Source organism: Passer montanus, unplaced genomic scaffold (genome assembly GCF_014805655.1).
Source record: "Passer montanus isolate IOZ18808 unplaced genomic scaffold, ASM1480565v1 scaffold16, whole genome shotgun sequence".
Lineage (NCBI taxonomy): Eukaryota > Metazoa > Chordata > Aves > Passeriformes > Passeridae > Passer > Passer montanus.
Genome location: NW_024363160.1, coordinates 3621100 through 3909457, shown reverse-complemented (window position 1 = coordinate 3909457; position 288358 = coordinate 3621100). Strand labels below are relative to the sequence as shown.

At 39.1% G+C, this 288358-nt stretch overlaps 3 protein-coding genes across 6 annotated transcripts; 1 reads left to right on the top strand and 2 right to left on the bottom strand.

Moving 5' to 3' along the window:
* Positions 1-34534: 34534 nt before the first annotated feature.
* RPL7 (ribosomal protein L7) lies at positions 34535-42276 on the bottom strand. The gene is made up of 7 exons (XM_039702786.1): positions 42219-42276; positions 41055-41157; positions 40174-40340; positions 39386-39523; positions 38904-39013; positions 37438-37648; positions 34535-34599 (listed from the first exon to the last, which is right to left on the bottom strand). The coding sequence occupies exons 1-6, from the start codon at positions 42230-42232 to the stop codon at positions 37440-37442; spliced, it is 741 nt and encodes a 246-aa protein (XP_039558720.1). The 5' UTR covers positions 42233-42276; the 3' UTR covers positions 34535-34599; positions 37438-37439.
* A 2233-nt stretch (positions 42277-44509) lies between these two features.
* On the top strand, positions 44510-70641 carry RDH10 (retinol dehydrogenase 10). The gene is made up of 6 exons (XM_039702969.1): positions 44510-45076; positions 45529-45767; positions 65276-65374; positions 66693-66838; positions 67150-67281; positions 69241-70641. The coding sequence occupies exons 1-6, from the start codon at positions 44785-44787 to the stop codon at positions 69362-69364; spliced, it is 1032 nt and encodes a 343-aa protein (XP_039558903.1). The 5' UTR covers positions 44510-44784; the 3' UTR covers positions 69365-70641.
* Positions 70642-107647: 37006 nt separating this feature from the next.
* STAU2 (staufen double-stranded RNA binding protein 2) lies at positions 107648-276249 on the bottom strand. 4 transcript variants are annotated; one of them, XM_039702811.1, is made up of 15 exons: positions 276138-276249; positions 258319-258526; positions 257127-257257; positions 252373-252532; positions 249957-250092; positions 225416-225575; positions 221750-221857; positions 215500-215712; positions 212999-213136; positions 209670-209801; positions 205522-205582; positions 192175-192482; positions 169053-169166; positions 109600-109688; positions 107648-108758 (listed from the first exon to the last, which is right to left on the bottom strand). In XM_039702811.1, the coding sequence occupies exons 2-15, from the start codon at positions 258515-258517 to the stop codon at positions 108665-108667; spliced, it is 2043 nt and encodes a 680-aa protein (XP_039558745.1). In that variant the 5' UTR covers positions 258518-258526; positions 276138-276249; the 3' UTR covers positions 107648-108664. The 4 variants fall into 4 exon arrangements, with proteins under 4 accessions (XP_039558745.1, XP_039558749.1, XP_039558748.1 ...); XM_039702814.1 differs by lacking the exon at positions 169053-169166 and having other exon boundaries at positions 107935-108758; XM_039702812.1 differs by lacking the exons at positions 107648-108758; positions 109600-109688 and adding an exon at positions 158886-159303.
* Positions 276250-288358: the final 12109 nt, after the last annotated feature.

The window sequence follows — 288358 nt, the reverse complement described above, 5'->3', positions numbered from 1 at the left end:
TACTCAATTGGCCCTAGGAAAAAAAAGTTGGTTAGGAAGGAATGAGTAACTTTTTTTCAACTTGCTTTTTTTCCCAATAAAGAAACAGAATAATCTCCATTTTTTTCCCTTGTTTTCTGCCAGCATGCTGAAAGATGGGCATATTATCAGGATGATAAATTTTCCAAAGAATTCTAAAGAGCTGATCTGAACCAAATGTAAATACTAAGCAACACAACTCTTGTCTTTTTTTTTTTTCGTTCAGTGTGGTTACAGAAATCATTAAGTTGAGTAGGGCTTGGATTGAGATCTGTAATACTTTTTTCCATGTTCATCAGAGACCACTAAGTAACTTGAAAAATGTTCTTTTGTCTCTTAGTAAACAAAAACAAAAATTAAGACCAAGTTTTTCCTCTATGTCATTCCAAGGTGAAACATTTTAACTTCCTTTGGGTTTGTTCTTCCCTTGAAAGATGTATTAGAGTTTTAAAAGTGCCTTTAGACTGACAGACTGGCATGTCAAAACTGGTTGGGTTATTACTGATGCTTTATGCTCTCTGGAGCATGACTGCCACAGTTATTTGGTTCTCAGTTAAATGTTCATGTGGGTAATTCCACTGCAGTCTTCCAAGGAGAAGTTCAAAAACATCAGGATTTATGCACTTCTGATCCCTGAAATGTGATCTGTACATATTGTTTGTAAAACACCTGAAGTTTATTAAGTGCCTGGCACTCATGGGCATCTTTTTCACCTAAAAGCATCCCCCTACTGTTTATTGAAATTCATGTAGATCTAAACAAACTAAGCCTGGGGCTGTATCATCATGACAGGCAGCCACAGAGGAGTTAACTAAAATGTGCAAGCTAAGTCTCAATATGTAATTAATTAATTAACATTCATAAGATTGCAAACTCTTTACTCCCACTGTCAGGCTGTTACTTATCAAAATGTTTTCAGTGCAGTCAATGAAAGGTGTGTTACTGCTGACAAACTTGAAAATGGGTTTGCAAGTCTTTAGTGCTCGGTGAACACTGCTGAGTCTTAAGGAAAATCTTGCTGTCACATATTCAGGACAAACTAGATCCATTCTATAGCTGTTGTTACTTTCAAAACTTGTATTTACTTATTTTTATTTATTTATTTATTTACTTTGGCAGTCTGGCATGTTTTTAGGTAGATTCCTAAAACGCTTGGAGTAGCTCACCCATGTCTACAACATGTGTGGCTAACAATTGGGCAGCATATGTCAGTAAGTCAGACCAGCATGGAACTGGCAGGATAAACCCCTCTATTTTCTGTGGAAATAAATCTGCAGCAATTCCCTTTGATATCTCAAACCACCCATGCACACAAATTGTGCCAGAAATTTGACCTGATGTGTAACAACATACATATCCTTGCACTCAATAACGCTGGCTGCCTCCTTAGTTGCCATAGGAGGTTGAATTTCTTCCACAGCCAGCTTCCTTCACTTCTTATGTCAGTCCCTTCACTTGATAATTGGCATTAACTGAACTACTAACAGCTAAAAGAAAACTGAAATGGAATGTGAGCATCTCCTCCTGAAAGTCACAGCAAAAGAGACTGATTTTTCTTCCTCTTACCAGACTTGCAATGAGGCAAAGAAAGACTGGCTTGTGATGATTGCTCTTGTTTGCACCCTTTTCTTACACATCTTTATACTATAACATATACTTTGACCTTGGAATATCTTTCATAGGCCATAGGTGCAAAAGTCTTTTACTCAAAATTGATACCCCACTACCCAACCAGTTACCAGTGCTGTTCTGGGAAACACAGCGCTGTAAGAAAACTGGTATTGGCTGTGGCTCAGCTGAGCCTTGCATGTGATATATGATTTGGGAAAAACAGAGAAAAAACATGCACACTGGAACAGAAATACCATAGTAGCCAGCTTCTTACATTTTCATCATTCTTCAACCTGAAAAATTACTGTGGGTTCTAGAACTAGGTGTTTAACTTAACATCTCCTACATGTCAAGTCCCCTTGAGTACCCTGTTTCTCTCCACTGATCTCAGTAACACAAAGGAACTGAAACCTTAATTTTAGCTGCTGCATGTTGATAGATTGACATGAGCCACATTAAGTTAACATCAAGTTGTGAACCCAGACACAGATGCTTTATTAGCATTTAAATCAATGGTGGTTGATCACAGGACATAATATGAAAATCATATTCTTAGAATGACATTAGCATTAGAACCCTTGAGGCACAGAATATTCACTAGAAATTTCAAACTTCTCAAGCATCTAGAAATGTGTCTTATCCTGCCAAGTACTGAACATCCATCTTTTGTAAAAAGCTGTTCCACACATTTCTGAAAGCTGGAAAAAGGCATGCCACCTCCACCCTTAAGCCACTGGGGGAGATAGCAAGTTGTCAGTGTGTTTTATTTGAGATGATTGAAGGTTTAGCTCTGCTTTCTTACAGTTTTGGTAACAAAGATCTATATTTATTAAGGAAGTTTGTTGTTCTTCACCTCCCATATGCTATTGCTTCTGTTTCTTATAATTACAATTATTTGACTTGATTTTAAAATATATTAAGCAACTAAGGCTCATGCTGACTTCATGGAGAACTCTTAATTTCTCAGTACATCTGGTCCTTACTTATTAGTCCCCTACTTTATTTTCTCAATAATGCAGACCTACATTCACTTTCCATGAGATTTTTATGCTCTTTAATGTCTCACACTGAAGACTGTTTTTTCCTTCAGCTGAATGTCACTAACATACAGCTTCTGAAGGCATTCTTTATTTCAGCAGTTAGATACTAGTTATTAGCTATTCACCTGAAAGTTAGATGATAGGTATTACCCCTAGTTTTAATAAAGAAAGCTTGTGACCTGTGGGCAAACGGGGGGAGTTTCCTCCTTCTTATACATTTTTTTCATGAAATCTCATTCTTCCTACTGATGGCTATGTAAGGTTCCTCTCAAAACTGGAACTGTTTCTTTATAACTGAAATTATTTGCTAACTTAAAAAGTAGTGGAAGATTATAGTGATGTTGATGAGAACACTGACTAGTGTTGAACTGACTAGAGAAGCTAGTAATTAGTGAAAATTAATCTCAACAACTACAGTGAGAGAAATAAATCTAAGGTTCTTGCAGGCTTAAGACACATAGCAAACTGTAAACTGACATTAAAATCCTCTAAACCTGTTATTTCCTTGAATTTAAATAGATTTCCTAGCAATTCTTAGAGTGTCTTTGGGAAGAAATTATTTTTCTACAACTTTTTGTGCCTAGTGCTTTTCCCAACCTTCTTGTGAAGCCTGACTGACAAAACCATGGGGGTCCACCCACATTTGTTTCAGTACATAATGTAAGTGATACTGCTTACATAGTGCTGTTTGCACAGTGAGACTGCAGTTGGTGAGAATGGCATAAAGGCTGCTGAATAAGCTTCTTATTTATGGAAAAACTCTCATAGAAGACTTTTCTTGAGGAGAATAAACCCACCTTTTATTCAGACTTTCATGAAACACCTATTCTTTGTGCATGCAGCATTTTTCTTACACACCAGTATTCCGGATAGCTGTTCTGTTTGACTGCATAGGCCTCCCAGGGATAGCTTTGGATGGCTGAATCTGAATATCTGGGCAGTATCTCCAACAATTTTGCTTCTCTGTTTCATGAGACAGAATCCAGCTTTATTAGATTTTTCCCCCCCTGATTTAATGTGCTGGATATGTGCATGGTTTGATGTGCAGCGTAATGCTTGTTTGGCTTTATTTCCCCTCTGTGACATATAAAATCTAATAAGCAAGACTTTTTCTTTTGTTGCTATGGCAGGAAGATTCTTGAAACACTTAATGATAGAAAATAATTTAAAAACAAAAACCAAAACCAAAAAAAAAGGAGCCCAAAACAACAGAGGGGCATCTCGCTTCTATTTTTGGCAAGTTTGCTCACATGTGTTTACAAAGCCAGAACTCTGAAATGCTCTAAGCTAAAAGTTCCACAGTGAAACCAAGCCAACCTCATAAAGTTCAGTAACTCCAGAGTCTGAATTCTTATACTAAATGTATTATTGTTCAAAAGGAACTTGTAAGGATCATTTACATGGGAAGGCAGGCCTTCCTAATAATTTCCAAATAAAGAACTACCTGCTTGCCACAATGATGCAACATGTAGGGACTGTGCTTTACATTCCATAATTTCATCCATTTAGTTGTTCAGTATTGCAAAACCCCATTATAAACTTTTTCAAGACATTTTCTTACCAGCTTCATCTGAAGTTTGGCTGTTTATCCAGGTGTAACTGTTACAAAAATTTCAAGCAACATTTATAGTGTTTATTGGTTTTAAGTTTCAGGAGGTGAATAATCAGACTGTGGAATAAAATTAATAATGCGGAGAATTACAAGATGTAGGTTATATAAAAATCTGGTGAGGAAAGGTGGGATGCCCTGGTTATGTGGTATTTTAACTTTGATGATTAATTTTGGTCTGAAATCACATTTGATTACTATCTGGAAGAAGAGGGGAAAGCTTAAAACGTACCAAGCATTTAATGTTTTTATTTCTTCCCTTATATATACAATGTTTGCCTCCCATCTTCCTGCTTATTTCTCTCATTTCCAATCTTGTCCAATACTCTCCATAAACTCTCCTGCGTTATCTGTTCTACCTTGTTTTGTCCAGCCCAACCTCACAGAAAGCTATAGCCAGCCTTTCACAGTGCCCCCAGAATGCACATACACACCACAGGACCCCTTTGGGTCTGACGATTTCGAGAGAGCAGGGGTGCAAGGGAATGTAGTGAGGGTGCAGGGAAAAGCTGTAACAGGAGCAAGTTCTCCTATTGTGGTGGGGCCTTTCTGCTCTCCCAGTACTTTCTGGTACTTTTGTTTCCTTCAGGGCACTTCCTGAGCTTTCCAGTTAGAGCCAAAAAAAAAGAGCAAATAAAGCATGTGGAACCTTATCACTGTCTCATGTTGATGTTACCTTTCCACACAGGAAAGTATTCACCCTGTTTAACTGCAGGTATCAAATTTATGCTCACTCTGCAGGCTCGGTGGCTTCCACAAGTCAGATAATTAAATGCTCCGCGCTGCAACCAGCACCAAGGAAGTCATGTAACTTTCCTTTTTTTTCACATTCATGTATTTCTAATGCTGTTTCCTGTTTAAGGAGACTGGCAGGGCAGTTGCTGAGTGCTTGAATAATTCATCCTTGATGAATGTGCAATCAACAGAACTAACATCTTCTCTGGCACAAGCAAAGTTGTGTGACAGGAATTTTCTTAATAAGTGTCCACCTTAAGTCAGTAAAGTGTGGCTGCCTGGGGCAAAAAGCAAAGCAGAGATCCAACATGGCTTTGGCTGACTCAATTTTAAAGAAACAAGATGAGCTTACAATTCTGTTAAAAGCAACTTTTAACCAATTGCTTTTTCATGGAGGTGTTAAAAGTAAACAAACACAGTCATGTGCAGCTAGGTACGAGTTTGTTGTTTTCTTGTGAACTTGGAGTCACGTAGGAGTTTTTTTATAGGGACAAAATCTTGCAGCAGAAAACTTCTGAGGCCAAAACTCAAGAAAGGGCAAGAAGAACCTGGTACTTCTTCTAAAGAGCCTTAGGAGTTGCTGATGCCAGGAAAAATTAACATCCTGTTTAATAGAAGAATATTTTTTCATGGGTCAGAGGTATAACACTGATATAATTAAAAAAAATATGTGAAAACAAGGAATTTACAATATGTTGTTGAAATACAATCTGAGGAAATGATGTAATTACATTTTATAATAAGAATCTGGTTTTGATTATTTCTCTCAAATTCTTCTCAATGTCCCAAGTGCAAGCTATGTTGCTGCTATAGCAAGCACAGCAAGTTAAAAACTAAGGTCAGATAAGCATACACAAACTCCTACATGTTTTACTATGTTATGAATTAAGAGATAGTAGCTGGAATTCCAGATCTCATTCTGCAATACTTCATGACAGTGGGAGCATCACTTCATCTATAAGATGTTATAAATCTCTTTTATATTTGAACATGGGGAAAACAATGAAAATAAATCAGATTATGGGCCTGTTAAAAATTGCATAAACTGTTCTGTACTATTTTTTCGCAGAGCAACAGATCTCATGAGGCTGACAAGTCTCAACCTTCACTTAGATACCTTTACTTCAGACACGGTTTCATCCCAGCATCCCACAACAGTTCTTGATTGTGGCTTGCAGCTTTTGAAAAAGAAGAATAAGAAAGCTCCATCAGGATCAAAGCCTTCAAGGACTGTCCCCAAAGCATGCTCAGACCCAAAGTGATAATTCATGAGGGCCATGAGGTCAGTACAATGGCTCATAAAAGATCCAGCTTAGGGGTGGCATGAGGGAGGATTCTAGATACAGAAAGAATTCTGGATTAAGCTTGAAGGTTAGGCAGATAGTTTAAAACAAATAAACAAAGGAAGGTTTTGGAAATTCATTGATGGCCTTTCCTTATGTGAGATGTGCTGGAGCTGCCTGGCAGCATCTCCCCACTGAGAACAAGGCCCTGAACCCTGTAATGAGAGGGCTTGGCAGTGGCATGGAGCACACTGCACATCCAGCAAGGAATATCATCTGTGCAACTGAGAACATAGAACATTTGGGAAAGAAATCAGTATGTATTCACAGGAAGCAGGATTTCAGGAAAATGAAACTTAAAGCTGTTGACTGAGCACAGGTGATGAGTTCACTTTAAAAGCTAACTGCCATTTAAATTGTTTGAAATATTATTAAGGATAATGCTTTAAAGTTAGTTTTCTAAATGTTGCCTTTATAGACTTTTGCATCTCAGAATCATATACAAAACATATTACCACCTGGAATGCTTAATTTCCTTCTGAAAGGTAAGTTTTTTATTATGGTAAACAGCTTGATACTTCCATACAAAATAAGTGGATTTCTAAAAAGCCAGAGAGCATCTTCTGTTGTAATTAGTCTCCAGTTGTGCCAGTCTGCCCTCTCTGCAGTACTGCTGGTTTGAGTGCACCCAGGGACAAAGGCTCTGTTGTGCTGCAGCCAGGTATCGCTGCTTTCTGAGTTTATCAGGCTGCACAGCACTGCAGGGAGGGAGGCAGCTCTGGATCACGGGTGAGGGGAGGGCTGGGTGGCCACTGGCACTGTCCTGTGCTGTGGGTCAGCGTTCCTGCCGTGTCCCACCTCGCGTGTGGACAGGAGAGTTGTCCCTGCTCTGCTGCCTGTGGCCTCCAGCTCAGGGAATACACAAGTGGGTTATTTGCTTTTTACTCCCTCCAGGTTCTCACCTCTCCATGCCATCTCCTTTTCAAAAAGCTCTGATACACTTCTAGAAATGTAAAGAGGCTTTCATTGCACTACTGCAGGTTTTTTGCACTGTGTCCCTCAGGAGGAGGTGTGCTGTTACAGTGACATGATGCAGCAGTGAGCTGCTGCCACCCACTCCGGCACCCCTCTGCAGAGCCTTGCTCTAGCTGTAGCAGCCCATTCCCCCTGTTTCATTTCCACCCAGCACAATGACTCTGTGGTTCCAGGATCAGTCTGTTTATGTGGCCCATGACATAGGGAACCATTCTGTTTCTTTTCTCCCAAGCTAGGGTTTCTCTTGGATCAGTTCGTACATGGCTGCACCTTTTCTATATTTAAAACATTGTAATGTTGAGGGGGTTTTCGTTCTTTTTCTCTTTCTTTTTCTTCTTTCTTTTAAATACAGTTATAGAGTTGAATTGGCAAGAGGCAGAACCTTTGTTTTTTTGCACGCATACCATGTGTGTAGTTACCCATTTTCAGCGACATTCTCACATGCTAAAGTAAGTCACAAACAATATTTGTTCTGTAGAGACATTTTTCAAAACTAAACAAGTGAAGAGCACAATTCATATTAAAATCTTGAGGAAGGTGCTGCCTATGTGTTACCACTTCTGGTCTCTTCTGTAAAGTTTTTAAGCCTCAAGAAAATAATAAGAGAAATTTTCAAAGAATGTGATGAGATGCTCATCTCATTAAAAGAATTGAGAACTCTCAAAATCTGCACTCTTCTCAGCTTTCCTTTGCTTTAGGTGTTGCTATTAGTACAGACAGACTTGAAATGTGTAATGAGAAACCATCCAGCTCTAATTAATCTGACTCATCTGGCTGCAAGGGCCCTGTCCATGTGGGCAAAAGGCAAGTTTCTGTAACATGATTAAAAATGGAAGACTCCTTTCTCTCAAAAGCAGCATGGACACTGCCGTGGGATAGAGTTGATCCAGGTGGTACCTGCAGTTCAAGCAGGCACACGTTGACAAAGATACCTGACTTCTTCAAGGGTCCACCTCACAAATACAAGATGTCATGACAGCCTTGGTAATGGAGACCAGATCTCTTTATGGCTGACAGAAACATTTGTTTGCATTCCACCAGATGATTCTGTTTCCCATCACTAAGAGCTTTAAGAATTTCTTGACATTATGAGTTTTTTAATAGCTTTACTTTTTATTAACTTAAACAATTTTCCATTAGTGTGCCAGAGTTCTAACTATTTGTTTAATGTCTGAGGATGATGTAAAATCACCTTAATAGCTGCTATATCACCATTTTCTGTGCTGGTCTATTCTTTCCCCAATATGTAACTTGAGTAATCCTGTCTTTAAGAATCCTGTGTTCTTGCTGGAACAGTATGTTGTCATTATAGTAAAACAGTATAAAACCCAGTCAGCCTCAGACAAGTTCTGACTCATAAAGAAACACAACTGATATCCAGAAGATTTCAGGATGTGTGGCAGTGTAAGAATAATTTTTTATTTTCCCTTTTAAGAAAAATTGAGGAGTTTTATATAATTTTAACTAGTTTTGACAGGTTTTTAATGTTCCTGCTAAAACCACATAAAACATTCTTTGCAAACTCACATTTTATTCTGTATTACTACACTGGTGTACTACTATTCTGTATCTTTTCTTGAATACTTTTAATGACAGTCTGCACTGGCAGGAGAGAACACTTTATCATTATAGAAAGTTTTCATGGGAAGGATTGTGGGGTTCTGAGTCAATGCAGGTCATTCTTACCCATGGTGTATTCATAGCAATTATATGCTCAGTCATGCCTCATTTGTGAATTTGTGGCACATAAATGACTTATCCAGGGAGTACAGAGGTAAACAGAAAAGTTTCAGCTGTAGAGGGAAAACTTTATTGATAGATTCAGTTCTATTTTCATTTAAAATATGTCAAATACCCTTTTGCTTCAGCAGTCAATACCCATAAATCAATTTCTATGTTTAAAAATACAAAATTATATCACCCATCAATGTCAGTCTTGTGTAACTGTGAACCACAAATCATCTGACTACTGAAAAAAAATTATGACATTAGACATTAAGAAAAAATATTAGCTGGATGGCAGGCAAAGTAAACAAACATGGGAATTTGGAAGAACCTATTTGAGTGCCTGTTAGGGGCTGACATGCTTCCCAAGGCGTGTTGTGAAACAGTTTCTGTCTATTGAATTTATTGGCACTATCACATATCATCTTTGGAGCAGATATGCATATCCAGTCTTTTATTTCTAAAGAACTTCTAAGGAAGCAAGTAAACGTGGGTTTTCTGAGTGGGAATTTGAGGAAGAATAATTGATTCTTCGCATACTTCCCACTTTTTTCTTTCCTTTAGATTTACTGATATGCAAAAAAAAAACCAACTCAACACACTTAAGAGTAATCTGAGAAAGACAAGATTTTGAGAAACCCTAGCCCAATATGTCTGTACAAAGGGGAAATATTACATGTTCTTAAAAAAAACCCCAACCCAATAGATTTAATAGTTATGCACATCTATTTTTTTAATTTCATATTTGAAATATATAATTTTTATCTTGGGCATCTTGGGAAAAAAAATCAGGTTTTATTTCTGGTCATAGATGTCTGACTGAAAAGATTGCATCAAGAATATGATTTGTGTGCTTTCATTTCAAAGTAGCTGGAGGAGTGCTGTGTTAAAGCCACAGAGGGTGAAACAAGGTAACTGGCTAAACTTGTCCTTTTATGAACTGCAGTATGCCTCACTTAAGAAACTTATTACAGTCTAAAACTTCCTCAAGGGAGCCAATGGAGGACGGATGCTGGTCTTCTCTCTCCAGTGGCACATGGAATTGGAATGAAGATGCATCAAGGGAAAGCCAAATGAAAGATTTCTCCACCAAGAGGGGGGCTGGTTACTCCAAGTTGATCACTTGGGACCAGGCTCCCCAGTGAAGTGGTCATGGCACCAAACTTGTCAGAGTTCAAGGAGTGTCTGAGCAATGCTTTTTGTAATATGGTTTAATTGTTGGTAGTTCTTTGAGGAGCAGGGATTTGAACTCAATGGTCTTTATGGATCCCTTCCAACTTCTTATATTGCATAATTCTGTGACTCCACTGGAGAACTTGGTGATGAGATTCAACTGCTGTGCTAAGTCCATTTCTCCACATTAAATAATTTCTCCTTAGAAAGCAATCAAGGTCTGTGTGGGCTGGCTAATTACCCACCTTGAATTGCAGTTTTGCTGCCTCCTCTGCTAAAGGTTGCCACATTCTGCCACCCAAATGCTTATTTGAGCACTCCCTGATCACTGTCTGAGGGATAGAAACAAGTCAGTTTAGCAGAAACCTACCACTTTGTATTAACTCTGTAAATTTTTATATGAAATTAAGGTGGGAAGTGATCACACAGCAACTCTGGTCAGAGGGAGGGACAGTGTGCTAGGCATGAAATTAATGGCAGAAGGCACAGTAGTCCTAGGACATTTTAGAACTTCAGCAAATTAATTCAGAGGACTGTTATTTTAGATTACTAATGCATCTTGCATTTCCTGATCTTTTTTAAGTTTTCACATTACTACATTAACATTACCATCCCATTACATGAATGTTTTTTTCTAAAAAAAACTCCCTCTGATTTTAAATTTATAATAAGTGTTTAATATAAATTTATTGGTTAAAATCTTTATTATATAAAATATCTCAGGATCAGATTCTAATATTCTGTATATATCTGCTAACACTTATTTTAAGTGTTAATAATATATTTCAGCCTTTCACATGAGGCAGAATGAAGAAAGTGTTGTAACACCTAATTTTGCACAGAGACTCCAGAACTGTCAACCCATCCCATCTCTTGTACTTCAGATGAAAAAATATTTGGTGTTCTGCAACCATTTCCAACATGATATACATTATATTTCTTTGTCTAGTTGGCATCCTACTATAAAGAGAGGGTTTGGGGTGTAATTTGCTGTCCTTTCTGCCATTTGGCAGAAATATTCTTAGCATTCTAAAAGCAGATCAGGTATATTTATGTGACCCCTTTCGTTCCAAGCAACTGTGAAACAACTTCTCCAGTACCATCAGTACTGTCATTCATTGTCCAAAGAAATTCAGTTCCTTCCTTTACATGCTCACAATAACAAGAAGCAGTATTGTACTTAGAATATTTACCCAACAAAAAACAAATAGTTGAGTTTAGCCCTTCTCACTCTTTGTACTTCTTCTACCAGGAGTGTTCAGGGTGTAGATAACCTACAGGCAAACAACTCTTCAGCTGTCTATTCATTAGCATGCTTTCAAGGCCGAGTTCACTATTACCTGTTCCTTTGAAACAGGACACACTGGCTTTCTATCCCTTTATACATTCCTTCCCCTGTGTGTCTTTCAGGTCTGGGGCAAATGTTAGGCTTTCTTATGGTCTTCATAAAACCTCTTCTTTTACGTGCTTGTTTTAGACATTAGGTAATCTAATATTGACTTCGTCTTTGGTGTCTCAGTTTCCACCCACTGAAACAATAGAACAGTTTACACTTCAAAGCTGCTCTTTGTATTAACTGACAAGTGTGGGCCCATGCAAGTCATCCATTCTGGTATTGGTAGAAAGGGAATAATGGTGAAAAAGAGAATGCCAGCATGTTTCTTCATAATAGCAATCAAAATAAATACCTGGTCCTCTCATATCACTTTTTGAGAGAGACTGTTCTCTGTGGGGGAGCTGTGCCTGTATTAGATCTGCAGGTGGGGTGAAAGAATCCTTGAAGCTGGGCATTAGGAGGACTGGACCCATTCATGGTGGAAGGGAAGATGGAAAACCAAAGGTGTCTAATTTGCAGTATATATAGGGCAATAAACTTTTATTATATAGGAAGGGAATATAAGTTATTAGGCTACTTCAGAAAAAGTAAGATCTTGCAGAGAGAAGTAACAAATAGCTTGTGTTTATTTCTCTGGACAGGCTCACTGAGGTCAGAGGAATGCCAGTCCATCTCTCTTTTGCTGTGCTGCATATTTACATCCTAAGAATTGGAAAAAAAAAATTGGAAAGGGTAAGGTGAGAAAAGAATTCATATAAAACACAATAGGATAGCTGTGAGGAAAGATGAGTTCCTACAAAAATAGTTTTTGTTATTGCCATGGTGGTGCATTCTTTGATAATACAAAACATACCATAGGAAATCCTGTCATCTTTGGCTTGGCTTTAACATGCTATTTAGCAATACAGAAATCACTGCAGTTTACTGGACTGTAATTTCCCACCCTGGAATTTGACTAGGAAATTGGTTGTAACTTTATATAGGCAAGGAGACATACTGACCACCATGCAAAATCCTTCATCTCCTACATACTCCACCAGAAAAAGAAAGTTAAACTTATTGCAACTGAGGAAGTTGAAGCAACTCTTTCTCCCTTATGGTATGGATATACGTTTATGGCACGTCCAAAAATTCTGGGGAGGTTTCTTAAACAGCAGTAATTTATTTAGCACCACACTTAAGACTAGCTTACAGATTCAGCACATACCTGGGAGACACAGGAGTACTGGAGAGAAATCCCTTCACTGGACAAGATGGAAAACAGGAACTCCTTACATTGCCACGGGCACTGGAGGAGGTAGCATAGCTACACCCAAAGAGGCAGAAAATTTTGTATTTCATGTTTAAGTACGATGCTATTACACAGCACATTCATTTCAGGACCTTTTGTTTTAATGTAGCAATTTGTGCAAGAAAAATAAATCCACAAAATGTCTATATTGTACCTACTTGCAGAAGAACCCTGCCAAAAATTGATAAGAAAAGTACATATAGTGTTTATGTTTTCAATAGTCTTTCTTACTTTAATTCTGTTAAAACCAGAATTCTGTAAAAATTGCAATGTCCATCATTTGTCAAAAAGATTTGTACAATCTTTTACACAATTTCATCCATTTTTTCTAATAGTTTCACTAGTTATAATAATGTCTGTATTCATTTAAGGGATACTTTTACTATACTATGAACATACACATTTTTATGCGACTTAAAACATATTACAGACTTTAAACTGTGAAATTCACTCTGAATGCAATTTTATATGGAGAAGATTCACATATATAAATACAAATTTATTATTAATACCTTTCCAGCTACCAATACTAGCACAGCATTATGAGAGCTTCTATGGAGCAAATTAACAACTTCTCAGCCAGACCCAATACAGTGACTCATGAATGAAACAAAATATCTCCAAATAAAATGGAAACTGTTGGCGGGTTTTTAAGTGCTTTGGCAAAGTAAACTTTCTCAAAGTGATCATAAGTACCTACAAAGCAATAGAGAGAGTACAAAACAAAATACAAAAGCTTCAAACTTAATTGTCTTTATTTTATCTGTAAGAAATATTTTAACTACATTTTCATACATTTTCAAAGCATTTGCCTGTCCTCTGTCTTTACCTCAAGGTTCTAGATAGTTACTCTGTTGAAATCATTCCAGGTAGGCTCTTTCAGTCTGTCAGCTTTGCTGTAACTTCATTTTCCAATACTAAGGTTTAATTTGAAACCATAATACCAAAATTCAGTATTAGATTAATCATCCACTAAAGGAGCAAAAGAAAGTCCCATATCATGCTAATGAGAACTAACTATTTTGCAAAGTACTTGATTATGTATGATGTAATAAATAGCTCCTGGTTTGGGGCTTTCCCTTAACTACCATTCCTTTAAATGAAGCTTTACTTGAATATCTTTGAAGACTTTCTGAACCAACTGTATTAGGATGTAGAAATGTGTGTGAGGAAAGAAACAAAACAATTGAAAAGAAAAAGAAGAGGGACTTGTGGGCAAAGTAGCAGGAAAGAATAATTGAATTGAATTGAATAATTGAATAATACATAAACAATAATTCATTGTTCAGAATATTATTCTGGGAAGAGTTTCTGACCACTGAAATCCAAAAATTATCTTCCTGTGCTGTATGGTACTTAATAACTTTTCCTTAAAACCCTACCAATGTAAGCAATTCATAAACACCATAATTTGATATTATGGAATTTTGTACTTATGTATGTTGTGTGGTTCTACATCAATAATTACAGTTATGTAAAATATATTTTATAACATTATTTATATCAATATTTTAGCAAATATCGGTTATTTCTGGTGGCCCTGGATGTGCCTGTGTCTCTCTGGGTCGAGATTTGCCCTAAACATATTCATTGTGTGTTGTGCAATGAAAGCTTGCTCAGTCCTCTCTCTCTCTCTCTCTCTCCCCTCCCTGGTCACACACACACACAGAGCTTTATTTTCCTTGGAAGAGAAACTCCAGGGTAATGGAGATGCTGCACCATATTCCAACAGGTCTGCAAAGGTCTGGTCAGATGCCTTTAGGAAATTCCAATTACCATGTGGGTTTTTTTGTTGTTTTGGGGGTTTTTTGTTTCGTTTTGATTTGGGGTTTTTTGGGTTTGTTTTTTTTTTGGTTCTTTTTTGTAGGCTGTCAATTAAATCAGCTGTGAGTATCATAGTAGTTTTCTCACGCAATTTTGCTATCTTTTGATGGTAAATAATTTAGCTAAATAAATTTATTGATTTCATTTCTTCATTTGGAATACCAAGGAAATCTTTTACCCCCCTCAGCACTTTTTGTTCTATAATTTTAAACTTCCACTGGGTGGCATCATTTCTCCCATAAAAAAAGTCCAGTACTTGTGATTTCTACAGCAAACTTGGAGCTTTGAGCTTCTCTGCCACAACTATGGCTAACACACTGATGGCATAGATGGTAAGAGAATGCTCCTAGTGAAGTATGTTCTTTTCATCTATTTATGGCTGTGTGCAGATGGTCTCTGCCTTGAGTATTTTAAGACTCTGCTGAGAAGAATTGCTAGGTAGGTTTATTTCGTTTTCTCCTTTTACACCCAAGATATCTGGGGAAATATGCAGAACTCAACATAATTTATTTGTATAGGACAGATTGTATTTATGAAGTTTTCTCTGGAGATGACAGTATTACTGAAAATGGAAACAAAGAAAAAATGTAAGAATTGTGCTGTTCAAGGAGTGAACAATAGGCATTTGACACTCTTTCTAATAGATTTACAGATCACAGCTGGTTGCAAAATGCAATAAAAAAACCTTGCAGCCATGCTGGAAGAATTCTTAGAATCTCAAATGAGAAGTAAAAACTTCAATCATCACCAAAAAAGAGAATATTCACAAAAAAAAAAAAAAAAAAAAAAAAAAAAAAAATTGAATTAAGGGGTAAAAAGGATCTTCTTCCTTGAATTGCCTGTAAAACTTAAAACCAAATTGTGAAAATCTGTCATTTCATCAGTTAGAGCAAGCAACATTCTCTGCCTGAATCTAGTTTTTTTTTTAATATTCTTAAACTAAATATTAAGAATTGATCCTAACTTGAGGCCTACTTTTCTACAAAGTAACTATGCAATATTTTTGACATGAAGTTCCTGCTTGATGATATGGAAGTGAAATATTTAAGACCCTTTGGCATGTGCCAGGGCAGCATGCTGGCATGAAACATGTACTGTCTAGTCCTTTTTAAAAGCCACCAATTGCCTAAAAGTAATTTGAATGTCAAATCTTCCTCTAAATTCTTCAGCGAAACCTGGTGAAGTGACCCTTGACATTGTGCACAGACAGAAATCTGTTATTTCCTGCTCCCAGGCCTTTGGAGGGCTTGCCAACCTCATTGAACCCACAAAAAGACAATTTCTGGTGTGTAGTTTTTGTGTGGCATCTCATTTCTAATTATTGATAATAATTTCTTTCTCCATACTTTCTGGTTACTGGTGGATGTTCTGTCCCTGCTCCCCCTCTTCCTCCTGTTCCCAGTGTTTTATCCAAATCTGTTGTGAGGGCAACAGTGCAGTTCTCCAAAGCAAGAGATGCAAATGTTCCAACAATTTAAAACAAAACAAGCAGACAAAACCTCTTGTGAATTTTGTTAACCACGTGTAGCACCAATCAGTCTGAAAATCTGCAGAAACTGAGTTTAAATTTGATATATACTTTGCCATTGACAGACCCTTTGGATTGTAGCTGTTTGTGGTTCAGGGTGGTGTTTCAGATGAGATGGGTAGAAAAACAATGAGTGAATACCATTAAATGTTCCCTATCTGTGGACAGCTGCTCAGAAACTAAATTAGTCCTTAAGTAAAGCACATTAATACTTTATTGCCAAGAAATTGGCATCTTTAATCTGAAAACTTTGTAAGAAACATTCTCTTTAGTGACTTACTTCTTCATCTCCTACAATTCAGAGAAGAGCCTGAAGGATTTGCAGAAAAATGTCACAATATGCAAACCAACTCTGAAACTTGACAAAATGTGATAGTTGTCTTGAAATACATTCAGACCTTTTAAGAACTGTCAAAGGTTTCACCCTAAATTTAGCTGGTTTAGGAAGATAATGCTAGTATCTCTTTTAACATGTAGTGCCATGTTGTGAGGAAACCAATATGCCAAGTTTCACTGGGTGGATATCAGTCTTTGGAGGGAAAAAATGAAGATTTCTTCTGATTTCTGAAGAAGTCAGTAGGAGCTGCAGGTGCTCTACATTTTTAAAATTCAGACAAGTTTACAAAACAATCAGAGGATGATAAACCTGCTAAGCATTTTTATTAAATTAATTAGAGATATGGTCATATTTCTGAAGAAACAAAACAATTAGTACATTGAAGAGCCCAGGAAGCAATATAGGTTCTTCCAAATAAATAGTAAATTGGTCCAATCTTCAAACATGTAAATATTACCATGATGAAAAGTTAGAAGAAGGGATCAGTCCAAACAATATCTAGAATTTTTTTTAACACAGTAGTACAAAATCAAATGCCAAATTGTGGAATGGAGATCTGAAGGACAGCCCAATTTAGGGACAGGTTGAATTTTTAAAATAACTAGATAATGGACAGACTGAAAAGGCATATAGTTAGGTGATTTGCTGTTGGGGAGAGAAACTTTTGCATTTCCCTGAAATATGAGATATCAACAGCTATCAAAACAAGAAATTGTGATGACTAAATCATTAGGTCTTGTCCAGCACAGAAGTCACATTTTGCTTCTTGAATAGTTGTTCTAAGTCAGAAAGTACATTTATTCCACTTCAGGTCAGCATCTATGGGTCATGGAAGTGAATGAAATGGGTAAACCCATGTAAATGAAGCTGATCATACATAAATTATGCTGTGATACCTTGCCAACTGCTATATAAATATCCATACAATCTGTTCTTTGTATCTCATTATTGCAAATAAATATGTTCTGGAATCAGGCTATAAACCTTCTGTCCTTCTCTGAGAGAATATCCTCATGACTAAGCTGTTAAAGCTGTGGGGTTTTGGTGGAGTATTTCTTTTTTCTTTTTAATGTATTTTTCTTTCCTCTTGCAATGTAGATAAATGGAATACTTATGGATGATTTTCAAAGCTACCCTTAGGACATTTTGCCAATAAAGGGAATTGACTGGCTAACCAGGCCTGGATTTTATAATTTGAAAAACCTGTATTGTATTGTTTTAATATTTTGTCAACTGCCTCATGTATCTCAAGGTTTTCATGTACTTTCATCTGGCTCTGTTTCAAAGAGGGTGAATCTTCCAGGTGGATATGGTCATTCTCTAACATGTTCAAGGTTACTCATATAAGTCTCTGACAAGATTATTTTTTCCCACTTGACTAGATTGCTACAAGTTTTCATGACATTTCTGTTTTGATATCCTGCAAATATGTTGTATGCTTAATGAACTCTATTCTGTTTTCCTAGAGCACTTCCTCAGTAACTAATTTTTCTGTTTAGTTAAGATAAAATGAGAAAACCACTAGTTCTGAGACATTTCATCATAACTATATCTGGTCAGGACTCTATTTTCAGAGGCCTTACCAAAAATTTTGTTAGTATGTACAGTTTTAGTTGAAGAAGGTGTCTGTCTGGATCCAAGTTCTTGGATAGGGTTGCTGAACTGGGGCTCAAAACTGGTACTTACACTGAAAGACATATTCTTCACTCTTTCTTGCATTTAAATGAATTTAACTAATTCTCTCTCACAGCTAAAATCCAAATCACCAACTAAAATGTGGATAGCTGCATTAGTCTATGCTCCAGTTCTAGTCAAATATATATTGTTTAATTGTTTTCCACTAAGTTTTTTTGGGAGATTTGGATGTACAGCTTCTCAGAGTGAACCTCCACAGGTTCAGAAAACTCTTGAACATGTAACAAATATTTGAATATATGGCCCATGGTATCATTCTGTTGCTGCAATAAAAGTATGTTCCTTCTCATATATTTCATTCAGAGAGGTAGAACTGTTGTTTCCTGTAGCTGAATTATTTATAATTTTTCTCTGGCTTTTCCAAATTTCAGGTATTTATCTAGTCATACTCCCCCTCATCCTGGTGGTCAACTGCAGCATCCTGGAGAAATCTGAACCACAATTAGGTCATCTTACAGATCCTGAGGACATTCTCCTTCCTGAGAAACTTTCTTTCCATTTGATATGACGATCTTTATCAAACAGAGTGCAGAAATCATTTATGCTTAATGCTGCTTCTGATCCTATGTGCTTAAGGCTTAATCTGAGTTGAAGCAGTCAGCCAGGATGTCAGTGCTGCCCCTCTCCTGCACTCCCTTCAGCCCCTTGGACTATTTTCTCTACTCCATGTCTTCACTTTGTTTGAAATATCAGTCCAGCAGTTCTGATGCCTGTGGCAGAGCTCCCTGAACCAGGGATTGCAGCTGGTTGCACTTGACATTCTGCCCTGCACTGGGCTCTTCGGCTGTTCCCTAGGACAAAGAACTTTTTTCTAGGAATCCTTCCTAGAATTTCTAGGATACAAATATCTGAGCACTATTGCATAATCATCCCTAAACTATTTTTAAAATCCTGACTACCCAGGAAAATACTTATCTCTTTAGCATGTTAGCTGAGATAAGGTGGAAAGCTTTTCCTTGGTCCCACAGCTAAAATATCCAAAGCTTTACCAGGGCCTGAACATCTAGATATTTTTCTTGGTCATTTCAGCAGAACCAATTTATTTCATTCTTGTAAAGGCCTATTTCATAATTATTTGGATGAGTCTTTGCAGAGTTTGGTTTGAACTGATAGATCACATTTGATTCATAAATGGTATTTTTAATGCTGCCGATTCAGTGGTTTGGCATTATTAAAACCTGGTGGCTTTTTAACTCACATAGTTGCTAGTCTGTAATCATAATAGACAATACAGGGGAAAAAAAAAACAAAACAACATAATTTTGTTCCTAACTTTCTTGCTGGAATCTGGAAAATTGCAGACTCTAACTCAGAACAGCTGGTTCCAAATATGTCAAGTTTTGGTTGATTGCATTACCATTAAATAATATTGAAATAAATGGCTTATCTCAATGAAACAAAGCAATCTTATGCCTTATTTGGTAAACAGTCTCATGTCTCTGAAGGCTAGAATTAGATTCAGCCTTAAAATAAATATTTAAGATACCAACAACATTTTTAATGATTTTAGTTTTAAAACACGCTCAGAGCTCTCATGCTGATTCTTTTGTTTAAAGAGCTCTAGCTCTAGTTTCATGCATAAGTGCTGTGGCATGCCTCTTCTGGTTTTTGCTAAACAAGGAAAATAAGGAATTGATAGACAATACATTAGTATCCAAAAATAACTTTTTCTTGTCATTACATGGGCTTTTGCATTGACCTTTATTAGGCAATATTTTTTTTATGCTTAAAAAGCTCAATACATTTTAACTGATAAAAATCTGATCAAGTTCAGCCTATTGGTTTTCCTGAATTTGTGCCAGCTGTATGAGCTGAATCATTCTGGTTTGAGTTATTCACAAATAAATAACTGGCAACAGCATTTAGATTTAGCTGGATAACTGAAACAGTGAAAGTGCTTCAGAAACACACCAAAACAATGTTCTTTAAAACTCTGTTTAAGTCTTGTGAATTATGTCAATAAAGAGAGAGAAGCAAGTGTGAAAGGAGGAAAGGTAGAAAAAAAAAAACTTCAACATTTTCAGTCCCAAGTTTAGAATGGGAGGGAGGGGATACTCAAGCTGGGGGAGCTTTAGTGAAAGTGTATTTGGATGATGATCTCATGACAAACCATCCTGAACTGCTTTGGTTTGGTCTTTGTGACAGTGGGGAAGGACATCAGCTTTTGCATTCCTGAGAGAGGTGTTCTGTCAAAGATTAGTGTTGTCCATGTTTCTTTTAAATTCAAATCATTTAATTGGAAAAAAAGTTTTAATTGTAGCCTTTTTTTTTAATAACTGTTCACCTTCCATTTGAATTGAACACTACTTGAAATATTTTTGAATCCTATAGGTAAAAAGCCTTAAAACATTCCTTTTAGGAAGGATTTTGTAAATACCAAACATTTCCTGTGTAAAGTGATGCAGTTTTTAAAAGAAAACACTGAACAAGCAAAAAGAGTTAACCTGATTCCACTGAGGGACAATCTGCCTGTGAGAAATCTCTACAGCAGACTGAAATCTAGCTGCTGTTAGTTTATTTGTTGGAAGAAAACCAGACCATCATTTTGCCCACTTCCCAGAAGAGAGTGTCTGTGGGTGTTCTCTTTTCTTTCTCACCAGTAATAGATGCGATCTTGCAATAAGACCTGACTGCTAAAGAGGCTACCTCAAGAAGCTATTGTCATGGAAAACAATGACATCAGCCCAAGATCTGTGTTGTTGCTCTTGCACCCTTCCTGTGGTGCAACATCAGTAAAGAATAGTTATTTGTTTTTTTTGAACAAGAAATACAGCAGAATTACTAATTCTTTGCTGGATTGTTTTGCTTTCTTACAGCCTTTTTATCCTAACCTCTAATTATGTTTCCCCTGTGTAAACATGGATAGGGAAAAAAAAATTGTTACAAATATTGAGTTCTCCAGGAACATGTGGTATGAAGATGATGGGAAGTGACTTCTCCTACTTGTACATGTGTGTCCCAAAATAAAGTGTTCCTCTACTTCAGAAAGAGAAATGCAAATTTATGTGAATCTTTTATCTTATATGACAGGAGCTAGCACCATGATTTTGACTGCTCAAGGAAACCTGGATTCGTGAGTCTTTGTAGCACTCCTTATAATAGCTGGATATCTGATATGAGCATGGAAATTCACTCACTTCCTGTCTTGAGCTTGTTATGAATCCATTAAATAAAAACATACAATCTAAACTGGGCTTCTACTCCTGATATAGTTTATTCTGCTTCCTCCTGGTAGAAAAGGCTGACTTCAATGGATCATTTATCTTAGCAAGTCAGCAGAGAGCAAAGCAGGTTTCACCATAAGATGGAGGTAATAGAATGAAAATGCATACAGTGACTTAAGTACAATTTAAATACACAAGGACAGTGTATATGGGGTGGAAGATGAGGGATCAGAAGCAGGATCATCTGCTGGAGGAGATGCTGGCTTTTTGGTAGCCAAGATGTTTCAGTGGATATGTCACAGCTTGCTAACTGTCATCATTCCCTCCTTTTTCTATCTTTCATCCTGGATAGATAACTCAAATTCACTCAAGTTAGAAAAAGGTGATGACTATGATGAAAATGTAACCATTCAGAAACAGGCAGCAAAGCAGAAAATATTAGTTTAGGCTTTCAGCCTCATAAAAGTAACTGAATTTGACAGACACAAATTCACAAATTCCAGCCCCCCAAAAGCCAGGATCTCCAGCTGACAAGCCTGATGATCTTACTGGCTTATTTTCGGTAGTTATGTTCTTGCCACTGTCATCATCTTCCTGAGATCAATTAAGGTCATTAATGCATGAAGGATGGGAAAATGAGTGGGTGGTGGGCAGCGAAGGCTGTTAAACAATTAGTGCTGTAACTAAAAAAGCAACAGTGCAGAGTGTTGTTGTGCTGTATATTGAGGAAGTGGTATGAAACATCCTGGAGTTGATTTACATTCAGCAAAAAAGGCAAAGTCTTTCCTATGATTAACTGTGGTGGGAAGCCTACATCTAGCACAAACTCTCCATAGTGTACTAATACTAGAATTTTTACATCATGGAAGTCATGTTCTTCCTTCACTGACCCTGGACTAAGCTGTAGTGTCAGTATATAGCCACAGGCTTTTTATTCGGCAGCACTCCTGTTTCCTTTGGTGCATCGGATGAACGATGCTCACTTAATGAACAATAATCCAGTACTGGTCTCCCTTTGATACTCAGTGTGTGGCCCTCCAAATGATTTAATACATATTGTTTTGAAGACAGAGCTATGAATTCTCTTAGGAGTTTTTCTTACTACAGTGCATGCATGTGTTCCACAAAGTGAATTATTTCACCGTTGTTGTAAAAGAGGGGCTGTTCCACACAAAGGGTATATTTCAAAATACCTGTTGATTTTGGTTGCCTAATCTGAGGCTCGATCTGGTTCAAGGCACTTGCAATGAGTAGTCCTTAATATGCAAAAATGTAGATCCCATTACTCTTACTGCAAGTTCTCAAGGCTTTTGTAAGTAATAGCCTGAGATGTCCAGGCAGGTACATAGGAAATTAAGAAACACACAGTTGCAATCATTAAATACAGTGGAATTCAATTCTTCATAGTAGTATGAACTGATGCATTTTTTTCTCTCCCACAGTCTGTCTCTTACACACTGTCTTTAGATATCAGCAGTAAAACACAGGAATTCTTGAACCAGTGTCCTTGCCTCCACAAACTCTCTTTGCAGAGACAAGGGCTACAAACAGCTTAGAGGGCTGAGAAGAGAAGACACGGGGAAAAGGAGCAGGAAGGCCACAGAGCCGAATTCTGAGGTCCCTTTGGCAGACAACAGCAAGCCCGTGCATGCAGTCATGTTATAAGGACCAGCGCAATTCACAACAGGAGGCAGCTGAGCTATGGGTGTGAGGTGGCTGTCTGCAGCGTGTGCTTCACACATTCACCACTGTCAGCTGCTGGGAGACGCGAGGTGAGCAACAAGTTGAAGGAACAACAGAGGAGCTGAGCATCCACTAGCATCAGAGAGGATGAACAGGAGACAGGACATTTGTAAAGAGAGACAAGATCCCAAGCCCCACATTGTGGATGTTGGAATAATAGGACCAGTTGTCCTCGGGGGACTCAGCCCTCTGAGCTGGAAGACAGGAGAGCAGAAAGATGCTTCCATTATCCAAGGAAAATGGTCAGCACCCTGCTATATTATACACAGAGGTCTGTAGGGCTGAATGGGATCTGTTTATGAAAAGCAGGTCCTGCTTGACCTCCTGCTGTGACCAGGTGACCCACTTAGTGGGTAAGGAAAAGGCTGTGCATGTTGTTTTGTCTAGTAAAAAAGATGTGATTCCTGGTGGACATGAGCCCCTGCAATGGTGAAGGCTGACTGCACACTGATCAGTGTTAGCCACAGCATGGCAAGTAGGCTGAAGAAAGAGATTATTTCTCTTTACCTAGCATTGAGGAAGCTGCATCTGGAGTACTGTTTGGGACCAGTTTGGAACCTTCCAGTAGATATGCCAGCACAAAAGGAAATATGAAGGACTATTAAGGTAATTCAGGAAGATGGAACATAGTATCATAGAATCATAGAATCACAGAATGGTTGGGACTGAAAAGAACCTTAAAGATCATCTAGCTCCAACACCCATGCCATGGGCATGTATTGGCAGAGGCTGAAGAAACCAGGTCTGTTTAGCTCATGGAAAACACTAAAGGAGAAGAAAGACAGTTGCACATTCAAGGTACTTAAAAAGAGCTTAGAGAATGGACACAGACTCCATCATCACAGCGCAGCAAAGGAAGAAGAGGCAACTGCCCTATTGCATGAGGGAAAATTAGTTATGTGAGAATAATTGGGTATCATGTAGAAAGGCTGTACAATTTCCATCCCAGGAGAATTTCAAAACTCTGTGCTCTGAACAGCTTGATCTAACTTCTAAGTTACTATACTTTAAGCAGATGATTGACTTCAAGAGCATCCTTCCAAACTATTTTTTTAATTATTCATCTCTATTAGTTATCCAAGTTCTCATTTATTTTAAAGTTAGCTCCTTGTCACTACAGAGCACACTCTTCTGCTCACATAAATCACATTTCATTGTTGCTCTGAGATGAAAGTTCTACTCTTTGACTTTTCACTGTGAGTGTTGATCTGGCTCTTAGTGCTTTGCCAGGGATCATAAAGCAATGCCATGGTAAAAATAGGGCTGCCATATCACCTAGTACAGTTATCCATATTCATAATGGCAAAACCACTCTCTGCATATGTTAACCTGATCTACCTCAATCTCACTTTGCAGGTCACTATGATAGGAATATATCACTGTAACAGACTGTGGGTTTATTACCTTGACAAAGTTCACGTAATTTTGTGCCTAATGGATAAGTGACACATTGAGTAAAGGCAGTTACTGCCCTGAAACTGAGTCTGCAAAGAGATGGACAAGCTTGCAGTTCTTCTATCAGTCAGTGCCATGATATTAGCAAAGATCCTCCACTATTAGGGGCAAAAAGTTTCTGGGTCACTCAGCATGTAATACTCTCTGCAAAGAGGAGTTATCTTGTGCAGTGAAGTCAGAAATAAAATGATGTGGTGTGGGACTTTTGGCTGGTCAACTTGACTCTTTCAAGGATTTGTGCAAGATGGATTCCACGCAAGGCAAAGCTCATGGTTCTCAATTTGCTTCACTGGGTATTCTGCAGCACCTGTGAGCACAGTAACTGCTGGGATCTTATTTTTTTGCCAAGGAAGAAAGCAACTGTGAGGCTGCAATTATCTCATGAACCTGAGATCATGCAATCTAAGCAGTTTTTCACAGACACTGCAAAAAGCTATATATTTGAGAGCTGTAGATATCTCTTAATGTAATCCAATCCAGTGTGGACCAAACTCGCAATGTCCCATAGCTGAGCTACCTTTAGCTCAGAGAGACAGCAGGATAGAGGAGGCTCTGTGCCAAAAAGGACCTACCAAGCTGGTTTTAATTTGGTCAGTTTTAACATAAGTACTTTGCTACCCTTTTATATACATCAGTTACCACTGTAAGCCTGTGAAATCACACGTTTTTATGAAGGAAAAATGAAAGGAAATGAAAGTAAACACAACTATGAAGAGTTTCATTATTATTATTATATGGTCTACTTATGAAAATAATCAAGAATAACACATAAAACTGGTCAGGGGTTCTTTTCCTTCAATGTTATATTTGCAGTCTGCAATTTCTTTTCTCAAGGAAAAGAGGGTTTTAAGCATTGTTCTGTCCTAACCTATCAATAGATACCACAGACAAGAACAGTGTTGAGATTCTTAAGCCAGCACATATAACAAAGCTGGTAAATTCTTTTCTAAAACAGTGGGCTAGTAAATAACAGGCAAAACAGTGTCACACCATAAACACAGCACCAAAAGGGAATATATGTGACTAGTGCTTATCAAAGCTGACAATTCAGAAAACCATTAATGTGCAGGCAAATATTGCAGGATGCATCATATGATTTTCCTACTGATTTTATGTATGTAATGGATGCACATTACAAGATTGACTATGAGATAAAGGATTCTGATACTACAATAGCCATTAATATGTAGTAAAATGTACTGATATGCAATTTTTTAGACTACTAGCACTGCAATTCTTTAGGCTTTAAGCCCTAAAAGAAAAAAAAGAAAGAAAAAATTAAAAAAAAAAGTAAGAAACTTCAGTAATTTACAGGTGGATACAAAGATTTGGTATGGAATTGAGTGTTTTCTCATAGCTGTAACTTTTCAGTAGAAAAAATTAATTTCTCTGTCTGCAACACTCAGGCATGAGATCTGTTTTGGCTCCATCTAGAGATTCATTTATAAACTGACTGTGGTACAGTCACCTGCCATGTCCCCACAGGCTTTGTGTAAGTGACCAAAAGGTACATGGTGTTGAGTACCTACATTTTTTTTTTATATTTAGGTTATTACTTTCTTCTAAACCATGTGCCCTGCCTTTCCCAGCCATTCCTAGAATGCAGACCCCCCAAAAGGGCCTTGCTCTTTCTCAGTGAACTTCCAGAAAGTGACCAAACCTTTGTCAGAGGTTGTAGCTTGACATGTGCTCTGTTACTTCATATTCATCAGCATCCAAAACATAAATTGATTACAGGATCCGTACTTCACTTGTGAAGGCTCCAGATGGATAATGGGCAGCTTTTGGACTGGGGGCTATTTTCTCTTCCCAACTGAGGCCTGCTCTGGATGCAATTCTAATGAAATTTCATGTAACAAATAGTAGTATTGTTGGACTCCAGTTTAAGCACAATTGCTTAAAACAAAATGGTTTCAACACACTAGAGCAATAGCCCTCAGCTATGTGTAACTTTGTACAAGGGTGTTACCAGGAGGAACATTTCCACAGCATGTTACTGCAGGAGCCTTTCTGTCTGATAGAGCTGTCACCACCACCAACTTTTGCATCTCCATAGGGTCCTGAAGGTCTTAAAGACCCAGAAGCAACTCACAAAGACACAGGTTTAAGTTCAGCACTTCAAGAGTAGACATTGCAGATGGCTAAGTAGCCAGGAGCCCTTGGGAAAAATAATCTGAGGAGGGAGAATTTAATCATCCTGACTCCCAGACAGAGAAATGACCTGCTTTTCTTCAGGGATACGTGGACTTCGTCTACAAATTTATGTCCATTTCCCATGTAGAACAAATGTTACCCACTCACCTTTATCTATACTGTTAAAAAAATCACATTAAAATAGGAAGAAAAACTAAATGTATTTATTTGGTTTATTTCAGAAGTAACAGCTTAACATTGAAAAAAAATATATATTCGCTTCAAAAGTTCAGCTTCTGAGCAAAAGTTAGGAGAAGTTCATTCCCATTGTGAAATTTTGGTTCAGGAAGACTCAGATGAAAAACATGAGAAGAAACTAAACCCAAGAATCAAAATTTGCATTCTGAAAAAGTATAACTGAGGCAAAAATAGCCTATTTTGCTCAATCATGCATGCTTTGTGAAAGCAAAAAAGAAAGTGACAAGGGAATGAGCAAAACCAGTAGTAATCAAGGCATTCAGCAAAAAGTGGATTTAAGTCTAACTGCATGTCAGTGTTTTTAATGTAATATGATTCACTAAGATTGTATTTTAAAGATCACATGTATGTGCTATCACGTGATTTGCAAGCTCTGCTTATTTTAGTTTATAGATTCTTCAGTACAAATCTTCCAGAAAGTGCTGGTACATCATCCAGAACAAAAGCTCTTCAAATTTATCTCAGGTCTTTGCTTGTTACTCTGACAAAACAAATTGTTAATCTATATTACTTGTATAGCGAAGAATAATTTGGCTTGGTTTAAAAGAACATGTTAAGGGAAGAAATGGAAATTAAAGTGTTATTTCATTTTCATACCCTGGTTTTTTTCATAGCTTTTCACAAAACACAAGTGTAGAACCTGCACGAAATTAAGTCAATTTAATTTTTAAAAAAAACAAGTAGTGAATGATGATCAAAAGAGGGTCTTGTTTATTTGAACAAACTAAAAAGAGCAGAGCTAAGAGGGAGCAGTCCAGGAATATTTCCCCTCTGCTGGTCCAGACCAACTCTCACTGCAGCTGAAAACCCTTGGCTCAGATCTGGGCAGTTCCCTTTGCAGATAGGTACCCAAGCTGGTATTTAAAACATTACTACAAGCTCAGTCCTGCAGGACTACTGCAGCCAAAATTGTCTCCTAAAATTCTCTTACAGTGCCTGTCCAGATTAAAGCACATTTTGGCAGGGCAAGGAATCTCTGTATTTATATCAAGTCTAAATTTATTTAACATCCATGATAGATGTCTATAGACCAAAAGATACTCAAGCCAGTAGGATAATTCAAACCATATGTAATGCTGACTTCAAAAGAAAGTATAGCCATTACTCAGAAAAACTCAATTTGTCAGAAGTGTGGCTAATTTTTACTGCAGAATTATATATGTGTATTTGAACCCACCTCAATCACAGAAAATTTCTGAATATACACAAAAACTTCATTGCAGTTACAACTCCCTCATGAGGGGAAGAGGAGGGGCAGGCACTGATCTCTCCTCTGTGGTGAGCAGTGACAGGACCCGAGGGAATGGGCCGATACTGTGTCAGGGGAGATTTAGGTTCAATATTAGAAAAAGTTTCTTTACCCAGAGGGTGGCAATGGCCTGAAGTTGTGTCAGGGGAGGTTTAGGTTCGATATTAGAAACCTAAACCTAAACCAGAGGGTGGTTGGGCACCCAGGAACAGGTTCCCAGGGAAGTGGTCACAGCACCAGCCTGGCGGGGTTCAAGAAGTGTTTGAACAGTGCTCTTGGGCACACGGTGGTTCTGGGGGATGGTGCTGTGCAGAGCCAGGAGTCAGAGTTAGTGATCCTTGCAGTTCCCTTCCAACTCAGGATACTATTCTATGATTCTATGATTATGCACTTTCAATTCTGATGGCTTCTCCCACAAAGCATGTGTGCAAGTGTATATCAGGAGACCATTTGTATAAAGAAAAGCCTCACCTACTGTATTTCAGAAGTAGGAGAGAATATCAAAATTTTTAAAAAGCATTTCAGGTTAAAAAAGAGTGCTTAAAATTAGAAAATTAGGATTGACGCAAAAAAGGCCAGTATTACTAGTTAAACATGTTCTCTTACAGTTTAGTTGTTAAATAATACCTAGCAAAAGAAGATAGAGTCTATCTGCTTTCCAAACTAAAACCAGGTATGCCTAGAGCCTTCCTTGAATCCCATTTTCCTACTTGTCTTGGCTCATTATATCTTATTTCTTTTTATCTTGGAGGCCTTGTAATAATGACATGTGAAATACAGTATTAGTATCAAAAAATTAAACAAGCATTGTGCTGAAATTATGAGGTACTACTGTATTATTCTATTCATGAGATACTTGGAATGGTCAGGACTTGAAATCATCAATTGGATTTTATGGTGCAATAAAGAGCATACTATTGTGGATAACAGCTGCCATCAGATATGTCAGTGAGGTAATCCTTGCACAGCTCCTAACAAAGTGCAGCAGGAGTGGAAATGTGCCATGGGTAGAGCTCTGTGACAGTGCTGCAGGGCCTGGGCAGCACACACTCACCAGGAGACATCCAACACCCTAGGCAGGCTCCAAGGACTGGTTAAGTTGTACAACACGCCTCTGACTGCCAGAGCAACTCAGGATGGGAAGCATGTAAAGCATGTGGCATGTTGGCTAGTTAAACTGGATTTACAGCCCCTCTGGACTGCCAAAACGGTGCTAAGCTAGTGAAGAGTCACACTGCTGCTTACACCTCCCTCTGCTCCCTTTTCCTCCTCTACTTTGCAAGTGCCTTCTTCCCCATGTACACCCCATGGCCCTATGATTGCACATGCCCTTATTTTTCATTGTTTTCCTCCAACCTACTTGTTTCATCATGAAAGATATTTTTTGCAATTAATATTTTATATGAGGAAATACTTAGCAGTATTCAGACTGCAAAAACATATTTTTTTAATCTTTAGAAAAATAAATCAGGGAATATTGTTTACAGCTTGGGACTTCAAAAATTTGCTCTTACTTGCAAGATGGCCAAGATCTCAAGTACTTAGTTTTCACCAATTAGGCTAGAAATGGCTGGTGTGATCATCTATGGACAGACTAAAAAACTATATGTAGAAAATTGTTTCTGAACATCCTAGTTCTTAGCACTTGCACTTCATGAGCTCAGTACTTTCTCAGGCTTTTCACTCATGAAAAACTGCAACATGTAAAAGCTTACTTACATCTAAACCTCATGTTTGAGGGATCTAAAATGCCTGGAATAATCTGGTGTTGTACAAATGCTTTTAGAAAGAATCAAGTATGCCAAGAATGGGAACATTATAGAGGAGACCTGGCCATAATCATGCAAAAGTTCCAGGAAGACAAAGAAATTCTCACTACAATATAGACCCGACAAAATTAATTAAACAGAATATTTTGCTTGGGATTTGGGAGATTAAGATTTTGTTATATTCTAAACTTGACTGTTTTCAGATTCATACCTGTCTGCTCTGGAGTTTCCTAATCTAAACTAAAATTTTGATCTTCTGCCTGCCTTAGACTTTTGGTACAGCTTCAATAAGGAGCAACATGCTGAGATTTTCTCACCTACAGCTCTGTGGAAAGGACAATCTTCTGGAAGATGGGACGTGGGAGAATAGTTTGAACAAACCCATTGACTAAGTATAAGCAAACCTGTTGGATGAAGCAGGAACACCATTTTGCTTGCTGGTGACTCAACATGGACAGTAAGCACTACTCAATTCTCAAAACAGCACATGGGTCCCAGTTCTTAGGAGAGAGCTGCCAAATCTGGATTTCAGACAGAAGCAGCAAAGCCCATAGAGGTACATGAAGTCCTACCAGCTCTCTCCTGAGCCTCGCTTATGCTGAGGTTTAGGGATCCACCCTTTTGTACGCTATGCTTGGACTTTGTAGTCCAAGTTCCCTTATGAAGTGTGTAACACTCTGAATAACCATTCTGAATGTCACTCTGCATGGCCAGACCCCTTAAAACAAGGCTCTAACTTGTATCTCTCAAGGACCTGAAGGGCCTGCATTTAGTAACTTCTGCGGAGCAAGAGAGGTACCAGCACTGCCCTCAACAAATCTCTTAGAAATATAGCATGTGCTTCAAAGAAAAAAAAACCCCAAAACTTATATTTAGAAATGACCACTAACAAAGAATCTGGCACACCACTGGTTAAGTGTTCCAGTGTCTAATTATGTTCCATTAAAATTGTTCGCTTAAAGCCTAACATTTATCTGGATTCAATTTCAAGACATTTCATCCTATTACAGCTTTGTTAGATCAAAGAATTCTCTATTATCAAACTACTTTTCTTCATGGAGGCAATTATAGGTAGATACTCATTTTGTAACCATGTCTGCCTTTAAAGTAAGGGCCGTGAGTATTACAAGGCATGTGCTTGATTTTTGGCACAAGAACTGGATACTGCATTTGGCACTAGTGTAAGCACTACTGGAACAAAAGTAGTATTGCCTCCCCCATACCATTTGATATTCTCTTTTTAATGCATCCAAGAATTGCATTTGGCCAAGTGGGGGCTTATGTTCAGCTGACTATCCATCATGTCTCCGAACTTTCTCTCGAAACACTGATCCTTGGGATGGGCTCCCATTCTGCTTCCAGATGTATGACTTTACACTTGGTGATAGTGAAACAGGCTGTATGAGCTGGACACCAGCAAAGAAAGCATATCAATTAACTGTAAAGCGTATAAAGCTTAGCATGCCTGAAAAATTTGTGAGTTGTTAGCATTTCAGTCTCCTGTTGCTTCTCCAATAGCTATTAGGTAAAGCTTCTGGCTTCAGTTCTGAGGAACTAACAGGAAGATGTTGGTCATTCTGAAAGGGGAGAGGAGTTCACAGAAATTTTATTTCAGAACGTGTCAGCAGCTGGCAGTTATGGACAGTGAAGGAGTAACAACATGTTTCCAAGAACCTGAACTTTATCATAGAATGTTGACAAAGGATCTGAATTATTTTTTGTTTAGGGATTGTCTTTGTCTGCTACACTTTAAACTTAAATTGCCTCATAAATACTCCAAAATGCATGTATTGAGTAAGTAGACTGTGCCACATTTCTAGTGCAAATTCTAACCTTAGCTATCAGGTTGTGAGCTATTTCTCTAAATGCCTACTATGGGACATGCCTGAAAAGCAACACCACAAATCCTGAAAGCTATCCTATAAAAGGTGACCAATTACACCAAATTACTGCCTCAAACACAGCTACACTTTAGTATTAGTTTCTACACTGTACTAACATTTTGCAGCTGTTACCTGAAAGAGGCTTTCAGAGACAGGCAAGAAAAATGAGCTGCTGAAGTACCATGAAAACCAAATTAACTTTCTCCTCACTAATGCTTTACGATGTACTTTAAACAAAATCTGGGACCTACAGGGCACTCTTATCAGACAAGTAAGGTCCTACAGAACTGATTAACTTAATGAGCTAATATTTTATGCTCTATACCTATCACACAGTGTCTGCGATCCATTTGTATGGCTTTACTATGTTCACAAAATGCTTGTCTGTTAAGATACTAGAACGTGTGTGAGTCAGAGGAACATAAGTGAAAACGCTGTAGGGAAGTAGTGAACACACTACCAACTGAAACAAATGAACAGGGATACCAAGCTCAACAGACTTTTCTTGGGTACGTTCCCCCAACATGCAAAATTCATTGCTCGTTGGTGCAATTCTGAACTGACGACTGTACTCTTACAAAATCAATCTCATTAATTATGCAAAGTGATTATTGTAATTTTCACTGTAACATTTTTTCCTTCATGCAGCAACTTTACAAAAATGCTTTTCTTCCTTGTAAAACAGCTCATCACTCACTTTATGAAGATGCCTAATGAAATACTTTTATGGTTTCAAACTCATTCACACATTAAACCTCTTTCAAGCATGTAGTCCCATTATTTGCACTGAATAGCTGTAAGGAAATACTAAATTTTTCTGATTTAGTGCAGTTAGCTTAAATGGACTAAGGTGTTGGTATGTTTGTATTTACATTTTCGAGCTTGGCTCACAATAGGGGAATTATTAGATCTGGTTTTAGAACTCTGTTGTTCAAATAAATGGAAACACAGACCCAGTGACTGACACAGCTCTTTTGCCAATGTCCAAACACATTCTCAAATACCTCAACTATTTTTAGTTAAGCTGTCATCATAAATTTCCATTTTATTTAAAAACTAGCTTCTGAGAAACTTTAATAAACTAGCATTGTTGTTAAGTTTTGTTTAAATTGAAGTGCAGAACTAAGCTCTTGCAGAAATAGTCATAAAAATCAATGATAGTGAATTTTATAAGGAGATCTTTCACTGGTAGTTTTAATACAGCTTGCCTGTACCTGACCTGAAAAAAACCAAAATATTTCAGTCACAGCAGACACAACTTGCTGCACCAAATGCCTCAGCAAGCCAAGACTCCTCCAATACAGTGCGTGCAAGCTGAGAAGTCAGTGTGAATGCAGTTACATGTTTTACCAGTCCCTGTCTTTCTAATCTGTTCTCTGCTACACCTATGCATTTATCAGCAACTGCTCATACCCTCATGAATACTGTGCCCTGTCCACTTTATAGTATCTGCAGTCTAACACTGCAAACAAATGACATCATTAAATTGAGTGATTACGTTGAATGTGGAAAAAAATTACTATTATATTAAGTATTTTATGCTTCCTTAGAAAAAAAATACCCGAACATGTTCAAAGCTGGATGTAATTATCCAGCTCAGAGGTCCCCAGCACTGGAAGGACAACAACCAAATGTAGTCAGTCCAAAATTGAGTGATTACGTTGAATGTGGAAAAAAATTACTATTATATTAAGTATTTTATGCTTCCTTGGAAAAAAATACCCGAAGATGTTCAAAGCTGGACGTAATTATCCAGTTCAGAGGTCCCCAGCACTGGAAGGACAGCAACCAAATGTAGTCAGTCCAGAGGAGGGTCATTAGGAAGATGAGGGGGATGGAGTGCCTCTCCCATGAGGAATGGCTAAAAGAACAAGAGAGGACTTCAGGGTGACCTGATTGTGGCCTTCCAGCACCTGAAGGGAGCCTACAATAAAGATGGAGAGGGATTTTTTTACCAGGGTATGTAGTGACAGGACAAGGTGCAATGGCTTCAAACGGAGAGTAGGTTTTATTAGATTTTAGGAAGAAATTATTTACTGTGAGGATGGTGAAGCACTGGAACAGGATGTCCAGAGAAGCTCTGGATGCCCCATTCAGGAAGTGGTCAAGGCCAGGTTGGACTGAGCTCTGAACAACCTGGTTTAGTGAAAGGTGTTCATGGTAGGGGCATTGAAACTAGATTTTACCTTTAAGATCCCTTCCAACACAGGCCACTCTATTATATTCTGACCTTAAGCCATTAAGAACAGATTTACACTTGCTGCTTCTTTACATAGAAAGATTTTCACACAGCTTTCTGGTGCACTACAACTAAGCAGGAACCCTGCCCATCCAGCAACACCACACAGCTTAGTTTGTCATTTGTTGTTGCAACTCAAAACCTCATCTGTTACCTGCACAAATCCTTCCAAATTTTCTTCCTCCAAATGAAGGTTAAGAAGCATCTACATACACACATCTACTGCTAATTCCAACTATGGCTCTTTGAAACATGTGACTCTAAACTGAATCTCACAAACGCTGCCACTTCTGAAGAGGATCACAAAAAGAGACCAATCAAGACTGTTTTGTGCAAGATTGTCTCACAAACGCTGCCACTTCTGAAGAGGATCACAAAAAGAGACCAATCAAGGAAACGACTGTTTTGTGCAAGATTCTTTTATTAACAGACCAGACTCTGAAATATTGCAGCTGGGCATCTTTACCTGCAAGGCAAAGAAGAAAAAGGTATCATTAGGCACATGTAGATCTGAAACAACTCTAGCCACATGAAAAACTAATTCATTTTTATAGTTTTGGCTGAAAACACATTTGTTTTATTTCACTGGATTTAAGACTGCAGTAGTCTCACACACAGTAATTTCTAAATTAACATCTCTTCACTGAAAACAAAGATTTTGAGTACCAGACCTAACAGGATAAATATTTCTACCTTGAACCACTGATACCTATACTTGACATTTAAAAACATGCCAAGACATTGTGCATATTCCAACTTTTGCTGCACTCTCTTTTTTGGCACATGTCAGAGACTGTTTGCATACAAAAATGAAAGCAAAAAAGCTGACTTGGGTCCAATTCCTGCAAAGTTTGCTTGAAAAACTGATGAAATTCAGTATGTTGCCAATACTGATTGTCAACATTTGCTTCCAAGTACTATGCTCTTTCCTTCCAGTCTATACAAAGGAATCAGTACTGGAAGTCTTTTTTTCATTCACTTGAGACTACCACTTAAGAAATAAATATCAAAAAGAAGAAGAAATAAAGACAAACAGCAGGAAACTATCTACTTATAGGGAAGAGGAATACTCTTCTTCAGATACACAGCCCTTCATAATGACATTACCTGGACAGTACTGCCAGTATGTCACCTGAACCTCTTACTCTAGTTTGCCCATGATCCCAGTAGAAACGACAATATTCTTCTATTTTGTACACGTAGGCTACTTGAATTTTAAACATGCACTCTATTCACAACAGCAGGAAAAGAAAGATGAAGAGACAAGAACAATCAGTTACCTTAAACTTAGTTTGCAGGAAAAGTGTAATAACTGCTTATAAGCTTAACATAAGAAACTGCAAGGTCACTTCCCAAATTAAAAGATGAAGTAAAGCTCTAATGTATGCCACTTATATGGGATGCTGAGCTACAAGTCCAGTGAAAAACATGAGCAACCCGATAAATGAATATCCCTTGTTTGTCTGCCAATACACCACTGTCTCAGGCATTTACAACTGCTATAGTGAACTAGAAGCTTCCCATCTCTAGGAAGGTTCCTGAAAACAACACTACCAGCTGTAGTGTATACCAGACGTATATCTGTCTTTCCTTCAGCAGGGAAGACAGAGGAGAAAGCATCTACACACAGAAAAGCTGCAGTGTTTCAATTAAAAACAGCATCATGCTCAGAAGTCACAGGAGCATACAGTCCTCCTCAGCCTTGGCTATGCACTAACTTCAAGAACACATTTGCCAGTACTGAACTTTCAAGTTTCTGCCACCAGCAGCAAAATTTCTACAAGAATAATCTAACATCACCCCAGGCACCTAACGTTACAGCAATTCTGCTTCTCAGAGTTACCAACATCTTCCCATAGTTGAGCTAAAAAGCTTTTCAAGAACACTGTCCCCAGTAAGGAACTATTTTCCTGAAGTTGGAATTTCCACATGCCACATAAGCAGTGCTTTAAAACTCTGCTGACTTCACAGATGGGAGATAACAACACAACATGCAAGGAGCTTGAACTGAGGAAATCAGCAGCCTACAAAAAAAGCTTCAAGCTGTCAAAAGCTGTCAATCAAATGGAAATTATTTCCTAGATCTCCTTTAGCTCTTTGGACAGAAAGCAGACCCCAATGAGCTCCATTTGCTGTGCCTTGGCCATAAGAGTTATTTTTAAAAGACTTGAGGGAAAAAAAAACCCCCAGAACAAAACAACATAAAACTTCCTTCCCCTCAGAAACTTTAATTTCCAAATTTCAGAAAATTTAATTTCTGAATCATCCAAATGGAACTGTTTTAAACTGTGAAGTCACAACACTACCCATTTTTATGTACCAATCCTCTGAAGCTAGAAATTCACATGAAAACTGTGTACCTGATCTAAAAGAAAAAACAGAACCCCATTAAAAACAACCAAACAAAAACCCTACATCAAGTCCCAACAAGCCAACCAAAAAGCCATTTTGACTTTGAAGGAATTCGTATGGGGAAAATTAGGTTTTTGTTTGATATCCTTTCCAAACACCTTTAAGACAAAGAAGTTTTCTTAAATTCCAGCATACCTGTCAAACCAAAAAGATATTTGACTGAAACTAAGATATGGGCAACAGTGAAGGTAGCTGAGTGTCTAAAAAGCAAAGTGAAGTACAAGAACTGTGAAAAAAGTGTTGGCTTTGAATGGCAGAGACTTCTCACCAAAGTAGGAACAGCACAGTGACAACAATTCATAAGACATTGTTTGGAGTAGGTCTTAACTTTAGGACTCAGCAGTCACTGTTAAATCACTTCAAGTGTTAATAAACCTTCTCATTTCTAAAGGACAGACTACTCAAATGGGCAAATCAGTCTTTCAAAATTACCAGCTTGGTCACTATACATGAAAGCTTTAAATGAATCATTCTGAAGCTTGAACAATCTGAAAATTTAGACCAGTCCTAATCAGGCTTTTCTAGAAAACCTGAAAAAAACACAGTACTTGCAATCACAAAATTTCAATCATATGAACAGGTTACTAATGAGGCTTAAAAGTCTTAGCCATGATCTTAAGGCTTCCAAACATAAAACTAAATAAGGCTTTAAAACAAATTATTGGTAATGTTTGCCATTTCCTAAACGTATCAGTGACACTGACAATTTACCTTTCTAAATGTTTAAGCTTTAGCAAGACTTCAAAAATAAAACCAGAACACTATACTGTTCAAGTAGCTTTATACTGTAGGTACCACCCAAGAACGAGTGAGCATCTTTGAAACTTGAATGTCTGACAAATGCCAGCAGCCTGCAGAGCTGAACAGTTGACAGCCTTGGGCAGTATCTCACCATTAGTTCATTCTCCTTATGAGTCTGTTGATCTGGTCTTCTCTGTTACCAGCATCTCCACCTTCCACAAAGTGGATTGTTTTCTTCTTCATTCCACCCCGAGGAGAGGATAACTTGAAGGGCCAAAGGAAGTTGTTCACAACTTTGAAGTTCTTGCCAACAGTGTAAATTTCATGGATCACATCTTCCATGCAGATGATGCCAAGCTTTCCTAAAATTCAGACACAGTTTTCAGAAAGACTTCAGAGGCACTGGTCAATAACAAACTAAAAATTATCACGTTGTTACTGTCATGTCTACTTATTTTGATAAACTTCAGGAAGTCAGAAACCACTTACTTTGTCATGAAACTGAATGACTGACTTTTCCAATTAAAGTGGATTAGCTGCAGCCAAGTCAACATTTAGATGGCATACTTGGCAAGAGTCATCAGTCTCAACTCTTAAAATATTTGCTGCCAGCAGTGAGGAACAACAAAAAACAACCCGCACATACCGAATCTTAGGAAAACACTGTTCCTTGGAGAAAAGCTAGGTTAAATACACCTGAACTACTGCAATATGTAACTCAGGGAAACTCACTAGCTACTAAGTCAGGCTGCTGAATAAATGCTACAGCGTGTTTCCTTAATGCTTTTCCAGAGTCTTCAGCAATATGTTACAAGTTGACTCTTGTAAAACACAGAGCTAAAAAGAGATCACAACAGATCAGGGGTACCTTTCGGATGCTCAGCTATTGCACAGGAAAAGAGACAGGCATGACACAGCCTGATCTGAAGGAAAATGCAAATCCAAGTGCCAAAAAAGGGGAGAGACTTGAGTGGTCACTTTCACTAATTCTGGCATCACTGCAAGAGAAGGGAGCTTCCCAGAGCAGCCCGTATCCCAACTGTTCACCACGCTTTGCTTTTACTGAATACACGAATCACTACCTAGTTCTTTCAACAAGTTTAGAAAATCTGTTTACCAGATCACAAAAGTCAAAGAGAAACTGTCCAATAATAAAGTCTGAAAGTTCAAAGCCATGATGACTCTTTCATGCTACAGCACTTTTTCTTTACTCGAAGACCTACTGACCCCATAAAGGTCAAGGAGGTTACATTTAACATTACAAATTTAAAAGGCTAAAATTTGATTCTTTGCACCTGCTTTTCAATACTTTATGATGGAAGTTACTTCCAGCTTGCTTTGTATAAAACAATTAGGACAGAAGCAGAGATCACAGTCAAGGAGGTTACATTTAACATTACAAATTTAAGATGCTAAAATTTGATTCTTTACAATCTGTTTTCAATACTTTATGATGGAAGTTACTTCCAGCTTGCTTTGTATTAAACAATTAGGACAGAAGCAGAGATCACAACTAAACACCAGAGTACTCCAGTGACACTGAAGGACAGTTGCCAGCTCAGCACTGATCCCCCTGAGACACAGAGCTGGCTCCCCGTTTTGCCCAGCAGCATTTACCAAGGCGTTTCTGGATCAGGCGGTTGTCAGTCAGGGCAATGCGCTGCTTGTTGATCTTGCCGTAACCTCGCTTGTAGATCAGCTCATGCACGGACTTCAGGTTGGGGTAACTGAAACAAAACAGTCACGTTCAAAAAAAGAATTCGAAGTCTTAGCAAGCCTCATTTCAGGGTAACTTTAACACCCCTGACTTGGTCTTCAATACCAAACAATTAAAGATCATTTCAGTGTGTCCCACATGTAAACACAAAAGCAAGAGAGAAGCAAATCTCACACCCAGTTCCCAAGAACACCAGTACGAGAGTGCAATCACACGTAGCAGCCGTTACCTTTAAAGCACTGCCTTAACCACAGTTTCAATTCAAAGACAGGAAAGCACACAGAAGACAAAAAACCCTGCAAGTCTAGCACAGCAAAATGCAAAACCAGCTCAACACTTACACCCTGATTTGATATAACTGGGCCTTGGGCCTTTCACTCACCCCCAGGCAATGTAGGGTTCAACAATCCGCAACATGTTGATAGAGGCTTTGTTGAGTTTCACGAAGGTGCCGTTAAAAATCTGCCGCAGGCGAAGAAGCTGCAGAACCTTGCGAACCTTAGGGCTGACACCATTGGTACTGGAGAAGAAAGTGAACAGCCTGAATTATCAACACCCCAGAAACACTGGGTATCAGGTTAAAAAACAACCCCAAAACACAATAGCACTGCTCCCATACGAAAACACATTTCATGAATTACACAGAGCAAGCTTAGTAAATGAACTTACTATTGCAATATATTTCAGTATGAAGTTAAAACATCCATTTCCATAAAAAGCACTCAGTATTATACTGAAACAATTTTGAACTAGCTCTGCACTGTCGTGAACATAATTCTTTCAACCATACTTTTTTTTTTTTAGTTTTCTGTAACACTTTACCAGAGTAGAACAAAACAAACACTTGAGGAACAGCTCAGTAAAATGTTTGGGAATAGGGGCATGTAATTTTATCAAGTTAAATGTGAGAAAGAGTAACTGTCTGCATGTATTTTCAGCCTTGGCTTCTTAAAAATCAGGGATTCCTAAAGACAGTAGGCAGCAAAACGATTTAGCCCTTAATTAAACACACCTCAAGGGCATGTACAATATCTACCAACAACTTCTCAAGCCACTTGTACAAAGTTTTACCTTATTAATGTATTTAAGCCCTCAAAACAGAGAGGTAACAGGAAAGCCAACTTCAGTACTTTGGAACATAAAATCGCTTGTATCTGTAGCCAGCCTTACCCTCTTATCCTGATCACAAACGCCAGTTTTGGCTCAGCTGGCACGTAGTAATTGCCAGCTTTGCGGGCCATCCTGGCCATGCGGATCTCCTGCCTGTACATGTGCCTGTACTCCTTGTGGTACGCCTGGGCTCGCGCGTAGATCAGCTTCCTTTGTGCCTTGCGGTACTGCAACGAGTCGGAAATTGCTTCAAGTTAGAAAATGCTTTTTAACACGTGAAAATCACCTTCAAGTAACATGCCATGCTCTACAACTCCCCCCAGGTAACACAGATCAGTGTCACACAGCTCAGAACAACCTCAGTGCCGCTCCAGAGAACCTGGCAGGCTGTTACACAGCAACAATGTTATCATTCCTGACTCTTCATCAGCTCTGTGGTGATGAAGAGTAATGGGTACAAATGGAAAGATGGAAAATTTAGGTTAGACATAAGGAAGAAATGCTGTACTGTGAACACAATACAGTGAACTCACAATACAGTGAGGCACTGAATGGGCTGCCCAGGGCAGCTGTGCATGGACCAACCCTGCGTTCAAAGCCAGGCTGGATTGGATCTTTGAACAACCAGGAAGGTGGAAGGTGTCCCAGCCCATGGCTCAGGGGCTGGAGCTGGAGGATCTTTTAAAGCCCCTTCCAACCCCCCACAGCTCTGGGATTCTCTGATCACACCAAGCTGCCCCTCACAAAGGCTCTAAACTCTTGTCCCCTATGTTACAGACAGCTGTACACTTCACCCAAAACTCTGCCCAGAACTTTGTTATCAGCCACTAAAAGCCCATTTTAGTCCAAAACTTTAACAAAATACCAACAACCTGTAAATTTCTGTACTGCATCACTGCAGCAGATAAACAATCTGAGTCAAGGGACCAGAGGATATTCACCTTTTTTATAGCCAAAATCTTCTTCTGACGTTTGGCCTTCATGACCGCATAGGCCTGCCGCTTCTTCAGCAGGCTCTCGGGCACAGAGGGCACCTTCTTTGCTCTAGGTGGGAGCAGAAACAAAAGCTTTTAGCTGGGAAGGAAACTCAGTGACAGCACACGTGACAAACATCCAAACTGTCAAACACAGCACGTGTGCAGGCCCTGCTACCTTGAGCCACTTCACTGCATCTTCCCCATCCTCACTGCTCCCAGGCCTGGGACAGCATCCCTGGCACCGAACTGGGTGATTCCCTGCACCATTCACAGTCTGTGCCTGACAAGAAACCCTGGCAGACCAACCAGAGCTGCACACAACCAGAACTGCAAAGACCTGCCCTACTTTGTTACAACTGGTAAGAAAACAAAGTCATTTCAGGTAACTTCTCTGTGACCAATGAACATTTCAACAGCTGCTTGGACAGGAAGAGCTTATTTGGCAGCACTGTGAAATTCATCTGACAGGACTCTCCACTTCCTCAGACTACCACGGAGCGGGTGATGCTGGAAGGGACCACAGTGGCTCATCTGGTCCAACCTCCCTGCTCAGGCAGGATCGTTCCTGCACATGGCACAGGACAGCACCCAGACGTGGCTCTGAACAGCCCCATAACCCCTCTGGGACACCTGCTCCAGTGCGTGGTCACCCGTCCGGAAGGGAAGTTCCTCCTCAACTTCAGGCAGAGCTTCTCCAACATCCCTTTGTGCCCCGTTCCCCTTGCCCCGGCGATTTTAAACTCTTTAAGACACTACAGAACTTGTCACAACAGGGCTTACAGCGCCACAACCATCCTGGCGAGCGCCTGCACCAGCCCGGCGGACAATCTCTGCCTGCCCCAGCCCCAGCCCAGCCCTGCTCGCCCGCCCAGCCCGAGGAACTCGCCGCCCGGCCCCACGTTCCCAGCGCTCGGGCCCGCTCTCCCTCCCCACCCCGCCCGAGGCCGCAGCCGCCGCCCGCGGAAGGGCCGGGCCGCTGGCGGCTCCATCTCGCCGCGCCGATCCCCTCCCTCCCACCGCTCCCAGCCCCGGCGGAGGCGCGGCGGCCCCGGGGGCGGTGTGGGCAGGGCTCGGGCGGCGCGGCGGCCGCGGATGGCGGCGGATGGCAGCGGGCGGGACGGGACTCACTCCTTGTCCGCCATGGTCAGCGCCGGAAGAGAGGGGCGTGCGCGTGCGCGGCGCGCTCTTAGCTCATTCGCCCGCGCAGGCGAGGCCCTGCCCGCCGGCAGGACCCCGGGTTTGGACGTCCACCGTTGTGCCTGACCGCAGCGCGGGCGCCGGGCTGTCCTGCGGGTGCCTGACGTAAAAGTGTCCGGGAACTGCTTCTGCCCAGCAGGGCTGGAGCCCCCGGGATCGGCTGTGCCCGGGATCGGGCTGTGTCCTGGGCACGGTCTGTGCCCCGGGATCGGGCTGTGTCCCGGGACTGGGCTGTGTCCCGGGACTGGGCTGTGTCCCGGGATCGGGCTGTGTCCTGGGCACGGTCTGTGCCCCGGGACTGGGCTGTGTCCGGGATCGGGCTGTGCCCGGGATCGGGCCGTGTCCCGGGATCGGGCCGTGTCCCGGGACTGGGCTGTGCCCGGGATCGGGCCGTGTCCCGGGATCGCCTGTGCCCGGGATCGGGCCGTGCCCGGGATCGGGCTGTGTCCCGGGATCAACTGTTTTCCGAGCACTGGCAGTGGCCCGGGCACCGGCTAGTTCCCGGAGTATTGGCCGTGTCCCGGGATCGGCTGTATCCCAGAACCGGCCGTGTCCCGGCCCGGGCGGGAGCCGCTCCTCCACCAGGGCCGGCCTTCCCTGCAGGAGGCTGCGGGCGAGCTCTGGGGCTGCCAGCCGCCGTGTGTGCGGCGGGATTTCCCGTCTCAGCCTGATCCCCGTCCGTAATTCCTGCGGGACGCCACCTCCCGCCCGCGCCCAGCACCGCGGCGGGAACGGGGCTCAGCGGGGCGGGAATGCTGCCCGCGGGATCCTGCACGGGAACCACGGGCCGCGTTTCTGCCGGGAGGGGTTTTCATCAGGCTGGGCATCTTTTCGGTTCGCCGTGCGGAGTCAAACCGCGCTGTGGAGAAGGGAGGGCGGCCCGGGAAGCAGCGCTGCCCAGCGCAGCAGCTCAGCACGGGAAGGGTCCCATCCGTGCGCGCCCACCCCTGCTCCTAAAATCACCCTGGGAGACACCGGCACATCATTGCACACGCACGGGAAGAAGGGAAATTGGGGGAATTCTTAGCAGCACAGGACCGTCCGGTGTAAAAAACCGTGTAGACAGACAGCAGGGCTGGGGATAAGGAATGCCGAGCTCCGCGTTTACTGTTTGATTAACAGCACGCAGAGGTGTCGCACAGCCCTAATACTTGAGAACATTATTGAGAGTGCTTTGGATGCCAGTTACAGGTGTTTAAATGTTCATTTTTTAACTATAGTGCTAATTTTATGCTAATACATACGTTTGTATCACTTGATCTCATTAGCAGTATTATAAATACTGGGGGGGGGATATCATGGGGGGGGGGGGGGGGGGGGGGGATTAAAATCAGCACGCAAAACCACCTGCAGTATATACTTAAGAAGGAGGTTGTCTGCACTTTCTTCCAAAACTTTTAAACTCGAATTTGCTCAATCCGAGAGGCAGCGTTCACAAAGTTCCCACAACTCTTCTGAAAACTGGCGGCTACACAGGGAAGCAGCGCAGCGTGGTGCACTTAAGGCACAGGCGAGCAGAGGCAGCGGGACGAGTCCTGCACACCCGTGTGTGGGAAATCGCAAGGGCACGCTCTGATCCCCATCCTCTGCAACTGGCAAATGGAGGAGCGGGATGCTCCGGCGCCGGGCGGCCGCACGGAGCCCAGCTACAGGGAGCGGCCGCTGTTATCGCACAGAAGAAAATACTTTCCGTGTGCTGGCACCTGTGAGCTCCGTTTCAGTCAATGGCGGGTGAGATATCAGTGACCTCTGTACTTGGCTGACAGACCAAGAAGCCATGGGGCTTTTCCTCCGCGGTTTCCCACAGCTCAGCAGAGGATCCCCAGGCACGCGGGATCGTGCATCCTGCGGTGGCCCGCTGCTTCCCGTGGGCTCCCAGCTTCGCTGCCGTCTCCAGCCCCGACACGAACCTTCAGCGCCCGCGCGCGTTCCTCTAACCCGAGATGGCGCTCCGGCGGGGCGCGGCGCACCCCGGGACTTGTAGTCCGAGGGCGGGCTGCGGCGGGCGGGAGCCGCCGGGAGCTGCCGGGACTCCCGCCCCGAGCGGCGCAAAGCACCGGCCGCCCCGTCCCCGTTCCCGTCGGGGACCTCCCCCGGCGGCGGGGCGGAGCGGGGCGGGGGCGGGGGGTCCCGGGAATGCGGGGCGGGATGGGCCGGCCCGGGGGAGGGGCTCGGCCGCCCGGTCCGCCCTATATAGAGGGGCCGAGCGAGCAAGATGTTCACTGCCAGTAGCGGGGCCGCGGGCGGGACGGGGCAGCACAGGGAGGTGGCGAGCGGGCAGGCGGGCAGCGCCGTGTCCGGGCTCCGTCCTCGGCGTGTGTGACTGAGGCGGGGCTGCGGGGGCGAGCGGCACGGAGCGGGGCAGCGCGGCGGCGGGACCGCCGTGAGCGGAGCCTCCCTCGGTGCCCGCGGCGGGCGGTCCCGGGCAGCGGCGGCTCCAGGTCGGAGTGCCGGGCGGCGAGGAGGCTCCGTGCCGCCGGCCCCGCGGTCCGGCAGTATGAACATCCTGCTGGAGTTCTTCGTGGTGACTTTCCGAGTGCTGTGGGCGTTCGTGCTGGCCGCGGCCAAGTGGCTGGTGCGGCCCAAAGAGAAAAGTGTGGCGGGGCAGGTGTGCCTGATCACCGGGGCGGGCAGCGGCCTGGGCCGCCTCTTCGCCCTGGAGTTCGCCCGGCGCCGGGCGCTTCTGGTGCTGTGGGACATCAACACGCAGAGCAACGAGGAGACGGCGGGCATGGTGCGGCACATCTACCGGGAGATGGCCGAGGAGGCGGCCGCTGCCGCCCCCGGAGGTAAGCGGCGGGGCTCCCCGCGCTGTCCCCGCCGCTCACCTGCCCGGCCCGGGGCAGAGGGAGCCGGGGCTGCGCGCCCGGCGGCTCCAGCCCGGAGCAGCGCTCACCTGCGGCGGGCCCCGAGAGCGGCTCCGCGCAGGAGTGTCAGACGCCCCGACGGCGCTTTGCCGGCCGGAGCCGGCCCTGTGCCCGCAGCGGTGAGCGCAGAGCCGCTTCGCGGAGCCTCGGACTCCGGCAGCTGCTTTAAAACCTGCAGCTTTTCCTAAAACGCGTAGCAGCGATAGTAAATAGCTGACTCCTGGTGTAGTGCAATGGCACCAAAGTAAATAGAAGTTTTGGTGGTTTGAAATTGTATTTGGTGTTTCTGCTTCAGCTACTTGTTTGAATGTCAAAATATGAGCAAGAACTTTATTGCCCCCCACCCCTTCTGTTCTCTTATCTGTGTTCTTTAGTGGCTGGAGATGGAGAGAAGGATGTGCTGCCCCATTGCAACTTGCAGGTTTACACGTACACCTGTGATGTGGGCAAAAGAGAGAATGTCTACATGACAGCTGAGAGGGTCCGCAAGGAGGTTGGCGAGGTGTCTGTCCTGGTTAACAATGCTGGTGTGGTCTCTGGGCACCATCTCCTGGAGTGTCCTGATGAGCTTATTGAGAGGACCATGATGGTTAACTGTCACGCACACTTCTGGGTAACTATAAACTCCTTTCTGCTGCCCTTTTTGGTAATTAATTTTGGGAAATGAGCTGCTGTTGCAGGACTCCTGTCTCCTTGAGGTTTGCACTTGTTCTTTTTCACTTGTAGATCACTGGTTTGGGTTTTTCTTGTTTTGAACTGACTGTTCTGTTTGACAGGAATGCCGGTATTAAGATTGTTAACAAATAGTTTTAAATCAGCTGCATCCTCCTAGACTCCAGAGTTTTAAGTCTTGTGGCCATTTCTGTAGCTTTGGATATTAAATCCTTTACAAGCAATAATCTCTGAATCTGCTTAAAGGTTGTTACTGTTAATGAATGGCTTCTTTCTTCCCATACTCTTCTGCCAGCACATTAGCAACTTTAACATACAGTTTTAATGATGATTACAATAGCAAACTTGCACGTTTCTGGAAAAAAATCTTTAAAACCCCTGCTGAAAATGTTGTTTGAATTGCCTTGGAGGCAAATTGTTCCTTTTGAAGGCTGGGAGGAAAGGCAAAAAAAGATTTCTCAAGAAATCAAGCCAGGAACACTTTTTCAGGAATCCTGCATGTTTATCCTCATAGCTTTCTCTGGAGGCTGCCTGTAGAAGTAGGAAAATCTTAACTGTGGTTTCTGGGATGGTATTGTCTCCACAACTAGCAGGTGCTAATTAAGGAGAACGAGTATGTGGTCTTACTCTTGTTTTCCCATGTGGTTTATTTTTAGACCCATAGTGGTGTGGAGTTACATAAATTGGAGTGTTGAAGGAGGGCATGATGCACACTTGGGTTAGCATTAGCTGTCAGACTGAGACCATTGTTAGTATTAAAACTGTTCTTTGATTCCTCAAATAAGGTTATGAAATACACTTGCATAACAATGAAAGGATTAGGCAATCTGAAATGTACTTCGACTTAAACCTTCTTTGACTGATCTTACCTTTTCATAATACAATTTTATAAAGTACCTCATCTTCAAAACTTAGAAGGCCTTCCCAAGCCAACTTTTTAACATGGAAATGAAATGCTGTTTCATAACCCTAAAGGAGCCCCTTCAAATCTGCACTGTGAAACACTTAATGGCAGAGCAGTCTCTTTCCAATGTATTGTAAAGCTTGCAGAGAGTGCACAGGAGATAGTATGTTTAGAAGCTCTTTTAAAGTCTCAAAGTATATATTTTAAAGCAATCTGAGAATGCTCATATGACTTCTTATAATTAAGAGTTCTGTGTGTTCCCCTTAATGAAAGTTAAATTGGTGCTTAAGCCAATAGAGATGTGTAGTAGATTTAATGACTGTTATTGATGTGGCTTAAATGTTGAATTGACAGTTTCCAAGAACTCTAAATTATGACATCACCATGAGTTAAAATATGGGAGGATACTAAATTCTCCAGCTGTTCTTCCTTCAGGCCTAAGTCATACACTTATTTATAACAGTTTCAGAGACCTTTTTAAAGCGCTCTGTTCTGAGGCTTACAGTAATAGAAAACTAAACTTAGATTCTAGTATTGCTATGATTGGGTTTCCATAACAGTTCCATTCATCTATCTCTAAATGTTAGTGTAAAGTGGCTTTAAAAAAATAAAAATTACTCCAAGAAGTATAGCTATGTCTGGACTGTGAACTTGAGATTTTGGCTTAAGTTTTAAAGGAGTAGTCAACACCCTTTAGATTTAATTGAGGATCTGTTCATATGTAAACTTCCTGCAGATTCTATGTCCTGCTTTTGTTTTTTGAAAAGATTGGCTTGACCAATAGTGGGTGGACTTCTGTTGAGAGTAATACTACTTAATTCATAAGATATCATCTGAATCAGCTGATTTGAAGCCAACTTTTTTGATGCAAGTCAATGCTGACTTAAATAGAACAATGTGTCTAGATGTGTGAAGTCTTATACAGCTAGTCTTTTCCGTGTCAGCTAAACTGGTGGTCCAAAAGCAAAGCTAATACTCTGGAGCATTATGTAGGCTTTTAAGTATTCTTGGAGGGTGTTTAGTCCAAAAAACTGTAAATGGATTTTGTAAAGACATGGATCTTGCATGTAATATTACTTCAGTAGTTAAGTGTCTGTGCTTTCTGGGGTTTTGGTGTGTTGTGGTGGTTTGTTTTTTTTTTAATGTGGTTTGGGGGAAATTCTTTTTCATCCCTTGATCATTAATCAAGCCTCAATGTGTTTCTATATAAAAACTGAGAATAAGGCTCTAGTATTGTCCCTTGAAACATTTGACATCAGATTAATTGCCTATTCTCCACGCAGAATGCAGGTGATCTGATCTTGCTTTTGTGTTAGCAGCTACCAGAGGAAGACTGCCCAACTTCTGCAGTAGGCAGTGACATGAAAATCTGTCACCGTTTTGCTGTTGTGACTCCAACTGGGCTATGTACCATATCACAAACTGGCAGTCGAGAGAGCCTTAGCAGCATGCAACAGCCTGAACAGATGCTTTCCATTTTGCTGACATGCATGATTTGTGTAATCCTTCCTATGAGTGTTCTATATAAAAATGTCACCACTGCATCATGTAGCAATTTCCACAGCATAAAATCCACTGCAGTATTAAAAACCTGTTATTTCATGCTGTGATAACTTGAATGCTTCTGATATTGAAAACATAGGGGCAAAATCCATTCCCAGTTTGAAATAAGCCAGCTCTGGTTTACTATAATTTGCAGATGCATAAAATTGTAGCGAGAGTGTAACACTATCTTTCCTGCCAGTCTGTTGCAAGAATAATAACTTACTTGGCTACACTTGTCAATTATTAGAACTGAATTTCTACAGACTAGGAAATTTTCTTTCTATGATGTGTCAGGATTCAAATTTCAAAAAATGTTTTCACAATATAACTTAAAGCTGTTGCTAAATCAGATTTTAGTAAATATAGGAATTGGACTTTTTTCTTGTAGTTTTACAATAAAGGTTAAGTATCAAAAATGCTGTGGTTTAGAGAATGGCACCATATCAAATAAAACTACAAACTTAATTTTTGGACAATTTGAGAGTCTTGTACCTATTCTAACATGTCTTCTGGAAAAAATAATCTATTGCTGGATAAGTAAATATGAATATTGGACATCACTATTAATACCTGGGCAATCCTGCTAGTTTTGGTTGCTGGGGAAAGGGCCAGTGCAGGGTGATGAGAAGGTTCTGAAATTCTGTGACATGAAGATCCTTCAGTGCAACAGGTCTTCAGTATTCTGCTCTAAGAGATACCAGTGATCTGTGTTTCCCTGTCATGTGGATACCCCAAGTATTTCAGCTTAAAGCTTTCCTCCTAGAGTTCTCTTCAACTTACCATAAGGGGGAAGCAAAAGCATTCTGCTCCAGCTCTGTCATATTAAAAAAAAAAAAAAAAAAAATCCATATAGAGAGAGACTTGGACCCAGAGTTCAAAGACTTGTGTACTGCTTTCTTAGCCTGGGTATTTTTTTTCCCATTTATTTACAGCTGCTTGATTTTTTTGAAGATATGCTGGCATCTCTGTAGGAATTGAAGTAATTTTCAGATGGCCTGACATTAGTGGAGGGAGATAAATACTGGTTAGAGGGAGAAACAGTACTCAGGTGTTTAGGGCATTCATGAAAACCTCTAAAATTTAAATATACCTTGGGAAGATGGTTAATGCAGAGTTACTAAATCAAATACCCATTGATGCAGCTGCTGTACTTATCAGTCTCATTAGACTGACAGGATTGCTATAGCCTTGGAGGACCTATAGTTACCTGTAATTTATCATATTTATGTATTGTTGTCTTCTCTTCAGGCTCCCTGGTGTTAAATAAAGCTCACTTATGCCTATAGTTGTAGTTCAAATACAGAAGTATTACACATAGTCTGGACACAGAATCTAATATGGAAGAAAATGCAGCTTATGATATTTGAAACTATACCCTGCTAAGTCTTTTGGTCTGTTGGCATGATTTTTAATTTTTGCTATCAAATTTAGGATTCTAGCACTGTTGATCAAATACAGACAGAACATTCCACTAACAGGCCACCCAGCTATATTTAGTATTTCAGATGAGTGAAGTTAGCTTTGTTTTTTTTTTTTTCTTTTTAATGATTATGTACCCCAAGATGCTCAAGTTCACTTACAAAGTTTAATCTACATGTTCTTGACTCGTTTATTTGAAAAATGAGCCAGATCAAGTTCAAGCAAAATATTTGTATGTGATCCAAAAAGTATCATCAAAACTAGCTCTTCCTTTGCTCAATTATTCCAACTCCATGCCACCAGTAAATTACCCTGGACAGCACATGTGTTTCATATACTGTGGTAGTATGCTGGGTAGTGAGTATGAAGGAAAAAGCAATCATACTCTTAGCTATTGAAATAGTCGTATTAGTCATACTTAAAACTTATAAGTGCTTTGGTATGGTTGTGCTGTTCATATGTTTTTGTGTTCATTTCACAAAAAAATAGAGGGACTATATCTAATGAGAAAATATAGTCTAGATGCAGGCCCTAGAAAAGTGCACTTTCCCATTTTATAAAGCAGTGTACTTAGTGCAAATTTGGAAAGTAAAGCGGTGGATATATATCTATATATATATATGGTGGAGTTAAAGTGGGCACAATGCTGCTGGTTCAGAGCTTTCCTTTTGGGTTTACTTTATGGTCTATGAGGACTAGCATTGTGTCAAGCACAGTTGTCAGTCACCATCATGCAGTCTTTAATTTTATAGCCTGTATCTTGCAATTCATGTGTATCTGTATCTTACCTTTGTAATTATGTTTTAGCTGTCGTGATCACTTAAAAAACATTCATGTTTTTTCATTTTTTTTAAAGTTTTCTTTTTTGATGCAGACTCCAACCCAGACCCTTTAATTAGGTGCCTGTATGTCTGAGCTTTGACCATAGCACCAATCTTACACCAGTTTCAGAATAGTAATGGAGGAGGATAAAAGTGAATCTTTTGGCAATGTATTCATCCAAGGAGTCAACACACATAGCTGAGCGTGTAGGGATAAGGTGCTAGGTAGGTCTTAGTCTTATGCAAAACGCCTCTTCATTTGCCTTGTGTGGGAATCATGAGTTTGAGCATCTATAATTGGGATTCCACAGTGCTGCCCACTGAACTGTAGTTGTTCCACGTGTTTCTCAGCTCTAGTCCCTAAGGGCTATTGAGTCTGTACTGTCCTGGTTCTTCGTTGTCTACTGTATCTTGATGATAAATAAGTAGTTACATTTCAAGAAGTGTGAGCAGAATAAATTACAGCACTCTTGATTAGTTAGCAACACTCAGGGCTGTGGGAAAATCATATTGAAGATTTTTTTGAATGTGTTACAACACCAGCCTTCTTCCTACATATATTTTCTGTGCTAGAGCATCATCGTCCTTGTGTGATGGAGAATGCTGACTTTTGTTCAAATGACAGCTGAATTTCTGTGTTTCCCTTCCCTCTTGCTCATGCTGTAAAGTATTTGATTTTCATTCCAGTTGGTTAACAGCTTAAAATGACCTTCCATAGTGTTTTCCTTGAACTGTTACAGTTACAAGCTTTTGTGACAGCTTCTCTCAGACATACTTTGGAATTTAATTTGCTGAACTATTTGAAAGGCACACGGATCTTAGAGTCTCAAGGAACAGAAAATAGAGATGCTCAGATTGTGACCCATGGATTGTTTGTTGCCTGTAGATTGGTGTCCAAGGTGGTAGCACAAGGTGTCATCAGCCATTTGCTTCCATTCACCAAACTGTATTAAGCTTGAAGAATTTAGGTGAAAACCATAATGTTTCACAGAAAAGCATTGTGAAAGTTCACTTAAGGAAAGGGAAAGTTGTCCTGAAGAGACCACGCCAAGACTACTTGAAACGTATCTGAAGTATTATTTATTAAGTGGCTTGCAATTCTACATCCATCTAAAATGAAGCTGGGGTTGCAGTATAGCTTGCAGAGGTAAGGCACTTGGGATGATCTCACTCTTTAGTCTCCTGAGTCTCCTTTAGACTTTTTCTGAGGCTTAGAGACTTGTCATCAAACTGTGTGAATGTTTTCAGGATTGCTAATCTTCTCTGAAGGCATGGTCCTGGATGAATGATCAGTGTGATGGTTATATTCCTCCTTCTTATGGAACGCAGTAGGTCAGCTGAATAAGCAAAAACCTCTGACCTGGCTTTGGTCTGCAATTATGCAGTTACTTCTGAAGGATGTGGGGAGACAGGAAAACCTTGAATGTGACAGTGGTCTCTGCCAGCGTGGTGCCTAACCTTGCTAGAAGTGAAGAGAGCAGCTCTTTAATATTTCAGTGAAATACTCATCTAAAAGGCCATGTGTGTATGCCTTTCTTGCTCTGTAGAGGTTAGGAGGGCAGTGGAGTTTAAAGTTCCAGATTCTTCCACCTACAGGTAACAGCCACCTTTATTTTATGAAAACTAAGTTAATTTTGTGTCGTTGTGTTATTAATGTTCTGTAATAACCAAGTGAGTGTACCAGAATTGGAGAAGACAGCTGTGTTCGTGTGCTCAGTGCTGGAGAAAAGCAATCCTAATTATGATGCAGCCAAGTGTCCTGCTAACCCAGTGTTTGCAACACTGCCTAAGACCTTTCTTAAATGATCTGTGTGGGTAAGCAATCCTTTTTCATAGCTCTCAGTGTCATCAATTTCTCTGACTAGACAGGCTGAGGAAAGATGAATGTTATGTTTTCTAGCACCATCTCTGTCATTTTAGCACTGCACTTCTTCAATCTTTTCTACTTTTATCCTTATCAGCTGTGAACTATTATTCTCTCCCAATGCTTCTCATGCTTTGATTTTGCTTCCGGGATTTTTCTGCGAGTAGGAAAGGATTTTTTTATGTACTCTAGTGCTAAATCTTTCCACAATTCTCTGTATGTAAAAGCCAGTGCATCACTCACTTGATAAGCCTTGCTCCCTTTGACCTTTGAGGTTTCTGGCTATTGACACTGATGGTAAAACTGACTTACTGATAACTCTCTGTCTTTTGTGAAAAATGGCAGATGTCTTTCTGCAAAGGCAAACTGAAGCTGATTTGCATGTGATGCTTTGTGCTTTTACCTGTGGTCTTAGACTTCTTCATCTGCTAAAAATTAGAGTCTTTCAGTCTTTCAAAATGCAGTTACAATATAGGTGAGTAGGCAGAGACTTTGAGATTCATAGAATCTTGGAGATTGAGGGTTTAGTTTGAAAGCAGATATGTCACAAATGGGGGGAGATTTACATCTGTGCTTACACTTTAGAATGAACACTCTGTTCTTGTAAATAATTATATTAGTAAAATGATTTATATGTCAGTCAAATTAACACTTGACATGAGTGAGTTATCACAACTGGGATAGGAGGGCATGGTAGGCCAAGATATGCTGGAACAGCTGCAGAGCTGAGGTGGCTGACTTAGTGTGAGCCTTTTGAAATTCAAGTTTGTTTGGCTGTTGAATTCTGCACCTAAATGTGCCCTGGTGCTGGTTGCTTCTGCCATCTGTTTGAACTTGTGTGACAGCTCCTCGAGCACTCCCCTTTTCAGCATTGTTTTGAAAAAACTCACGAGTGTGTGTTTAAAAGTAACTTGTCCAAAATCCATGTTGATCTAGGATGAAACTACAAGGCAGCTTAGTGGTGGCAGTCTGTCTTGTGGGACCATCCCTTAAATCTGTATGTTACCTTGAGCTAGTTTTTATATTCAGCTGGTGTTAGAGTGAGCAGGTTCAGCTCACTAACTTGTCTGCAGGGCAGGGAGGAAAGCTGCCAGTTTTCTTGCCCAAGTTGATTCAATTTTCTGTTTGAAGGGTAGAATCAGCTCATCAGCATTTCAGACTTGGAGTAGCCAATGTGTGGGGGAAAAGGTGAAGAGGAATAGGATAAAACCACATAGCTGAACAGGGCCTCTGTGATTATCCTAGTGAAACCTCATTCTTGCACTTTTTTTTTTTTTCTGAGTAGGATTTACATCCTCTAAATAATTAAGTAGTCATAAATGATTCCAGGCATAACAAATCCTCCACTGGCATAACAGTCTGGATATAACAACTTGACTTCAAAAGAGATGGCAGTATTTTAATTACAACTGTTAAAACCCTTAGATAAAGGTAAGCTAACATTCTGTACACATCAGGTAATGTTGTGTTAACAGCTTTAGTTTATTTACCTTGAAACAATACTATGATTGCTGTGATCTCTGTGCCTACTGCACTGTTTGACTTCTCTGGAAATCAGTTTTACTAACATAGAATGTGGAAAAAAAACAGGCTGGAGCCATGTTTCAGCTTGTGGGAAATAAGCATAGTTTCCACAGACAGGCAAAGGAATTATTTCTCTCTCTGAAGACTCACCCCCTAAGAAAGTGAGTAGTTTGCTGATGTTTATTTAAAATGCCTGTGCAAGCAGAATCTTTGAAAATTGCATTAGTTGCTGGTTTAGTCACTGTATTAGCTGGAGTCTTTTGATCATTTTATCCTTTGTTGGCTTATGAAGCAAAAATTTACCTGCTGAGACTATTTATTTTCTGTACACCCTTTTGTGGAAGGGTGGGTAGAAGTATGAAACATAAACACCTGGGTTTTAAAAAAAACCTAAAAGCTTCATGCATTTTAGAAATGTCACTTCTCATTCAGTGACTTACTTTGCAGGAAGTCATAGTCTTTTAGGGTCTTACTGTTTCTTGAAGAAATACTGAAGTTAAATCTCTATTCAGCTATATCATCTTCCTTAGTTTTCTATTTCCGCTAAGTAAGACTGCTATGTAGAAGGAGAAACTTTCCTTCTAGTCTTGTTCCTCTTGTGAGATACTTGGTTGTAGCATAATCACTTTCCTTGTTATGAAGGAGATGATTCAAAACAATGACTTGGGGACTGAGTTGGGCAGGATGAGTAAAGTGACTCAGCTTTCATCTGCCTGCAAGTACTCTAGGAATTGCATTGTTACAGAGGTACTGGCCTTAAGGTATCTATAAAATATGGCAGTCCCTTTCTGCTTAGCCACTTCTTAAAAAGCCTGCTACATAAGTCATAAAACATGAATGATGACTTCACATTTTCTGTAAGCAGTTCTGACAGTACTGTTCTCTAGTAATGTTTTGGAAACCTGTAGACTAAAATACCAAGCTTTACTAAATAGTCCAGAAGATGACTAAACTTATGGCAAGCTGGAGAAAAACGTGGATTTAAAAGTTGGATTCTGTTCTTGTTCACTGAACAAAATATTCTGAGCTCTTATCTAATAGTTTTTTCTAAAATGAATTTGTTATGTGTATTTTTCACAGACTCATAGGGGCATTTTTTCATTTTTGTCAAGATTATCAAATAGCTGGCAATAAATAACTGCTCTCCAAATGGTTGGACATTTGCTGCAAACTTGTGCTAATGAAGGTGAGGGACTAATGTGTTTGTTACACTAATGTCAACATAGCTCTGAAATGCTACAAATCCTTTGACACAGCCATTTGTCAGTATATAAACAAAGTAGAATTTCTAGTCACTTGACTTCAGCAGGGCTTAAGCCACCTTTTGTGAAGAGGAGTATGCAAGTGTTAACTTCCTCTTTTACTTGAATAGAAAACTCTAAAGTAATTTCAAATTTGATATTTGAATAAACCTATTTTTAGGTCATCTTTACTGACAGATCTGCCTGTGGAAGAATACAAGGTTGGTGCTGCTACCTACTCAGACTGTAATTTAAATTCCTGAATTTGCAGGAGTGTATCTGTGCTGTCACAGCCACATTGGAGCTCTTTGTTAGTTGTGGTTATATAGAAAGCTCAAATATTGACCTGGCAGATTTGAGCAGAAGGATTCACTTTCTAAGATGCATCTTACTTTTCAGTGGCTGCCAACTGTGTAATACTTCATTTAAATGAATAGTAATTGTGGTTGGATAGCTATGATAGTCTGAGAGTAAAATGAGATTAATATTTACAGAGAATAAATATCAGCTTGTCTAATAAAATGCCTTTGAGCAGGAGGGAAGAGGTCAGCTTTTGCAAGTGAGTACTTTGAAACCTTCAGTTCTTGTGCTTCGTTGTACCCTAAATTTGTCTGGAGAAGTCTGCAGGTATACATTTGTTCCACGCTGGTCTAGTTTTATGTGTAAAGTGGATTAAACACGTAGCTGGACTTCCAATGGCCCTCTTACTATGCCATCCTACCTCTATTATTCAGTCTCCTCTTTTAGATTACTTTGGCATTTACAACAAACATCATTGGCAATTTATGTTTTGCACTTTTGCATGACTTAGGCAGAGATACTCTTTTCCCCTGTTCATTGCTGGCTGTCAAGAATCCAGTATGTTTGGATTGCTCTGACCAACTTTTAAAACCATTAAAATTCAAAGTGCAAAAAATTGTTTGTGAGACCTCAGAATATCCTAAAGAAGCTGGCATGGTGCTGTAGTTAGAGGTCTTCTGATAGCCAGGGGGGCATAATTAGTTTTTGAAAACAGTATGGTACATGTATGTGCTGAACTTGGCTTAAATATGTTATTTCCTCAAGAAATTCAGCTGGGTGCTCTGCACTGCTTCATTGGAGGGGCTTGAGACCAAGGGAGAAATGGAAGTAGAACAGACACTGTTTCAGATCAGGATAATGTATTGCAGGCAAGAGCTCCTGTCAGAGAGATACAGGAGAGATGTAGCAGAGGAGTTGGCATCCTTTCCAGTTAGTTAAGATTCTGTGTTGATAAACTTGCAGTTAACACAGTGATGAAGAGTGCAAGGTGTCTGCTAGCTTATGAACTTCTTCCTCTGTGAGAGAAAGAGGGAATGGGCTGTTGAACAGAGAATTAGTGTACTTAAGTGGAGAATCACAGAATGGCTGAGGTGGGAAGTGGCCTCAAGGTCATCAGGTCCACCTCCCCTGCTCAAGCTGGGCCAGCCAAGGCCAGTTGCCCAGGCTTGTGCCCAAACAGCTTTCTAATTCCTCTAAGGATGGAGATTTTCATCACCTTTCTGGGCAACCTGTGAGAATGTGCTTTGTTTTTCATAGCTGTATGAAATCAAAGACTTGCAGACTCTGGAGGGAAGAAGTCCAAATGTATAACCAGTGATTGAAGCAGTTGTGTGTACTGCTGCATATATAAGAAGCACTCACACATCAGCCAAGCAGTATCAGCAAGTACAGGCGGACATGGACAAGTCAGTGTGCATTTATGGTTTTGTATAGGTACAAACATGTCCTTTAAAGACAACCAGATGTTTGCACAGAAATGACTGGTGGCATATAGACATTAGAAGGATTGGACACTTTGCAGTTCAGGCCTGACATCTGAAGATGGAAATCATTTAAAAAAACACATAAATCTAAAATATCTTAGGAAGAAAAAAATACAGAAGTTCTTGGGAGCAGAAAGGTGGAGGCTGCATATCAATAACATAAAGGCTCTGAATTCCATTTGCTGGTATAGTGATATCAAGGATAGTTCAGCTTGAATACCTCAATTTCTTTATGTCCAGAAACTCTATATAGTAGTGACTCCTAAACAGATGTGAAAAGTGTTCTTTAAGAGAAATTAGGGCTACTTTCGCCTGTGTTCTATGTACCTAAACCCCTGCTCAAGGTTATGGTGCACACAAAATCTAGTTTGATGAAGTGGTGGGGGATGCAGAAAAGCTTTACTGAAGAGACCTTGAAGTCTGATTAGCAGCAGAGCACTGTAAAGCTTACAGGGACACCTTTTCCACATTGATGCTCAAGAGGCAAGTTTCTGAAGTCAGAATTGTATTACTTAGGTAGTGTTCTTGAGTACTTAACCTACACTTTAGATGAGAGGGAGAACAAAGCTGTTTTCTGCCCCAGTGTGGGGTAAGATCACAGGAAATTAAGTCCTTAAGGAAGGAGGGGGAGAAAATGTAGTGATGTGATAAGACAACAGTAATAAAAGTTTCTGTTGCAATGTCCTTCCCTAAGCATTTTTCATATCCCTCTCTCTGTAGACACAGCCTTTTTCAACTAAGCCTTGTTAACAAGCTACACAAAAGGCAGTGTTCAGTTGCTCTAGGCATAGCATAATTAGTTCTAGTAGTAAAGAGTGGAAATCAATGATTAATGTTTGAGAGATAACTAGTGGTATTAGTTTCCTGTGTGCTTTTTTTGTTTAATAGCATTACTTATCTTATCTTTACTGTCTACCCATTGTAAACAGCTTTGTGGCACTAAGTTCTGATTAAGGAAACTATTTAATTCAGTTTCAGCTTTTGTCTGATAAACTCAACATGAGTTAGCTCCATGTAAAAGAGGAACCACTATGATAACTGAACTCTTCATAGGAAAAGTGGTGACTATTGGTTTGAAAACTGGAGAAATTCTGGAACTGAACCCTAAACAGTACAGATGCTAAACAATGTAGTAATGTAAATGTGGGCTGTAGCATACTTATTCTTCAGCAAATGGTGTGACAGATGCTCCTTGCTACTAACAAACCCACTTACAAACTTCTGTAAATAGGATTTAACCTTGTTTTGTACAACTTTAATGCTTCTCTGCTGATTTGATATGTCTGTTGAGAAACGGGGGATTTTATATATGTACATTGGTCATGAGGGTAGAGAAAATTACTTCCATAAACTAATAATAAATTATAAACCAAGTGAATCAAATAATAGCTTATGTTTCTACTAATTTAAGACTTCATGTACTTCAATGCAGTATTTCATGCAGAGTTGGGAGAGAAGAAAAGTATGCCATTACTATTTCTCAGTAAATTAAATACAGTTTTAAATTAATTGATGTTTCTTTTCATTTGTGACTTAATGTCTTGATGGTATTCATTTTATTACCTTCACTTCTTAAACTGAGTAGATTTATCTCTGTCTGCTAATGTAGGCTATCCAAGGTATTGGGGATTGTATGTGTGGCTTTGCTTCTGTGTTACTCATCATCATGATAGACTTTTGTTTAAGTCTGTCATGTTGTTTAGTGGGCTCCTGGTTGCATGGCAATTGAGGCATTATTACTGTGCATGTATGTTAAGCATTAACTGCTGGTGCAGTTCAATATTAAAGGAATCCCCGTGGCCCCAAAACAGTGGGTTTTTATGTGAAGGACAAATAAACCTTCAGTGAGAACTTAAAGGTTGTGTTGCCTGCCAGGAGATAAATAACAAAGGGATTTCTTTTGAGATGAAATATTGGAAAGTCTAGCTTTTTTGTTCTGAATGCAGGGCCTGTGCAAGGCACACTTAAGGGCAATCTGTGAATAGTTTCCTGTTTTGCTTTTAACACAAAAACTTCTGATCCTTTTTGCTTCAAAAGGATCTGGGTAGTCCTATTAAAAAATCAGAGAAATGTGACTTTATTTTTTAATTCATTACTCTAAGAAGACTGTGCAATTCTGACCTATAGTTCATTATCGTTTCTTGTGAATAGAAACCAAAGATCAAAAATAGCTCTAATTTCCACAGCTATTCAAATATTTACTTAGACAGTGGCTAATTATCCAGAAGGGGCCCAGCAGTTCTTGAAAACAGTCAGTAGAGACATCTGAGGTCCTTTAAAGTACGGCTTTGGTCCCTTGTGTTAGCAAGGTCAACAGTAGTTATAGACTTCTGTCTGCCTGCTGTATTCAGCCTGTTACTGTCAGAACTACATCCTTTGTGTTGTGTGGTCTCTCTAGTCTTCAACTCACTCCTTGGTATTTTCATGTAGTCATAGTGCAGTTACTGTTCCCACTTTTAAGCTAACATTTCAGAGATGCTTGTAGAGGGGAATTCAGGATGGATGTGGAGGTTATATGGGAAAAGTAATTGAGATGATAGTGCAAATGTCAAGTAATTATTCTCAGTTCTCTTTGGAACCAAATAAAAAAGCTAGAAGGAAAGTAAATGGTTAAAGGCAGGCTTGCAACTTCATACTTTGGTGCGTGAGAAGGCACTTTGGATATTACATTGCCTAACTTTGATGAATCCTCCTATGAAAGAGTTCTAGGGTATATTTTCAAGGCCTTTTCTCCAACCATTTGGTGATGACTTCCCCTGCAATTCTCTCAGTGAGGTTTTAACCTGTGTTTATAAACTGTATGTAAAGTGGCTGTCTTCTGAAATAAGTTGGCCTATATGACTGTAGCTGAAAATAACTTCAGTTATTTTCAGTTATGTTTACTGATAAGCTTGCCATGGGGGCTTTCTGCCTTTCAGGCACCTTCCTTTCTCTTTCAGCATATATAGTGGTGCATTAGTGCAATACCACATAGTTTGGACAAACCTGCTACAGGTAAGACTGCAGAAAAGTTAGAGGTGCTCTTTTGTCCGACCTTGGGTGCTTTCTTCTCAATTACTGGAATGGAATGGAACAAAAAACTGGGGCATGTGGAAATCTCTGGTTCTAGGGTGGAGTGGCCACATGCTGTCCTGCACAGGAGTAAGAGAACTTGCAGTGTGCTGTGCTGTAGGCTGTGAAGAAGAATAGGAAGAAAAGAAGACTGTATGTCCATGCTAAAGAAGAAGGAGGATATAACATGTATTTTAGATTAAAAACCTTTCTAGTCACTGTTAGTTAAATTAACAAATTAGCAATTGTGGCAGCAGGCTGCTATGGTCTTTGGTACCTTAGTTCCCAGAGGTATCTGGATGTGAGTCCTTGCCTAACCATGCCAATTTTGCTTCTTGGATTTGCCTGAATAGTTTTTAATATGAAGATGAAACAATGCATTTACCCAGAAGTGCACTCATTTGTGCTGTTAGGCAGTTGCTCTGGCCCTCAGGAATAGTTGTGGCTTGGGAGAAAATGTTTTCTGTTATACCAGTACACTACTGTTGTGTATAACTAGTGATGTGAAAACTCACCTCTTTTGATAAGCCTCAAAAGCATAACATGCTCCTTACCTGAAGGAGCTTTATGGAAACTGACCTTTGGCATAGATTTTGGCATAAAGGTACTTCAACCTTACAGTACAGCTTGTTTATGCCATTAAAATAGTTTGGAAAGGCTGTTGAGAGAAGGCCGAAAGTATAAAGAAATGTATTGTATTGAAAAAGAGAAACTTAAAAGACCTTTTATGTTGGTACCTGTTTATTTCTTTCTTTGCTATAAAGGCAACTCTCTAAACATGAGGTAGCACATACTTTTCTACTTTGATGTGCTTTCTGCATTCAGTATCCATTGTTTTGAGCTGCATACAGCTAACATTGTTTTCTGTGGATGCTTGCTTTCTTCTTTAAAAATAATTAATCCCAAATTTAATTAAAAAAATCACTTTCCCAAACACAGTATTTCTTCATATTCTCATTTGCTGTATTTAGACTAATTTGTCTTGACATTGCAGCTGTGCTGCTCTTTGTGTTGCACAATCTTTGGAGTTTTGTTTCATTAAGAATGGAACTAAAGAATTTGGGGAAGGGGAGGGAAGAAGTGCTAGACTGTTAGAAGTTAATTTGCCGTAAACCAAAATGTTGAGAACAGATTACGAAAGCTATGAAGTGACATGTAAATGCTTGTTCAGTTTCACACTTGTGAGAAATAAGTCATTTAAGCTGGGTGCACATGAAATAGAAGTTTGGTTACAGCTACTGGGAATAGTCTGCTCTTATTGGTATATTCAAAAACATAGAGGAACATGCTCAGAAGATTAGAAATGAAATCTCTAGGTTCCAAAAAACTTAAGGACTGAACTAGTTTGAAAAATTAGCTCTATTCTGTTCACAACAGCTTTATATGTTCTGTCTCTTCTGTCTATAGTATACTGCAGGTTAGAAAATTCATGTTCTCACTATGCTTTTGGGGTTTGCTTTTTTATTTTGGCTTTTGTTGGGGTTTTTTTCCACTTTAAAAAAAACCCAAAAGGTTAATTTTGGGTGAGGAAGATGCTTAACTTGCATTTCTCGATATTGAGCACTGCATAACTTCCCTGACTGTTCACCCTGAGGCATCACAATTCTTTTCATCCTCTATATTCTACTTACTGGTTTCTCCTCAGTGTTGAAAACTGTGGTGTGTTTGTCATGAATAAATGACCCAGCTCTGACTTTAAATACTTCTATGTTTTGGTTAAATGTCTTCCTGTGCAGCTGTGAGAGGTAAAACTGAAGCTTCAAGGATCAAACCAGAAGGCAGATAGTTCGATTAAACCACTTGACTTGATTTGAATTATTTTGGGGGCCTGGTTCATGACCTCTAATGCCATGGACAAAACCCATCTTTTGCTTGGTGTCTAATTTTTTTTTTTTTTCTTAATGGAGGATTAGCATGTCCATGCATCACCTCAGAAGACTAATGTGGTCTGTGTACCTGTTCAGACAAACTCCAGATGGGCAGGCCACCCAGGAGGCATCTTGCCCGAAACCAGTCAAACTCTTAACTGGTTTGTCAGCAGCACAACAAGCACACAGAAGACTTCAGGTCTGGTAGGCAGATGTAGTTGAAGCTGAAAGAAACTAGAAACAAGAAACTAGGTTGATCTGGTTTATGTAACGGGTAGAAAAACTGGGAATCAGAGTATGGAGGAAGCTGCTTTGATCAAGGACGTGTGTGGTGCCAGGAGCTCAGTAAGAACACTGATTTATTTGGGGATTGCTTATACCACGAAAGAATAACTTCACTTTGGGATTGTTTTTCCCAGCGAGAGGAGGCTGGGAGGAGCAGTGGGCAAGCATTTACTCTGAGCCTGGAAATGCATCCCCCGGTAGGGTGTGTCTGCCTCTGACAGTGCTTGTTTTCAAGTGCTGACTCCCAGCTGCTGCAGATGGCTGGAGGATGGCAGCAATCGAGATGACTTTCTCTGACATCCATTTAGAGGAGATGCTGATACTCGACTGCTAAGTTTTCTACATATGATAGTTATGTTATCTTTGTAGTCTCCCTCAGCTTCAGATTTTAAGTGGATTTTTGGGATAATGTGCTATGACAAAGTATAGGGCTTGCTCCGAACAGGCTGTCTCAGAACACTGAGGTCTCATGCAAAGATTTCCATGAATTTCTGTCTTTAAAGTAGACGAGCTGTGGGGTTTTTTTCCAATTTAGCCATAAATGGCTTTTAAGAGATGACTTAGATGAAGTGACTGTAGTTCTGCTGCTGGGAGTTGTTCAAGTCTACACTTGAGATGCTGAAGACGTCACCCAAGTGTCCTCAGCAAGCTGTATTTGTAATGTACCAATTTCATCTGGTTGAAAATGGGTAACTTTAGCCACAAGCTCTGAAAACTCAGTTTTTATAATCTTTATGCTTTGAAATAGTATGGCACAGTTGAATGGGCTTTCTGAAATTTACTAGTCTGGTTATGTTGCATATTTATATATACATATATATATGACTTGGAAAATTCTCTTCCTCAGCCAAGCTAAACATAGACATTTACAGACACATAGTTATAGTTCACTATATTAAAAACAACAAAAAAAGGAGGAAAAAAAGCAGTGCCATAACAAAGATAATAGCTTGGTGCACTTGCCCGTTGATCTCTTGGAAGACAATACTGACTCATGCCTTGAAAGTGGTAAGAAAAAAATCTGTCACTACTTCTTTCCTTTCTTTCTCTACCCCAAGACAAACTTCAAGGGCCCTTTTCTGTAGTTGCTGTGGTTTGCAGCCAGAGCTTCAGTCCGCATTATCAAGCTTTCTGGCAATGTGAGGTGGCAATCAGTCATTCCAATGTGATGTGGACAGATAGCTGAGACATAAGTGGAAACTGCTGATGGAGCTGACAAATGTTGGGGAGTGGAGTAAATCATTTAACAGGACTGAGCTGGGAGCGTGGATGTCGTACAGGGATAGCACAGAGGATCAGGGTTGGCATACACACTGTTGGTGTTGCAGTGTGCAAGGCAGGCTGCAAATAAAGAACACTCTGTAAAACTTCAGTGCCATCCAAGCGAAGCCTCTTTTTCGGGTGGCCATGCCCGATGATGACTCGGCTTTGTTGCCGTGCAACATGGGAAGAGAGGCTGAAACTTTGTGTGCCTGGCACAGATTAGTTTAACAGCAAACTGAATTCTTGTCCGAGGCTCTGTGTAAGAGGTTTAGAGATCCCTGCCATGAGGAAAGAAACAAATGCAAGGCAGCTTGCTCTCAGATTATTTTTTATAATTAGCTTTGTTATGTAGTTATGACAGAATCTAGGAGTTGTATGAATCAACAGTAGAAAAGGCAAGGAGTCAGGAGGTCTGTTAATCTTCTATCATCTGCCAGCTGTCCAGTGAAAACACTCTTTTGTGTGGTGTTAGGAGGTCTGGATTAGTCATTTAACACCTGCAGGCAAAAATGTTGTACAAGAACATGTGAAAATCATTAGAGCAAAACTGTCCTGACGTCTGTGATTGGAAAATGCAGACAGCATAAGAATGGAATTAGATGGATTGAGCTATAGTTTGCATGTCTTTTTAAGAATGCAGCTGACAAGACTCAGACCAACAATTAAGCAAGTTGGAAATATTTAAGGGACATTTGCATGCTCTGAGTTTGGATACAAATTACATGGGAAAAGTTGGTTTTTGGGAGGATAAAGCATTCATGGTTCTGAGTTGGAATAGATTAGTAGCTCTGTCATTTATAGATTAACATATTAACTAGGCATGTTTGTGATTAAAAAGCATTGTCTGAAGTTCTTGAGCAATTTAGAAGTGATCTCATGTAGTACACTGACAACCTAAAAGGTGAAGTACATCATAACTACACATACCATTTTATTAGTTTGTTGATTTTTGTTGTAAATATGGTGCTCTGATTAATACTTATTTAAAATGGGGAAGTGTTGCATCAGCTTCAGAAGAGAGATGACAAAGATTCTGGTAGGGGTGATCTTCCAGCAAGAACCTTCAATGTGTGTTGCTTAAAACTTAATTTTTTTCAAGATGTTTACTCTGACTCAGGTTTTTAAACAGAAAAAAACTTTGTTATAATCAAAACACAAAAATTGGAGGTTAAAATAAAAGTTTCATCTTAAGATTTGCTTTATTGTATTTTTAAACTTTCAAGGAATTAGTAACACAAATTTATATCTTATCATTTTAGCTGTAGCAGTGCTATGGATACTAATAAAGATGGGAGGTAATTTAAACTAGCAGATGTTAGCTCTATTGTGGGTAAAAAGTAACAACACCAAAAACTCCACCTGTAGTATTTCTTTTAATATAAAATTCCTAAGGCAATAAGTTACTTGGATAAAATTAGCAATATCTAACTTAAAAACACTGTCAATAATTAGAACTGATAATTGGTACTGGCCTCAACAGAGATGTGCTGGATGGTGTAATTAAACACTTGGCATTTCATTTTCTGTCTTTAAAAAAAATGTGGCTTCCATTTTAAGGTCAAATTATCTCCTTCTGATAACTAGTCTCTTCTGGAAAAATAAACGCGTCTGAGCTCAACTGATCCTTTAACCTTAGGAGTTCTGTAGACATAATCCTTGCTGCCTTGCTCTCTGGATTCACAAACAAGCTGTAGGTTTTCTGTTAGCATTTTTGACAAACTCAAGTTCAAAACCTGTAAAATGATTGTATTTCTATGTTCTTGATAATAAACTGAGAGGTTCTGAGAGCTCATTGCTAATGTAAATTGTTCATGAAGTGATTTTTTTGTTACTTATGTGTACTTTGTTTTTTGTTTCTTTTGTTTTGTTTTACTTTGTAGACCACTAAAGCATTCCTTCCCAAGATGCTGGAAATGAACCATGGACACATTGTGACAGTTGCAAGTTCCTTGGGGTTATTCAGTACTGCTGGAGTGGAGGTTTGTTAGACTATAATGAACAAAAAATTTGGCACTTTTTGCCAAAGATAAGTTTTTTTAATATTATCAGCTAGAGGAAATAAGGTCAAATCTTCAAAGATATTTGGAGATTATGGTGCTGAGTACCATATCAACACATTCAACACATGGCTCCCTGTGAGTGGGAGCCACAGGACTTGGCCAGGCATTGCATTCATTTACTTGGATGGTGGAGTTGGCACTTAAAGCAAAAATCTAGGATGGCTGGGGCTTTCAGAATGCCGGGTGATCTTTGCATTACCTATTAAATTTAGGAGCTTGAATGGAGCCGTTCAGCCCATTCCTGTCAAATTCTTCAATGCTAAGCTTGAAGCCAAAGGCAAGGGCTTTCAAAAGTAATGTTTGTTTCTGTGAGGAAATGACTGCAAACATTCTAGAATATATGGCTTACCTGCTTCACTAGCAGGTGTTTGAGAATTCCGGTTTGTGAGACTTATCTTGTGCGTAAGAACAAGTTAGGATTAGAGCTTGTCATTTTCTAAGTCACTAATACAAATGCAAGTGTGAACAAAAAGCATTCAGTTAGTGAAAATTAATTAAGGTGTCTAAAATAATAATGGTCATGTTACCCCATAAGTATAGGCTTCTTTGCATGTCGGTAAGGCTCAATCCAGGACCTTAAACTGCAGTGTTTCATAACATAAATGAATGAAGATGGTGTAACTTAGGGCTTTTTGGAGTGTTTACTGTCTTGAGAAAGCTACAAGGAATTTCCTAGACTGGGTGTGACCACCAACAGAGATGGATGCATCCAACTGAAAGCACACTTAGTTCAGCAACAATATAAAGTAATTGCATAGACAGCAGTAGTGTTTGAGTTATTTGTGCATCTCATAGAAAAACTCAAATCTTGGTTGTGTCTTCTGTTGAAACTAACCTTAAAAATAACACTTTTAAGATTTTTACACTTATGCCCTGCCAACTCGTCAAGCTTTTTCAAATCTGACCCAAGGTAGTATTAGGTATCTCAGTCCTTTGTTGCACCATTTATTATTAAGCAAAATGGTAATTGGAGTAACTTGTCATGTGAGCCTGCCTGATTCAAAAGACTTGAATCCAAGGTAATATCCTCCTACATTCAGCTTTCCTGCTTTCATGATTCTGTGCTAATTACCTAAAAAGTAAAGTGATAAATGAGTTGATGTGATGCTTTATTCAGTGGGCGTCTTCTGTTGTTGCTTTGAAAATCTGTGCAGAATCACCTCAGGTATGCTGGCTTTGAACATCATTCATATCTGTCCCTTTTTTTTTTTTCCTGCTTCGTTCATTGCCAACACAGGATTATTGTGCCAGCAAATTTGGAGCTGTAGGCTTCCATGAGTCTTTGAGCCATGAATTGAAGGCTGCTGAAAAGGATGGAATCAAAACTACTTTAGTCTGCCCTTATCTTGTAGATACAGGAATGTTTAGAGGGTGCAGAATCAGGTGAGTAGAATTCTTTTTCTGCTTTGTGCTTGTAGTGTTATAAAAGTATTTAAAGGTAACACAAGTGTTACCATAAAAATATTAAATATTATATCTGCTTTAGTATATGTTAGTGTTAGACTCAAAAAGAGACTTTCTGAATTCATGGTCTTCTGTTCTGTTGTACACAGGCAATGCAAGTTTTGAGATATAGTCTTCGTAACTTTACAGTGAATATAAAAAAGTTCCAAAGAAATTGAGTTAATGAACTGTTCACTGGGATCTGTGGTCCTTTGGGTATCATATTAATCTGTCTTAATCAAATGTTCCAGAAAAGAAATTGAGCCTTTCCTTCCACCCTTGAAACCTGAATACTGTGTCAAACAGGCTATGAGAGCCATCCTTACAGACCAGCCAATGATCTGCACACCTCGCCTCATGTACATGGTCACCTTCATGAAAAGGTAAGAACTGAAGTGCCAGTTATTTGGCAATGCAATCCACAAAATACATGAGCATGTCCACTTTCATGTCCACTTGCTGGATACAAACAGCCTCCCACCCATACAGGCCATAGGTGCCATTTTGCTAGAATTCATGTCTCTCTTGGCATGCAAGCTTTTAAGTTGCTTATTTGGTAAGCCTCATGTAACTGAAGTCCTGTGTATCTATGCATCTTTGTTTTAACCTTCTTGTATCTTCCATCCTCCTGGGATTCCTATTTTCTTTTTAACGGACTTTTAATTCCACTGTTGGAGTTGCTCTTTAGGAATGGGGCATGAGGCAGTTATCAGCAGAAAAATCTCTAGCTGCTTGTTTCTAGAACAAGTGTGTGAGAAGGCCCTTCCCACCTGCAGATTCTTCAGAACTTGCACAGATATGGTAGATAAACTGCCAACTGGTACTTTCAGAACTAATTTTCAGAGTCTAAGTTTGGCAAAAAGTCTATTTAAATGAATTACTTCTTTCATTCTAACACACTGCAGTTGTAGAATGAAAACTGTTTCAAACTGCAACCAGGCTAATATTTCAGTGATGCAGGATAATGCAGGAGCTGCTTCAATTCCTATGATATACCATCACTTGAATTATAGTTTATGGAGAACAGCTTCACAGGTGTCTGTGTTTTGTTTTAAATCTGTAGTGTGTGGGAGGAATCTAAAACATAGCATTGTATTATTTTCTTTTGCAAGGGATGGTTGAAACTGAGCACCTTGGTATTTTTTATTCCACTTACAAGGTGGTTATTCTTCTCTTGCTCAAGTGTCTCTTGGTGGACAGGCTCATCAAAAAATAGAGGTATAGTCACTGCTCACCTCCTTCCTGGAAGAGAGATGTATGTGTCTATTCTAACACCAAATGAAGGCCACTGTCAGTATATTTAAGAACTAACTCCTTCACCCAGAAGCTCAGAGGGTGCTTCACTGCTTCCTGCACAAGCGGTGCCTTAGACAGCAACAGCCACATCAAAAGCCCTTTGGGTTTTCTTGGTTCAACACTTCAACTTCCAACAGGGAGATCAAAGCTTCTGCATAATCTGTGCCCCAGGCAGCAGCCTTTAGATCAAAGGCCCTCCAGTCACTGCACAAGCAGTACTGCTGGCACTGGAGACACCTGTACCAGTGACATCTACTTCTTGGTGCTTTAGTGGTCATTACTCCTAATGGCTGGAATTGTACTGCTTGCTACTGAACAAGTGCCTGCTGCCATTCCCAGGCCCTAAGGAATCCCATTTTATTCCTTCACTAGAGCCCCTGAGTATTACACTTGAAATAAAAAAAATGTTTTGTTCATGTAAGAACAAGGGGGGGATCTGTAGCCAGGTATCCATCACATAATCACCTCTTAGAATTTTATCTGGAGGAGGGGATGGAAATTACTCTCTTTACTTTGGACCTTTCTTCTTGAGGATGGATGATTGAGTTTAGAATATAAATCAAGGTTGTTAGACATCTGGTGATCAAAGAATGGCATTAACTAACACTAATCCCACATTAAAGAATATCTTAAATGTCTGATGACCTCTGCTGATGTGGCTTTTAGCAGACGCTTTGCTTTTACCAGGCCTTCTGTGATGCCCTTGCCCCCCATCCCCCCTGCCCCTGTTCTTTAAAGCAAACTATCACACTGCTTGTGAGGAAACAGAAAATCTGGTCTAAGATGGAAGCATGTGAATAAACAGCTTCTTTCTCCTTTCTGCTTGCCTGTATGATTGGGACTCTAGAATTTCAATTCTCTCTGAAAGTATCCCTGTGAAATTAAAATCCCTTAAGTCTTTTAAGAAGACTCTCCAATAGGTATTATATTGTTTTTAAGGAGACCAAGTGCATAGTGCATGTAAGTACATGTATTTACAAGTGCATATAAGCAGAGATTTTTGTTTTATGCTGTCTTCTAACAAATCTATAACCTCTTTTTTCCAGTATTCTGCCATTTGAAGCAGTGGTATGCATGTATCGATTTTTGGGAGCAGACAAGTGTATGTATCCTTTCATCGCTCAACGGAAACAGGCTACAAACAACAATGAAGCAAAAAATGGAATTTAACAGTTTTGGATGGACTAACATTTATAGGTGAATGCAATAATGTTACATGACTGAATTGCAAAGTGCACTTGCATCTAACAGATGCAAATGTCAACATCTTACTGTGGCATTCTCTTGGGTCCTAAACCTGTGTATTGAACTCTAAAAATCAATGGATTTTTATATACTGTAAATAAAACTGACTAGAGTACTTACTTGGGAAATGTGATAGGTAACTCAAATGAATTTACAATGTAGCTGCCACCATTGTCCTTTAGAATATCACTGTATGTACAGTAAACTAGTCATACTACTTGTTGTAGGGATGCACTGTGTGATATCTCTTCCTTAGTCTGCTAAGGCTTCTAAGAGCTGCCTCCAACCAGAAGATGGAATACTTCAGAAATGATTTGACTTTCCTTATGTTACTTAGGAAAGGAGGGAAATCTTGCAATTTAAGCTACTGCTCATGATCTTATAGCAAATTCAAGGACAGTTTCTGAATGCATCTCTTCACCCATTCACCCACGTTCTCTAAAGGACACATGGCCAAATTGTGGTGTAATTCTCTTTTGTTGCAACTGTGTGTGTTCTATTTAAACAAAGATGAAAAGAAATTTGTAAATCTCTGCCAATTCAAAGGCAAATGAATGTCTTACATACTGTCAAAGCAAACTTGTACTGGGCATCTGGTTTTTTTTAGGAATGCAGTCAGTGATTTAATTTGACTTTTTTTCCAAGTTGACTTAATTTGAAATATGCTCTGTTCCATTTCCCGCTATATGTCAGAGTCCAATTTACTATTATGGACTACATGTTTCTTCTTCCTCATTCTTACTTCTGACAGAGTTCCCCCACCCCCCAAGGAAACTGTTGTGTTGAATTCTCTAACTGGACTTGTGCCTAAAAGACAAAGCAACTCAGCTGAGATACAAACTGTTTATGTAAGTGCTGGTCAAATGCCAATTATTAGCAAAGGAGAAATAGAATAATGCCTGATGCAACTCTACATTCAGAATATGAAAGGGTGTAAAGATTTTTTTTGAGTTGTACTCACATTGTAGAACAGCAAATGACATTTTTACAGTATTTTTTGTAAAGCGAACAATTTTGTGCCTTGAATTTGGTAATCTGTATTAGTGAAGCATTGTAAAAGTGAAATTCTACCTCTGTATCTTAATGTATACCATCCACTTGTAAACTACTATCAGAAAAATTGTGATTACTTTTTTTAGAATGTCTTGTTAAATAGTGACCAATGCCTGTGGTTATTAAAGTGAGCCACCTTTTCCTTAAAACGGTGATTGGAATGTTTCCTTTCAAGACTGAACTAACACAAACTACCTGTTCCACAACTCTTTGGTGTCAACACAGATCAAATATTTATGGCTCAACTCCTGTATCCACTTTGTCAGCTACATGGTTTACAGTGTAATCTCTGAAGGCTATCAGTAGGTACTGTGAAATTGAACTTTAGGAGCTGACAATTTTGTCTTCTAAACTCACTGATGAAGTAGCTGGTTCAAGAGGTTATGAAGAGTATTCATTTTGGTGTTCTACAGAGTTGTATTCAGGTCTTTGAAAAAATGATCTGTTGTGGATGCAGTTTCAGTGAGTTAAAAAGTAAATGTAGTTTCAGTACAGCTCTAGTTATTACTGCATATACATAGCACACATATAAAATAAAAAATTGGTATCTGTGTCAAGAATGGTGTTGTTAACTAGCTCTATTTAGAAACTAATTGAAAGTAGAAGAAAATGTTTACATTAACCCTTACTCCGAATTCCATGCTCTTTTGAAAAAATCATTAGAAGATTTCCCCAGGGCCAAATTACCTCCCATGTTCTTACAGCAAAGTCACTAAAAGCAAGTGCAACAAATTTATTCTATTACATAGCATCATTGTATTGCACTTTTGTTTTCTAAGATGTCTCAATCTCTGCTGCTCTGTCAGACTAAGAAGCAACTTTTGAAGTCTGATATATTGATACTTGACACTAACTAGCCTGATAGAAAAGGAAAAATAAGAAGCTGACCACCAATACCAAGGTGTTCTATAAAGCATTCTGCCAATTTACAATGCTTACTTAAAAAGCAAGCTTCAAGGCTTGCAGAGTTTAACTTTATTATGGGATGTGCGATTATCCTGGTTTCTCCAAATTTACTACCTTTTCTCTCAGTTCTTTAGCTGTGTGGCTGGGGGGGTGGCTTGTGGATGTTGCACTCTGTGATCATGTTTCTAAAACTCATTGTCTTAACTTTTCATCTTCTATTCAAAAGTCATTGATACACATAGAGAAAGGGAATACCAGATGCCTTGTAGATCTAATGAGAGTTGCTTGAGGAGAGAGTCTTTGAGACTGTATAGTACTTGTCTGGCAGAGGGGAAGACTGAGCCTAAATTAAATTCAAGCCTCCAAAAGAATTCGGCTTGTTAGTTTTTCTGATACACATGAGCTATTTTGGAAAAACTCCTGTCACCTCTAGCCACACCTTAAAAAAAAGTCATGTAAAGAAGTCAATCTCACCTCTCCATGAAGATTTTCTGTTGACTGCATGACTTCCCAGTTGGATGGGTGATTCCTATGAAGCAGGAAGAGATTTGTGACAGGATGGAGTGGAAACCGGGGTATCCCTTGTTTATGTTGCCCTAAATCACTGCAAATACCATGTGATGGTGAGAGTTTCCTTTAACACTACAATCAGAAACTTTGAGAATTGTGTCTTTTCAGGGCTGTGACTGATAGACTGTTTAATTCACATAAAGCCAGCCTAGTTTAAGTAGCTCAGGTAAAAGTTCTAATTTAATACTTTAGACTAGTAGCTTAATGTAGGAACTTTTTTCTTCATTCTGTAGGACAATGCCGTGAAAGATTCCCGTTAAACACAGATGAGCTGACGTGGGTGCACCTCTTGGTATTTTTTGTATTGCTGTAACAACCTGATGGGATATACAGCTGATGAGAGTTTTCTCAGAAAGCTCCTATCTTAATAGTGGTAAGCTTATAGCCATGTAAACAGGGTGTTTGAAGATCATTCTGTAGCAGTCTACTTCCCAGTGAACAGGACAATTTGCATCACTGGTTCATCTATAGGAAGCTTCTATGGCTTCTCCTCTGTTTCCTAGTCTTTAAAAAGAATCTGGGGTTGCCAGATCTGTACACTTGGTGTACCCACTCAGCCATGGGAATGAGATAGACAAGTTTAGGCTTCAAGTGTCCTTGCTTTTGGTGTCAGTAGTTTCCTGTATCATGAGCTTGTAGGTTATTTTATGTATTAACGTAGTTGCAGCTTGGAGCACCTAAGCTGGATGCTCATTATAGTTTGACTTGTTCTTCCCCTCCATTAGGCCTGTCTGTATATTTAGAGTTTGTAATACAATATATAAATATAGATATATTTACATCGTAAAGACTTGTGCAGAAGACCTAAGTGCGGTGAGCTAATCAGGAACAATACCCTTTAGCTTCACAATGAATACATAATTCAGCAGCAACCATTATTCTTAACATTCAAACACCATCATAATCTGTCCTAACTTTTGTGTATAGACAAGCCCTTATGAGTCTGGTCTTCAGGAGCAACTGGGGAAAATTCAGAGAGATCAGAACTGTGTAGTGAATGCACATAAAGGAGTAAGTTATGGGCCACTATGGTTCTGAAAGTGTGTGCCTGCTTAAGAATTTGGTGCATATAAAATCATTAACCTAACCTCTGAATTTGATTCCTAATTTTTCTTGTGTCTCTGGGTAGATAATTCTGCCTAATTTGATTCCTAATTCTTCTGTGTCTCTGTTCAACAAAAAGTGACAATCATAATGCGAATGGTAATTGAGTAAGTATTTAACCTCAGGAGTTTGTTTCTCGCCATTAAAACCCGGGTTTTCCAAGTACAGAAGAACTGGGGCTCTGCTCAGCTTTCCATTGCAGCCAAATTCATAGCCCACAAACAGGAAATAAAACTATCACAGAGATGAGGTCTTCTAACACTCCCTGAAACAGCGGATCAGGCAGAGTGGTTGATGAGGGCACCTATTTAAGTGTTACTTTGTTCTGAGGCTCCTAAGCCTATATTCCAGGTGTATAGTCACACACCTTGCAATAAAAGGCTGGGGAGTCTAGGGACAGTATCCAACAAAGTTGGAAATGTAGTTACAGAAACCCCAGCCCCCTGGTATTCTAATTAGCCTGCCATGGTTTTTCCCTAACCATTAAATGCTGATGTATCTAGTGACAGAAAGTGTGGCTTTATAATGGCCTCAGTGAAATGAAGAAATTAATAGTAACTATTTAAACATAGCTTAAGTAGACAACCCAAATATTTAAAATAACTTTAGAAATAACATTCCAGCTTACATACTTATCTATCTGCTTAGTGCTGACAATACACAAACAATTCATTTCTTCCACAACTTTTTTTAAAAAAAGCTTTTGACCTAAATGATGAATGCTCAGAAGTCAGGATCAAGTGTTTCTGTGTGTTTGTGCCTAAGTTAAATTGGCAGGATGTTTGGTTCCCTCTTCCTAAGCAGGGTAATTGTAGCAGTTAAGGAGCCACAATGTATTTGGAAAAGAAAAATCAAACCTTTAAACACATCCCTGTCTGTACAGGCTGACCAAACTGCCTTTAAAATGTTATCTATTCTGATGGAAAACATTTTAGCAAACAATGTGCCTGGGCTAGTGCCCATGGCACTGCAATGACGGGAGCTTTTCTCTCCTAATCCAATTATCAATAACAACTGCTGTGGCAGTAAGATATGGGGAATAGCTAATGCTGGAGCATTTGGAAGGCTAGTAGCTGTATGCAGGGACAGGTTCTTAGTGGGAAAGGAAGAATGTGGTGCTAAGATGGCTCTAGGGATCTCCCCTTTGTACCTGCTCTAGCAGCTCCTGTTGCAGGGTGTGTGCATGCACAGTGTCTGCTCGCGCTGACATCCAGCCCTCCCTTCCCATGGCAGCTGCAGGCAGCCACAGCCCTGAGCTCATCCATCCACCAGGGCTCCTCTACACACAGCCCTGCACAGGGGTTGTTCTGAAATAGCTGCACTTAAGTGTGCAGGGCTCTATTTGTGTGTGTGTGCTACCTTTGTATCTTGAAATAATCATAAACTGTTCCAGCCCAACTTAAACAAGAAGGATACTCTGGAATAAGAAGTTCTGCGCTCTGGGACTTGGGACTAGCCAGTGCCTTTGGAATGCCTGTCCCACTCCCTTTTCCATCAACTCTCACATCTAAACAAGCCCTCAGAAGATAATTACAAACTTTCATTCGGATGCAACCACTTAAGATACAGATAAGCAAAGTTTGCTTAAACTTGTTCTATTTTCTTAAAGGCAAGTGCATTTGGATCCACGTTTAGGACAAACATTACTCAATACAAGTTAAGTCTCTACACAGATCAGTAGTTAATGGGCAAATGGAAGCATCCCACAGTAATTAAGGATGTTAGGTTATCCTGCCGTGCTGAGAGCCAGGAATATTGACCTCTGCACTGTTTTAAAAGAGCTTCTGCCTAGTTAAACCTTCAGCATGTAAGGTAAGGAGTTATATGTCAACAGTAGGATTGGAGCAGAGGGTGGAATTAAGGTTTCCCAAATATCTCCAAATATAGCAAGTGTCAGTGCTCTTCTTTGTATTGGTGTCTTCAGAGGTCTCACCATCAGGTCTTGTCTCGTGGCTCCTATTAATTCACTATGGTAGCAGCAGTGGGAGCCCTCATGCAGATACAGCTCAGTGTCTCCTCAACACCTCTGCTTTCCCAGGGCTTGCCTGTGAACTGCAGTGCTTGAAATGCTGAGGGTTGCCAGCTTCTTGTCCAGCAAGTCCTCACCATGGTGCAAAATAAGCATGAGGCAGATGGGACCAAGGCTTCCATTGGAGACATCATAGATTAGAACAGTCCAGCAAAAGTATTGACATGTGGATTTCCTCATCTCTTGCATCCACAATCCAAACAACCTGATAAAAAATGCCAGCTTTTCTCTGCTTGTAGTGACTCTAAACAAAGATAATTTAACAATCATCTTCTGTATTTTATTTTTGGATTACAGAAGTGACCACTTGTTCCGTTCTTTAAAATTTTTTGACATTTAAAACTAACATATGACTCATGTAATACATCATCTGTTAACATGTGAAAAATAAGGTACTCCAGTAGTCCCAGGACTAACCTGGGAATTTTGGAGGAATACTAGAGTGGTTCTGGAAATCCAGGTTGTTCAAGCAGTCATGCAGTCTCTTCTACATCTTTATTTTGTGTCGCAAACTAGAAAAAAATGAAGCAATTAGAAGATATGTAATTGTTCTTACTAGATGGGATAACAAACTACATAACAACAGGCCTATGAACAGTTTTTAAGCTTTGGGAGTATGTTTTGAAAATAATTTTAACTATATTTTAATCTGGAATCCTTATTTATAGGCAGAGCACTTCTGAGCCACAGCTGCTGGTAGATGGTGTTTTCTCAAGGAAATAATTTATTTCTCCTTTGCTTGAAGGGAACAGCAATAACTTTCACCAAGTCCAGGCCAGGTTGGGGCTGGGACTGAGATGGGGACAAGGACCAGAAGATAATTTGTCCCCAAGTTCTTCATACCTGGAAAAGGTGCTAACTTTTAGCTGAAATTAGTGGCTACAATAGACTTGGAGGTAATTATTCCCAGAGTCTCCAACAAGGAGCTTTTACCTTTCTCTGTCTTTTTGGTATTATAAATATTTGCAGTCCCCTCTGGAGGTTTTCCTCTGAAGACCTAGAGCACCTAATAAGAGCAGTCAGGTCAGCCAAGGTAACCCCTTTTTACTGAAGGGACAAAATTGCACATGAAATTCCACAACCCTTGAGCTTGTGGGACCCAAGTTTCTTGTTTTCTAAAAAAACCTATATATTTTAATTTTTTTTCCTTCCCCTGATGCTTGAATGATCAGATGTGGAGATCCTGTCAGTGTTCCTGGGATTCACCTTGGGAAGTCAAGCCTTTGTTACTAAATATTTGGAAACGGACCTAAAATTATACTCTCACTGGGGACTCATAACACAATCTGCTGCCTTGAAAATTCTTACACGAAACAGCTTGTGGGACTGGGACGGCTGGGAAGCGGAGAAACTAATACGGCACTCTGGGCCAGAGGGAGCAAGGCAGAGCAAAAGCTAAAGCCCCACTGGGAAATTCATTAACCGCAGCTCCTACAGCTGCTGTAACTTCCTGCTCTGTCACTGTCTGGAGCTTTTCCTCGAGTCTCACTCCCTGAAGACAATTCCAGTGTCATGGTCAGGATTCTGAGCTTTCTCACCTGCTGAGGTGCTGCATCCTGGCCTCCTCTTCCTGCTGGGGCTGCCAGCTCTGGTCCCAGGGGGAACAGGAACCCAATTGCATGGGCAGCGCGAGAGTTCCCCATCTGTCGTGTCATTTTCACCAGGGGAAAGGGGAAGTTATTTACCATCATCTTTGTGATTTTGCTTCTCTCCCAGCCTACACTGGGAAGTTTCAAGTGCCCTCAACAAAGCCGGAGAGAGAGCTAACGCTTGCAGTCTGGCCCATGCATGGAGGTGATTTTTTGGGCCCAGCCTTCTAAGCTAGAGAAGCTGTCCCTCAAGCCTTTGTGATGCACTGCCTACCTAGAGCCCTATGAAGGAATCTTTAGTCCTGGAAAAGTCAAATGTAGACAAACAGCACATACCTACAGGGAGCTCCAGTGCCCATGGACAGTCATTTTCTGTCAAACTCATTTGACTTCTTCCCAGGCAGGAGCTTGTTGCAATGCATCTCTATCAAACAGAAAGGCACCACACACGGGAGAATCTCACCCATTAAAGAGCACCAAGCAATGCATTGGTTGCTGAAACTTGGTAACAAGTCCTTCCCAGCTTCTCTAGTACCCTGGTCTCTGAATGGCATGTCATGCCCAGTTGTACTATCAGCCATGTGAGGTGGTACCCTTGAGGAATGGTTCCAGATCAAATTAAGTCTTTCCACATAGGAAATGTGGTTGAACTTCTTTCACCCCTCAAGGCTGTTAGGCCAGAACTGGCATTTGAAGCCATCCAGGCAGGGTCCCATTAAAGTCAACAGGACTCGCTGGAGCTGGACACCTTCTCTGATGAAGCAGCCATTGCTTGTGTGCCAGCAGCAGAACTGACTGGAAGGATTTCTCTTGTGCTCTATAAATATCCATCTTCTCATTATGGCCTGGCAGCTGTCTGGACTAGATAAATTGTTGACTTTCCACCTGGTGTCCTATGAAGGGTTCCTACTGCTGTAGTGTCGTACAGCTTTGCCTCTCCTGTGTCAGTGCTGAATTCCCTGACTCATGGAAACCCAGCCATGAGTACTGGCTGCAGCTCCCCAGCTGAGCAGGAGAGCTGGTGAAGGACAACTAAGATGCAGAGGGAAAAAAAGCACAAAGGTTTGTAGACTCTCCTCAAACAGAGCAGTGTAGTAGCAGTACTGTGACATTAACTCACTGTCTACTGTTCCTTTGAGTGTTCCACTGATTTGTTCCAGCTACAGATTCCTGGCAAAAATTGTTATTTGTTCTTACACATTACTTAAAAAAAAATTATTTGTATTTTATCTTAACTACAGAAAATCTTTTTTGTGCAAATCTTTCTTGCATGAGTACCTCTGCCTTCTTCCATAGACAGTCATACTGTGTTAGGTCAAACCACAGATTTTCAAACCAATCTGTCTTTGAGTTTGTAGCTTGACTCACTTGGACACTCCATTTAACTTCTAAATCTGCTTCACATGACAGATCTGTATATTTCTAAGCAGTGAGTGTGCTTGCAAAGAGCAGTAATTATTAGCAAGCACACATGCAAAGCAAACTGGCATTTGAAAACAAAGCTTGAGCACAGAGAAACAGAACTTTATACCTGTCTACAATGCATGAAAAGCAGATCCAGCAAACAAATACCCCCCTAGTTCTTAAATCTGTGTTTTGAACTGACTTTCAACCAGGTGTTTCCACTTTAATTTGATCCCAGGCATTCCTAGAGGTGATGTAAGATCCAGATCCACAAGGTAATAATGAAGTCAAGAGTTGAAAAATTATCAAGGCCTAATCTGGCAATTTAGTCCCTTGTAAATCATTGTGGTTAGTTATTGCAGAGCCCTTCTTACCAACCAAGTTCTCTTGAGGGTTTGCATTAACTTCACCACCTGTTTGACTGTCAAAGAGATAAATTTCCTTGAAGGGAATCTTCCACTCCTGACTTTATTTATGTCAGGGGTGGGGGAAAGAGGATAGATTGACTGGGAAACTTCAGCGACAAGGGTCTCCATGTGCTGAATCAGGGACTGATGCAATTCACTTACTCTGTTTGATATTACACATAAGGTCCCAAAATGAAATGTAGAATTAAGAAGTTCATCTGGCCTCTTTGCTGGACTAAAAGCTCTAATGAAATATAAACAATTGATGCTTTTTCTTCTTTTTTCTTTTTTTTTTTAACAATCAGATGCAAAAGCCAAAAGATCACATCAGTTATTCTGTAACCCAATACTTCATGCTTTTCAGAGCACCTGTGCATTCAACATCTCAGTAGCTAATACCCAAAAAGTCCATCAGTGAGTATGAAAAAGATCTACTGGGAAATAAACAAACAGGATAATAAAAATAGATCAGTGGATCCTCAGCTAACTCTCTGGGTTGCAGGAGCAAACCACGAGTTAACTTGTAAGCTCTGACATGTGTTAATGAACTGAATAGCCTGTGTCTTGGATCAAAGATAAAGCAAAATACTTTCACGAGTTCAAGCTAGAGACTGTTACACAAAGTATAAGCTCAAATTGCTGCTCAGGCTTTTTTTTTTTTTTTTCCTTCTTTTAAGAAAGTCCTTTGAAACAACTGAAACTTGAGTGGACTAGAAGTAAAGAATGAAAAAGATATTTTAGGTTTTAAATCTGTTATTTCCTCACAGAGTAGTTGCTTATGGCTTTATTTTCTAGAATTTCCTCTGTTTGAAATGGTGCAGCTTCTAGTTTGGGCTTTGTAGTGTGGGGTTTTGGGTATGGACACACACAGCTCTCATCTTTGCCTCCTTTCTTTTAGCATCCCCAGTCCGCATCCAGAATCCATGGCTTATTCTGTGTAAAATCTGCCCAGTGGCAAGCAGTTTGCTACTGCTTACAGCAGTTTTCCATACGTGCCTCATAAGTGACACTGTCTTAAACCCAGTCAGTTAATGCTGCCTCTGCTGAACGACAAGAAAACAGATTCCACTGCTTCCCTACCCCATCAGTGTTCCCAGCCATACAAAGCAACTAGTGTGAAAAAACCTTTTACCTGAATTTAGACAGTGTCACATTTCCTTGGCTCTTTAGGGGTGCTTTTTTTGTTATTCTGTATTCTTGGAGACTGCTGGCAGCAGTGGAAAGGAGGCTGTACATCCACTGGCGTGAGGGTAGAGAACTCCTTGTTCCTCCAGGCTGGTTTACCTGCCAAGGCAGTGAGAGCAACCAACAAGCTGCTCTTTATCAACAGGGTTTTTCAAAGATTTATGAGAATATGTAGGGTTGGGAGGGGGTGGAGGGACATCCTTTCAGCCACAGACAAGATCTGTATTGAGAGATGTAAACTACTCAGTAGAGGTAAACCTGCAGAGCTCTGGAAGATGCCATGAATAAAGCTGGGAATAAAAATGCATCTGAGGAAACTGGAAAAAGTAAGTAAGATGATATAGAGTTTAGGGAATACTCAGGATGTGATTCAGAGATTTTTTTTTTTTCAGGGTGAGAATCCTACATGTTCTTTATGATCAGCTGTATTGTGGGCAATGCCAGGACTGTGGTCTTCAGCACTCTTTGTCCTGTTCTCCCCAGTGGGAATTGGGGGAGAGGGACAGAACTAAAGCTCTAAAACACAACTTTTCAGGGCACAGGAAATGTCTCCATGTAGATGAAAGCCTTTCTAGACAGAACTAAAGCTCTAAAACACAACTTTTCAGGGCACAGGAAATGTAGATGAAAGCCTTTCTAACTCACTGGAAACACAGTGTCAATTAAGCTGTTGTTGAAGGTATACTCTATATCCTGAATGCCCAGTGGCGTTTTTGAAAAGACTAATAAGTTTTAGGTCCCAAATCCCAACAGTCCACAGCCCAAAAGACTTCGGGCTGTTTACAAATCATTCACTGGGTCAAATCCATTACATTACTTTGATTATACTAATGTTACCCTTTTTTTTTGACCCAAATGTTAGCCAAATATGTGGAGCTGCAGGTGTTGCATAGGAAACAGAAGATGGAGTCAGCTGTCTCTCTGAGACAATCCTGTTTACTTACAAAAAATTCAGAAACTATCCTTTCTCTGGAGGTCTCAAGCTGCAGGTGACAGTCCTTTTGCTCCCTGTTTCACATTGCTGTCAGCCAGTGCTCTGTTTGGGATACTGCCTCTCCCCAGGCTTTTCTGAGAATCACATGTCTGGACAAATTTAGCAATGCAGGAACCACCCAGGCAACATAGGAAGTGGTATGACACTGTAGCTTGTTTTTGGGGAGTCTTGGAAATGCATTTTTAAACTGTCTTGTCACTGAGATAAAAATTAAAATATTGAATAAGCGACCAGAATTCAGCTGCTTTCCAGTCAAGTCCCAGAACATTCAGCTGTGGGGCCATGGTCCAGTCCATGCTGCCTCATTTGCTTCTGGCTCAGCTTCAGCTAAGGGAGGTTCTGAGGAGCTATGTGGGGGGAAAGGTCCTGTTGCAGACAGGGGGGCACAGCTTTGGCTAATGCTTCCTCCTTCAGTCAGAACATTTCAGGTTGGTTTCCTAGAAGAAAGACCTACTCCTTGTCAGGGACCCAGTTTTCTTCTTTCTGTTTTTGGCCTAAGGGCCAAATGAACATTCAAAGCAAGCTGGGATGGGACATCTTTATGCCCAAGGAAAAAAGTGGGTGGATGGAAGGATTTGCAGTTTTGATTCCTTGCTCTTTGCAAAAGTCAGACTTGTACGCCTTTTCTTTTTTGAGACTAGAGATCTTCCAATTTCCAAATGCAGAGCAGCTCAGGCAACCAGATGTGCACAACTCCCTGACAAATTGCTGACTGCAGCAGCAGATAAACAGTCAGGTCTGTGTGGTCATAGGTTGTTCTATGTCCAGGCTGCTCAGCTCAAGTAAATGTGGGCTGGCTTTAAACTCTCATCTCCTGTCTTTAGCCCCTACATCCTTCCTTTGCCTTCATCAGCAAACTGGAATTAGCTGTATCCTCTACTGACTTGAGCAGGTGGCAGGTGAAGTGCGTGGGAGACTTGTTGATAGACAGTGTATTTGTGTGTGTAAAAAATAATCACCTGATCTACAGCCAGTTTCTCTACACTGTGATGTGCCAGCTTTCAGTGAGAACCACACTTTCAGAGGAGAGCTGGGAGATTACTGTGGCTTTTGTGGGCCAAAAGCTTAGGAGGCACATGGAAAAACAGGGTAAGAGGGATGAGAGGCTGGGATGTGATGATCACTCTGGATGACTGGCCTTAACTGGCCGAGGTGCCAGTGACCCAGGAGGACACAGAGGGCAGAGGGATCTGATAAGGGCAAGTGCCAGAGTGAATGTGCATTGACCCTAAGGAGAAGCCATGTCCTTGGACCTAAGTGTAAGAAAAGTGAACAGACTTGTGCAAGCAATTTATTCTGGCATTTCTCAACTGTTGAGTCCTTGGATCGTTTAATTACAGTATCTTTCACTCTGTTGATAGGAAGATATAAAATATACACATGCTTAAGATATAGTAAAATAAAAAAAAATACCCCAGCACTTTAAAAATAACATTGATCTTATAGAAAACTAATTAATATTTTCCCAATCCATCTTTCTAACTGTTATCTTTCTGAGAAATGAGCAAGAAACTCTGTAAAAGATAAAGCTGAAAAAGAAAGAGCCAATGTAACCAGAGTTGTACAGAAATTTGGGGTTAAATCCCACTGGCTATTTTTAAAAAATAACCCTATAGGGAGAAGATTTTGTGTGTTCAAAGGTATGAATTAAGACCATGTGAGACCAAACTCTGAATTTCCTGGCTCATGTCAGCCTAAACCATTATAAAAAAGTGTGTACAGAGGTGTGGGCACTTACAGTTCATGCCTTTCGGCTATCTGGGATACGCTTTCGTGTTATTCATATATGAAATTTAACAAAGAACTTGGAAGAATAGAGCCTGAAGACGTAAATCTTCAATTATAATTTGAATACACACACTTAGTTAGGAGAAAACAGCCAAATCAACCAGTAATTTTCCAAGCATGTGAGTTTAAGATGATTTACTGGCACTTGGGTGTGCGCACATGTACACACACAGAGAGTTGCTTGCATCCAGCTGTACAAGAAATCTCGGAAAATATCCCAGCCTGCTTTACAGAATTACGGTAAGAAGAATGTGACACCCTTTGCCATTATGTTTGCTGCCAGTGATTCAGGCGGGGGTGGAGGGGGAAGGGGAAAGCTTTTGGCAGAACAGCTCAGGGTCCCCCTACACTTGAACTTTGAATAAGCAGTGACTGTATCTTCAGGAGAACTGTGGGTGTTAGAGCAGGACAGTGAGATAGAAGGAGAGTAAAAATACCTCAGCAGGGGTTTTCCTTCTGCTTTATGGAAAATGATGCAAACCCATTCGTGAGTTCCTTGTAATGGGAGTGAGAAGGGACACAGGATTATTTTTTTTTTGATTAAGGCAGACAGTGGTCATCATTCTTAGTCACAGCTATCTCACAGCGGCTGAGCAGCTCCTCTGTCTTCACCTGGCTTCATTGCTCATCCAGTGTCCTGGGAGACTATTCCCAACCAGATTTGAGAGGGCTGTTTGGATGAGAGGAGCTTTTAGAAACAAAGTCTACTTCCTTGTGATTAATCCCTTTTGATTTCTGATTTCTGGAGCCATCTCCAGCCAAATGTGTGGCTCATTCTGCATCTACTGATACTGCATCCATCTACCTATCTATCTATCTATCTATCTATCTGATTTGCTGATGTGTCTTTGCCCTAGAGGAACAGCTCAAGAAATGTTTAGAGAGAGTTGTAGCCTTTCCCATCATCTTCACATATGCAGGACTAGCTGAAAGTGAGGGTTAAAGGGCAGCACTGTCCTGGTACGATTTCAGGATCCCAACCTTTGCTGATTCTGTGGGGCTGGGAGACTAAACCCAGCCCTCCTGGGGCTTTGCTGGGGCAGAGTTCCCTGCCCATCCCCACAGTGAGGGGCTTCACTGCAGCTGGGCTTCTCAGCCGTGTTTTCCCCCAGACAGGCTCCTGGGAGGAGGTGCTGAGCAGCAGAACCCCATCCTGCACTGGCCTCCATCTATGATTGGGTCACTGAGAGTGCTCTGCTATTGCAGTCCATGGAGTGTTTGAAAGGAGGGTTGAGGAACCCCAGTGTGAAAGAAGAAACATTCATGACATAAAAAACAGAAAAAAAGCTGCTTCACAGACTACAGCCTGTGAGAAATGAAGGCTTCCTAATGAAAAAAACATAAATGCATTTACCTGGGCACTTCCAGGTACACTTTGTTTAGACAAACAGCACCCACTGGGTCTTTCTGTTCTTCCTGAACTAAACTCAAAATATAAACTGATTTTCTGCAGAGACTTTGTTAAAGATATGGGCACTTCAGGTGTATGTATCTCATGTGTTATGACTAAAATCCACATTAGATCAGCTTATATAGCAAGCTGAAGTATTTCCTCTGCCTTTAATGGTTATTTGAGACCCACAGCTAGTATCTAAGAGCTTCCTGACTGTTTATAATTAAACTGTATCCCTGAAAATATTACTAAATCCTATCAAATTCCTCTCATATTTCCTTCTAAATCAACTCTACCCTTATGAGCTGAGAATTACGTATTATGCCTCATGGCAGGTTTTCAAATAACATACCAGAACTGTGTTTGCCACTTGCTAGCCCTAGTAAATTTGATATTTACTCTGTCATCAGCTAAAGTGTGTTGGGCTCCTGTTGTGTGACTTTGGGGATTTGGTGGGGTTTCTATAAAACACAGGCCAGCTGCAACAGTGAAGGCAGTTCACTTTAATAAGCTAATAAATACATTTAATGACCCTCATTATGTCTCACAGTGATATCTGGTATTAAAGTGCAAGTGTGAGCCCGAGAAGAATGTAAAATAGAAAGTCCCCTGCTGAAATGGTGAAGTCTGCTTGTGTGCATGTGTGTATACATAAACACACACACATATGCATATAAACCCACTGGAAGGTTCCTAGGGAAGATTGCTATGGCATTTATTTTTCATTAATTCTTGAGAGATTTCAGCTGTCTTTGCAGATTGAAAGAAGAAAATATTTTAAGCTCTAGGAGAGTAGGGTAGATTGGAGTCTTAGGATAGACCTGCCCTAAAGGAAGGTAAGTGCTTGCTGGCCAGCAGACACACTGCATGCAGGCTGTGCCACCAGGGCATCTTGTGCTTCCTACTGGGCTGAGGGAGGAGGGCCTGAAATCCCCACAACTTTGAATTGCAGTGGTAAAATTGGTCACCAAATCTGCACTGGGTGTGTGCATCAAAAGGCTCTGGGGCTGACAGACTGGAAAATAAACCAGTTACCTTCATTTACACAAGCTGGAGATAACACCAGCAGTGCAGGCACTGAGTCTCCTCCACCCTGTGGAGCTGTTGGCTTTCTGGGCACTGCCCTAAAAGGATGCCACAGATAATCCCCCAGGCCAGCATCCTGGGGTGATCCTCCAGCCACCTGTGGGACTGTTCTGCCATGGTGTGAGAGAAGGGGACACCCTAAGGAGCATGGAGAAACTGGAGGTCCATGTATCTGCTTCCTTGCCCAGTATTTGCAGCAAAAAAAGCCAAGGAGGAGCTATGACAGTGAAGAAGGGGAAAAGCCTGTGTGTGCCTGCACACTGTATGGTGAACACCACGGAGAACACAGCACCAGCAGGTACCCAAGACAGCTGAAATGAATCTCCTCCAGGGCTGGAACTGGCCAAGTCAAAACAGCACAGCCTCAGGAAGGACACCATTATCCCCAGACGATGTCTCCCCTGCTCAGACTGCTGTGGACTCAAGCACAGCACCAAGACTGCTGTTACAAGGGCAGGGAGATTTGGCACTTCAGGCTAAGTGGAGTCTATAAGGGGGCTTTAAAAAATCCACTCCTTGATCAGGTTCATAAAGTTGGATGGACAAAATGAAAGGGAGACGCTATATGGGGAAAACATTTGAAGTAATTAAATGAAAAATGAACAATTTTTTATTTCAAAACAAATCTTCTGGTAATGTATTCAGCCTTGGGTTTATGAATCAAAATATGCCAATCACTAGATCATCTGTACCCAAGTGGCAGCATGTGCTCTAGGCATAGACATATCTTTTTTATGTACAGTACAGATAAACTCATGAATTAACAGGCTAGAATGAATTGGAGCACCACATAAAGTAGAGGAGAGAGGCTTGAGTTTTTTCTATTGTCACCAGAAAAGCAAGATTATCTTAGAATTCCAAATATGTCCAATCTTTATTTTTAGTTAATATGTTAATCCGCTTAGCAAAATCTCCCTCTCTTGCAATGCCCCTCTGCTTTCCTGCTTGTGGGAGAGAAAATGATCTTGATTATGAAAGAATCCACTCACGCCTTGTTTTTGGTCATTTTTCCATAAACACAGAAACTTTTCTGTGTCAGTCAGGCAAAGTACTTGCACTGTGATTTTCCAAGCCAGGCCATGTCCCTGCACACTGTAAGCGGATGGGAGGGAGCTCTGAGTGTGTGCCCACGTGAGCTCTCTGCTCTGGGCCCTTTGCAGAGAAATGCCATGGAGAGCTCTCTGTTCCTTCTCTCTCCATGCACAGCCAGTGCTTTCACCCCACAGGGGCCCCAGATAACTGTCCAGCCTCAGCCAAGCCCTCTTCTGGGGGCAGGGTGCATCTAATCATGATTACAATTTCCCTGGCTGCTGGGAACATGGGTGCTCACATCAGATATGCCTTGTGGGATTCTCTGATAGTGGCAAGTACAACAAGCCACATTTTTGCTTTGATCAACGACTCTCATCAGGAACAAACTGATGAATGATAGCTTTTGGAAAGAGATTTTGTAGCAGGTCAGGAGGATGTAGGACAGGCTGTAAAGCACTGGACCACAGAGTTTCGGGGACAAAGGAACTGTTTGAACAACAGGCTGCAAGCAGGGAGAGCCAGAGATGAGGCTGGGACCTGCAAACAAGCTGGTCAAACAGCGGCAGAAAGATTGTTCTCCTCAGAGTTCACTAACACTGTTAGTCACCAAGAAAATATTGGAAAATGTAAATTATGGATGAACTTCTCCCAGACTAGAAAGCTAAGCTGACTCTCAGAGCATCTGAACAGGACATGGCAACAGTATACAACTGCTCTGAATTCAGCCACCCATGTTCAGTGACACGGCCTGAGTTTTTCTGTCCTCAGGGAGAGTTGAGGGTTAGAGTTGACTATCTCTAACCAGCACTGCTGTGTTTTCCTTTGCATCACCACAGAACAGTGTGGCCATGTGTTGTGACTCATCATAGGAGATTCCATGCTCTTTTTCCTCGAAACCCTGCAGCAAGAGAAGCTGTGAGAAGCACAAGCCATGGAGGATCACAGCCCCTGAAGGCACAGAGGAAGAGACCAATCTTATGATAATAGTTTAAATCTCAGGTTCGTGGGGTTTGAAGTGAGTTTTGAAGTGGAGTTTGAAGTGAGCATTGTGAGCCTCACAATGGCAGTAGGCTCACCAGCCCTGCTGCTTGCTCCCATGGTGGACTCTTCTATAGATGGACATGGATATTACAGGTATTGCCATTTCCTTGCAGCAAGGCTGGTACAGAGGCTGCTCTTTGGCAGGCTGTCAGGTGACACGCCAGGACACAAACCTTGGAAACAAGAGCAGCTGGGGAGCCACACCTCCCTGGTAGATTTTTCCTGTCACAAGTTACCAGGTCATATTCCAAAGTCTTCCAGGCTGCTCAACAACACTGTCAATCCCCAACTGGTTTAGAGAGTTCCACACCACAAATCAGGAGAGCCTTGGAGACTTCTACAGCCCCAGGGGCCATGTGCAGCAAAATGATAAAAGCTGGCCATGTCTGCTGGAAGTGACAGGATCTATGCAGAGCATTTCCTTCGTGCACCACAAGAGGTTCACTTGCATTTTCCTGCAGGGAAACGTGCTCCCAGGGAGTGTCCGGGGGAATGCAACTTGCCTCTGAAGGAGAGGGCTGCATTTAAAGAGTTCTGGGTGATCTGCACTGCACAAGGGCACTGGCACAGCCTGTTGCATCCTGAGAAGGAGCAGTCATGCCCTGGTGAGCCCACCTGGGCTGGGGTGGCCTGCCAGTGCCTTTTGGTAGGAGACTCACGAGCAGGCCTCATATTCCAAAGAAACCTGGAGGGCTTTCCACTGTTCTGTGAGTTCATGGGAAAGTGTCATACCTTTGTTTTTTGAATAAATTTTCTTGTTTCGTATTGTGATGATGTCAGTCCAGAAGTTTGAATCTCTGCCTGGCTCCTGCAGTCCTCATTAGCTTTGCTTTGGCAATAGCTGTACATTTGCTTTAACAAAAACAGACAACTCTTGCTGTGGCACTTCCTAGTGTTTTGGAACCAAAAGGTGCTTTTACAAGCACTTTGCAAGACAGAAGTCCTGCACCTGCCAAGGGAGAGAGAAGGGAGCTGAGCAGGCAGCTGGCTGGACAGGCAGGCAGAACAGGAAGCAAAAATGGTGCATTTCCATTTAGCATTTCAAAATTTTCAACACAAATTTGCTTCCATATATCATGTTCTCATCAGAAAGAGAAAAACATTTAACTAGAAAACCTTTAGCTACCTGTGGTGGCAGGGATGGTGCCACTATCTGGGACATAGGAAAACAAAAGGGAATTTTTCCCCTGTCCTGAATCAACTCTGAAAGAAGCTCTTGCAGATCATCAGGAGGAGGCCTTGCAGCTCCATTCACAGTCCCTAAATTTCCTCTTCTGGATGTACTATGTGCTGCACCACTGGTAGTGTTTTGGCCTGAGCTGTTAAAATGATGTGTCTGGTATTTCTGTTGACTAAGAACAGAAGAAGAAAAGAGCTTTTCATTTCCTCTGCTCACAGTGCCTTTCCCAGTTTTATTCATCTTGATAACCTCAGCCATTCTCTGCTCCCAGTTTGAAAGAGCTGGGTGAGTCTGGTTGAAAGCAGACTTTTTTCCACAGAAACAAAGGGCTCCACCACATCCTTGTGGTGACAAGAACATTCAGACTGAGGGTACGTCAAGAGATGGCAGCCCATCCTTTCAATTAAAAAGAAAGAGTTATTTAATTTCTTTGTATCCTTTAAAAATGCCTGCTGAGGTGACACAGGCACAAAGCAGACTCAGCCTACACAACCCTGAATGACAAGCCCCCATGTTGGATAGACAGTGAAAACTTCCTCCTCAGTGAAACCCAGATTATTTCCCAGAAGCACCTCCAGAAAGAAAACTGAATGTTGTGCCAGACAGGAAAATCAAGGTATGTGATTTATCTGTGTCTGGCCTGCCTCTCCCGTGCTCTTACCCCACCTTCATTCTTCCTTGTATGCTTTCTGTCTTAGGCTTGTAAGCTCAAGGTGTTGAGGGAGGAGAAGGCTGGCTGAACTTTCATTTCCTGCAAGGGTTTCCTGTATGATGTAACAATGAGAGTGGGAGCAGCAAACAGCTCCTCAAGCATTAACTGTGTCAGGATGTTTGAGATTGTGTGAAGCAAACGGTACTCAGAGGCTCGAAGCAAAGTTTTTCTCCATCGGTAAGTTTAATCATTAGGGGATTATTTTTTAAAAAGTTTTTCTTCTCCTCAGCTCTCGTTGGAATTTGAAGGTTAAGAAGGGGCAAAACAAGCTGAAAGGAAATGTCCCCTCTCTTCAAGTTTATTATTGAAAGTGGCCAGATGTCATTTGTTTGTGACTAGAAAAGGGAAGTTATATTACAGAATGTGACACGTCAAACCCCATGGTAAAAACAAAAGCAAAAATGGAAAAGTATTCAGCTGTTCTCATTTACATTTGTGATCCACAGCCTGAAGCCCTTTGACATGGATGTAAGAACTGAATTTTGTCACTCTTGTGTACACTGTGAGTGTTGTCTGTCCTGTATGATCGATTGGGAGTGTATGAGATGAATCCAGAGTCATCTGGACTGGTGGGTGGTACTTTAGTGGAGGACATGGACTACACGAACTGGCTTCAAGTAATATAGCATTAAGGGTTTTTTCTTTCCCAATCCCAGCTGGAATACCCTCTTGTACTTGGACTAAGACCTGTGAGTTGTTGCCTTGTGTGGAATATGAGATCTGCTAAGAAAACCATTGTAAAGTTCTTCAGCAATGAACTAATTATTCTGGCACTTGATTCGAAGCAATAATGGGAGTGGAGGAGGTAGAAACACCCTAGCTTGTAGCTATCCTACTAACTTTGATGAAGAGGCACCAGACAAAACATTTGTTACCATCAATTCCTGGATTCATATGAGCATTAAGGATCTTCTGCCACAGTCAAAGAATGAGAAGGTTTATACTACCCTGTAGCGCTTACAGCAGCAAGGCTTCAACATGCCCACTTGAAATAACTCAGGCTGCTTTTGTTTTTCAAGGAACATGAAAGAGATAAACTCACTAGCGAGTTTATGGGTTACAGCAGAAATTATACAGATGGCATGACATCAGATTCAGGTTCCCTACACCCAACCTGTTGTTAAGAACTTCTCCAGTGAGAGAATATCCTGGAATAAAAGACACATTCACTCTACAAGTATGATTCACCCTACCTTCTCCATAAGTCTTCACAACAGCCAGATAATTTCTATGCCATGAATAGCTAAAGAACATGAACAAGAGGTGAGACCAGGAATTCCTGTCCCATTGACTTCCAAGCATGAGCAGAATGTTCTAGACACATCAATAAGTGTTAGCTACACCCTGAAAAACAAAAATCTCTCTTTGTGCTGTCACTCGGATTGTCTGCAAAGTGCTCTCCAGGAGGATTTCTTTTACCAGCCGGGATTTATTACTCTTCAGTAATTAGATCTTGGATCTAGGAGATACTCAATTGGAAAGCAGTTTAAAAGTGCTCAAGGTTTTTTGAGCAATATAATGGAAAAAATAAAACAATAGTACCAATAAATGCTCCCAGGCACCAAAATGTGTTTATGTTTCTCCACTGTTGCTAGGGTTCCTGGCATATTTCAAGCTAATGCTAAGTAAAATTCTCCCAAAATTTTCCCTGCCTGTGTCAGGAGATGGCACAAGCCATGGGTTAGATCCACAGGTAGAATGACTCTGCCTGTCCCATGCTTTGGTGGCAAGAAGGCTCAGGAGTATGGATGTAGCTAGAACATGCCTCTAGGTCTCAGGGTTGGCAGAGTTTAAGATACCAGCATAGCTGCAGCTACTGGGACACAAAAAGAGAAAATATTTTTGCTCATCTACTCCTACTTCATTAGTCATATTCCCAGCACGTTTTGGAAGACTACAGGAGACTTACCAGGAAACTACTGGAGAGAAACTTCACATTTTTCTGAGAGAAAAAACAAGTAAGGAGGTCAAAAAACATGCTCAAGTACTCAACAGAGAAGATAGCTTGTCTGCCATGGGTAAATTTTACTCTGAGCCTGAAGGTCCTCAGGAGTGCTTTTTCAGGTGCCATCACAGAGAAGCCGCTAGATGTGTTCCAGGCCGTGTGGAAGCAGAAGCATTCAGCTTGTATTTGTGTATCGCCTGAAGATGTTTGGGTTTTGATTATTGCTAGTGACACCTGTGCCACAGGATAAGGCCACTCCTGCTTCAATTAACTCTCCATAAAGAAAACTACCTGAAAGAAGAAAAAAGGAGGGCTTAGTCACCTACTGGCTACCTTTCTGGTCATATTGTTATCAAGAAATCTTGTCAGGATCTTATGAGGATATCTGTCAAATCATCCTGAGTAACAAGATAAGAAAGGGTTGATAAGCCACTGGCAAAGGGATATACATTAGTATTTGCAAACTGAATAATGGGGTGTCCTTTCAGAAAGAAACTGTTGCTGGTTCTCAATGACATCTGCAAAACAGAGGTGAAGGAACTGGGTGCTCATCTCAGGATCAGGTGAAAATGCTTCCTGGGCTAGAGGAGCAAGTCACGCTCCTTACCATATCCATATATGATTTTCCAGACACTGCAATGAGAACGAAGAGTCACTCAAAGAGCTGCACAAACTGATTACCTGTGTAATCAGTATTACCTACTCACAGAAATCAGAGTTCTATGGACAACCAGTATGGATGCCAACTACACTGTTTTTCATTAGACTTAAACTAGGGTGGAATCATGCAAAGCCTCTGGAACATCACACCACCTGTTAGTTACACTGAGGACTGTTACAGCCTCTGTGAGATACAACTATTGGCTCTGTCTCATGTGTGTCAGCATTATCCAACCCAGCTGGTTGAAATATTCTGGATTGCTTCACAGATCTGGTACAGATAGCCTGTCTCTGAGTCAGTGAACTGCCAGGTCAGAGTGAAAATATGCTTTTCCTCTGTGCTGTCTTTCTTCACTAGTAATAGCCTAATTTCCTTGGAATTTGACGTATACAGATTATGAGTGATTTTGTGCATTTTAATCTGATCAGTTGCTTACAGTAACTGATCATTCTTCAAACTGAAGAAATTAAGGTATTTCACAAGGGAAGTCAAATTCTTAAGTCTTCCCTTTAGACTGCACAAGGTATAGGAACTAAACTGTTGCCTTAAATGTGCAATCAAAAAAAAAATATGAGTGGTGACCCTGACATAAATCAGAGCAGACTTGATTTAGTCTGAGCACTGAAAGAGTTTGTAGGGTTTTTTCCATTTGCCATGCAGCCTAAGGTCAGACTGTCCCAGCTGCAGATAATGCAGAACTGTACTGTAAGTGAGGGGTAAGGTCTCAATAAGCTCATTTGGCTTATTTTTCTATAATAGCTGTACCAAACGAGTGGCTGACACAGGACTCCACAGGGCATCATGCAGCAGGCAATCTGCAGGACCAGGTCCAATTGCAGTCCAGAGTTCAGTGCCCCTTCCAAGAGTGATTGGTGCCTAGATGGAGCAAATCTTTGATATGCTATGTGGAGCAGTCATCAGTCTTCAGGCCAGGACAAAGCTGAAAGGTGAATGAAGTGAGTGAGAGGAAGTCATTTAAATTGAAAAGAGGATCTCAGAGATTTGTGTGGCATATTCCTATACTCAGTGGGGCTTTCCAGCTCAAATTAACAATGGACCAATTTATACGTGCTCAGTGGATTTGGGCCCACAGACCAAGCTCAGCCAGAGGATTCCAAGAACATTCCTTGCGGAGCAGTGTTTGCCCTGGAAGTGGATGCTGTCCTTCCAGAAATATACCAGATAAAGAAGCAGCTGCTAGAAAGCAGGCAGAAAGCTGGCTTCCCTGAACCCTGTACATACTGACCTGTGCTAATATCCATGAGGAAAGGGGGATTCTGATCTGGGTCATGGGTTTAGTAAACAGTAAGGACACATAATGAGTTTATGCTGCAAAGTAAGGAAGACTGACATAAAATGGGTGAAATGTCAACTGTGGGGAAAAACACAGTGATACAAAAAAGTGCTATGAGTACAAGGCTGGACATGGCAGAAGCAGCATCACTGGAATCTTCTATCACACTGCATGAAAATGGAAATGAGAACCAAGTCTATCAGTGAAGAGCACTTGAGATTGAATCACAGAAGACAGGAAAGGCATATGTCTGTGCTGATCCAGGTCAAACATAAGTAATGGTAAGATTGTGGAACAGAAGGTCCAAACCTGGAGCAGCCTGTAAGCCTCCTCTAACAGAACGAGTGATGAGGGAGTGTGGGCTCATCCACGCAGCAGTTTTGAAAATGGGACAAAGTGGCATCGTAGTGCAGTCAGTGCTTGGCTATTTGTGTAACAGGGCCGTGGGAGAGGAGCAGCACAAAGTGGATTCAGAAGGACTCCTGCAGTGATGCTTGGTGGGTGCATGGAGCCAGTCCAACTCCTGTGCCGGTGCAATTGTGTCAATTGGGCCAGGGCCCACTTGCATGTCTGTGTAGGGGTCTCCATGCTGTCATCTCCTTCAGCCTGGGGACACTTGGCCTAGCCCAGACGGTAGCCAGCTCAGACTCAGCAGGATATATCTGCTCAGGATCCTTACTACCCAAAAACAGCTAAGCCATTTTCTAGCCCAGGCTGACTGTGACATCCACGGTGGCCTCCTGCTGTCGGTAATTTGCAATTGTCCATCAAATATGGAGAAGACCCGAGTGAAGTGGTTCTTAGTACAGCTTGATGATTGTGAGTGAACTGAATATATGTTGATGTCCCAAAAGGTGATTGCACAAGAATTAGGATGATTATTGCTTGGAGACCTCTACATGCCAGTTGTAAAGTCAGTTGGGATTTAGAGCAGGTCTCACTCATATTTAATTTCTTAAAGAGCACACAGCTATTAAGTTCAAGATACTGAGGCATCAGCCATGAATACGCATATACCTGAGGAAGTTGTGGTGTAGCTGTGACAAGGGTGTATCCTGATGAACTTAAATATATGTCACATAGCTGCCAATCACAGCTGGGTCAGACAGGTCCTGACTGCTGGAAGTGGCAGTTCAGGCTTGTCGTGTCCCCTTTTCTGAAGCATAATGCAAGCTGCTTCACTGGATGGTGGATTAGTCTTGAAGACCTCCATTACCTCTAGGTTTTAGAAACAGGTTCTAGAGCTCTACGAGACTTTATTCTCCTTAGCACATCTACAGCACATCAAACTACTGTATTAAACATTTGCAATGATAATCAGTTCATGGGAAACTGCTTCTAGTATTTGAACTTGTCATTCTCTAAATATAAAATCACTTAGGGTGATGGCCAGGAAGAAATTATTGTTTCACAATGATCAGAGCATGAAAAGGTACAAGTTGGGTTTGCTTAGATAATTTCTAAATAAACATTCAGATGAGAGAAGACATGAAACATGACCCATGATGATGAATTACATGCACAATTTATAATGCAAAATATGTTGCCTCTTTGACTTAAAAAGCTGTGTGCAGTGTTGAGAAACACTGAAGTTCAGTTTGTTCATGCTGAATAAGGTGGGGCTCCAACTTCCCTGAAGTATTTTGGAAATCCCTACCCCTTCTTTTCATGATCTTTAATGCAACATGTCTGTAGACTTGAAACACTTCCTAACCCAGTCTTTCTGGCCTGTAGGTTAACTGAAAGGAACTGACCATGCTGCTGAGCATGTACTGCCCTGGCTGGTTCAAAAAGCCAAGACACTGCTAAATTCTGACACTGTCAAACAACACGTTGAATTTTCTTCAGTGGTCTTGAATCTCTGCGATTACATCTTTAACACATCAATAACTTAGCCTCTGGTTAGCAAGGATTGCTGAAGCATGACTAATCAGCAGATGAAAGTGTCTTTGTGGGGATTAGCTTTAATGAAAAGAAAAGGGATAGTTATTTTGGTAGTTTGAAATCTTCCATAAATCAAAGCGAATACTGACAAAGCAGGTTCATACGGTAAGAATGAAGCTATTGTGAATAAAATTAAGGGAACAGCTACTTTTATATAAATCACAGGCCAGGACAGCATTTGTAAGAGAGTTCATGGGAACAAGATCATTTAACTTCTTCAGGTGTAAATAAGTGATATTTAGCTAATGTTAAAGCATCCTAAAGAAAAACAGATGGATGACGGTCCTTAGTAGGGAGTTTCTTTTTAGGTTTTAACTTTCTTTGCACACAAATAAATACCCAGCTAGTTTATCTTGACCCCTTTATATTGTGCACAGACAAATATCCAACATATAACTTGGTCTTTACCACTGCCAGAGAGGAAGACTTAGGAGGAGAAACTTCAGTCTTGATCCCTGATAGGAGTTGTTTCTGTCTGGTGTAAATTAGAAAGTTTCTTCATCTTCTATATTGTGGCTTGGAGGAGCTCACAGGCACCATGGGGATAGTGGCAAATAGAAAGAAATGCAAACTCCACACCTTCTGGGGAGTATTCATGTTCAGATCCTGAACTTTAGACCTCCTATATAGTCCTGTGTGGTTAATGTGCTGTATAAATAATCACCTCTTGAGCTCCTCCAGGCAGTGACTCAGAGCACCCACGCTGAAAGCTTAACCCTCTCCAATGACTCTATGGGAAGACTGGAGTTAGACTGTACGTGTTGAGGTACCTTACAGCTCCCTTCTCTTTATGTTCCTCTCTTGGTTTATGCTGTGCCTTCTCCTTTGCTTTATTGTGACTTTTGCATTTATCACAGATAAATTATCACAGATGTGTGACTGACCCCCAAACTCATAATGTTCCAGAGGGTCCCTCTGCCTCTGAGCTAACGGAACATCCTTTCAGTTAGCCTGAGGAAAATGGAAAAACTGCTCAGATCCAGGTTCCCTTGCTTTCACCCATGCTTTTTTACTGCTATCATATGCACTGTTGGAAAAAAAAAAAAGCTTATGAAACATTCTGCATGCTGCAGACACTGATGTAAACGATTCACTGGAAATCACAAGTGCTTGCTCATCTCTTTAAAGAAATGTGGCATTAAAGGTAAGGCTCTACACAGAAATATTGGCTTAAACAACTGCTCAGTTGCACTTTTGGCGAGCTTCCCATACTCTGGAATCTTTCAGTTTGGGTGCTTTTTGTTGTTTTTTTGGTTTTTTGGTTTGTTTTTTTTTTTCTTTTATGCTGTCTTTTTCTTGTGCTCTTACAGTACAAGCTTTCGTGAGTCTCCTGATCGAGTGACAGAGCTCTACTGAAAAGTTTGTGAACCAGGGCCTTACTCTAAGCTACTTAGAGCTCAGCTTGTTTTCATACTTTTAGACAATTTCCACATAGCTGAGGCTAATGATTATATATTTAATATGTATCTCTTTTCTAACCAGTGCCAATTTTTCTTTCTCATGATACAAACATGTTCTGTATTCAGAAATGTGTGTGTGTGTGTGTTTGCGTTCTAAAATCACAGTTTGATTATTTCAAGTTTTCTAGGGAAATTAAAGCAAATGACTGTGTGGTTACATAGTGACAAGAGTAGAATTAAAAAATAATTTTCATGACAGAATTTACCATACTGCCTGTTATAATTACTCTTCTATTAAGTAGTTTTTTGGGTCATGGGGAAAAAATAAAAACCCCAGACCAACAAAAAACTCTGTAATTCATGATGTTTACATGATTCATAATTTATAATGGGAAGGAAAAGGAACATTATGTGAAAAAAATGTTATGTACATTTTTGCACAACATTCTACTGGTATATGAATCATGCCTGTCTTGGTTAACTCAAGGGAAATAATCCCAGTAATGTATGTAAGGCAGTCATGCCCACATGTCTGGGGTTTTTTATATCCAGATTTCAGTGGAAAGAGAGATACTTTTTAAACAGATGGCAAACAAGCCCCTTTCCCCCCAACTACTTAGCAAATTTAATAACATATCTAATTATAGGACTGTGTATGTTAATCCATTCATGTGCTTGTTCCATATATTTAATGTCACAAGTCAAAGAGATCTATGGAATTGCTGGGCAATGGCAGCTAAATTACATCCAGACCATATTCCCTCTTTAGGCATACTTTTGAGACAGAATCTCTTGGGATTTGTGTTGGCAATTCAGTACAAAAGCTTATATAAAATTCTATAACTGCAGCCTGGAAGGGATGTCAGGAGAAGCAGAAATGCACTCAGAGGCTTTATTTGCCTGGTTCTAATGTGATGTCCCATGTCACATTTATTCTCCAGGGCCAGAAGGAAGAAGGTGAGCACAGCTGTTCCTGGTGAATTTCCCTCTTGGCTGCTGCTGTGTCTTGGGGCCAAGATGCTCCCAGGGCTGGTGGCAGGAACACCACAGCCATCTGATGAGTTTGAAAGACCGTTCCTTTCCTCACTCAGGGCTACTGCATCTTCTTTAATCTATCTGGACCCTCCACTCCACTGTGGAGGACTGTTCACAACTCATGGCATACTAGACCAGGCCAACACGGATTCCAGCACATCAGGCACCTGCCAAGACCTGCCTGTTGAGGGGCAGTGAGTACCAGGAGCCACCTCAAAGTCTGTGGAGCATCAGCCCCATCTTTGACTGCAAGCTGGAGAGAGCTGCTTGGTGGTGCATCTCGTGCTATTCTGCATGTGTTACAGCTGAAGCACGTGTGGTGCCACTCATGCTTTGAAAACATGCCTTTGTGAGGGGAGAGGTGTGCTGGTCACCTCTGAGGACAATGGCTCACTTTGCTGTGACTGACAGCCTAGTGTACCAATAAAAGCCTGATCTCAAGTATCAGATGCTCTGAGTAAATATATCATCAAAAGCTGTCTGTACAGTATGGTTCTTACATCAAAAGCTGTCTGTACAGTATGGAAAATGAGCTCAGAGCCAGACCATCTCCTGGCTAGTTTTGTATTTGTCATATGTAAAAGATTTTTCAGGCAGGAAGATCTTTCTGTTTATGTCACAAGTTCTTTTTATGTAGAATTCAAAGCATATTACTAAGAAAGTACAAAAATTTAGGTTAAAAAATGTGAAACTTGTAAGAGAAAACAGTAATACTGTCTGGAACAGGTTAAATACTAAAAAGGGCAGACAAAATTAAGAGTATCTGAGTTCCATAATCTGTGGATCTGCCTACACATATCTGTTTGCTTCAAGTGCCCTTTGTGATCTGTCAGAATTATTTAAAAACTTTAAAAAATGTATGGAAATGAATTTAGTCACGTATCACAGACTAACTCAGGAAAGAGAAGAGTCTCACAAATCACAGAGGGATTAAGGTGGGGGGGTGGGGATTCAGAAAAGTGAGGGTTGGTGACGTCTGTTTCTGTGCAAGTGCCATCCTCACCCTCCAAGTGTAGGGGCGAGGTGTCTCTCAGTTCATTTAACCATTGTGACACCCATTTGGTTCCCACAAAATGCAGAAAATTCAAAATATTCATGCTGCAGAAAGTGACTGAAACCTAATCTCCTGTTTGAATTTCCCTGTTATTTTGTTAGCTTCATAATAATTTTTTTTTCTCCCAGATTTTAACTCTTGAAGCTGTCAGAAAAGCCAGCCTGCAGTGAATTCACAGGTTCCTACACTACCCATCAGAAATGTAGGGTTTTTCCCCAGCCACTTGGCCTGTCCCTAAAACTCTTGGAGGGGTGGAGGTGTTAATGTTCAACCTGTTTCTGCTGCAGGTTTGTGCCTGAAGAGCAACAATCTCATATCTCTGTGCAAAAGCCTTCACCTGAAAAAGCCTTCCAGGAAAAATTTCCACTGAGACGAGCCCAGCAACTCAGCCTTCTCTGCTACTGCTGGCTTGCTCTGGAGCCACATCTCGACCTGTGCTTTCACTTGGAAGGCAGCATCCCTTCAATATTTATCTGAAATGCCTTGAAATCCTAGAGCAACCCCTCCTCTGACCCCCATATCCTATATTCTTCCCAAAGTCTGTAGGTTCCTTTCAAAAACAGAGCATGCCCTGCCTCCCTGTCTCACTGGGCAGAGGGCCTACTGCCTGTCATCCTTGATGTCTTTCTTACTCCTTGTTTCAGCTGATTGTTTTCTCGGTATTTAAAGGCTTTGTTGTGTTCCACACTTTCAATTAAGGAGGAAAAATGCTCTCTGTGTTGTAAGAGTGAAACTGGCAGTTGTATACTTTGGTTTGTAGCATAAACAGTTGCACAAGGATTCATTGGCAACCTTCCCTTCGCTAAGGAGGCTATCAGCTAAATGTCACAGATGTGCCTGGAACTTGCCAAGAGCTGGAAATGTACTGGGAAACTTCAGAAAATGCCCTCAATTAAAGAAAAAAAAAAAGCTGTCAAGGATGTAGTGGACACATGTTAGCTGCAGCAGAGGTTGGAGACTCTCTGAGTGTCTGGTCAGCATCTCGTGCATCCCTCCTTACCTCTGGAGTCTTCTTCCTCATGTAACAGGCTCTGTCTCTCCCTTTGCTCGAAGCCAGTCTTCTTCCTCTCATTAAGGAAGAAATGAGCAGTTCATTTCTTCCGTGTGGCCTGTAAAGCTGAGCCTTTCCTTCTCAGCAACAGGATCACAAATAACATAAAGCATTAAAAATGCCCTGGCCCCTTGACACCTTCGTTATAACGAAAGCAACAGCGTGATCTTGTTGCTGGAATGCTTGCCCTCCCTTCCCTCATCACCCATCATCACTTCATGGTTTAACTACAGCCTAATCCTGCAAACACTTCCTACCCAGCAGAGCACTTACCAGCACCTAAGTAGCCCACTGACATGAGTGGATTATTCCAGGTAGTATGTCCTAGGAAAGCTAAAGAAGTGTTTGTTCCACTGGGCTGTTCGGTTTGCAAGCTCCTGGGGGATATTTCCTTCTGTCCATAAAGAGGCCTGCACACGCATGGTGCTGTATAAATAATTAATAATAACAGAACTCACACTGAACTAGCACATATGGGAATTTGTACCCCCGGCTTTCCTGGCTGCTAGAAGGAAAATCACAGAATTATGGAGTTTACAGAAAGCCTCCTGATAGCATATCTGGGTTTGTGGTGTTCCCCGCACTTTGAGAAAGTGTTATCTCTTCCTCTGCACCAGAGGAAACATTGAAGGACTTTCACCTGGCAAGAAATGCGCAGGAAACATATTTTAAGTTAATCCAAAATCTGATTAATATCTCCCAAAGGTAAATTAAAGCTCTTATCACCCTGTCTAACCTTTAATTGCACAACACAGGAGGTCTGGGTTTTATCAAACTATTGACTCTTTTTGTTTTAAGATTTCTTTGGCTTTCAGCAATATTGCACAAATTATTCCTTGGTGAAGGACTTAAGCAATAAAATAAGCTGCTAATTTTATTTCCAATGGACTCACCCTTTTTGTTCTTAAATTTTGTTCAACTTTTTTCTCTCCGCAAAATGATGGAATGAATTTAAATAGATCCTAATTATCAAGCAAAAATAAAAGATTGAACCAGGAAAAGCAAATATAGAAGTAAAAACAGAGCTGAGAGGCCACAGAAGTTTGAAGCTCTACGTGATGTTACAACACAACTTCTAGATTAAGGAGAAAAGCAAAATACTCCCTTTATTAATATGACTAAGAAGGAAATCAAACTGAAGTTCTTTGTTGCAATACAGTCTCCTCCTGACTGAATCCATGGAAATGAGCCTTTCTGTAAAGGCTCTATGTCATGGTCATACATTTCTGAGGATTACATCATCTGTTGCTCAGAGAGAAGTTTATCACTCAAGTGCAGTAGTCATGAAGGAAGGTAGTTTCCTCCTCAGGAAGAAGACATTTCCTTGTGGGGAGGGTGATACACCTACCTCACATTCAGCTGCTCAGCTTTCCACGTGCTTTTGCAAGCCAGACTGAACTGTAAAGAACTGCACAGGGTAAGATTACTATGAATTTTTGTTGCATTGACAATATCTCTTAATAGGAGACAGAATATACCTTTACACCTCCAAAGAATGCTTTAGCCACCAAAACATGGAAGTCACTAGACTACATTTTATCTCCATGGAAAACATTCCAGTTTCTACAGAATAATTTAATATTCAGTGGTTCAGAAAGTACAAAAGTGAACACGAGTGACTGCCTCATCATCAGCTGATACTGATATTTCACTTTTATAAGGAAATTACTTGGAACACTAGACTTTTTCTATCCTAGCTGGCAAGTACTCTAAGCACCAGGTAATAGGAATCATATTCCTGTCTCACTAATTTAGTAAATGTAGATCTGTTCAAAGTGAGGAGGATGAGTTGGAGAGGTGTATGACGGCCTGTTTCAGCACAGACCACAGCCTGGTGGACCAGGATGTAGCAAGAAAGCAAGAAAGCATCTTGCTTTCTCTGAAGTAAGATGCAGAGGAAGAAGTTAGTCTCCAGTCTTAGCTACTGAGAAAAAAGCAGATTTTTGTTGCCAAGAGTTCCTCCTTCACCAGTATGTTGTATCTTGCTCAAAGCAGTAAAAATCCCTGAACATCTACTGGGTAGGGTATCCTCTCCTTGGGAGGAAGGGAGCATCAGAGTCCCAAAGTGACTGGAGAAGAATATAGTTCATGTGGCTAAGATCAAAGTGCTTCAGAACATTCCCAGAAATGGAGATTTACATGGGCAATCCTCTGCTTTGAGAAGTTGTCTGTCTGTGCACTTTAAGATGTTTTGTGTTAGATCTAGGAAACACAGAGATTTTTTTATATTTAGTTTGTCACCAAGACAAGTGACCTAGTTTGGCACTTAAAACATTTGTGTATTGAGATTACAGGTGCTTCTGTTTTCAGTTTGGCAGACAGATCATTTGTGTACATATATTCACATGTACATAGACACAAATGTGTGTAGTTTGAATCCATTCACACACACAGAAACACACAAGCATATACATAACATTTAAGTAAAGTGGTTATATATAATGATTATATATATGCGTGTGTGTATATATATATATATATATATATATAAAAACAAGAAAAGTTTGGGTCCATTTTAAAAAGCCAGTAGTGGTCCCTTTTTACAGATCTTGCAAAACTGCCATTTTGTCTTAATTCTTCAACTGAAAAAAATATTAAGGACTTCTGTTTGTAGAAACAAAGGGGTTTTTGGTTAACCAAAATTTAAAAGAAAATAGCAAAAAAAAATCCTGAAAGCTATTAAGTCTCTAATTTCTCACAAACTCTTGTTCACAAAAATGTTTTCACAATATTTTTGAAATATGTGTGGAAACCTTTTCTTCAGCTGTTGTGCAAACACAGCAGTTAGGAGTACAACTGATGCTAAGGGAAGAGACAGAAATCCTTAAGGCACAGAAGCCTTACACTTGCCCTTTGGGTGCCTGCAAAATCTGCTGCGAAATTTTGCACATAAGGTTGTTGAAGCCTTGACAGTGTCCTTCCTCCTTAACAAGCAGCTTACTTTTGTAAGTATTCACAACAGTCTGGTAGATCTGTTGATATTTCAAAAGCAGTTTCCAAATGACTCCAAAGGTGATATTCAAGATAATTGCGACCAGTTGAGATCACATTTTCAGAAGACATCAGAAAAACCTCATCCTTTCTGGTATATTTTTACTAAGTCAGTGCTATTAACATTCTGGCCCTGGGTTGTTTTGTCTATGAGTTAGAAGAAACATTGAAATAGTAGCAACATATTTCTCAGTGCTGTGTTGATCACATGCAACAAGTATTTCACAATAATAAGAGTATTTATGTTGAAGTGAGCTGCATAAATTGACTGCCTAGCCTTGGGCTGGGTGACTTTTCTTTTGCAAGGAACTATTGCATTTCTGTTCTCATGTAATTGTTTACTCCTACCATGTATTGTACATGGGAGCTGTAGTCTCTTCTTGCCAGATATTTAACTACAGCATTTCTAGTGCATCTTGTAAACAGTTCCCAATTTTACAGCTTCTCAGTGGGGTTGAACTTTCATTCACATGGTTAAAGTATAGTTGCTGTGTTGCACTGGATGGGAACTTCTTAACAAGAAAAAATTCTGCACCTCTTTTACTTTATGTTTTGTCTTCTTATAGGAGGAGGTCAAGTTTGGTTTGCAATAAATTGTCATTTTATAAAAATAGAAGGCAATAAAGTTCAGCTGAAGCAATTGGATTACCACAGGCAGATGTCACATTTCGATTTTTTTTCTCCCTATCCTATTTAAACATGTCTGCTTTGTTTCGAACCACATGTGAAGACCTCCTATCTTTAAGCCTTAATAAATTTTAAAAATTCTGATCTATTTCCAGCCAGTTCAAATACAGTTATATTGGGTTGGGGTGGGGTTGGAAACAGAACATTTTAAAATAGGGAATTAGATAACATTGACTTTACTATTATTGTCCTTAAATATTTTTAACAATTATCAGTGGTTTAGAGAAAGGAAATTTATGCTGCACATATAATCACAAACAAAAGTACATAAGCATGTTTAAATTATCTATTTTAATGCACAAATATATATTTAATATATTGTAGTGAGGAGCATAAAGTGTTTTATCCAGGGTAATTTTCTTCTCATTTACTGTGTGTTGTTGGATAAAACTTCATAGGTATTCAGGCTCTCCTACATTCTGGCTATCACAAATAAAGGAAAATTTGGGCCTTAAATAAGTTATATTTTTATGTTAGCAACCACTTTGTTTGGTTTTCCTTCTTCTCATAAATCAATTATTGAGTTCTACTTAATTAAGAACAGATTAGAAACATTTTCATTGTTGTTTTTTAAATTTCCTTTGTACTGAAGTACTATGGAGTTAAAACACCAAGCACAAAAGTGCACAGCCAACCATGACTAACTGCATAGAGCAAATAATAAGCTGTACGATCAAAAACAAAAGTCAGCGCTGCTCATGTGGAATAACAGAAATCATACCACCAAAACACTTCATACACGTCTCATCCACCGGTGTACACACGTGCTCAGCTCATATCACACCTCAGGAATGCAGTTCCAAACAGAAGGGCCTGCAGCAGAGGTCAATACCCGGGGGAAGCAGCATTTCCCTGTGCCTCATCTCGACAGTCGCTCACGCCTTTGGCTTGGGGACCATCGGCCATGAGGAGGGAAAGGCAGAGCAAGCTGTTACTCAGGACATGCTTCTGTCCTTGCAGCTCTTCTGAGGTGTCCCTGGGGAGCTATGCCAAACATACACCTTGAACACTATTGCCCAGGGCAGGTAACTTGCCATGTTTAAGCCAGAAGGCTGATGGAAGATAGCCATTATCCATTCTCACTTGTTACAGAACCACGTCCTCAAAAGGCACACAAAATCATCATTCCATATTGTACTCAGGGCTCTGACAGAGTCCCTGTCTTTATTATCATTAAAAATCACCTCCCACCCTCTGCTCAGTTTTCTCAGGAGTTGCAAAGGCCATTCTTATTTGAGCAAAAAAACCCAAAACAACCTGTTTATAGGATGCAACCAAGAGTGGGGCATGCTGGATTTGACTGGGAGAGGATATAAAGATTACCAAGCATATTTTTTTTACTTAGTGTTTTGAAACAAACAAACAAAAACCCAGCCCTCAGCCTATTAACTGGAAAACAAATCCAACTTAAGATTTTTGCTCAACTCTCACTGCAGGAAATGGGAAACCTTCTGCTGTTTCATGGGGAATTAGAGCAGGCCAGAAAGATGAGAGCAATAACAAGCAGCCACCCACCAATAAAATGCATGTAGTAAAGCACTGTCAGAGAGATCAAGGGCTTTGCATACACTTTAGGAAGGATTAGATTTCATTGTCACTTCAGGCCAAGGAGGAGAAGATTCCATATTCCTGCAGTCATTCATCCCAGCTACTCCCCTACTCCTAATGTTCCTCTCTACTCTCATCCAAAGACCCTTTAAAAATGCTGCTGATAAGTACTAAATATTTTAAATCCTATGACTATGACTTCCATCAGAGGAAATTAAATGCCAGCTTAATTATCTCTTGAATTCAATGAGGACTCTAGCTGAAGGGTAAATTCAGCTCCACTGTGAATGGAAGGGGAATGCTGGGATGGCTGGGAAAAGAAATCTGCACCCTATTCTGCAGCTCTGCAGCCCTGGTGCTGCTGTGTTTTGTATTTGTCAGGAGCAGCACATCCGTCCCTTTGGAGACCAGTGCAGTCTGCAGTGCCCCCGGAGAACAGGGCAGTGTTCCACTGAGGATGATAACTCAGACACAAGATTATCCATGTGTATTCCCATCCTTTGAGCCATATCAGATACCGCATTCTGTCAGAGATGACCCTTTTATTGTGCAGGTTCTTAGATTGCTGACCCCCAGAAGGTGTTCAAAATATTTTTGAGAGGATACCTAAGTGATCTGTTTTCTCTTTAGTGTAATTCTTGCTGATTAATGAGTTCTATAGGTTCAAAACTGATGACAATTTGTGTTCTGAGTCCTTAAAATAAGTGTTGAGAACACTGTAGTCTGTTAGATAGGCAAACTGGCTATCCTAGGCTTTATTCCTTAGTCCTGCCTAATTCCTAAAGACCAGCTTGCACCTCAGATCAGTTTCTGTAAAGCATGGCATTTGCTCATCTTTGAAAGTGCTCTGAGACACAGGATGAGATGTGTGGTATGTGTGTGCAATGGGGAACTAAACTGTACTTGGTGCTTTGCAAACAGGAGTTGGACGAAATCAGTACCTTAAAGAACACGAAATCTAAAAATTAAAATAAAATAAAATAAAAAATATCAACTGCTGTCAGAAAAACAAACAACCCTTTTAGAACTACTAGTAACATTCAAACATATTGATACTCTTTCAGTGTCCATCATTATTTACTTTTTAAACAAAACTAAATATAAAATCTGTTCAGTTCCACGTGTACTTATTTTAGAAAAAAAAAAAAAGAAAAAATAAAAAAAGAAAAAATATGAGGTTAGTCTAGAAAAAATATAGTCATTTTTAGATTATCAGACTTAATTCCCAGCAGCTTTCAGATACTGACAGCTCAGGAACTAAGAGGAACAGCTGTGAGCCAACCAGACTAAAGACTGGAGACAAGTCCAGTGGTTGCTGCAGTATCACTGATGCAAGAATTTTGCTCAAGCTCTTGGGAGGTTACTAGTGATAACACCAAACTAAAGTGCATTTCTGTATATGTGTGTGAATACTGCAGGATATTCTTTGAGAAAATAAATGCTGCAGGTGGAACAGACTGAAATCTCTTCACTGACTCAGGAAACTTGGAATGCCTTAATGACCCCAAAATGACACTGTGGTGTTCAGGTGCAGTATCTTGATGAGCTCCATACAGAGGTCTTTGTGATGTTGTTGGTATGTGTAGAGAACAGGAACTCTTTCTTCAGATTATTCCAGAAAAAGCTCTGTCAGCCTTCACTGGGACCTCTGTGATGAAGCTTTTAACCTGTGGCTTGGGAGGTGCTTTGAAACAGCCATCTGTGTGCACTTGACATAAGGCTGCAGACTTTCTAACTTTTGATTACAACAATCATTAGTCAGCCCTGCTTTTGGAAAATAGTTAGAACTTCTGCTACTATATGATCCTCCTCCCCCAGTCTGCTCCATGTTTCTACAGTTACGAGAAAAGGGAGTGAACCCCCCAACTCAGTTACTTGCTTTTTGTCAGAATCAGAATCAAACATAGTTCTGACAAGCAAGAGAATCTGAAGTAAGAGTTTCACAGAGATACTCTTTCTCTACTGTTGCCTTGACTGGAGAGGCTGAATGAACTTTCTTGGGCCTAGACAGCTGGTTGCACACATTTGATTGCAATTTGATCACTGAGAGTGAAGTGAGCACCACTTTGCTGCACTCCACATGCACTGGAGCAAGCCTGGTGCTCAATGCAGAGGTCACCTGCAACAAAGCAACTAATCTAAAATTTACTGGGATAGGGAACACACCACAGAGGTTCTGTTGATGCCAGGGAGACCATACTGCCAGTCTCCTTGTCCCATTCTCCCCAGTAATCACAGCATCTCACCCTTAGGAGAGAGGAACGGGTTTGCCTCTTCCTTTTGTTCTTGTTCTCCATGAGAGGGGACAGTAATGCCATTTGTATCCTGCACACTGGCAGGTACAGCTAAGGCACAGACTGAGGCTGTTTCTGAGCTCTCTGAGCTGTCTGATGAGCTGAAGGAGCAGAAGTTCTGCTCCAGCTGCCAATTAGGCAGGTAACATATCCCTGAGAAAGGCGGTGTGTGAGAGCTAATTATTTCTGTATGCTGCTGCCTGAATAACTCAAGTCTGCCAGGTGCCAAACGCCCCTGGAAATCTGTGGGAACTGAAAGGCTCAGCTTGTTCCTGACTCTTTTATGGAGTCAGACCCTAGAAAACTTCAAACTTTTAGAACAAAGGCTCCTTATCTGCCAGGGTTGAGAGTGAATCATACCCATGAGAAACATGAAGTAGAAAAAAAGGCCAACCAAGCACTGGTTCTGGCAGAGCAAGATGTGTGTTCCCCTAAAAGCCCATCCCAGAGGTGAATCAATGCCACTGTACCTTGCACCATTTCCTCACATTGCTGCTCCCCTGCTTTTCTGTGTGAGTCACTGAGTTGTGATCTCTGGTTTTGGTGCTTCTACAATCTTGTGCAATGTTGTCATGGCTGTTATGCAGTTAAGCTTTATCTGTTGCATTAAATGAAATAATCTGTATTTTGGAGAGATAAATGACCTAAATACCAACATGTCTGGCCTAACACAGTAGGTTTGTAAAAAGTGATGGCACAGGGACAGCTTGGTTGAAACCTGCCTCAAGTGTGGTAGCCAGTCATTTGTTAGTTTTTGATTGTTTTCTTTTCCTTTTTTTTCTCTTAGTTGTCTAACTGTGAGTGATAAAGAAAGAGAAGACACTGTCATTGTACACATGAACTGATGTGGTTTTACTGCATTTGGCCACACACTTAAAAGAAATATGCTGGTACAGAGCAGCCACAGGTCTTATCTCTGCTGCCACTCCTTTCACAAAAGAATGATCTTTACATCAACAGTTTCCACCCTTGGCTTGATAACGTTGCAGTCCTCCCTTTTGCTCTTGGTCCGAATGCAGAGATTAAAAACACTCAGTTGATGCAAACGGTGGGTTGATACAACACACAGAATGGGTGTAGATGTGCTTCACACAACAGAGAGCAGAATTGAAGGGGAAAATGTTGCTTGGAGGCAAGACGCCTCTTTAATTGATTATGGCAAGGAAAATCAAATACCATATTTGCTTTTTTCCTGGAGTATATCGAAAATGATCATAACTAACATCTGTTCATGTTAAGCAAATACTTGTCAAGATTTAAACTTCTGTTTGCATACAACTCTGAGTAGTGCATCTTAAAGTCATACATATTCATATAGAATGAAGAATGCATAATGTCTGCATAAAAAGATAAGCTGTATGACTATATATGAAGACAACAACTACAATTCTCACAGCACTGTCATTGGTTAATTTTAAAATATTCAAGCATTATTTAAAAAACAGTAAGCTGAACTTAAAACTACACTACAAAAAATTGTATAACTGAACCAATGCTGACTTCTTTTCCTCAATATTAATCAATTGTAAAGTTTCCCTTTTTTTTTTTCCTAACACTTTTTGTTAATTCATTGTTATTTTAACCTCCAGTAACACGATCAGACTTCTTCTGCCTCTGGGCAATTGAGTTATGCTCTGATCTTGAGTTCTAAGGGAAATGTTCAATTTTATTTTTTTCCACAGTTGAATAAACAGTACCATGTATACTATCTCTTGTGTTAGAATAGTGTTGTCTTCACATAAGACTCAAATAATGGTATTAGTCATTCATTTCCTTGTACACATACACCCTATTGCGTGTTGACAGGTTTATAAGGATGCAGTGGCAGCCGTGGGTGCTGGGAAGCTCCTAGACGACAGCCTTTGAATCCTTGCAGTCCTGAGCAATGGTGCCTGAGTTAGTCTGTTTATTGTCTGCTTTCTCTCCCAGATGCTTGACTTGTCTGAAAGATTAATACATTAACAAGAGTGGTAAGGTCCAGGGTTGCACATCTTTAAGACATGTTTATTACCAGATGGCACATGAGATTCAAAGGTCACTGTGGAAGGTAACATTTTAAAGTGAAACAACAATATTTATGTTCAAATACTATGCTGATGAGATCATATGGAAAAATGTTTCTGATTAAATTAGTTTATAAATAGCCCCAATATATCTACTGAAAATTCCAAATGCCACTTTTAGTCTTACTTCTTTTATTCTATTACTTCCTAATTTATTTAGTAACACAAGACTACTTTCTTACATAAACAGACTAGCAGCTGGAAAAAAAATCTTTACTGGATGGACAATCCCACTTACTTAAATAATTGAAAATCCAGTGTGAAACCCTGTTCTATTATCTACTACTTAAAGCTAAATTCCATATCAGAGTATTTTAGGACCTGAAAGAAATTTCAGCTTTTAAATTCTCTGAGGTAAAATTCAGCTTGCAGTCTTAATGACTTATTGGCAGATAGATATGCTTATTTACAGGCAATATCATGTGCTACAACACATTTGGCAAAAATCATGTTATGCTACTTACACAGAATCCATACAATGGAAAGAAAATCCTTTTCTTTAGCATTTCCACAGGACTATCTCATAGCTAATTAGTAAACATTATCAGTAACACTAAACCTGATATTGTGTTTATCCTCTCAAATTGTCACAAACTGTATGTAAATTCCAGAGGAAATAGTTTTGCATAGGTTTCAAAGGGCAACTAAGCTCTTAATTAACATTTCTTATCTACCATGCCACGCAGGCATTAAAATGCAGAGGATTTAAATGGTACTTACTTTTCATGTGATCCATTCTCAACTTTCATAGCTCCTTCCACTGGATCCAGTCCTTGTTCTGAAAACTGTTTCAAGGCACTTAACGCTGCCTAAAGAAAAAATGAGTTGTCAAAACACCCAGTGGCACAATTATATTAGCACCAAATGAAGGAAGGTGTGTGTTTTGATATTCTAGATTCAATTAATTTCCTGTATTTTGAAGCCATCCAGTCTACTAGAGCTAAGAGAGTGGGTGCATAACAGCTCCATGATACACAGCTGTGCTTGTGCATGGATTGAGGAGATCTCCTTCTTCCTGGGCATATCAGTGACTCTCATTTTGCCGATGCAAGCTTCATCACTTATAGAAAGAAAGGATATAATTTCAGGATTCTTGGCTTTCTGGCTGTAAAGTCTCTCCAGCTTCCCCACACGCGTTTCTAGAGCCCACAGTTTCCAGAGATCCTGTGGACAAACTTTTGAGTTGCAAATGGTTGCAGAAGGTGTGAGAAGTGGGAAGAGGGTCACTCCAAAGTCAGATCTGGAACAATGTTACAGCCTGAAGAAGAACAGTCAGTTTTTATCTGACATTTTCCATTGCAGTCTTCATTGACCAACTTCTGTCTCAACTGCTATGAGCCCCCTCTTCTTCTCTTCCCTCTATCTGCTTTGGTTTAAAAAAAAAATCTTTTTTGTAATTGATTCAGAAAAGGTTGATTATGAAACTCTCTGACATCACATGGCTGACTTTGAAGACAGAGCCAGCACAATAAAACAGCTGAGGTCAGTTCTATTGAGAAGGTGAAATGTAAAGCAGAACCGCAAAATGGATTTTGCTTTTTAATCACTTCCTCCTGAGATGCATTCAGAACTAATCACAGGGGAAAGAAAAGGTGACTTTTCACATTGTGCCCTAAGCTAACACCTCAAGCAGTGGAACTGACTGGAGGCCCTAAAGTGCTGTTCACAGTGAAGCAACAATTGCTGCTCTCTTCTTATTTGTTGGGACAGAAATAATCTGTGACTCTATCTTCCTTTCCCTCAGAGAGCAGGGACCCTGCCTGGAACAGGAGTTGCCATTGTAATGAAGTATTAGATTTGCCTTTGTACTAATTCTTTGCCTGGATTCTTTCAACAACTCCTTCGCTTGAAAGGTGTGTTTATACAACTTAAATATTATTAGACAATGTGTATTTTGGTGAGATGGATAACAGCACAAAAATTGCCTGGCTGCGCCAAAGTAAAAGACCATGTGTCCCATATTTGTCTATAGTAATGACTAGCAGCTAAAGCCTCAGAAGGCTGAGCAAGGCACTCCCACCCATCACGCATGAAAGTAGAATCTTTCTAGTCTGTGAAATGTTATAGTTTGAGAGCTAAAAAGAAAAAAAAACCAACCAAAAAAATCCCCACCAAAAAGCTGAACATTTTATAAAGTCTCTCAGTAAACCTCAGATTATCACTGTTACCTACAATCTACTCCACCTTTACCATGTGTTTTGAGCCCCCTGTATGAGACCCCATTACTGCTTCTTTCACTTTTGTGACTCACTGAGTTCAACAGAGAGAATTTTTTCTTTCTTCATTTCTTCTGGTTTTCTTGAGGTTTTGATATATTTCCATTCTTTGTAAAAATTCTTTCTCTAGCACCTCACAGTGTCCCCTCACAAGTTTCACATGTGCATTCTCTACTCTTATAATATCTAGCCACCATCTAGCTTTCCATCCTTGATCTGGACTGCAAAGCAAATCACTGCTCATCACAAATAATTCCTCCAGTGGCAATGAGGGTTTTCAACTACTGTCCTCGTAACTTTTCTGTTCCAGTAACCCGACACATTTCTTCATCCCAGTTTCTCTCTTCTCCTCTCCCTGAGGTCCTTTTCATCACAATGCAAGCACAACTGATCACGTGAGGAGGGGGAGTGATTTGGGCTCCTATGCATCCTTGTACTTTAATTGGTCATGGGTTAGCAACTGTGAGAAAGAATCCAATGGGTAGGGACTGGCACCCAAGAATCTCCTGTCTTCTCACATCCATTTTTTCCTGATGCACATTAGCAAAACTATCAGAATCTCCTTCCTTCTTATGTATGGTAAACCAAGTCCCATTACCCAGCAGCACTGCAAGGAGGGAAGGAAGCTGAGACATCGGCTCCTCCCACACAGTTAAACTGCTACCTCACGTTTCTCAACCTACCTTGTTTACTTTTTCATACCCACTCTTAGCTTCCTGGTCTGATGTGTGAATTGTAAACTTATTGTGGAAGAACTTTGTGTTCAGGTTATTTGTTTGTACAATGACTTGGACGAAAATGCCCTGATCATAGTTTGTGTTAAGTAGAGCCAAGTAAAGTTTCATTCAAGATTAAATCACAGATTGGTCATATGATCTGCAGAACAGTCTGGTCTCAATTAGAGGTAAGTGAAATCCCAAAATCATCAAGAGATTAATTAGGCCAACACAAACATACAAATTCTAGAATTGCTGAGTAGCTCTGTTACTTGCTACTGTTTTACTCATGGAACTGACTACTTACAAGGCACCCCACATAAATTACAGAATTTCAGAGCAGCTTTCAGGGTTGTTTTCCAGGAAAAATGATTTGAAACTTCCTGGATGAATATTAGCCACTAGCTTAATAGAATCAGATCAAGAGAGCCCCTCTCCTCATCTAACAGCAAGGGAAGAAGTACTACAATATTAAATAATGAACACTTTGCCTATAAGCATGGCTCATTGGGTGTCAATGGGATCATATGGCTGCCAATAAAGTAAATATGGAACAATTAGAGAAAACACATAAAATGATAATATGATTCAAGGTGTTCAATGATAAGCATGTTTAATATCAACACAATTTCCAAATCCTAATGCCTGTAACATGGTGCAGTCTCATTTCACCATCTCACCCTTCTTCAAGCCATTCCTTCCCAAACTGAAATATGACATAAAAGATAAAATCTCAGACTTGTGAAACCAAATATCAAAGATAGCAATCGGCAGGGAAGCAGTCCTGTGCCTGTATCCTTGATCTGCCAGCTACAGGTATCAAGGTGTTTTTGTGAGCACTGTTGAAGACTGCATTTTTCCAGCTCCTAAATGCTCTCCCACCCAGGATTCCAGCAGCTCCCAGGGCTAAGCTTTTCTTACCCAAGTTTTTCCGGCCTTCTACACCTCACAGTCCCTCTTTAACTTCCAGTTTCCTAATGTGTTCCAGGTTAATATGAGGTCTGATTTCTTCTTAATGGAACCATGTCTTACTCTCCATAAGCTACCTGTGGGGGTAGCCTAATTACTTATATCCCAACATTTGACTTTTAGAGAAGTTTATTTCCTTTTGAAAAGGTTCATTCATGGGATGTGGCTGAAGGGGAGTAGAGGAATAGTAGAGAAAGCCTTGCACTGTACTAACCACTCCCCTCCCCTTTTCTTTCTCCCATAGTCTGCTTGTATTTGGAAGGATCAGCAAGCTAAGAGAAGCAGGTGAGTAAACAATACTTTGGATCTTAATTGATGTCTTTAATGTTTCTTCTCTCCCCATCATGCCCCTAGACAGACATGAAGATGCTAGATTCAGGAAGGAAGCTGGTAGCTTAGAGGCTGTAACCTGAATAGTCAGCAGAGCAACACAGAGCTCAAGTAATCTGCAGTGAAGAAGAGTTACAAGCAGACACCGGGGTAATTTAATCCATTATTCAATTCTATTAGTCCCAATAGATTTACACCACTTGGCTTAAATATAACTTATGAATGGCAGATAACTTAGGTTAAATGAAAAGGAAAGAAAAGAATGGAACATTTCACAGCGAATCTGGTGAACAATTTCCTCTTTCAAAGGCTCAACACTTCCTTCCATTGATATTTTTCTTACAATAGAGCATCTGCACAGATACAGAGAAATTTTTCTCTCCCCCAGAAGATTTTACAACTGTTTTGTGAGTGAAGCCCCATAGGTTACAGAACAGATGTCCTTACACATTTCTTGTATCACTTGTTTTCTGTGTAGCTACAACAGTGCCAAAAATACGATGCCAACAGGATGCACTGTGCTGCTAGCTGTTTGTCTTGGCTGCCATTTCCATTATTAGTATGTGTGTGTATCAGGATGGGGATGGATGTTTCCAGTCATTTTTTAGCTTTCCTCAAGTCAGTTGGCAATTAGTAAATAGCACTGAAACTTGTAAATATTCTTCCTGTTTCTCACCCTGGGGATTAAGTGTCTTATAATGACAATCTAGTAACATTAGGTCATTCTCTAGCAAGAGCAGCAGACAGGCACTCCACTAGGCAATATGCATTTAAGATCACATCCTCACAATAAAATTTTCACCTTTGTTTTAACACAGTATGTGGTTTGTGTTTTTCCTCTTAAATCTATATTACATTTCAGCTTGTTCCATGAAACTGAAAATTATAAAAGTTTCTTCTCCATGGCTCTTCCAGTTGACTTTACCAAGGAGGTCTGAGACAATCCTAATAAACACACTGCTTTATACTGTTCACTGTCAATGTGCCTCCTAACATCAATTTTCTAAGTACATGAAAAAGCATATTCAGCTTGGCCTTAATCAATGTTTTCTGAAGACAAAAAATTACGGGCAGACACTGCAAGGCTGACTTATCAGGGTCTAGAGAAGTTCATGAAGGACATGATTTTATTGTATTTAGTAGCTGGGTCTTAGTTCTGGGCTGAGTTTGCCGAGTCAAATGATTCATTGTGGTCATGTTTCTTGTAGTCACATGCCATATGCATCAGCAAGTCTCTGTTGCTCAAGTTTAGGCTTGAGAACATGTTTGCATACCAGGTTACCATCATAGACTCTAGTCCTGGATTTTGGTTTCTAGACAAATGCCTAGACAACAGCAGAGCATGAACAAAACTGGTAGCATTTACAAGCAAATAAATGTTATTTGTTTTCTAAACCAAAAGTGTCCCCTAATCAGTGAGTTGCTTTCCCTTTCCCTGACTACTGAGGCCTCAAAAGGCAACGTCAGCTGTGCAATAACATTGCAGCAAAGCTGTCTGCATCAGTAATGAGATGCACTTCATGAATTTTTAATATATGGATTTTAATTTCACATTTAAAAGCTAGTGAAAAAACCCCAACAATATTACAGCTATAGAGGTGAGTTTGAAGGCTCAGTGCCCCAAAACTGAGCAACTATTTAAATTTGTATGTATTGAAATTATTGTTCTTGGTCATTGCTTTTCATTTTTCTAGATGAAGAAATTTTTTACTAAGCTTCCACCTGGCTTTAACTTGCCCACACTCAATAGTTCATGCATAGAGAAATGCACAAAGAGAAGATATATTTCTTTGTGTAAACTTAGATGAATGCACACAAAGTAGCTAAAATTTGACTCCTTAACATACCTAATTAATTCTCTCGAATTTGTCAGGTTGGCTACATTCAAGCTAAACAAAACTAAGTATTGCAAACAAATACCTTTTTCCCACAGCTTCTGTTGTAAATGAATTTACTATACTGCAAGCAATAACTCCTGCTAGGAGTTTTCATTGCTTTCCTTTCAATGTGCTGTTCTCTTCAGTTGATTAGATTTCATGTGAACCAATGTTAAAATCCGTTTGAATATTAAGTTCGGAAAGGCTTTTCGCAGCACACAGTGTAAACCTTAATTAAATGACTTTAAGCTCTTTCCTCATATGGTTTATGATATGCATGAAAAACACAGGGTTATAATCTGATTAACTTGTGTAGTTTACATGGAAATAGCATTTCCCAAAACTGATTAATCTCTGCACAAAGGCATAGTCACCTGATAGGCACTACACTTAAGGCTACTGATTGCACCTGTCAAGAGAAGGAGCTTGGAGGATAGGAGGAGTCCACTATTTTCAAACAAAGAATGATGATTCACAGATGTAGCTTAGAACAAGTCCCACGTTGTAGTTAATGCTGCCCCCAGGCAACTCATGCAGCCAGAATTTAAATGACACACAATCCATGTACATCCTGACCTTGCCAGCTTTCTGGGGGTAATCCTAAAGTGAGGATTAACTGTTCTTGAACAATTTTTCCAACATATTAAACAGAGCTTCTATCAAGAGCATGCATGCCACCTTCTTCCATCTAGTTTTATTGGACACGTGTACTCATTCCTCCATGCCTCTTAATATGCTGAGAAGTGCATGGAGTCAAAGACACTATTCAACATGAAGCTTTATTTTGATAGGTTTTGATCTTCAACCTAAATTCATCTACTTCGTCTATTGAAGAGACTGCTTAACAGTAGAGAGAGTCAATTGGGCATGGCCTATTTTCCATGTGAACTACCACACCTGAAATCTGACTGCCATTCTTTCATCCATGCAATAATTCCAGGAATAAGGAATGGTGGAGCATTCTCTTAAAGCCCAAGAAAGAGCTGCATAATCATCTGGGGTGAGGCAGTTCTATTGTTTTGATGGCGATAGAAAGCTTTCCAATCACAACGAGAGAAAAGTTCAAAAGCCCCTATTTAAAAATTAGTAAAAGGTGTGCTTTTGTACGAAGAGGATTTAATAAAGGATCCTTAAAGTCAAACACATCTAAATTAACAGAATATAAGAGATTAATCCAGCAGGGGGAGGTTAGTCTAGTTGCCAAGTTTAGGTTGTGTTCTTACTTGCAGGTAGGAATAAGAGAAGAAGGGGTTGCTAAAGGATCTGTATGGGACTCAGACTTTACAGGACTGTTCTTTAATCAGTGTCTTCTCAGACTCCTCCCACACACGTATTTCCACTTGAAAGGGGCAATATACTCAAGTGCTGCCAAGACATTTTCCTTCATGACAATTTATGCAGGAAACCAGTAAGTTGATGCTTGTTCATGAACATCTCAAAAGAGCTTTCAGGTTCAGTGCTAATATCTACTGAGGTGTGTCTACATCCTCTAATGGCAAAGTGAGGTGTGAAAGTTGGGGCCCAGTATCAGCACTTAAAATAAATCTTAAACAGTTAAAACAGAATTAAGAGTTAAGTAAATCTTCTGTCAGATATTTTCAGTGTCTTTTCAGTGTATCTGCTATAGATTTTGTCTAGAATTCTGGAAGTTCTTTTAAAGTAAATTTGTTTCTAAATTCAAGACTCCAAATTTTTGCTTCAGTGGCTGCAATTCCAAGAACAAATACAGAAAGAATAATGAATCATCACAACTTACTTATGAACATGAAAGAAAATATTTTAAAATTAAATTTCCAAGCATTTGCACTACTTATATACAACAGAATTTCACTAGTCAGCAATTAATCTTAAATTAATCTTGTTTCTAATTTTATATCCTTAGACAAAAGCTACTTAAATACTAACTTTCAGAAGGAGGTAGACATTTAAGTAATATAGGGGCTTTCAGTAATTAGAGATTTCCAAATGAGAGTACTTAGATGGTCAATTATTGTATTGGTAGGTAGTGGTTTAAATTATGCAACTAAGACAACACTCAAGCATGATTGAGGAGCTGCAGACAAAAATTATGGGAGATTCTAAGAAAGACAGCTTCAAATGTAAAGCTGAAAACAGCAGAATGCATATCCTCAGGCAAAATCCTGCACCAGCACTGAAAAAAGGCCATGAATCACTCTCTCATCACTGATGGCTGGAAAATATCCTTGTCAGCTGTGTTCTCAGAATGATCTGGTTTATTTATTTATTTATTTATTTATAGGCATTTCTCCACATCACTGCAATAGAGTTGCAAGTCTGCTGCCACTGACCCTATATACGCTGCAGAAGATTTTGACCTCTTGATTTTAAATAAGTTGACTGAGATTCCTAATTGTGTAAGAGTTTACAGTGACTTCTAAAATATGCTGTGTTAAACAATCCTCTTCCTTCATCTGACCTCCACAGCTCCATCCTGGTTTTGACATCACTGCCACTGCCTTCACTGTATGGGTGTCAATACATAAATGACCATGTTACTCCCCATGAGGGAATGGACCCTGACCCACACAGCAATGTAGATTTATCTAGAACTCTTTTAACAAAATTAATGAGCTATAAGCATTTATTCTGTTATTTAAATGGTTTTCTTAGTTTCAGAGTGGTCAAAAAACCAAAAGAGATTAAAATATTTTTATGAATTCCAAAATATCCACACCAAAATCAGTATACAACAAGATTCAAGCTATCAAGTATTACTCAATACTTGCATCCACATGGTTACTCTTTCACTTAGTAAACTGAACTTGTAAAACACCCTCACTAGTGTTCAGATACTTTTTGGTTCTCCTTGCTGATATCCTCTTCTTCATCAGAACAAAGTGTCAGTAAAGAACAGAGGCAGTTTAATTAATGCTGTTTTAAAAGAGAAGGAAATCAAAGCGAGAGAACATGAGCACAGAAAGGGCTGGCTCGAGGTCAGGCAATAAAAGTAAGAGTCAGTTTTACTAGTTTACATGCATTTTGTCATAGGCCAAGATGGAAAGAGGGAGATTCTGAATAAAGCTATTTAATGATAGAAAATTTTGAAGTCTGCACTGCAGCCATTTAATTCAAATGCCTCATTCCTTTCAGTATCACTCATCAAGCTATCATCTTCTCAACAATGCCAAACATTTTCTATAGAGGAGAAAAAGTCTCCCTTTTAGGAGAAGATGACTGGTGAGAGCCTCTCACAAAAATTTTTCTTTGCTGAAGTAGTCTAAAGAGTACTTTTCCCCCCACAATGCTTAACAAACCCTATTTTTTTTGTTAAACTTGACATATTTTTATGTCTAAAGACCATACACTGCTTTAGACATGGGAGCAATTTCCTAAATATCAGATTCCTTGGTTTTAGCAATTTTAGAATGAAAGAATGTTTGTTCTCTCATACTGAGTCCATTACCTTAAATTTTAAGCTCTTGTCAATCTAAACATGACTAGAAACTTTGGTTTGAAGACAAAAGCAATAGATTACACTTAATGCAAAGCATTGGCCATTGGTTTCTTCAAGGAGCAAATTGTAGCTGGAACAATGGGGGAGTTTAGGACTGTAGATTCTTGCATTACAACATCTGTAATGAAGCCCACATACTAAATTGCATCCTATCTCTGCTTCTGTGAAACTCTATTCCTGTGGCTGGCACACTGGCATTCACAGAAGGATACTTCCACCCTCAGAGCCCTAATGACCAATCCCCTTCTTCATTCTCCAAGTCTCATTTTACAAGTGTGCATGTATGTCCAACAAAGTACCAAATCTAGATTGACAGCTAAAAGCATTATATTTAGCATATATGGCATGTAATTAGAAATTTGAGTTTCCAAAGGGAAAAAGTTTTTGATTCTGATCTTAGAGTATTCTTTCACTGCATTAGCTGGTATTTTTTTCTCCTAATTGAAGTTGATTTAAGTGTGAGCAGAGTCAGACCCAAGAGCAACAGGACAACTTCTCATCTGAAGTAGTTTGCAATATAATTTTGTCTTTGCTAACTGTTGATGGCTCATCCTCATCCCATTTTAACCTACAACCATCGGCTCCCTTAATGGAAGTGTCTATAAAGATCTTCTCTAAAATATGCTTTTCCAGCACACTTAATGTCTTTTAATGTCTTTCCAATTAAATCCAGATGTGAAAAGCTTAAGGAACAGTTCTCAGGACTGAAAAAGATGACATAAATCTTGCAGCTGACAGAGATCCCACTGAGCTCAGTTGGGGAAATTCACAGAGGACTTCTTGTGGGCCAGAAAAGCTGCTGGGTATAAAGACAGATGTGTATACTCCTATTAAAAAAATTTAAATAAAAACTGACTCCTACAATGAAGTATCCACAATTATCAGGGACATTACTAACTCAATCCCTCAATGTGCTGAGCACATCCTGTGTGATACAAATTTCCCTCATCTTTTCAGGAAGTTTATCAGTGTTGCAGGGGGTCACATCTGTTTGGGAAAGAGCCCCACACCTTTCAGGATTGCACCTCTTAAAACACTGTAGGGGCTGATACTGGAAAACACCGTCTGTCTTGCTCTCTTACTGCTATCAACAGGGGGGTAACACACTCTGCAAAACAATCCTGAATTTTGGTCCACTCTCCTTTATCTCTTCCATAATCAAGTTACCATATTAAATTGTGGTTTTATTACAGAAGACTCCCCAATATGATATTAATTATAAATTCTGACCAGTATGATGGGAAACTGGGCATTCTTAGTAGCTGACTACCACTGCTGTGCAAGTGTTGTTTGTGCAGCTGTCAATTTGGGGTTTGTTTTGCTGTAATCACTTGCATCACCTTAGGATTTTTTTATTTTATTTTATTTTAACAACAGTACATCATCTTATTTTCCAAACACAAACTGTAAATGTAAGCTCAGATCAAGCCACATCTTTCAGAGAGACAGGAAATGTTAACACAAGCAGTTTGTATTAAAGAATGTCTAGAAAACTGTCCAATGCTAACTGCTTTCATACTTTCCTACCTTTCTGCTACTTCGTTACTTTTGAAAGTAGTAAGTTATCCAGACAGATCAATGATTTTTAAAGAGCAACATCCTTGTGAGACATCTGAAAAGAGGAAGAATGCTCCAGGATAGAAGAAAACCCCATTTCTAACTGAAGCTTAAATTTGGATCCATGTTCATTAGTGATGGGAACTTCAGTAGTGACATTTTGGATAACATTACTTAATTTCTTTGCGTTTTTCTAATGTCCATACAAAGGTTTTAACATGATTTGGTGTCATGAGTGAATGTACAGAAATATGAAACTAACTAGCTGAATTAAAGGACAATCTTGTGTCCTCAAGTACAAGAAGTGATCCATCCAATATTGGCATCTGAACAGCAGTGCAAAACTAATGCTGAAAGCAGCAGGTTCCTAAAGACACACACACACACACAAACTCTCTTGAAGACAAAATTCCTCTGGTTCACAGCTTGCTTTAGTTTTCACAATGGCCAGCATTTTTCAGACTATCACTCCTTCAGGGCTGAAGGCTGGATCTGACTCCCACCAAAATCATTGCTTCATGACCATCACCCAGGAATCATGAAGAATGCCCTTCCCTTGGAATGAGCTGCTGCTGCCATGAAGATCCCACTCTTGGCTAGCTCAGGGAATGAGCTCAAATCTTTTGCACTTTGCTGCCAGGGACCACCAGGCCAGCTCTGATTTATAGCTTTTTCTTTACAGTTTTATGATACAAGAATGTTCACTCGTAATTACAACAGCATTTTGTTGGCTCCCTGCCTTCATTTGGGTATGTGCAACACCATATCCTTCATTCCAGCCTTTTTTATGTCAGGACCCCAAATTTGAGAAGAAGTACATCAGTATTACAAGGATGCTGCTCCCTAAAGAGGAGACTTGTACTTATTTTTCAGGGGGACACGTAAGCAGCTGGATCTGACATTCAACTAGGAGTCTAGTGGACAGCTGGTCAAAAAGCTTCCTCAGAAAAATACTAACCTTTGAAAAAAAGTTTGTATGGGAAGGTATGATTTCTGAGAAAAGGTTTTTTAGGTCCAAGATAGACTCTTCAGTCAAAACATCACAGACAAGTGCAAAATATAACCACTGCACTAATGACTGTTTGGTTGCCACATTCATATACTTGTTGATTTGTCTCTATGAGAAAAATTCAACAGATCTCTAGTTTATTTAAAAGTGAACGGAAATACTTGTACTCTTGATGTGTTTTGTGGGACAAAAAAAATCTGTTTTATTCAAAAGAAGGTGACCCTGCCATTAAGCTGCTGTATCACCTTGAAGAAACACTTTAGCTCAATATTTTTAAGACATACACTTAGCTCCTGACTTTGAGATAATCAAGTGATATATTTCTGTCACTTGTGGTTTAAACTTGATTTTGTCATTTTCAGTAGAGGCATAACCTCCTTCAGTGAAAATTCCAGGTATTTTAGATACCATTTAATAGTTAACTGTCAAGCAATTTCCAAGTCTTTTAAACAAAGAATACTTCTGTGCTAGCTTAATTTATAGAGCCATATATGTCCCATTTTAAGTGGATGTGATTAAGAAGAAACACTAGGCTTAGATTATTCTACTAAATGAGAAAAGTTTAAAGCCAATAAACTCTATCTAGGATTTTAGCTGGGAGATGAAATAAAAGGCACATTTGTTCCTGGTCACTGAATTTTTAACCTGGGTCTGTTGCTCCTGCTGTTAAGCTCCTATATATTCCTTACTAGCCCATAGTGCCATAGTGTCCAGCATTCCCAGCTCTCAGTGCTTGGAATCAGAGGTGAACTGCAAAATAAAACCAGGTTTTTTTGAGAGCTAGTGTATAGAAAACATGAAATATTCTGACAGGAGGCAAGTGAAATGGCTATTTTTTAAAAAGAGGTCTTCTACAGATCCTTAAAAATGTAGATTAGATGTATAAAAATTCCAACCTACCATTTAGGTCTGAGAATTCTGGCAGTATCTGAAAAATGGGAAGATGCTGCTGAATCTGGTGGATAAATGACAGCTGTACATTGTTTAGCTCCTTAGTAAAGAAAAGGAGAAGTTGAGCCTTATGCTCTGAATGCTCTGAATCAGGTCTCTGTCTCAGGTGTGAGAATACTGTTCAAGTGCCCCAAAGTTTGCCTTTAAGATACAACAAGCAGGAAAGAAAAAACCCTGAGTTTCTAGCACAAAAACCCAAACCTATACAGTTTCTGTCCCTCCTGTGCCTTTTCAAGCTGATATTCTTCTTTTTTTAAAAAAAAGTAGAATATTTTTACTTGCCTTTTTGCAATACAGGAGCTCTAATATGACTTCATTGCTTCTCCTTTTAAGTCAAAATACTGTGAGGGTATTTGGATATTTCCTTAAGGTGAAATAAACTAATCTGCCTTCAGTGGCTCATCATTCTGCTGATCAAGTTAAATGACACCATTGCAGAAAAGTCTCATAATACATATTTTCCCCCTGCCTAGTCCAGTGCTGCTTTTTTACACACAAATTCAAGCATTCCTTAGCAAATGTGTCTTGAGGTGAAGGATTAGTCCTCACTTAAAATCAGTAGCAGCTACCTTCCTGTGCATTTTTAAGTGGTAGATGTACTTTTTATTTGATTCTTTTCTATTTTCTACTGCTTACAGGTCTCCTTTTTAAAGGAAAGGCCAAATCTACCCTCAGATTCAGCTTCTGTTGCTGTTTGTGTGTTAATTTAAGTAGGAACTGGCCTTGTTCACTTTGATTTGCTTTAATCATTAAGTCTTACTTCAGTCTGCTACTGTACAGGTAGAAAGATAAAAAGAATAGTAAAAGGCACCTTTAGTCATCTCCGTGATTGCTGTCCTGTGTGTTTTTCTGGTAAGAATGGTACATGTTTGGTACTGTGTTCTTCAAAAAGTACTTCAAGAGAGACAGCTGGAGCCAGATTTCCTCAAGAACTTAAATTCAGGAACCTCTCCAACCAGTAGGTCACTAATGAAGGTTAGACAATCCTTGTCTCTGTTTAACTGAGCTCTGCATCTATGGACCTGCTTTTACTCCGTTTACAGTTGCAGTCAAAAATATAGATATATGTCCAAAAACTTTACTGAACAGCTGGGGTTTAGTCTGGAAGATCTTCTAACGGCTATTTTATCATTTCATTCTAGCATCTATTATTAAAATTCATTAACCACAGCTGTCAAAAAGAGCTAACTCAAAATCTTGCTAGTTACAAAATAACCTGTCAGAATTAGATTCAATAAAAAATTCAGGTGCTTACAAATTAGGCACTGTCAGAGTGAAATTTTAAACAGCACATCCCTGGAATAAAATCAAAGGTCTAAAGTTAAGTACTCAGGGTTTTTTTACTCAGCGTGAAGATCAGAGACAGGTTTCTCTGAAGAATGAGCTGAGAAAGCTACATGGTGAGTCTGGAGCTACCTGCAGGCAATGAGGTGCTCCAAGCCTGGGGGTGAACTCCTAAGAAATCTCCGGAGCTCATCTGCAAAGCCAGGAGCACAGGCAGGCCTGGCAGCTTGGTCAGCTGGTGGCTACAAATGTCCAGTCCTCTCCTGAGGACAGCTGGCCCTTCAGCTCTCCCACAGGCCTGAGCTGAGCTTGCTGCTGCCATTGAGAAGGTGACCAGCAGGGCAGTGGGTGGAGGTGACACTCTCCTTTTTGTCCTTTTGTCAATGGCACAGATGTGAGCATTGCTGTCCAGAGTATGAGACATACAGATTTCAGATTTCTTAGCTTTAGGTCAACAAACTACATATCCTTCCTCCTAGGTGACAATCTCACCTTCAGGATCAGTGATAGGGAAGATTCAGCTGTTGCAAAAACCCAAAAGTCAACACACATGGATCAAAGGAAGGGAGGAGTCTGACTCCACAGGCTGATCACAGCAGTTACTAAGCTGTCCTGAGGATCACCCCATGCTCCCTAGACAATTTCTGTTCTTTATCTAATTGGTACTTTAGCAGTAAGTTCAGAGTGATAAAAGCAGGAGTTGCAATCCAGTACTTCTGCTTTTGGGGGCTTCTTTAAAAGGTAGGATGCAATAATATTCCTTCTCATCCTTTCTCTGTGCAATCCTGAGTATTTTAAGGGGTTTTTTACGTGAAGGCTCTGGTTATCTGGGAAGGTAGATAAATACCTGCACATGCATTTAGACAGTCTCCTGTGACATGTAATTATTAATACCTGAAGGCTGTGGGAAGAGTTCATGTTTCCTGAGTAAGTCTATGTTACTGTGCAAATCATGGAAACCTCTAGCAACTATCCAACCACAGCTGAGAAGAAAAGCCCTCAGGAAGCTGTTTCATTTAACATTCTTCTGTATAAGGCATTTTAATGAATACACAGCTCTATTTTAATAAAAGATTTTATTAAGATAAATAATAATAATCCTTCACTATTCAAGCTCTCTTCATGCAAATGATCCAATAAGCCTGCACATGTATGCAAACCCTTTGAGAGGGTTTCCAGGATCAGGATACAAGCAATTTTATTGTGCCATCACAGAGTACAGTCAAGTTAGCTAAAATCAACACACTCTGAATAAAAGCAAAAATACTAATGTAAGTTAAATGATAGTAGAGAGTAAAACTTTATGTCCAGTCTCAGTTAGTTCTAAGAATTTAATAATTTTAGCTGTCATGTAAACAATAAAATCAGAGCATGAAGGAAACGCTAGAGTTCTAAGGCTACCAGAAGCAGAGAAAAAACATGCATAATGTTATGCATATTAGACAGTAATATTCCTCAAGCACAAATAAGACCTAACTGAAGCCATGCTTGGGATAACTGTCATGCTATCAAGTTACAGTAAAGAGCAGATCAGACTTATTCTTTCCTTCCCAATGAAATCAGTATAAACAAATCATATAATGTTTGGACACCAAACTCCTGAAACAAAGGAACCTAGAAAATCTCTTAAAACCACCCACAGACTCCCCATGCTGGTCTGTGATTATACAACTGGAGAAGATCATCCAAACTGTGATGTAAACCAATGTCAGTCTGCAAAGGATAGTACTACAGTGGTTCTAACAAAAAATAAAGCAAGTCCCTGGAAGAGCCATCAGTAAAAAATACTTTCATACTTGCCATCCATTTTCCCTGTAAATTAGGAAAACTTTTTTGAAGCTTAGAGAAAGAACTTAACCTAATCCCTACACTAAGGATAGAAGACCTAGACTCTTGTGTGTTTTTACTATACTGCAAAACACATTCAGCTGAACAAAAGTGAGCCTGGGACCAACCATAAAGGAAAATACTTCTTAATGGATCCCATAGATTTTTGTATTTCAACCTGCTCCTCTATGAAAATCTTTTTGTCCTCCTCATTTGCTTGTGGATACATTCACCTTCATTTTTAGAAATACATATGCAAAACAGGATATTTTTTCCCCCTGCAGACTACTCATCAAGAGAGACAATCCAGTGCTGAAAACCTTTCCATTCTATCAGTAAAATACAGTGTTTCTGTAGATTGCATTTCTACCTCAGAACTGTAGTTTTCCTTCTTGCCTGTCATCTGGAAGCAAACTGTTCTAGAACTGAGAACAACATGTGCCTGTCTGGAAGAGATGTGAAAGGGTCCAGCTCTCTTTCTGTAGACATGGCCTAGAAGTGTAAACTTTTGTGCACCCTTAGGATCCCAAGATCCTGGACACACAATGCTAAGGATCCTAATGTAGTGGACTAACCCAGCTGCCCTGAAGGTCTATGATATTTTTTGCCCTGTTTCTACTCAATTTAGATTCTACAGGGCTAAAAAATGTTTTACTGAAATAAGGAGGTAATGATACAGTGCAAGCTCATTTTCAAATATTCTGGCATTCTTTCTTTCCAGCTATGCCACAGAGGAATTTAATATTCAAATGTATTTAGTAAAGAAACTCACTTCATTAGAATCAGACACCACTGCAAATTGGTTGATAGTTTATATTTCCCTAACATTAATTTCATTCTTGTTTCTAAGACACAATTGACTGAACTGTAACTTGGTATCAACAATGGGCATTAATCATACAAAAGAAAACAAAAGAAACAGTAATGAACTGACAACGTTTGTTAGTCTTCTCCAGTGAGGGTGCAACAATTAGCAATACAGTGAATATCAATCATTCAAATGCTGCAAAAAATGTCTGTATAAAGAGAAGAAATGAGAAACGGTAGCTGACAAAAACTCAATAATCTTGGAGAGAAAAAAATATAATAATTATTATACTTAACAGACTGTGAAAGAACACTTCATTAATAAGATGGCAAAATATTTTGTACTAGGATTAATAAATGCTCATTCCTAAGAAAATATATTTTGCAGAATTTACACAAAGTTTGTTCTTTCATATAGTCATAGATATATTCTTATATATTGCTAAACTTCAATCTTATTTACAATATCATGCCTGAAAAAAAGCTGCTCTACTGGCATCAGTGTTACCAGCAGCTTCTCACTGAGCTATCAACACACTTGTACATGAAGAATGTTTTTGATGAAACATAAGAAAAAAGATTCTATCTGTTCTTCATGATCACTAGCTCTCTTGTGTTTTAACTACTGCAATGATTCCATCAAAGTTCATAATATATGAAGAATTAAAATAAAATAATTTTCTCCAATATTTTACATGATTCTCCATATGCAATTTTAACTTACAATGTTTATAACTAAATATAAATTATTATGAATTCTAAAGACAAAATACAAAAGTCAAAAAGTTTTTTTTTTGAGTTACATGTTCATCAAATATAACTCTCACCCTTCACTGGAGTAGGGACAGGAAGAAGTCTTCTATAAATTTCAGAATCATTTGCTGATATTTTCTAGATCAGAGTTACAAGTTTACAACATACACTGAATATTTTAATAAACAACATGCTTACTTGGCTAATAATTTCTAAAAAGAGCAAACCCCTCCTTATAACAGCTGCAGTGGCCCAGATGTCACAAAAGCAGAATGTCTTTGCTATGCAGGGGAGGGGCAGGCCTTCCCTTTGCACAGGCACGTGGAGGTCCCAGCCAGCACAGGCACATCCATGCCTGATGGGGTAAACATGGAATGAATTTGTTTGCTTCTGTAAGCACGGCAAAGGAGCTTTAGACCTGGAAAACAGCAGTTCCAGCCCCATGCATCAGTTTCCCTGCTCTGTTACAGTGCAACTGCCCAGTTTTTCTGGTTTGGCAACAGAATAAGGATTTAGCCTTGAAAAATTGACTCAGTAGAGAATATGATGTGCATGTGCTAAGTAACAACTTACTGAGTAGTCAGAGCTGCTTGATTCTGATGAACAGCAATGTTTGGCAGGCAAAGTTGCTACCCATGCTGTTTGCTTTGTGCAAAGGTAACATATTCTATTGTGGTCTCTTCAAAGTTCTTAATACACCGTTAGACTAAAAGAGCAGGCAACAAAACCTCTGATTTCTCCTGGAAAACAGCAAAGCTTCTTCCTTGTAAAGCATTGTGGAAGGTTTTACTTGGTACTGCTAGAAACTCTAGCCCGCTGCTTTCCCTGGGAAGGAGCAGCACAGAGCTTCTAGTGTCCTCCCAAGCTTTGTAGTCTCTCTGTCCCTAATTCATGTTTTTTATCAGTTCCCTCAGCAGCAAAACATCAGTCATTGGGCCCATTTCACTGCTGTGCTGCTTCAACCTGCAGGTTGCTTTGGCTGACAGGGTGGATCCTGTCCCTGGGCATTCAAAGAGCTAAACATAGTGTCTAAGGGGAATGGAAGAAACAGGTTTCTGCCTCTAACATCCTACAATTGGAAAAGGGTAAGCTGAGCGTGAGGAGAAGCTTGAGATCAGACAGAATCTGTGATCCTCATCATGCAAATGAAGGACTTAGTCATGCAGTTTTCTGTTTGGAGAATGCTACCAGTAAAGAGTAACTTGACAGCTGCGCTCTCATAATAGCCAGTTTGGATTCCTCTATACTCTTCAGTCATTGTTTTATTACTTTACATTTAGATGTAGAAAATTCCATGCACCTGCACTATGCAGCATTAAACCCTATTTCTACTAAATCTGCCAACAGAGAAGCCAGTTCAGCCAATGGATTTATTTGATGTGGTCACTCACTACAAAGTGGGTTGAAAGCACAAACCTCTCTCAAGCCCACCCTTGTGGAAACAACTGCAGCTTTTTACTGATGTGGGCAGGACCCAAGCGAGTAAGGAAAATTTGCAGCACACTTGAAAAGTAAGTTATTTTTGAAACAAAGAAACAAAGTTTCTTTGTTCAGCTTTAACACGTTTCTTGACTTGTATTACCCACTTCTCCCTTTCCCATTCCCAAGGAAGTTTCCATTAATCATCCCTCTAATGGAAACACTTGTGTCTGATCACTGAGCAGTGGACACAGGCATAGTCTGTGGGCATGCACTGAACAAGAAGCCCAAGGGAAGCCTAGCTGAAAAGTTTGGGAAAGCAAGGATGCCTTTTTAAAATAAACTTTGGAGAGGTCAGCGGGACAGCAAGGGGTCAGCACCAGGCAGCCATTGGGTGGATGGCACAGGAGAAAGACAACAACACTTGTCATTAATTATATCTGTTGGAATGCTACACATTTTCCCCCCCAAGTGGTAGTACTCCAGACATCCAAGCACAATCTCTCCCATGTCCCACTTGACCCCAGGCAGGGCACATGCCAAGAAGCTTTCATACACTAGAAGCCAAGAAGTAGCTAATACAAGTGGAGCTTTAAGAATTTAAATTGTCCCTCCACTTCAAAACATTTTTTCCCTTTAGTTCCAGGCCTTCCTCATGACTGTCTCCTTTACCAGTGAAACACATATTCTCTTAGAGCTAAATATGGCTAGATTTCTGTGCCCAGCCTCAAGCTAACAAAACTCTTAACTTTCATTGGAGAGGAATAACTGCAGGGAACTGGATTGTTCAGAAGAACTCTACTCCTAAAATCGATCCTGCAAGATTCTTGTACAATGTACCATTTACCCAGGTCTGCAGGTATCTGATCTACAGAGGTGCTGTCTCCTATAAACACTTTTTGCAAAATGTCTGCAAATGCCAGAATGAGTCACTACTGCCGGTGCTCTTGCAAAACTTTGAACCATACCTATTTATAAAGTTAAAGTTTCATAAGCAGCAGTATCTTTTATTTTCATAAAAAACCCAATACACTGTTGGTTGCATAAGAAATGGCAAGCTAGTAATTGATGGATTAACCCTGAATTCACCAAACACATATTCAAAGTTCATTGTTCTGTGCAGGAAGAGACAGAAAGAGTCTAGGTATCCCTAGAGTACGAATTATCTTCTCCTAAATAAACAGATGGGAGGAATGAGCCTTTGGAAATGTCTCTCTCTGTACTTCCACTACAGAAAAACTCGTAAAATTAACCCAACCTAGAAGCATTGTAGGCATCTGAAAGGTATGCAAGATGCTTCAGTGATGATAGTTTATGAGGAAGCTTTGAGTATTATAACTCCAGCACAGTAGTTATAAATCATAGTAGTTGTAAATCACAGCAGTTATAAAATATGGAATTAAATTACCTATCCATGTGGTGAAAAAAATTCTGCTCATTTCTGCAGAGTGGCCAGAGATGTCTTAAAATCAGCTTGTGAGGTTCTTTGGTGTATGTGAAACAAAGAACCAGAATTGGGGCAGGGGAGAGTTGGGAGACCTTGTACGCAGCAGAACCCTGTTTTGTGCTAATGGAACTGGACAGAGATAACAGCTCTAGCAAGATCAATCTGGATACACTAAGCCTTGCTAATGGATTCTGATTATTACGGGAGGAAGAAAAGTAATGCCTGCACTGGGGCAGACTTCACTACAGGCTACACTATTCTGTGGCTTAAGGACAAACTCCCCTTCACTACAGGCTACACTATTCTGTGGCTTAAGGACAAACTCCTACGATACAAGCAAACTCCCTACCTCAAATCCTTATTTTGGGATTGCAGTAGAAAATAGTTTATCTTTTAGTAGAGAGCAAGGAGACTTTTAGAAAGAGAGAACTCTTCCATCAGATAAAAAGCCAGACTGTTGTCTGTGTTTTTACTTGAATGATGTATCCAACAGGAAGTATTTAAACTGTGTTATTGCCAGTTCAAGCTTCAGGATGGGCTTTGAACCCACAGCTTTGGAGCCCAAGTTCAATCACCAAAGTCTTTTGAGAGCCCTCCTGTAACTTTTTCTCTGTAGTTTTCAAGCTTTCATCGAGTCATAAAACATGGGAAAAAATAGGCTCACTCTACCAACAGAAAAATATCGTGTAAGGAATATATGCTGTGGTAAGTATCCCCAGGAAGGTATTAATCTTTTTTTTTACTAAAAGAAGGAAAAATCACCCAATGCTCAATAAGTAGTAGCAATGTAAAAGTAACTTGTTAGACAGATAAAGAACGCCAGAGTGAATGACAGTGTTTGTCTTTTGGAAGTCTGTTCTTCAATCCTGCAAGAATTGTGGGATTTAGCATTGAACAAGAGAGGTAAGAATAGGACCTAAGTTACATATAAGAATTTAAAAACCAACTTGTCCTGCTTTTCCCCCAGAAAACAGTAAATGAGCTAAATAATTAGCCTGGTTTTGTTGATTTAAACCATTTGCAAAACTGCATTTCTGAGTTGTGTTTGCATTAAGCAGAGCCAGATGCCAGGCTTCCTCTCTATTTTGAGAAATTCATCATAGCTAGAAACTGCAGGAGATAGAGAGACAGGCCCAAAACACCATGTAAGCACAGTGAATTCACCACTCAAAACCCGAAACAGAAGTGGAAAAGACACTGAATCATCAATTCCAAAAAGAAGCACTTACAGGTAGTAGAATTAGTTCCTCAGTTTTCACCTGAGACCTCACTCTAAAAGCAAGTTGGCACCACACCCCAGTATGCTTCCTTCAGTTTAGCTCCATGCTCTCTCTCACAAGGTGCACTGATTTTCCTGGCCTGTGCAACTTGATCTACTGGTGAAAGTTACAGGTTTGTGAGATTTCTGTGCTCTTCTGTGATTATAAAGCGTATAGATTCATTAATTCATAAAGCCAGGAGGGAACCTGGGTTGGTCTAGTCTGTCCTCTTATGATACTGCCAACCTTGAGTGTGTGCCAAAGCAACAGGATAGGTCCTGTTAGGGACATTTAGAAGCTTTCATGGGTAAGCATTTTTCTGTTCAGAACAGAAAAATGTTCTGATTGTCATCTGAACTTGCGTACATTCTGATTTTTTTCTAGTGGTTTTAATTATGTCCTTCTAAGGTAGATTAAAGAGTCCCTTAGGAAAAACCAAATTTTTTCCTAAGTATTTTTCCTTAAAGAATCAAGCCAGCTCCCAGTTTTTTCCTTTAGACATTACACCAAATGAGCTTCCAAGTCTCTCACCAGAAAGCATTTTCCCCACTTCCTCAAGAAAATCCTTTTTTGTGGCTGTTTTCTAAACTTGCTTCAGTGTTTCCATATCCCTTCAAAAATGCTGACATCAGGACTAGAGTAATTCCTTCAGCATCAGCTTGACCAATGCCATATACAAGGATATATCTTGCAACTCATAATTATTATTGCTTTTTACATTCATGTTCAAGTGCTCAATGGGATTTCTTACTCAATTGCCCATCCTATATGACCCCTGATCAGCTAATTAAAAGCCAGACTTCTCTGTGCTGACAGTATGGCTTTGATCCCCTGTTCCTTGATGAATAAGTGTGCAGTTAGCTGAGTCAGAATGCACTTTGTGGAGTCAGCAAGGCTTATTGCATTGTATTCTAGAACTTATTACCATTTAACACTCTGCTGGCCTTCATGCTATCAGCAAACATTACCAAGAGATGATTTCAAGCTTACTTCCAGACCACTGATGAACATACTGCCTATAATGTTGAAATGTTGATTTCTGTACAGTGTTCTCTGTGGAGAAAGAGCAACAAAGTCTTGTGTACTAGAAGAGATTTCTCAAGGTAACTCAGGAAATGCTGTATATATAATAAAATGATGGGCCATATTTTCTGCCTAGTCTCTAGTTTTTGAGTAATTTAATGGTAGCATTGAAATGAAGATATTTATATATAGACAGTGCAGGCCAAGCTATCCGATTTCTGCGTAGATTTGGTACATGGACACTCCATTTTGATCCTGGTATGATGCCTTAAGATTTAGCTTTCATATTTTTTAGATTCTGTGCTGCCTTGCTGTGTAGCTCTGAGCTTCATATTAAGTGTCAGTAAGTTCTCTTCACAGAGTAGGTAGACAAAACAATCCTTTTCCAGCTTGAGACAAAGGACAACCTATATAAATTTCAGGCCCAAAAAAGTATAAACTACAGTGGACTGAAGAGAGAAAACAAGAAGGATGGGACTTCATAACCTGAAGCTGTAATTGGACAATTAACCCAAATATGCAAAGGGACCCAAACTTATAAAAGTGTGAAACCTCGTGACCGTTTGTCCATTTTGTGACCATTTTGGGTCCATCTTGGGTGTAGCCGTGGCCAGGCTCTTGTATTGCCCAAGGTGTATCCTTTAAGGCCTTTTAATAAATACCTACTTTATTCTCTTAGCTCTGTCTAGCCCTGTTCCAGGTCAGCCTCTCAAGGCATCAGTACATGCCATGCCCAAAATCCATGGCCTTCTCATAATTCCTTGTCAGATTAAGTTTAAGAAATATATGTGAGATCAAAGTCTTGAAATATGTGTCCATGTCAACAGAGTTAAAAAATGAGAAATGAAAAAGGAAGGAATACTTAGCCCACACCTTTGTTATTTTGTGAGAATAAAGTTGATTATTGACAGCAATATCAAAGTTAAAGCTGGGAGCTTTCAGGGCTATACACCTTGTTAGTCCAGAATACCATGTTCTGCTGAACTGACATATTTGAATGCATCCAATATTAGCGGTGCATTTAATATGACTGGTATCTAAACCTCATCCAGCTTCTCACTCCCTCTCCCCACAGTAGGATGGGGGAGAGAACTGGAGCAGCAAAAGTGAAAAAACCCTCATGGGTTGATAAAGACCATTTAATAAGTGAAGGAAAAGGAGGTAGAACCACATGATGTAAAGGCAATCACTCACCACCTCACACCAGCAGACTGATGCTCTGCCACTTTCCAAGTGATGGTTATCTTGGAAGGACTCTCCCCCTACTTTATTGCTGAACATAATGTTACACAGCATGGGATATCTCCTTGGCCAGGCAGGGTCAGCTGTCCCAGCTGTGTGCCCTCCCAAACTCCTGCCCAATCCAAACTGCTTGCACTGAGGTAGATTGTGATAGAAAAGGCCTTGACTCTATGCAAGCACCATTGAGCTGTGGCTAAACAGTGGCATGTTACCACCACTGGTTTTGTCACAAATTATAGCTGTAGCCTCACACAGGATGCTAGGAAGAAAGTTAACTCCATCCCAGCCAGACCCAGTATACTGCTGGACAACAAAGGACAATTACAGGCGCTGAATTCAGATTACAAAAGCAAGTGGTCAGGTTGTTTACAGCTCTGCTCTAGCCCAGGTAGATGCTTACTTTATTTGGGTATACAGTATATAAAGTTGAAAACAACTTTATATCTTAAATTCAAAAGCCTGAGACTGTAAATTCTTATAACTAACAAAGCTATGAATGCCCACCTCCTTTAAACAATACTGTATTTCTTTCATGAAAATAAAAGCTATACATATTATATAAATGATAGAACACTTTCCACACAGGACAAAGGCTGTTTTTAAGGTGAGCTGTGCTTCACTGAATTTGTATTGCCCTTTTTAAATATAGATATTTACACAAATCTCATTTGTCTTTATCACCTTGCAGTCTTAAGCTTCATGCTCTGCCTGCTTCAGTATTTGAAAATCAATTATTTCAAAGTATTAATGTTATGAAGAGTTGGCTGCACAGTTTACACTAAAAGAGATTGTTCAAAACATTCAAATTGCTTGCAATTATTTAAAGTGGCCTCACTTAGATGCAAAAACAATTACTATGCTTATATATTACTCTTTTGTTAGCTTACCAGCTCATTTTAATTTTCAAAACTCATATACTTATATACTACTCAGTGTGTAGTAGCAGTCTGCACTGTCTCAATGACAGGATATTAAATACCCTGCACTCTGTTTCCATTTAGTGTAGCAAGGAATCTAGGTCTGCTGCATCCAGAAATGGAATTAAGTTATCACAGAATATTGATTTCAACACTGAGAAATGATGTGTCTTTGATGAAAAATTTAAATTTGAAATAAAGTAAAAACAGGATAGAATGTTATCTGTTAATTTCAAAGAGTATTAGAAATATCAGACAAAATTAAGAACTGAAAATTCAGGTTTCTGCATCATCCTCACTCAACTCTGATGTTATTACTTGCCAAAATAACTTGGGTTTGTTCCCATAGCTTAGCTAAAAGTTTATTTGTTGATATATGATCTCACAAAAATCTTTCTCTGAGTTGGGATGGGAAAACAGCTTAGACATCTAGCCCTTCCTCTGGAAAGATTTTGTAAAGGCTCCATTGCTTTGGTCAGACTTTTGTGTCTGGGCTCATAATCTGAGAAGAGCAAAGCCATGAATCCCTCACAGTTATTATTTTATATAAAGTGACCTGTTCTCAGGCTGTTATTTCAACCAGGGAGGTTGGCAAGAGAGATGAGGGTAATACCTACCTATAGTATAATAGGCTCTTCCCACTAAGCTCCTGAAAGCTGAAACACTGTGAATTTTCTATCTTGTACATATCCAATTAAAGAAGAAAAAAGAATCAGATTATCCCTGAATTTAAGTGATACTGGTATCCCATTACAAGCAGAAACTTTTTTACCTTCCACTGCCTGAAGCATTTTCTTAAATTATTTCTTGCAGAATTCAGATTGTTGAGCAATGGGGTTTGAAGTTTGGAGGCGGAAGATTTGGACACAATGGAATTATCTGAGATGTGAACACAGGCCAGGAGAACAACCACAGACTTTCAGCCCTCTTCAGGAGCAGACCCAGCATATTTCACTCACCTTGGTGAGTCCTCCCCGGCCTACCTAAAGGGATGATATCCCAGGAAAGTCAGGGTGCAGAGAAGGCAGGAGGGAAGGCTGCTGGGCACCTGCTTCTTGTCCCTGTATGAGGCTAAGAGACAGAGTACCAGCCTCAGGAGCTCAAAAGTGATTTTCTAAATAGTGAACCCAAATATTTTTTCCAGTAGTCACATCAAATGGATGAGAAAATTGGAGAAAGTAGATAGGAAGACATTTTATTAATCTGAATGTACAGATTAAGAACTCCATTATTCTGAAGGTTGTTCTTTTTTAGACCTGCCAGAAACGGGATATTGTGAATCTAAGGTTTCCACACGTGGAAGAAACATCAAATCACATTACAAATATAGAGGAAAAGGAGCTCTGGTTTATGAAAAACCATATTAAATTCTCATTATTAGTTATCAACAGCATCCATCCTCACTGAAAAAATTCTAATTTCTACTGTGTAATGCTTGGAGTAAGTACACAGGATGATTTTGGAAAGTGGATTTGTTTTCTTCCATTTAATATTAAATCTGGTTTTCTTTTTTTTTTTCCATGAGGAAAGGAACACACTTTTTTATCTTTTCTTGAAATATTTTTTTCTCTCTAGTTCTGATGAAACTTCACTACTTCTGATGAAGGAGGAAGTGGAGATGCCAACATTTGATGCTGATTCAGAGGCACCCACCACATGCTATAAAAACTGCTGCCTGAAAGGGATTATGTGTTCCTTGAACTATTATACGCTTAAGGAGATATGAATAAACTTCCAAATTCCAAAATGATTGAAAAAATAGAAATACTCCCACAGAAAAGGAAAAAAAAAAAAAGAGAGAGAACCAAAAAGGAACTAGAAGAAATGGAATCAATTCATGACAAATTTTGCCAACACATTTCATATGAATAAGATGTCAGATGTCCTGGAGTTATTTCTACAACAAGTCTACAAACAAGAACTGTCAGTACAGGAAAAAATGGGTTGCATCTGCTTATTCTTTAGTTCTAGAATATTTACAAACCTGTAGAAAAGAATAATCCAAAAAGGCTTTCTTGTTCAGTAGATGATACAATGAAGAATCAGAAGACTAGTTTGTTCTGCTACAATTTTGAGTAACATTGAGGCTGATTAAGTCATGCTAGACACTGCACAGACCGTACCTAAGTCCTTTGACCTCATCCTCCAGATTCTACACGAGAGAGTGAAAAGTATCTAAAAAGAGACCAATTTTTAAGAGCTTTCTTAGTCAGACATTGTCTCTTACATTGGCATGATGATCACTTTTCACTGAGGCTATTTTCATCACCATTACTCTCAATCAACAAATAGTTTCAAGTCACCATGCTGTTTTTGGTAAGTGTAAATTATTACCTACTTCTTGGTCTGAAAGTTCAGATAGGAGAAAAAGCTACACCTTTAATTTCACTAGTCCTTGGCATTTATCAGAGGATTTTTTTAATCAGCAAAGAATCATAGTGGGCTGAAAATCTGAATGCAACAATCCAGGAATTACTGAACGAAGCTATTTCATAATATATTGTAGTTCAGTTTCAGTATAACCCAAGCTTTATTGCATTCTTTTCTTTTCTTTAGAAGCAAATTTGCCTTAGGCATACTATTTTTGACAGTCTAGAATACATCCTCATAAACCTAAATTCATATGGTAAGCTCTTATTCTTAAATCCAATCTTATCCTTATTTTGGGAGAAAAACTAAAGATAAGGATCAGTTTCTACACTTGCCCTTAGCTGCTTCAGAAAAAGGAATGCAAACTGACAAAGCGTCTTTATTTCTACTTATTATTCCAATTACTTATCTGCCGTTTGGATCATGATTGCTTCTATTTATACTGGGAGCCTACACATTGCACTATTTCTGCATGACTGCTTGTCAAACAAACACCTCAGACAACGATAAACAGCTCCCTTTGATAATTAGAAATTCAGAATTTTTCAGGGGAAACAAGTGAATATTTTTTAAATAGAAGGTGACTGAGCTGCGAATTGGGGCTGTATGCCTCAAATTTAGTAACTGAGACAGCTAGAAGTAAAAAAAAGTCCTAAAATAAAGATCAGAGCTCACAGTACATAAAGCAAACTTTTAGTAATAAAACATATTTACACACATGAAATATTCAAAGTTTGTAACATGCTATGTAGCATGTGGCTGCACTCTGTAGACATACATGAAAAATAGTTCAGCTGATCCCATTCTGACTAAAAAGTTGTTCCAAATTAGCATTAAATGAATGGGGTTTTTTATTAAGAGAGTACAAAAAATTATATATAGGTAGCTCTGCCTCTGTTTTGAAAGGCCATAAGAAATAGGATTAATATGTAATACCAGTTTTCATTTACTAAAAAGTCATTATTTTAGGTCTTGTTATAAAGACTTTACACATGGCACAGACAAGAAAACAAAACCTGAACCATATTGTATGTTAGGAAACGATGTAATTAAGTCAAAGTGACAGTCATGTTTCTATCTGAAAATTAGGGCAGCTAATGGGGAGCATTGACACAAACTGGCTTAGCCTTCTAAGAACCTGAGGTGCCAGTGACATGCCCTATGGGTCTGGCTCTCAGGACACTCTCCATGACAAATTTTCTCCTTCACACACTGTGGAGCAAAGTAGCACTAAAGAATTACTTGAGAGAAAGTCTGTCAGCCCCTATAAATTTGGGCAGAAAGGCACAGGCGATTTTGAGGGAGCAGTAGTTGATTTCCTTCCAAGGAAGTTAACATAATGCAGTCCACTTGTTAAGAGCCTGCTGTGGCAAGGTGTTGAGAGCTCTCTGGTTCAATGGGCCGTAGTCAGCGTGGGATGCTGAGCACATTTCAAGTCGCTCCCTGAATCATGCAGGCATCCAATATGCTCACAACTGTTCTAGCAGTCACCCTAAAGATTTGCACATAACCCACGGACACAAAAAAAAAAGGTTGAAGCATATGGCAAGATTTTAAATTTCTCTGAAAGACATCAGAGAACTTTACATGCAATCACAAAATATTACACATTCAAATGCTTCAAAGCTGTTTGTAAAAGATCAGTCATACTGTGGGATTGATTCTTCTGTTATTCTTCTTTTGCTTCAGTAAGCCCCTACTGAGAATTTGTGAGTGCATTGGCTTGGCAGGTTTTTATGCACTAGTATTTATTGAAAGATACCAGCAAACACAGAGCTGCAGTTAGACAGATGCCAGCATAACTTCTTTAGATGCTAAGGCAGGTTTATGTATAGAAATCCAAACTTTTGCAGGTTCACATTTGTCTTGTCATCTACCCAGGATGTTTGCTCCAGCTGAGAAGTTTCAGAGGGGTGCATGTTCCCAGATAGGTGATATCTGCAAAATGCTGCTCTTGCTCTGAGTCCCTTGCTCCCCCATTCATCTTGTGTAACCTACAAATGCTGAATATGCTATCTAATCCTAGAAGGTCCTTCTAAAACTAACTTACTGCCAGTTTTGGCCAGACAGCTGCTTTATCTTCCCCTGTATTCAGGGCTCAGAGTCGCACCCCCTTTCACTGACAAGAAGCGAGTTGCCTTACCCTGCTAATCTTTGAGACTGTCACAACAATTCAGTATTCCAAATGTAAATGTCCCTTACACTTTAGATAAAGGAAAACGTTTGCTAAATCTTTACCACAGCCGTGGTTATAGTGGTATTTTTTTGGTGCCAATATTTGCTTAAGAGGTTCCTCGCTCCTTCTCTCTCCACCCCTCCATCACCATTCCAGCCCTTGTGTTGCCCCATTAATTACGCTGCTACAACTGTCTTTCAGGACATGCCAATGACCAGTGTACAAATAATTTGGCAGGAAAATGAAATCATGTCTAATGCTGGTCAGTTTTCCCACCTCATTCTTCCTACAGGCCTGAAGAGTGGCACCAAGAGAAGGGGTGGTGTGTCAGGCATACACATCAGTTTCACCACTAACAGATGGTCTGTGCAGCCATGCCCAATGAACGACATTAGAAACATGATTCACTGGGAAAGTCAATTCAGTTATACAGCTGACTCACCACAGGTTTATTGTGGAATAGTGCAATTATGCTACCCTCTACAGAATACCAAGGCTAGTTTGGCAAGACAGCTAAGCTCACCTAACACCGTGTCACTTCTAAAATTGGCTGTCCAGTGTCTCCCCTCTCAGGCCATGAAGGTGCTCCTGCTCCAGACTTTCACCACCACAGGCACCTGATTGACCCCCAACGGGAGCTGTAATTCTATTAATGTATTTTTATAGGGTTCATTTTTTTCTAATTCTAGAACCCTAAACCGAGTCACCACGGGGACAAGTGCCATGCAAAGGAGACAGGGCAGTCATGCACTTGGGAATGAGATGGACGAGACTGGCTCTTTGGGTAGCAGTGAGCAATTAAGCTGGTTTAGATGTAGAGTCAAACTACATAATGACTGAAGAAAACACAAAGAAGTACTACCTATCTGTCAGTCTCCAGTGAGCACAAAAGGGCAAGAAGGTTCATTTTCCTGGCTTAACGTGGTGGCATGTGTTAGAACAGGGCAAAGAAAGTGGATTAATTTCTGCTGAAACAAGAGTTTTGGGAGGATAAGAGGCATGGCTCATTAGCTCCACTAGGGGTAGGGGAGGGGAAGGTGGCTTTTCCCCTAAGGGCTTAGGTAAACACAGAACTTTACAAGAAAGTGCTTTAAGCAGCCAAGCTTGAGAGGAAATATCAGACTAATATTTGCATCTTAGCTGTCCTTTCAACTAACAGCAGAGATACACTCTATGGAAATTACAAGATAATTATGCTTATTCTCCATCCCATGCAGGTTGTAATTTTTAATAGCCTTTTACTGATTCTTTGGTACAAGGTTTCTGAAATGCAGCTTCCCTCAGCTGGTGATTTGATGATATGGAGACATCAGCAGTAATGCAAACTATGGAATGAGAAGGGTTAATTTGGCATCCCACTTGGACTGAGATTTCCCACTTCTTCTATATGCCTGTGCACTAAATAAGAGAAGCTAGGCTATACAGATGAAGAAAGTCTTGTTAGAAAAAAATTATGGTGCTTGGAAGTATGTTCTTCTACTCTGAATACCTGGATCTAGTGGAAGGTGTCCCTGCCCATGGCAGGGGGAGTAGAACTACACAATCTTTAAGGTTCCTTTTAACACACCACATTTTATGGTTCTATGAATACAGACACAGGGACAACATCAACAAAAAAGAATTATAGTAAATTGAGAAGATTATTTCTCCCTCTCTCCCCTCCCTTGCCCACAGCAAAATAACATCTCTGAGAAGAAAAACCTAGATTTTATTTTCTACTTTTTAGATTAGTTGTCTTTTTTTATCTAAAGTTTTATTTCATAAAAATATAAACAGTTACAAGTAATTTTAGGGTGTATTTGTAATTAAGCTACTATTAGTTAGCATGATAGAAACTTATTGATTATACAACGAGCCATGGACCCATAGCTGATACGTCTTACATTTAGTCAGAACACTGGATGTTTTTATTAGCTTCTATTTTTAAGCAGTAACTCTTTGACTGGTTATAACACTAAATACCTGTTCCAAGCTAAAAGATCCAATGAATTTAGCTCCAATCTTTGACAGCTTCACAGAATGTGCCAGCAACTTGGGCTATGAGTGACAGTCTGCACAGTCAGGGCTACCTCTATGGACATACACCACCAATCTTGATGAATATAACCCAAGAGGTCATTGAGAGCCTGAGCAGACCTCAGGATGACAGGTGAGCAATTTGTTTAGCTTTTGTACCCTGAATAAAGGTTTAGCAACAAACTGACCACCCCAGTTAGCAGCTTACAGCACTGCAAGTGGACTTGAAGCCAAGTGCTTCTTCACTGGTGACATGTTTTCTCAAAAACAAAGTCTGTCAAGCCAGTTTTCCTTTTAATTCTTGCAACTGAAGGTTTGGGGATAAACCACTGCCATTTTAAAGTAGATGAAACTGTGACTTCTCTGTTATGGAATCCAGCTCTTCAAAGTTCAGACAGAAATTCCAGGTTGTTTTGTTATCCGGTATTGCTTATTCACCTGTTACCAGCCCCACAATGTTTCCATTCAACAGAGAAAAATTTGCTTGATTCCTACCTCTCAACAAACAGAAATTAACTGACTTGCTTGCAACCATGCATGAAGACATTAGACCCAGCTGCTGTACATCTATAGCAGGCTTCAAGTTAAGATTAAAGCAGTGTACAGTGCCAAGTAAATTGACCTAACCAGCAGTTTTCTCTGGAAAGAATACTAAACAGCACTGTAATATACCTCCTCTAATTTTCTTGTGTCAGCACTAAAGATAACATTAGGTATTTGCTTCACTTCATTTACAAGGAAAAAAAGCTTGCATGGGAAAGTGTAGCAAGTAGGTGAAGTAGTAAGGGAAAAAGCCTGGTGAAATGCAGGTTTGTGGAAAGGAATCTGGGACAGAAATAGGGAGGGCATTAAAGCCTTCCCTCTGGCATTCAATTTCTCCAGAGCTGCCCCACACTGTAATGCTCAGGCTTAAAGAGAACTGCCTGCACAAAGCAACTCAGGACAGGTTCCTGCTTCACTTGAGCAGCCTTATCCCAGAGAGCTGGTATGAGGTGCAGGTTTCACACAGCTTCCCATGCAGGCTCAGCCCCGGCAGCAGGGTCTCACCCTGAGCTGGGTTTCCACGTGGTCCCTGCAGCCGTCGTGGCACTGCCGGCAGGGATTACTGATTCTGGCAGCGTGGGACTGCAGCACTCACACCTGCCTACCCAGCCCCAACCTGCAGCTCCTTCCAGGGCCTCCTGCAGACATCACATTGCAACAGCTGTCAATCACCTGTGCCCCAGGACAGATCTGTGCAGCTGACCTGCAAGTGAAATATTTCCCCCTGCTAATCCCTGAGAGCCACCAAGGGCTCCCTTTAACAACTTAAGATGTCACAATGTCAAACAAAAATGGTACTAATTTCTGGTTATGAAGTGAAAGTTAAATTTTGTTTCCTAGTAATTACTTATATCAAAGGAGAAGAAGAGTGAATCAGTGACCTATTCTTTGCTCTTGGTTTTCTTTGGGCCCACTGATCCTTGGGACAGCAACAGCCATAGGAATCACAACTTCCTAGGGCCTGGCTGCTCCACAGTCTAGCAAGTGTGTTGTGGTACTGAGCTTGAAGTTATGCCCTAGTGAACAAAGAGCAGCAAGAAAGCTGAGCAGTGAACAGCCAAAGGGACCAGGGATCAAAGGATACTCCATCTCCTGGCTTTGCTGGGGTGATAACAGGACAGGCCAAATATGTCTGCTAAATACGGTCTGAAGATGGTATCATCAGTGGGGACTTCTTAACCTACACTGAAGGCAGAAACCCAAACCAAAACATGAGCTTGGAAGTGTGTTAATGTTTAGCTATTCATAGCCCAGCTGATCTGGCAAGCCATGTACTTGTTCCTTCTGCCAATAAAATTATAAGGATCTAGATACTTGGGGTTACATATGAGAGAGAAATCTTAATGAATTCAATATGGCACCTTCATGTTGCTTATTTTATATGGCTACTCAAATACTTATATTTTAAAAATATAAATGTATTCCTTCTGTGGAGACACAAAAATATGGCTATTGGCCCTCTATTGAAAAACAGCTTATGTGGCAATTTTTAGCTAGATTTGGTTTAAAAATGAACTATGCACATAAAAAAAAATCTATTTTTCTAATGAGAGACTTTCAAAGAGCCTTTTGAAAATTAGCTATGCATTGGAGCCAAATACTTCACAAAAATAACTTGGAAACAATACACTGGCATTTTTTCTTGGATTACTCTCAAACGGAGGCTTCTGACTATAATAGTATGCAGCACTTGCATGATATGGACAATTGCCTTGGGACTGAGAAATCAATTCTGCAAAGCACTAAAAATGCTGAAGATCAGCACTTTGTGGGATACCACCAATTCTTTCTGGGACTAGTTAGTTGCTGAGATACTCAAACTGACTCAGTGCTACTGATGTATTTCAAATGCTAAACATAATCTGTAAGTCTTAATACTACTTTAACAAATGGTTTTTCCTTCAAGCATCTACAGATAAATCCTTTAAAGTCTCTTCTGCAAAGGACTGATGTTTGTGTGTATATACTTCAAGGAAAGCTGTGGATTAACTCTGTAGGTCAAGGTATACGCAACATTCAAAACTGTGTTTTACTGGGAATGGTTAAATATATTGCTTGGGGACGGATTAATTACTTTTATAGAGAATACACTTATGAAAAAATAACCAGGTAGATATTTGTGGCTTAAGAAGATCAAATGGTAAATAGACGATCTGTTTTTTAAAGCATATATGTATTACAGTAATTTTATAGTATATTGGATTGTTCAACTATTCAGAAAAATATCACCACCAGTTTTTCCTATTCAGCTGCAACACTTCTGAAACAAGCTAATACTTACAGATTAAAGTGGTGTTCTAGATAAGTAATTGGAGTGCAAAAATTTTATGATGAAGATTTACAGAAGGATTAACTTAAGTAGCTGTGTCAGTGCTGGTTGACTTTTAAACACCTATCCATACCTTGATTTTTCAGAAAATATTTGCTTGCCTCTTAAAAATCCATTTCTTTGACATTTTTTTTCTAAACTGAAGCATCTCTAATCACAAGTCACTTGAAAATTTATTCTTTCTTCCCACTAATGCATTTTGATAACTACACTTTTTACACTTCTAACTATCAATAGTGAAAGAGTGAAGAGGGAGTTTCTAAAAGTGAATCTTGTCAGCAAATAAGTCATTAGTATGCCACCTAAATAGCTTCAGTCTTGGCATGCTAAATAGTCATGCTCTGATAAGATTTTGGCATGACCCTTTAATTATTCTTGCAAAGAACACAAGTAATTAAATCATGAAGTACTCAGTTTTCTTCATTTGGTATAGGAATTGGTATTGTTCCCAATCAAAGGCAATATACCTGCATGCAGAACATGACTATTACTATTACACTGTAAATAAGGCAGTAACTCTCATAAAGAAATACAAAATAAATGACTAAAGCATATTAACTCTGCAAACATTACGTGTTCAGCTGTCATTCTCTCAAAATAGGGAATAATGCAATCTGCTCTAAAATGCCTATATAAAGGCTGAAGAAGTAAGCTACTTTCCTTACAGAGTTTGTCAAACTCTCTTCTATAGCACAATTGGCTTTGTGTGTGTTTGGGGAAAAGGTGTCCAAAAGCTTTGTGAATTATTCAAGAAATCTAAAAGTACTACAGAGGACATGTCCCAGAACACTTTGTCCCTGGCTCGGGGCCTCTGCTCAGCAGCACACATTGAAGGAAAGCAGTCTGAGGCCCTATAATTGTTGTTTACTGTTGATTCTTTTCTTTGTACAGATCTCCAGCACCTTCTTGCTTTCTCCTGATAGGTGCCAGTGTGGATGCAGACACACAGTCATCTTTGCACTCTTTCTATTTCACCATGCTTTCTTTTATTTCTGATCTCTCTGGATTAGGGTCTATGAATTTGGGCTTCAGGTCACAAACTGTTTTAATCCTGCCTAAGTGGAATGCACACATGGAAAATAATGAGTGGAAGTGACCACTTACCTGATGGTTGGATACAGACTCACAGGATTGCCAGGGTTTACCTAACCCAGCCGTCATTCTACCACTACCATAATCACTCCTAAACCACATCCCCAACTGCCACATTCAGATGCCACTTGAACATTTCCAGAGATGATGACTCCACCACCTCTCTGGGCAGACTATTCCAATGCCTAACCAATGTTTCAGTAAAAACTTTTTCCTAACATCAAATTGAAACCTCCCTTGATGCAACTCAAGGTCCTTTCCTCTCATCCTTTTATTTGAGACATGGCAGAAGAGACCAACTCCAGCCTCACTACAACCTCTTTCCAACCTCCTTCATACTAAAGAACCCCCAGCTCTCTCAGCTGTTCCTTACAAGACTTGAGCTCCAGACCCTTCACCAGCTTCACTGCCTTTCTCTGGACTTGCTCCAGCACCTCAATGTCCTTTTTGAAATGAGGAACCCCAAACTAAACACAGGATTCAAGGTCTGGCCTCACCAGTGCTGGGTACAGGGGACAATCACTGCCCTGGTCCTGCTGGCCACACTATTGCTGATACAGGCCAGGATGCCATTGGTTTTCTTGGCCAGCTGGGCACACTGCTGGCTCACATTCAGCTGTCAACCTACATTCCCAGGTCCCTTCATGCTGAGCAGCTCTCAACTCACTCCTCCCCAAGCCTGTAGTGCTACATGGGGTTGTCTGAGTGATTATATACCATTGAATAAATTCTGGGGAGGGATGATGGTACAGAAAGAAATATGAATGCTTAGTGTGACCACAGAGACAACTCTTGGCAGCTCCTTTTTCAGCTACAAACTTATCCAAATTATGTGTCTGAGATAATCAGCACTATCTGCTGCTATGCTATCTGCTGCCAGTACAGCCACAGCCTGTGGAAAGGAACTGAGACTAAAACCTCACACACAAGTTTTAGCCTATTTCATAGACCTCCAAGCACTTAGACACAGCCCATGAAGACTGAGAAGCATGAAGGAACTGGCTATGAGATTGCCTATGCAGCCTTAGTGTGGTCCTTCATGTGTGTGCAGTATGGCACAGTCTTTACACACATGTTCATTCCATCCCTGTCTAATGCCATGCACAAGATGGGCATGTTCAAGAGTCACTCTTTTCCAAACATGTGTCATCACAAACCCAAAGTTTCACAATAAATAAAATGGCAGGTTGTAAGGATGACCTGGAAGGCAGCAGAACCCATGAAACAGAGCACTGGGACAGTGTTTTTACTTCCAGGTTTGCCAGCACCATTCCAGCAAGATACTGAACATCCTCATCCCTCATTTCCCCATTCATAACATATGCAGAATAATATCAGCTTTCTTGTAAAGTATTTGAGATGCATATACCAGTAAAAAAGGATATGCAAGAGTCAGGTCTGTCTTTTGAGAGACAGGAGTTTCACACCTCACACAATCCTCCCTTCTCAGTGGAAAGACTGAAAAAAACTCTACACCTTTCAGTTAAAAAAAATCTAAACATTCCTAATCCTCGGATCACACCTGGAACTATTTATTACCAAGATCTGATCCTGTGATGGGATTAGTTCAGCCTCAGTGTTACAGTAACTCCACTGTGGTTTCACTCATAACAGGGAATAAAAATACATACTTCTGGAGTTATGTTTCATATTAGATGGTGAGCATATTTGTATGAGCCCTCATTTTCCCATTCAGCTTCAGAGGATCCCATTACAGAGTTTTGTATGGTTATTTTCTACTTCTGCATTGGGTCAAGCTTTCCCCAGGGTACACTTCTAATTCATGGTCTTCTACATTATTATTACCCTTTTGACCTAAATGATTAGCCAAAGTTTGAGGCCCTGAGGGCTGTTTCTATTAGGAGGAGAAAATTATGAAGTCAAGCATCTTTTAGGCATATCTAGTTAAAAACTCCAAAATCACCCACCCCCAATTTTACTCCTGTTTCCTTCAATGCAGGAGACATACAACAACAACAAAAAATCCTTGTCTTCCCTTCTTGAAGCCTTTCCAACCAGCACTGAGACCTTTGTAGGACTGCCACAGTGATTATCTAATTCTTTCTTATTTTCACATTCTCTTCCTCCTTTGAGTCTTCTGGTATGCTTTTTCTCCTGCTTTTTTCTATCTGTTGCTTTTGCCCTGTTCTTCCAAACATATCCAATTTCCACTGAGATTAATTTAATATCCAGTCATAACTTCTTCCACTTAATTCATGTGTCTGAGCACCCTCACTTATGCTTTTTGTTTCCAGAGGTGAATTGTGCTAGAGTTTAGGGTGGAGGCTGCTACTGTTTGAGTTGCTGCTAGCATGAACTTACCTGTTCCTTAGAGGAAGGATGTAAAATTCACCAAATTCCATGGTACTTTACACATTCACATTTCTGGAATGCTGGGAGACCCTTCTGGTTTGCATACATAGCCCACTCATCTGGCTCCAGAGTCTGCAGCCAAACCAACTCTTCTGCTGGTTGTACCAGAGCAGTGAGTGATGGCAGCAGTCCTGTCCTCCCCCAGCCTCCTCTCCCTCACTGCTTGTAGGATAAACAGCTGTGATAGCTCACAGGATAGCGTGGTAGAGGGTCAGGAATGAGAAGTCAGGAGTGGGGGAAAGGCAGGACGGTGCTTTTGGCACTGGTGTCAGCACACCTTGCTCGAAGCATTCATCAAACCAGCCTCATCCATTGAAATCTCCCTGAGCTCTGAGCAAGCAGAAATGCTTGTAAAGTGGATGCCAGTAGCTGCCAGTTCTAATCTGAGAATGGTGTGGAAAAGCAGTGAATTTTTAAATTATGGCAGTTATGTAGAGTAGCATAAGTGTCTCAATGCTTTCTACCTGTCATATTTCAATACCTATCCAAAATGAATTAAAGAACATAACAGAAAACATGCTCATGATGAGTTCCAACTAACACAAGGGGGTTTTGGTATTTCATAGCCCTAACAGCTGAAAGCCCTCAAAATTGTAAGAATGTAGGAACCTCCATAAGACTGCTGTGAAAGATAAGTGCAATTTACAGTGACTTGCCCAACATTAACAATGGCATTTGTGGTACAGCATCCACATCCTCACCTCCTCACCCATCTGATCCCAGGACTTTCTCACAGTGGGAGTACAATTATTATTTTGGGGGAAAACTTTGTGGGAGTAAGCTCTAAAAATAGCTATAGAGAAGCACATCAGAGAATGTCCTGCTATTATTTCCTCTTGCAGATGCACATTTTCAAATAAAACTCCAGCATCAGTTCTCGAGGCAATGCACACAGCATTCTCTAAACTGCCCAAACAGTTGTGCTATACCTATAACCCCAATCTAATAACACAAATATTAAAGCGGAAAAAGCTTGCATAAAATCTATATTGCCACATTAATCTCAAAAGGACATTTGGCTAATATAAAATTCAGCATCATCTTCATTGATGGTTCAGGGAAATAAAGTTGTAATAAATTGCCTCAAGGCAAAGTACTAATGATTGAATGAGGCTATGCAATTAAGATGTAAGTTTTTTAATCACCTTTGAGGTTAAACATAGAAGAATTATGTGTAAAAGGGCAATTAAATGCCAGAACTTTCAATCTCAGGTCTCCTCATCAAAGATTCAGTTACCTAAATTGTTTTCCACTATTTCAGAGGAAGAGCTGGATGTAATATTTCATGCCCCACAAGAGGAAGTAAAGAATACTCTTTTAAACAAAAGCATTACCAGGCTATCAAAATCTTAACAAAGAAAAATAAACAAATCAAGATTGATCTCTAGTGCTCTCAAGTTCCTGAATTCCTAAATGTTAACATTAAGTTATAAAAGGGAAAAGTAGTGGAAAATGTATCATCTTTGTACCACATCCTCAAGTAATATGTATCTGCATGAAATGTGAGTTGCATGAGCAGTGCATTTGATATTTTTGTAACTTTTTATATAATTTCACATGCTCAGTTTAAAAATAGTTTCCTTCTGAAATGGTTTAAGATTTATTTAACAGAAAAATGGATTAATTTATGCTTTGATCCTGCAGATGCTTATATATCTGACTGTCTTTGAGTAAAATTATTCAAATTTAAGTATATTCAAGATTGTCAAGCCAATTTAAGTTTTGTTCAAGGGACACATGATAAATCTGAATACTTAGTGACTGAAAAATTAACCAGCTTCAATCTACTGTTATTCATGAAAGTTATAGGAACATGGTAAGCATAGTATTGAAAATAGTAACTTTTTTCTACATTTCCAAGGAATGTTAAGATGGAGCAACTTAATAACCTGACTTGTTTTGTGAGGTTTTGTGCCCCTATCTCTAGCAGAAAAAAATTAAAGAAAAAGAAATATTAGAAAAGAGGTTTCTCACCCAAGATCAGTAATATATCTATTACTGCACTGTAAGATTTAAACTACTATATTTTCATGATATAAACAAATAAAGACCACATGCAATTTTCCCTTGGGCAGAATGAAAAAGGGAGAAAAGAAAGAAGCACATTTGACAGATGCTAGTCACTTACTATATGATAAGCTGTTAGAAGGCGTATCTATTTCAAAATAACTAAATAAATTCAAAATTCACACCAGTTTGTTGCAAGAACTCACTGTTTTTATTTTTGACAAGGAATGTGTTATTTTGCTCTAACTTAAAATAGCCACACACAATCCTCCTTTAAAAAATACTGCACTGAAAAATGTTCCCTTAAGATACACATGACAAAACTGACTCTCCTAGTGATTGAAGTGAACCAAAGTATCCCGAATTAAAAACTTACCTCCAAAGTGGACAGAAGAGTTTAGGAAGATGGGAGGAAAAGACATGTATTAAAATGTGGTGCTTTTTACCTTTTGAAAAATGTGTGTCTTTGTCTTCTCTTCATTTACACCTCTGGCCCTGTAGCAACAGTCACAGTTGTACTGAACAAGTTTCACTGTGCATTGGTTGGAGTAATTATTGTTATTTACTACTGCCATTTTCATCAGGTAAAAAGCCAGTCCTCTGACTTTCAATAAACTTACAAGTCTCTTCCCAGAGCTATTTACAACAGCCTTTCCAGCTTAACATTTCTGAGATATGTAGGCAGGTTTCCTGACACATGGAAAAGAGTGCGAATTACTGGAGTATTCAGCATCATAAAACACAGTCACTGATATAAAAGCTGAAAATGTGCATACCAGCTTTTTATTGTGCGTTTACAGCCCAATTCAAGTTTATGAATAAAGTCTCATTAAAAGTTGAATTATTGCTTATTGGGTACGCTGGCATTATAATAACACTAAACCAAAAACCAGAATCAATTGCATTTCTCTTGGCTTTACGCAACTGAGCTTCTCCCTGTACATCTGTAATTTTTAAAAATTCCTCCTGCTTCTACAACAACCTTCTGCTAATTTTCTTCAATTTTCTGCTCCACTAACTTAAAAGTCATTTCCTTAAGAAAACAGATGACAGACAACCTGAGTGACTGATTATATTGTGCCATCACTTTGTTTTTTCTCTGAGGCCTTGGTTTAAGAGGATGGATGTTAGTGTAAATGACAGAAAGGGGAGCTTCGCATAGGATTTCACTTCTGTTCAAAGACAAGCTAATGCAGCCTTGCTGAGGTGCAATCAACTTGACAAATGGATGCTGTGCAGCCCTGTGCCTCCCACTGAAACCCGAGAGTCTGATTTACACAATATTCCCCCTGTAAACGGAGGGAAGCCCAAATTCCAATCAGACTTAACGCTGCTCGGCTGTATAATGGGTTGATCTGATAATTCCTCCCATATAATGAAATCTGATAATAGTGGGAAAAAATACATCAGAGAGAATGGAATACATTAATGAACTTGTAAAAATACACTTAAGTCTTAACAGATTTAATAAACAGAGGAAGGATGGCTCAAACCGGGAGTCTTCATATGTGGTCAGCAGTTCTTGGGTTTAACAATGAAGCTGACTGAAAATACAGAGTTTCTATTTACAATTGACTACATTCACCACACCTTTTTTCAGATGGCCAGGAAATGGAAAAAAAAAAAAGCATTTAAATATCAAAGTAAGCTTTGTAATATGTTTACATGTCTTGCCTTGTTCTGTTTCCCCTTCAAACTAAACTAATTCTATGATACAAGCTGTTTTCTCAGGGAAATGTGAGTCAGATAGAAATGTTTTCCTACACGAAAAACAGTGTTTCATTTACTGACTGGAAAGAATAGGAAACATTTGCTTTTAGACTTTTAAGATTTTTTTGAATTGAAAAACAAAGACAATTCCATTTCAAAACACTTTTCACACAAGTTCGACAGCTGGCACAAAAATTAACTGAATGTTTACACAGAAAAATGTGACAAGAAATGTCTACTAAAATCAGTACTCTTTCTGTATCATAATAAACTCTCATTGTCATTGTTCTCTACAAATAAATATTTTGCCTTAGCAGCTACAATTGCGACCAGAAGCTGTTCTCACACATCTACAAGTTGAGCAGTGCAGGATTTTTGGGGTTTTATTTACTTTGCTGTTGTCACAAATAAAAGAAAAAAAGAAAAAACTTATGCAAACATTTCATGCTGAAGTGAATGGATTTCAACAGCTGCTGATTTGGTGACATCGAGAACCCCAGTGGAGATGTCCTGCTGAATTAACGTCTTGGAAATGTTAAAAAGAAACTTCAAACAGCCCTTGTTTAGCAGGCGGTCGAGGCTCGCTCTCGGTGGGGATCATGTGAAGACTAGCAGAGCAGTCACTCAGTCATGAATCAGACTTGTCAATAGTTGCCTATTTTCTCAACAGGTGTCTCAATCACACGTCATAATCCTTCCCCCATAGGCTTCTGTTTAACAGAAATGGCTCTGGCACGGGACGCTGCTTTTCCTTATATGAGACATATATTGACTTCTTACTTAGCAGCTCCCTCCTCCAGCCTCTGCTGAGCTTTGTGCTTGGTATAAACATGTCTCTCTCGCCCGTGTGAGCCAGCAGGGAAAGAACGGGGACTGCAACACAGGAGCGAGGAAGCTTTTAATCCTTTGTTATTGCTGCAGATAAGCACGGCAAACACCCAACCATCACTCGCTGTTCTGTCAGATAATTATGAAGTGTGTTATTGTGAGGTACCCTTTGTGAATCCCTGTGCAATCATGCACTTGGTACTCAGACACAAAAAAGGCATTGCTGACATAAAATATCTTATGCTGGCTAAAATTGTAGGGAAATGCTTCAAAATAATTAAACAACAATAACAATTTTAAATTAAAAACCCAGGAAGCCACTTTCAAGTAGGTATTTTTAATGTAACTAACTTTCAACCATTACTTTTTACAGTAATTTTTGTAATTAAATTAATTTCACTAAGTTTTGAAATCCTCATTTCTTTTATAGGACACATACATTCAGGCAACTACAGAAGTAAATCAAGTCCTTTGGGTCCCATATGTCAGAATTCAGAACAAATGCAAATGTTCACAGAAAATTTTAAATTATATACAGTTTTTACCTTATTAAAAAGTGTTTATATCTATGCTTACCCCTATGCTCTTTGTGTCACATCAGTATCAAGCAAAACAACAAAGAGATTTAAAGAAACTGTGGTTGGCTTTTCTATCAAAAAGCAACAAACCAGTAAATATTCTACAACTCAAGCTTGCACAGATCATATAATTTCTAAAATATCCTAATATCCTTCCTAACACTACATTTGTTTTCCAATTTTACCTATTATATGTCTACAAAATGCTGATGAACTAAAGCAATTTTCTGTATTTCTAGGCCAGTCTCTTCCTGTATCAATGGAAGAAGTGTGCTTGCAAAATAATGTGGGCTGGTTAGTAGCAGCATGCTTCACTTTTATAGTAACAGCTCCTGTAGAAACTACAGCTTCTACATGACTTGAAAATTAAACATAAAAGAAGATTTACAAAAAAATATATCAGCTTTATGTAATGTTTTGAGATCATAAGCTCCCTTGTATCAGACTTTATTAAAATGTTCCATAAGGAAGGTAAACTCTCCAACCGTAAGACTGTATACAACTTAATAATTTTGAAATATCTTTGAAATACACGTCAAATGAAGTTAGACAGTAAAACTGGTGTAGTTTGATCATTCCAGCCATATGTCAAAATTCTTCCACATTGTTGGATAACATGAAAGTGCAGCACCAGCTTCTGTCACCCTCAATTTAAAAACTTTTGATATACTACCTCTGAGCATGGAGTTGTTTAAATACTATCTCTAACATCAGTAAACTGCATGTACCACCTGCACTATGACTTGAATTACTGAAACACAACACTACACAATTAAAGAGGTCTTCTCAGATTTCAGCAGAAAAAACATTGTACTGGCAAAATTTATAGCAAAGGAAAATATTTAAAATGTATTTCAAACGTGAAATATAATTTGATTCTGTATCCGATGTATACTTCATACTGGAAACACCACAGTGACAAGGTATTTTCAGTATGTTGATAAAAACTTATAGTCTGGGCCAGGTCTTGAAAATGCTATGTAAGTGAGTGATTTTATATAAAGTTACTCCTGTGAATTAATTTTAACTACGCACACAAGTGCTTTGTAATGACATAGAAATTTTTGCAATTTCTGTCAGAAATAATATAAAATATATAAACTACTTCCTATATAGACAGACAGCATGTCAGTAATTTTTTTTTTTTTTTGCTCTGGGGCAATTTGGAAGAACTCTGTTCCTAATCATAGTCATAATTTTATTATTTTCAACACTGTATAAGTATTTTGACATAGGATTGCATTAGTAAGTTGGTTTCAACATCTCTGCTCAGATGGATGTTGCTTCCTGCACATTTGTAGGAAAATCTGCATTTTTTAAGATGTCTTTTCTTTGTATTTTTTGACACTACATAAGGATATTATGCAAAGAGTACGCCAGATAATTATTTAGAGAGCACAAACACATTCTCAGTAAATGCAACTTTTAACTACATTTACTTAGAAAACTTACTGGCACTGATTGATTGATTCTGAATGGGAGCCCAGCCTCATACAAACCACATTCATCAAAAGCATCCTAATCATACCACCATGTTAACATTTTGAACTTTACTTTCAGTATTTAAGGAATGGAATTCATGAAATAATCAAATTTAGGGGAAATTGACACTTATTTTTCATTTATAAAGACCTACTTTCAACACAGATAAGGCATTCTTGCTGTATTCTCTGCTTTCTCCCAAGCAAAGAGTAAGAATTGATAAAAAGGGAGTATATCCCTAACATTGACATATAAGCATTGTAAAATGGAACTTTAAATGGGTAATCCACAATGATGCCAGTTCCATCTCATTCAGATGCAGATCATTTATTCCAGAAAAAGACAACATTTAAAAATTGATATCAAAAGTAAGGCAAAGGCTACAGCAGCAAATGATTAGGCATGTGCTCAGAATGATATCAAGAAACAGAAAAGTGCTATTACCAGTAGAAATAACATTGATATACTAGAACTTGATCACATTTAGCTCAAAGTTCTAAAATGTAAATGGTATATTGAAAGATCAGATGTTTTCTGGAAAAATAAATAAGGCAAGGATGTAAAATCTTCCCTGTATTTGAAGACTAAAGAAGCTTAAGTTATTCTGCTTATGAGACAAGGTGGGGGTAACCTGACAGTGGACCTGCAATACCTGCAACAAGAGAGATCTGCTGGGAGATGTCTTAAGAGTATCAAAGACAAAACCAAGATCTTGTATAAGGTAGAGGAAGATGAGATTTAAAGAAAGGTGTACATCTTCTCCCCAAAGTAGAGAGGAGTAACAGCAATACTGAGATTTTAATTTCTTCTGCCAGAAAAGGAGTGGAATGGAAACTTCAGATGCACACTCTGAAACACTGTCTTTAGCAAGATTCCAGAGCCAATGCACTACACCAGCTACTCACACTGTCCAATTCAAAACCTGAAAAGACATTCTGAATTCTTAATATAACAGAAAATAAAGCATGGCACCTGGTTATACTACTTTTAGCTAGCAACTTGGCTTGTTTGCCTCCTAATTTCTACTTGAAATGGAGAACATGACTGCAAATGCAGAAGTTCATAACATACAACCTAGAATCTTCTTCCATCTGATAAAGACTAAAAACTGCACTCATGATCAAACCATCAGTCAAACACCAGTCTTTGATACTCTGGGCTGCTGCTCTTTCAATTGTGAACGATTTGTGATCTGGAACAAGGTTTTAGGAGGGAGGTCTAAGAGGGAAGTAAGAGGCATTACTCAAAATGAGATACTGATCTTCAAGATACAACCCAGTCACATATCTCTTCTCAGGACAAGGGGCAGGAATTCCTGTGATTTCAACAATGAGCTTTTACTTCTCTGTGCTTCTCATCACTTCTTTTTCTACAACTGTGAACAAAATTTTCCATTTTAGTCACTTTTGTGCAGCTGGAGGCAATGGGCATGCAAGTGCCAGCTACAATGTTTTGTAAAACAAAATACAAAGAGCAAAAGGGAGTTCAAAATACGAATTACTCATTCTACTATAAAAATCATGAGACAGATGGAAACTGCAGCTTTCACGCACCCTGGGCTTTAAAAAAATAACTATAGGAACATCAGTTCTTAACATGACTGTGCTCAGAGATGTGGTGGTTTAATCTCAAGCGCTTAGAAAAGAGCGCAGCCAAAACAAAGATGGGATCCTAACCCCAGATGATGCAGCTGCATTTAGTATTTCACTTCAGACCAACTTCAACTTACTCAGTTCAGCTTGCATTTTTGACTCTGTATCTTGCACAGACCAATCATGTGGTAACCTAATGGAACCCTCATATGTAGACCTACATAACTACAGAAATGTTTACAGGATCAGGACATTAAGCCAGAATTTCTTAAAGAACTAGTGTTTAAAAAGCTGTGTGTGCTCTTTTATATAAATACTGTGGCATAAAGTATCTTGAATCAGAAGTCAAGAAGTAGAGGGTATATTTGAAATTCAGACTTTCATTTTTCTCACAAGGCCTTGATTTGTACTTTAGACTTTGTTTCACAGTCTATATTATTTTGAAAGACTCATGATTAACCTCTAACTTTATTAAAACTTTTCAAATGAGTGCTACTACATTGTTACGCACAGCACTGTCCTTAGGCAGCTGAGGAAACACATCTTGCCTAAATAACTAAGCAAGTGATGATAACCTTTTAAACAATTTCTGGCAGGCTGTTATATCAGACTGTTTCATACTTTCTCATGCTTCTTTCCATTAAAAAAAAAAAAAAAACTTTCAGGCAAATAATATATTCTCTTTTTTATAATTTTACACATCACTTTAAAAAGATACTTTTTATTTAATCAGAAGTCTCTGGTACCTTTCAATCACTTTGGTATTTGTCTAAAGTTGAAAGCTTATTGAAAAAGAACAGTTTACCACTTATTGCTTTTCTCACTGTCATGACCAGAAACTAGATGTTCCTTAAGATTTTCCATAATTTTATCAAGTTCTATCCTTCCTGTTTTTTCAACTGGTTTCAGTACAGTTCTCTTCACTCCACTGCTTATTTTGTCACATTTCCCAAGTTTTACTATAACCCCGTGCTTGTTATATTGCTGTATGTTCTGGAGGCTATTGAGATATGAAGCACTCTTGGCATGTTATTCTAAAAGGCATATCTTGTACACAGAAAATAATCTGATTCTGAAGTTAACACTTAGCTTGCTACTTTTCCTTCCAGATGCTATAAAGTATAACTGTGACATTTTATTTGGTCATTGGTTTAATGCAAGTTATTTGGGGCTTTGACAGGTAAATAAAATCCGGCTGTTTACTCATGACTTGCCAACACTGTTAGGATAGGAAGATGTATGTCTAAACATATTAAAACACAGATTCATAAGGCAGATGCAGTATGACCAGTATGACCTAAAAAGTCAAAGTGTATATATATAAGTGTGTATATATCTTAGAGCAGTCATTTCTCTAGACAAAGAACTAAGACATATTGCACTGGAAAGGATTGTGTCAGGGGCTAAGTGTGGACATCCACTGCCATGCTGCTCTGCTGACTCTCTGAGAAGCTGCTTTGCTTCTAAAATTTCAGTCATGAACTTCCCTCAAAAGTGGAAGTTGCTTTCACCGAGCAGCTCCAGCCATTAAAAGCTATCAGCTTTTGATTTTCTTTTTCATATTTCATTACAACTCTGTTAAAACATTTGTCATAGAGCAAAACTGAGAGTCCAAACAGCAAAGTTTCTTTAAAATCCCAAATATTGTTCTTTGCTGAATGTTGGTCTTGTATCACTTAACACCCAGAAACATTTTGACCCGAAGAGTGAACAAAGCCATCAAAAATAAGGAAGATTCATCCAAGATCTTTATTTTTCAGGACTATATACATACTTCTTTTATTCCGATTAAAAGTTGCAGCAAAACAAATTCTTTGAGAGAAGAGTACCAACTTTGACTCTTTCCATTCACATTTGTCTCAGGTGTTACCTTTTCTAAATGCAAAATTATTTATTTAAAAGTATAACTTTCCCTTTTATATGAAAAGATAATATATATTGTCCAAAACACAATTTCCTTACACTCTACTAAACACAGACAGGGATGGCTAGAGGCTACAAATCTTTAGGTTCTCCACTGATGCATAAACTAAACAAAAAAGACAACCTTACTTGTTTCAGAAAGCTTTATTAGAATAGGAATCTTTGAAGACAAACACAAAAGATTCTAATATGTTTAGATTTTATAATGTAAACAACTAATTTAATGCATCACTAACAATATACAATACTCGCCATCTTGCAACATGAATGCAAGGAAGAAACTGATGTAATCTGTGAGATATTTCAAAATAATTAATTTGAGAATAAAAAAAGAACTTTTATTGTGCAAACTCTCCTTGTTTACCTTTTTTTAAAAGGATCAGAAAACTGCAGCACTTGAACCTTTGTTAAATGAAGGTAACAAGCAGTCTTTTGAACTGGCCTCTAAATTAAGAACATGTTATTGCCTGAGAAAGGGTATTTGATCAAAAGAGTTTTAAGTGTTACTTATCTGGAGAGTTCCAAAAACCTCAAGATCCAGTTTATTTAAATGAGGGCCAAGAAAATTTCAAATTATCTTAAAGTAGTTTGACATGTCTAAATTGTGTCTTTGCCAGCATGTCAGACTTCCTCACTAGTATTTTCATTCTGTAAGGGCAAATGGGATCTTAAGCACTTCTGGATCAAGCCAGTGTTTGATACTTCCTTTTAATTTCCTTAACTCCCTCTCAAACTCACATCTTCTTGCTTAATTATTTTGCAGCTTATAAAATTATAGCAAACATTCCTTTGCCCTTTTTTTTTTCCTATTATTTTTCTCACAAGTATGGACAGACATATGATGACTGAAAAAAAAAAGTTCTATACACGGAACCTTTACTTTTTATTTAATTTGGAAGAATGATCCTGTTTTGTGGCATTCCAAAGTCAAGCCCCAGGTTCTGCAGCATTGTCTGCACTGATGAACTGAGGCACCCTGGGAAGCCCCAGTCAGAGGCACAAAGGTTCATGTATGCCCAGCTCCCCACTAAACGACTGATAGTGTATTATTATACCACTTCACATAAATGACAATGGAGTATTGAATCAAACATGACAACATAGAAATATCCTCAATTCATAATTTCAGCATGCTGTGCTAGAAAATACTACCCCAAGTATTCAAAACAATGTTGAAGCAGGAAACATTTAGGAGGGAGTATGAAATAAGACTGACTTGCTGAACAGCCCAATGTTTCGAAGAAATGTCTAAACAGGCATTCTGTGACCTCACAAACCATCTAAAAATTTCCATTACTGGGATAAGCCTTGTAACCAGTATCAGCAAAAGGTGTTATTTTTATCTAAGTGGCTGAGACATGGTGGGTACAGGCACTGCTCAGAGCTCCACTGCTATCAGCATAAGAGACTTGAGGCTTTGGCACTTGCCTTACTTTATCTACAGCCAATACAAGAGATTCAGTAACAGCAGCTGCCAAAATGTCCTTTATGAATCCATGCCATGCAACCAAGTTTAAATATCCTGAAACAAATGTAAAACTCTTTTACATTCAGCTGAAGAGCTGAATGCTGAGGAAAGAAAGGTCTTGTTTTGTCTGCAGGTTACGCTTAGAAGAAATACGCAAGAGAGGAAGACAAAGACTTTCCAGGTACTCCTGGGGGACACAGCACCTTCATCTGAACATGTCCTACTGCCTTAAACTGCCTTTGTAGCCTGACCTGGCAGTCTCAGCTCCGGGTCCATGTGGCAACTTCCACCAAGAGGAGCACATGGTTGGAGGTTTGAACAATGCCGCCACCAGCTGGATACCTACCTGAGGCAGGCATGGGGCTGGCTGTGGAGCAGAGCAAGCATATTCCTCCAGGAAACATTGGAAATACATGGAAGGAGCAGTCTTCCTTTGGCCAAATCTGCTCCCAGACTCAGGATGGATATTCTGCATTTTAAACTGTAAATACCTTTAGAAATTAGAAGTTGTCTGCTATAGTTTCTTTAGCTTTGTGCACTTGTGGTGAAAACTGAAGAGGAAGAAGTATTGACCATCAAGTCCAGTATTAACTTGATGGTCAATACTGGACTGTGAAAAATCATAACTTAAGTCTCTTTAACTCCCAGGAGGATAAGAATTCTTCTTTTCATTATTCAGACCAAAGGGGTTAATATCAAATGAGAATTCCACCAAACTTTTCTACTAATGCAGCTCTATTGAGCAAACTGTTCATTGAGCCAAAAACAGGATTGCTCTGTGGTTACCACTTTGTGCTCCTGGGGCTGCCCAGCTGTGACTCTGTTGCATAAGAAGGGTTCCTAAAGAGGGTTCATGGTCCTGTGGGGACAAGCACAGAACAAAACTTACATCTTCTGCATCTTGCGTGAGAGTGTGAACCCTTGAGCTTATTGGTAAAATAGTTCATCATCTTTCCCACCAGTTTTGTAAATCTCAGCCATTTTCTTAGTTTCACTACAAATGCCCAAGCACAAAATTAATTATTTTTTTTGGCTAGAAGCATTTTTTTCTTTATTTTGGACCAATTTGAACTGGTGGGGTTTTTTTTAAGGGATAAAGGATGAGAGAAGAGATTTTGGACTGTAAAATCAATTATTTGTACAGCCGTAAGGATCTGTGGAAAACTAGGTCTCACAGTCTCTCTTATGATGGGAAAGAGAAAGAATGAATATGAAGAAATATTGATAAAATTTAAAGTTTAACTTAAGAGTTCACTGCTTTGGTTTTGCTTGATACCTCCATTCTAGTGTTTATTATCTCAAGTCCTGGATCCTTGAGAGAGCGAATTACTTGGAAGCACTCTTACATTCAGCATATGTGAAGGATCTTGCTGGAATGAGGCATTAGCATTGGAACAAAGGCAGTCTGTAAGGGCTAGGAAATGGAGGGCACAAGTACATACAGAGCTTCTGGGGATACAGAAACTCCTGTATCAAGTAAGGACATTGCACATTTGATGCTTTGAAGAGAAGGTTGGTTGGTGACTCCTTCCTGTCTCAAACAGTGGGATGTTTTGACTCAATGATCTTAGAAACCCAGAGTGACTACATAAAAAAACCTGCACAGGTAATGAGTTTGGAAGCAGACAGAGGGACATGGATTTATGTTAAACGAGCTATAGGAAAGAGTATAAACACCTTTTTCCTTTGAGATGTCTGACACTTTCCATCAGGGCATCAATGACAAGCACATAAAAAAGAGAAGTGAGGTCATTTTCTCAGGTAAACCATTAGTCATCAAGCCAGTCTTCAGCTCTATCTTGATGAGGTATTTAAAAAAAACCTCAAGGAAGAAAGCAGGGATGTCTAGGAACTGAGTTTAATCATAGTGCTCCTCAGCCGTGCTCCTCAGCCTTGCTCCACAACTTTCTCATGCTCATACTTACAAAATTACCTGTTACTAATTACTAATTACCTGAGTCCTGACCTCATTTATTTCCCCTTAAGTCTATTGTCAGAGCATTTATTACGAGATTCTGGCATCTTGAAATGAATCCTTGAAACTAAGGGGTGTAGGACATCAAATTTAGTTTCTGCTTGCACTGTGTAGATCAAGGGGTTGTATGACGATTGTGCAAACCAAAAACTATGAAATTTCATTTGTGCTAGATGCATGCATAATGCCAGCCGTGGGACATTATTTCAAGAAAAGTAGAAAATTAGGTGGCAAACAGAATTTTGGCCAAAGCACAGCTTTTCAGATGCCACATGTGCAAATCATTATTTTGTCTTGTAGAATAGTTAAGGAAATGTAACTTGAAATGCCAATTATATAATTAGGGTGTTAAGCAACTTCAGTGAATGACAAGTGATTAAACACAAATCACCAAACAGACATAGAATTACTTTGAGCAGTGTATGGAAAATGCCACAGAACAACTCTAGCTAGCACTGGGTGGGCAACAAAGTTCAGCATATATATTGCTAATGTCTTTCTTTGTCTAAAATAGAGGTGCCTGCAAAAGCTGGGTTTTGCCTGAGTGTTAGTTTTAATTCATAACTTTGAAAGGTTTTACCGGTCCTAGAAATTAAAATGGACAAAATTATTAAAATTAAAAGACTGCCTGTCAGGAGTTTAAATGAAAAAAACCTAGATTTTTGTCAATCCCAGCTGCAAGACAAGCTACTTGGGGGTGGGTCTCCTTCCATTTGATTTTTGCCTCTATCTCTGTTACTATCTTTCGTCCAGTAGGTGTATGCCTATCCATTTTTAGCTGTTGAGTAGGAGAAGAACCTACCTCTGTTGTGTTCCCCGTGTTTTTCCCTGACAGGGAAAAATCTGTTCAATTTCTTTATAATACAAGTGGGCTGAATCTCCTGCTGAAGCGTGACAAGGCAGTAAACTGACATTTTTAGCTTTTCCGAACTTCTTCAATACCTTTCCTTTTCAAGCTTCTTCCCTTTCCTAACAGACACAGCAGCAAGAAAATTCAAGATTTTTACATTCCACCATTGTCCAACTGAGCCTAAAGTAACAGCAAAACAACCAAACCAGAAACAGATTGCAGAGTTAGGATAGCAAACAGCTGGCTTGTGGTCCATGGAAGGTTGGCTCATTGTATGTTGTTAATGCCTTTCTTGCCACTTCCACATGTTACACTCCACTGAAAGCTTGCTAAGGTATTTTAATGCAAGTAACTACTAAGGGTGCAGTTTCAAAACAGCAAAAGTTCTGCAGGTCAGGGCTGCTACAGCCCTGCTCTTCCTCCCTCCACATGCCATTCCTGATTTCCTATTTGTGCCAGGCTATGCTACTGCACAGTGAACAGCTTTAAGGGTACTAAAGAAGACAAACATTTCTACAAGAAATTAACTTCTCCATACAGTTAATTTTTGCTTCATCCCCTTTAAACATAATTTTACAAGGTGAGTAAGCTGAGCCAACAGCTTCCTGCTGTGGAAAGGGATGGCTCTCCTCTCCTCTCCTCTCCTCTCCTCTCCTCTCCTCTCCTCTCCGGTGGGCAGTCCTGATGTCTCCCTTATTTCAGCACGGGCATTCATCTAAGGCCCAGTGGATCAGTTCAACTCAATGAGCTGGTTTACACCTAGGTCAGTAGTTTAGGAAGCAGCCAGGACTGGAGATGAAGTAAATGGGAAAAAACAACCAAGGCAGAGTGTCTCACCTTGAAGATACTCAAAAGCTGCCTCAACACAGCCTGGGGAGGTGTTCTAGGTGGCCTTGCTTGTGCAGGGTCCTTGGACCAGGTGATTTCCAGAGGTCCCTTCCCACCTCAACTATTGTGCGATCCTGTGAACCTTTCCACTCTTGTGAAACCTCACCAATAGCAGTCAGGAGGATATTTCATCTTTTTTTTTCCTCTTTTTCCAACAGATGAAGACAGTCCCAAAAATATACATGGTCTTTGTTTGTCATTAGTTATGAGTTACATGCCAAGCATGTAAGATAGGCAGAGACTGCAACAGAAGCATTTCATACCCTGCTGACATTGCTGTGTAAACAAACACGCATACACAGAGCACTGAAAAATCCTATTATGCATCTTCAGCAAGAAGCAGTCACATTGGGAATCCACTCAGGAAGCCCTGAATGAGAGGACTGAAAGAGTCTGGCAAGGAGATAGGCTTGCCTTGGTTTGCATTTTTTTCCCATTCAGCAGTTAATTAGTAACCCACTTTTTGAAAATTAAAGATTACACTTCCTGAACAAATACAAGCATTTGATCTTGGGCTCATCAAGGAAAACTTTAGCAGCTGCCAGGGAAAAGCAAATGTTCTGTCACGTACATCCAGACTGACATAATGCGAAACAGAAGATGAAGAATACGGAGAGAATGTACCAGTACTTCCACACACAGTCGTGGGGAGCACAACAGATGAGGAAAAATATCAAATAGCAGACAACAATCCAGTGAGCCTAACTAAAACCTGATGGGATGACTCCTTGCTGCAGCATCAACCTAAAAGAACTGGAGAAAAGCAAAATGTGCTGCTGTATATCAAAAGCAGTTTAAATTTCTGTCCTACATGAACTGGCTCTTTGGGAGCATTGGGCACCCAGCTGTGGTCATGCTGACACCCTCCCCTTGAAGGAGAAAGAGACCTGGTTGTGTGAAATGTTTTCCTAAGATCAGGTAGAAGTCCTGATGCTGAAGGGGCTGTAATGGAATTGCCAAACTTTGGGAAAACTAGATAGAATTTTTTTTTATTAAAACTGAAGTTTTATCATTTTATTGAAGAAGCCACCCTGAAGCAATGATAACTGCCTTTACAATAAGTAAAGTAGAAATAAGCTGGCAAATGAAGCATATAACTTTTACCTAAGGGGAAAAAATAAAAAAAAAAAAAATAAAAAAAAAAAGGATACATGTATTTTTTAAAGAAAACCTTGACTTTTTTTTTTCATTTTTTGACCATGTCCAGGACATAAAAACCTACTGTGAAGTAAATCTCAACATCTAGAAAATACTAAATTCTTGTTACAAAAAAAAAAAACCAAAACAACAAACCAAAACAAAAAAACACAAAAAAATTAAATTGGTAATTAATGTAGTGTCTAGTAAATCATCTGGTTTTCTGACCTGGAAAGGGATCTTAAAAAAAACCCCGCCATTTATCTTTTCTAGTTACATCACTGGACTAATTCTTATCCTCTGCATACTCAGTTATTTAGTTATTTTGGCTTTTGTAAATTCCCTACTAGATGCTGCTTCCTGAGCATGCCCTACAAGCAATTCTCATACCATAACAGAGATGTGGAGCTTCAAATGTCTGATGCATTTGCTGCTGTAGTGTAAAGTTGTTTCAAAACTTAATGCTCCAAGCACCTTCCCTTGAGCCTGTCATCCCTCTCTATTATACCTTGAGAACTATTCCTGCCCATCCTGTATTCAAATGCCATCAGGAGCTGCTCATACCTGGGCATCCCCAGTCTCTGTTAACCCTGATCAGAAGTGCCTGCTTTCAGGCCAGCGCTGATGGTTTGATGCAGAGCACATTTCAGTTTGCTCAGCACTGTCTGCCGAGCTTTCCATCAGTGATTTGTGAAACTGCTGAGTGTGGCATCTTCCTTTCAGTACATCCTCTCCATGTTGGGCTTTCTGATAAAGTCTATCCTATCAGCAGCTCTTCCACTTCTGCAATTTCTGCCCCTGCTCATTCTCTTTACAGCTATTTTTATACTTGAAAATAAAAGTGGTATTAGTGGTAGATTAACTATAACATTAAACATTTGGTATCTTCCTGCAAAATTATATTCTGTGCATTGCAAAGTGCAGAAGAGTTCTAAAACTACAGTCTAATATACAACATAAATATAATGGATAACATTAAGAAAGCAAGGAATAAAAATATAGGCATAAGATGTTCATTGATATCAGTTTAACAGTACAATTAGGTGAACTAAGCAGCTGAACTCAGTAATAAACAGATCAGCAGTATTGCCAGCTCCAAAAAACATGCATATGGTTAAAACCTCCAAAATCATCAAAAAGCATTAAAGCAATGAGACTTTAAGCCAATGGACTGCTCTTTGATCTGCATCCTGAAATTCAAGTACAGAAGTGGTCACTCCTCAATGAACATTAAGTTACTTGGAGTTAAAAATTTGCTTGTTCAGGCAGAGTACTCCATGGCAAGCATGCTAAATCTCAAAATGGGCCCAAGCTGCTCTTTCTCATCACTAGCACTGACTTCTAAATAATTTCATTTTTAAATGAATGTTCATACTTTCAATTTGCCTGCTGTTCAGTAAGCCTTAATAATGCAGCCAAGATGTTTATTCTTTCACAGCTATGACAACCACAGCAGTGTGATATCCCAAAGCACTCAGTCACTCAGAGCAGTAACATCCAGAAAAACAATTATTATTAAGCCACTGAAGATGGAAACATTGCAAGTTTCTAAAGTATACATGTAAACATGGAAGCTTAGTTTGACATTGGCTTGTTCAAGGCATAACAGAAGTATGTCACTTCTAGGATTGAGAATATGTCACAGGCTGTCTTGTTTGACATAGGGCATCAAATTCAACCTAGCTACCACTACAGTGAATCCAGTAATATTTGTTGAGTGCACCTATAACAACTTTCAGGTATTCACTAGAGTCCTCCGGGGAAAACATAAATCCCAATTTCCTACAATTGCTAGCATTAAACTTCTAACTTACAGTTCTTAGTGTGCCTGCACTCAAGAATTCAAAGAACCCTTCATGTGTCACAGTTCACTAAAACTGGAAGATATTTATTTGTAGCAGTAACAAGAAATTCAGGTTTCAGTACTTTGAGATGTAGCAGTGCAGATGTCTTTTTTTGGTGGGGTTATTGATCACCCCTTCTGCTTAGCTTTAACTTTCTCTCTTTATCACTCTTCTGTGGCCTTCAGACATTCACTGCTCCATTTCCCTGCACTTTCTTAGTTTTCTGCTTCATTCCAACTATTTTTGCTTATATAGCCTCCTATCTATGGGTTTTTCCCCCTTTTCTGTCTCCTACTTTTCATATCTTGAATTTTCTCAGTGACACAAATAAAAAACTCTCTGGACTTCCTTTCTGTTACTTTGACTTTCAATTAATTCCCCAGCTTTACAATATATGCCTGAAGTTCATCATAAGCCCTGAAAATAGGTTGTCACCAGTCCCACAGCAGTGTAAAAAAATGCCAGGTTTTACTACCATTAAGGAAAAACTCCGCTGTTATTGAGAAAATCAATAGAAAGTGGTGACCATTTTAAGTAATAGCTACTTGTAACTAAATTTTACTGAAAAAATACCTCCAAAGAATAGTTACAGTTAAGGAAAGAGAATTTTGAAGTTATAGTCGGGTAACGGGAAACAGAAAAAATATAAAGAAATCATTCAGGAAACAAAAAATATGAACCCAATTAAATTTTTATAAAAGAGGTTGGCATACCTGAATACAAAACCTAGCAAAACATGTGGCAGGATAGAGTGTAGTGGTGCTTTAGGAATGTTTCCCATCTTTTCTTTTTGTCAAACTAAAAATGAAAGATCAGCAATTGCTTCCACAATACTGCTTCATGACCAAATGAGATATGCCTTGTCAATCAGACATTCGAAGTACACACTAATTAGTCTACCAGTATGATATGTTTATATTAATCTGAAATTGCTCAGATGAAGTATGTGGGGAAAATATTTGAACTCATTAAAATCACAAGCTAAACCAATCTAAAGAATGAAAACTCCCTACAGAGTACAGGAAAAGAGCAAGAGACTTGAAAAACTGCAGTGTCAAGTCTTGACATATTTGAAACAGCCAGATAATGTACTTACGTAGGATTGTAACCACTTTGGTATCTGCTGGGTAACAAATCTCCCACTGGATATGAGTAGCGAGACACATTACAAAAGACAAGTCCAATCTAAAAGGTATTCTATAGTGCTGGAGATGCCATTGGCAACATAGTTTTCTTTTTTTTTTTTCATTTCTTTTTTTTTTATCAGCTGTCACAGTATCATGGTTCTTCTGCCACAATATAGTGACTAACCCGTATAAAGCTTTTTTATTGGATACTCTCACACAACACTTTTCACCCCTTTTCCACCAAAATATTCCAGAATCTCATTCCTAAAGTGTTCCATTAAAAACCTCTAGAAATTATAGAATCAATATTTTAGAACGAATGTGAGAAAAAATTATCTTCATAAGCGCAGAACTGACAGTTCCTGATGTCAAACTATACCAGGTTTCACTACTGAGGCAGAAACCAGCATCCCTCTACTGAAATCACAGGCTTCCAAGTGATCAGCCCACCCAAATAGCCATAAAATACTACAGACATAATTTAAAAGTAACAGATTACAAAAGTTAAAGAAGAATTTCTAAAAGTCAAGGTTTATAGCACACAGTTATCTTGCACTTATTTAATTTGACACTTTAAAATGAAGTTCGGTTTGACAAAGGTGCAGCATTTCTGTCTCCTATTTTTAAAGAATAATAGCCATCAAATCAACCTACTGTGAGTAAAATTGTAGGAAACAAGGAAAAACATACCAAGCAAATAGGAACAACAGAGAAAAGGGAAATTTTCTTTTAGTTAGTCCATTAATAGCCCTAATTTTGTCATTAATTTATTAATTCCAGTGCCTTGAATTGCTAATGAATAATTTTTCTCTTTTTATTCAGGTGATGGAAAATGATCCTTTAATTTAGTCCTGCTACCCCTTTATCAAACACAACCCCTCAATAGTACCCCTCTTCCCCAGAAAATGAAATTCCTTTGACACTTAAGAAAGGCATGAGCAGAAATTTGTGCATCCTGTCCAGTGAGTGAATCTATTTTGTGAGACACTGGTTGGCATTTGGCTCTCAGATTATTATTTTCTTTTGCTCTTGGCTCAGATGAAATCTTTGCACAAGTGATGTGGGTTCAGTAACACAACAACCACCCCATCGTGCAATAACAAAACATTTATCTTTCCATTTTAAGAACCCTGTGGAAAATTACGTAACTAAAACCAATTATGAACAGTTTTTAAACTTCAAATTGAAACAAGATGAGGAAATTCCAGCTACATAATGGCCCAAGTAAATTTAATTCTACCTAGTTGTGAATGTGCTATGATACAATCTTTATCTATGTGATTTTACACGAATTTCTCAGAAGAATATCCAATTTGGAGCACGGAATGGGTACATTTGGGATGAAACTAATGCTGCACTTTACCTGGAATTTCCTAATTTCTGGGTGCTTGACTTTGCAGGCTCCATACAACATTTTCATTTAGAGGTCTTAAATATATAATTATTCAGATGCCTTAAATGTGCTTTTTGCTTACAGAGTCTTTTTTCTGTTTACATATCATACTCTAGCCTAAATAAATGCTAAGACAAAGGCCAAGCTGGCTGGTAGCCCAGAATGTAGTTGTTACCAAACTGACAGGGACCACCTTAAATTCATTGAAATGTCTAAATATCATACTTGTGTTATAACGATATTTTAAAAACCTATCCTTACTGAAAGAAAGATGGAGCAGCTTTAGAGCAGCATAAACAAGTTGCTGGATGAAATGAGAATTGAATGTCAAAGTATGGTCTGACTTACCACAGCTCTCCATTACTGTAAAACACCAAACACTTAAGGGCAGGAAGTATCCTCATGTTACCATGTAAATAACTAATGGGCTTAGTTTATGTTAACAGCTAACTTAGGAACTTTCAATAAAAAACCCACCAAACAAAAACATGGCTAAGGGTGTCCAAAACCTTTCCCCAAAAGTAACTAATTCTGCTAATTCTTAAGGCAGCTTTTCTTTTTTTTTCTTCGAGAATCTTGCATAGAGTCTGAAAAATGTACAGCAAATACTGGGAACACAGTATGATTTAAAGATAATCTGCAAAGGCAAGTAAACATGGCAATTTTTCTAATCTACTGAAGATATGAAAGGTGCAAGGTTTGGTTTAATGTTTTCCTCTGCTTGTTTCCTTTTTGCTTTTAATACTTGCAGAGTATCAAAGTCTTGTCTTGCTTTTATATGTACAAGTGTTGGAGGACAAGTCAACAAGAATGGAAGTCCCCCTCAGTTCCCATCTGAAGCAACAGGGTGATAAATTATTAACATTGAGCCTTTTTTTCCCTTCAGGCTTTTTGCCAGAAGCTTGAATTAAATGTTTTAGCAACAGCCAAACAAAATGGAAGTTTTACACAGTCTGATTAAAAATGCCTTTCCCTTCTCAAATGCCAGTTTCTTGTGATAGATGATGGGTAGAGATGATGGCTTCATCTCTCTGCTTTTCCAACTAGTCATAATCTTCTAACAAAAATAGGATAGACAAGACCTGATACACACATAAAAGAAAATAAAACCTTTGCAGAAACCTTACATCTAACTTTAAAACCAAAGCAAGCTCTTCAGGCTTTCCTAATATATCTTAAAAATATGTAAAACGCAATATAGTTTTGTCTCCTTTTCATTTCACTCTTTGGATCTAATCAGGATTTTAGTAGGGCAAGAAAGGCAAATCCCCATGACAAGAACATGCCATAAGAAAAGCACAAGATGTGTCGAAATTTTAAATTTACTAACGCTGACATTCTGGCCTTACCAGATATTAATAAAATTACAAGAGCGTGGGGTGAAGGTATTATACCTGGTCATGGCTGGCTTCAATGGAGCTTCCGATACCTTGGAAAGTCATCTGCACAGGAGACAGTGTCAAACAGGTCAAACACTCTTTGCCATTTTGTCTATCACTGTAGTGTACCTATAACAGAATAACATACGTAATCTGCTAAACACCAGGTTTGCACAAGGGAGTCATGCTAAAATACTGTCCCTTTTCAACAAGCTTGTAAGAAGAATTCCAGACATTTACATTGAATTCATCTTTAGCATCAAAAAAGGAGTGTGTAAAATAATCTAGATAGTCACATGTTGAACTGGGGCCCAATTTTCCATTATATGCCTCTTGCATAATTTTTGAAGTGCTGAGTTCTTCAGATTCTGACATCTTTCAGACTGAATTCAAGATGTTGTATCTATATAAGAATCTAGCTTCAAGTTAAAGTTTCCAACCTACACGTCATTCTTAACAGCATACTGTAGCTTAGTTATAAAACACACAAGTAAATCATTACAACCTCAAAAAACTTGCCAATAATAGTTTAAATTTTTCTATTTTAATTTAATTTCTAACGAAATCCACTAACACTTTTAACATTACTATTATGATACATATATAAATTAAATCAAAATTACAGATAAAATGGAGATGTCACATTCTTCTTGAGGTGTCTAGACTATCCTTTTCTAAATGTAACTCATTCCCGGTGGGCATCAAGATGTGCATGCTGAACCTGAACTTGCATGAAATAGAAAGAATGATAGTGCTTCTACTTGAATTATTCTCTTTGTCTTCAGGTTCCCTTCAGATGGTTTTAAATCCCCTAAAGAAAGGATGGATTTTAACATGGTGAAACAAAATGAAATTAAATGTTGCTAGTGTTTCATTATTAAGAACAGGTTGCCACTCATGCTGAACTGTTGAAATATTACAGTTCTCTGCATAGCTCCTGACTTCTAGACAGTCAGATCAAGCACTTTGTTCTACAGGAGAGGTGGAATTTAGTTTATGGTGGTAATTTACATTGACTATGTGACCCCTGTCAGAACTGGAAAGAGAGATCAGCTCTGCTGGAGACAGACCTTTTATGTTAGTATCTATTTACAGCTGTATAGCTCTCAGGCAAAAGGTACACGGTAAAGCCTCATCCTGACTTTTAGGCTACAAAATAAATCTTGTTGTTTCTGAACACAACTAGGAACTACATGAGGTTCATTCCTGTGGAAACAGTTTAGTGACAATATGACTATTGTAAACCATGTATTAAATCCCTCATGCCTAACTCTTCTCTGCCACAGGTGCAAACTGGGAATACTTCAACTGAAGTAAAAGCAGTGCAAAACTGGTTGAGTGAAAGGAAAGCCAAGTTGGTGCTATGTTTCAGAATTACTTTACTGAGAACACACCAAAACAGTTTTGCTGTGGCCAACAGTAAGATATAGAATGAGAAAGTCTTGTACCGTGTATAGAAATACTGATTTCATTCAGCCCGTCTTAAAGCTTTCTGGATTATTCCTGTCTCTCTTCCTCTCAACCCCCACAGTATGTGCCTACTAAATTGCTTGTGGCTCTCTGCCAGAAAAGCCATACTACTTACTTAGAAACCACAAGAGGCCCCTTCACATATACAATGGTTTAACTTTGATTAATTGAAAGAGGTATGAAGGTATGAAATTTGGCTGACAAATATAAACTGAAGTCCTTTAAATGTCAGGGACTACTGTTATGACAAAGGCTTATCAAGCTTCCACAACTAGTTGCACAGTAGATTTTCTGCTGAGTGTGTGTTGTGGGAATGGAATTTGAGAAAGGGGCAGCGAAGATGAAGAGGATGGTTCTGTGCTGCCAACAGGACATCACAAAAGGGGAAAAATCTGGTGACCAAGGAAAGCACATATGTAGAAATGGGAAAATGGCACTTTCTGAACTCTACAGCATGTTTGTCAGTTAAGTTTTTGTCAGAATAATACGAGTATACAGTTCACTATTGTCCACTGGAATAAAGAATGACTAACAAACTGAAAGAACAGGAGATAGCCAGAGGAAAAAGCTATTAGTGTTTCATGACACTACTATCTGCAATAGCAGGTTTGACTCACATCCCCTTTAGAATCCCACATTGAAATGGCAATAAATTCAGAATTTTGGTATCTCTATAGGCTTAACTTTCCCAAAGGATTTCATAATGCACTTTTGGCCTCATCTCAATGTATTGAAGTCATTATTTTGTAATTTCTCAGACAACAGTTTTTTAATTAACTTTTGCTCTGTTGAAGCTCTCCAGCTGAACCAAAATAAACATTTTCTATATTAATGATATGAATAGTGATATAAAACACAAAAGACTGGACTATAAATAGGAACAAATAAGATTTTGTCCTTTCATCAAATCTCTCTAGTCTACAGATTTGTGCAGTCAGAAGAAACATTCAGACTTCTACATTTGGCATGAGTATGTGCAATTTTCCAGTAATCCTGTTTTGTTATTTATCAGTCCAGTTGCTACATTCTCAAACTACATTATTCCTTTCCCCTTCAAGTTTGATCTACGAGCCAAAATTTGGGGCTTTTTTATTTACCTATTAGAGCAGAATGTTCAAATAAGGCACCCAGAAAGAAATAATAGTAGCCAAATAATTATCAAATAGCCCAAATAGCAGCAGACACTTGGGGTTTGGCCAGCAGAATGTTGCAAATATTTCAGTTTCTATGTCCATGCTATTATTACTAAGTGTGGGAAGAATATGAACATCTACCAAACTCTTTAAAGGATATCATATCCTTTAAGGCAGAGCACAGCAAATACCTGAGTCAGTATCTGTGATCAAGGAGTGTTGACTGAAGGCTGGCCAAATGCTCTGATGGTGATTATGAAGCCATTATTGAGATTCAAGACAACAAAAATAATAAGTTTCTAAGTTCCTCTGTGCCTTAAAGAGTCAGGAGTGCTTAACTACAGCCCATCTCACCATACCTCTGTTAGGCAGGTAAGGACACTTCGTGGACAGACTTTAAATGACTCATCCAAGCTGGACTGGACTGACTGGCAGTGCTGGGACTCTAAGCCATCATAAAGGCCTCTGGCCTAACCACAATTGGTCATTTTGTCTTTCCATACATTATGGAGGTAAAAACAAAAGAGTTATGAAAATAATTACTCTTTATGTCCAGGACCTAATTTCCCGGCTTCACTTTTTATAATGAAGAGACATTCACAGATTAGCTCAGTGCACTTAAGGATTAAACAGCAATGAAATTTCACTCATTAAAATTCAGAATGTTTTTTTTAGATAGCATATAAGCAGAGATGTAATGGGAAATAATTAGAATCTGGTTAGAAAACAATGGCCAGAATATAGGTATCTCTAGCAAAAGTTGTGCAAGTTTCTGACTAAAATACAAGACTCCAGCCTCAGACTATTATGAGTGATTTACATGTAATTCTCCTCTAAGGTTTGTCCACACAGCACAAAGCGGTGTCAGCACAACAAGATCCTGGCAATAATTCTAAATGAGACTGCTCATTTATTGGGAAAAGCACACAGCACTGCCAGTTTTTCTCCTGGGTAACTACATACACCTGAGATAAATCATGTATAGCCAGCTCAAGAATCCCAAACACAGCAAACTCCAAACTCCACAGCAGGGCACAAAACCTCAGTGCATAACACACAAAGGGCATCCCGGACACCAAAATACAGAAATAAATTCTAGAAGTATATTTTTTCACAGTGCCAGGGATTTACATGTTTTCTTGTTCCATATTTACATGACATGCAAATGTATATTCATTTCACAGATTGCTCAGATTGCTTCAATCAGGAACAAGCAGCATGGTATGAGTATGCATGGATGGGTACCATTCACTGGAAAGTGTATATGGAAATTTATGTGAAGCTGTGAAACCACATGACAATTTATGCTGAAATTTGGCCCTTGTTTTCAGTATTTCGAATTACTGAAGAGATGCAAACATTCTGATGGGCATTTATAGCTACACATAAAGGAAGACATAAGATCAATGTTTACAAAGTTACAAATGAATGGGAACAGCATAGCCAGAATTCTTAATTTTATATGTTATTTTATACAGGAGAAAGTAAACTGCACTGCATAAAACTGTATAGGAAATTACATTTTAGAGTACTTTATCATAATGCTGTTTCACAAGCAGGAAATTTCCCATTTCTCTCATATTTATATAAAGATGTCTCTTCAATCTACTATAATACCCCTCCCTACTTGCAAGGGTTCTCATGGAAACTGTAAAAAATATTTCAGGATTTATCTCGCAATAAGCTGCTTTAAAAACTGGATCAATATGCAATTTCAGATAATGGCCATAGTTAAACTGCAGAAATGATTCTGCAAATACAATGCTCCTAACTTCAAGAACAGCACAGTCTGCTGGCCTTCAGCATGCATGTCTGAATTTGAACATCTATCCTTTTGCATGGACAAGGGCTGTGGTTTGCTGAATCACAGCTGAGGAGGGTGAGAGACCTGTTGTACTACTACTTAATCATTAAGCTGGACTATAATATCCCAAACTACTCTTAGAAATGAGTTAACTAACAAGAGTCTGAGGGGAGCAAAAATAAAGGCTACTCTTTTCACACACTGCTGCTTAGATGTTCACAGTTTGAAACACAACTTCTGTCAGGACAAACATTTTCTTTCTGGAACATTTAATAGTTAAAACAATTACAAATTACCAAAAGAAAGAAGTCATCTGTGACACTGGAGTTCAAGTTTCCAAACTGAAACCTACTCTGAGTCAAAGCATCAGCAGGAGTCTTAGAATGCTAGACAGAAATAAACTAGGTAATAAAGTGCCATTATGTTCAGCAATGCACAAATCTTCTGGATTGACAAGCCTGGACTATTTTGTTAGAACAAAGGATGGTATTCCTTTAAATCTACCCCTTAAAGGGAGAGCACCCGATTTAGTCCTGAGTTTACAGAATAGTTTCCAAGATTTTACATAGGTTTGGATGTACAGCAACAAGAAAACCAGAATAGGCTCAGAACTCAGATGTTAAAATAGTAATTTTGATTTGGACAACAGCCTCATGAAACAGTTTACTTCCTTTGACATCCTGGTGAAAAGCTTTCTTTTTCATATGGGTCTTTTATCTTCCACTTTATATTGTTCACCTACAGTTAGTCATGTCAACTATCAAAGAAAAAATGAAACAAACCTGTTTGAGCTCCAAGTCTCTTTCATGGTTATTTATTGGTGAAGAAATACTTCAGGCACAGAAATAAATTTAATATACTTGCTCATTTCAACCATTTCATCAAAGCCAATTTTAGGAGCTTTCACTGCATAGTATTGTAGTACTTAAAACCATAAATCCTTGTATTATATATTATCCATAGAGGTTTCTTAACAAATATTAGATTAGTTCCTTCATACACAGAGCAGTATGAGAGAGATTCCAAATATCACTTTTCATTCTTACTACCTGTATAACAATTCCTCTTTTTTTTAATTTTTTTTTTTTAGTAAAAACAAAACCAAAAAAAAAAGGGAAAAATTCCATCATCTAAACAAATCTTTTTTAAAAAGCTGAATAATAGACACAAAAACCAAGTCCAAGTTGGAAAAAAAATTATCCCAGATGAAATAATAAGACATACACTAAAAAAATTTTTTTAAAAAATCAGAAAAAAAGCATTGAATCAAACTGTTTCCTGCAATGCTGGAGTTCCTTGATGTAGTGGGATTACTAAATATAGTATTTTACTAATCTCAGCAGGGCGCTGGCTAACTGCATGCCCGTCAGATGTTTTTAACGGCCACCCCCTGCGGAACAAATCTAAGGAGAGCATGAAAAACACCCACATTTTGAAAAGCCCCCTTGCTAGATCATTAAGGAAAGATAAAGGCCTGTACATTGGGATGTGATATATAACACAATCACTGTGCCAAGAAAACATATGTTTGATTAGCGCGCCTCAGGTTCATTAATCGCCGTGTCTGCCTCACAGCAGTGGGTACAGTTTCCTCCGTAGCTACTGCACCAAAGGGTAAAGACACTTGGTAGCTTAAAGACTGACAGTTCAGCAGTAAATCTTGAGCTATTCCAACATGCCTCTCTCACACAGTTTGAATAGCAGCTGTATCATAGCCTTAAATCTTCATTAAAATACAGTCCTAGGGTTTAGACTACAAAATAAACCATTACTGCACCATAAATAGGCAACAACAAGCAGACTAAAGGCATTGTCACAGGTTACTGCGCAGTATTTCATGCTCCTGGCTGCAGTAAGGCAGATACTTGACATCTACAAAAACCAGAAAAGTACAAATAAGAGGAGAAAAAAAATATTTTATATGGTTTCCAAAGACAATATATAAAATATCTGCTAAATGCAAAGTAATTCTGAGCTGAAGAAGCTTGTACAGGGTTTTTTTCCCCTGCTATTTAGACATCCTCTGAACTCAGAGCTCCTGTTTCAGTGATTCATGAGAACTGGAAGGTCGAGCCATATATTATGCTCAGTCAAGCAAGGGAGACACAGCTCTGTCCGACCTCTGGATGTGATGTTTGGTTTCACAAAAGAGAAAATCAGCTGCCATCATAGCACAGAGGATAATCAGTGCAGTAAGGTGCTTATTGCTCACCTTCCATCTGTTAAATCTTAACCCAGGTATGTATTTATACAGTGTCCCTCTGCAGCACATGCAAAGTGAACAGCTATATGTTTACAATGGCTGACACTGAGAGGTGCAAAGAGAGCTGTTTGTCTGATAGGAAAGCTGAAATCAGGAGATGGGACTTGCTATTAAAAAAAAAAAATCACACTTACATTGAAAACTACCTGGCTATCCTGTTCACTTCCTCTATTCTGTAAATAAGATAAATATTTTTTGTCGACATAGGAGAGAGTAGCTTAACTACACTGAGTTTAAACACTTAATACAACCCACCCCCCAAATAAGTAATAAAAACATTATAAAAATTAATAAATTAAGTATTCAGAAATTCACACAGTGCAGAGCCCTACAAAATAATGTAAACTATAGCTGACATGGTTTTTGCAGAAACAACTTGTCTGCCATACATATGACAGGTAAACACTGTGTTTCCAGAGGGAGGAGCTTTAATTAATTTTATAATTCACATCAAAGGAAACATGAAAAAACTGACAATCCTGAGATCTCCTATTTTCATCATATGGCCTAAAAAGCAGGAGGGAGGTGAGAGGGTGTGTTTTGCTAATAACATACCCTGAGGATGAGCATGGTATGGAGCATTAGTGGAGAAGCCTGTGTCTTGGGTACAACCTGAACAACTTATGACATGAGAGAGGAACTTGGTTACTTTGGAAAGACAAAGTTGACTGAGTTTGAAATAACTTTCTAGCAACAGCATGAATGGAAATAAGTTCTCAGGAACACTCTTTTTAAGGACTAAGGTTGTCACTGAAGTGAAGAGTGAAGCAAACATTAATGATTCTCTGTTTACAAACCACGTGTGAAAGCCCCAAACACTGCGTTAATGAAGGGAGAACAGGATCACTGTGAAACTGTGAATAGAAAATCAGCTGCCTGAATTGGCTAAGAAATCTGATGCTGGTACAGACCCTGATGTTGTGCACTAACCTAGAAATAGGGCAATATGCATAAAGAACCACCCTTCTTGAATTAAAACAAGAAAAAACCATTTCACTTCCAAAAATTCCCCTGCTCCGTTGTGCTTTCAGTTTTGAATGAGACTGAAGAAGATATCCAAATAAACCTCTGAAAGCCTCAGCTTCAGTCACAGAGAGGGGAATAAACGCTACCTTGTCTCCTTTCTCCTTCTTCACCTTGTCTTGTTGCCTCTATTTTTAAGGGATTTTTTTCTTGAGAGCTGAATTCCCTTACTATAATTAAAACTAAGCCCTAGTCTGCTATGAATTCACCACTGCACCTTCACATTTTTGCCAACTGAAACTTCCAGTCTTTCAAAGTTTGGGCTCTATTCCAAGCCAAGGTCTGTAGCTAAGTTATCAAGTCACATTAGGATTTACTGAGAAAGATTTTGGCAGAGAATGCAGTCCGGTGTGTTCTGTGCTGGCTGCAGTATTTTGAGAGATCCTGATAGCTTTTAAACTTTCTCATACATAAATCCCCTAAATTCTAAAATTGGCTATCAAAATATAACTCACATTTTTTCCACAGACCAAGTTACATGCAGAGATATGTGGGAGGATTTCAAACTCTTATTTTCAAGATGCCAAGCAGAAAAGCTAAAATGTTACCAAGGTGATATCCACACCACACCTGAGGACCCACACACTACCAGTAGCCAGTTATTCTCTGTTTACCTTCTTTCCTTTCAGAAAATGAAACAAAAAAAGAGGCACCTGGCTGTTTCTGGAGACAAGAAAAGCAAAACTTCAGCAGTGCTTGAATAAAGAGCTTGAAATAGGGGGAAAGGTAACAATGGCCAGAGTAGAAGAAATCTAGTTTAGATAGAATTCTGGCCCAGCTAGCTTGTGCTAGATTTGCATTTGTTTTCGTAATTCTGCATACTCATGAGTCAATTTGGAAACACTCTTGCTGCAGCAAATACTACCTCCTGCAGTAAGTTCTGTGAACAAATATGTTACATTTCCATATTGCATACCTTTCCTTATGGCAACTCATATGAGAATGATTTTTATGTTTCTTTTTTTCTAGAATGCTACCACCATTCTGACTTCCTTTAAGGTCAAAAATAGGATAATACGAACTAGATGGTCTGTAGTCCACAGAATCATTTCTGAAATAAATGGAAACTATAAAACCACTTCTTGTAGTTCTACCTTGGGTCACTGCCATCAACTGTGGTACTGCCTACCTTCCCTCAGAAGTTAGGCGATTAAGAAAACCTATAAACCAGAATGCAATGAAGTCCAGGTGCTTTGATTTTCACATGAGGCTCTCTCTGAAGATCAATTCTTGTTATCATCTTGTTCTGGTTTATCTCTCCCTCTACTTCACATTCTCAACATATTTTCTGTCTTTGGCTAGTCATGTATAAATCAAGGTTTGGAGACCTAGAAGTCCTTTCCTACATAACACAGCCATTTGATGTCAAGTTGATTTTCAGTAGCAGGACACCTGCAAGTTTCTGAGAGCCAAGTAAAGACCCTCAATTATCAGGTAGCCTGGAGTTGTGCAAATCAGAAATGTTCCCTAAAATTGTCAATAAAATCCTGTCTGACTTACTGTCATTCTTGAAAGAAAACTTTTTTCCCTTTAAATACAACAAAAAAGTAGTTGTCTTGAATGAATTAGTAAGTTTTGTAGGAAATAACCTGACAAAATGGTTTAAGTCCTCTTCCAAGCGCAATGTCTGTAAGTTCACATGGATAAAAGAAGCTTTCCTATTTCCTGACTTCTTCCTGTGGCAAACAGTAGTGAAGATGTTACTGAAGCATAAAAAGCTGTACCCAGTTTTGACTGGGATGGAGCTACTTTGCTTCATAGCAGTTTGCTTAGTGCTATGCTTTGGCTTTGTGACCAAAAGTGTGGGTAACACACAGATGCTTATTGCTGAGCTGTGCTCACACAAGGGCTTTTCTGCTCCTCACACCACCCCACCAGCAAGAAGGCTGGGGATGTGTAAGAAGCCAGGAAGGGACACAGCCAGGACCCCAGCTGAGCAAAGGGATATCCCACACCATATGGCATCACGCTCAGCATACAAAGCTGGGGAAACAAGGAGGGTGGGGGGTGTTGGGAGTGATGGTGTTTCTCTTCACAAGTCACTGTTACATGTGATGGAGCCCTGCCCTCCTGGGGATGACTGAACACCTGTCTGCCCAGGGGAAGTGATGAATGAATGATTTGTTTTGCTTTACTTGCATGTGTGGCTTTTGCTTTCCTTATTAAACACTCTATATCTCAACCCTTGAGTTTTTGCACCTTTATCCTTCTGGTTGTTCTGCCACATCCTACTGAAGGGGAGTAAGAGCAGCTGCATGGATCTGCCCACCAGGGTATACCTGTAACAATCCCTTCTGGCCAGTGTGGGGCATGAGGGGTTAGAGATAACAATTGATTTGATCAGAGTATGCTATAACAAATTTATATCTGTTTAGCTATTAGTTGTCAGGCCCCCGTGCTTGCCTGGATGTAGATTAGTAACGAGTGCTCACTAGTGACTGCTTTTTGCTTCTGCTGTTCCCTTTTCTCCTTATCATCCTATTCTGTTCTGCCTGGGATCATACTGGTAATGGGAATGGGCTGGCAGACAGCCAGGGCACTGCTCCCATTCCTGTGCTGGACAGGCTGGAACTCAACTTCACAGGACTGTGATTGTGGCTAAAATCATGATGGTACAACCAAAAACATCCATGGCCATGGAGAAGTCTATACTAGAGCAGGTACTCCCCTGAAGGGAGAGTGGCCTATGGATATTGTCATTCTGGAGCAGCTAGATCCCCAAAAGATGATGGTCTGCAGACAAGTCCACACTGCCCATGTGGACTGTGGGCCTGAGTGCAATCTCAAACTGGAGGAGGGACAAGGGAAGGAGTTCATTGCAATGCTGAATCCTATGGTCTGGTCCAAAGGGATCAGGCCTGAAGACTGTAATGGAGACACCTTTAAATTGTTGTAACCCAGGATCTGAGTTGCATGTCATGGGAATTACTATAGCAGAAAACCCTTGTTGCTAGCCAGGCTAGGAGCAAAGGGAGAAGTTTGCTGCAAACCCTATTATGTTTTCCTGTTAAACCCAATAATCAGGCCCAAAGGAACCAGAGGTGGAGACTGCTATGGGAATACCTTTAAACTGTTGTAAGCCAGCATGTGAGTAGTATGCTATGGAAATTAGCACAGCAGGAACCATCTGAACCAATGCAGGACAAGCCTCACAAGACGTGGAAGTGCAGCAGTGACCCAACCTGAGCTGTCTTTGGTGCCCAGGAACTCCATGCATCACACCACCTCTCCTGTCCTGAGTGAATAGATTGAATACACATGGACTAAACTGACTAAATGGACACTTTGTGGACTTTTAAAGGGGTGATCCACAGACTAAGGCGACGATTTCCATATATATATTCCAGGATGGGAAAAACGAGGTGGTTAATGAGGGAGAATCTACTGGATAATGTGGGACCTGAGCACAGTGTCAACAGTATGGAATAAAGGGTGGATTACACTGGTTTTGTCTGGGATGGAACTAGTTTGCTTCATAAAAGCATGTACAGTGCTAAGTTTTGGATTTGTGACCACTGTTGATAACATACTGGCACTTTAGCTGCTGCTGAGGAGGGTTTGCACAGCACCAAGGCTTTTTCTGCTCCTCACCCCATCCCATCAGTGAGGAGTCCGGGGGTGCACAAGGAGCAGGGAGGGGATACAGCCAGGACAGCTGACCCCAACTGAACCAAGGGATATCCCACATCCTGCTCAGTGATAAAAACTGGGGAGAGAAGGAGAGGGACATCCAGCATGACGGCACTTGTGCTCCCAAGTCACCGCCACACGTGACGGAGCCCTCCTTTCAGGAGGGGGCCAAACATCTGCCTGCCCACAGGAAGTGGTGAATGAATTCCTTGTTTTGCTTTCCTTGCACACACAGCTTTTGTCTTCATCTCAACTCCTCAGTTTTATCACTCATACCCTTCTGATTCTTTCCCTTATCTCACCGGGGGGGAGAGAGTGAGCAGCTGTGTGGGGCTTAAGCTGCCCACCAGAGTTAACCCACAACAAAAGCCTATAGTAATTGGAACATCAGGCAATAGTTTGGTAATTGGTGAAAGTGCAAACTTCCCATTAGAAAAAATCCCCACAGCTTTCAGAAGACACAGAAACTGAGATAATGAGGGCTTTGTCAACCATTTCTAAAGGTGTTTATACTCCCTGAGAGTAAGAGACAAACACTGCTGTTGAGATTATTGTACTGGCCATTGAGCATGGCACAGTACAAGCACACAGGAGATAATACCCTGCTGCAAAAGCCAGGCTTTAATACTTCTGGTGAAGACAGAGCACAACATCATTCCACACATCATTTTACAAAAACTGATCTGACCAATGAGCAGGAACAATGATAATACACCTAACTAAGATCTCAGGCACCAGGACAGGAAACAAAAGCCCAACTCCACTGCTTGTTTTACAGGAACAGGTATTGACAATATATGGCAGCACAGTCACTCTCAAGCTACTTGAAAGGAGTTAAAGTGATCATTATATTTTTAATATAAATTCAGTAATTCCCACTACCCTTTGAGTGTTAACACTAAGGCAAATCAGCTGACAACAGTTCACTCTGGGCCTGACTGTATACTGCTATTTTAGAATAATTTCACTAATATTTCACTAATATTTGCAGTCTGGTCAATCCTGCTGGGAAAGAAGTTCCCAGTGGTTCTAGGGGTGTGGGGAGGGAAGAGGGTAGATGTACAGTTACATTCATAGAAGTATAGACTTCAAATGTGGGAAAATAAAGACTGTCTTTAACAGCCTTGTTTCAAAAGTATTCTTCTCTAAAACAATCCTGCAAACATCTTCATTTTTTAATATCCTAATTTTTCCTGATTTTTTGGAGATAGGATCTTCAAAGAACCATTTATCTGAAAACATTTTGTGAAGATAGCTTTCAAATCTGTTTTACATTAATGATGCCAAGAAGCCTGATGCTGTAATTTCAAAAGTTTCCTTTAAGTATTATTTGGGTTTTCTACTTTGAACAAGTGATGAGTCTTTTGTATTCTTCAGCATTAGCCCATTTTCTGGGATTCCAGTCCCAAGCTGACAGTGGCCATAAACTGCCACAGCTAACACATTCAAGGACAGAATGGTATCACCTGGATTTACATTCTTGTTTTTAGCACTTGCTGCACTTTCTCTCTTTGGCTTTATCTTTGGCATACCTTTTGACTCATTCATTTGCAGGAAGCTTTGAAAATACACCTTCTCTGGCACCTAACATTATAACTACAACTATTTTCAGTATAATAGATTCAGTGCATAGAACCCTTCCCTCCATAAAACCAATGAACAGCCCAAGTTTGCAAAACAGTATGTAGGGTGCACTGACTAGCAAGTGAAGTGGAGGTTAGGTACCTAATCTGCACAAGTGTTTATGAAAATCCCAAACAGCTTCTACATTTTCAGATGATTTTACAGCTTTAAATGACTTCCTATTAGCATCCATAGGGTCTGTGTCAATTTTGGAAGTGGTATTTAGGCACTTCTTAAAAATCTGACCTGCTCAGAGAAATTATCTATTATGTACAGATCACACCAAAACTACAGGTCTTTCCTTGAAAATCCACTATTTGGATTGGTAGAATTGGAACATCAGGCAATTTTGCTGAAATTGTCCTCACATGCATACCTCAGTAGTGAGATCCAAGCCCTCCTACACTGATTCCAAATCCAACCTCCACATAGTGTTTTGTTTTGTTTAAGGCCACTGTAGGAAAATGTTTGAGCTCAGTGTCAACCCTAATACAAGTATAGAAGTTTAATTTCAGTCTAGTCCTGCCAACAATTCAAACCCAGGCACTGGAATGTATGAGCCACAAGTAAACCTGACTCTAGAGCATCCGGCAGGACCTCTCCTGTGCGTGCAACCATTCAGAAACGTGTGCCACTGGGGAAAGGAGAAACATTTAGAAATGCCACACAGTAAAACATTTAAGTATCCATGTATAAAATGGAACAGTTAACGAGTAAACAAATGTGGAGGGGAAAAGAAAATTGTGTAACCATTGCAATCAAAGGAGAACACATAGAAACTATATCCTGTGTGAGGTTTGGTTATGGAGCCACTACAGGGGAAAAGTTAAGACCTCCAAGCCCTGCCAGTGGAGGAAGCCAAATATGCCTACAGCCACGTATTGGGACTGATTGTGGGCACTCAGTCCTGGTGTTTTACTTTTTTTTTTTTATTTTTGCTTCGTGGAAATTCACAGTGGAATTTCCCACTGGACTACCTGCATCTTACGTTTTGCTTCACTAAAAACTGGAGGTTCAAGTTATACATGTGTAAACAGCTTTTCTAAATGTTTCCATTTAAACAAATTCTCTGAATAATTACTGCACTTAAATGGTCAGCAGAAATAACTGTAACTTTCCTAGTCTGGTTACAGAACAATGGCCAAAATACCACAGTCACTTTAAAATAACAATTTTACCCAAGCTGAATTTTCCTTTAAACCATTTCCAGGCAAAGTCTGCAAAACAATTAACTGGGTAGATAGCATTCATAAATACGAAGCAAGCACTAAAATGCTTTATTCTGAGTTTGTAAAGGCTTGCTTGAAGAATTTGTGTTTAATTATCACAGGTAATTTGAATCCTGACCTTTGAAAGTATCCAAGCTAAACACCTGTTCTTCAGTAACACTGAGCTTCTGCTTATCAATTACAAATGTCTTTGGAATAATAAATCATAAAGAATGAAAATTCAATTTTTTACTACATAACTATACATTGGTCCCAATAACTTGATATTAAGGGCTTACAGTAGAACATAGCTGAGATCATATACAAACAGTTTAGAAGAACCTAAGTTAAATAAATGTGTTTTAAAGACACGTCCCCTGCAGCTAAAGCAGTTCAAGAAAACCATTCAAATAAGCAAATAACATTGTTTACATTTACAAATGAAACATCATATGAGTATTTATTGATTTTTTTAAAAAATTCAAAAAATACATTGTAACAGAACAGAATGTATACGCTCTTCAATGAAAGACAAAACTATGGTTATCATCTGGACCAGAATACAAATACATGCTAACAATTGAAAAATCATTTTGGGTCATTCAGGAAACATGAAACAAGTTAGCTGTTTGGAAATGTAGTAGTCTTCTCCTTTAGTAAATATGCCTGAGAAAGTTAACTTGTAAAGAAATAGGCTTTTAAACTCTAAAACACAAAGAGCTTTCTAGGCTGAAATAGTGAAGAGACCTGTGATATGCACCTGACAGGCCACTGAGCCATTTCCCACAGAGATTCTGTTCACTGCTCCACCTCAGCTCAGCCACTCAGCAGTGGCAGAGTTTCACATCAATACCAGGCTTATTCAAGTGAGGTGTTAAAAAGCATGCTAAGATGATGTAAAACCAGCAGTTACATACACAGCAGATAGATGTTAATATAATCAAGATTCTGTACCAAATTCCTTGCTTTGTGTTAGGGCCAAGTAAAAAGTAGTAGTCTGGTTCATGGTCTGGTTCATGAAAAGTATTATATTTTTTGGCTCAAGGTAAGACCCTTTAAAAACAGTTTCTACAAAAGCATCTAGAATCAAAGCATAAAAAAACCAAAAACAGGACAAACACAACTAATCATTTTACAGTAACCACATACTGATGGCCCAAAACAGTAACATAAATTGTGCATCGGTTCTATGAAAATAAACCATTACTAGGAGACACAAGCAATCTGACAAGATGTGAAAGTGAGCAGTGAAAACTTCATGGATTGAATTTCTTTTCATCAGAATTAATCTGTTTCTACTGTAGGCAGGTAATAAATGGAACTCAGGAAAACTGAATTCCTTTAGCAGCTTAACTCTACTACAGTGAAGCTGAGGCTATTACTGGTTTCTTTCATTAAGAGACATTCAAATGAATGAAGCAAAAATGACATTTCAAAAATTAAGACCAAAAGAAAGCTGAATGTACATTTTAGACAAAAGCAATGTTAGGTCAAATCCACAACTGCTGATATCTGATGTAAGAAAAAGTAATTTAACTATGCTGCTTATACCAACAGAACATCTGACACTATTTCTTGAATTCTAGCAGCTTTTTTAAAGTCACTCAACAACTGCATACTTTGTAAATTACATGGTCTTTGACAAAAATATTCATTATCAGGCATGCAAAAGGAACCTCCCATTTTTAGAATTTAGTTACATGATCAAATTACATATGCTAAAGCATACGAAACCAACTCTTCAAATGAAGCAAATTCACAATTCTGAAAAGGGAAAAAACTCCAGACAAAACAAAAACTCAACCCAAAAACCTATGACAGGAAAAAGCATATTTCTACATATATCTCTGATGGTTCAACACTGTAAAATGAGCCACTATCCATATACACGTATAATTCTGCATGTAATGGGATAGGGAAAAGGTTTCCTTTTCCTGACTTCCACACCACAGAAATGACTGGATGCACTATAGAGGCTGCCACTGTCCTATGAAATATAGGACACTTGGCATTGCTGGATACAGTGTTCAAGGACTCATGCACTGACCCAGCATGGTTCATCTTACATTCTCTAGTATTGACTATGATGGCAAAAACATTCTGCATTGCTCTGACACCAGCTTGGCTTCTAGGCTGCATCTTCTGAACAAAACACCATTCTCAGGTATCCTGGTTCCAGCCAGGAAAGAGTTCACTTTTGCCAGGAGGAGACATGACTAGGACCTGGAGGTTATTCTATAAGACCTCACATCACTGCTGCAGGAAGGGAATCTCTTCGGGGAAGAAAGGGGTTCCTTCTGGTCAAGTAGTGTGGCAGAGGGAGTGGTTGGGTATTGTCTATTGGTGGGAGGGGGGTTCTGTGTGATTCTTCTATTCTCTGTAATTAATATTGGTCAAATTCTTATCTCATGGCTGTTTCCATTGTTCTTATCTGAACCTGTGATCTTTGCCTTTTGTGCCTCCAATTGTCCTCTCCATCCCCTTTAAGGGGTGGGAGGAGGGGAAGGGAGGAGCGAGTGCGTGGTGTGTGGTTTGGAGAGTCTCAGTGGAAGCACTAAATTGGGGAGTACCATTCCTAAATCACTGGGTGCCTTATTGGGCACCCAGTGTGTGGCATCAAGGGGTGAGGTAACAAAAGATCTGTCCAGAGCAACCTGGAAACAAATTTAATCTAAGCATTTGTTGTATTAACTCCAGAGCCACTGGTCACAATGCTGCTTGGTCTGTTCATGTGGTTGTGGTACCTAACCCTGTAGGGGGAACAGGGGAGGATGATTTTCCCTAGTCTTTCACCTCCTTCTCCTCCTTCAGTTGTTACAACAGCTTTTGAGAATTTTGAATTTCCTTTGGACATTAAGGAAAGCATGTTCTTGTTGCTAAGACTCACTGGTCTCAGTCCACATCACGTTTAGAGTCAAGAAACAGATTTCTAGGAAGTTCATTCAGAGATCTGCCCCAAGGGTGGATAGTCATGAGTAGCATGAAATGTGGCCCAAAACAAATGAAGCAGTTTTTTTTTTTTTATTTTCTGCTCCAGTGGCTTGGAAGTTCATCCCTGAACAACTATAGGACCCTGCTAAAGTGACAGAATATTTGCAAGGAGCATGCTGTGGCAACTCAAGAAAGGGGCAACTTATTGTAGTGTGCTGGGCCTGGCTACTCTTTACTGGACACAGTTCAATACTAGACAGCACCCTCAGGGGAAAGTGGAAGAAAACAGACCTACAGCCACTGTGGCCTGATTTGCAGTTGAACCCAAGGAACCACCTGTGCCAGCAGTAGCTGCGCCTATACAGAAGAAGAAATCCAAATCAGCTCACTTAGTGAGGAATAAAGAGGAAGTAGAGCCCTCACAACAGGAGGAAGAGGCAGGGCCAGAGAGAATCACCTGATCCTTGTTCCCAGGTGTATTGAGTCTGCATGGCTGAGGTTTTGGGGGCACTGGGAGGGAGGGGCTACAAGGGTGGTTTCTGTGAGAAGTTGCCAGAAGCTCTCTCCATGTTCAGCAGAGACAATCCCTGGCAGTTCCAAAGATGGATGTGCTGCTGGCCAAGACTGGGCCAATTAGAAATGGTGGAATACTTCTAAGAAAACATATTTAAGAAGAAGGCTAAATAAAAAAAATGTGCAGTTGGAATTGTGGCTGGAAAAGGGTGGAGTGAGAACATGTAAGAAAAGCTCTGCAGACAGCAAGGTCAGTGTAGAAGGAGAAGCAGGAGGTGCTCTAGGCACCAGATCTGGAATTCCTCTGGAACCCGTGGTGATGGCCATGAAGAAGCAGCTCTGCCCCTGCAGCCCATGGAGATCCATGGGGATGCAGGGATTTGTCTGCAGCCTGTGGAGGAGCCCCACACCAGAGCAGGTGGGTGCCTGAGGGAGGGCTGTTATCCCATGGGAGACCTGTGGAGAGAGGGGCCCTGCTCCTGTACTGGAGCAGCCTGGCCCTGAAGGACTGCACTGCATGGAAGAGTCAGCCATGCGGCAGCAGTTTGGGCATGGACTGTTGCCCCTGGGATGGAGTCACATGGCAGCAGTTTGGGGAGGACTGCAGCTCATGAGATAGACTGACATTGGAGAAGTTCATGAAGAAGAATCTCCTGTGGGATGGACCCCACAGTGCAGCAGGGGAAGAACTCCTCGCTGTGGGCAGTGGGAGAAGCCCCCATTCCCTCTGTCCCTTTGCTGTCAGTGGGAAGGAAGGAGGGGTGAGGGTATGAGAGACGAGGTAATATTTTGCTGAAGCCAAAAGGTTGTTAAGTGAAAGTTGTTGGTTCTATGTGGTGTTGTTTGTGGTTTGGATTTGTTCTGGTTGGTTTGTTGGGTGTTGCTGTGAGCTGGGAGAGTGGCAGAGTTGAAGACCTGACCAAAAGGAAGTAGGATGAGAGGGCAGGGGACAGAAAAGTAGGCAGTCAGGAGATAATGTAAATCCCCAAGTACCCCATCAATGGGAAGGAAGTTGGGACTGCCCCCCGGATGGGAAAGGGTGTATTTTGTAGCCATTCTGTTGGAGGGTGTGTGTGTGCTCAGCTCTAGAGGAGAGAGGTGCACACCTGGCTCAGTTAAATCATTACTGATAAACAGTTTTCTTTTGCTTTGACAAAAGTTGGTCCACATTTAATTGTATCTAAAAGTTAGTTCATTTCTAACAAGGGGAAGGTGTTTTCAAGGTTCTTATTGTATTTCTCATTATCCTGCGCTGATTTTGCTAGTAATAAATTCAATGCATATCTCTAAGTTGATATGCATCAGGGAGAACCTGTTATGCCCATGATGGCATTTGATCACTTAGTGATCAAATGAATGATCTCTCCAATCCTTACCTCAACCCATGGGCCCTTCATTATATTTTCTCTCCCCCATCCAGCTGTAAAGGAGAGTGGCTTTGGTGGGTGCTTGGCATCTGACCACTACACCAGGTGACAAAAATACATCAGCCACCAGCCAGGAGAGCCCCTGGTGACCTGGCTGCTCCTATGTTGGGACATCATAGTCCCAACATTTGTCCCGCAGTACAAAACTAGGTGGTAATAAAGCAATTGTCCCTGTCACAGGATGCTGGTATTGACAAAGGGATTGGGAAGAGGACAGAAACTCTCAGCCTCTGGAAGTGACTCCTGTCAAGCAGAGGGAAGGGCATTCTCTCAAGGATGATCTAATAGTGTGTCCAAGCAGGTGGAATGCCATGGAGAAAGGTATCCAGTACCTGAGAGCATTAGCTGTGCCAGAGGTACTTTATAGAGATTCAAATAAAGAGCAGTTCTCAGTAGCTCCAGATGAGGTCCTGTGTACACAGTCCACGTGGTGGAAGTTTGTGCAGAGCAGGGCCACCATCATATGCCATTGACATTAATGGCAATGAAAGGAGAACAAACAGTGCTTCAGGTGACTACCTGACTCTGGCAATATGAAGATCATGTTTTTGCCTCCCTATCAACCTGCACCTCAGCTGTGGCAAGACTGTCCAAAATGGCAGAATGATCTGAAAGACTTGAACAAGCTAGAGGACATGTCCCATGGCCCGCCAGTGTAGACCAGAGTCCCTGCTATTGGTAGCAAGAGCCCCCTGCTTGAGAGAGAGGGTGCACACCACAAAGTAACCTGTGGTTTTACTTGCATGACCACGGGAAGGGTATGAGGAAGAGGAATGGAAAACCCACCTGTGCGCTAGCAGCATGGATACATGAGTTGAGAGAAAGAACAACCATTGCAGAAAATCCTTCAAGGATTAAATGCCACTCCAGTTTCCAGTGGACAAATTCTCAGACAGAACAGGAGGGTTGATGTTGCTTGAATCCACTTGAAGTACCTTCAGTTCAAATTTGTGAGCAACAAATACCATGACCACAACTGGAGGGGTCCTGCCTCTAGCAAGGTGGAGGAAAGTGATAATTAGAACTCTTGGATTGTGTGGATCTGATGGTTTGGCACACCAGACCCACAGGAGTTTAAGGCTTTACTTGACATCAGTGCACCATGTACCCTCATGCTACCAAGATACGTAGGGGCAGAACCCATCTCTGTTTCTGGGGTGACAGGGGATCCCAAGAGCTGCCTGTACTGGGAGATGTACTGAACCTGACTGGGTATTGTGAGAGACTGGAGGAGATTGCTTGCTCAAAACATTTTGGGGATGTATGTGGGCAAAGGGGCAGGTTGGGCCTTGCCCTGGTGAGGCAATGTCCTGCTCCACACGCCCCATCCTCTAAAGCCTGTATCCCAGCCCCATAGTGACTGCTAATCACAGGCACACTGGAGGCAGTGCTCCTCATCCCATCTCTGAAGCCCTAACCCAGCTCCTGAGTGGCTGCCAAACCAGAAGTCTCTCCTGGACGAAGGGCCCAGGAGACCCAAAAGGTACTTAAGCCAGGACACCAGGCAAGCATGTCTTGACCCTACCTTCCCTTGGATTTTATATCAGCTGGAAGACTACTGGAAGCCAGCAGTGGTAGCTATATTCATTCTTTTCTGCATCTTTTCTCTCTTTCTCTTTCCTCTCCTTCTTATAATGCCTTCTTCTCAAAGTTTGAGTAACTTAAACTTAGATTGGTTGGAGTTTGCTAAGTTGATCAGGCTGAGAGTTTGCTAGGTTAAGGCTTGGCAAAACATTTTATGTTGATTGAATGTTGCTCTAAACTTTTGCACAAGTTCATGTATTTTCTGAAATTTGCCAGTAAAGTTTTTGTTGTTTTCATCTCTTGGGAATACCTTGTTGGTATTGCTCCCTTGCATCTAATTTGGGGTACATAAAAAACCTGCAAGCCCTTTTAAAAGACTTGTTGAGTGAATTCTGGGGTCTTACAGGAATGAATGGAAAAACCACCCCATTGTGATGGGCCAGAGGCCTTGTGCATCCTTGGCATAGACTACCTCAGGAGTGGGTATTTCCACAAACTGACATGCAAAACACGTGGAACCAACTGCCCAGGGGTGGAAGCACATTCCCACCATTTGCCATGGAATGATCCAGACTGCACTGGAAGAGACTGAGGCTTCATAACACTTGCAATATATTGATGACATTATTATGTGGGGCAACCAAGCAGAGGAAGTTTTTGAGAAAGGGGAGGAGATAATCCAAATCCTCCTGAAGGCTGGTTTTGTCTTAAAGCAAAGTAAGGTCAAGGGACCTGCCAGGAAATCCAGGCTTTAAGAATGTAATCAGATTCTAATGGCCATGGTCAACAAAAAAGTATCTTATGTCCCCAGCAACCAGCAAGAAGGAAATACAGGATTTCCTAGGAGCTGTGGTCTTTTGGAGAATGCATATTGCAGAGCTCAATCAGATTGAAAACCCTCTATATCTTATGATGCAGAAGATGAATTATTTTAAGCGGGGTCCAGAAAAACAAGCTTCTGAACAAATTAAGGAAGAGATTGTTCACGCAGTAGCTCTTGGGTCAGTCAGGACAGGAAAAGATGTGAAAACTGTTCTCTATACTGCAGCTGGGGAGAATGGTCCTTCCTGGAGTCTCTGCCAAAAAGTGCCAGGGGACACTGGAGGATGACTCCTGGGATTCTGGAGTTGGGGATACAAAGGATCCAAGCCCTGCTACACAACAACTGAAAAAGGGATACTGGCATCTCATTAAGGGGTTCAAGCTGTTTCAGAAGTGATTGGCACTGAAGCACAGCTTCTTCTGGCACCCTGACTGGCAGTGCTGGGTTGCATGTTTCAAGAGAAGGTTTCTTCCACATGTCATGCCACTAATGCTACACAGTGAGGGAACTGTACTGATCATACAGTGAGCTTGAATAGGAAACCCCAAAAGCTCAGGGATCTTGGAAGTCACCATGAACTGCCTCCAGGGGTTTAGATTTTTGGGTGAGAACAGTCTGTGCTGTTGAATTGTGTAACATTGGTTGCTGAATGATACTGTAGGCCATAACTGTGATGGACAATGAGTATGGACTGCTCCAGATGCACCAGTAGTGAACTCGTGATGCAGCCTGCAACCAGCTGACAGCACACCAGCCCTCCTGCCCTGGCAGACACCTATGATGGGTAGAATCCACAGTCATTGACTGAATGAACTTAACAGATATCTTGAAGGAACAACCATTGACTAGGGAAATGATACCTCACCTTGTATATACATATATATATATATAGTTGGAATATGTAGGATCTGGGCACGCAGGATGGTGTAGAACAAGGGGTGAATAATGTTCCTGGTTCTGGCCAGGACAAGGTTAATTTTTGCAGTTGCCAGGAGGGGCCATGGCCAGGACCTGGACATTATTCTATACCACCTCATGTCATTGCCATGTCTGGGGGAGGGAGTCTCTTCCAGTTGAGTGAGTGTGGCAGAGGGTGTGGTCAGGTATTGGCTGTTCTCAGGGGGCTTCCATGGGAATTGTTCATTTTTTCTACCCTCTGTCATTAGCATTGTTGCTGTTACTGTTTGTTTTCTTATCCCATTGCTGTTTCTAGTAAATTGTTCTTATCACAACCCATGACATTTACCTTTTTTGTTTCCAGTTCTCTTCTCCAGCCCACCACAAGGGGTAGTGGGAGTGGGAAGGGGAGAGTGAGTGAGTGGCAGTGGTTTGGAGAGTCAGTGAGACACTAAATTGGATAGTACCATTCCTAAACCAAAACATCAGGTTGCATTTAAGAGGTGAAGGGTGGGAAGCAAAAAAACTACTTGAATGACCTGGCCTAGAAGACAAATGGTGCATCAGTAGCTTCTGGATCAGTCAAAGGGAGAAACCAAGAGGTGATGACTCTCAAAGAAGTACAAGTTGAAGGCATAATTTAAACCTGCAATTAGTTAAGGAGAAGAGACATAGGAGAGAAAGATGGGCTGCAGTAAGATAAATGTAAGGTGGAAGTCTGTATCTCCTGGACCCAGAAACTGCCTCAGACACCAGCTAATTTTACAACATAAGTTACATGCATGCCCACATTCAAGAGGGCAAGAGTGAAACCTTGATGGCAACGCTACGATTCTGGCTGAAGAGCTTCATTTTCCCCCTCCCATACCTGAAAGCCTTGAATCCTTGCCAAATATTCCAGCTGTTTTGAAGGCTGCACTGTAGAACAGGGAGAAGCAGGAGATATTCCTTTGAGACCTATGGCTTCAGCAGTTGGGGATGTTCCATTCATGAGAAGTTCCCTGGCAATGGTGGCTGTGCTATTTGTGGTAGGAGATATGCTGAAGAAAGAGCTAGAAGTCTGGCTCATTTCTTTGGATGACATATAGCTTACAGTGGTACCAGGGGCTGATTTGTTGCGGCTTGCTTCCATCTCTTGATATACGTCAGGAGAGAGATGGAGTATTCCCTTTGGTGCTGAAAACAAAACCAAAGATCATTCTCATTACTTTAGAATGGGTTTGACATGTAGATAATTTTCATTAACATATTTTACAATGAAAAACAAAGAATTTAGAAGCAGATTTTTTTTTTACAGTAACTGTAAATGAAGTCACCTAATATAATTAGAAACAAAGCAGATCTGAAGGGGACCTCTTCTTCCTCTTCCCCAACTCTTTTTAAAATGTCACAAACCTTAACTTTAAAACTAAACTGAGGCTAGCATAGAACACACAATATGAACAAAAAATGTTTGGAGACCTACAAACCATGAGGAACACATATTACTTCAAAATAGTAGCACAATCATTATTTCCCTACATTCTTTTGCCTCCTATCTGATACAATAATTTAGGCTGTTTTTTCACAAATACTTGAAACTAGTCTATGTCAGCACTGTTGCCACGAGAAGTAGTTTAGTTTTTTTCTCCCACCTACAGCTGGTGTTTGTACTCCCCAGCTGCTCTGTTGCCAGCACCAGCACCTGTGGGCCCATGTAGGGATGTCCATGAGAATGAGCTGCTGGAGGCAAAGGAAGGGCAGTGTTGTTCCTTGCAGTAGCAGCACTGCCTTGAGTGCTGGCTTAAAGTGTTTGGTGAATCACAAGGGCAGCCTGGGGTTAAAAAATCTTAAATTGCCCTGCAGCCAGTGTTACTGTGCTAAAGACTGATGGAACTGACTGCCCTGTAGTGAAGAGGAATTTATTAATTTATTTAATTTAATAATGTAATTTTATTTATTTATTTATTTAGCTGCATATCCTCTAGTTTTCATCCTATAGTTTTCAAATAGTTACTTGCCTTTGAAAACATTTATACTGAAAAAGGAAAGCATATATGTGTCCTACTTAATATCAACAGGAGTTAAGGTAAACATTAAAAGAGCTAAATTTACTTATGTGAATAACTTCTAAATATTTCCAGTGAGATGTAAATTAGGGATAATTTATCTACATTTAAACATTTTGAATACCTTTTTAGAAAATATCTCAACCCTAAACCTGCTTGGAAACAGAAATACATACTTGATCAGTTTTGCTGATAGTCCTGCACATGGAAATGTGCAGAATTAAGTCTGAATTTTGCTAGTTTTCTTACACAATTAAGCATTTTTTGGAAACACAAATAACCAGTTGGCTGATACTAGAGGGAAACCTTTTTCTTATTATTAATGCAACAGAAAATGAGCTTGAAATGTGTAATTTCATATTAAGAACATACTTTAATCTTCTAGCATATAATATGAGTGAACCTGAGCCATATGGCATTTCATTCTAGGGATAATAAACCTGTTTGTTAACTGATTTAGTAATCCCAAGAGAAATCAAAGGGTTCAATGTTTAATTCATTTGCAGTACATATTAAATTAATCTGAGAAAGTAGAATAAATTCAAAGAAGAGGAGGAAATTAATTTCCAGTACCTAGGAAAGATTCCTTTAATCCTAGAAGTGCAAGTAGTACTTTTAAATAAAATGTCTACCACAAGGAGAAGACTCAAAAAATATTACCTGTAATTAATATCCTCATTTTCAGCTACATGGTGAAAATGGAACTTCCTCACTGCCGACTCAGCAAACTGCTTACAGGTGAATCTTTTAATTGATTTACTCGTACATTTGGCTTTTAAATTCATATTGCTTTTAGAAATCTGGAACATGTGCTTATATAATTTACAAAGACTTATCTGTTCTTCACCTGATTGCTCTCCCCACCTACATCCATAGGGCTGGGGAGTCTGGTTGGATCCTGAACTCTAAGGCTGCTTTTACCTAGTTTAGAACTGGCTCCAAAGCCAGAGCTGAGCTCCAGAACTAAGCACAAATTCAAGACAATGCTGCTGGGAAAGATGGAGGATAGGATCCCTAAAATTTCTTTTTCTCCATCTGGGACAATTTCAAACACAATCTAATAGATAAACAACTGTGTAAATACGCAGCATTATTTTATGGCACATAATGACTACATGAGAAGAGAGACTTTACACACTTTTCCTGAGGCTGTAACCTCCAAGACCTACCTCTGCCTGTAATTTTAAAGTCTTACACAAGATGTAAGATTAATGAAAATGGAAAAGAAAAAGATAATACAGATCTTGATAGTTGATGTTAGGTTACAAAACCAAACAGCAGTAAAAATACTGAGTGGCAGGTGTTCACCACCTCCTAAGAACTGCCCACTGTAAATCTGATTTCCCACGAATATTTCAGAAACAGAAATGTAAACTGAACAAAAGATAAAACAGTCTACTTGTTTAGAAATAACATGATATTAGCCCCCCTAATAAATTTTAGAAAAACATAGTACAATGTTAACTTTAAAAAAAGTTTAAAGAAGGTTTAAAATCAAGTCCAGTGCTGCAGATGTCTCTTCCATTGATGTAATATTACTTAAAACAAACATTTTACATGCTTTCTCAGCCATTTCACTGTTTTTACATGATCCACCCAAATATCTAACTGCTGTCTGGAACAATGGTTTGGAATACTTCCAGATTACTAAGCTTTCTAAATGTTAAAATAACTAATATGCAGCATATGATGAATAGAAAGACATTGAGCAGAGTATAGCAAATGCTCTTAAAGTACTGACTTTAATGGTGATGTTAAATTAATAATAGTACTTTTACACTTTGCAACACCTTACTGCTAAAGACTTCAAAGTGCTTTATAAGCAATAATTAATTTAAATCATACATTGGCTCTGAGAGGCAGATATTATATTACCATCATTGATTATCTCTGGAAACAAAGTAATGTAATATTCTAGACATTACATTAATATAGTTGCAAGATATTAACTTTTTATATTCAGGGCCCATGTTTCATGAAGCTTCTTACAAACATGTTTTAAAAGGCCAATAAAAACTTGGTCTCTTTGAAAACTTCTATAAAACATATATTAATTGTAATTCATTATCTATTTTTAATGTATTACTGAGGATATTTTATACAACATTGCTCACTGTTGCCTGCTTACATCAACTCTGCTGTATTACAGCAAAGTGTATAAATATATTTAGTTACAGTAGTAGAGTTATCAAATGACAAAGGATACAACAACAACAGAGGATTAAGTGCAAGAACAAAAGAATCCTTTAGAAATTATCTTAATCTGTCTTCTAACAATCGGTTGATTAAAAAGCAGGGGGAAAAATAATACTATCCTCTAACACCTTTATGCATTGCAGAACATCTCCAGGAAAACATTTTCGTTCATTTTTACTTTACAGCTAAGAAAAAAACAGACTTTTGTGTCCACTAAATATTTATCCCATACAAGCTTCACCATACTCCACAGGAAGAATCATAATTATTAGGAGTCCTAGGATCTATAATAGACCAACAACACTGCACCTTCTGGTGGACATTAACTTCGAGGCACATTTATGAAACATGTTAAAATAATTTCCATTTATATTATTTAAACCTGTGGGCAAATGTGCTACAAAAATATGCAGGCTAGCTATGCAACGTAATCACTAACATTTAAAAAACATGTCTTACTCATCATTGGCAGTAATTGTTTGCAGTCTCTCACAATCTTCTGAAGTCTATGAAAACACACACCAAAGACCTTCCTTACCTAAGAATAAATTTCTTCATCTTCCATTGTCTACTTTTGCTGTCACATACTAGATAATCACAAAATAGCTTGGACTCCAAGGCAAATGAATATGAACAAGATGGCCAAACGATCCCTCACAAGCCTTGCCCTGAAAATGTCATCTCAGTGATTTGATTGCACCTTTTTTTCACAGCAGCCATAATAGAGACAATCTCTAGAAGTTTTGTTTGAGTGATATTATTTTTATCCCTAATCCTTTCTCTTCAGTGTCCCTTGGGCTGGGAAGACAGGGGGACATTTCTACAAATGCGTCCTTCACTTTCTGGAGTTTGTGGTAAACAAAATTAACCATTAGAAAACTGTCTGCATGGGTAATGGGGTGAAGAACAACAACTGACAATTGAACAAGCTTCAATGTAATAAGACTCTGCAAAAATGGAATTTGCTGATACAGGTACAGTGACAAGTTACCCCACAGCAGTGGGCTACTAAATCAAGAAAAGTTCAGAGTGATGACAGCATTGCTTGCACATTCACAGCTATTAGAGCCTACACAGGTACTGCTGGTGTCCTATTTCCAATTTTCTGTTTCTCTCAGGAAGATCAGAAAACATTAGAAGTTGAGATTTCAATTTTATCATTCAACTCCACAAGATGGCCTACAGAATCAGGCTTGTGTTGTCAATCTGCATATATATATATGTATGTCAGTGCTACTTTTTTATACTTAATCAGTAGTGTAGGGATCCTCTTCCTCTGCCTTCACTCAAGGATTTCTCTGGTTCAGTGGCACTCAATGACTTTTCACATTTATACTTGGTCTAAACCACACCTTTATTCTTCCTTGGATAATAGTTTTCTCCCAAAATTCTTGCTTATCCTACAAAAAAGCTATACTTGTTCATGTGTCAGAAGCAGTGCCAGCTGCAATGTGACTTCCCCTGACCCTGCTGAAGAGTACATGCTCTTCCCTGCACTACAACCAGTGCCATGGCACATGGCACAAAGGAGTGTTTTCATGTCTTGTGCAATGATGCAGAGTCAACAGTGGTATAATTCTGTATATGATATGCTCATGAATTAAGTTTAGTACCCTGGTATTTGAAATAACTCATCACTAGATGAAGAAAAGACTGTTCATAAGGAAATAATCAGTATTTTTGGAACCGAATAAAAGACTTGATAGATAATCATCAAAAAGCTTTCAGATTATGCTATCTGTAGTCACACTGAATAAAGACTTCTTATAACATGGTACATGAATACAGGGAAAAATCTTGTAGTAGGGCTGTAAGAAGGAAAAGCTAGAACTGGCTCTAATCCTGACTTCACAATTTCATACTTTAAAATGGACAAGAACTTAAGAGGCATGGGGGATACTCAAATGCAATATTTACTCCCTAGAACTGGCAGGTTCTCAATAGGCCCTTAAATATGGCCCATTACAAATCTACTGACATAAAAAAAGAAAAAAGAGAGAATTTACAAGACCAAATAACTACTTCAATAAGAGGACTGAAAAATGTAAATATTATAATAATAATAAATTATGGTTTTATACCCCACTCAGTGTAAAAGGCTATTTATATACTAGAATATTTTCAAATTTCATTACCCCAGTAGGAACTCGGAAAAGGTCAGTCAGACAATTGAATAGGCAAATAGTATGGCCATTACGTTCTAAGCAATTGTCTGCACACAATCTTGGCTTGAAATACCAAGCTGCAATCATTACTTACTTAACACAGCTATCCGTGGTATTTCTAAGTCACCAGCTACTGCAGTATTCAGACATGAAAAAATGTTTTGTCATTACACAATGTCTTTCAATCAAAAGATCTTGTCTACATGACCTTAAACAAACTGATGTTATATAAAGCTGCTTATTAAAATACAAACTTTGTTTAACCTTAAAATAACTATGGTACTGAAGTAAATACTATTTAGTTCTTCATGAAATCAGGTATTTATATCCCTTCACTGGACTATTTTCTGTAGCCAAAACAGAAATTTCAGTATTGCAGGATTTAAATTGTATGTGTTTCAGTAAAATTTGTCATTTTATTAACAAGAGGAAAGTCCTTTGAATTCTCCCCCAGCTTTACTCCTGCTTGAATACGTAAGATTTTGGTAAAAAATAAGACAATAGTGTTTGCAGTGGGGAATTTCTACAGGATATTCTATGAAATATTCCAATAAACAGATGAAACATCTACACTGTGAGTTTTACATGATAATTCCTGCATCATAATTTTCCAGCAATATATCCACGTACCACATACCCAAAGATTAAGATTGAGCAGGTTCAGAAAATAACCAATCAAAATACAGAAGGAAGGTCAGTATTCTGAGCAGTAAAGAGGATCAGCAAATTTGGAGCAGGAGCAAATCAACCTAGTGAGCTGGCAGATCAAGGTGCCTGCAACAGCTGCTAGAAAGTGATATTTGTGGGGGTAAAGCAATTTAGCAGAGTGCCTAAGTGCAACTGGAGGCAACCTGTGCAGGCAAGACCATTCATTAACAGATTAGGAGGGGAATGAGAATGGTGATGAGGAAAACAAAGGCCTGAGCCACACAAAGAAGAGGAAATAATGAGCAGATCTACTAGACAAGGACAGAGAGGTTGCTGAAGCTAAGAAGGCCAAGGGGGCCATCAACAATCAGAGGAGGAGAAAGCAGTGTTTGGTGTTGAAAGGGAATGAAGAAAAGAGTGGAGAATTAAGTTTTAAGCAACAAACTTTCAGTTCAGGAGATTCAATTTTTCAAGGACATGATTATCCCAGACTAGGGGTGAGGCACCTGGTGGGTTCCAGGTTGGAGGAAAGGGAGTTGGAAAAGGAGAAAAGACTCCAGAAAAGTGAAAGCATTTAGAGTAACACTGTACTGAGGTGAATTATGTGATACTGCTCCATTTTCTCACCTGAAGACAGAATACCAAATGCAGATATTTAGCATAATAACATAATTAAATTTGAATTTGAGAGTTAACATTAAAAAGGAGCTCTGCATTTCTGCTTCATGTGCAGATTTTTACAAAGGAATAGACTAGCAACCTTGAATAAGTGCAGTTCACATCGGCCTTTTAGGAGAATGGTAAAAACAAAAGCATGCATTATCTGAAATTATCCGTGGAGCTGGCTGTCTCCTGCCATGACGGCTGTTTCCTCTTTATACATTTTATACATCAAAAGCTTGATGGCTAAGCAGTCTCCCAGACAGGTGACTCCAGTTCTTTCTTGCTTTGAGGGCACCCGAACCACAGACCACATAGCCCAAGTCTGTATTTCTTACACATGCACAATCTGTACTACTCAAGAACTAGGCAGCAGGTTTCTCACAACTCTTTCTTTTTAACCTGCATCTAAAATAGGCAGAATATCTGTAAACCAGCCAGAGAACACCTGAAAACACATCTGCACTTTCATTCACAAGAGTTTCAATCAACAGGCAAACTACAGTCATGATTATCTCAGATCACTCCTTCCCTGTGAATTTCCTGTATTTTAATAGCAATTGATTGCTCCTTTTTTGGCTGCAAATCATATTAGATACACATCTCCAAAAGGCAGCTGCCATTATCTGGATTACTCTGCGCTCCATGAAAACTCCTTCTGCTGAAGAAGGAAACTAAGTCTCCAATGCTCTGGGCACATGCTTAAAACACTAAGCTCTTTACAAACACACATTGTACTCTAAACTCAGCAAAGAATCATCGTCTCTGAAGATGCAAACCTTGCAGAACTTTAAGCACTTAAATGAGCATCTCAAAAGGGGAAATGTGGGAAATAGAGAAGGACCACTTGCAGTTGTTGTCTTATGCTCCAGAGTTGAGTCCAAATCACACTCACACATAAAAATGCTAATTTGGCTCTTGTCACTAGTTCTCAAAACAGCAAAGAAAAAATAATACTCTCTTCCCTGTTTTGTCAATATGTTTTTTTTTTAGTATTAGGTGTTTTAGAAGCTTTTTCAACTAATAAAAAAAAATGCAAACTGCATTTAATTGGTATTACACTGGATAAAATTATTTTAATTGTTAGATGAAACTGAAAAATAATATCAGTATTAATAATGCCAAATGCAGCATAGATTTCCTAGTTTCAGTAAATTAGGAAAGAAATAAAATTGAACAAATCTCCTCTGCTTCTAAATTTAATTTTCCAGTATCTTCAGTTAGAAAGAAAATTTAATTAGAAAATTAGCAAATCAACTCAGCGTTACAGAGGCAAGGTATTATTTAAACATAACCAGCTGTGATAAGAGCCTCTAGACAAGGCTGTGAGACATCTAAAATGAGGACAAATGGCTCAGCTGAAGGAACTGCTCCATTGATGGTATAATGCTCACCTGACAATTTGTTAGCTAAAGAAAATCCCCACAAAACTGAACAAAACTATCAAAATTAATAGATGGAAAACTATTGTTCTGTGGCCTTTCACCAAGTGAGTGGTATTGTCAATTCCTTTACTGTGGTTTCTAGTCAGAATGGCAAATAATTCAGCAAACATTTAGTGATGCATCAATGTAACTCCTAGTAAGAGTGCATTACAGTTGACAAAGCTGAGTAAATTTGGGAGCAATTCAGAAGCCAAGTCCAATGCAAGAGCAATACTTAGTAAGTAAAAATGCACACAATCCACTATAAATCACCTTTGATATATACCCAAAAGGATTACATATTTCAGCAAAATATAACACACAAACATTCCAATTTAAAATGCCCAAATTACAACACAAAAAATTTATTCCAAAACTGCAGACTTCTGTTCCTGCTTATTGAAACACAGGGGTATTAAATTATCTACTGGAAGTTTTCACCAAAATCCCCAGCTGAAAAACAAACAATTAGAGGACTATATAAAATATATCTTTCTGAAACTACTGAGGGTCAGAACTACAAAGTTCAAATAAATTTTGTTTCCTTCAATGTGAGGATGTATTAGTTTGCAAAATTTCATAAATACATAATTTATGTTGCATTTATCATCTCCAAAAAGCTGGTGAAGAAACTTTTAGTAAGGATCTGAATGTAGCCATACATTTAGGGCTTATAATAACACCAAATATTTTTGTATTTTTTATATTTCTTAATTTATATTTCTTAATCTAATACTGAAGTAGAGTTTTAAAAATAGTAAAATAAATACTATTTACAGAAAAATATCAAATTTTCTCATTACAGACTTAAGAAACTCTTCAGAATATCTATTTGCTTTTTTGTCTCCTTTTTTTTTCCTTCTTCTTTTTTTTTGTCACTGAGAACAATTGTATGAGATCAAGTATCTTTGTTCCTTAGGAGATCATCTGCTCCTGCTGCTCATTTACCATCTGAAATCATAGTCATCTGTTGGTGACAATCTAATCATCTTCCCAGTAACTAATTGTGATGTCACAAACAAATGGTTATGATTTCAGGTGGTGAACAAACAGCAGGAGCAGATGTACTCCAAAGAACAAAGACTGTAAAGTCATGCATGAATCCCTAGTAATAAAATGTTAGGCAAGAAAAACAAAGAGTCTGTCCTTTACAGAGAGGTAAGATTGCCCTGAGTGTGTTTTTTTTAGAAATTATCAGGTTTTCAGTACTTTGTGACTCCCAGAATTATTAGAAATAGGTAAAGGAAACCAATTCAATGGAAAACTGAAGTTGGGAAACATGTAAAAACAGTTATGGTAATTTTTTTCCTTCTTAGAATTATAACTTATAAAAACACAGTAACATTTTACTTTTATTTTTATACTGTTCTTCATCTCTCATCTACAGTTTCTCCTAGAACACATCCTGTATATGATGTTTGTGATTGCCCCATCCAGAAATACAAAAGAAAAATATATTTCCATGCAAATGCACTTTATAATAGGATTGTTTATTTGTTGCATGTTTTGTTTCTGTTGGTAACTATTTAAATCAGTAGAGATAAATGAGATTTTGTTTACAGTAAACATCTTCTCTATGGGCTGCAAATACTTCTGGTCTGCTCACAGTCTCAAAGTCTCTTCCAGAAGCGTAAGGGTAAAAAACTCAATGTTCTTGCCATTTCACAAGTGAAGAATGTCAAAGATATCCCAAACCAAGAAACCAATAGCTTTGTGTTTCATCTTTCTTTGGAATTGTGAAATGAAGAAGACAGGTAAAGAAGTAAACCTGTGGGAATAAGCTTTGCCAGTGAGTTGGAGGAACAGAAGTGAGGTTTGCCATGTGGATAATGCAAGAGTAACATGATAGAGTGCAGCAGGAGAAGTTAATATTCAAGAATATTTAATAGGGAATACTAAATATATATTGAGCTAGTAATTAGAAAAATACAGACTGTAGAGTATTTCTCAGCAAAAACAAATGACATTGTAAGAGTACTATGAAATATTTTTTTCAACTGTACTAAAATATAGGACTGTTATGATTTTTGTTTTCTGTGTTACTGAAGTATACAAATTCCCTTTGCTATTCCAGTTTTATTTGATTCAGATGGAAACACAGGGCATTATGCACACAAAGAAAGACTATCTGTCTGCAAAAGGAAACTGATGCACAATAGCTTGCCCTAGCAGGACACAATTGTTTTCCTGGAAAAAAATCACTGGAAATATGAATAAAAGCTGCCAAATGGTAGATGTAGCAATCTCAGAGCCTCAGATTTTCAAGACACTGAAAATTACATTTATGGTAATAAGAAATGCAAACTGTACATTTCTGTTTTAAGAAGGATACAAAAGTGAGGAAGCTGCTCCATTTGCCCTCTTTTAAAGCTTCCTAACTCTAAAAATGACTTAAAAAACTTCAATAGTAAATTCACCTACCAAAAAATGTTGTTAAAAACAAACTAGTATACTCACACTGAAAGGATGTGACATTTTTTATCTCATAGTGTGAAACTTGTTTGGAACTACTTTAAAAAACCCTGCACTTCACAGGTGCATGAGAGATCATGCATACATGTGACTTCTTTTAGTCAAAACACCCTGGCAGTGTTCAAAGTCAGGCTGGGCAAGTACCTGAGCAATCTGGTGTAGTGGATGGTGTCCCTGCCCATGGCAGGGGTGGTTGGGACTAGATAATCTTTAAGATTCATTCCAACCCTATAACATTCTGTCATACACCTTAATCACCTGCTTATTATTAATGTTGCTTCTAGATTGGAACCCTCAATAAAGGGAGTTAAGAGATTAAGGACAGTGGCCTCTGAACAAATGCTCTATGTTTATTGGCATGCTCCATCTCTTTCAACTTCCAATTTACTTGTAGATCAGAAGAATGGAAATGAAGGCATCGAGCACTACAAAAGTGTCCCAGAATGAAAACCTGTTTCTGTACTGTGCCTCTGGTGGCTGCATAAAGGTCTGTGAGCAGGTCTGTGAAAAATGTTTATTTGGTCAGCACAAGTTTAAAATACAATTTCTGTTAATCTTGTCTCCTGTTGAATGAGTTTGCCTTTGTGTTCTCCTTCTAAATTTGGATTTAAAGATATAACTGTCAAAGTTGTCTTGAGCAGCCTAAGAGATTGCTTTTTCTTATTGGTTTGACAGAAGATTGTGGTTTCAACTATATGTATCTCTGCTACAAGATACTGAAAGAACAAGAGAAAATATAGAGGTCTTATTCTGCTTCTCAAACTCTAAGATACTAACATTTGAAGATATTTCACAGATCTTGTCCTTAGAGATTTTGACAATACAAGCACAAATCATCCAGAAGTTTTGATGGGGGTTGATGACAGGGCTGTAAGGAAGCCATTAATGGGAAGACTTAGATCCTGTAGAATCCTTCCTTTCAGGGACACACAATGGCATGTGCTGAATCCAAGATCATTTTAAATACTAGCAAACTGTTGTGTAAGTTGAAGCACAAATTATTCCTCAGGTCTCTGGGTCCCTCTCTGGTGACTGGGAAGACCATATAAATAATGGAACATTACTGAAACTCCTTAAAACCTGCTTTTAAGACCCTGTCTTTCAGATGTATATAGGCAGAAGGTAGCTCATGTGTGTATCCATGTCTGTACAACCCTTAGGTGAGGGACCCTTAAGAAGTTCAAAACTACACACGATTCTAGAGAAAAATCCAGGCCACAGGTAAAAGTAAAAAGTACTATTGAGATTATCTTTACCACTTTAAACAGCAAAAATCTCCTTATAAACTCATCAAGTTCTGTCCTATTCTTTACTGTTACAGTGAAACCTAATTCAATCTTCACCAACAAGGTCTCTTGGGCTTTTGTGTCTTATAGGCAAAGCTCAAGGAAGGAACTACCAGTAGTAGAACCTCATCAGAATCAGGGATGTTGTGAGAAAAGCTAGAAATCAGCCCATATAAATCACAAAATCTCAGAATTTCAGATTGGGTCAGGTTGGGAGGGACCTCAGTGGGTCATCTGGTCCAACCCCTCAGTTCAAGCAGGGTCATCACAGAGGACATAGCACAGGATTGTGTCCACATGGTTCTTGAATATCTCCAGTAAAGGAGACTCCATAACCTCTCTGGGCAACCTGTTCCAGTGCTCAGTCACCTGGACAATAAAGTTCTTCCTCATTTTCAGGTGGAACTTCCTGTGCATCCATTGGACCAAATGGGACCTATCTCAGTGTGCTTGCATCATTATGAGACCACTCTCTGTTCTCTTCAAAAAGTCCTGGAGATCAGAAGAAATCTCCAGTGCTTGGAGAAATGCATTATACTCAAAAAAGGCAGGCTGGTCAGCTTCAGTCTAGATCCTGGGAAAATCATGCAGTCCTCTTAAAGCCCATGTGGGCAGAAAATGTTATTGTCCTTCCTGATAAAATGACTGGTTTTATTAATGGAGAGCAGTGGATGTCATTTCCCTTGGCTTTAGCAAGGATTTTGGCATCATGTTTCCTACAGCATCTTTGTCTCTAAGCTGTGATTTTAGAGTCTAGGTAGATAAATTCCTAGATAATGGAAATCTGTTGGACCCAATAGTAGCCTTCCAATATCTAAGAAGAGGATGTCATAAAAGATGAAACCAGGTACATTACTGAGGTATACAGTAGAAGAATAGGAGATGACAGTCATAAACAAACAGGAGATGTTCTGACAAGGATATAAAAGGAAAAAAAAAAACAATGTGAAGACAGTTAAGCATTGGAACAGGCTGCCCAGAGAAGCTATGGAACCTTCATCGCTGGAGAACTGTTAAAAAGTCATAAGCAAACTTAACTCTGCACTGACTGTGCTTTGAACAAGCAGTTTAGGTGACTTCCTAAAATCCCTTCCAAACTGAAGGATTCAATAATTCAGTGAGTAGATAAAAATGTCCTTGTTTCTGCACTTGTTCATACCTACACTCCCACAAAGGACACTCAGGGGTTAATTCATCTAATTGCAACAAACCCCCTAAAATATTTACAAAAAGCATTTCAATTGTCTTGGATAATCCAAATCATACAGAGACAAAGAGAAATAAGTATCAATATAAATTTAGAAAGCAATACTTACTATTACTTGTTGGCTCCGGAAACCCAACATTTTGGCCATTCCAACTTTTGTTTTCTCCAAGCTGAAACAGGTAGAAAAAGATAAGTAAGTAAAGAGCAAACTGCTCCCTAAACAGAACATTCCTGTTTATAAATTTAGTTGAAATATAATAAAAAGGATGAGTTGAGACTGCCACATCTGTTCACAGAATTTTGCTAACTCATCTTAATTTTTGCCTAAGATAGGTTATTTGAGTAATGTACCCTTCATGAGTAAACATTAACAACTATTGCCTAACACTGAAATATAAATGTTTCCCCAAGGATTAGGTTCAACTCAATATGTTACCAAATCAGACTTAAATAAAATTAAATGTTTTAAGCAGCTCTCAACTGAAAACATAAACAGTCAACAGAGAAATTACATTCTAAAACAAGAAGATCCTAATTACCGCCTATGAAGGAATGTGTAAACACTATGAAGTACTTCGGGTGTAATTTTAAAATATTTACTAGTTAGAAATCAATTTAGTCACTGAAGTGGAAGTAAAAATTATTGCAATTTTCAATTATTTTAATATATTTTTGAGGAAGCTAATTTTCTTCAAATTAATTTTACTATGTTTAATACTCTGACATGGAAAAGGGGAAAAAATAATGCAGAGGTTCAAAATGAAGCCACTACTGAGGTTTACACAGTAAATAAGATGGCAATGTTCTAGCTTTATGCATAAAACTGGATAAAAAAGTCAGAGCTTCCTCATTACTTAGGAGCTATCAACAACCAGCTCTATGAATGTGACATGAATGATCCTTTTCAGATTTCACTGGGATTTTCTATGCAAAAAAACCCCTCACAGCAAAGCAGACTATATGCCAGAACACAGTTGTAATCATTTGCTCTTGAAGATGGGGTTGGAAGGTGAAAGAGGTGAGAAGGAAAATCAACCAGCTGAAATCTGCCTCTGCATCTCAGAGGTTGCATTAAGGCTGTTTAGATTACTACCATGTCATAATACACACCACTAGATGATACATTTTACTTGGAAAAGAGGATAAGAGAGCACACTATGGAAAGCAGGTATTTCAATATTTGTTTCCCTGCTTTGCATCATCATGTACATCCCAAAGAGCCTTGTCAATGTGCAGTGAAAACAGGAGATATTGGATGGAAAAGGAGGACAGGCATTACAGTCAGCTTTCAAACTGGTCACCTACATCCATACACTTTAATTTTATATAACTTGTTTTATTCATATTATAAAGCAGGTAATATGTATATTTGAAAATATGGGTGACAACAGTTCTTCATATGAATAAGCAATATGAAATCTATAAATATGTTTGCATTTACTGCTGTTAACAACAGCATGGTTTTGTCAGGAATCCATCTGACCATGTGTAACATGATGCCAGCACAAGCACACTGTTACAATAAGAGAAGATTTCCAACTTTCCTCATTCTTCTCTTTTTTTATTGTTTATCAACTTGATCATGACAGGGAATTTAACAACAATTCCTGTATAAGTAAATGTTCCTTAGTACTGCTGGCTCACATGAATGCAATCTACCTTGGTTTTCTTCTCTCTAAAGAGAATACGAGTGGCAAGAAGAAACAGAAAGGTGGAAACATGAAAAAATTACTACAACTCTTCATTCTCATCCATACAGCTGAAATTCTGACAACTGCAAAATGTCTCCCAGCATACCTCCAGACTGCTCTCCTCAAGGCTCTGCACAACCATTACTGATTTCTTTCAGGAATCAGTTTAACCCAGAAAAGAGCAGAGCCTTTATTTTTTTACATTGCCTGGATTACTTGTGCTGCCATCAGCACTATACGTTGCTCTTATAACGTTCTTAGGTCTCCATTAAAACAATAAATACAGTCACATTTTATGTACCAGGGTTAAGGAAAAAAACCCAATTAATTTGGTTTTGATTAGTTTTTTTAAGGGAGGAGGAATGGAATGGAAGGACTTGAGCAAAAGAGGGCACAGGGGAAATAATAAGTGCCTTTTTAAAAATCTTTAAAAATATACAGGTAAAAATGATCTATTTAGATGCCAACCTGCTACATCAACTAATCTACACTGGGACCCATTTTGAATTCAAACAGTGAAACAAGTATCTTCTAATGGTACATCTTTATTGTGCAATTTATCTGCAAGGAATTTTGCAGTGCTCAAATTGATAGAGATCTAAGGGCTATTTTCCCACTTCTCCATCACAGTTTAGTTTGAGTTAAAATTCCTCCAGCTACACAATCTAACTTCTGCATCTCCAAATATGTCCAGACATATATACAGAAGATAAAACCAGATGCTCTAGATATTTAATGTCCTTAAACCCCAACAAAGCTTTAAAAATTTGTGACAATTTTGTTATGATACTGCCAGTACGTAACAGTTGAGTACTTCACTTTTTCTGGATACAGTAATGTTTGTTCATTGTATTCAGAATAATATTAGGCCATTGTACACTAGTCCACCAATCCTAAAATGCTGACATCTGCAAGTATGCAATTAAGCCTGATTTTCTAAAGACAATGCACTTGTAAGCAATAGTTTAATAAATGTAGGGAAACAAAGCAACAGCATCCCTTTTTAGCCACTCAATTTTTTGGTAAGGATTTCAATGTAACTACAAGTTTCCACTATGTAGATCTCTCCAAAGAAACTATGTTGCAGGCTGATTTTTTTCAGGCTCTATCTCTGAAAAATACTGAATAAAATTAGTTCAGCCAATTTAAAGTCCAAGAATGAAAACCTATGTTTTCATATTAGAATAAAAAAAATGATTTTTCTGTTTTGACTTGTTTTTTATTAACGCCATTTGGCAAAACTGGCAGTGAAGAAAAAGTTGATAGTTTTATACAGAGAGAGTATATTCTATAGCAGAAATGTCTCAACATTCTGGTGAAAATGAATTATCATTTGACTCAGTCAGAAGGTTTTTTTTAAATGGCCATGTCTGCACATGTGTTCTCACTAGGAACATCATCCAGCTTCCAACGACTCTGTTTAGAGTATTTCACACTTGTCTGTGACTACGACATATAGTGAAGAACATAGTGAAGGTGAGTGTGAACAGCACACATATTGCTGCTACTCTCAAACGACAGTGAAATAGAAGAAGGTGGGGCCAAATAACCAGTACAGTATTTCTTTTTGCTGGTTAGGAATACAGAACATATAGAACAGAATGTCTCCATATTTACATATACATAGATGTGTACATACATACTATATTCAGATTTATTATGTAGTCCTAGAAAAGCCCAACAGAACACTCTGTTGGCTATCTAGTGCAGCCATAGTAAAACATATAAGCAATTATCAAAATATATACATGCAGTGAGCCTGTATATGACAGAAGCTGTTTAGAGTCCACAGCTTAGTCAAATACCTTACCAAGTATCTTTTCAGAAAACAAAAGGCAAAACTTTAACAGCCAATTTTGGTTACAAAACCCCTAATCAATAAATTCAAGACATGAGAGGAGTGCTAATTTACAGACAGCTAACATGGAAATACATACTTGCAACATATATGAATTTAAAACGCAATTCCTTCTTCATTAAAAAAAAAGTGACACATTTTCTTTATCAGTCATCAAGCTTGCAACATATATGAATTTAAAACGCAATTCCTTCTTCATTAAAAAAAAAAGTGACACACATTTTCTTTATCAGTCATCAAATGTGAAAAGGCCATTATTTTCCTGTAATGCTTTTAGTGCACATGCAATGGGAAGATAAACATTGACTACTACTTCATATATAAAAGTTACTAATGTTGTTCCTTTCTGTTCCTTCTGCTCCTTTGGGCTCTCATGAATGCCCAAAATGGAATAAAAGCAAGAGGTACATTCATCCTGATTTGTAAGCAGAAATAGGTGCATGGATCAATGGATCACATGTACACTTTTGCACACACACTATTCTGTGGAACTCTGTTTCTGTTCCTAATTACTATCACAGGAGCAGAGGCTGCACTTAATACTAAGGGAAACTGTAGAGCTGTAGCTAAACAAAGGCTAATCTGCAACAAGCACCTCCCTAAAACAGGGTGTGCACAAACTTAAGCTTCCAGTTTTACTGATTAGCTGATACAGCTTAAAAACCTAGACAAGGGTAAAATGTGGGCATCACAACAATTGGTTCTCACCTTTTCTGTCTGGTCTTGAAGAGGAGTAGAGGCTTTGTATCCCAGCTGTAGCAACATTGCTTCTGCTGCATTTCTTTTAGCTATTTTCTTGTTTGGGCCTGTTCCAGTAGTAATGTCGTTGCCTACTTTTACCTTAAAAAGAAAATATTGATCATAATCATGATAAATGCAAGACTCCTTAATATCATCATATAATACTCTTGCAGATTTATCAACAGCTTATTATCATCTTTTGATGAAGATGCAATCTTGAAAAAGCTACAGCAGTGGAAAAGGGGACCACAGTATTCACTTAGAAGGGCTTGTTTAGATTTTTCAGATCAACAAACTCATACCCAAGAGCTACATTTTTGTGCATCTCAGTGCACACACAGCTGCCTCTCTCTTCCACCAGCCTCTGTGTCCCCTCCATTGTCCCTCATGAACCTCTCCCCCACCCTGTTAAGACTGGAATTGCCCCAGGGTCAGTACTTCCTTTTTCTTGTAGGAAGGAGTATTGCCTGCAGCAGCTCCCCAGCATCATCAGGATAGTGTGCAGAGCAATGGAGAGACAAACAGACTTGAGATTTAACGAGAGTGGCTTCTAAAGGAGGATGAAAACCATATTTGCCTTCCTCCCACTTTGTTGCACTGCAAGGAACACAGGGGCTGGAACTCCTTACACCTGACAAGCTTTGATCCAAACAGTCCTTGGAAAGAAAGCTCCTCAGTGCAACTGTGGTCTGTACAGTACAAAGGGTTTCTGACAAACAAGATGCCTTTCATAACACTAGGAGAAATTAAAATAAGCAAACCGTAGGCAATGGATATCCACAAAATGTGTGGCACCAACTTAATCCTTGGCTTTGGTACCATTCTTAAAACTCTTGGAGCTGTATGTGTCTGGTTTGTGACATGAGCACTCTCTCTGCTATTCATTCATAGCTCTTTGATGAGTGTATTTTGCTCAGTCCATTAATCCCTTCTATTTCCAAATTTGTGTCTCAAAATACTGCACAGTTTCAAAACCATGTCGAAAAAAAGGAAATCAAAATAAAATAAAAATAATAAAATCATCAAGGTGATTTGAATAACAAAAAACTAAAACTCCAGAGGTGAAAGACCAGAAACAGTTTGGAAGGAGCTTTAAAAAAAATGTAAAAAAAGGCATACAAATAAAGAATAAATTATATTTAATAGTTTATGTCATTCAGCAATTCTTCACTTTCCTTAATTTATCATACATGTATTTTCCTAAATGTTTAAACTCTTCTTTACTCAAATACTCTTAATTCCATTTATTAAGAAGAGGATGTAAATAAATAAATAATAATCATTAATACCCCTTCAAAGTACATATGTATACATCATTAAGCAAAAAGATTTGTTTACCTAAGCCAAAAATATTATCTTGAAATATAAACCTTATCTTCTGTGCAGTTCACAACAATTAGAAAATAGCCAATCTGCTACAAGTTTATATGCAATAAAATTGAGGGACTTTAATGGGACAAGACAAAAAGATAATTTATAACATAGCTCACAATAAATCAGTGTGTTGCTATTTCTCAGACCTGTAAAACTGGTTTAGCTATTATTATAACCTCTATCAAGGATTAAAGGCCTGACTACAAAGAGAAAGAGCTTTCTGAAATTAACTTTGGGAACAGAACACCAACTAATGTCATCAGAGGTTTTCTTCTGTTTATCTAGTAGCCAGGACAAGTAATTGGATCCATTTCATCACATCTAAACTTGCTCTTTGTGTGACAGATAAAAATGAACATATTATCTCTGGATATTTTACTTCCACATTCAATTAAATTAAATGAAAACATGGTTTAAGTAGTTTATACAAAGGTATTTTATTCTGATAAGGTTTTCTGCATGTCATAATGAATCCACTGAGACTTCCTGATGGTGGAATAAATAGCAGAATAATTTTAGTGTGAAGATATTACAAAAGAGTGAAAATTGAGTTTAAAAGTATTTGTAACAAAGCAACGGCTCTGTGGAGTTTCTTTAACTCTTTCACAAACCTTCTTAGATACAGGAATCTTCTACATATTCACTGTGTTTAAGATTCCTTTTTTATACAAACCAAAGACTTTGCCATTATTGACACTCCCCCAACAGAAAACTAAAATTCCAGCCCATCTTTCTAATAGTGGGCTGTGTTACACTGTTCTGCTGAAGCCTCACACAGCAACTACCAACTGTGGACAGTCCCATGGGGGTCTAAGCATGGGAAATGAGCTCTTCTGTGACAGGATCACTCTTTTTCAAATACTTTCAGGTCTCATAAAATGTTAGAAATTCAAGTTTACATTAAAAAAAAAAGATTCTGCAACAAAAGAACACAATACTTTCTTTTCCTTCAGAGAAAAATAATAAATCATGAAGAAAGACCACTTAGGCCCAAGAAAATTAAGATCACTATCTTATCTTCATAGACATGAAGGAGGAACTTAAGAGATTGAATTGAAAACATAACTAATTTTCTGGAGAAGGAGGTGCTGGGACATCATAAATTTCGCTTGTGATCAGAAGTGACATTTTGGTGTGGTTGGTAGACAACAAGTCAAAACATGCTGAGGTATGCCATTGCGACTCGTTCCGGCACAAAATTACCCTTGAGTGAAAACACAAGAATACAGAATCCTTTCCTGATTCTAATCTTTCTCAACCTGCTGTTGTGCTGTCTAACAAAATATCACAGTTATGCCAAATTTTTGTGCATGTTCTTAATTTGCATTTGAAAGGAATTTTAATGATCTACTGTTTCAGTATTAGGTCCAGTCAGAGGACAGTCTAAAACATGTGGTTGGCTCTTTTTGTTGTATTTTATTGATAACAAAATCACAAAGAAATTGGAAATCTGAAAAAATTCACAACACTCTTTTTAAAAACAAAAATGCCTGGTAATATGGAGATATTAATACCCATATTTCAGAATACTAGGTATTACTGGATTTCTTGGATCAACATCAGCCCAATTTTATTTTTTTTCCAAAAAGACAAGTAAATAAATCATGAACCATCAGGAATAAAGACAATAACAATCAAGTGAAATAAAAATAAGAGTATAAAATAATGCAAAACACATGAAAAGCATCTAGAGGGCACATAATTCAACTGCCATTTGTTTCACTAAGAGAAAGAAGTAAGTTTAGACGAGCTTTCTGTATAGTGCATATAAATAGTATGTATTTCATACTTTTCCTGTATATCTGACAACAAGGCAAAAAGCCAAGCAGAAGGAGTCCCACTTCATATTTTGCCGCCATATTGCTTGAGTTTGAACAAAACACTTAGCAAGGCCATTATCTCTAACATGACACAAACGATACCTGCATAACAAATTCTCGACGGCGAGGCATTCCTCTCTCTGAAAGAAGAACATACTCTGGCTCCTTCTCCTTTTTGGCCTGTTGGATCTGAGCCAAACGACTGATGGGATTCATTCCTTGACCATATTCTGGTCCAGTCTAAACCAGGTTTAAAGGAAAGAACCATTATTTCAGTATATATCCCTATAACAACTACACTGCTTCAATAAACATTTACTAGGATTCTTCTCTCTTTTCTAATACTCCCTTTGAGAGAAGAAGTCACTTACTTTCCATTTTCTGATCATGAGACAAAAGATAAGAATCCTCAGGCTCAAAGCTGTGGAAAGAAATTGTCTGCCATTGCTGCAGGTAGTGTGCACACCTTGTATCTGCAAACTACAAAAACCCTCTCCTAACCATGGTGGTCCTCATAAGGATGGATGAAAATTAGCAGATACATTAGTCAGTTATATCTTATTGCCCTGTTTCTAGGACCCCTCCCCCTAGCCCCTTAAAACAGCTTGCCACAATGCTGGAACATGCACTACACTGAGAAGAGATGGGATTTACACAGGGACAAAAACTATTTGCCATACATAAGGGTGGTTCCTCTTTCAGCCTTCCTGCTTTCCTTCTCAGCACTCCAGACCTTCCATCCTACAGTGCAACTTGCAACTAAAGGTGCAGTGGGTTTACTCTATGTGTTGTATGAATTTACTGTAGAATTGTTGCTTATGGTGAATCACCCATAAAGTATTTCAAATGCTTAACAGGCAATAATCCTCACAATAACATGTCTAAAAGTATGGTTGGTGGGGGAACTGATCTCATGCCAGGGAAACAAAAGGACTGACAGTGGTCTGTCCAAGATTACACAGACAGGTGAAAAACTACAGCCCTGGAAAACACTTTAGCTCTGAAATTCTTTTAATGAATTATTGCTCACAGCAAATGCCCTTTCAAAGCACATAGCTACAAAAATATTTGTTGGTAGATTTTAAGAAGAAATTAAGACCCAAAAAAATTTATCTGAAGTCATACTTAACTGATTCATATAGGATAACATAAAGAATGCACTTAAAAATGTAAAATTGTTATTATGTTATGAAGCTATTTCCCTTTTATGAAGCCATTTGCAGGCTAAGAGAAGATGAGTACTCATGCTTGCTTGAGCTTCTCAAATAACAAACAAGTGTTCAGGAAACTGAAGAAATGATCAGCAACTGAAGGCAAAGACCAGAGAGGGATATTATATTTAGAAAGCTGTGCAGCAAATCCTACATAGTGTAAATGCTGAAGTAGTTAGAGAAGATGTAGGTGAAAGAGCTAAGACAATGTCATACACAAGGGCAGCTGTGTGGGCAAGAAGCCAGGCAGAGACAAAATGCAGAGCAGGCTAAATAAAGAGCAGGCCATAAGATACAGCCTCATAAATATATATGCAAATAAAAAGAAGTTTTTGTTGCCACTTTTTTTGATGCACAAACATGTGCAAGTTAAATTGAAAGAAATGGGCACATTGAAAGCATTTCAGAAGTTTGGATATTAAAAAAAAAAAAACCAAACATCTACATATTCAGCTTATTTTGACAAATAATATCCCTTTCTAACAAGGCCAACTGTATATAATTAAATTTAAGTTCGTAATGGCAAATGGTATATGGTAATATAAGAAATCTTTTTGTTATTATACCCTTAGCATCTTTCTTGAGAAAAACTTTCCAAGATGTTTGGTTTCCAATCTGCCAGCTTTAAAGCTGCATTAATGCTGATGGTTTTCCATTAAATCATTTTCCTGCCCACTTTTTCACATAAGTTTCTGAGACTTAGATCTCCAGGATTTTAATAGGAGACAGGTATCTAATTAATCTAGGTTTTCCTGAAAAATCACTTATTCTATATTGAAGGAAAATGAAAAGAGGAAGGTGACAAATAAGTCTTTTTTACATTTTCCAAATCCAGTTTTGCACTCTCCTAAGTATTTGCTTATTTTAAAGTTGTTTTCTGGTGGCTGCTTTTTCAGAACTCTGCACTTTGTATCCTGAGTGTACAGATTTCTGGCCAAACTTCTAGTAAAGTACTGAAGCACTAAAGTAGCACCCCATTAATTTACTTTTTCATGTATCTCTCTCCCTTTTTAAAACTGGGGAGGGGAGAGAGCCCAGGGAGAGAACCACTAGATACGCTAGAAAGGATTCTCTGAGGACATGTTTCTAAAACTTCACATGGCTGGACAGAGCTGTTTGGAGGGCTTGATCCTCCACTGACCTGAACCAAATCCTTGAAGGTCTCAGTGATGTGAGCTGTTTACAAGCCATTTTGTTTGAGAATCCCACAGCATTCTCAGGATTTAAAAAAAGCCCAGGCATATTAGCACAGGAAAACAAGTAATAATATTGACAGTAACAAGCAACTGTAACAATATTGACAGAAAATTACAGATAAGCCTTTACTGATTTTAAATCTGACTGTTACTTTCTGAGCAAACATTCTTAATTGTGTCAAAGGTGGACACATACCTTCAATATTGTTTTTGGACGCTTTTTAAAGTAAAGTTTTGGCTTTTCAATCACAGGAAGAGGAGGAAGTTTCTTAAGTTCTTGTAGTACAGCCATTGCAGCACGTTTCTTTGAGAGTTTCTTACTGTTGCCTTCTCCTTCTGCAGTGAATTCTCCTACTGTAACTCGTGTAACAAAGCTCTTCATGTGAGGAGGTCCACTTTCTTTAATCACCTTTTAAGAGAGAGTAACATTGAGTCAAAGCACCCTACAAGAAGATAACCTAATGTTTGTTATCTCTGCAATGAACTTATTACTAGTCCAGTTTTCTTGCTAACTGAAGGCATTAGGTTGGTTTTCATAGAACTTGGACAAGTATTAATGACAGTACAAGATTTGAGGACAGAAAATTAAGACTAGTTGGACAAAGCAAATCTAAGCACCATATTCAGTGTTTCACAAAAAATAAGAGTAGACCTACATTTTTAAAGATGTATAGACTAACACTATATACAACAATTATGCATATTTAAATAAAGTCTGATAGATTTTTTTTCTTTGCAAGGTGCTTCACATACTAAAGGAATTAAATCTATGAAGGTCTACCAGGCTTTGACTATTTCTTTATACAAGACATATTCAAAACTGTATTAATTTGGCATTACCTCAACCTGTTTGTAATATTTTCTATTCTCATTAAATCATTGGATGTTTATGGATGTTTTATCCCATTAAACCATGGGATGTAGTCCCAAACTTCAGTCTCAATACGTGCAGGCTGGATGCCTGCTCTCAACTCATGCCTTGCCAGAGCACACAGCTCAGAGCAATATCCCATTTGAAAGGCTCACATGTTCTTGCCTCCTTGACTCTCAGCTGTCCACCCCAACAGTACTGCAAACAATTACCAGAAGAGCCAGCATAACTCACATAAAAGCCAATCATTTCTGAAAAAAAAAATTCATTTATTCATTCCCTTCCAAACACATTTAGTACAACAGTAAAAACCCATTTGAAGTACTTCACTGGAACAAGTTATAGTAATATGGAAAGAAATTAAGTTCTGAATGCTGTACCTTCCTCTAGTTGTTTTTCTGTCTTCATTTTTATATACATACATATACACATACACACACATCTCCTTTCAGAAGGCTGATGCTAGGATGCATTCACCCCAAATCAGAGCACTGCAAGTGCTAGGATAGCCATCCATCTCTTCATGTATGCACACACCATTTACTGGTCTGGACAATGTCTACCAGGAATTAAGAGACCTCATTTGGGAAAAGGTTCAGTTATTTTGTTTGATGGGCGGAAGCAGATACCTAATTTAATCTTTGTTATATGTAATATATATAAGGAGACATTAGAGTATCTGACAGGCATCTCTTTATAATATATTCAAAATCAATATAAATATAAATTTATTTTTCATTTGATGGAATTACATCAAACCATTAGTTGAAGAAGAGTAATGTCTCTTTAGGTTGAAGAGGGAGGGGAAAGGGAAATAAGGTAAAGGCACCAGGGCCTTCTTGGTGAAATTACTATAGTTTAAATGTGCTCAAACCTTCAATCTTAACATTATTACAACATGTTTTGTATTAAAGTTCTTTTTATCAAGGTCATGTCCCTTGCATTATTTAGTTTTGCTGTTGCACTGTAATGAGGTCTCCTCAGGCTTGTATTTCTTTTTTAAGTTTCTTTTGTGGCAATTTCACCCAGCAAATACAATTACCACAGCATATATCAATAAAAAGACACCAAATTAAAATTAACAGACAACTTTGTCCCATTTTCCCAGAATAAAATGACATCTATGCCAGAATGGAATTTTTCTGATGTAGTTCAGAAGTGTTGCCACTCTAAGAGTCCAGGTATTAATTTCAGAAGTCTTTTCCACACTGCCTCATTTGAAAATTGCCCACTAATGCTTGACCACATGAGAAGGCAGCAGTGTTTTCAATGCACTGAGCCCTGCTGAGCCAGGATGCTGCAGTGCCTGCACAGGAGCTGGGATGAGCCCAGTGCCAGCATCTCCTGCTCTCAGACACAGTCGGGCATCGTGTCTGTGCTGAGCACCTCCATTGCACTGCAGCATTCCCACTCGATTTTACAGCACCTCAGACCATCCCTGTGCTTTGTTATCCAAGTATTAGAACATGCTTGCTGTAAAACATAGCTAAATTAACCTTACTAAGGTCCTTAATCTTTCTGTGGTTCTACTAATACTGTTACGTAGGTGTTTGTCTTTACATGCAATATAAGGTATTAATAAAATATACAGGAATGTCTATACAGACCAGATGAAAAAGGAAAAAATAATTTGGTTAAAAAAATATAATAGCTGAGTTCCTAAAATATTAGTTTATATAAGTTTTCTCATATTTATATAAATGCACGCAAATATATATATATGAGAGAAAGAATATTAATACAAAAGCAGATTATATTTTCATATACACAAAAACATATTTCTTAATATAAAACTAATGCATTCTGGTGTGGTTTTCATCTTTTAAATTTTAACTATGTGACACAAGGTAAATAATTGACTGGAAAACATTAAAAACTGTATCTTTGTTAGTGTGTAAATGGAAAAAAAGTCTGTGTTGTCAATGGAATGAACCCCATAGGATTCAGATGGGATCTGGATCAAGCTAAACATCCAAATATGGTAATTAAGCAAAAAAAATATTTACCTAACAACATTTTTGGTTAACCCCAGATTTCAGATCTTTTTACTCCATATGATTTCAAACAGTTGTGCTATGAGCCTTGGGACAGAAAACACTAAAAAGAAATTCAACCTTTGCTATCTAAGAACACTATACACATTAGGACATTAAACTATTTCCTCAGTTGAAAGACACGACCTGTGGACCTAATCATGGCTAATTTAAAGCTGAGAATTTGATTAAGGGTGACAGTTCAATACACTTTTCTTTTTCTGTTCCATGGATTTAAAGAATAATTACAGCAAGAGAAAACACATGGGGCCAAAACACATCTAAGGTCAAGTTACATCAAGAATGAATTTGGCTCAACTTAATGAATCATGCTGACAAATGAAAAACAGAAGTATGATTACAGTGAAAGAGTAATCTGCTTTAATTATTAATAAGATGCCAGGTAGAAAATTCAAAAGATTAGGACAAGACGAAATGAACATTAAACTCCCTGAAAACTAGAGGAGACAGAAATCAGATAAAAAAACCCATGTTACCTACATCTATGAATACCTGGTTATTTATAAGATATTAAAATATCAATGTATTTCCAGGAGCTTGTGCAGGCAGACACACCAGATTTTCCCAGTTACAAAGGAAAAAACAAAAAGAAAAAAGGAAGACTCTGAATGTTGAAGTGTAAAGCTGCAGTGAGAAGGGTGACCATTCTGCAAAACCCAAATGAGAGTTACTTAGTAGTCAGTCATCCAAAGCTTTAAGTCCCAGGACAGCAGAAGCCAGAGAAGTATGAAACTTCCTGCTGAAACTACTCCCCCAGAGTCTACAATTTGGCCTGTCTCTGGTTCAAAACACAGAATCTGTGACAATTCTCTGCAGAATCTTACTGTGATAAGACTGGGACATAAGAACACTTTCCAGCAGAACACTGACCAGGGATGGAGGGGCAGAAAATTTGCCTGTTTAGGCACTGATACTATTTCTGCTGATACTGAGAATGAAAAAACGTTATTATATTTGCTATTCTAAAGAAATAACACTGCAATACAAAGAAAAATATTGAAAATAAAATGGCAATCTGAAACACCCCAATGTGTTCTAATATCTGAAGCTGCTGACCTCAGTTATGTTTTCTAGGCTCGTCTATTCCTTACTGAAAAATAAGGAATAAAAACCATATCTATTGAAACAACAACAAAACCCACAAAAATACCCCCAAAAAAACAAACAAGCAAAAAAACCAAACAAACAAACAAAAAACCAAATAAAAAATAAAAACAAAAACAAAAACAAGGCAAGATTTTAGCCTACTGTCAAGGCAGGAATAAGAAGTGAACTGACCATTCTACAGCTACTCTAACAATTATTACAACAATTACTTCTGTAGTCATCCTTAAAAAGTGTTCATTGGGAACCCTACTAATGCCTTAGAGCAGTTGCATTTTGACTTAAAAGTTGATAAATCAAAGTTAGCTAAGAATGCACTAGTGATAAGCATGGAGTAAAGCTTAATCCTTGTAAAAACTGAATGTTTTTATTTAAGAAATTAATAGATATAAAGTTTGCTAAAATCATCCTAAAGTTCCTAGACAATCAAAACTAGCTACATTACACAAAACAGGACTGTTCACCCCTCATGCAATTCTGAGGACATGTTTACATAGAACTTAATATATATTTATGATCATTACTTTGTTGCATAACCCAGCACTGTTGGAACATTGGCTAAAGCTTTGTCAGATGAAGAAAAGGCAGATCATTTTATAGCTACCACACACAAAATAAAAGCTAGAAAAAGCTTTGATGCCTGCCTGGAATAACACAAGACCATTAGTGAATAAAATCCTATTAGAAACATCAGATCCTGGGGATTATCCATAATTGCTTAGCAGTTTTACTGAAAAGTAAGCCAGAACCAAGTTCAATCAAAACTCTATTTGAGAATGTCACCTATATTTAGATTTAAAGGCAGGAAATAACACAAAACCTGTCAGGAGAGCAAAAAAACTGTCTTTTTTCAATGTTGCTAACATTCTTTGGCAAGTGATACATTAGATTTTTCCTTACAAAGTATTTCTGCCTTCACTCTCTCCTTACCAAATGCTCTCCCTTGAATAAGCTCAAACAAGAGTGAAGAAGACATTCAAAGCACTACCCCTATTTTCTTTACAGCTTCCAAGCTCCTCTGTGACCAGTGACCATACATCTCCTTACCTTTCAGTGCATTGATTGGTATGGAACTATTCCAAATATTTTTAAGGTAGAAAATAATGTTTGAAAACTGAGACATTAATTATGAGCTTCCTTTTTGAAACACAAGCATGTGTTTCCATTATGTCTGCTCTTAGCTAAGAGCTGGGTGATTGACATGTAGTGGCAAACTGATACACCAACAGCCCTAGACACCCCAGTTTTATCCTCTAGATTTTACATTCTCTTAATGTTCTAATTACTCCATATCACATAGACCACATATAGGAAGCATCTATGCCTTTGCTATACCGAGGAATTCCTCAGTCATGAATAATATTCTTTGTCTCTCTTACCTACCTTCTGAGAGATTTCTCAGATTTCTAAGATCCAAATAGCTTATTTGATGTTGGCCAATACAGGGACATGGGCCAAACATGTCAGTAAACTGCATACAGCACACTGCAAGGCATGCCACAGCTTAGGGGTTTTGATTATTTTCACATACAAATGCATGCCTATACTTTAACAGAAAAAGCAATGGAGAATATAACCATCACTAGTATAAGCACTATCCATGTCTTTCATGCAGAAAAATAAAATAATAAAAGGCCACTTGCATTAGCATTTTCTACATAAAAAAAACCAACAAACAAACAAACAAAACCCCCCAAAAAACAGCTTGAAAATCTGGTGCTTCCTGCCACAACAATGTTAGATTTTTACACCAAGGTTTTGTGAGAACTTTCTCATCGGAAAAAAAAAATCCTGTTGGTATCACTCACTCTGCCATAGTTGCTTCATTGATAGCACTGGAGCTATTCCAAATGCTTTTTATTACTTCTGGTAAACAAAGGTGTCAGAAGTGGGCTCATAGATAAAATCATACGTAACAAACAAAAAAAAAACTCGTGAAAGCTTAAGTAGAAATAGATAAGTGAAACAGAATCAGAGTGGAAGGTACTCATGACTTTCTGGAGACAGCACACTGAAGGTGAAATGTTTCAATTGGAACTTTTCTAGTGTATGAATGCCAACAGTTAAAGCAAAGACTTTGGCCACTCTTTTGAAGATTATTTCAAATCAGACTGAGCGTGACTACAGATTCTAATGCCACAGCTCTGTACACAAAATAGTTTAACTGTCTTTCTGCCATCCAAGTGTTTGCAATCAAATATTAGATCTCCAAAAGTTCTGAAAGAGTATCTATTTTACCAGTAAAAAGTCATTGTCTTAGACTCTGATACACAGACAATGTTTTTGTATAATTTCCATAAATATGAAAATAATATTTTTCATATAGGAATATTATCAATGTTGAGTTTTAGTGGTACCTTTTTTAATACTTTCTTAGCAAGACAAATATGTAACACAGATAAAAATGTAACACATACCTCAAAAGTGACAGGTATATTGCGCTTCAAAGCAATTTCAAACACTACGCTGATCTCAGATTTGTTTGCATCTTTATCTTCTTCTGAATCTTTTCCTGATTCTCCATTCTGAAAATGATGCATACATAATCATATTACAATTCTTAGAAGATCAACAAAATATAATATCCTTCTTCCCCCCATTTCTCAAAGACTTTTGAAGTCTCTTGTCAGGCTGTAAATCAGCATTTGTACATCCGTCTCAGCACCCCATTATCAGACATCTCCTGACTGAAGCCATGTATATTGTGCTTATGCTTCATAACAAAGGAACGCGTACATCTTAATTTAGAAATTAATTATAAACAGCAAAATAATGTCTATGGATGTTAGTCTTATTAATGGCATGGATAACAATTGTCCCAGTACACACTTGTGTCAAACATGAGGATCAAACAAATCGTTTGACCCATTTCTCAGGCTCTCTGTGGGTACCCCTTCTAAGCAGGGAGGAAATCTGTGCATTTTGGAAAGTACAGAAGACTGTACTTGTCTCAGAAGAAATTCAGTCAATCACCCCCACACTCTGACTGGGTCACCAGGTTACAGGTGTCCTCAGCAGGTCCAGCTGGTTAATGGCCCCTCCATCAACTTCCCTCTGGGAGTTATGACCAGTGTGAAAAGGTAGTGACAGAGAACAGCTTGCTCAACACAGAACATTATTTATTTATCCATAGGAACATAACAAACAGAGAGGCAAAGACATAAAAAACCAAAAGGCACATGAAACATTATTCTGCCTAAAATTCAGCTTTGCTTTACTCTTCAGGTAAATCTAAATTTTCTCACCCAACCATTAGCACAGGGATCAGTCACAGTTTTGCCTTTTGCAACTACTGCCTTTGGTGTTTGTCCCCCAGGCCACATTTCCTTAGTTCTCAGAAACTTCACTTCCAGCTATTTTCAAACTGCAAAGCTCTGAAATACTTCAAACTGGGATCTCTCAACAACCATGTAACCTTGGCCAGGCTCCTAATTTTTTATTAGTGGAGGTAAACATCAAAGACACTTGGGCTGAATTAGGTGGATTCCTGCAGAGCTCCCATCTTACATAACAAAGTCTGATCTAAATCTTCAGCCACCAGCATAGTTACAAAATCCAGATACCACAGTTCTAAAACAACATTTAAAATGCACTAGGTTCTCCACTTTACAATGAAATTGGTCCATCTTTTATCTACCTTTTTAAACTCTTAATATATTAATCTTTAAGTTAACATAGGGCCAAAAATCCAGCACTCAGCTGCAGCACTCAGACAAAGAACATCTTTTGTCTCATAAAATTGCTGCAAAATTTTTATTCTGAAAAAAGCCATTTACATGCCTGATATTGATCTGGAGCTAAATACAAACCAAAATATTATAAAGTTTATAGAACCTCCAGGAAAAAAAAAACAAAAACAAAAAAAAACCCCACCAAAAAACCCCAAAAGAAAACAGGTGCTGTGCAAAACAATAACAAGGGTAGTCAATGAAATTACATAGGACCTATTGCTCATTTCATATAATGAAATTAAAGTACCACTGAAATCAAGAATATAGATCATTACTTACAGGACAAGCAAAGTATTGATTAGTTTCACTGAGAAAGATTAGCAGAGTTAAAAGGACAATATTTAAAAGTAAAAAAAAAAGGGGGATATAAAGAATGGGATGCTACTATTCTGTGAAAAACCTTAGTGAGAATATTACTTGATACTGTATTCAGTTAAGTTTGTGCTTTATAAAGGGCATTGATAATCTAAAAAGCTGGCAAAAAAAAGCCTACAGAACAAACTACTGATTAGAAAAATCAACTTTGCACTGAGACACTATGAAAACAATCAGTTCTACCAAAAAAATTCAAAATTACTTAAGAATAATCTCTAAATATATATTGATAACTGTTGGTTACATTTAGCAAACATAAGAAAACATCAATTAAATAGAAAATGAAGCTAAATGAATTCTAAAATAAAACCCTCACAAATTGTCTTTGAAATGGAGAATAATAAAACACAGGCATAATTTACATTAAATGATAAAATGCCCACTGGACTGTCAGCAAGCCTTCAAGTCAAGAATGTTTAGGTTTTCTAGCTGTACTCTAGTTTAACCAGATATGTATAGTCTAAACTAGAAACCACTAGTTAAAATTTTCATGATCAATACAAACACATCTGTCCAGAAAATCCCTCATTGTCCCTTCTGCCCCTACAGTTTAACTCCCTGCATATTTTTTCCACCAAACATAGTAGAGAACTTAACTGTGAGTGAAGAAAAGGGAGAATCAAGGTTCAGACATTAGTACTGCGCAATAAAGTTTCAAGCCTTAGGAAGATAAAATATGTTCACAAGTGTCTCAGACACTTTGGATTTAAATTTGATCCTCATTCCCACAACTGACACTTTAATTGTAAGGTCTTTCTTAGCCTCACATCTATGAGATAGCAGAGGTGCTTTGGCAGACACACAACAGCTCTTTGTGAAAGCACATTCACCAGCAGCCCTTCCCTGTTTGCTGATTGCTTGTTGCTTCTGCTCACCTTATGCTCTTCTACACATTTGCCCAATTAGGTATTAAGATGGCAATACTCCTTTTCAGTGGTTTAATATGGATAAAAGATTTTATCCTTTATTAAGTTTTTCTAATAAAAGGAAAAAATGATAGCTTGAAATGGAAGAAGAATATACAGAAGGCTGCATTAAGGATGGCCATGAAGGCCTAAAGATTGACCTACGTAAGTAACTACTGTGCTATATTCCATGGATCCCATTCCAATCAAGTTCACTGAGTTACTAATAGGATTACTAGATAGGTACCAGCAAGTCTATCCTTGCTCCCTCAGGAGCACACTGTCAGAGAGTGGGGAAGAAAGAGGCTCAATCTCATAGTGGAATTGAGGCCAGCCAGAGTATGATGTGTACTGGCTCTGATCCATGCCCAATGTTTGACGAGCAATGAACCAATCATCCTTCCATAGATAACCAAGCTGGCCAGTTTTGCTGAAGGAAGTAGAGTTTTATTAAGATGGACCATGTCCCATGGTGAAAGCACACCCCACCACTGCATGGTGTCCTGTGCGCACTTGTCATGGGCAGCAGTGGGAGAAGCCTGAACCTTGGCACCATGAAACCCTAAAACTCCATTTCAACCAGTCTCCAGTTCCCTAGAGAGCTACACTCAGCTCTACACAGTGCAACACTTTGTACTCCCTCCATCATGATCTCAGCAAAGTGTTACCTCCAGCATTCTCCAGCCACCTACAGCTGTAACCCATGAAGTGCTGTACAGAGGTGTTGTCCATGACTAACCTGCAACCAGTGCCCCTTAACCTCAGCATAACCAAGCCACAGAAATTTATTTGACTGAGGATTCAGTTTAGTCTCCTGCAAACACACACCTGCTGTTGAGAACCCTACAGTATCCCAAGTGGTCTTCAGCTGCTCCCAGAGGTCTAGCAAATACATGGATTCTTTGACTGGCAAATATTATATTTTTGCTTTCAATTTAGAAAGATTCTTCTGTTCAGTATTTTTTAAAATATGACACAACATTTTAATTTTTAAGCAGCAATATATGCTACTTAATGACACAGCAGTGAAAAAGCAAGGTATTTAACAAAAAAAGTTTCCTGAAGCACAGACCTGAGGTAATTTTTCTGGAATAGGCTCATTCTGAAGAGCTTGAAGGGCCTTCATTGCAGCATTATGTCTAGCAGCTTGACGAGTCTTTCCTTCACCAAAAAACTCACTGTTGCCAACAGTTAACTGGACATAGAAAATTTTAGGCACTGGGCAGTGATACCTGGAAGGAAGTCATGAAAAGAAAACAACAATACAAGTTAGGAATTTTACCCATCCATTTTATATAAAATAGAGTAGTATTTGGGGATAAAACATTATCTTTTCTCCCAGAATACATGGACTGTTCCTCAGCAAGGCAGTTGGTAACTCTGACAGTAGCACCTATGTGCAAACCAGCTCTTCACCTCCATTTGTGGAGCTCTGCAATGAGCTCTACTATTTATCAGCCCAACAGCCTCACTCTGCTCTCCTCTTGGTTTGAGTCTTGAGAAGATGAAACCTAAGGAGAATCAAAAACTCCAGTGAAAGTCCTGTCTGGGAGACAACTCCTGTCCCACAAACAAGTGGCATGGAGGAAGAAGAATTGTGAGGTTGTTCATATGAAACCTGTCATCATAGCTCAGCTCTAAGGGACAACAAAGTCAAATGACAGAGAATACACCTAGCAGAAATAGACCCTCACTTGACACATAACTTGCTCATATTTCACAGCAATTTAAGAAAGCCCAGGATTCCAGGATTCCAAAAGCATGGACAAAAGCAAGGTCCATCACAATGAACCTAGATTCAAGCAAACACAGTAGTATATTATCCTTATTCCTCTTAAAGGATCCTTTTTAAAGTGTGCTTTCTCCACTTTCATCCGTGGACATGGATGGCAACCTTTTAATATTACAACTTTCTGAATTTTCATTAATAAATGTAACCCAGTCATTTCAACTGTAAAGCAAAATAAAAAGTTCACCAGAGAGCAGCACACTTCAGAACCAGACAAGTGTGAATAACTACTCTGGCCTCAATGTCCCTAAACTTTGTGCCTAATTCTAAAACTACATTTATATGGGAAGAACCAAGCATAACACTGGCTCCAATATGCCTCTGGCTATAGGGCCTTGGAGGAGTGAGCTGAGTTGCCTTTATGACATGCAAAAAGTGGGCATTTACTTTGCTTTCTTGTTTACAGTTTAACACACTTATCAAGAATTATTAAGGCCAGGAAATGCTTTTGCTTATGTAGTATTTTCATAAAATTATATAATAACTCCTGATGGAAAGGCTTCTGGAGGTTATCTGTTCGAAAGCAGTATCTGTTCCATCCAGAACATGGTCAACACCTGAAGTTACACTGTCCTGTTCAGGTCTTGTCCAAGGTCTTGTGGGGGTCTCCAAGGATGAACATTCCCCAACATCTCTTGATGACCTGTTCTAGTGTCAGACCACACTTTCTGGAAAACTATTACAAAGCTTCTATGTGCCTAATGGAATTCAAACACTTGGCACTGATATTGCTGCAGATTTGCAGATGAAGCAGAAATCTTCCTCCCAATGCCAAAAATTACCAGCTTCCAGCTCTTGCCATCACAGGACTCCTAGTTTCCCAGCCCAATTAGCACTGACTCTCCCTCCTTCTCCTTTGGTATGGCTGGGAATTCATGCTCTTGTACTTACAGGGTCTTAAGAGAAGATCCAAGTGATCTCTTACTCATTTAATCCAGTGATGTCAGCAATCTGTTGACATCTTCTTTACTTGGTAACACAAATCCTCCGACAGGGACACCTCCTGCAGACAAGACCACTATCTCTACAGCCTAGCTAGAGCTCTGGAGCTAGCTCTGACTCAAGGTCTCTGATGTAACAGGAGAGCTGCTCCAGATGGTGCTAGAAACTGTGCCAGGTAGTGCATCACCAGCACTGCTGAGCACAACCCCATCCTCAGCAGAGTTTCCAACTCCCTTCTGCATTTTCTGCTGTGCAGTCTGCTGTGCCTGCTGGCTGTCTCTGGGAGCAGCTCTGGGCCCTGCACTTACATGTGCTCTTCCCCAGTACCTGCTGAGAGGGTGCTTGACCCTCTCTAATCAGATGACTGGAAGGAAAGTTCAATGCAGCTTTTGACCAGGAGCAACTGACAAAGCTTACTGGCAGCTGCTAGAGCTTGCCAGAAGCCACAGCCTCCTGTAGTTCTCTTTTCCCTGCAGCAACAGGTATTCTCAAGTTCCTTGAAGAGTTCCAGGAATCTTCCCACAATCCCAGAAGATGCAGAACTGGAAATGGCTGCATGTGTTAGCACAAGACAAGCTGTGTCACGCAAAAGCAGTATGCACCTTGATAGCATGTCCCACCTCATTACTTCACAATCCTCTTTAAACAGAAAAAAATGAGGTAGTGCTGTTATCAACTACCTAGATTTAGGGAGAATACAATATCCATCAGAAGTTCCTGTTTCCTGTTGAGTTACTAGACCTACCTTTCTCCCTACTGCCTGCAAAGGAGGAAAGCACATGAACTTAATCCACTTTATAAACTCAAATCCCACAACAAGCCTTCTCTTTTTCCCTCTAACCTCCGCACCTTTTGTTTTAAAGAGTGTTTAGGGAGCTATTTATGTGATAATAAGGAAAAATGATATTCAGCCTGTGGCTCTAGAGCCTCATGCAGCTCTTTGGCATCGCCGGAATGATTAGGCTTTTACATGGTTTTGATTAAATTTTTCTTGCTCTCCTTGGCCTCAAGCAGAGTTGTAACACAGCACTGATAATATGAGCATTGCCAGGAAAGTGCAGAGGAACACCTGAAATCCTCAGAAAATGAATGAAATCTGTGAGGCTACTGACTTCTCTACAACAAGGAACATGTCAAAGGAAACAACATCCTCCTCTTTTCAGTGGTGAGGACAGAGACTGTATTAACAAAAGCCTCAAAAGTAATCGCAGTATTACAGTCTGAAAGTACAGTGTGACAAATAAACTGAGTTTTAATAATGAATGATTCTGCATCCGAAGATGTACTCTCATGTAAAGAACAAGCCCATGCAAAGGCAAAATGTTGTATCTGCTACTAATCATTAACAAACCTTCCTAGTGTACTACATATGAGTTATCAGAAAGGGCTGAAAAATTAGCAATCTTTGGAATATTTATATAGAATTTGGTGATTATTCTGCAATAATGCATCAGCACAATATTTTTCATCATAAGAACATCTACTCGTCAGCTCAGTCCTCTGTCTTCTGTTCTACTCCTCAGTCCTCTGTCACTCTGTTCAGCCACAGAACTGATATAGTCAGGATTTCAAACAGTAACACCTCACATATGGACTCATTAGGTCTCTAAAAGTTTTTAAATTATCTTCATTTAGAAAATATGCATCTTTCTGCATTCTACATGGCAGCTACAAATGCTAGGATTTTCCTTGGAGAAAATTCTTATGTAAGAGATTTTCAGATGATACTGGCACACTCCTCAGAACATAAGCTGACCAACACAGCCAAATGACAGAAGACTGTAAGACTAGAGGACAACAAAATTGCATGCGAAATGATACATTCAGCTGGAAGAAAACAAAGTGTGATAACGGATAATACAGAATCAGTCACATATAACCTATAAAAACAAGCTCATTTTCATCTGGCTCTTCTGGACATTTGAGAGTCTTAAAAAGATCCTTCAAATACGAAGTCTGTTAAGCAGGTTCCTTTTATTCCCTTTAAGTTCACAGCATCAGAAATCTACTTTTTAGCTAATGCCACTAGAACAGTCAACCGGAAAAAGGGTATTTGCTCTATGAATGTGACCTTGGTTGTCAAGTTTCAGCAATGAGTAAATATTTACAACTAGTTATAAACCCCTAAAAATAGGGGTTCATAACAGAAATGCTGACAGAACTCAACTGTTGGTGTGAGTGGGCGCCACTATAATTAAATAAATCACCAAGGTCTGCTGACAATTAGAAAACTCATTTTGGTTTGCCACAGAGACAAACAAAAATTCTGTTCATTATAATTTTACTGGAATATGATGTCATAACATGTAAGCATACTGAAACAATCTGCTGCTTTTCTAGCCAAAATATTAATTGCATACTAAGGAGCCCTTGGGGCCTCTTCCTTTTTGGCCATCAAATCCACACACACAAAGACAAATAAAGTATTAGTACATACACTATGTGTTCATACTGCATTTCCTGCATTTCCATGGATTCCTCAATGGCATAGATGGTTTTGATAAATATTGTTACTTTCTTCTTAGAAAGGGAAAAAAAGCAAGTGCAAGATGCAGCTCACAGAAACCAGGAAGTTTATTTAGATTTAGCCTCATGCTAAAACGTTAGTGAAGTTTTCTCTAAATTCTAATAGTCAACATATTCTTTAAGTAAAAAAGAATAAATAAACCAAATTACTTCTCCAATACACAAATGTTATAGGGAGTATTACCCTATTCTCATTCCATAATGCAAAGTGAAGAGGAACTGGGACCATATTTCAGTGGCCAAGATAAAGGCCACTAAAATATGAGCTACAACACAGAATGGGAAAGTCATTCTTCAGATGCCAGCTCTGCTGAAAGGGTCATTCTCTGCACTTTTTCTATCTGGCTCCTTTTTCATATGAAGTCAATCAAGCTGGCAGCCCTGCTGGCACTGTTTAATCAGGAAAATGCTGTGAGCTTTGTGAGTGGAGGGATAGAGAGCCACAGACCATGCAGGGGAATAGGAAAGAGCATTTGCTGTGAACAACTTTTTCTCTGTAACATTTGAAATTTCTCTAGGGGAGCAAGTTGCTTCGTGCAGCTGTTCCCTGGCTATATCCTATTTTCCTAAGCAGTCCATTAGCCACGTGCATTTCTTACAGATGTGAGTTCTCTGGTTTGAAGAAGGAAACATCCAGTATAGTCACTTTTGTCTCCACACAGTGAACCTTCTGGTTCTTTCAGCAGATCCACAACAACACCTGGGAACAAAGAGGCTCTCTTTTCCAAGTACTCCTTCTGAGAGCTACAGTCCATTATTCTTGAACTGTGTCTACTACAGACTAGGCTGCCTGATCAAGCAGAGCCTATAGATGAAGCCTTGTTGCTCCAGTTCCAGGAAGGATTTTGTTCACAGGATCTTGTCCTGCTGGGGGACTTTAACCACCCTGCCATCTGCTGGGAAAGTAGCAGGGTAAGCTGTAGGCAATCCAGGAGACTCCTGGAATGCATGGAGGATAACTTCTAAACCAGCCTGATTAAACAGAGAACTTAGGGTGAAAAAGAGAATATATCACCTCTAGAAGGAGGATTTGATAACTTGGGAGGACTGTAATGATGTCGCAAGCTCATCTAGGGAGAAAATGAGAAGGGCCAAAGTCCAACTAGAACATGATTTAGCCACTATAGTTTAAGACAACAAAAAAAGTTTCTAAAAATACATTGGCAGCAAAAGGAAGGTTTTCAGCATTTGTTTAATGCAGAGAGTAGTGACAGGGAATGAGGAAAAGGCAGAGATAGCTAATGCTTTCTTTGCCTCAGTCTTTAATATCAAGACCAGCTGTCCCCAGAATACCCAGGTCCCAGGTAGAAGTTGGTGATGAGGAGCTGAGTGAAGCCTCCATAAATGAGGAGGAGATGATTAGTGACCTGATATGCCAATTGAACTCTCACAAGACTACGGGCCCATGATGGGGTAGATGGGATCTACTCCAGAGTAATGTAGGAACTGGTAAAAGAACTTGCCAAACCATTCCCAATAATCTAAAAGCAGTTCTGGTCAATAGATGAAGTTCCAGCTGACTGGAAATTAGCAAATGTAACATTGATCTACAAGAAGGGTTGGAAGGATGATCTGGGGAACAACAGGCTTGTCAGCCTGACCTCAGTTGCAGGCAAGGTTATAAAAGAGATCATCCAGGGTGACATTGCATAGCACATGCAAGACAACGAGAGGATCAAGCCCAGACAAAATGGATTTAGAAAAGGAAAGCCCTGCTTGGCCAGCCTGATCTCCTTCTGTGACAAAGTGACTCACCCTAGTAGATGAGAGAAAGGCTGTGGATGTCATCTACCCAGACTTCAGTAAAGCCTTTGACACTATTTCCCCCACCATCCTCCTAGAAAAACCGTCTGCTTGCAGCATGGATGGGTGGACTCTCTGATGTTTAAAACCTGGCCAGATGGCTGGACCCAGAGAGTTATAGTGAATGGAACTAATCCAGTTGGCAGCCAGTTACTAGGCACAGTTTTGGGGCTGATCCTGTTTAATGTCTGTTTAATCTCTTTACTGATGATCTGGATGTAGCAATTGAGTGCAGTAAATTTGCCAGTGACACTAAGTTGGGTGTGGCTCTGCTGTAGGGTAGGAAGGCTCTGCAGAGAGACCTGCACAGACAATCAGTGGGCTAAGGATGACTGCATGAGGCTCACTAAGGCAAAGTGCTGAGTCCTGCACTCACAGCTCCCCCATGCAGCACTACAGGCTGGAGGAGGAGCTGAATATGAGCCAGCAGAATGTCCAGGTGGCCAAGAAGGCCAATGGCATCTGTACCAATAGTGTAACCAGCAGGACTAGGGAACCCCCCTGTACTCAGCATTGGTGAGGCCATACTAAGTACTGTGTTCAGTTTAGGGTCCCTCAGCTTGAGGAGCTGGAGAATGTCCAGTGAAGCACAACAAGGCTCATGAAAGGTCTAGAAAATGTGTCTTATGAGGAACAGCCAAGGGAGCTGGGTTTGTTTAGACTCAAGAAGACGAAATGGCTTTAAGCTGAGACGGGGAAATTAGGACTGGATATTAGAAAAAAAAAATTCATGATCAGGGTGCTGAGGTATTGGAATAGGTTGCCCAGAGAGGTGGTGGAGTCACTATCCCTGGAGGTGTTTTAGAGGCACTGGATGTTGTGGTTTAGTGGTAGTTGTAGCGCTGCATTGATACTGTACTTGATGATCTTAAAGGCTTCTTCCAACCTTGATGATTCCACTTTATGATTCCTGAACCAAGTAAAAGACAGCCCCACCAGAGGGGATATGATACTGGATCTGTTGGTCACCAGTGCAAGCAGGGACATCAAGACTGGAGACAGCCTGGGCTACAGTGAGCAGTGAACTTGGTGTAGTTCCAGTCCTGAGGGATATGGGTCAGGTAAAGAGTAAACTAAGGCTCCTGAATCTTAGGAAAGCAAACTTCCATATCTTCAAGGAGACAGTCAATAGGGCCCCCTCTGAGACTGCCCTCAAGGACCAGAGAGCAGAACAGAGCTGGCAGATCTTTATTTCCATGGAGCACAAGAGCTAGCAATTCCCAGGAGCAAGAAATTGGTCAAGAAAAAGAAGAGATCTGTGTGGCTGAGTAGGGAACTGCTAGTCAAACTAAAGGGAAACAAGAAAATGCAGAGGGATGGAAACAAGTACAGGTAACCTGGAAAGAGTATAGAGATGAAGCACACTCGTGTAGCGGTGGGGTGAGGAGGACCAAAGTGAAGTTGGAACTGAACCTGGCAAGGGATATAAAGAATAACAAGAGGGGCATCTACAAGTATATTAACCAGAAAATGAAGGTCAAAGAAAGTGCTCCCTGCTGAAAAACAGTGCTGGAAAACTGGTAACAACAAGTGAAGAGAAGGCTGAGGTACTCAACAACTTTTTTTGCCAGTCTTCAATGGCAACCTCTCTCACATCACCAAAGTCCCTATTGTAAGTAAAGGTCAGATTCGTGACCACCTGAGGAACCTAAATATAAGCAAGTTTCTGGGACCTGATGGGCTGCAAGAGAGTCCTGAGGGGAATAAGTGGATTTAGTTGCCAGGGCACTCTCCACAACATTCCACTCTCTAAACTGGATAAGAAAGTGTTTGGACAGCGCAGCATGAATGTAGCAGTTAGTGTCTCAGTCCTGATGGACATTAGTGACAAGTGGTGTCCCCCAAGGATCTGTACTGGGACTGGTGTTATTTAATATCTACATTAATAACATAGACAAAGGGATCAAGTGCACCCTCAGCCAATTTGCATGTGACACCAAGCTGAGTGGGGAGGTTGTCACACCTGAGGGATGGAATGCCATCCAGAGGGACATGGACAAGTTCAAGAAACGGGCCCATGGGATTCTTATGAGATTTAACAACAGCAAGTGCAAAGTGCTGCACCTGGGTCGAGGTGACCCCTGTTATCAGCACAGGCTGTTGGATGAACAGATTGAGAGCAGCTCTGCTGAGAAGGACTTGAGGGTGCTGGTGGATTAGAGGCTGGACATGAGCGGGAAGTTCTTTACTGTGAGGGTGGTGAGGCACTGGAACAGGTTGCATGGAGCAACCTGATCTAGTGGAAGGTGTTCCTGCCAACGGCAGGGAGTTGGAACAAGATGATCTTTGAGATCCCTTCCAACCTAAACCATTCTGTGATTCTATGATGAATTAGTCTGGCTGTTCTAGCTTACTTTCACATCCTCCAAAAATGTTTTTAATGTAAAGTGAGCAAGGCACACACTATCTATCAGTTTTAGCCACAGACATCCCTTATTTGAATGCTAACCTCCTCCCAGCTACCTAGATGTGAATTAAAAGAAGAAAATACATGTATACTTGTCCCAGATTATTCTTAATTTGAAAGATGGTGTTAAATTATAAATCAAATATTTTAAAACTTTAAATGCATTTAATTAATTCTGAATGATTCAGTATTTTTTCTCTATTTAATATTTGCTATGGTCATTTATGAAACCAATTTTGACCTAGTTATAGAAAATCCCTAAGCAAAAGAATGTTAAAGTGACTACGTAAGAATTGTAAAGAAAACCATGTGATGGAAACACATTAACAGAAAGACACTCAAAAGCATCTGTCCATTTTTAAAAAAAATTGTCAGAAAACATAACAAAGATGCTTCCCATTTTAAACACAGAAATGCCTTCTCTATTTCAAATGCAAGAATGCAAGAAAATCCCACATTAAGCAGTCAAGATCCATGGGTTGCAGGCAACTGTATAATGTAATCCTCCTTATCTGTTAAGGTCTATTAGAAAACAAATGAGATTACTTGCTTCTGCTGGGAGGATGATCTAGAAGCTGCGTTGATACTTAGGAATCTCCTACTGTTCACCTTGGCTATACTTTTACATACATTATTTTCTTTTGTGTCAATACTGTCCTGTAACTTCTATTGTTTTTGGTTTTTTGTTTTTTTGTTGTTGTTGTTGTTGCTCAGCCTCCAAGACGAGCTTTCCTACTCCCTAACAGCCTTTGCTTTGAAAGGGGACAAGTTAAAGTATTCCAGAACTTTTCTGTATAAAAGGCTACCCACTGTCTTGATCATCCTTCACAGTTCTTCCCCATACTTGCTCCCACTGTGGAATACAAAAGCCAAGAATGATAGACAACATACCAATAAAAGGCTAACAGTGTTCTGTATAATAGGAATACTTATGTATCTATGCCAGAAATATCTTGCTCAACACATCTTAAAAATCACACTTGCCTCTCCACTAATTCAACCACATTAGTTCTCCTCAGATTATCTTGCAAATAATAATATCACACTTCTGTGGTTTTACACTGAATAACCCTCAGGTGACAACAGTTAGTACTGCTAGTGCCTCTGTTATTAATCTTACATTTTGGACTGGAAAGTCTAGTTTTGTTGCATTTCTAATACATCAGTCCTCTATCACCCAAGTCTTCCTGCCTATCTTGACCTTTCTGTGCATCAATGATGCCTTCTACATCTCATGAACATTTTCCTTCTTCTTGTGTAAACATCTTTAACAAAAATAACTTAAAAGGTTGATTCTAAAACTGGAAGAACTGTACTTAATAATCTTCCTCCTAGCTTGACTGTTAATACTGCTGATTATTTTTCTTTTCCTTTCCCACCCTGCATTTCTTACACAAATCCCCTTCTCCTTCAGTTTAATGAAAACATTATCCTTATCTAATGCTATAAAATGCTTAACTGAATCCCACAAATATAAAATTTACTTTACCCTCTTTACCTAAAAAATGAATTGGCACATAACATGTAAGGTTAACACATAAGTCATACACAATCTACCTTTAATACACAATAATTTCATGTGAGTTTTATACCTTTCTGTCTGTCTTTATACTTTCTTTTAAACTTTGTTATGAGTCTGGGAATTCTTCATGAACCTGATGATAATTCCCTTTTCTATTTTTTTTCTTTTCCTGAGCTAGAGGCTATGTAGTTCCTTCAATCAGTATGAGTAACTCAGTAAAAAAAAAATAAAAATTACTCATATTTCCACGATCACAATATCGAAACATTCCTGAGTGAAAAACAAGAGGGAGGAGGATTCAGTTCAACATAACATTAACTAATCTGGAATCTTCCCAGCAGAATTTGTGATGACAAGACAATAATATTGCCACATCACCATTTCTCCGAATTCCAAGTTGCTCAATAGACATTTGACTGAAATAAATATTTCAATATTTACTCTCTGCATTTATCACTCCTTTGTTTACCATTTATAGCAAATATGTACAACAAGAAGTAAAAAATAAAACTGTTCCCCATTACAAGTAATTAGAAGAAACCAACAGAAAGCTACAGACATTTTAAGTTTAGGACTTTGAACTGTCATGGATTAGGCTGACAAGTAATAGAGCAAACATACTGAACTAGCTATGGAGCTCTACTTTCAGAGTAATCTCAAGTCTCTGCTTCCAGTTTTATTGCCCTCTCTCCTTCAATTGAAACCCCTGAAGTTAAGATGAAACACTTGTCAAAGTTCCAGAAGGGTCTCAAAACCAGCCCAAGTACTCGCTCTTAAAGAGAAACTAGCGCAAGAGATATGTAAGGGGGAAAAAAAAGTCTAAGAAAAATAATGGGGAAAAATCCAGGGGAAAAATGATCGTGAGGAAAACCTCCCAAAGTACTGTACACTGAAGACTAAGGTAGAAAAAGCAAGTGAAAACCAACAGAATCATTAAGAGAAAAGGGAACAAAATTTTATGATCCTCTGAAGAAGTATTTTTACCTATCAACTGAATAACTAAGTAATGAGAACAGTCTACAAAACATTGACTTATTCTTGACTGTAAAAATAGCATAAATAATATAGGAACATAACAAGAATACTGCCTCCAGAGATAAAGACCTTGGAAAATGTCAAGTGGACAGTGCTGAAATAGAGTTTGGGGCTGGTGGAAGGAAAAGATAAATATCAGGAAAAAGAAAATATTCTTTTCTGTGACAAAACCAAGTAGAATAAGAATAAAAGGGAAAAACATAATGAAGATGTGATGTACACTGTATACTTTAGAGGTTATAGCAGACATCCAGAAGACAAACATCTCATACTCTTATCTGCTTCAGCTCATAAAATTTCCCATGAACTGTATTACTCACTAATCTTTACAAGCACGCAGAGTGGTTACTGAGAATGCTGTCCAAATAGTCATTACAGTAAAAGAACATAAACAATGCTGCATATCTGACTACAGAATCATTTTCTTTTTACATAAGAAACTCATATCAAAAAAAGAAAAAAAAATCAAGTCACTTGCCAGCCTAGACACTAAGTAAATGAGAGAATGAAGTAGCTCACTTATTTAATTTTATCATATACTTATGCCAGTAATGTAATACTAATAAAAGTGTTACTAGTAAAAACATCTCAGGGCTAGGAGTTCATAGGAATTAATTAACCTGAAAGTCCACAGAGGAAGAAGACCCAAGAAAGCTCACAGAGTGATTCTCACCATCCATCTTCTGAAATTCAAATAACTAGTGTGTACTGTTCTACATTCTTTTCCCACTTTGAGGAATGTAAACATACAGGAATTAAATTGCATTATCATGAGTAAGAAATTTAACCTAACACTTTAATATTGGAAATTGAAGGATTGAAAGTAAGAACAAGCTGAAAAAGCACACTTAATTCTGATTTACTAAGCCACCCCTCAGCAGATGAGTGCAGTTAATTGAAGATGCACACTCCCCTACCTTGCTAGTTATCAGCTCTGCAACCTCTAAAAATGGCCATGCATGGCCAGCTAAAGCTTCTATCCAGAAATCTTCTCCTCTGTTCCATCAGACTTGTAAAGAAAAGAAATGTGAGAGAGAGCTTGGTCAATTGCACAGCGAGAGAATTTTATGTTGCCCTGCACATCAAATCAGAATGCTGACAAAAAAGTGGATGGCCTTATTACACCTGGAGGGGGAAAGGAAGGTGCCTGTTAATCAACCATAGAGTTGGTTGATTAACAGACACCTAACCTTTATTAACATAAAGGCCCAAAGGTCAGAAAGCAAAAATTACTGGTGAAGCCTTTCAGTGCTTTGATCCCTTCCAACTGAACAGCAAAAAAAGTGCAGATTTCCTAGGGAAGCAGATATAATATCCTTTAATATTCTTTTTTGATTATTTAGTATTCTTTTTCAATCTTTAATGGATTTACACCAGTGACTGACAAGTAACTAGCAAGTTACTGCTAATAAAAATGCATAGATAATGCAATGAGACTGCCACAGCAGTTGTCACTAAAGCACAATGAGTGATCTCAGTTGGTCCAGTGAATAAAGTTTAGTATTGAATATTAACAAAGAAAAAAAAAAGTAGATCTCGTTAGATTAGTACACTAAAATACAAGGTTGCAGACTTTCTAAAAGGTAGGAATCATAAGAAATGTTTATAAAATGGGGTGGAATTGTATTGTAGAGAACAGGGACTCAAAAGAAGTCTTGAAAAACAGAGATACGAAGGACTGTTAAAATGGAATAATAGAATTATTCAGGTTGGAAAAGACCTCTAAGAAAATTGATTTCAACCATTAACCCAGCACTAACAAGTACACCACTAAACCATTTCATTAAGTGCCACATTTACGTGTCTCTTAAATCCCTCCTGTAGTGGTGATTGAAGCACTTCCCTGGACAGCCTGTTCCATTGCTTGACAACTCTTTTTGTAAAGAAATTCTTCATAATATGTGAAATGGTTTTTACAATGTTTGGCTTAGTTAAACAAGGTCAACATAGAGATTACCTTTAATGAAGGGAACCAAGGTTCTGCTGCTGATGTCCACCTCCTTAAGAATTCTTATTTCTGTTTCCCTGACACTAGTGTCAGACTTGATTCTAAATCAATTAGGTGATTAGACTCCACATTCTCCTCTGTCGTGGAACAGAACCTCAAAGCTAAATTTTGCACTGGTTTTTGTCCAGAGATTATTTCCCTTTTAATCACAACACTGAGGGATTCAGCCCATTTTAGTAAAACATACAAGCCAAACAAATTATGGTGCCAAAGTATCTGATGAGCACCTCTTAGTTCACCTATCCTTTCTGTGACAGTAAAAACCAACTTAAACTGGCATTCTTCTTTAAAATATCCTATAAAGACAAGGAGATCTTTGGAAGATCCTGTGAATTGGCATTTCAGAAAATATGTTAACTGTACTTTTCTTTCACAGAACACAAGCATCCACCAAAATCAATATTATAGACAAGGTGTGAAGAGAAACTATAACAAAGTGATTGCTGGTGAAAAGTTCTGCCTTCAGACTGCATATATTCTGTTACAAAAGAATCTTTAAAAACTTTCTTCAGAATATTTAATACTTCCTCATTCTGTGGCAGAACTTCCATTTCAAAAGTGACAAAGACCTTGTAGGGATAGAGTACAATTCCAGACAGACCTTACAGAGTTATAAGCTGTTAAAAAATTAGCCACTAACTTTTCTGCTTGCTTCCCTCAGGAAAATTATGGCAACTTCTCAAAGTAAAGTTTGAGCTCTAACAGCAGTTCACCTCTGTCATTACCAAAACAAGCAGGCAAAGGAAAGAGAACATATTTACTGGTAACCATTATTCAGGTTCTTGTCACAGCAGAAAAGCCATAAGAAGAAAAGAGGCCACACAAGTTTGTTTCCCTTGAACCCACTATCTCACAGGTGTCCCATCTGAAATACCCTTAGTTCAGCAGAAGTACAGGAAAAAGATAAGGGTGAATAAAAAGCTAACTGTGTGGAAAGAACAAACACACCCAAAATACTCCTGCTCCTGGAGGAGCATTCTGAATCAGTGCTTGTTTTCATACATACCAACAAGACCAGTCTTCTGTCCATATCCTGAAAGTAAAGCTGGCTGTGTTAAAGGCAGGGCTAGAGAAAGAACACCCAGTGAGCTGCAAAGCCAACAGACTGAAGCGATTCACAAGGTGCTGGGGCAGGCTGCTGGCTCTGAGGGTCTTTGCATCAGGAGGTTTACAGGAAGTCTCTCAAGTAGAAGGGCAGTGGTGAAAGATAGACATTAGGAAACCACAGATAAGGATTGTATTACACCTCTTTATGTTTTCAGCCTCCGTAAGAACACGAAAAATCATATCTGAAAGTTGGGGACACATCTGGAGCCAGATGCATTTCCTCCAAAGCAGAGAAAAATCTGAGGAAGTTAAAGACCCCAAGTAAAGAATACTGCCCACTGAAGAAGCTTCAGAACTAGTCAAAACACAAGCCAAGGACCACAGAAGGCAAGGGCAGTCCTCTTAGCAGATAAAGCAAGAAAGCAAGTGGTCTGGGAAGGTCACTATATCCTGAAAGAAAACGAATAAAAATACTAATTAAGAAACGATTGGAGCATTAGGGATTAGGAGCTCCTCTACAAATAGGGCCAAGAGATCACTGAACAAAACTATTTCATCTTGAGCACACTGTTTAGAATTCTGCAATACTGTAAAATGTCATGCCAGATGCATCACATCTTAGGCACGAAGAGCATTGAAGCATCTAGATGTTCTACAATTAAGGCTAAAAAGATTTTAACAGTACCAGGTAAGTGCATTGACTTGGAGAATGAAGAGACACTGTACTTGGAACACTAACCTCAAACCTTGCTCTCTATTCTGTCAACTTGATTTTTAGCCTACATAACATCATTTTAACAGCTGTCAGTGTAATATTGTAAATACACTTAAGAGTATATATGTTATTGATCCCTTGGAGGTTAAATGTACCCATTAATGCAGTGGATGGTACTGACAGGATGCATTTGTTGGAAGGATTATACGTGCACTGTGCCAGGACACGTCACCCAACACCATTTTGTGTGCATTGTGCAAATTCATAATAACAGGGTGAGGGGACTGCAGAAAAATCAATCTTGGACAGAATCTAGTGGAAACTGTAGATTCCATAACAGAATCTGGGTTTTCTGATCCCAGATACTCTATGTATATTTAAGATTTAAAACACTGTAGAAATTAAACATTAGCTGTCAAAAATTTTACTGCAGGAATAAATATCCTCTGCCACTTAAGGAATCTTATTTTGTTTTAAGCCAACCATATAATCACTATTGTCTAAACTGATAGCTACTGGCAATGGCAAAGCTCATCACCTGCAAGCTCCCTTGCCACTGTTCTTTTGGGAAAACTATCTTAAGACAAACAGATGTTCTGCTGTTTTAAACCAACAGGAAATGGACTGACTTTCTCCCTTTTCCTTTCCTAGAAACAGATACTAGCAAAGAAAAATCTTAGCACAGCTGTACTCAACACTTTTCTTGTAACAATATGTCTGTGTGGGAGGCAGGCAACTAGTGGGAACAAACTGGCCAGGGGAAGTGAAATGCAGCCTGCAGAAGATGAACACAAAGAATTAATTTGAAAGTCTGTGACTGGATTATTACACCATAATGCCAATACACTAGCAGGGGAAATAAAAGGGTGATGTACAAGACTTCACTTTAAGACATGATCTGAGTCCTATCTCAGCTGGTAATGTACACAACTGAATTAAGTATCAGCTGGCAATCTCAGTCCCTTGCAAGCAAATAGATGCTCAAACCATCAGAAAGCTCCTTTAATACAAATAGACTGCAGGTTTAGTGGCCAAGTTGTAGCCTTATCTTTAAGGAAATGTCTTTAGGTCAGGCCTGAGGAATGAATTAATGTGATGAAATGCAGAATTCGTGCTTTGTGCAGATAAACCAAACACTTAATTGTCACTGCTGGCAAACTGGCATCCTTTACTCACACTAGATTTACATAAAAAAGGAAAACTGACATTGAAGCAACTGCATTATAGCCTCAATTATTATAGAAGATGAAAACCTGAAGAAAATGGTGAGACAAAGCCTTGCAGAAAACCTGGTTTTAATTGATTTGTGCTGGAATTATGACATTTTAAAGTCATGAAAAGCTTCAGAATAGAAAAAGGCAACTTTTTTGAGAATGCTTCTGCTGAGAAATTCTTGCACAAATTCATGCTGCCATCTAATGGTCTAAATCAGCTATTTCCAACTGAATAATTAAATCTGAACAATCACTTGCATTATTCTTTGGACTATTCTTTATTTCCCTCAGTTTTAATTCTTTAAAATTTATATCTGTTGTTCAGAATTAAATAGTAGCATATTTAAGGAGATATAACCTATTTTAAACAAACTTTTAATTTCTATTTCCTAGTAGTTTTTAGTATTTCTTCCAAGGTTTTTTTTTCCCAAACTACTGGGAGGAGTGTGGGGAATGCAGAAAGGAGTTTTTGCAAAGCCAGTCAGTAAACATTTTTATCATCACACCTCTCAATCCTTAAAAAACAAATTTTAAGGACAGAATTTTGCAACATTGACTGGAAATGCAGGCAAAGTACCTCTGACTCTGGGTTTTTGAGGGGAAGAATGTTGTACCCTATGGCTAAGGTCTGAAGCTGACAACTGTAAAAAAAGTAAAAATCCCCATGGAACCCCACACTGCTCCCCCACAAAGCAAGAGATTTGTTGCTGTGATCAGTTCAACACAACAAGCTCCAGAACTGAGGGTTCACTTTACGTGGGGAGCACTGGTCTCCACAGCCAAACAGCTTCTTGCAGGAAAACAGTACTTTATTCAATCAAAAGCATTTCAGTACTTGCATGCCTGCCTCTCCTCAAAACTGCTGTTACCCAGATATGTCCCTAAAGAGTTTGTTCTTTTAATACTTTTCTCTCCCACTTCTCTCTGGGGAGAGATTTTTGTCTTTTTTTCAGTCCTTCCACTGCGACAGTCAAATTACTCCCACTACAGCACTCATAAAATTATTGCAAATCAACATTCTTAGGATTATTTCTCAGAGCAGGATTCAGCCCCAGATTCAGATGCCTAAATTTAGGTATTTAGTAAATGTATAGAAACTAAGTTGCTATAAAAGTGAAGCTCTGGAGAGATCCATACAAAACATAGACAACCTAGCTTAAGGCATGACAAACAGCATTCTGGACTAGGAATTGTTCTGACTAATCCTTCCACTGGTTATAAGGGGAGACTTAGACTTTCTAAAGCACAGGCAGGGACTATTTGAAAGGCATCTGAGCTTGGATCCAAATCCTATCACCACCTAAAGAACTGCACCTAGCTGCCTGCACACAAGCACACAGTACAACTTGAGATGCAGTCATGTACCTAAAACATCCACATGATGTGACACAGGACTGACCCATGAAACAGACAAGTTTCTCACAAATAGCTGGAGTCCTAGTGGATTATATGAAACACTAGGATGACGGAACATCACTTTTAGGGATTCTGTCAATTGCCTAAACTTAGCTATGCAGGGCCATCTGAAATGCTCTAGGGTATCTGACCTTCCTGACCTTCTGCCTGACCTTCCGCTGCCACTCTAGTAAAGGTCTCCTCTAGGTCTTCTGCTAAATCCATTGGTACCATGTGGATGTCTCACACACCCTACGATGTCTCAAGCGGCACTAGAGACCTATGTTTAGGCAACTTGGTGTCCCACATCTGCCACAGCATATTTGCTTGGGAAAAAAATCTGCTTCACACACAGCTGTGCATAAAATCCTCCTCTGTTGCAGCAAGCCCCAACATAAAATCTCAATAATGGGAATTCAGCAACAGATATTAGGCTAATCATGTGCCTAGAGTAACAAAAAGACTGCCTGGACTAATCTGAATTGTACATTTTCCAGGCTGCTGGCTGATCTAATCAATAAGAGATCTAAGTCTTTCAGATCCAACTGCCTTTTGTATTATGCACTGGAATACTTGTGCCTCAGACAGATGAGGTTCTCCATGCAGAGAGCTGTCTTTTGCTAAAAAGGAAACTGGGTGCTCAAGCAGCACAGGAGAACATCTAAAGGTCATGAAAATTTCAGACTTCACTCTCTTTCTGTAAATTAGATAAGTGGGTTGTATAACTGTAAGGTGTAGTTTTGGAGATGGTAATATCAATAGATTTTTTCTATCTACAATAGAATTTTTTTTGCAACCCACACACTTCAAATTTGGCTTCTACAGCTGTTCTTCTGGCTAGATTTTCCTTTTTTCCCCCTCGTAGGACTATGTAACTTTTGTGAAACAAATGAAGTTGGGTGAGGATTTAGACTGCATTACTAAGCACTCATGTCAAGTAACACTTCCTTCAAATCTTTTCCCTTTGATGCACATATTAAATCTTTAGGTCAGCATTCATTAAAGAAACAAACTCTTCATTTTATTCCATTCTTTCACCACACAATCTTTTATTAATATGATTTGACAATTTTAGTAATTTATCCAATAATCACACAGTCTACTCCCTCTTTGATCATTAGATTGGATAACATGTTAGTCCACTATGAAGCTAGCAGCTGCAGATGTAGTTGGCCAAAGACCAGCCCTCAAGCTTTCTTTTATTATCCCTCATTTTTAAAGTGCTTGTTCAGTATTCAGGCACTGGTCCATGGGGTTGATATACCTCACTACAGGAGCAGAGAAATCTACAGTTCCATGCAGGAACCGAGTACCCAGGAGGGCAGGAGGCTACCTGGCAGGTAGGAACTACATGCCCAGGGAGGGTGCTAGCCTGTGCTTTGTGACCAGGCAGCATAGCTGGCTCCACAAGAGGCAAGGATATGCTGTTGCCTTATTTTTCTGAGTTGGTTTTGCAAACGACACTGTAAAAAAGCATTAGCTAACATCAAAGAAAAATGTACTCAGAATGGCAGAGCTATGAAAAAAGAGAAAAAGGTGAATGGTTTGTGCACTCCCCCATGCTCTGAAGAGAAAGAAGATAGTCTTCTCCTTAGTCTGTAGTACACAATATATATGCAGGAAGAAGCAATCCTACACAAGACCAAGATGAAGGCTCAGTGCAGCAGAAACTGTCCAAGTGCACAGAAGCTGTAGTTTATCCTAAGGACACCATCACTTTGCGTGACATGCTTGCAGAGCTATCACACCATCCAAATTCCTTATAACCAAGCAAGAAACTGCTTTAATTACTTCATTTCCGTTCTTTAGCTTGTCATTGTTTTGTATTCCCTTTGTTCCTATATTTCACAAGTGTTTTTAATTTTGAAACCTCTTTTTTATATATAGATTTTTCAAGCTCTCTAGATTGCGGTAAGACACATATTAAGGAATTTTATATATTAAGAAAACAACTTCTGAATTCTCCCAAAACACAAGGGTTGGGTTTTATGATCTCTTTGACACTACTTTTCAAACTAAAACATCAAAAGCTGCTGTTCAGTTTCTAGTGGTTTTATTTCTTGGCTGAAAACTCTTACTTTAGGTAAGTCTGTAAGATATAATTTCTTCTGTCACTTACAGACATTCAATAATTGACATGCAATAACTGAAAGTACTGCAGGATAATTAAACTTCATGACTCTCTTCAATTCTAACTGAAGAAAAAAATAAAACAAAGCAGCATTCAATGGACAAAGCAAGTTGGACAACTCTGTAGCCAGAATTGATACCTTATTTTATTGTTTAACTGCTCTAATTTAAACAGCCATAGTTTTAATTATTTTTTTACATGGTTTAAGCCAATTGCATTTAAGCCAGAGATGTGAGGGAGTATGGGCTGTAGCATTGGCTACAGATATGAAAGTAAGCACATGTTTTGTCCTCAGCTCTGCCACTAGTTTTCAAACCTCACCCGCTGTCTCAAGGCTTGGGCTGTGCTGAATAGCGTGCCAGTTCTCCTGACTCATGCCAAACGCTGCGCTGACAAACACGCAAGCAACATCAGTGAGCAACCTAGCCCTGAAAGCATCAGCACCTCCTTCCCCAGAGTCAGCCTGGAAAACTCTTAGATTAAAGAAGCCATAAAAAATGAAATCTTCACCATTTTTAGCTTTTCTGTAACATACAGTGTTTGAACGGGAAGGTCTCTCTTGAACTCGAACTGTGTGCTTTTGTTGCAAAATGCCTGAAATTCCAACCTGTGAGCTTTTAAACTGGTTGTATATAATTGGTAAATTTTGAGTACCAAAAGAGTATTTTCCTCTATTATAATCTCTGTTAGGAATACAGAAACCTTTGTTAAATAAAAAGTTGTCAACATGGCTGGATTCAGGGTTGACAACTTTTTTTATAACCTCTGTCTTATCAGAGGCCATCAAACTATCTTTTACCAAACTTGCATGGATTTTACTTCAATAAAGAAAATACAGGGAAGACTGCAAGTTGTTATCTACCCTGTGAAATAAATGAACTGTAGTATACAGATACCCAAGCTACCAGAGACCTAAGCTGGCAACTTCACACGATTCAGCTCAGCCTCACACAGACTTCATCAGCCTGTCACAATATGCAGTATAATGGCAATGACCCAATGCTGTTAACAAGTTAGCCAGTACTGCATTCACTATCTTGAATGAAGAGTCAGCATGAAAACATTCATACCTCACCCAGTTCCAAGCTGGACTGTGTTTTATCTACTTAGCTACCCTAAGAAGGGCACTGACTTGACTTGCACCTCCTAACTTAGCACAGGAAGAGACTTACAGGGCTAAGACCTTACCAGAGTGTTAAACACTGCCTTAAACGTCTTGCTCTCTGCCATGCTGAGTTTTGCATGCACAAAACTCAATAGACAGCCAGTATCCAACACCTACCCTGGTGCAGCACTATCAGCACTGTAAGCAACAGGTAACTAGAGCATGTCCTGATAAAAATTACAGAATTACTATGGGAAACTGCTACTGAGAACATTTGTTGTATTGAAGAGAATACCTGTGGAAGGATGCTCATTTGGGACATCTCACCACTTGCCTTCCATGCCTACTGTTAGGAAAACTTTCCCCTTTTCCTTTTCTCCTCTCACTTGTTTGCTGTCCTTTTCCCTATGAAAGTAGCTATCACCATCACTATAAATTTACGCCATCAGCTGCAGACCTTGCAAATGGATGCTGAACCCTTACAAACCTGCTTCAACATCTTCTGTGCAACATACTGCCCATATAAATATGCCCCATGGCATGTGAGAGGGTAGTCCTTCACACACTTAAATCAACCTAAGTTGCCCTTACATTCCAAATACACCCTGCTCTTCTCTGGTGAAGGCACAAGCTCCTGTGTGACTAGAAAAGAAGATGTCTAAGTATAGTTGTAAGTCGTGGAGTAACTACTGCTTTCCTCTCCCCCCAGAAATTGATTAATTTACAAGCAGCTCAACTTCCAGTTCTGGAGGCAGGAAATATTCAGGGACACGAAGGCTGGGGACAAATGAAGGAGGAGGAATCACTGCCACTTTGACATAAATCATCTTAGCCTGACAGGGAATCTAGCCATCAACTTTGCATACGAATTGCAACTCTTGGATCACATTTCCATGAGATACTGAAAAGGATCTTTTGTACCACTTGAAACACTAGACTTTACTGCTACAGAGATATGCCCTGGAATGAACTTAACAATCTATTTTTTCCTCAAGACATTAGTCTTGCCAGTTATCAGAATTTCCCTAATGCAATCTCCTAATCTTTGTCTGTATCTTCACCTATTTGAAAAGCACATTTCTTTAAACAGAGATCAGTAAAGGGAATGCAGACACAGTGTAAAAGACAAAGCTTCCAATTTATTTAACATTTTGTATCTTTTTCAATAACAAAAAATAATCTACAGTCAGAAACTAATGAAAATGGAAAAAAAAACTTCATGCAGCATATTATCTACATTAATTCTCAAATCTTGTTTTTAACTGTCTATATAGTTTGCATTTACTTGGGTACTTCAACAGTACTTTTATTCCACTACCCAATTCCCAAAATCAGCAAATGAATGCTAAATGCAATGTGGCAGTAGAAGAAAATAAATGTAACATATTATACCACAGGAACATAATACAGTGCTGCATGGTATGCTTCATATTTCAGACTTCACTGGCTATTGTAAATGATCCAGACTGGGTCTCTAGGAGCCAATCAATGCTGGAATGGAAGAGGTGCAGGATTGTGCCCATCACAGCCAGTGCCCCACAGCACAGCCAGGCTGAGCCATGTGGGCTGTGCTGAGCTGCAGGGCCCGTGCCCAGCAGGGCTCACAGGAGGGGGCTGTGCTGCTCAAATCCCTTGGCCACAGGACAGACTTGTGACAAGCCATGGGCCCCTGGGCAGCTCCCCCTTGGTACCACCTGCGTGGCCCTGCCTTTATCTGACAGCACAGCACAAAGTTTTCACATGACCATCAGTCCTGACTATTCCTGACAGGGTTGTCTCCTTGTAAGCAAATCCTGTAAGATTGTGAATGACCAAGAGGGGTTAATCTCTGCTGAGGCTGAGGTCTGCATGCTGTGGTACCCACGGGGAACAGTCCTGGTCAATGCCACACCACTCAGGCCCCAAGGTAACTGAGGGTATGGAAAATTATCTATAATATTTGGTTTTCAAACCAGCAGGTCTAATAAACAGCATTTAAATTATGCCTTACAAAGTCTAAGTGCCTTTCTTACTGTGATCATAAATGCAAACATCTCCCTATGCAAAACAAGGCAATGAACAATTATTTCTAACACAGCAGTCCATCAACAGTACTACACAGATAATTGTTCTGCTTCCTCTTTACTTTGTCATTCATGTGTATACATGGCGTGTGCACAGCAGGTATGTTCAGTTATTTACTACTTGGTAAATATTACTAATTATTGTTAGTTATTATTCAATTTACTAACTACAGTATTATTGGCTATTCTGCATGGGTAACTTCACTCAAATAAGCACAATGAAAAAGCAAGCACAGATTGTGGCCTCCTGTCTCACCCAGCCTGTTTGTTTTATGATCAGAAAAATCAAGTGGCCTTGGCTACCTAAGGTGCCCTGAAAAATAACCTTCATGTATCATTTTACCCTGACACTGAAACATGTCTCTCATGAAAGAAAGTTTCCAAAGAAGCAAACTTATAAATTGAGCTAGACACACTAATCATTTTCTATGAAAAGAAATATTAAGACTTAGCAAGTGCTGAGTGTTTTGACGTTCTACTTCCATCAATACCTTTCCATAATTAAGTTCAGATTCCAGAATTCCAGATTTTATGCCTTTAACTAGCTTTCATTTTTTCCAGTATAGTGTTATACCTGCTAGTCAAACTAATCTCACTATAAAGGCAATTCAAATAAATGAAGGATTTCTAAATATTAACTAAACTCATTTCAAGCACCATAATTAGCTTTTTAAACCATGATGGATGTAAGCAGGGACACAGGTCAACAGTGACTAGAAATATAAGACAAGTGATACAAAAACCAGGCACTGTTCCGTAATTAAAGGGTTTCTTCCAAGTTATTTGGGGGTTTTTTTGTCTTCTATAATTCTAGGTATTGTTGTTATAAAACAACACAACCACCACAACACAACACAGCCAAGCAAATTTTAAAACACGACAAAAAGTCCAACACAGAATGAAGTGTTAAAACCCTACACTTACCAAATTATCATTTAGTTTAAAAGTCTTGGGAAACATAAAATAGAATTAAGTAGATTGAAATATTTCCTTAGACAATTCTGAAACGATGTTTTCATTTTTTTTAAACTCCTTAATTTTTCAACATTGCAATAAATTCAATTTCTAATAAAGAGTAATCTTGAACCAAAACACTCCTTCAGAGTTCATACACTCAATCCATTTGACAATTATGAAATGCATAAAAATGAACATGAAATCCACCAAGTCAAGCTTTATTAAAAAGGTAACGTTTTTCACTAATAAAACATGTTATTAGAACTTTCTGACTTGTTTTGGTCTTTTCTCATATTACAGATAATATTTTGTCTCACTTTTGGAGCTTCAAAAGACCCGATCTAATACAGTTACTCTGGGGACAAATATGGAAAAATGGGGAAAAAACCTATCTCAGAGAAAGAAGTTTTTCAGATTACAAATTGGCATAGTTCTGAATACATATTTCTAAACTGTGAAATAAAGGATTTTTTCTAACTAAACATTGAGGATTAAGGAACTGAGATAGCTGACCAAGAAGAATGGTTAAAAATCCAGAAATCTGAGAATGGTTTCAAGCCAGTTATCAAAATGCAGCCCTTCCAATTTTATATTCAATTTCTGAGAAAAGATTGCTTCATTTTTGATGCCACAGATTCTAATCACATGACACAGCAGCAAAGAAAAGCAAAACCTCTCTCTGAAGTTAATGCTCTGCCTCCTCACTACCATGGCTGTGTAATGTGCTTTTTAATGCACATAAAAAAATAAAAGCAGTTTTACACATCTTTATCCTTTGTGATGAGTTTAGGGCACTTTTCTCTTTTAGGAGGTAATTATGCATGTTTCTAAATAAGGCTGCAGACTCTCCTTAACAAAATTTTTAGTTTTCTTTTATTCTGAAATAAACTAGAAACTTAATGAAGATTTAGGACATAACGATAAAAAAAAGAAAATAACTGAAAAAGTACAAACCTCTGATTGTACATGCCCCGGAAATTATAATTTGCTCTGTAATTGGGAATTGGCTTTGGATCTAATGGCCTGTAGATGGCAGGCTCTCCTCTTTTCATCGCCAGACCATTCAGCTCCACAGTTGGTGTTATACTGCCTGCAAAAAAAAAACAGTGTAAGTGAGGTGTTTAAACCAGAAATAGTGAAAAACACACAAGCAGGACTGAGCTGTAAAGGGAGACATACACGATATTTTTTTTTATGCTTAAATTAAAAAGATGCAACTAAAAAGACATTTCAGATTCTTTAAAAAATGGGAATATAGATGTCAGCTTAATCACAAGCAATGAGAAAGAACATTTAAAAATCTCTCTCACTGCATTCTCTATGCATTTTCAGTGGATTTTCAGTGGATTTTCAGTGGATTAACCTTCACATATGAATGAGAAAGTCACAGTAATAAACAAGCTGGTTATTCAACTTTCCAAAGTACTTATAATACATGTGATACTTTCTGAAAGAACGATAAAGATAATAGAATAATGTGTCTTTCTGCTGAACCATTAAATAAAACCACAAATAGAGCAAAGAGTCATTGAAACAAGCATGAAGTAACAGGCATTACTGCAATCATTCAGTCATTCAATCTTACAACAAGTTAGAAAAAATGTTTTACTTACAAAACTTGAAAACTTAAGTCTATGTCTAAGAACTAATGGTCTCATAGCAGTGATCTAATAGACTAAGCATACAGCTCCTGAAAATCAGTGCAACTACAGCCATCTACTGGTGACAAAATGCAAAAATAGAAGGCAGCCAGTACTTGCCCACTTGCATGGTTTCAAAAATGCCAAATAAGCTACATCCAACTTCTTTCTTTCTTTTTTCTTAGATAAAGCACTCAGCTACAGTAATCTCCACTTACACTGTTGCAAGAGAATCCTAAATCAGCTAAATGTGCATTCCAATAAAAATGAGTTAATATATTCTGAAAATATTTTCATGAGAGATTCAAATAAATTTACCCTTTAAAAAGCTACAATTAATTTTCCAGTCTGACCTTGAAGCTTTATATACTAAATGATGAAAATGTTTATGCAACACTTACTCAAAAACTGATACCAAGACCAATTCTTATAATTTCCAGAGCAAGACATTACTATGAATTCAATTTTTTTTTAAAATACAGAATGTCATTTTGATGAGAAGACACCTATGCATATACAGTGCACCTTTCTTGGAGAAAAATTACAGTGTTAAGTGATAAAATTTTTAATTAATTTTTAATTAATTCTCTTTAAGCCTACTCCTCTTATCAGATTTTCCCTCTAAGAATATGCTCAAAGCCAAAAAAAATCTAGAAGCTCAGTAATACTCTACAATGTCAAGAACCAAACTCAGGATCACTTTTGACAGAGGTTTGAGCCTCCTGCTTTCTAAGCAGCCAAAGTCACAGTGACTGTGAAGGCAACAGGATAAAACCAGTGTCCAGGGTCTGGAGAGGCAATGTACTGATCTCCAAAGGAGCAAGAGAACACGACCACACCACTCTCAAACAATCCTACATGGCTAATGCTCATCTTTCCAACATAGAGAAGATAAAGTGCAAAATTACTTCACTTTAAGAAAGTGGCTGAAGAATACATTTTTAAAAGAGGGGGAAGGGCAGATGGAAATTGAAGGGGGAAAAGGGAAAAGAGGAGGGGGAAAGGATTGTTTAAAAATAAAAATGAGAAAAGATTCTCACCACTTTCCTTTACATTAGTCTGAAATGAAGTTATGATTTTTTTTCTTTATTGATCAAGACAGAACCAATCACTGAGCATGTGCATGAGATGTGCACCTCAGAAGGTTTTGCATGCACTGAAGGCAACTTGCAGGTAACAGCTCAAAATGAAGGCTGCAGGACACCAGTATACATTCTTTCTATTATCGAATCAAGTTTCTAAAGCCACCTGAAAGCTTTTTGAAAGCAGAGATTGCTCTGAAGGAAAACTCAGCATGCAGGAAATTACCTGTCAAAGTTCTCATGCCAAATCCCAGCCTTTTGTTTATGCCAGAGACGCAATTTCACAGGATTAAACTGGATAAAATTTCCAACCTCACTGGAAAGTTAGCTAAAAGAATCCTTTGGGAAATGTGTTTTAGTTAATTCAGTCTGGTTTTCTCCTGTCTGCTTACTGTTGATCACATACCATCACTTAGCACACATCTAAGCATTACCTAATTAATATATTCCCTTACAGTTCAACCATTTCAGAAATGTGCATTAAAAATTCTTCCATGAAAGCTTACTAGAAGTTCTGCATTATCCAATCATGCTATAGCTATGTTGATTTTCATACTACAAATTTAAGTATCTTGTTAAAATTACTTATTTAGTGCTATTATATGCTGACACTTCAACAAGATCTAACACTCAGAGGAAATGTCATACCTGGATTATTGTTTACATTGTTTTTGGGTGGTCTGGGCGTTGGTTTGGGAAGGGTAGTTTCATTCAATGCTTTGCTAGCAGCAGCATGTTGGGCCTTTTTAATACTGCTTCCTTCAGCTTCCCATGTCTGTTCTCCAAGAGTCAGCTGCACTGTGAACATCTTCAAAGACAAAGAACAGGTAAACACTGGCAAGATTATCACTGTGGATTAGAACAATCTGTATAAAAGCTTGCAGGGCTGAAGAGAAACCGGGCTCTCTTTTCATTGTATTCAACTCCCAGATAAAGCATCTGATTCTTCCAGAGATCAGTGAGACCTTATCAGTGAGCAACATTTGGCCTTTCAAATCACAAAGTAAAATAGTGTAATGGTAACGTCAATTATCAAAGAACAGAATAATATTTAAACCAAGTAATAACTTCAAACTGATCCTCTGCTCTTGGAACACTATGTACACGTCAGCTGTGAACACATTTCTTCATATATTTGAGTATGTTTAGTCACTTTCCTTGTAGAAAACAAATACTAAACATGCTACTGAGAAAAAATCAAGTTTGCAATGATTATGAATGAATATAAATCACTACACACTTCTCAAGGCAGCAGAGAATTTGGCCCAGATAGTTTTACAGAGTGAATTAATTTTGCACATACTCAGATTCCTAAAAATGCCTTTTGTTAGGGCAGAGTCACAACTCAAGCATGTTCAAAAAGATAAAGTAAGAAGCAAAAGAATTTTTATATTTTTTAATGAAACTGCAGTTCTTAATGTGAAATCTAGTGAGGACAGGAACTGTAAATATCCAGAATTAGAAATGGACTAACTGATAAAAACCATATATTTCAAATTCTGTGAGAGAGGGCTATTTCAAGTATCCATGCTGTGCAAACTGTGCCGATAAAACTCAATGCATGTTTAAGATATTAGATAGAGTCTATCTTCTGTATGATACATCAGTGTTCTGTTTAAATTTGAGCATCTGAGAACAAGGGGAGAAAAGCTAGAAACTCGATATATTTGCCATATAATCCCTAGATAAAAGGCAGGACTTAATAGTCAGATACACAGAGTAAACTAAGATTCACCTACCTCAGAAAACAGACTAATTTACTTGAGACAAAGAAAAAAAAAAGATCTACATATTAATATAAGAAGTATATAAAGTAAAATTTTAACAGCTCTCTTTAAACTTATTTAAACTTGCTAGATTCAGGACCAGGTTTTTAGAGATTAATATGGTGGGCAGCCTTTAAATCTGCATTTACATATACATTTTTTTAGCATGTACTTGCAAACAAGCATTTGAACACAAGTATGTATGTGTCTCCCAACTCAGCCCTCTGCACATGCACCCACTGCATTCAAACTGAATGCTATAAATACATACTGGTGTCTTAATTACAGCCTTGAGTTTTGGCCTACTGTAATTTTCAGAAGCACAATGCAAGTCCCTGTATCACAGCTCCTACTGCCATGTTGTTTTTGCCACAGCAGTCACAACAATTTCCTCACGGAAGAAAGAGAAAAAGAGTCTCTTAATTTTACACTCTGTCAAACCTTACCCCCATCTGAAAGCTAAGATGGGTATTAGAACTAAATACCCATAATTATATAAATTACCTACAAACATACATCCTTATTACTGAAAAAGTTGAAATTTGAGCTCTGGATCTGAGGTTTATATATTTTATATTTTGCAAGAAAGTATCAGTACAATATTTTTATAGGAGGAGAATAATCCCAAATTTGAATTAAAATATTATTAACAATGCTACTTATCTACCTATAACTCTTAGTGCTTGAAGCAATAAATAGGAACTCCAGATGATAAAGGGCTTGCTCAGTAAATTTCTGCCAGTCAGAGCACCTTGTCACTTAACATATCTGCCAAAAAAACTCCTGCAAAAACCCAAACATGGAAGTAGGTTTACTCCTTTATTAAAGGAATAAACCTTCCTAAATCCAAACTCTGGAGCAAACAAGGAACATTCAAGTCCTGGAATACCAGAGCTAACAGTTCTGCTACTGACTGAGAGACATTTCTCACCTGAGGAAATTTCTATTCCTTACACCCAACATAATTTACCTGATGTCCAGAGAGCAGAAGGCAAAGGCCACCACACTTGTGCTTGTTTCCACTCTGCTGTGCTTGTAAAGTCAGTCTCTAAGTTTTGACTACTCTTTAGTCCTCACTTCTTCTGTGTAAAACCTTCTCTCCTCCTTCCCAGGTTTTGAAGTGCTACAACCCTTACCCCTTTCTCTCTTTTCTGCACCACCATCCACTTTCTTTTGCCACTGTTCCTTTTAAATTTGTGTCCTGAAATGACACTGATATGGATGGACAGAAGACATGATCAATCTGACTTACGTACTCCGGAACATCATTTATGCTAACAAAGACTTTCTGATTTTTCTTATGATGAAGGATCCACCTGGAGGGCAGACTCCTAGAAACCATAACTGCACTGTTAGGAAGAGCCACTTCTCTCCCAGCTGCACAATTTCTAGTTTACCATTTCACCCCAATTGTCTAAACTTATTTTCCAGAGATAACTAGAAAAAAGACTACAAAATTTTACTAGCATTTGTGATCACGACACAGACAGCTATCTTGTAGAGCATGTCTGAAAATTGTGAAAATTACCAGTGGTCAGGGACAGAGTACGTGTAGGAGCAAAGCAATATGAGAAGCTCCTTGAACGGCAAAGAGCAACAGCAGCACTACATCCTTTAGGTCATGCTTCCCAGGACAGATTTAGGTCTGTTTCACATATTCTGTCAAGTATATCATATCACTAGCAAGACATTATATTAAATTGCTTAGAGAGTCATAATAAATTCTACCTCTTTCCTCACTTTTCATAGGTCAAAACCTGCATAATCTTATTAATATCACCTTTGTTCTTCATTAATTTCTCTTTTTATCTCACTACACAGATCAAAATTAGACTTAATATCCTTCTGAGTCTATAGAGCACACAACTCTATGTTTTTATCACTATGAGCACAACTAAAAGAACATGGTAAATTGAAAAACTGAAAAATTATGAAATCCATTGAAAATTTGGATTTCAGAAGTGCAGGTAATGCAGACTTAAGTAATTTCAATGATATCAATTCCTTTAAAAGTAATAGCAAACATATCACAGAATCAATACAGCTGATTAGACCTCTAAGATTAGCAAGTCCAAACTTTGACCAAACATCACCATACTACACAAACCATAGTACTAAGTGCCATGTCCAGTCATTTCTTGAAAACTTCCAGGGATGGCTATTCCATCACCTCCCTGAGCAGTCCATCACCTCCAATTCTTAACCACTCTCTCAGTCAAAAAAAATTTTTATTATGTCCAAACTGAACCACCCCCAGCACAGTTTGAGGCTATGTCCTCTTATCCTGTTGCCAATTTCTTGGGAGAAGGGCCCCCCCTTCCATATGTGAACAATTTCCTATCCTACTAAAATTGTAAGCATAATATTAATGTCACATAACTCAAATCTCCTTACTGCTGAGAAATGTAAACAGTCAAAACCACATCGCAATCAAAGTAATTATTTTTTCACAGAAATGGAAAAAAAGGTAACACAATAAACACAATAGTGAGAAGTTACAGAAAGGCCAACGAATTTAATATGCTGCAACCTAAAACCAACCAGCCAGTGTACCCTGTGGTGCCAAATGCCTCCAGGAAGAGGAAGAGCTCTGCAATTTCCATTTGTAACGAAAGATGCTAAAAGCAGCCCCACACCTGCTGACATCATTTCCACCGCTGTAACACGTTCAGCATCGCCAGCCAGAGCTGAAGATCAGTGATTTGCATCAGTTCTGCACGAGCTGACAACAGTGTGCAACACAGGAAGAAGGGACAAGGGCAGAGACAGACCATGAGGAGCTGAAACTGTTACTAGTCTACACCCTGGCCCCACTGCCAGGTGTGATTTGGCCACTCCAGAAATACCATGTACAAAGCAGCTACTAATTATGCCAGTGTGTCACTCAGACTTTTCTAGGATTTTTGCTCCCCCAGTTTTCTCCTAAGTAGGGAGGAAATTCAAAATTATATCCAAAAATTACCATGAGGATATTCCTCTGTATTCCCCATCATCTGAAAGCATCCTAATTTTTACTTATTAAGTTGAACATCCATCCATGAAGTGGCCAGAATTAGCTGTAAAATCACTAGAAGTCTCTATGCTATAATCACATTAGGAGTTTTAGTATAACCCTACAATGTAAAGTTGCACAGTAATAAGGTTTGTGCCCTAGAATGCAAGACTCAAGGATAGACTATCAACTTCATGGACAAAAAATTGCATCAATAAGCACTTTAAAAAATGTCATAAATTTGTCATCACCTGCATTACCATGAAACAAATGCAGAGGTAGCTATCAGAGGCATGCTGACTGCAGAGAAAGATTCATGCAGCCTAAAAAGCAAACGCCCCAGAAAGATTAAGGAAGGGTGGTGATACTCTGAAAAGACCTTCATGAGGTCTATATAAAGACCAGCAAATGTAAATTCAAAGACAAGAGACAAAGTAAAGTACAAAATGATCTACAGGGCTTCTGTAACCGAAACACAGGCATACTTTCTGAAAATGTGGTATAAAAGAGCAGCAAAATAAAGAACAGGAAGAAAGCCCTTACACTAGAAATGTAGCTGGGTTTGACAAGCACATTTGTCCAAACCATGATATTATCTGTTCAGCATGTAAGGTATGGCTCATCACCTGGAACTGTGACCTTACCTTGGCATGAGCAGGCCCTCTTTCATTCAGAAGCTTATACTGGGGTTGAATTCTATTGAAACGGGCTAACTCATTTACCAGACACATTGGAGTTTTCTCTTTGGGGTTTGCCATGTTATCTTGGAGAGGAGCTGTAAATAAAGAGTCTGTAAAGTTTTTGTGGAGAAATGTTCTCTTCACAACTTCACAAAGCTTTGCAAAAGCAGCATGCTTAAAAAAAGGAAATACTTTGGCTAAAACACAACTTTTGCATAATATGCTAAATACAAAGTTGAAATACCATTTATATATTAATCACATGAGACTATGTAGTTCCCAATAACAATTTTGATTACATGCAATTAAAAAAGCCCCAAAACAATTTCTTTCCAAAATGTCTTTATGAAAGATGATAGTGCAGGAGAGCATATGCATATTCTATATTTTCTGTATCACCAAAGTTTACTGTCAGAGGTACACTGGTTCCTGGAGTTGACTATTCTTTCAGAACAGTTTTTTCACTCTTTGAAGCAGAAGTGGGTAGCATAAGAGTTATGAGACAAATACAGTAGATGAAACTCTGAGGTCCCCACTTGTTTCTGCCAGCTTCTTCCCAGAGTTTTAGACTTTATCACAATACCGAAGTCACCCTCAGAACACTTCCATAGAACACCTCCCCCATTAAGGATTTAGTTCTGCTTTCTTTAGACTGCTTCACTTTCTGTGGAGTTTTTGCAATTTATTTGTATTTATCCCTAACACATACACGTTGCCATTTCTTGCTTAAATTGTTAGGACAACACTTCTGCATTTTACACCCAGTTCAGCATAGAAACTACAGCGTTTTTAGGCCACAAAAGAAACACCAAATACTGCCAAGCACTCAGAAGACATTCTGTTCTAGGGAAGAGAAATAAACTTGGAGACCTTCCTGCCCCACTAAAACTTCTCTATAAAAGATACACCGAGAATTTAACAAAATAGACATGTTCTTTCCTGAACTTTTACATCATTGATCAAAACTTCACTCCAAATCTGAGCTCAATAAAGAAACTAAACTTTGTAAACAGTTTATTTAGCCAAAACATTTTTCTATGTGGGTTTTCTCCTTTATTTTAAGCCTCTTTAAGACGAAATTATTATTTTTTTAAGTTAACAAGTCATCAAAAAGATTAATTTGAACACCAAAGAAAATAAATCTGGACCAACTTACCTGGTGAGTTTATCAAAGACGCGGAATCCACAAGGCTGGCAGTAGGACTGCTACAGCTGGCAGCCGATTCTGAAATGGATCCATTAATTGAGGATGGCAGGCTCAGCGTATTTGTAGCTGTAACTGGCAGGGGTAGCACCACAGGGGCCATGGTGGGTCCAGACAGGTTTGCTGTAGTCTGCATTTTAACTTGTGCCATTGCCTGTCACTGCAATAAATACATTATTATCAGCAGAGCACTCTGCATTTTGAATGTCCAATGACTAGAGTGCTATTAGCAACACTCCTTTTTTGCTCCTGGATCCGGGTCACAAAACTGTCCACAAAAGTCATGCCCCTGCAAACATTACTTCCAAATGGATGCACAGAGCAACAGAGCTCAGAGACAAAAAACATCTGTGGAGAAGAAACTGCACACCTTGGCTCCAGGTTCTGCTTTTCAATGCTGGGGTCATCCTGCCTGAAATACATCAGGAAGAACTACTATTCTAGAATTAAACTCTAAACAATTATTCTGCAGATGAGATAAGAACTTGCCAATATCTTCAAGAGAGGATGACTTTGCAACCAACTGCCATAGCAAACTTGCAAACTTTTGCCATTGTTTCTCCAGTAAAGTGTACCTTAAAAGTATCAAATAAGGCCACAGGAGAAAATCTCTTTTTTTTTTTTTTTTTTTTTTTTTTTTTCTGGCCGGGTACCAAACTAGAAAAGATGAGGGGGCGGGGGCAGGGAATGGAATACAAACAAGCAAGTAAAAAAAAACAAAACACCACCAATGATGCAAGTTCTTTAAAAAATCACTGCTTATTCAGTCAACAGGTGGAGTACTTCACTCCTTACATAAATTACTGGCAGAGGTAGCAGGATTTCCTGAACTAGCCTTGAACCCAATGGCTAAAACATTTAACTGAAATATGCCAGGTACTAATTACCTCTTTTAATCTGCCCAAATTAGTTTCTTTATTGCCAATACCTGTTCTCAGGCTAGGTCTACATGCATAAACAAACCATGGTCAGGGCACTACTCCATATTACTCACTGAGACTGTGTTCCTTGGCAAAATTTGGGCTACTGGCTGAGAACTCCTGCTGCTGCAAAAACTATGCAAGAGCAGTTTAGGTGCCTGCAGGCATCCCAGGTAATCCACTCAGTTAAGAGAGAAACCAGTCATTGTCAGTCATCTGATATATTTTACTCAGCAGCATGGACACAGACTGTATTATTTGGGGTTCATACACATGAGCTCATCTATACAGAGTGGATAGAGAGACAAAACCTGTGAGAGCCAACAAGTGGCCTGGGCAACTGGGACTTCTCCCAGCAGCAGCTCTGGTCCTGCTGGCTAAGGCAGAGCAGGGGTTCAGCTCTCATCCATCACAGGCTTACTACTAAGCTCTTAGCTTCTTCTGCTGGGGTAATTCTCTCTCCCAATCAAAAAAAAACCCAAACAAATCCATTCAACATCTGAGAAACCTTCTAATGGAAGGCTTATTGAAATGAATTACCTATATGAAATTTTTGATCAGTACTTTTTCCCCCTCTCCCCAATCCATTAAAAATATCCAAGTATCTTTACTCAGAGGAACAGTATTGTTGGATTAAGATCCCAAATCACTCATTACACCTTGGAGTACAAGTACTTTAACACAGTTGCACTAGTGTAATGAAAATAATAATTCCTATTACTGTGACTCTGTGCTTTGGAGAAGAGGTTCATACTGGAATGCCATTTTTATTACTGAGAAAAGACACATAACTCATTTACGTCTCTAGAAAGGCAAAAGTAGAAAAAAATTAAAAATTGAGATGCAATCACCTGCCCTTTTCATAAGTATCTTCAGTGAGATACTAATTGTGACAGATTTAAAATATACATAAACACTTAGCTATGTTCAAATACCTCCTGTTCAAAAAAACATGTATTAGATTCATACCATAAAAATCCTACTATCACTTCACAACAAAGTCCATACAATACAGCAGTACTGTTAGAAAGGTCTAACTTAAAGACTGAGAAGGTGTAGAATTATAGAAGTCTTTGGTGCAGAAATGTCTGCTTCTGACTTTAAATACATTAGTATAAACAAGAATTAATTGAAAAATATTCTTAATTGTAAGCATTAAAGTCAATGATAGCAGAATCAGGCTATATGTCTTAAACATATTTAAAATGAAACCAACATAACATGAAATACCATAAAATGATTGAAGTTCAAGAAACTCACAGTATCTACAGCATTTTATCCTACAAACATGAGTATGAGAAAGGCATCACTCATATGGTACTGCATGAAATACCACAGAACACCTGGTCTTGAGCCCTGCCAGTTGTGAACTACCATTTCAGCTTCCAGAATTTTAAAAGTTTATTCCTCATGAAAGCAGAACTTACTAACAAACAAATAAAATATTATGTTCTACAGTACTGATGTTCTAAAGGCAGAAATTGTGGGAGGGATCCTTTCCTAGTAAGGACAAAACAAGAAAACTCAGTTTAAGAATAGTATTGAGGAACTGCAAAGATGAACAAGATAACGTTTAGGGGAAAAAAAGACACTAAAAGTAAAGTACATAGAAAATGCAATTCTGAAATCAGAATTTAACATATTAGGTGCTGGGTTGCTTTTTTTTAACGCTGCAGAACTCCTATAAGAAACTGTAACTATTTTGCAAATTAACCTGTATAAGCAAAGATGCCAAGGCTGTAATATAATCGTAGAGATTAACTCTTAAGCAGATGAGATATGGAGATAATAAATTTGTAATCAGTTCTAAAAATCCACTAGTAGAGAGAGAAAACAGAAATAATACAGTTGATATACCAGTGGCATGTCATTCTCACACTACCAGGCAGCCAATCTTCAACATCATCACAAAAGATGTCAAAAACTCAATGTTCCACCTTTTCTTTACATTTTTTACATATATACACCAGTGTTGTACTGTTTCATAAAAAGTGAAGCAAAAATATTTTGGGGCCTCCTAGCCACAAGCACAAACCTAACAAAATACATGGCTACATAAAATGTAGGACTTGGGGGAGGGAGAGATTTCACTAAGCTGGTCAGAGATGAAATGCAGTTATATAATCAAAATATTTTTATATCTTCTATGCAGATACTTTCGAAAAAGCTGACATATACAAAAGTGATGGTTCATTTACGATACTGAGATTACAATTAGAAAAATCCCCACACCCCATTTCAGGTAGCTACCCAGCTCATATCTAGGAAATTCTTACACCCAAGAGTCTCCAAAGAGACTCAAGTTCAGCAGTGGTTAGAGTTACAGACACTTGCAGCTCTCAGAGAAAGCTGGACTGCACAGCTGAGCCTCCCAGCTTTGTGCCTTTACTCAGCTGCCATGCCAAGACACAACAGAAATTATATTTCCCAACATTTTAATCACACACATCTATCCAGTCAAAGTCTGCAGGTCACAGTGCTGCTGGTTTTGTAAGGCTACACTGCAGGGCTTATGGTGTCTTATGAGATGCTGCAATGGTTTCTCCTCGTAGTGTCACTCACACAGATGCAATAGAAATGCAATTGCAAACATAAAGGGATGCAAATATACTAGAACTGCATTTTTTGAATTTTACTTCACTTCCCCTTTTGGGCACTTACTACATAGGCAGCTACATAGGTTTCATTAAACAGTTGGCACTGACTTTCTTATTAAACTACCTACAAGCTGTGAATTTCCTGACAAACTAAAAATGACCAAACCAAAACAAACTCACGCCAAAACAACAAAACAAAACTTCTAACATTTTAAAGTGAAAATATTGCTGTAAAATAGTCCATTCATTTTTTTAATATATCAGGAAACACAATGTTGTTGTGAGTTGACCATGTCTGTACACCAGGTGACCACAAAAGCTGCTCTATGGCTTACCACCTCGGCTGGACAGGGGAGGAAAAATATAATTAAACACTTGTGGGTCGAGACAAGTGCATGAAAAGATCACTCACCAATTACTGTCACATGCAGAACAAACTCAACTTGGGGAGATTGACAATAAATTCATTTAATCAAATCAGAGTAGGAAAAGAAGAAATAAAAGCTAAATCTTAAGAACACCTTCCTCCCACCCATTCTTTCTTCTCAGGCTTTAACTTCACTCCTGAATTCTCCATGACTCCAGAAGGAAGGTGAATGGGGGTTACACTCAGTTACCTTCTCCAGAGAGATGGAGAATGGGGGTTACAGTCAGTTCATCACATGTTATCTCTGCCACTCTATCCTGCTAAGGGCAAGACTCTTCATATTCTTCCCCTGCTCCAGCATGGGGTCCCTCCCACAGGCAACAGTCCTCCACAAATTTCTTCAATGTGAGTCCTTCACACAAGCTGCAGGTCTTGGTGAACTGTTCCAGCTTGGAGCCCTTCCACAGGATGGCATCCTTCAGGAACAGAATGCTCCAGTAGGGCCTCCCACAGGGTCACAAGTCATGCCAGTAAATCTGCCCCAGCATGATCTCCTGTCTCTCTTCATGGGGCCACAGATCCTGTGGGTCTCCTCCATGGCCTGCAGGTGGATCTCTGCTCCACCATGGACCTGTATGGGCTGCAGGGGCATAGGGCTGCCGTGTTTCACCATGGGCAGCACCATGGGCTGCAGAGGAGAGAAGTTTCTGCTCTGGCACCTGGAGCCCCTCCTCCCCATTCCTTCTGCACTGAACTTGCTGTCTGCAGAGCTGTTTTTTTCACATCTCATTTCTCTCCTCTCCTCTCCTCTCCTCTCCTCTCCTCTCCTCTCCGTTGTGCAGCAACTTTTCCTGCTTCTAAATCTGTTATCCCAGAGACACTACCAACAACATTGACGGGCTCAGCCTTGGCTGGCAGCAGATTCATCTCGGAGCCAGCTGGCACTGGCTCCGTTGGACACAACTGAATCTTCTGGCAACTTCTCATGGAAGCCACCCCTGTAGCCTCCGTCACCAAAACCTGGCCATGCAAATCTGCTGCAAAATATTTAGTTACATTTGAAGATGCAGAATACTTCTAAAAATTGTGACTATACTTGTATCATGCTAAAAGCACCATGCAGCATAAATAATTAGTTAACACTTCTTCTGATTATTATTACTTTTTGTATTTTTCTGGAATCACTTTATAACCTTAGATCTTGTGACATAAAATATGAACTGAATGCTCAGGTGAAATGATTCTTGGACTATGTCACAGTAATTGAATAAATAAATAAAATACCACAAAAGGCAGAAAGCACGGACAATGAGATTTCAAACCAAACAGACTTGTACAATGTGGGAAAATTGAAAAAGCAGTATTAGAAAGAGAAGTTAAATGTACAATTAACAGATACAGAAACTAATAGCCTGAACAGTCAAAACAGAAGGCTGGACTTCATCTGTGCAGAAAGTGAAAATGCACATATGCAGTAGTCACCACACTTTCACAATGCTCAGTCATACAACCCAGAGTACCAAATTTAATCTGTGCACGAGTACATAATGGTGGCACATACTACATACTTGTGAAGGATTTTACAAATGGAACAACTGAGGGCCAGCCACTGCTGCGCAAGAAAAATTACCTGACATATCTTGTATTTTATATAACCAAGAGTTCTGCTTATACTTTCTGATCAGTGTCCATTTTTCACCACAGTATTACATTAATGATCCCAGATCCTTTTCTACAGAACTGCTACCCAGAAAGCTCTAGGCTGTGCTCTCTTTGTGAAGCTGCTTCCTGGCTAATGAGACTTTGTTCTTGTCTTCCTTGAATTTTGTTACTAAAAAACCCAACAAAACAGAAAAAAAAAGACAATCATTTCTTTTCAAGATCACATCAAATTTTAATTCTAATTCCAAAATGTATGCAAGTCTTCTCTAAGCCTGCTTTACTGCATCTCCAATTTAATAAGTGTACTGTTTCATACACATCATTAATGAAAACATTAAAAGGTACAGGAACAGCAATCCAATAGAGTGAAGGCAGTGTCTAAGCACACAGCAAGCATCTCAAGGGTTTTTTTCCAGACCAATCCCATTTTGGTTAGAAGCTTGTTAATGTGATTCTTCTGTGAAAGTCCCAAGTCACAGAACCCTAGGAGTTCACAGCTTCCTAGCTAAGAAGGGTTTGGTTTTAGTCTTAGCTTTAAAATTCCATTAAATGCTCTGTTCTTCTATTATTCTGATATTAATTCTTCTGTTCAGTTACACAAAAGCATACAAAACTGTCTGAAGGTAAAACATATTTCTGGTGTGCCATTTTTCACAATTATGGCAAATATTTATACATTTGTGGACATTATTATAAAAAGTACTAAAGAAGTTCTAAGCGTTATGCAATTTCTTTTTACTGTGTTATATCTAGTAGCTTATTTGGGTTTGACAAAAACCACACAGCTCTGGATTACCTTCAGAGCAGCCTAATTAGAACTTTTGTCTTCTAATATCAAGTAACTAAATGGTCACACAGTAGCAGTTTAGCAAGAGTATGATTTAAAGCAACAATCAGCAGATGATTATCCAGACTTATTTGCAAAATTAATCTTATTTATACATTTTAAATAACAAAAAAATGAAACACTAGGCGTGAAATTGTACAGGGTTTCTCTATTTGTTAAAATATATATGTATTTTTCTGTATTACTGCTGGTCCCCCATTTGTTCTTCCCATTTGCTCCTCCATCAATTTCATAGCTTTTTGCCTTATGAGGAGTGGTTTGCCAACAGCCAAACTGATCTAATGACTTGCTGCCATAGCAAGGGACAATCCCATGTCCTCTCCTCCCTGCAGCAAAAAGCCAACACTTTCTGTCCATCTCACTGAACCAGTTTACGAGGCAGGTAAGGAGAAAGATCAGAGGAGCATCTGATCTGCACAAAGAGGGCCACAAACTCCTGACCTGCAGTGGTGCAAGGAATTAGCCCTTTCAGCTCCTGCTAATCAGCTTAGCTTTGCTGTCAAGCCGTACACTGAAGTTCATCTCCTTCACACTGTTCCTCACAAAGGCCGTGATCTCATCCCTGATGATTACATCTTCAGAAACCTGTGGCCTGGTTTCTTTTCTTTTACTGTGCTTTACACTAGAGAACCTTAGTTTCAATGAATGTATAAACATAGCTACCAGCTAATTAACAGCTAAGTAATACATGACAGCAAGTAAAGTGATGCCTTAAAAGCATATTACTTTGCAGAAGTATAAGATGGGTGGGGGAGAAATCAATAACTGTTTCATTTTCATTGTTTTGGTAAGATATTTTACAAGCAAAGGAAGTGACACAGACTATGAGGGTCTAATACCCAAAATTTAAGGAGCTGCAAGGCTTACAAAAAAGTTCCCCTTATTGCTCAGTGTTAAACCTGGTCCCTGAAGACAAAATACCACAGTTTCTTACAATTTGTTTCTTCTGCTCTTGCACTGGAGCAGAAAAGAGTTGTAGATAAAGCCCCCAGGAAGGCAAGGAAAGGCCAGGCAGCTGCAGTGAACAGCAGGTCACAGCATCGAATCCTACCACACTTTCAGATATTATCACCCACGGAGGACTAGCCTTTGCCAACTCTCATGTACAATCAATAAGAACCTTCCTGAGGAAATGAAGGAAAGTATTTTTGAAAGCAAACATCAAGTAGGAAACATGAACTGACTGTAATGCCCATTCCCTGTCTCCCTGTGCTGCTGGGGGAGAATGTAGAGCTGGGAAAGAGGGAGGGGGAGGAAGAAGGTATTTTTAAGGTTTTATTTCACTTCTCATTATCCTGCTCTGATCTTGTTAGTAATAAATTCAATTAATATCTCTAATTTGAGTCTGTTTTGCCCATGATGGTATTTGGTGAGTGATCTCTCCTGGTCCTTATCTCAACTCATAAACCTTTCATTATATTTCCTCTCCCCTGTCCTCCTGTGGAGAAGAGTGGGAGAGTGGCTTTGATGGGTGCTTGATATCCAGCCAGGGCGAACCCACTAGAGTCTTTTAAAGACCCAATACACAATGCCAGCTGAGGTGTTCTGAGACACCACATTTGGATACCTGCCTACTCCATCAGCTGCTGCTTCAGGAAGCAGCCATTCTGTGTGAAGATTCATGCCACATCTGACACGGCATGTGGCAGGCAGTGCAGAGAAACTCTGACATGAAGAGGCAATGAAATGGCAATAATGTGTGTGTTTAAAGAAATCTATTACACCAGTCATCAGAACAGCCAGGAGAGCCAGGGAGTTATTCAAGGTGATCAACAAGTAGGCTTCTAATTTAGGATTAGCTAACCACAGAGCTGAGTGGCAGCTGAGAAGCAGACAGGGTAACTTAGTGTCTCAAACTGCACAAGATGCCAAAATACAGGCAACTGAATCCCACCCAAAGTCTACTGCCAAACTTGCCTTCAACAAGTAAGTGATCATGGATGTTACTAAAACTATTTAGTAACTAACAGACACAATTACAGAAGTAAATAAGCTCCCTTGCAGAGACATGTCTTTTTGTAAAGAAGGATGGAAAATGCAGGGGTTAGGGCACTGACTGCAATTGTGCACATTTGCATGAGCAAGAGTATAAAAACTTGTAACAAGAAACTTAACAGAAAGTGGAGCATACTGACAGGCAGGAATGCAACTCTTCCCTTGCTCCCCTGGCAACAGCGAGGCTGACATGAAAAAGCTGAGAAAAGAGCAACTCAGGCCACAGTGCATCTTACTGTGGACAGCAAAACTAATGACCCCAGACTGTACATGTGGCTAATTTTCTTTTCTAACAGAGAAATCAGTCAGGTCCTGCACATACTAGTCTTGCCACTCAAAGACTCAAGGAGAGACTTCATAGACAGACATCCTAACAGAGATCCTAAGTAGAGAAACTTTACTAATATTAATCTGAAAAAATGATGGAAAAAAGGATTGCTATTTTGTATTAAAATGGTAAGGGACATCAATAACATTATCAACTTGAAGATTCTAATGCCAGAAGAAAACTAAAAGAAAGAGAAAGCCAATCTGTTGCAACAGAAACTGTTTGGCATCTCAAAACATTTCAACCTGTTTATAACCCAAAGCCCAAGGGGGAAAATCAGTCTGGTTTATATAAATGTTTGTTGCATTAAGATAATCTCATCAGAAAGTCTATCTCAATTTATTGTTCCTGTCCAGAAAACAGAGAAGATGGTATAAAAGCCATGGAAATTTCCAACAGCCAGTACAAGCTAACCCAGTTCTCACAGTGCCACAAATTTTAAGCTCAGAAAAGACTTTGAACCATCCAGACAATATTGGTTCAGACACAGCCATCAGTTTGACCCAGCCAAGATACCCTGAATTACTACAGGGAAGAAAATGTGAAACTCCTTCATGAAATAGCAAGGTGATCATCAGAGCATTCTTTGTGGGAGGCCTTCCGCATCCAAAACTCATAATGGTTTGAGGTAGATTCCAACACTTAGCTTACAGGTAGCTATAATGCCTTACAGATCAGAGGCAGGACACACACCCTACCCAGTACTAGAGGTAATATCCTTTTTACATTTGCTCACTGCACCTGAAAGCAAGCACTAACCCAAACACAAGAGCTGGCCATCCAGTATTGTAACTCTTCAGCTCCCTCCCTTACCATGACAATAAACTATTTATGATTTCTTGAAAACTGGAAACTTGTATCTCCCCCAAACACTCTGTGATACATAGTCATATCCGTAACAATTTTTAAAAGATGAAGTGGTCATCCTACCATCTTACTCCAGATACAGATAACTCACATTCACCTTATGTTAAACAAAAATGAGTTAGTCAGCTTTCCTGAAGAAATATAGCTGAATAGAAGGGAAGCCTAAGCCAGCAGTTTAACAATCAATAATCAGCTTAAAAGTGGAGAAAGGGATTAAGTAAATGAAAAAACATGACTCAAACTTGACACTCAGAGGTCACAGACTTGTTTGCATCAAAGCTGTAATTGGTTCCTTATTTCTGATATTGGAGTCTAATGTGAGGTGCTTCCAAGAATCTAGTTTCTGATTTAATTAGTAATTTGAAATTTCTCTCCTATATATTTCCAAAAGCTGCACTTTTTTTCCTATTTGTGGTAACAAGTAGTAGTTACATTCCTAAAATCTCAGTAAGCTTTGACTGATTTTAAATTACAACATACTCTTACTTTAAGTAAAACATCCCTCCAACTGTTACTTTGCTCTGAAGCAGGCAAAAATTACTTCTTGACTTCAATCCCTAAGTAGAAATTGCATTTTATTAATAGAATTCAGAAAATCATCTCAGTTTTCCTTCATTGCCTGTGACAAACTACTCCCATATAATGTGAAGTAGCACATTTGGTGAAGTAGCAGAAACATGTCCTTTTCTTTGAAATGAAATTACAGCTCCTGCCATACTGTGGTCTGCTGGCTATAATTAACAGCTACAAGATCCTCAGAGAAGGTGGTTTCAGTGGACTAAGCAACAGGTGTTGCACTCTATTGTTGGAAACAGATAGAATTCTGCTTTGTGTGCCTTTTTTTGTTCTCCATGAGTGTATTTAAACAAAATCACTGTATTTGACAGCTAAAGTGATGAGTGCCCACACTGAAGTCTCATACAGCTTCCAAGAAGTTGGAGCTCCCCGAAACAGCTGGGGTCAAATGGCCACCTTCTGTTCCTGAAACATTCCTGGAGTACCCCCTACTCTCAACTCTTCCCTAGACAGTTTTTTAATTGCTTGGATATAAGATAATGTGGACATAGAGTTCATACAGAGACTAGCTCCCTGCTCACTGAGGGACAGGACCGGGACTCTGCTCACAGGCACAGAGTACCTGTGAGATCAGGGGTCCCACACTGATTTGACAGAGCTTCCTTCCTATTGCAAGTGCAGCTCTCCTCAGTCAATGAATTAAGGTAAAATAATTCCTGAGTATTGGATTGGGCTTACCAAATCTCTGACTGAAGATAAGCACAAAATCTAAGTTTTCAACTGGAGAAAATTAAGTTTAAAGATGCTGTGTTTGGGGGCAAGGTCATAATCACTGCTAAACATTAGCTGAACATGAAAAACCTGCCACAAATTCAGCTGCAGCACAGAGGCTACACACGACTGGCAGGGTAGCAAAATGTTATTTCTGGAGTTGAATCAGCAAGGATGATACTAAAGTAACAACAAACAACAGAAAGGAAGAATGCTGGTAAAAAGACATTTGTTTCAAATTGAGCACACTGTGAGGGCACAGAACCAGCATAACAAAACCAGGCTTTTTCCTCCAACTTATGTACTAGTGTTTAGGAACATTAAGTAGGATACACCATAAAATAGCAAATAAGAGACCTTCATCTATACAGCGGATGATTCAGAATAACTCATTTCCCCAGACCAAAGGAAGTTATAAACGTAACCACTACAAGGAAAAAATGTAAACAAACTGAATTAAAATTTGGAATTGTCTCAAGTATTTTTATGCAGATAAAGTCAGAAATAAAACAAAGAATAACACTGGCTCGAAGTGCAAGCTGGTGCACTGGTAACATGAAATTATTCAAAATACTAGGAAAGAGTACCTGAAATTAAGCAAAAGCAAAAAAAAAAGAAGATTGCGTTTATTAGGAATGGGAATGCTGTAACATCATAGACTCACAACCACCTAGAGGATGGATGGATGGATCATGCTCTGAGCTGCCCTTCAAAGGAATGTCTTTCTTACCACTGATTGTACTTTCAGGACTCCAGGGCCATTAGACTCAGCAGGGTAAAGTTAGCTTTTATGACTGGAACCACCCTAAACTAGCATAAAAGAACAAACTTGCTTTTGAACTTGCAGGGAGCTAACACTTCTGTTCACTACTAAGACTCGTACTCCTTCCCTTCCAAATCAAAATCAAATTAAAAAAGAGTACTTCAAAAGGGAAACAGGACCCAATTTTCTAGGATCTCCAAAAGAACATGTGCTATTATGCTACAAACATATGCCTAATACAGTCTAACCCCCTGCAAAAATGGATGTTCCTTGTTAACAAAGGGTTGTGCTCCTAGCCCAAGGGTCAACCAAAGTCTGTCTAGGTTGCAATGACACACAGCAGAATCTGAGGTAGAAGTGCTGACCCCAGAGGTGTGGAGCAGATCTACAATCCAGCACAACAGCAAAGACACCACATTCAAAAAACAGAGCAGGCCCTGGAAATAGAACTGCCTCAGCTAACCCTGTTCACCTGCAGTGCTCTGTCCTGTCCTATCTTGGGATGTATCAGGTTTATCTGTGTGATGGTACCTATGTCTCCCATGCTCCTGTCAGCTATGAGATACCTGAGCAGAGGTCAACAGTACCAATATTCACAATGACAGCAAATAAAATCACTTCTTTTTGGTGTTAATGTCAAAATTCCTAGTGAGCATAGGATTGGCTTAAAAACCTTGAAAAGATTCCGGTTACTACTGTGTCCAAGAAAAGAAACAATTTCAAATCCAGGACGGGGGAAGCTTATGTTTACATTTCTTTCAAAATACTTCAAAAACATTTAATAACTTAAGTTTCACCAGCTACAGTAGCTTGCTCTCGTGCCTACTGTAACCTATGAGTGTTACAAAGTATCACAAGGCTCAAACTGCAATGAGATTTGAGGAGAACCAAGAAGGAGATAAAAGTTTTCCAGGTACCTTAATGGCACCCTGGGAAGGGAAAAGGCCTCCAAAGCTACCTCCTCTGGTGAACTGCCACTGACAGTAATTTGTGAAATGGCCAGCTTCAGAAGAACCTTGTAATGTAACAGCTGAAGAATTTAATCAAATTTTAAATTCTTCTCATGGGACTTAGCAAATGGTTGCCTGGAAGTCCAGATCCAGAACATCCTCATGAATGGCAACTCTGCCAAGTCCGTGGAAAACTGATCCAGTCCTGGCATCTTCAGCCAGTTTTCACTTGCTTAAGGCTCTAAGCAACAAAAACTGGCGAGATGAAAAGAGGTGCAGAAACAATGTGGGCCACTCTCCCCAGTAGGTCAAACCCCATCCCTAACCCAGTGGATTCAGCTAAGAGAGAATGCTGAGAGATGTCTCTGAAAAAACAGGGAGCTTTAACTGACTCCTGATCCAGGACAAGCTTCTCATTCCTTTTCACAAAGATGAGACAGCCATAGCTGCCATCCAGGAGCTGGACACACATTTAATACAAGACTAAGTAAGTAAGTGTCTTGGACTGAATTCTCAGAGGGTCAGAAAGGTTTTCAAGAAAAATCCCTCTGGAATAATTCGTTACAATTCCCAGGCCCCAAACAGGTACAAAAGGAATGTTTCTTGGGTATATACTCTTGAGCAAAATGCCCCCTTGAATGGACATTGTCTTCACAGATGGAACACTATTCAAAGCAGGCTGGTTTTAATACTATTATACCCAAACCTGCAACAAAAAGCAGAGAAAATATTTTCCACAGTGTGGAAAGAAAAAAGCAACATTGTATCCAGGACTGAAGAAGGACCAGCAGAAGAGGGAAAAGTTAAACAAACATATGAACTAATACTTAACTGAAATTTTAGATTGCTTCTTGTTCTTACTTTGTCTAACAAAGCCGAAGCTGCTACAGAGTGTTAATTCATGATTTTGTTTGTATCAGAACAACTGGGTATGCTTCTAAGTGACCCAACATTGCCCTCTACCAGGCCTACATTTTCACCCTGGGAACAACATTCCTTCAAAATGTATCAGTTGCATGGATGCGTTATCTGTGCGACATGGAAAAAGTTCTCTATCACTTGCAGACAGTTACTTATCCAGACAATTCCAGTTACTGATATCAATCTGCACATTTAGTATACTGATATTTCCTTATATTTGATTAACACTGCTTTTTTAAACTGGGGTCATTGTAGGAGAAACTGGGAACTACAAACACCTAACAGGTGCAAAAAAAAAAAGCAGTAGCAATGATTAGGTTACTCATCTCTTTTCTTGATCCAACAGGTGACCATTTTCATTGCAAGAAACTTTTCAAGAAAATCTGATCTCCTAGACTCAAAAAGCATTTCCTTTAGCCTGGAGGCAAAACAGCCTCCTCAAAGCTGGCTTGCAGTGAAACTGGAAGTGGAACCACCGTGATCCTTTGGAAGTTTTTAGAAGATGAGACTGTAAACATACCCTTAAGTGAGCATGTGCTACTATGGTAAAAAGCTTAGTAAGCTAATTTCTCCCAGAATCTAAGGACTGGAGGTTAACTCACTTGATATAATAATTGGCTGCTGGTTATAACCAGGTTTGGGACACCAACAGGGATCTGAGCTCAAAGCCTGAGCCCTAACCAGTCTAAAAAGTTCTCCCTCCCATCATTTTAATGGTGACTAAATCATAAGATTATGGGGATACAGAAGCATAGTGGAGTCACAATATTAGTAATTAAATATGAAAAAAGTGCTATTTACCAGGAAAAATTTAAATTTCATAATTTGATTTTATTTGGTTAAATAGAAATAAATTTGTAACATTCTAGTGATGTACTGTATAGATGTATAGTTGACTAAAGCAAATGCAAAGATGGAATATGGCACAGTATGACATATTTCATTAATGGGAAACACTCCAAAAACTACCAGGTTAACAAAAGAGACCCACAAAACAAAACCAAAACCACAAAACACTTGCCCTTGAGATGAAGTATGAACAATCTTTAGCAGTTACAGACATAGATGTGACTTTAGTGTTACACTACTACAGATGGCTTTTCAAAATTCATTTTTACATTAGGAGTTGTGACAAACAATTTTTTTATTCTAAATATTTTTCCAGAGCAATGCCTGAGAAGACATCTCTCAGATTCTTGTGGAACTCTTGATCCTTTAATGCAAACACACTTTGGATAATGGCAATTGTGACTCACTGCTGACAATGAGCAGACCCTCTAAATGCAGAGCCCTTGACTTTTTATATACATATATATACATATAAATTATATATGTGTGTTAACTACACTACACATAGATTCTATTTCCTCTCTTCACAGAGTTTGTTATGCGCTCCCACCAATTCCATTCCCCCTCATTTACAATCCTTTCCTTCCTGAGCAAAACTGCCAGCCCAATTCCCTGACCTGCCTCCACAGGACCCTGCATTGTGCTCTTTATGTCCCTCAACCAAAAGGAACCCCCTGTCTTTCTTTCTCTTCTTTTCAGAGGAGAGAAAATTCAAGAACTATTGTGAAAAATACAGGCTATGTGTGATCCAAAGATTATAAATACAAAACAATAAGTTCTGGTAAAAGACAGGTCTCTTTTCCTATAGATTTTGCTGTTGGTCATAGGAAATAAATGTAAGCAGTGGAAGGAAAAGTGAAGCTCTGGTGGCTCATTAACAGAAGTTATGTTGTTTCAGTTATCCTGAAAAAATGCAGTTTTAGGTCCTTCCCCAGTACATCAATGATACCTGCATGAGGAAATAGATACTTTGCACCCCAATCAGAAAAAAATCTGTGCCCATATCTGTCAAATAAATGCCCAAAAAATGGCACTAAAACCCACACACTTCCTTTATAAGATTAGCTCTCCAATGGAATAATACCATAAGAAGATGTATTTTGAGGTGAGGGACTGGACATAATTGATGGGAGTATTTCAGTGTTTTCAAAGACTAACAAATCAATAGCCACATATTTTGGGCAGGTCAAAACAAACTGTCTAGATAGAGCATGACAGGTGCATCTTTCCTAATGGCTAGAGACCCAGTCTTGGAATAGGAGGATCTGCTTCACTATGGCTTGTTGCCTAACCTTCCCAAGGTCATTTGTCATGACACTTTACAAATAAAACACATAGTATTTGATTCACTTCCTACATTCACTCCAGTGTAAACCAGAGTTAAAGTGAAGTTTACAAAGCTGTGGAGGAAAATCTAACCTTTGTCCCCAAAGAAGAGGCTGATGGTGTTAAATGTTTATTTACACTTGGTCGAGTCATTAAAACACCTCTGATCAGGTTCTTCTGCAAGTAAAATTAAAACGTTTCTTTACAACCTACTATCCTAAATCAGAATTTAAGATGAGTCAAATTTATTGTTATTTTTATGTAATTCTTGGGAAACAAGGTAGGTTGAGCTGGCAAAAACATACGTAAAGACTTTGGCCTCCAGGCCGAGCAGAACCCAAGCTGAGTAACATGGCTGAAAAGTTGTCTGCAAAGAAAAGAAAATCTGAACTGTCCTTTCCCCTCAAAAACTACAAACAAGCAGGCAGCCTCAGTCCTGTTCCTTGCTAGCAGCAATACAAATCTTCGCAAAGACTTGCAGGAGCAGAAATCTCTCTCTGAGTTTTTTTAGGTCAAAGCTAAGGTTCAGCAGCTGGAAATCAGTACTGGAAATCTTACACTGCTGCTGACTTTCTAGAAAAAAAAAGAGATTTCATTCAGAAATCTGGCAGCCTGGCACTGTTTATATAAGCAGCAATGTCACAACAAAGCCCATACAGAACGTCCTCGTAGTTAGCAAATGGCTTAAATGCATTAGTATTACTTCACTGGTGTAGACTGCTAACCTGGAATTGCCACACAACCTAGAATGACCTTACTCCTGAGCAGCTCGATGCCACTGGTAAGCACAAGTGAGATACACCAATGTGTGCTCCCTGACAGAAGCACAGCTCAACCATCCCGTGCTATGGCAGAGCAAACAGCCTTCCTTGCGCCTTGCAACACTGCAGTTACTCATACACATCCCTCAGTACTGTTCAAGGCAGTATTGCATGCAAGGAGAGGGGCTACAACAGCAGCACTCTATCTACTCTTTTGTACAGCATAAACTTTTTTTTAGTACCATGGTAGTTGCACAGGGAGCATTCCAAACGTGGCTTGAGAAGCTTACGTCTTGGTATTCACAGAAACAGCTTGCTGGCCGTAAGGCAACACCAGCCAGATACACTGCAGGGTAATTTTTTGCTTGGGTATCACTGACTTGTCAGGTGGCACCCTGAGCACTACAAGGCAAACAGCTTTGCTGAAGGATTCACCCTCACAGATAAGCCCAAGCAGCCCACACTTCTCCATGAGGGCATGGCTGTGACTTCCAGGCCTGGATGCAATCAAGATGTACTTTTTCCTACCAGACACCTGAACAGCGGGGAAATGCCACCCAGCCCAAGAGAAGCCTGGACTAGGCAACTTTACAGCAGTGTATCTCTGGCTCCCACCTCAACGACGGCCCCCAAACCCTCGTGCTGGGCGAGGGCCGGTAAACGGCTCTGCCCATCGCTGGAAGAAATGCCGACATCCATTTTGGGAGTGGGAGAGCCCAGCACTGATGGCAAAGTTTGGGGCCCTGTCCGAAGTTTGGGGGCAGCGCAAGAGGTGCACAGAGAGGGCTGACTAGCACACCCGTACAAACGCACGGCGCCTGAGCTGCGAGCTCCGCGCCGCGGACCGGCCGAGCCGTGCCGGGCGCCCCTCGCCCGCCGGCGGCGGAGCGGCCACTGTGCGCCCCCGAGGCCGCGCACCGCGACAGGCCCGGGCGGGACGTGGGACGAGGAGCAAGTTCGGGTCGCACAGAACTCCTTCCCAGGGATTGGGACAGGGCAGGCCCGGCGTGGTCCCCGCCGAGCTCGGCCCCGCCGCACGGCCCGGCCTTGGCCCGGCCTTGGCACAGCGACCGCCGCCGGCAGCCGGATCCGTGTGCGGGGAGCAGCGGGGAGCAGCGGAGGGGATCCAGAGGGGGCTTCCCCGGCTCCCGGGGATGGCAGCGCGGGCCGGCGGCGCCGTGGCGCAGCAGCGCCCGCACGGCCCCGGGGAGGCGGGGGGCGCCGGGAGAGCCCTCGCCCGGGAGCCGCCGCGGCGGCGGGAGGAGCGAGAAGCCGGGACGGAGACTAGGACATCGCGGCTGAAGCCGCCCCCTTCCCTCCCTCCCGGTTACCTGCTTCCCGGGGACACTTTGGAGACGCCTCCAACATCGGCAAACACTAAAGAGAACTGCCCCCGCCGCCGCGGCGGCTCACCTGCCCCCGCCGGGCCGGGCCGGGCCGCGCCGCACGGCGAGACCGCGGCACCGCGCAGGAGGAAGCCCCGACCCGGGGAGCGCGGAGAGCAGCGGCGCGGGGGCTGTGCCGGTCCGTGAGTGGGGCTGAGATCGGCCTGGCGAGTGTGCTCTGCCCACTCAGCTGCTCCCGAGAGCCGCTGTCTGTCTGCACCGCTCCTTCGGCGCCTGGAGAGAGCGGGCTGCGGGCAGCGAGACTTCAGGCACGGAAAAAGGCTGGCAGAAATACAGGGAGAAGGGGGCAGCCACGGCAGCACACCATAGAAGAGGCTTCATTTTATTTCCCACATCTGCTGTTACTCATCTCCCTCTGGCTTGGACCACTAACTCTCCAACGTATTTCCCCTCTCACCTTTCCCCTCCGAGAGAGCTGTTTTCAGAGAAAGGTAAAAACTCATAAAGGAGATTGATGTTAGTATTTTCTTCTGTCTAGAATTAGAGCAGATAACTGATGCGGTTGCTGGGAGCTGCCTGGAGGGAGGCCGCAGGAACGAGGGCCAGGGAGTGCAGCTGTGGAGGTTCAGCCATGGAGGTTCCACGGTGCATCACTGAAACCTCCTCCTGCCCCAGCTGGGCACAAACCCTCCCCTCCTTACACAGGGCCAGGGTTCAGCCACATAAAGCCCTGGGGTAAATTCCTGTTTCTGTGCCTTTCCAACCAAAACCAACTGTCTTTGGTTTTGCCACTATAAAAATATTTATCTTGTTGCCAAATTTCAGGTTTGCACATCCCTTACAGAAGGCAAAACTAGACAAAAAAAATGTAAAAAAAAAAAAAAAAAAAAAAAAAGACAAAAAACTTATGCAAATTGAGATTGAAGTCTAAAGCATTTCTTCCTTTAAGTTAGAAATTAATAGATGAATAAAAGGGTGAGAAATCAAAGAAATCAAAGAAATCAATTTCTGACCATCTATAGCATTAAAAAGATAACATTCAAATCTTTATCACAAAGTAATCAGAAGTTTATTGTTCATTAGTAAAAGATTTCTGAGTTTAATCCACAGTCTAACTTACTTTGCAAAAATCTGTTTTCTTGATTGGCTCAAGTAAAACAAATCAAGAATTTTTAAATCTATGAAAAAGCCAGGTAGAAGCATCAGAACTTGAAGCCATCATGTTCCTACCTGATTTTCAAGACTGCAGTAACAAAATTAATCAGGATCAGAAACAAAACTAGATTTTTGAAGGGGCAAAGATCTATACCTTTTTGCTACACAACTACGTTTTAATGAATCTTTTTATATGAGAGTTATAACATTAATCATAGCAAATGTAATTTTTAAAAAAACAGATAAGTCAGGATCAGAATTAGTCTAGAGTTCATATTGCCTGCAGTATCTGCTATTATATGAGAATAATTTTTTTTAAATTACTTGATACCAAGAGGTGGATCAGTTCTGAGCAAAAAAAAGATGCAGCCTGACACAATTCCCAAGCATAGTGGAGGAACACTCTAAAAGCACACAGCGCAGGTGAATTTTGGTAGTAAGCTTGCATATTATAGATAATTAAGACACCAAATACACATCATGACACCTAGTGGCAGAGCTGCATTGTGAGTATGTAAGTGATAGCAAGATTTTATTCCTACTAACAGAACACTAATATGACATTTACAACTTGTTGAAACACATGTTGGAAACCCAGCATTTGCTATGAGAGTTTTATACATACCCTGTATTCAGCAGTGGTAGGTTGTTAATCCTCCCCTTCTCATTTCTCCATTGTTTTCTTTTCTGATTCCTTACCCCTTAATTTAAGAACTGAGGACAGAAATACACTGTATACAATGTCTTTTGTAGTCTTCTGATATAATGTATCAGCAACTGATAATAATGCAAGTACTTTTCACTAGGCTACTACAAATTTTTGCATGAGTAAAGTTCATTCAGATGCTGAATTGTGATGGTGCTGTCCACAGAAGTTTCTGGGGGTTTTTAATTTGTTTGTTCTTTTTTTTCCTCTATAATTTTATGTCATGTCATCTTTACTTTACTTACTATGAGTAGATTGAAGAACAACCCTACAGTATAGCACATACTTAGCATCGGTGCACCCAGGGGAAAAAGCATCTAATGAAAACCAGCATCAGATTATGAGGGAGGTTTTGGGAACTTTCTGCAGTAGACAGGTTCTGCTTGTTGGTGTAATTCCAACAAGCCTCTAAAATATCCAATATCTGCTATTATTTCAATAACTAACATTTTTATAAAACTGCTATTTCTAAACAGCTAGAGCTTTAGTTTAGAAACATATCTTGAGATACATGTATCAACTCAGAAGTCTTGTATCTTGATATAAGTCTTGTGGTGCAAACAGAATGTAGCTGGAAGAAAACTGAAGACTACAGAAGAGCAGATTTTATCCCAAAACTTACCATGTATATATACATATGTTATAAAACAAAGGTTAATATCTTTTATAATAATTTTAAGTCCATGGGTGTATATTACTTTTTTAATGCTTCCTATATGATTGGAGCTTTACATATATGAACAACTAAATTGCATAACTAGGATTCTTCAAGATTTACTGCACCCTTACGTTTGAGGGTTTTTTTCCTACTGAGATACAGGATAAAGGCTAGTCAGTACCTCCAGTAAAAGCAGCTTAATACAATCTAAAAACTTCTCAGGTTTTGAAAACAAGATGCATAGTTTGTATGTACTCTTTCACCCTACTCCATTATTAAATAACAAGAGTGTCATAAGTTGCCTAACAATCTAGTTTCAGTATGCAAATTGTTAATAGGAGTGATTAATTCAGTACACAATTTGAAAATAAGAAAAAGCCACATTAATGCCTAAATGCCTACATAAATACCTAAGTGGGGTAAACAACAGAGTTATTCTATTTGGTCTGTACACATGAGTGCAGGACACTTGAAGATACTTGGCCTTGTCATTTTGCATCTCAGATTCAGAAAAAAATAAATCAGCACTTTCACACTGACTTGCAAAAAATCATAATATTCTATTTTTTACTAATATGTTTTATTATTGGAATTATAGTTTTAACAGAAGCCATAAAGAAATTAGTTTCCACCCCTCAATACACTTTGGTGTAACAAACCAAACCAAACATAAATCCCCAAAGAAAATACCCAATTATATATTTAAGAAGTAGATTTGCAGAACTGATTGAAAAGGAGTTCTGAAGGTCTGCTCCACCACCCTCCCTGCCTCCTTGAAGGAGGACCAACTTTAAAGCTGGATCTGACCTTCGAGTTAGCAGATTGCTTCGTTTCCCTTAGAAAACTTCCAAGACTGGATATTTTACAGCATTTTCCAGAATTCTGTTTCAGAGTATTAGAAAGTTTCTTTCTAGCTGTACTATTTATTTAAGAACTTGGATGATATTTGATACTAAAGCTGAAACCATAATGAAGCTAATAGAATGTTCATAAAATACCAATAAGAAGTGAATAATGCATTATTTACATTAGGCAGTCATTCAACTGAATAAAAGCCTCTAATAGCTTAGTACCAGAATAAGACACTTAATTTTTTAAATAATATTTTATCAATCATTAAAAGAAAAATGCAGGAGTTTGGGATTATATTTTATTAAAACCCAGTATTATTAATGAACCTACATCTAGTCAGACCACTGCTCTCCCCAGTTACAGGTGCAGAACTGTGACTATAAAAGTAGATCTTTAACTACAATGCATGACAAATTATTAAACCAATTTATCACTAGGTAGTACATGGAATGAGAGGCAGGAACAAACCAAGACAAAACAAACTACAAGTAAATACTGTGAAGAGTTTTCTCAGGTAATGAAAACCATTTACTCTTCATGCTCCAACAAGGACTCACGAACAATGAATTTTAACAACTCACACTAACACACTGTCTTTGATGATTCATGTCTAAAATGTGAGTTACCTAAAACAGATGAATCACACAATCACTTCAAGAATCTAAATTAAGTGAACTAGAACTTGCACTTATCAGCATCTATTGAATTCCATTACTGTTGGCATAAGGATATTGATAAACCTCTAGGTCCTCATCCCTTTAACAAGTATTATTTTTTTAGAACACAAAGTGAACCCAAACAAAAAGATGTGCTGATTTTGCAATTACCAGCCTTCATCTAGGTATCCTATCATTAAGGTATCAGTGCTTTTTCTTTATTAATTGACCCACTGCCCCAAATTTAGATTGCTTTGCAGGTGGCATTGTATTTCCCAGCAATTGCTTGCTGCCATTGCTTTCATATGTCAGTGCTGGGAATAGAAAGCCATGTCTAAATAAATGCTTTACCCTACTAATAATGCTAGTGAAACTTTAAAATTATACTGGTAAATTACTTTAAGTATTAGAAGTTTTACTGCACATTCAGAATACTTCATTATCATAGTTCCTGTATCCAAAACTGCATAAAAGGTAACCCCAAGCTAGAAAGCCATGTCTAAATAAATGCTTTACCCTACTAATAATGCTAGTGAAACTTTAAAATTATACTGGTAAATTACTTTAAGTATTAGAAGTTTTACTGCACATTCAGAAAACTTCATTAATTATCATAGTTCATGTATCCAAAACTGCATAAAAGATAACCCCAAGTCCCTAGTTTTAATTTGTACATTTAATTTGTGACAGGTATTTCCATAATTTTCTATTTATTTTTGACACAAAGTACTGTAAAAGCTTTCCATACAGCCATCTCACCTTCTTAAAACTACAGAAAATGTGATGTTGTGTATTTATGCATATCTAGTTAATATGTAAGTTACTGCATAAATTTTGTTTATGTATAGGCACAGATACTTCATAGAATTTTATCACCCATTATGAACATTGGAAGCTTCTCAAATATCCTATGTGATTTCCAGATTTAAAAAAAAAAAAAGAAAAAAAAACCAACCAAGCAACAACAACAAAAAAAACAAACAAGATTTGGATTACTTCTTTAAAGCGCAAAGCATAGAATTGGAGAAGAAAACAAGGAAAATTCAGGTCAACCAGGGATTCACATCTCATGACTACAGTAATGAAGACAAAAGTAACTACAGTTTGATAAATCAGCAAGAATAATAACAGAACTAGCAAGCTGACGATTGTGGGGTATTGGTTTTCAATTACAAAATACACAGACACATTTCTGCATTAGTAGGCATTGCTACCTGATGAGACTACACCAGGTTTGCTCAGGAGAGAAGTATGGGAAAGCCAAAGTGTAATTACAGATCAAGGAAGCAATAGATTCTATACAATAAAATTCCTGTTTACAAACCTGGGGTTTTTGGCAGTTTTGCTATACTGACAACATTCTGACTACACAAAAGTCCTTCAAACAACTCCAAACACATTGCTATTTCCTCATGGTGTTGTATGAGAGGATTACACATATCTTGAAATGCTTTGGATTCTCATTAGTGCCTCTCAGTGCAAGCAAAAATTACAGCAACACTTCAAACATAACTGAAGTGACACCAGTAATGTGACCACTTTGTACATCCGTGTCCATACCAGTCACATTTGCTTGCAGTCATGCTCATGAGAGAATGTACCTAATCATACCTATTGCCACCCTTACAAGTAGCAGATTAGATTCCAGAGAAAGCAGGCATTAGGCCTCTTACATCTTGAAGTTAAGGCCAGTGTTGGACATAAAAATTAAGTATTTTGTTTTTCTTTTATCAAATGTCTATATGAATCAGTAATACAATGGGTTCCATAGTTAACATAGTGTAGCAAAGAACAGATAAAACTTGCAAAATTTTAAGATCAGTCTGTAAAGATGCAGTGCCCTGTAATTTGTTTATACTTTTTCTTAATATGGCTTTGAACAATCAAAACATTGTCAGACATGGGGATGTTTCCCTAACTTCTATGAAGGCATGTGGGCACTGTTAGTGTTTAAAATTTCAGAGAAATTCAGAGATTTAAAGATCTGACACAGACCTTGCCTTTTTAAACATTTTTTATTTCTTGTTCCAGGTAATAGATTGGTCCTATTCTCTCATTAAGTGAACACTGAACTTCTCAAATTATGTGGGGGTTTATTCTTGCTTAAATTGTCAAATTCAGCAACATTCAACTATCACAAAACTAGTGCTTTTGGTAAATTATTGGATTGCTGGGAAAGGCCTGCTCAATGATGTGTTATACAGCAACATTTTAGCAAAAATATCCAGTTAGTGCATTTATGTTGATTATCAAAATATCCTAGAGCTCCTATAACTCCCAAACTCCCATTGTCCTGGCATAGCTAGGACATAATGGTAACTGATGATTTGGTGATGATGCAGGATAAGGCAGGAGAGTTTTATTTTCTCCTTAATGGGAGAATGTTGCACTTACTGCTAATTTTAAAAAAAAATTACAAAGTTAGAACTGCTGCAAATCGTACTGTCTACTGTATGGCACCCTCATATAGCAACAAAATTTAGTCCAGCTATTTTTGTCAGTTTATGTATGTGACAATATTTGTGCTTCATTACAGCCAGCAATTTATAATTTTGTCACCAGACTCAAAAAAAACTTTACTAAGAAGGGGAGTCCTAATTCTGGCAGGACTGTAAAACTATGTGAAGCCAAACAACTTTTAACCAACTTCATCTAATACTGATATGATTTGTATCACTCAAATACTTTGTTACACTATTTGTTCATTGCTGTCATCTGAGAAAGTCAACAGTGCTTGCTGCTATAACATGCATAATATACAGCAAATTTTTTGCACAGTAAACCTCTTGGAAATGGGTATTTTGTAGGTGAAGCTGAGGACTTCAATTACGTCTGACATAAGTGTAACATGCACGGATTCTGTATTTTCAGCTAATGTAATACCTGCTGCTTACTCAATTACACTCCACCTGTTTTGGAGCTGTGTTTTGTTACAGTCTCTAGAAGTAGCAGGAATCTTGTTGCTGTAAGAGCTCTCACTTAAAAAATTGGGCAAACTGAGAATGAAGCTTGTGTGTGCTGGCAAGAGATAGTACTAATAGTGGATTGGAATTGGATGGAGCGTTGGTAATCCTCTAAAAATAAAGATCATTTGAGTGACAATGCTGCCAGTTGCCCTTGCTTTTAGTGTTTCCATTCATGAGATTCTATACTTAGAAGCCCATGTAGGCAATTCTTTATTACCATTCCTATTGACCACAATAAGCCCTTTATGTTGTGTACTGACTCATGTTTGCAGTCCTGGTAATTTCTGAACCTTTCTTTTTATGGGGCTGGGAGAGGGGGAACCCTTTTTTCTGTATGAATGCTGGCTAAGGATAATTTCTCTTTTCTGCTCTTGCAGTTTGGCTTCATGTAAGTCTAAGGCAGTTCTTGTTCCAAGAGAATAATTTAAGAAATTACTGGTTTGATACAGATTTAATTTACTGTAAAATCCCTAGTAATTTTTTTCTTCTACAAAATGGTAGAAGTACAGGTCCTTATCAACTTGTTGCAGATTTGTTCCACTGTCCTGCAATAAAAGGTAGTTAGCAGCATAACTTAATAGAGATGGATGGGAAGCAAACAAACTATGCAGAATGAGAAGCATCTTTCTACTGGTTGAATTCTTTGGACTAGTTGTGTCCTTTGATCTCTGTATCAGGTAAATTTAATGTCAGTACAAGAATGTGTTTAGAAAAAATAAAAACAAAGTCGACAAAAAAACATCTTAGATTAAAAAATTGAAATTCGAAAAGAGCATTTTGTAAAACATTTTAAGTTTTAACTTCCAGACAAAAGCTAGCAAGTTCTCACTTCATTTTATCCACATTACTTTTAATGCAGTACTTTGTTTTAAAAAACCCATAAAGAATGAAAATGTAGATGTTGATGGAATCTTGGTCTTTTAAATGAAAAGCTGCCATTAATAAGGTATTTGATACTATATAAAGTAAGGTAAAACATATAAAGATTGAAATACACTAAAATAAACTCAAATAATGCAAGACCTAAGCAAGATTAGTATCCACCTTTGAATGTACCTACACATGTAACTACTGTTGAGACCAAACACAAGAAATAAACTCTATAACAGAGAGAAACAGCATTCTGGTGCAGACCATGCAGGAAGACTCCTTTCCAGAGGCCAAATTCTGCCACAATACTTTGCACATATAAGAAAGAAAGAATCAAGTAAACGCTTTACCATATGACAAACTCTCAATAGTGACAGGATTCTCAAAATCAAGCACCGGTGCATTAATAGCTGCCTTGAAGTACAGAATCTCACCACAAAACAGTATGGAATCACCTTATGCAGAGATCACCACAAATTTTCCAATTAGATCTTTGGTTTACTACCAAAAAATCCTGAGACATTAAACTTGGTGTGCAGGGATGCTCCAGACTGAGCTGGCTGGCACAAGACAATTCTTGTTATACTTACCCAGGTACATCCAATACTGAGTAAAAAGTTCAGATGGATTTACGTTTCAGAAATCATTCAAGAAGACCTAAGCCTTACTATATTGCATGCTACAGTACTAATGTAAGGAAACTTGCCTTCTGGATATTTATACTGATATCCAAATGGTAAGCCTTTATAACGCTGACTTCCAAAAAGTGTTGCACAGAAATGAGTTTAAAAACCCTCAACATTAAAAGGTAGCTGATAGGAAACAAAGAAGTAGATGATGTATTTGAGTGTAACAACAACCCAGAGAAGCTTTTGGGGAAAATAATTAGGCTTTTCCATAGAGCATTCCCCAATAGCACCCAAGATAGCAGGAAGACATAAGTAGTGACGAGGTATTATTTATTCTATTCTTACAGACTAAAGAAAGGAAGCTAACAGAAGAAATTTTCAGAATTACAAAAGACATAACAAACTACTGTATCCAGTCTATTTTCCACCTGCAAAACTTAAAAATCTCTTGTCGGGCACAGTATGAAATCTACTTTGCTGTTTATTAAGGTTTCTGGTAAAACTGTTGCAAAGGGAAAAAAGAAACCTATTACCTCAGTTCATGTAGAGGGCTACCAATTCTCTTTTCCTTAATATAGCATGTCTCACCAAACTGCTACTGATTGCCATACAGGACCATACTTGATCCTTCAGTTGCATCATGACCATAGTTGCATTGCATTTGCCCTTTTGCAGCTTTGGAGAACTTTGTAACATAAAAATTATAGATTGGTGCAATTACTGATGTCCTCTTAAAAGCAAGCAAACAAACAAAAAAACACCACCAAACAAAACAAAACAAAACAACACAACCAAAAAAACAAATCCCAAAACACAGAAACCCAAAACACCATGGCACCAGCCACTGATTTTTAAAGAATCTTCAGGATGTTATCAAACTTAAAAACTTTACGGACTTTGCTCTCCCTCCTGCCCACTTAGTGAGCATAGCCTATGTCCATGTGGTATCCTCACTGCTGGTCAACACAGCTTGAAGGAGCATTTAAAAAATCATTCCCAATACAGGACTGTCAGGATTATTATTATTATTTAAGGAACACAAAGTCACCTTTTACTCCAGTGTAATGCTTAAGATTGTAGTTACTGCCTGGGGCCGATGACAACACACAGACACCTAAGAGATTAAAAGAGTTATAGTCCAAAGTGTGGTACAGAAGATACCATTGGAAGATAATGCCCCCAAATTTTCTCCTTACCTCAAGCCCCATAAATTTAAAACCCTATGGAAATCAAGACTTTAGGCTTGATATACTGTAAGTCATCTGGAGATTTGATGACTTATCTTTGTCACTTGTTTACTTATAGATACATTCTATACTGCATCTTCCAAAGTTCTGATCTTCAATAAATTGTCTACACCACGTTAGTAAAATGTACTTTATTCTGTACACGTGGAACATAGCTAACAATGTTTTCTGCAGACGTATGGACAGTTTGGAGAATTAGAGACTCAAGAGCTATTCACACTTCATCACCAGTCAGAGTAGCAGCTGTCACACTCTTCACTGACCCAGCACAAATAAATACAGATAAAAACCACCAGGTTTCATCCATTCCTTGAACAAGACCTTTAGAGAAAGGGAGGAAGTGGCAACCAGTGTGGTTTTGTCTTAAACTTCCTACCAGAGTGCAAGAGTCCCATTCTTGAAGTACACAATAGACAAATGAGACCTCTGAGACTTGGGACACAAATGTTTTCTGTGTTAGATGACTGTAAACACATCTGGCTTTTTATCTAATCTCAAGAATATTTTATTTGTAACCTTATTGCCTTCTTTCTGGAAAATAACTGGCATTTTCTTAACAGTTTCACCACATCTGTAACTACATTTGATTAGGTTTGAAAACAGTGATCTGACAAAAAGTTAACTAAAATTATCCTCACAGAACAATGACTACAGACTTGCTGCATTTAAAAAACCCAAAAACAAACAAAACAAACTAACAAAACAACAATCAAAAAAACCCACAAAAAGCCAACCTGTTCCTGAGCACTAAAACTCAAGGCATCTAAATGGAGAGGTAACAGATGGCTTGAACATTTGGAACATCTTCAGATATTTTTACTGGAAAACAGTTAAAAAATATAGGAGAGTCCTCTCCCATAGGCTGTTACAGGCAGTTCAGACCTCCAGCTCTCAGGCTTCTCAAAACACATTACTCAGCTTCTGCATAACACAAGGTTGCCAATATTTTACATAATATTTTATTATGCAGGAAATTCTAAAGATACAAATCCTGTTTTAGCCTCCACCTTCCAACCCCAGCTACACAAAGCTTTCAATTTTTTGCACTAGCTCTGAAACTATTGCTTGTGCAGCAAGCTTATCTAATTTGCTAATTGAGAAGACAGATTTTCACTTTTTCAAGTCGGTTTCCTACACGTTTACTATGTTAAATCATCTCAGTGCAGACTCAAGAATAAAGTTAGATACAAGGTAGGAATGTAGATCATTAGACTGGAAAGGAAGGAGTACAAATTCTTCTTTCTCTGGTCATAGCAGAAACCATGCTTGATTTTATCTTTAAGGATTAAATGCCCTGGATAACTGCATTAGCAGCATCCAGATAATACTGTAGTCCTGGGAAGAGAAAGGGCCCAGAATATTCATCTGAACTTGGCACAAAGCACTTCAAAGGGCTTGAAGAAAACAGGTTCCCCAATTGCTGAAGGCAGGGCAAAAGTTTTAAGGTCCTACCATGGAAACTTTAAATAACAAAAAACAGGCCAGCATGAGGGAAGAACTGTGGTCAGTGCTACAGGAATTCAGGTTGTAACATCTTTCTTTGAGGCCAACATCATGGTTTTCAACTCTTCACTGGATTCCTGTTCAGAAGAGTCTCTTGTAAGCTGCTCCTTCACCAGCAGAGGTCAAGAGAAAAATGTCACTTCAAAAGACAGTTACACTGCACATAGCATGTACGCAAAATAGAGGGAATTAAATACAATCTAACCTACTACAACTGACTCACACATTAAAGCTCCCATGAACTATTACATTAGAGGCTATGGACACAGACTTGCAAATCCAATCTCTAGATTTATATACACTGCACAGTCAACTGATTTTGCATTTAATTTTTGGTTTTTAAATACAAAATAATTATCTGAAAGAAACCTATATGGTTTTGCCTACATACTTCAGGACAGAAATTACTTTGGAACTTCAGTGTTACTGAAATACTCTTACTTTGTAATTTTAAGAAAATTCACTTTAAGTAGCTGCAGCGACTTTGCTACATTGAAACAGCTGATCAAAATTCCTTTAACACTATTTTTGAAAGTACATAAAAAATGCAAGAAAAAGAAATTAAGAGTGAACAGATTTTCCTGCACTGCTATATCAGCAAAATGAAATAAAAACAGAGACTAAGTATGTTCAAACTTGTATTTCTGAATTACATTTTACAGTAAAAGGCGGCTCATGATATTTCTACTCTTCCAAGTTTATAAAGGTACTTTAAAGCCAGGAGGTTTGGAAATTTATTATTAGTCTTACAAACAACAGCCACCAAGTACCTGGAACACAAGCCAAATCCAAAGACTCTCTTCCCATGCTGCTGTGTGACTGCAGCTGAAGATGGAATATCACTAAGACAGCTTAATTCCCCTTATTCAGTTCAACACCCAACTATACAGGTACCACTGTGTAAATCCAAACTGGACTGGATGATATGGATTAAAAGTACCTGGTTTTAAAAGAAAATTCATTC

Excerpts from the sequence above, each read along its gene's own strand:
- RPL7 (XM_039702786.1), bottom strand. Across the intron at positions 39,014-39,385 it reads GAACCCTACATTGCCTGGGG|TTACCCCAACCTGAAGTCCG; the intron begins GTGAGTGAAAGG and ends GTTTTGTTTCAG. Across the intron at positions 37,649-38,903 it reads CCTGATCCAGAAACGCCTTG|GAAAGCTTGGCATCATCTGC; the intron begins GTAAATGCTGCT and ends TCTGAATTTTAG.
- RDH10 (XM_039702969.1), top strand. The coding sequence starts at position 44,785 with ATGAACATCCTGCTGGAGTTCTTCGTGGTGACTTTCCGAGTGCTGTGG. Across the intron at positions 65,375-66,692 it reads TCAGTACTGCTGGAGTGGAG|GATTATTGTGCCAGCAAATT; the intron begins GTTTGTTAGACT and ends TTGCCAACACAG. Across the intron at positions 66,839-67,149 it reads TTTAGAGGGTGCAGAATCAG|AAAAGAAATTGAGCCTTTCC; the intron begins GTGAGTAGAATT and ends CAAATGTTCCAG.
- STAU2 (XM_039702811.1), bottom strand. The coding sequence starts at position 258,517 with ATGGCACAAGTTAAAATGCAGACTACAGCAAACCTGTCTGGACCCACC. Across the intron at positions 250,093-252,372 it reads CAATGTAAACAATAATCCAG|GCAGTATAACACCAACTGTG; the intron begins GTATGACATTTC and ends TTTTTTTTGCAG. Across the intron at positions 169,167-192,174 it reads CAAGGATTCAAGGCTTTCAG|GTACACTACAGTGATAGACA; the intron begins GTATGGGAGGGG and ends ATTCTGTTATAG.